This window comes from Crassostrea angulata, chromosome 4 (genome assembly GCF_025612915.1).
Source record: "Crassostrea angulata isolate pt1a10 chromosome 4, ASM2561291v2, whole genome shotgun sequence".
NCBI lineage: Eukaryota > Metazoa > Mollusca > Bivalvia > Ostreida > Ostreidae > Magallana > Magallana angulata.
Window position 1 is genome coordinate 37,804,088 of NC_069114.1, and position 265,529 is coordinate 38,069,616.

General features: G+C 32.6%; 15 protein-coding genes, 2 long non-coding RNA genes and 2 pseudogenes across 29 annotated transcripts; 13 read left to right on the forward strand and 6 right to left on the reverse strand.

The window, feature by feature from the left end:
* The first annotated feature begins 3,248 nt into the window (after positions 1-3,248).
* Positions 3,249-5,139, forward strand: LOC128179505 (collectin-11-like). The gene is made up of 3 exons (XM_052846932.1): positions 3,249-3,334; positions 4,234-4,318; positions 4,821-5,139. The coding sequence occupies exons 1-3, from the start codon at positions 3,281-3,283 to the stop codon at positions 5,069-5,071; spliced, it is 390 nt and encodes a 129-aa protein (XP_052702892.1). The 5' UTR covers positions 3,249-3,280; the 3' UTR covers positions 5,072-5,139.
* A 34,697-nt stretch (positions 5,140-39,836) lies between these two features.
* On the forward strand, positions 39,837-44,288 carry LOC128181220 (homeobox protein not2-like). The gene is made up of 3 exons (XM_052849533.1): positions 39,837-40,468; positions 43,425-43,569; positions 43,701-44,288. The coding sequence occupies exons 1-3, from the start codon at positions 40,057-40,059 to the stop codon at positions 43,969-43,971; spliced, it is 828 nt and encodes a 275-aa protein (XP_052705493.1). The 5' UTR covers positions 39,837-40,056; the 3' UTR covers positions 43,972-44,288.
* Positions 44,289-49,900: 5,612 nt separating this feature from the next.
* On the forward strand, positions 49,901-67,577 carry LOC128180367 (uncharacterized). Its single transcript, XM_052848425.1, has 17 exons — positions 49,901-50,064; positions 50,492-50,641; positions 50,943-51,072; positions 51,753-51,814; positions 52,235-52,351; positions 52,565-52,613; positions 52,866-52,988; positions 53,213-53,405; positions 53,532-53,723; positions 54,190-54,338; positions 56,279-56,362; positions 57,369-57,506; positions 58,679-58,754; positions 59,992-60,458; positions 60,783-60,869; positions 61,080-61,195; positions 66,910-67,577. The coding sequence occupies exons 1-17, from the start codon at positions 49,921-49,923 to the stop codon at positions 67,252-67,254; spliced, it is 2,622 nt and encodes an 873-aa protein (XP_052704385.1). The 5' UTR covers positions 49,901-49,920; the 3' UTR covers positions 67,255-67,577.
* An 814-nt stretch (positions 67,578-68,391) lies between these two features.
* Positions 68,392-75,322, forward strand: LOC128180366 (sporozoite surface protein 2-like). 4 transcript variants are annotated; one of them, XM_052848422.1, is made up of 3 exons: positions 68,392-68,791; positions 73,133-73,312; positions 73,409-75,322. In XM_052848422.1, exons 2-3 carry the CDS (start codon positions 73,240-73,242, stop codon positions 75,223-75,225), a joined length of 1,890 nt encoding a protein of 629 aa, XP_052704382.1. In that variant the 5' UTR covers positions 68,392-68,791; positions 73,133-73,239; the 3' UTR covers positions 75,226-75,322. The 4 variants fall into 4 exon arrangements, with proteins under 4 accessions (XP_052704382.1, XP_052704381.1, XP_052704384.1 ...); XM_052848421.1 differs by having other exon boundaries at positions 68,392-68,789; positions 73,130-73,312; XM_052848424.1 differs by having other exon boundaries at positions 68,392-68,789; positions 73,219-73,312.
* A 13,196-nt stretch (positions 75,323-88,518) lies between these two features.
* LOC128181497 (uncharacterized) lies at positions 88,519-90,531 on the reverse strand. Its single transcript, XM_052849918.1, has 2 exons — positions 90,308-90,531; positions 88,519-90,131 (listed from the first exon to the last, which is right to left on the reverse strand). The coding sequence occupies exons 1-2, from the start codon at positions 90,457-90,459 to the stop codon at positions 88,622-88,624; spliced, it is 1,662 nt and encodes a 553-aa protein (XP_052705878.1). The 5' UTR covers positions 90,460-90,531; the 3' UTR covers positions 88,519-88,621.
* Positions 90,532-99,378: 8,847 nt separating this feature from the next.
* On the forward strand, positions 99,379-99,983 carry LOC128179417 (uncharacterized; annotated as a pseudogene).
* Positions 99,984-101,370: 1,387 nt separating this feature from the next.
* LOC128179419 (uncharacterized) lies at positions 101,371-103,850 on the forward strand. Its single transcript, XR_008243080.1, has 2 exons — positions 101,371-102,459; positions 103,779-103,850. It is a non-coding gene; the product is annotated as an uncharacterized LOC128179419 (long non-coding RNA).
* A 594-nt stretch (positions 103,851-104,444) lies between these two features.
* On the reverse strand, positions 104,445-105,508 carry LOC128181731 (uncharacterized). Its single transcript, XM_052850243.1, has 2 exons — positions 105,404-105,508; positions 104,445-105,212 (listed from the first exon to the last, which is right to left on the reverse strand). Exons 1-2 carry the CDS (start codon positions 105,456-105,458, stop codon positions 104,722-104,724), a joined length of 546 nt encoding a protein of 181 aa, XP_052706203.1. The 5' UTR covers positions 105,459-105,508; the 3' UTR covers positions 104,445-104,721.
* A 3,886-nt stretch (positions 105,509-109,394) lies between these two features.
* LOC128180820 (nucleolar protein dao-5-like) lies at positions 109,395-123,600 on the forward strand. Its single transcript, XM_052848970.1, has 16 exons — positions 109,395-109,506; positions 111,558-111,640; positions 111,953-112,082; positions 112,520-112,622; positions 113,188-113,357; positions 116,401-116,528; positions 118,187-118,403; positions 119,495-119,550; positions 119,687-119,757; positions 120,075-120,303; positions 120,914-120,963; positions 121,112-121,228; positions 121,807-121,926; positions 122,429-122,570; positions 122,894-123,047; positions 123,435-123,600. The coding sequence occupies exons 1-16, from the start codon at positions 109,454-109,456 to the stop codon at positions 123,511-123,513; spliced, it is 1,902 nt and encodes a 633-aa protein (XP_052704930.1). The 5' UTR covers positions 109,395-109,453; the 3' UTR covers positions 123,514-123,600.
* LOC128180821 (transcription factor IIIB 50 kDa subunit-like) lies at positions 123,518-126,451 on the reverse strand. Its single transcript, XM_052848972.1, has 2 exons — positions 126,361-126,451; positions 123,518-126,205 (listed from the first exon to the last, which is right to left on the reverse strand). Exon 2 carries the CDS (start codon positions 126,185-126,187, stop codon positions 124,682-124,684), a length of 1,506 nt encoding a protein of 501 aa, XP_052704932.1. The 5' UTR covers positions 126,188-126,205; positions 126,361-126,451; the 3' UTR covers positions 123,518-124,681.
* A 2,066-nt stretch (positions 126,452-128,517) lies between these two features.
* LOC128181158 (uncharacterized) lies at positions 128,518-136,165 on the forward strand. Of its 3 annotated transcripts, none has more exons than XM_052849449.1 (10): positions 128,518-128,618; positions 129,379-129,398; positions 129,527-129,556; positions 130,042-130,142; positions 132,628-132,699; positions 133,452-133,608; positions 133,983-134,077; positions 134,354-134,422; positions 135,411-135,540; positions 135,854-136,165. In XM_052849449.1, exons 2-10 carry the CDS (start codon positions 129,383-129,385, stop codon positions 135,910-135,912), a joined length of 729 nt encoding a protein of 242 aa, XP_052705409.1. In that variant the 5' UTR covers positions 128,518-128,618; positions 129,379-129,382; the 3' UTR covers positions 135,913-136,165. The 3 variants fall into 3 exon arrangements, with proteins under 3 accessions (XP_052705409.1, XP_052705412.1, XP_052705410.1); XM_052849452.1 differs by lacking the exon at positions 128,518-128,618 and adding an exon at positions 128,694-128,783; XM_052849450.1 differs by lacking the exon at positions 128,518-128,618 and adding an exon at positions 129,138-129,228.
* A 6,707-nt stretch (positions 136,166-142,872) lies between these two features.
* Positions 142,873-148,548, forward strand: LOC128182461 (uncharacterized). 4 transcript variants are annotated; one of them, XM_052851091.1, is made up of 11 exons: positions 142,874-142,981; positions 143,468-143,485; positions 143,592-143,618; positions 143,739-143,833; positions 144,348-144,419; positions 144,702-144,825; positions 146,021-146,115; positions 146,780-146,848; positions 147,215-147,365; positions 147,740-147,844; positions 148,410-148,548. In XM_052851091.1, the coding sequence occupies exons 2-10, from the start codon at positions 143,470-143,472 to the stop codon at positions 147,814-147,816; spliced, it is 726 nt and encodes a 241-aa protein (XP_052707051.1). In that variant the 5' UTR covers positions 142,874-142,981; positions 143,468-143,469; the 3' UTR covers positions 147,817-147,844; positions 148,410-148,548. The 4 variants fall into 4 exon arrangements, with proteins under 4 accessions (XP_052707053.1, XP_052707051.1, XP_052707050.1 ...); XM_052851090.1 differs by having other exon boundaries at positions 147,740-147,828; XM_052851089.1 differs by having other exon boundaries at positions 147,740-147,820.
* A 9,571-nt stretch (positions 148,549-158,119) lies between these two features.
* Positions 158,120-161,911, forward strand: LOC128182257 (uncharacterized). Its single transcript, XM_052850847.1, has 4 exons — positions 158,120-158,210; positions 159,012-159,137; positions 160,422-160,548; positions 161,833-161,911. Exons 1-4 carry the CDS (start codon positions 158,120-158,122, stop codon positions 161,873-161,875), a joined length of 387 nt encoding a protein of 128 aa, XP_052706807.1. The 3' UTR covers positions 161,876-161,911.
* A 6,394-nt stretch (positions 161,912-168,305) lies between these two features.
* LOC128182414 (uncharacterized) lies at positions 168,306-169,618 on the reverse strand. The gene is made up of 3 exons (XR_008243415.1): positions 169,559-169,618; positions 169,029-169,180; positions 168,306-168,369 (listed from the first exon to the last, which is right to left on the reverse strand). It is a non-coding gene; the product is annotated as an uncharacterized LOC128182414 (long non-coding RNA).
* Positions 169,619-169,739: 121 nt separating this feature from the next.
* Positions 169,740-191,306, forward strand: LOC128182413 (uncharacterized). 2 transcript variants are annotated; one of them, XM_052851033.1, is made up of 10 exons: positions 169,740-169,829; positions 170,396-170,414; positions 171,081-171,107; positions 171,229-171,323; positions 177,183-177,254; positions 177,781-177,901; positions 180,224-180,300; positions 180,991-181,059; positions 182,377-182,530; positions 191,193-191,306. In XM_052851033.1, the coding sequence occupies exons 2-10, from the start codon at positions 170,399-170,401 to the stop codon at positions 191,249-191,251; spliced, it is 690 nt and encodes a 229-aa protein (XP_052706993.1). In that variant the 5' UTR covers positions 169,740-169,829; positions 170,396-170,398; the 3' UTR covers positions 191,252-191,306. The 2 variants fall into 2 exon arrangements, with proteins under 2 accessions (XP_052706993.1, XP_052706992.1); XM_052851032.1 differs by having other exon boundaries at positions 169,743-169,829; positions 180,206-180,300.
* A 4,932-nt stretch (positions 191,307-196,238) lies between these two features.
* On the forward strand, positions 196,239-220,310 carry LOC128181470 (uncharacterized; annotated as a pseudogene).
* A 14,876-nt stretch (positions 220,311-235,186) lies between these two features.
* LOC128182471 (annexin A7-like) lies at positions 235,187-240,556 on the reverse strand. 2 transcript variants are annotated; one of them, XM_052851106.1, is made up of 5 exons: positions 239,636-240,556; positions 237,610-238,008; positions 237,165-237,250; positions 236,146-236,329; positions 235,187-235,485 (listed from the first exon to the last, which is right to left on the reverse strand). In XM_052851106.1, the coding sequence occupies exons 1-5, from the start codon at positions 240,542-240,544 to the stop codon at positions 235,369-235,371; spliced, it is 1,695 nt and encodes a 564-aa protein (XP_052707066.1). In that variant the 5' UTR covers positions 240,545-240,556; the 3' UTR covers positions 235,187-235,368. The 2 variants fall into 2 exon arrangements, with proteins under 2 accessions (XP_052707066.1, XP_052707065.1); XM_052851105.1 differs by lacking the exon at positions 239,636-240,556 and adding an exon at positions 238,277-238,431.
* A 556-nt stretch (positions 240,557-241,112) lies between these two features.
* On the reverse strand, positions 241,113-245,601 carry LOC128182064 (probable E3 ubiquitin-protein ligase DTX3). 3 transcript variants are annotated; one of them, XM_052850686.1, is made up of 5 exons: positions 245,418-245,601; positions 245,280-245,318; positions 244,654-245,022; positions 244,329-244,546; positions 241,113-242,951 (listed from the first exon to the last, which is right to left on the reverse strand). In XM_052850686.1, exons 3-5 carry the CDS (start codon positions 245,008-245,010, stop codon positions 242,843-242,845), a joined length of 684 nt encoding a protein of 227 aa, XP_052706646.1. In that variant the 5' UTR covers positions 245,011-245,022; positions 245,280-245,318; positions 245,418-245,601; the 3' UTR covers positions 241,113-242,842. The 3 variants fall into 3 exon arrangements, with proteins under 3 accessions (XP_052706646.1, XP_052706645.1, XP_052706644.1); XM_052850685.1 differs by lacking the exon at positions 245,280-245,318; XM_052850684.1 differs by lacking the exons at positions 245,280-245,318; positions 245,418-245,601 and adding an exon at positions 245,164-245,212.
* A 249-nt stretch (positions 245,602-245,850) lies between these two features.
* On the forward strand, positions 245,851-257,560 carry LOC128181586 (src kinase-associated phosphoprotein 1-like). The gene is made up of 13 exons (XM_052850042.1): positions 245,851-246,078; positions 249,420-249,505; positions 249,617-249,745; positions 249,859-249,961; positions 250,193-250,316; positions 250,788-250,846; positions 251,566-251,696; positions 252,199-252,279; positions 253,018-253,082; positions 253,202-253,272; positions 253,590-253,653; positions 255,298-255,351; positions 256,770-257,560. The coding sequence occupies exons 2-13, from the start codon at positions 249,442-249,444 to the stop codon at positions 256,902-256,904; spliced, it is 1,080 nt and encodes a 359-aa protein (XP_052706002.1). The 5' UTR covers positions 245,851-246,078; positions 249,420-249,441; the 3' UTR covers positions 256,905-257,560.
* The last annotated feature ends 7,969 nt before the right edge of the window (positions 257,561-265,529 follow it).

Sequence of the window (265,529 nt, forward strand, 5' to 3'; positions counted from 1 at the left end):
AATAATTCAGATAGTCCTTCTTATTGTCCTATACGACAGAACCTGAACCTGTGTGTAAAACCTTCTTTTTTTTTTTTAAATTTTTGTTCTTTTTTTCCTAATTATTATCATTACTAATTACTACAAATTATAATATCATAATAAGTATTATTATACCCATTGTAATTTCTGCATGGTCATATATTTCAAATATACATGTATGCATATATTTATCAATATAATATAAATTATACATTATTGTCAATATTGTATGGCACTTAAACTTGTATGTATGACCTTGACCTTGTATGTCGGAGAGGATTTATACATGCAGTGCCTGCTATCCCATCCGTTTATGTAATATGTTGCATAATAAAATATTATTTAAATCATAATTAATTAGCTCTAAAACATCTTGTTCGCAGCTAAAACGATATTTCCGGGTTCTATTAAAATATACCTCCCAACAAATCAGATAAAATAATTCGAAGCTGATATCGGTGTCACTTTTGTATCATCATTTTTAAAAAAAAAATGATTCTCTATTGGTCCATCAAAAAATGCATTGGTGTGTCCAGCCACCTAATGTAAAACAAATTGAATAGTTTGAAACTAATACGAAAAATAGATATAATATCAATAGTTTTAAAATTACTTGATTATCCTCCTCATTTATGCAATTTAATCGCCAGGAACAGTTATAAAATCTTAATTCTTATCTTTCTGATCGAGTTGTACAAGACGGGTTCATTTGAATGCCTCCGAGTTCTCTCGGATAGATACAACAAAGGATTATACCGGTATATGGCCTTAAATTAAACCTTAGCAGAATCTGTCACATCATACGCTCAGCCTAACACTCCTTTAATTATAAAGGTTAAATTTTCTTTTTCTTAACTTTACAAAGTAAAAGATTTAATTTCCAACATTTAAAAAATTGTATGGAATGAAAATAACTTTTAAAAGTAATTCCACGGTTGATGGTAACACACATTTTATATTTCTTTTATGAAATTGCAAAGTCTTCGCTCTGTCACTGTTCGTCCATTATATTTGATATTGATTTCAGGGGTGGTTTCAGGATAGTTTCTTTGTAGTTCGTCAAAGTTACACTCAGATACCGTATAATCTATAGTTGTGAAAAAGAGTTTCATTTAGTATTATATTGTTTTTAGGATAAGGCGATTATAAACCAATTAGTATTGATGTCGAAGACTATTTTAGCTACCAATGCTATATTATTCAATTTCCATTGATGAATGATTCTCAATTCCATTTACAACTGAATGATCAAACTGATTTTTAAAACAAGATAGTAGCATGGCTTGATAATATATTCCATGTGAAAAGTGCTGATTTTTTCATTCTGAAAAGTATGGCTCCGTTAACGTTGTACCTGCTTTTACCACTTCTTCCTTTCTTTGCGGGGAGTAGCGCGAAAAAGGAAGAAATAGTCTACCAGAGAAATGTACATTACCTGAACATGCTGCCCGAATACGCAGACGTAAATATGACTGGATTTTCGGACATTGGACTAGTTGAATGTTCCATGAAATGTCTTGAACATACATGTACGGGTCATACAAATTGTGTTGGAGTATTTCACAACTTAGAAATTCAATCCTGTAAACTGATGTCAGACAACTTGGTAGAAGGGTTAAGCTTCCAGTTACGGACTGGTTGGGAATTCTTTTCTGTTAATCGCAAGTATCTTATTATTTTTTGTTGTTTGCGAATTTTGTTCAGCTTTACAAATTCATTTTTACATAAGTCAAGTTTTACATACACTGAACCAATGTTCTAAGTGGTCATCCAGTAGAATATACTATCTGAAATAAATACATTCATTTGCCTTGTCGTCGGGGTCATTGATTTCCACTGAACTTTAAGTAGTTAAAAACGACACCAATGATCTTGAGCTTAGGTTGCAACTCGAAACCATGACCTTTACAAAATATCACAAACATATCCGGTTTGATTGAATGACGTGAAATAATTATCCTGATGTAGGAACAATCCAGACACTAATATTCCAATTACAGTTCTGGCGCCTTCGTCAATTATCATTTTGCCCATTTTAAGTCTTTTTTCTTTAAAAACTATTACTAAAGACGTATAACAATCGCAAAAAGCTGACAATAATATGAAGTACGTACAGAAAAATACAAATTTCTACCTAAAGTCTGCTATTCCAAATACAAACCTATACAACCTACTGTATTGTACTATTCAACTTTTTAAAGTCTTTATTACAGATACTTTACTAGTGATCCTTTCCTGTTTTTGTGCTCTTTTGTAATACTTATGTTGAACCTCATATATCAGTGAAATGGTCTTGAGTGAATAAAGAATCAAATTGAAGAAGGCATTATATCAGTCACAAAATGCTGAAAAATTATAACCGTATCATATTTCGTAGTTTACAGATTATTCTGTTTATTAAGACGAAAACTGTTGTAAAACGTATTTTGTGAACACGTTCGAAGGAGTCCAATTTATGTGCTTCCTTATCAGTACGGAATATCTGTAAAAGGTCCTGATTAAAATGTTGAACTAACAATTCATAATCAAAATAGAAAATATTTCATCTTTTTTGTCTTAGTTGAAAGTAATGTTTTTATATGTAACAAACAGTAGATTTTCCCTTATTTTATAAAACCAATAAAAACGGAATATATGATCATAGGTTTTTTTCTATGAAAGTTCTTTTTGGACGAGTTTGAAATAACTTGGAAACATACAAATTTCTTGTTTCCGGAAAATTATTTTTTATTATTTCCATGGATTGCTTTTCTATTAAGAATAAATGAACTTTTGTATAAAAAGATACAATATTCAAAAAGTAGAAAATATTTTAAAGAGAAAAAAAATTTTGTTTGTTAGTGAACAATTTTTTTTTATTATTATTCCTACAATAATAGGCTTAAGTAATAGAGCGATACATCTTCAACACAAGCAGATCAAAAAGCACTCTTTAGGACTAATTTTCTTATATTTGAAATTCTCTGTAGGTTCACCCTAATGCCGTTTCTGACCTCAATATACTCCCTTTCTTTTTCCAAGTAGACTTTTTTAAAAAGTAATTGACGTCATTATTTCAAATTGTCATGTGTGAAAATTTTCCATAAAATGTATTTTTTATTTTTCATGTGAGTACTTTTGATTATTTTTGCCTGATGTCATGAAATTTTTTGAAAATCTTTGGTGAGACATAAACAACTTCCGAAAAACTCACTCATTTAGCTTATAACACATACTGTTCTTTCGCCTTTCAGCTTGTGAAATTGGATGGTCTTACTATATGAACAACTGTTATTACCTGAGCAAAACAGTGGCAACGTGGGATAATGCAAAGGTAGGAGTTGTTTTCACGGTATGCGCACCCATGAATCTGCAGTGTGAAACTGTCGACGTGTATGTTTAATTATCGGCTAGGTGTTGAATATCGCTCTATAATTTTAAGTGGTTTATTAGTCCGTTCGGATAGATGACAATGAATTTTTTTCTCCAAATCAAAATAAAAAAATATTTATAAACAATATCAACAAACTATTATAATAGATGAAAATAATGGGTACATCTGAACATGCATGGAGAAGGGATAGCAGATAATTGTTGCAGTTTAACAAAAAAAACTTTCTCTCTCTTATTGTAGTGTCTAGTAGTTAGCAAATATTGACCAGTAAAGTGTCATTGATTCTGTGACATTTACGTTGGTTCAAATTTTAAAAAATGAAGTTGGATTTACTGATATTTATTTTTGTATATAAACTCTGAATTTGATATACATACTTTATTACAATTAACTGAGTAGTGAAGGTTTCACTCCCTGTAATAACAAGCACATGATTTAAATTTCTGTTTTCTCTAGGAATATTAAATCATCAACCAGTTCTTATTGGTAGTTTTGCATTACAAGATATAAAATAAAGTATCTATTATATACAATGTAGTTTCTTTGGCAAATTAAATACATATCTCTCAAAGACTGAGTTTTTTTCCAAAGCAAATTACTTTTCACACCTTATAAAGAACATTTTTCTTTACTTCGCTATACCATGATTGCTTATGAAGTTCTCTTTTAGCTAAACTTGCCTCATGGAACCGTTCACGCTGATGGATCATGGCATGATGCATTTCGCAAACTAAGAACTTTTTAAAACTGTTATTTACAAATGTACATTCTTGAAAACATACTGTAACAATTCAATCATTAGATCTCATGTTTGTTTCTTCTTTTCGTCTTCTAAATAGTCTCAATGCATCAGTTTCTCGGCCCATCTCGCTGAAATAGTGTCTATTGAAGAAAACGATTGGGTTGTTGGAAATCTAGCACCAAGTAAGAAAAGTAAAGAAGATAAGAAAATCAGATAATGACAAAAAATGAGACGATGGAATTTCATATATGTCATATTTTTTAACATCTGTTCTATTTGGTCTTTTAAACGTGTTTGATGTACATGTTTTTAAGTTAAGACATATAAAAGTCATAATAACAATTTGCTTTATACCAACTATCTTTTACAGTAATAAGAAAATAATCATATTTTGATGCAGTTTTTAATATAACATCATTGATTGAATCAGCAATACATATTACAAAATGTTTATGTTTTCTTTTTAAAAAATGGATTAGTATTAGTTTTCGTTTAGTATTAGATTTCAATTTTAGAAATTCATTGTCTAAATTAACAAACATTTCTATCATTCTAGAAATTCTGATGATTTTTCCTGTATAACAAATGATTGATTTACACATTTTTTGGGTATTTAGATGCTCTTTTTGTATGTTAAAGAATGCATACATAAATCTTTAACAATGACTTTTTTCTCTCCTTAAGCACAATGTAATGATGCGTGGACTAGATGTATTATTTTTATTGGTGGCAACGATCGTGATAACGAAGGGTCCTTTGTCTGGAGTAGCGATAACAGAGCCCTGGATTTCTACAACTGGTCTCCAGTAGAACCCAACAGTTATACAGTAAATGACGATTGTATCGTCATTATATACCCAGGAGGAGAATGGGCCGATTTTGGCTGCACTCCCACACGACCATTTCTCTGCAAAAAACCCCTATCCAATCTGTAACTATAGATATACGTGAACAAAAAAAAAAAAACTATGTTCACCTCTAGAAATATATGTTTCTTATGTGTGTCGTGTTTATATCCTTTCTGTCATTAATTGTTTTTTCGATTGCCTATTATTAAACGTAGCGAAATCAACGACATTTTCACACATACGTAGAATCGCTTATTCAATACAACGATATATGGAGCACACACTTACTTGACATGAAATTCATTAGATTAATATATTAAGTTGTTAAATGTTAGGCATTAGGACTAATTACTAAATCAACCAATTTTTATAGACATATTGAATTCAATGAGCTCCTCATTCATTACGAAATATTCGAAAATAAGGTGAAAATTACAGCTCCAGGAATACGTAAATTTATGGCCAATGATCTTGTCAATACAATATTTTACTATACATTGGATTTAAAAAGAAAATTTAACTTCCTGGATCAATTGGACAACGAGATTTAAAAACTGATTGTGTAACTATGTTTCCGTTTAGATTATAAAAAAAGTTAATTAACTACTTTTGAACAACTTTTGAACTTGCAATGATCAGTCTTTAGTTTGAGTTGTCTTTCCTTTCATATTTCATATGTTTTGACTGTAACAGGTGAATTTGACGTAAGCTGTATATTTCCAATCTTGCCTTTTAATGTTCTACGGTCTTAATCCAAGAACATGTCACTTCTTTAAAACTTGCTTAATTCTTTGTGTTGTTTTAGTGTCTTTAGTATCATTTTGTCAAAACTTTGCCTTTTCAAAAATTCCACGTTTTTGCTCTCCACCATACTTAAATGTCAACAAACAGAGATAAGCATCATCAAAACGTTATAAAAAGAACACTGATTATTTAGCACAGAGACTTCAGCCAAGTCTAGTAGTACTTTTTGCAAAGTCTAGCTTTTACGTGTACTGTGGAAATTAAAGATACATAGATTACTAGTGTCTTCTAGTTATGATTTCCCCCGTTTATTTGCTATAAAAATTCGAAAGAAAAGTTACAAATTCCAAACTTCTATTTGTATTAGAATTACATTATCATTACATTTAAGGCACTTAGCATATATTTTGAAAGTGGGGAAGGGGGGGGGGGGACGGGGGGGGGGGGGGGACTTATCCAAAATCTTGATAAGAAGTAACCGAATCCGTCCGATTTGTTTATCCTAATTCAAAAAGGGGGGATATATGTGGGCAACTCCTTCAAAATTCAAATTATATGTTAGTTTAAGAATATGTTTACTGTGAGAAAAAGACGTCCAAGCCAAACCTCACCCCATGCTACGTGCCTGAATTTTGATTTCGATCCATGTATTATTGGCAAGTTAATATAATTTTAGATTGTACCCTATACCTATGAGATGCTTACCATGATATCAACAAATTGTACGTGCTGTATTATATCTCTTAATAATGGGATTAATAAAATATTTTCTCAAAATGGGACTATTTTACTATTAATTATTGTCACGAGATTGATAAAAAAAATTTCAAGATGGGGCTATTTGAGGTCCTAATACCAATGTGATACATGAAGTTCGTTTACGATGAACAAAGTAGATGAATCAAAAAATTTAAAAACGAAATTCAAAAATTCTCAGGATGTATCATAAAATGTTAATCACCTCTTGCCCTATATTCAACACAAGAAATGTTGTTAGCTAGGTGGGTTCCTATTTTAATAACTTAATCACTGATAGTTCTGTATGCACTATACTGTTAAAATTATGTAATTATCATTACTATTAAGGCACGGAATTATTGTATAGACTTTGAGTTCAGAATATTGCTTAAGTAGCACAATTATATGTAATTTTCTGCATGTTTAGAAGGTTTTAATCTTCACCTATGAAACGCTTCAAAATATTGTATTTATACATGCATGATAGCATATACATGTATATTTTTCACAGGTTTTACAAAATAAAATCTTACCACAGCTAGGACTTTTTCTTAGAAACTACTTTTGAAAACATACAAACCAAATTACTTAGAAGAAAACTTCACCATTGACATTTTTAGGGTCAAGTTGAGAGAAGGAAATGGGGATATACATGTTCTTAAAGTTGTAAAAAGAAAATGGCGCGTTAACCTCTATATGTTTTCAGTTTTTCAAATGCAACAGATATAACTTTAAAATTATAAAGAAAAACATAATTCAGTAAATAATAAATTACAAAAATATATTAATATACTTCAACTTTTATTCTAAATTTTATTTTCAAATTTGGTATATTTCCTTAAAACTTTTTTTTAAACAGTTTATCAAAGAAGGCCAACTGTAATGTGCTTTACCCATTAAGCTGGATTATATATATATATATATATATATATATATATATATATATATATATATATATATATATATATATATATATATATATATATATACTTAAATAAATAAAACAGAATGCGACAGTCCAAATTAAATAAATTTATTTAATTTGGACTGTCGCATTCTGTTTTATTTATTTAAGTATTTTTTGCTGTACCAAGGCTTTATTTATCTACATATATATATATATATATATATATATATATATATATATATATATATATATATATATATATATATATATATATATATATATATATATATATATATATATTACATAAAAAAAGATGTCAAACTTATAATTCAAAGATAAAAAACATCACTTTAATCAAAAACTTGCCGCTGAGTAGGGACCCACCTTAAATACCCATCGAAATAGACATCATTTAGTAGTGCATAACTATGAAAAAGAAAATGCAATATTTTATAAAACATCATATCATTATCTCATTTAAGATTGACACACAGACACTTTTAGCTAATGCAAGATGGTCATTTAAAGAAGATTAATAATTTAATTAAATAAAGATTTATGAATTAAATCAGATTTTGTACAAAATATTCGTCTTAATGATGCAAATGAAACATCTTTCGCAGAATATTTTTTTTTTCATCAATATACACTTAATGTCATTTCTGGGGTATATTGACACATTTTTGTAAGGCCCAAAACCTCACAAAATAGCTGACATATAGATTTTAAGCCAATCAATTAAACTAATGATCATTTTGCAATTCAGTGACATTTTTCAATATGAGGACGAAATTTATCTGGTAGTTCATTTTTTGGCTCGTTAGCATTTATATGAAGTAATGACACCTTATTATGATTCCAATTATCTGGATAAGAGTAATCATATTGACCTGCTAAGTGATAATACTAAGCAGCAATATTGGACATTTTTATAATAAAATCATTTTGGTTATGTTAATGATTAAAAAAAATTTGATGGAAACTGTGGTTTGAATAACATTGTGAACATTAATTTTCATGGTTTTATGAAACATGTATTTTAAAGGATATGTAAATTCATGGTTTATGGCTTTGCAAAAATAAATACAATGTAATTCAATTTTTTCCCTCGATGCGCATTATTCACAGTTTGTGGATGTTGTTGATTTGCTTATTATGCCAAAATGGTGAAACCACAGCACAAAAGGATTATTGAATATTTTGAGGAATATGTAATATGCTCCTAATTTTTTGTACTAAGATACATGTAAGAACAAGTGCTAAAACTTGATCTTGAGAGATGGCTGTAAATGTTATAAATGGTTTGCCAAAACCTTGATCGTTCCTTAGTCATTACTACGTGTGTAATTTAACCATTTACATTATATTTTTAAACAAGAGTATTTTCTCTAAAACCAAATGTCAAAATGCTGTCTTGGCATACATGAGTCGCCCAAAGCACTTTCCATTTTAGATAAGGCCTCACTGCTCTTTTTGGTTGATATATTTATCCTGAACTCCAAGGAAAGTAGAACTATAAACATACCCACAATGTTCACTTATAAATAACATGATAATGCTATGTTAATAAAGGCTAAATAACTTAATAACAATGATAACTGATGTATGGGCATGTCGTTACCGACATGTTGTACCCCCATTTATGTCATCCTTCAAGTATTGTTATAAAAGCACAAGAAGGTTTGTGAAAATATGCAAAATCTTTAGATTTTAACCTGAATTTTTGTAAAGACCTACTCATGCCAAACAAGTTCGTGAACAAACGTCATTGCTTGCTTGTGGAAAGTAAGATTATCAAAATTCCACATGTTGAAGGCAAGAATCTGTTCACCAAACGATTCCTTTGTTTCTTCGCTTTACATTTTTAAGTTGGACTACAAGTTAATAAAAAAAACAGAATTATTAATTCATGCACTAAAAACAATGCATGTTTGATCCTTTTTGAAGACAAAGAATTAAGCACTCAGACTGTTCTGACATAATTTATTTTCATCATTTCACAATAATCAAACAAAAATAAGAATGGAAAGAAACAATCTGAGTTGGAAAATTATTTAGATTCACAAAATAATTAATTGCTAGATTTGTTACATCATAATCATATTATTAACTAAATTGATCACACTGTTAACTACCGATTACTTCTGACATTTCAATACAGCAAAACTTGGTTATTTTAGAATTCAAGTTAATGTATGCATGGTGTTCTATCTCAGTTAATACAAATGCAATTCCTGTAGATTTCATGGTGGGAGATACTGTCGAATCACTTTTAATATAATTCGAAGGTCTCAATATTTATAACTTCATTTATTTAATGAAGTTGAACTAGATTATCACTCAGGTATAGAAAAAAAGAATGATGTATTGTCTGATTCCAGTATATATATATGTTGTACTGGCTTGACTTCTTTTGACCGACTTTTAACCAAGTTTTTTTTAAGAATGCATTTTCCAATCTTAAACAACATATTCTTTAAAAGCGGGTTATTTTTGTGCTCTGCTCAAAATTGAACAATAACTATGTAAGCTGTGTTGAATATTAGTGGGTCAACCAATTCATTTCGCAAATTTGTTATCAATTGAAGTGAATTGTGACTGAATACGTACATTTTTAGAATTGTCTATGCACAAGATTAAAACCATTTTGATATTTTATTCTTGAATATTTTTTTCTATAATAAAACATTCATTCACAGTTGCATCCTTCTTTAAAAAAGGGATATTAATCAACTTACATTAGTCAAATGGTATTACTATTAAATCTGCATTTGATAACACTGTGAAAAAAAAATGTAATATAATTATGCAGTTTAAACAACAAATCTTCCCTGATTGACATTTGCTTTGTAAAATTAATGTTCAAAATATTATACCACCTATTTTATTTTCCTAAAGACATATGAAACATTGATTTTCAACAACTACTTGCATTAAAAGGATATCATGCGAAATAATCAATAACAGTAGTCATACACAATTAAAGAAGCTGAGTTGATCGTAATCGTCAACATATTTCTCTAGGAAACCATCCTTAATCTGTCTGATCAATGTGAAGAAGATTTGATATCAAACGTTGAAGAAAAGAACTTTATTTCAGAAAAAATATATGAAAATGGAATTGGAGATCGTTTGCACACTATATAACATAAAACTGAAAATTGACCCTGAAAGAGAATACTTTCATTAGTCATAGAATTTTTGATACCATTACAAATGAACGTTTCCTGGATGTTGTATTAAATTATTCATTAACTTGTAAGTGATTGGTTTATATTTCATATGTGTTAATTGGTATTATGTTGATTTAACAGCATTGTAAAAGTTTTTTCCTAAAAAGTACAGGCGCCAAAATATTTTTTCAACGTCATTCACTGCGGTTTTCAAAGTATTTTCTCAACAAAATGGTCTCCCTTTAAATTTGTTCTGAATTATTATCACATAAATTGCTATTATAATTCATATTTAATCCAATTTTTTGCTAAGCAAGTGTAATTATTATTATAATGAACCAGTTAAATTATGTTTCTGTTCATCTGAAATGCAAACCTTCTTATCATGCTTTTCAAGTGCATATATTAAATGGATTTATTGCGAATAGTTCCAATTACAATGTATTATTCTTATTTCTTTTTATTTACGAACAAATATTTCTGCAAAATATCTTAAGGTGGATTGTTATAAAGATTATGAGTGGGTAAAGAAAAATATTTGAGTTTCCAACCATCAGTATAAACAATGAAGTCAATTCCATATTATACGTTTGCTATACTTTTTATATTTTTTTCGGTACGTCATACAAAGTAGATTGAAGGATGACAATTATATTTTTTTTAACTTTTTTTCCTGTTTCATTTGGCTTCTGATGTCTGTATTATACGACTGTGAAAAAAATGAATGGAAAAGTAATCTTTTGCCTCTTTACTCATGTTATTCACACCAAGATACCCAACAGATGAACTGAAAGAAAACGCACACTCAAATTAGAAACTAATACTGCAACTATGGTAATTATGTATAATTAACTTTCTTTAAAAACGGAAATTTTGTCCAGAGTCCACGGAGGTTAAATCCAATTTTTTTATGAAAACGTACCGAAAAAAGTTTTTTTTTTTTTGGGGGGGGGGCTGAATTCATGTTTTAATAGTTCGTCTATTATTTTAACTAAAAACTAATGGCAAGCAGTAGACAAATCAATAATCGTATATATGATTTAATCTTATGGTCAACATAGAACATTATTTATTTTTCAAATACTTCTGTCATTAAATTTGTATGATATTTGCCTTCAAGAATTCAGCCATCTGGCAAACTCAGACGTACATATATAAGGCTGTCGTAAGAAATGGGAAGATCCCTCTGAAATTCCCAAGTGGAATTACTGTTTCTTGCCCATCTCAAATAAGAATATCTACTCATATCTGGGAGGAAAATAACAGAAATTTATTAACAAAGAGAAATGTAAATAGAGCTAAAAAGTCTCAGAGTAATGTGAAAGAAAAAGGGCAACTTAAATGTTGGACAGACAAGAATAAAAATAAAAATCATCATTGGAAGTTAACTAATACGGTTGACATTTCATAGGAAATGTCAATGTTGACACTTTAACGATTCTTCTGTTGAAAACCCCAGTTTAGTTTGAAACGCAGTTTACTGATAACAGATTAACGCATTAAAGCATGCAAGATAATTACATAATACATCATATAATGTAAATTCAAATTCGAATAGTTTTTCCTAAATACCTACCAATTATCATGTTTTCATCAAAATCTCTCCATATTTTATCCCGTCCGACACTACATATTCATGATAACAAAATTTAATGAGTAATAAAAAGTATCTTTGAATATAGTGATTTACACACTGTGAGAAAGACATTTAAACAGTTACCAGTATACAAGTAAATCAACTGAAGCATAAAACCTATATAGAAAGACAAAGCACTTTCAGTTTGGTTAAAACATTGGCTATGAACTCCAAAACGTTTATCCTCCTACAAGGAACTTCTTTAGAATTAGTTCAAGATATGCAACACTCATCAGAATATGGACCACCTGTTTTCAATGACATAAATGATGCACTTTTTCTTGAGTGTTCCAAAATTAAATGTTGAATGTGTGTAAAAGTAGATTACATAATATGACTTGTATCATTGCTTTTACTTTTTGTAGAGCGCTTTAAAAAATATTATGATGAATTTCAAAATTTCGAATAGGAAAACCAAAAGCTCATCGATGAAGACCTATCTTAAGATGGTAAGGTTGTTTTTTTATTAGAAATTTTGCACCTTTTGTTTAAAAATTCTTATGCCTGTTTGAATAAAATTGTCTTAGTCAATTGTTTACAGTTATTTAAGAAACAAGGTATAAACAAACATTTGAATTGATTTGAGACTGGAAATCTCGAACGTTTCAAAATATAAACACATAATTATTTTTATTTGAACAAACATATTAACAGGCATTTTATATATTAACGAGACTTAACAACGTTGGGTGAACATGGATTTAACGAAAGCACCAAAGCAGCTTTCAAGTTGGTTAATCTGAATCAGAGAAAATGTTCAAATTTATTTTATTCAAAATTTTGCCGCACTCATGATCATCGACAAAATCACTTTAATGAATAGTTCGTGACTCTTTTTATGGCATCCTTCTCTCTTTTGTGATGAAAATATCACAAACTGCGCACATGCTATCACATGCTACATATTATGTACATTCAGATGCAAGTTTGATCTTTGTTTTCTAAATTCCAAAATTCAAAATACTTTCTCATTCGGTTAGTATAACTTAAGATGCAATGTTTAAGAGGTTGTTCAATTTCAAGCATAAAAATAATTAGAGTATTTAAATGATCAAAAGAAAAGGAAGTGTACCTGGATACTAGTATAAAATTTCGTAAAAATTGACACTAGATAATCCATACGATATGTCATTATTAGCCCCAACAAATCAAGTAATGACAACAAACACGACCCTTTCAATTCTTACAATTACATGTACACGTGATAAGAATTTACGACTATTAATTAAGTATGCGACAATATTATTAACCTTTTTGATTATATATCCCCTTGTCATTACTTAGCCATTCCTTGTTTTGTTTACATAATGAGAAAAGTAATGTCAGGGTTCTTTTTATCATATTCATGTTTAAATAATAGTCACGTCCTCGTAAAGTCATGAGACCTTTTGTAGTTAATGACAATAAAAACTGTTGCAAGTTTTAAAGGATTTTTCTTGAGAGAAATTTAACGCTTTTTGGTGCCTTGTGAATTTTTGTTAAATTACCAAAGGAGTATCTTTTTGAAATACAATAACATCAAAAGTACAAATGAAACACATAGCAGCAAAAACTCGTTAAATTTAATATTACATATAACTTTTACCTTATTTGTAAAATAGTATTATCTTATTCGTATCTAATACAATTAATTGCCACACCCACCCCCTAAAAATTGCAACCGTTAGAAAAAAACCTTTACAATATTTTTATCAATGTGTATTCAAAGAAGCAAAAGCACTAAATAGTGTGTTCTAGCATGTTTGTAACCGATAGCAGATTTTTTAGATAGATATATAATAATTTAATATGAAATAGACGATAAGGCCTTAATCTGATCGAATGTTCGTTTAGAGCTCATATCAAATATTAGCTTTACAAGAAATGTACTCTTTTGGCGAATGTTAAAAAGTCAGCTGAGCCTTATCATTCATATTTAAACATCAGTTGGGGTTCATATACTTGTGTCAAACGAACGTTTTATTGCTGAAATCGTCTGTTTGTTCCTTGAATAATCTGTCAAAAGAACCAAAAAGAAATGTTTGTTCTACGTAAAGATCAATAACTGATTTTTTCTGCACTGTATAAGATGTTTACTTTACATTTAGTGATTAAAATATCCCGGTACGGTATGACATTTATGTGAAGACTTTTTTTCAAAGTGTACACTGTTTTGAGTATTATTGCCAACACTTCTCATTTAAAAGTGCGACGATTTGATCAATTATAACGTGCTTGGTTTTCTTAATCTGGAAATTCCTGTAAACCTTACGTAAAAAATTAAGCTTTAAGTCATTTTTAAACTGGTATGGGACATCTCCTTGTAGTGACGTTTGATTTATCGAAATAAACAATAAAATCAAGTGTAATTGTACAAATAGTTTCTTTCACAAAATTGTTATCTGGAAGCGTGGCGCAGTGGGTTAGACGGATTATTATGTATTTGTTATTCATGACTTCGAATCCGCTGGGGGTTTTAAAATTTTTATTCTTCCACACATTTAAAAAATTATTGTTTGGTTAAATATTGTAAAATTTGAAAATTCTAAACCGGTGAAGGTTTTTTTTAATTATAGTGTACTTTAATCCATATTATTATCGACAGGTGTCCTCTACATGTACCACCTTAATGTTTAATTTTTTCACTTTTAAGGTGATATTTTTTGCATAAATTGACTTTTTAATAATGAAATCACTCAGTTTGAAGTTTGTTAAAATCTATATTTAATTCTTTTACTGTGGAATCATTTGAATTCGTGGTGGCTCAATTGACATTAGTATAACTTTATAATGATTTCCTTTATTATTACTGCCTAAATTTTACATTACCTGAGCGATTACAAAAGTAAAGCAGTTTAAGATCATAATTTCGTTTTTATTAAATGAATAGACAATGCATTATAACGTTTAAATTAATTTTGTAGGTTGTATTCAAACTGAATAGAAAACTATTGTTAAAAAAATTATGATGTAATCAATATGTAATCAATCCGCCAAAAAAAATCGTTATTGCAAATTAATCTTAGGTTTAACTGTATGGCAATACAGACCAATGAAACGATATTTAGTACCTTAAATTGCCTAGTCCTTATTTTAGAATTTAAATGGAAATTCTGCGTAGGTTTTTCCTCCTTCTGTAAACACGTGCCTGGTTCGGTTGCTGTCCAGTCACAGCATCAAGAAAAAAAACCCTGAATCTCGGTCAAAAAATACAACTCTGCATGCAGTTTATGAATATTCCAACTAAATTAAATCTGGAACAGTTAAGATTTATGTTGGAGAGCGAGGGTAGACAATTTACGGTTCCTGTCCTGGGTTTATGATCCATTTAAGCTTTAAACTCTCGTCAAATTTTAACTACGTCACTGTCCGTGTCAGGCAGGTCTTGTCTCCTAGTTTCAATTAGACCAAATCGCCAGCGCGTATTCGCTGAAATATTCGGCCATCATCTAGTCTTAAATAACCCCACTTCATTAAGCCCCTCAACGCGACAGGGGCGCATCTCATTACAACCTTATTTGCATATACAGATACATTATGTGAGTTAATAAGGCGATATAATTTCCAAGCTATGATCGGTCTCTTTTTGGAGTTTTCAAAAAATCAGCCGGCGGTAACAGTTTTATGATAGTGAACGAGGTTCACTCTGTGCGCGATGCGTCACATTAGACAGTTTCAAGCACCTTAACAGGAGGCCAAAAACCGAAAATGAACTATATCCTTTATTATCATAATGTTTAAGATATGAATGACAATTTTCGTCAGGCAAATATGGTAAAACATGTACAGTTGTAAATGTATACATGTAGTTGAACATACATGTTAAACTTTTGGATTTTTTTCTTTTAAAACATATACATATTCAGATATTATATGATATTAAGAGTACTTAAATCTGAAAGATAGATTCAGAAATTAAGTTAAAGTAATTGCATTTTATAACCACATTGGGAAAATCTTACTAATCATTACATAAAAACACTATATTTAAAAAATCCTTGATGAAAATTTACCTTCTAATTTAAGTATTTTGGGTCCATAAATCAAAATTTCAAACATACATCATTATGCTAAACGATTTGATGTTTTTAACATAATCATTAGGAATGCATGCCAGATTGTTCAAATAAATTTACAAGAAAGCAACTAGAAAATATGTCAATGGTCTTAAGTGTTCAAACATTGTTTAAATGACAAAAGACGATTATGTTCTGTAAATATTTGCAAAATTTTAAATAAAATGAATACATATTACACTGAAAAATTACATGGTCATATGAGCATCAATTGTTCAACAGAATTTGCATTTCATAACTCATACGTCATCTGTAGTGTGGGAACATAACACACTGGGTACGGTGTTTATTTTCATTGTACCTCGAAAAACTGCATAACAATTATAACAACGTTAAAAACGGCCTATTTAGCTTAAAGTCTTAAAGACCATATTCCAAAAAAAAAAAATCATTAAAGCAAACTTTAATGATAACCAAATGTGTGCTGTGCAAACTAATTAGAGCTTTTAATTGATGTTCCTTATGCATTATTCATGGTAACTTATCATTCTCAATAATTACTCGTCTGAGAGTACAAAGAACACCTTTAAATATATTACCGTTTCACTGGTTCAGTTATGTGCCGTTTAAATCCATAAATTCCAATAAAAGCGATTTTTCATTATCGAAAAAAAACTTTGCCACCTTGTGTTTTCTCTATTAAAAATAGTTTTCATTTTAATTTGTGTTTCCTTACATTCAAAATCATTCATTTTATAATTATATATTGATGTGCAGTGCACTATTAATAAGGCATATCATTTGTACGTACAATATACAGCGTTTCATCAGGGTATTTATGTAGTTAAAATTAATGCAGCCTCTTAAAGCATACTCTACAAGTTTTCACAAAACTTGGAGTTACGATTGAAAGATGAATAAATGCACATAGAAATATCAAGAAATGTATAGGGAAGATATTATGATTACAGTACTTCTAAGGTTACAGGTAATAAACGTAAACTTGATGGTGAAAAATTAGACAGAAATATATCGTATAAGTTATTTTTATAAAGAGCGTATTGAAAATGTCGCAATAAAAGAAAACTAAGGCATAAATAAAGATCATTATTTACCTTTTATTTATCTCATTTTAATATTCATGAAGAAGAACTGCGGACTAGCAGAACAAAAATATGCCTGCTATTTTTTCCAGCAGAAAAGATCAAAACGTCTAATAGATCTGTCAAATAACTCACAAACACGAATACAGTTATCCTTTATCAAAACTAGATTAATGTATCGTATATAGTGAGGGTAACGTCCTACCATGATATCAATGTCAATAAAAGGACATGGTTTCACATAGCAAAAAAACCCACTAAAATCCGTACTGACCGTAACGAGCATTGTCTTAATTGAGATGTTAAGTCTAAATCACAAGACTTTATAATATCAATCTAAATAACTGTTTTTGTAATTTTTTTTACATTATGAACTCAGTCTGATTTTGTTATTCTTAATAATTTTCATTACATTCCTTGGTCATATGTTCATGTAACTCTAAAAAGACAACATGAAGTATCGGTCAGGGAAATGTGACTACCTGTTTCCTTTACAACAACTTGAGTTTTTCATGGCCAGGGGATCGTATCTACAACTGTAAGGTAGATAAAATGATGTTTCAAAATTAAATGTTCCAAAAATAACTAATTAAAATTCTCTCGTGGTTTTTATTATTACTTTTTTTTTACATTTTTGACATGATCAAACATTTTTTTAAAATGCTTGTTATTTATAAATAGTGTTTAATGTTTAAATGATTATTGATATTCAACATCTATAAGTTCCTCAGTTAACTTAAAATATTTTTTTTCTTGAAGAAAAAAATCAAACTTTTCAATATTTAAGATAATGATTAATGATAATGATCAAATGTCAATAATTTGATATTAGTTTTTATGATATTTGTATGAACATAAACGCATTATTCATCGTAAAAAAAACGGCGTTAATTGAATTTCACAGAATTTCAAGTATTGACTCAATGTGCATGAACCCCCCCCCCCCCCCCCCCCCCAAGAAATATCAAAGCCTAAGTCGTTTAGTAAAATTAGTTTAAGAAATATTTTATTCAAAAATATACATATAAGTATATAAATGAATCTGGATTAACAGCAGGCAATACTAGCCTATATTAGTTCTCTCCATCTGAGATCAAGGTATAAATATCTATAATACTAATAGTATATACTTTTCAAAGATTTACATGAACATTTACTAACTTATAAAGAATATAGTAATAAAGGATTTAGATAAATAACAATATAATGATAGACAAAAGAACAAAAGAGAAAATAGATATATATATTTACACATATATAGTACTAGTTATAGTATAATAGGCTCAGTAATTTGTATATGTAAAGGACATTTTACACAGTGTTACTCATTGTTAATTAACATTTTAAAATCTTTCATTGTTTTTTATTAATTGATGAACTTGGTCAAAAAATGATATCTTTTCTGCTAGAGATAAGCAATCATCACCATGTAATAAAATATTGATATCTATTGGTATGTCATGATCACCCATGTATCTAAACAGAGAGTTTCTTTGAGTATTATAAAATTGACAATGAAAGAAAAAATGAAATGAATCCTCATAGGAGTACCCACATCTTAAACATTCTGATTATTCAACTAAATTATTATTATAAAAGTTTGCATTAAGGTTACTTGAAAAATTTCTTAACTGGCAATAAAGTAAATTTAAATTTCTTTGTCCATGGTTGTATAATTTAGATTTTATTTTATCTACAGGGTTATTGTTTTGCAAGCCTTGCTTAAATTTGGCTATACTTGTTGCAGATTTTAAACTGTTTGGCAAAGTGTTCCATAATTTAACTGTTGAGGGTAAAAACTATTATAATATGCAACAGTTCTGGTAATTGGAATGTGAAACAAGTTATTATTACGTAATGAATAATTGTGTGAGACTGGGAGACACTGTTCAACAATATCATACAAATATTTGGGTGTGTAATAGTTAAGTATTTTATACATGAGTGTAACTTTATGTTTTTTCCTTCAGTAAAATGATAAACTTTATAAGATTTACTGCACTACATGCGAATAATAACAAGTAGCTGCAATTTACTTTTCTCTAAAAACCGTGCAAATATGGCTGGTGATAGTGTATCTGGATTAAATGTTTTTGCAGCGGTTAGCAAACTGTCAAAGTAGTGCCAGGCGAGTTGATTCCAACTCATATGCCTAGCAAGGACGGATGTGGGTTTTTAATATCATAAATATGTGTGTTCTGATACTGTTTTGTGCCAATAAACTTTTTACTCTTGAAACATTTTAAAGAGCCATCTGTTCTTCATAACAATTAGGAAAAATCATTATCTCAAAATAAGCATGGTAAGTTGTCATTTATGGCATTTTTAAAATATGAGCAAGCTTATGTAACTACAACATCGAATACAATTTTAATAAGATATTTTAAAAGATACGTTTCCCATATGCTTCAATGTGTTATAAATATGTTACTATTCGTTTTTTCATTCCATGGGAAAAAACTTTTTAATTTGATAAAACCGTTAAACCCTGTTAAGATTTTAGTGACCAAACGTACAATTTATTTAACTGAATTAAAACTGGCTACATATTAAGTATTTAACCAATCATTTTCCTTTTTTAAAAATACTGTTCGTTAAATGAATGCTCTTTATATTTAAATAAGGGAGGCAAAAACATTACTTATTTAAAACACACTTTGCATTGTTTTACTGTAAAACTTCCAAAGTTTTTTTTTTCATATGAACTAATAATGTAAATTTGTAATTTTAAGATATACCTTACAAAGAATATGTATTAAACTTATGATTTAAATGAAAATATTTCAGCAATAGCTGCGTAGCAAGATGCATACTATACGTAAACTTGTGTGTAATAATGAAAAGAGGAATTTTTTTATTTGACTTTACATTTATTTTATTTTTTATTATTTAACGTCATATACGAGATGCCATCGTACCTTCATTACATATTAGAAAAATAGCATAAAAATGAATTTTTATATTTACTCAAGTTATCCAATTTCAATTGCAAATGGAAGGGTTTTTTCCTTCATTTTTTGAGTATTCGCTCTGCAGTAACAAAAACATACACTGTTTACATACTTGGTATATTCACTTTGAGAAACATTTGAGTTTTATAAGTAAAAATATATCGATTTGTACCGCATGATACCTTAGCAAATTGAAAAATCAAAAGTTTTACCTGACCTAGTAGTAGTAATGAAGTCATTTTTTACATATTTGATCCACATTTTAAGAATGTAAAATAGTGCATCAAAGGTCAACATAGATGTCACCGCATTAACTGCTATGAAGTTAAACTAATCTTAGTCGTCATTCATGTATGCAGATAGCTCGGTAATATGCGTCAGTCACTTAAAATAAGTTGATTTATTTTAAAATTCTATGTCCATGTTAAGTGCTCTTTAGAAAATTATTTCTTCATGTTAACAAAGTATTTGGGTATGAATTTTTATTCTAATATGTATCATGTGTACAGGAATTTGGATAATGATTTGAAATTATTTAAAACTTTATATATACGTTTATTGATTGATCTTGTCACTTGCACATGTATGAAGGCTCTGTAAAACTCGTTAACAATCAATATCTGACATGCCATTGCTGAAGCGGTTATTAGATCGTTGTTATTAATTTTAGGATATTAATGATGCATATCTTTGAAAATGCAAATTACTGTTTAAGTTCAGCTACCATCAGTTATATAAAGCACATCACTCTTATTTATGAAAATGCAATTATCAAGATTTGCATCGCATCCTTTTCTAACATTATCATAAAATTGCGTGCAAAAAATAAATATACAGAATGTTTGTTCGAATACGTTTAGATTTATCTTAGAAATAATGTCTTCCTTGTTAAATGCCATATAATAACAACAGTCACACCTCTTCAATACGCTGAACTTCTTTCCTTCCTTGTCAACCTTTGAAAAAGTAACCAATGAAAGTTAATTTCTTTGCAGATTTAAAGGTCTCCTGTTTAAACTATTTCTTGTCTTCATAAATACTCACACTTCCGCTACACATGGAATGCATTTCCAGTGTTTTACATTTAATTTGTTTGAATTTTTTTAACATATTGTCCAATCAAACAACTTTCTTTTATTGTTTTATATCAACGAATTAATCAAAACATTTGCTTGCTACTTCCTGGCAAGCATCCAATAGATTTCGTACTTAAGTCGTTCAAGAGGGCTTGATGCTTGTGACTATTTCTATACTAGTACATTAATCTTTAATCTTAAACCTTAAGATGAATAGATGTAATTACATAAAAGAAAAACATTCAAATTTTAATTCTAAGATAATTTGAATTTTTCCTAATAGTTTATGGTCTAAAAATATCATGTAAAAAAATTAAAACATACCTGATGGGTAATATGTTGACCATCCAGCCTCTTTTATCTTCTGATTGTTTTTCTATTGTAGTTCATTTTACAGCACACTTTGGTTTTAAGCAAGATTTCATTGAACATTTGTTTATTTACTACTAAGTGTATGTTAACCCTATTATGAAACGATAATCTAGATGGATTTCATTTCCTCGAATATTCTTTGAAGTGACCGTTCAATATTTAAACATTACAGTAACACTTTGAAATCAAGTACGTGTTTCTAAACACCAATTTTATGTAAGTACTTTTATGATTAGATACCTGGTAGTTTTTTTAATTTACGGAGGAAGTGTGAAGCTAATTGTATCTTTGTAAATAGGAAAGAATCATTGTCATCACATTTACCCTCAGTGTCAGCGGGCGAATTTAAAATGGAACTTATTTCAAATTATTTAGGCCATATCTTGTTAAATACAACTTTTTGGGGGTTCTATGATAACACAAGGCAATGTTCACCCTATATTTATAGTGCATACACTGTAAGGGCAATTTACCACCAGCTGTTCAATCGTTTTCAATGTATTTATTATTACTTCAATAAAACACTTCTAAATTAAACCAAAGGTCCCCATGTACGCAGTATACGTGTAAATACAAAGTAACAGCCTAAAAACATAACTTAACGCTTGGACATTCTGTAGCCAAAAGTGCAAACAAAATTGGAGAAAACTAGAGTCGCCATTTTTTGTTCTATGACAGATGGTCCGTCTGTTCCCCATCAATCTTTCTTTGTCTCTCTTTTAGCTTTCTAGACCTGTAATGGAGCACACTGTTTTTACATCAGTTTATTAAAGCTCCCCAAAAACGTCAACGAAAAAACGGTGTCCAATTTGGTCTATAAACGTCTGTGTGCCGAAACTACGATTACTTTGTAACCGCCTCATTTATGATTAACACTTGCACGACATTTAGTGCTGATTAAATACATTTATCATCTCAGCAACAGTTAATCTCAACTTTATGTACAACATACAAAACAAATGCGTTTTGGCAATGCAAAGCCGGGTGTGGTTATGAGGACTGGGAGTATGTCTACAAATAAATCATAATACAGGATTACAGGAAAATGTTTTGGGAATTTGTAGCCAATGGGATTTGTTGACGTCTCAGCAGATGAAAAATGATGTTTCAATTTTTCTCTGTTACCAAAAAAATGGGTTTTGGCTACGTTTAACATCTTAAGTGTGAAAGACATAATGGTTAAATGCTGACATATCATGACAAATTACCCATCTTAGTCTAAACACTAGACAATTGAAAAGTGCGTAGAGTTGTTTTCTGTCATATTCTATTTATATTTATAGTTTTCTATCTTGTTAAGATACATTTTTAAAGGTCAGCATAAAACATACATATGAATATGTTGTAGTTTGAACGAACAAACCTATCTTTTTTCTCTTATAACAAGTTATTGAAAACCTTTGTTTCAGAGCTTCCGGTAAATGTGTTTGAAATAAACATTCAAAAATTCATAATCAAGCAATACTATTTGCATAGTCCACTTTTATTTGTCTAAAATTCTAATAGTACGTCTTTGCACTTTGTAATTATGATTAATTTTAATTGCTTTGTTATATCATTTGTTTCAGCGTAAAGACATATGTTCCAAAACAAAAACAGATTACACCAATGTTATAATATGACAATTGGTATAATGGTAATGCTGATGGCAACTAGTTTCCATATGATGCAATGTTAATTGTTAGGTGGAAAATGCGCATATGTAACCAGATGCTGCAAATAGTCTACGTTAATGACGCCATTACATTTAAACATGATTTTACCCCCAGTGTTTCTGTAATATCGCACTACTTTATTTCATTTAAAATTGTTGCAACCATATTATCCCCAAATTTAAGCAAATCAGATATTTCTTTGATAATATGTGAATTTGACAGACAACCTAAAGCTAGCATGCATTAAGGCAAGACCTTTTTGGGTGCTTTCTTGCCTAATTAACCTCGTAATTCTTATTATTACCATAAATTATGGGAATATACAAGTAACACTATATGTAAGGTATTGTTATTTGGATTTAAATTTCTTTTGTCACAATAACAATGCATTGTAACCTCTTTTTCTTGAGGCAGAAAACAAAGGACTATATGTGGTATGCAACATTTCGCCCCCCCCCCCACCAATTTTTTATAAAGAGCTTTAAAAATAAGGTGGAAGATAGTTGAAATGATATTGAAAATAAGCGTGTAAAAGGTTAACACCACAGTTACGTCATAATGAAGAAATGACATCATGAAGATTGTCTAATTTTGATCTGTTAATATTTTATAGCAAAATATTGGTGTTTTCCGAGGGTTTTCCGACTAGAAAACATCGAGTCCAAGCTTGCTCTAGTACCATTTTTAAGGATAATGTGTATAAATATCTGGACAAAAAACATATGTAAAATCGTACTTTAGCCAAATGCGCTCTATACTTTCAAATCAAAATATAAAGAAAAAGTGACGAAATTTGCGTTAATTTGCAAATTTGCGAGAATTGGCCCATTCAATGACGTCACAATTAAACAGCTATTGGACACTGATGACCAGCAAAATAAAGATTAAGTGTTAGACATCCTCTGTATAATGATTTATGAAGGTTTGATTTTATATGATACTATTGAAAATTTGGTTAAAATTAGAAGCAGATAATCGACCATATCAACTATTAATAGTCCTTTAAATGAGGCGTTTCCAGGAAATGTGCAACCAGGTACCAGTCTTAATAATAAAAATCTGCAACATCATAATATCATTTAGATTTATAAGTATAGTAAAACAGTTCATTTGCATGGTATTTTAATTGTGTTATTTAATATACATTTTTTTCATTTCCTGCAGGAGAGTCCGTATGCTTTTTAGCTAATCAGACATCAGTTTGATCATGCTAGCCGAACAGATGTATCAATTCACAAGTTCTTTGCTTTCAAATTTTATTGAAAAGGATTATTAAAAAATATACATACATAAAGATGTAAAGTACAATGAAGTGACGAGTAACCTCAAAGATGTATAAAGTAATTGCTAATTTGACTGGCATTTATTTGAGCGTACTTAAATATAATGTGTTAAATGTACTTTGTTTGTTAATAGAGTGGGTTTTTAGATGATTAAATATTCATATCACAAATAAATATACATGTAAAACAAAAATGAAAAACTATACATTCTTTGTAGACACCTGCTGTATATCTATAAAGTTTAATAATTGTTTAATAGTATATGGTCGCCCATGATTTTAATACAATAGGATATAATCAAATATGTCTACTTAACGACCATTCTAAGTATTAGTTTTTTGGATTTCGTGATATCCACTTGATTTTCCTTTGATTGCTCTTTACAATTTGCTACCTAACTACGTGGAACTAGATTTCTAATGTTCCGATCATGTTACATGACATTATTGATATAGATAAAACAGGATTAGTTGTTAAAAAAACAATAAATCTAATTTACATGCAATATGCGTCTTCTTACAGTATATTTTGCTTTTGGATTGTTTTTTCTAGTATCCATTTGCCGTTTTAAATCGGATGGTAAACAAACATTTCAAAACAAATGTATTATGCTCTCTTGCACTAGTTTGAAAATGTAAAAAAAAATCTAATTTATTCTTTTTGATTATAATGTTTCTATAACAGATACACACAGCCGAATCAATGGACAATGAATTTGCCATTTTTTAAAAAGTTTTTAAACAAATGTGTAAAGTTTTCATTTCTAATAGATTATCCCTTTTCTTCAAAGGTATTGACCAGTGAGTCAATCACACAGTCGAAAGAGTAATTGGCACAGAGTGTAATTTACATGTACCGGTAAGTCATTTGTGAAGATTATGATTTTTAAAATACAGAACCTTTTCTGACAAATGAAAATATTGCTGCATTTTATATTTTATATGAGTCAATTCACTCTTTTAGGAAAATCAATGGTAAAATTAATACTGCTAAAAACATTCTTCAAATTTACATTAATATTTACTTTTTAAAAAATTGCATTTGATTATGATAAGTTATACCCGTAATTTTTACAGCCACTTTGGTGCTTCTCAAATTGCAACAGGAGCATGGAAAATTCAAGGATCTGATTGCTATTTTCTTTTCATACAACCGTGAAGTGTTCCATCATCGATATGATTTTGATTCATTGTCTTTTACACAAGTTTTGCTCTCTAAGCCCAAGTAACACACAGAAGGTGTAAAAAATTGAATATTTGATATATCATATGCATTCATTTATAATATACTCTATTTTTCCGTTTTCTTATCTTAGTATTCTATTCAATGTAAATTGTGACATTATATATGCCTGAAAAGCAAGTTTTATCTACCTAACCCATGTAAAAAGAACGCAATCCAAACAAGTGGACGTAATTGGCTATGTTTTGTTAGATAAAACAATGAACTAACACTTCATAAAAAAGTGTATTATCCGTTCCAGCATTTTAGCCCACCATTAATATTTTAAACAGCAAAAAAAGCTGTCGAATTTCTATTTTTAGAAAGTTTTAACGTTTATGATTAATTCCTGTTATCGCACAGAGGAATAGAGATTATATCTGTGTTTTTTTAGGATTTTTTTACAGGTAAAAACTAAATATAATCTAAATTTCAGATGAGAATATTTTGGTTTTTCGGTGAATCTTTATTATTAGTTATGAAGTCTTGTACTTTTATAATTTACCGGCGTACCGTTGTCGTTTCTGTCAAATTAGCGCAATTGCTGTGTTCATTTAATTGTAAATTCAGTAATGTTATTTAAAAGTGTATTTGAATTATAATATTTAATATGCTCGTTACGTCAATTTGTTCCGGAATGAGTTGATAGCCATGTTAATATGCTGTATCGTTTAATTATGCATGCATATTATCATTGATTATTCGGAAGATAAGATACTTATTTTTAATTATGCCTGAGAAAAACCCAAATCCAATGCTTCAGAGGTTGAATTGGGTTTTTTGCACGATAAAGATTATTTACATGTACATATTACATGTATGTGATTGTTGCTAAATTGAACATGAGTTTTTCAAACATTTCATATATATATATATATATATATATATATATATATTTATATATATATATATATATATATATATATCACTTTTATGACTAAATGTATATATACAATGCAAATGATTTCTTTCATAAATCTTATCTTTTGATGATAAATTGACTGAAATATTAAAAAAAGGTTTGAAATGAACAATGTCTTAACCAGTTATATATTCTTTGTAGTTCTTTACAACATATTCATTTTTTTTTTAATTTTTATGATGTTACTGATGAAAATTTTACATTATCTCGCACAGGAAGTTTTGAAGACTTTTCCAATATTACTTTCAAATTATGCGTTGTCTGTAATCTGTGTTGTAAAAAAAGTAAAACTAGTATTTCGTTTAACATTATGAATAATGCTATACTATCCGGCTTTTTGCTTTATCATGCACATTTTAGTTGAATATGATTTCTGTTATATGACTTTTATGGGGTTTTAGTATTGATTTTTTTTTTATTATAAACCTAATTATCGGCTAAAATGCTTTAAACATAAGATTTAATTTACCAGTATATATAATACCCATGTTACTTCAACAACAGTATGCAATAATGATTAATATATCTTTGGTTTCATCATAGGCCAACAACGGTTGGAGGGTAAAGGTTTTTAATTATTCCACACATACCAAATACCCAACGTATACAATTTGATAATGATGAACCTTTTACAAGTCATTTCTTTCTGCATACCACAATCATGGCTTGAAATTATAAATATTTGGATCCAAACCTAAAGACTAAAAACAAATAGACAGGAACAATTCAAAAACCATTCATTAAAGATTTAGAGGAAAATATTGCTTTGTGTCCTTGCAATACAAACTGTTTTAAGGATCTGAAAAATTTACCATGAAAGCATAAAATAAAGACTATCAAAATAATTTATAAAAAATATAGTCAACTTGTATTCATTCAGTACAATTTATTGTAGTAATTTTCCCAACCATCCCTGAGCAAAACGGTTATCGTCTTTAAAAAGTTTTCATTTAAACCCTATTGTTCCTAATGACCAGTTTGACAGATGCATATTTTGTAAATTTTAAAGAGATTTTACGATTAAACCACATTATCTTCATTATGAGTTTAAAAATGTCAGTGATTAGAAGCTCAATATATGGGTACTTTTTTTCAATATAAGGGCTTCCATTATTGTGAAGTAAAAATCTAAGAACGTTGGATTATGATATTATTTGCAGAAATTACTCTTTTCATACGTGTTCTACTTTGATTAGAAAAAAATAGTTGTTATCCCCAAATACTATATTTTTTTAACTATTTCCTTTAAGGTCAGACGACACATTTCTCGAGCATCTTTTCTGTATCTCCTTGTAATAAAGAGTTCCATTTAAATTTATTATTTTCATAATGATTTTTAAAATGATTAAAATTTACTTGTATATATATATATATATATATATATATATATATATATATATATATAGATATATATATATATATATATATGCCTAGATGGCCAAGTGGTTAGAGCCGTGGCCGTTCTCTGCCAGGAGCGTAGGTTCTAGATGCTGTGAGTTTAAAGCCCAGCCCAATATAGTGAATTTCGCTGCGCTGTATTATTTATTTATTTATTTATTTTTATATCAGCAATTCAAGTGTATTTTCAGGAAGATTATATAGGAAATTGCATTCTGTAGTATTTTGCAGAAATGCCTGGTAAGATATCCTAATCTTTTGCAAGAAAGCTTGTCGGAGTAGTAGTAAACCATTAACAAATTCCTAGAAAATGTTATATAACATTGGGGAACGTGTTGCCTGACCTTAAAGACACTAAATTTTTCTCTTCTGTAAAAGTGCCTTCGTTATAATTAACAAAACATTTATTATCCAAAAATGCAGCTTTAATTTATCATGCTATTCAATGTGTCTTTTCATTTTATCAGATAAAATACTAGTAATATTTTGTGATTGATGATGCATTTATACTGGACGTTAATATAAACGAATGTTCACGTTATAAAGAAAATCAACAAAAATCATTATTAAATAAATTATGAACGTAAAGTACAATGACCTTCTCTTCAAATATGGGTATTTTTGTTTCTAAATGTATCTAGTAAAACTTTGTGGTTATCTTTTTTTTAAACTCTGTTAATTTGTCCTTTTAAACACAATGGTCTTTTAAATAAAATTCGTGTGTAACTATTGCACTTTTCGTCGAGAAAAGTGCATTTGTTTTTATTCTATCATTATTGTTAAAATTTACTTTTTCTACACGTGCATAAATAATCATTCACACAACACGAAAAGTCTTACATTATGGTGAGCTTCGTCAACTCAAGCAAGTCATATTTTCATTCTTCGTTTACTAGTACCTCACTTCATATGCACCAATTTGGTTTTAGACCTGACAAAATTCTACATTATTTACTATTAGATCATAGTTACAAAAATAAAAACTGAAATTGAAAAAGATACTTAATTGAAAACTAAGGTAAAAGTAGCACAGATCTCCGGAAAAAACTATTTATAATACCATATCTTTTCTAGAGTTTGACTTCAGTTTCTTTATGATAAAGATCTAAACCGATGTTTTCAAAGAAATCCAGTGCCAGTCAGATCTCTTAAATACGTGTTCAATCATAATTCTGAAGAAACCACAATTTACCAAGATATTGCTGAGAAATATGATCAGAGATTTCAATTACTGGAATAGGTCAACCAAGGATATCTAAGGGAACATGGCCAAATAAATCCGGAGGAACATGACAAAGGATTTGAGGATGAACATGACCAAAGATATTCTGATAAGCGTGGCCAAAGATATCTGAAGGAACCTGACCAAAGATATAAAAAAGGAACATGACAGAATATATCTAGTGGAACAAATATTTTTGAAAAATACTTCTTTCTCTTTCACATATTTTCACATGAATGACAGTGTTCATGCACAATTATCAATGCTTCGTCTAATTATTGTAGACGATGCACGTATGATATACAAGAGTACCAGATAAAGGTTAACGACAGTTCTTGCTAATTCTACACTTTTTCAGTGTTATAATACACATGGTCATAGTACTGCCTATATAGGAATAGAACGGGTAGCAGTGAAATTTATTCTGCACAATAAATCTTTCAATGAAGTCGGATACCTAAATCAAAAGAGGGAGGCCCGTGCACCACACTTTGCCGTGTTAGCTATGTGCCAATATAGTAAGTATGATTCATGAGATGTGTACTTTCTAAAACCAGCGTTTTTTAACAGTACCTGTCAAGTATTTTACCATATATAGACAATTTAATAGATGAACTTTCCCATATCCGATGATATGAATAAAAATGACTATCAAAAGCATATTTTTTTTTCAAAAAACATTCATGAAAATAAATTTAATTGCCAAAATAATTAATTTTGAACTGCTAAATTTGATGCTTTTGATTATAACCGCGAGAAATAAACATAAAAAGGGGTCCTATTTTTGTCAGGTATTCTTTATAACATTTCGAACGGTAGGTGACATTTGTGATGCTATCTTTTTATGACAACGTGCGTCAACAAGCTGACGAAGACAACAGAAAATGCACCAGATTCTACACAAAATAACAATAAAGTTAGCAATTCTGACCACAAAATTCCACAAAAAGTATCTAGGCAACTCCACAGCAAAATCGCAGGACCAGTGCGTTCCAGTGTTAGTCTAAATTAGGAAATATTATCTCTAAGTTCATTAGGTAATTTTTATTTACAGACACTGTTAATTGTTCTTCTCTATACGACTGTCGTTATGAGTGATAGCGAGTTTTACACCTCTTTCATGAAATGTCTAGAGATGTATAGTCTGACTCTTATTTTATCGCGACGAAGTCTATTACATGGGCAACTTTTTTGGCTGATTAAATGTTGTTGTTTTTTTAAACCACAGAAAAGCTATGATGTTAAAATAGATTAATAACACTGTTTTGTGTGTTTGTTTATATCGCTAGAGAGATGGTTCGCGAGATTAATCGTCAGTTCTACTTTATTTCTTTTTTTCATCCTTCATTACATGTATTATAATTTATATGCTTTTGTTTATTGGATGTTTCTCAAAACTGTAAGTCATGCAGTAAAGAGATTAAAGAAATCGTCATTATCATTGTCGTTGTCTTTCAATTCAATAGTCTTTTATGGTCATAAATTTCTCACACTTCACATTTTTTTTTAATGTTGGATTTTGAATTTGCAACAAACAATTGATTTGATGAATCAAAATTAAAGAGGGTATTGCAATTTCTATGCTATTTTTCCCAAAATGAGATGCAGATAAAATGAAAAATCAAAGTTACAGAATTCGATGTATATCTTTTTTGAATGCAACCTTGTACATAAAGCAATGTCGAATTTATCTGAAAAGTTTGCATTAACTTTATACGACAATGAAATAAATTTATGAATGGTTAAAGACAAATATGGCAGATTTCACGCTTTATATAAGGGGAATCCTCTTTGTTGTGAAAAACTGCCTCTTGAAACAAATTTGATTTAATCTTACGTATAGAGTCAGACAATTTCTTGAAAACTGTAAGTTATTTTCGATTTTTGTTTCGAAGAGCCATATTTTTAATAAAGAATTCTATCTTTTTGAAAAAAAAAATCATTAATGCCTCTGAAATCGAAGAACGATGTGTTAAATTTCCCTTGTACAAGTCGTTACTAGATCGGTCGAGTGGTTACACAGCTAGAATAGATTATTACCCTGTCCGACTTTTTTGATTGGGTTCAAATCCCGGAACATTTGGATTTTTTTAAATACATAATTTTGTAACCGCATAAAAGGGTAATGTTAAAGGAAAATTTAAGAATGTCAGAATAAAGTTATTTAAAAGCTTGTCAATGTAATATTTTGCATATGTGCTTAATTTTTTTTAACATTACTTACTGTGTAAAATTCCCGCTATAAACTTGAATAATAAATAATTTCATCTCAACAAGGAATTTTAAAGCAATGTACATGTACGCATCAATGTAGAAAGTTGTTTTCTCCTCCTTATTATGAAATAACCGTGTATGCCGTTTTCAAAAATACATGTACATGTTGTTAAAAGCACAAAAATTCATTCAAAAAAATATGAATCGGTGACGAAGCAATGGATAAATAAAAAATACGATCAAAATTACAAATCTGACGGTTTTGAAGAGCCAGAATCAATTAGGTCCAAAGAATGATATTTTAACACGATGGACAGTAGAACTCAATTTGATATGTTTAAAACATTAAAATTCAGGATGGTCATCTTCTACGTATATTTATGAAAAATCTAATGATGGTTGTCGTGTTCGAAAAAAAAAGCGCGTAAAATGCATGTGTATATTGCTTACGTACTGAATACCCACTATGTAAATATAGTCGTTCACGTAATGTGTCTATATTTAGATATATTTACATTTTCAACTGTCTTTGTCTGTGATAACATTACGAATCAATTTTGAACCATAAACCCAATAACTTCATAAAAAAGAGTGACACAAAATGGGCGTGTCTAATAGCATAACTGAAAAACGGTATTGGCTGCGCCACATAGTAATACATAGCATGTACTACATAAAAATATAGTGGTTTAAAATAATGCTGTTTTAAAGTGTACAAATTGGAAGTAATATAAATATATTTAATATGGAATCATTCTTTGAATATTATGAGTTGATAATTCCAGTCGGAGCATGGTCAAATCTATCCTAAAGCCCTTCGGGCTTTATTGGATTTGACCACGTCCCGACCGAAATTATCACCTCATAATTCTCCAAGAATGATTCCTTATTCGTTATATGAATACGGATATCTAAAGATCTTTCCACGTTAAATAATAATCCCACATTGACGGGGGTGGGATGTGGAATAGTTTACATATATGTATATGATCATGTAAAAGTAAAACTCGTCAAAAAATTATTTAAAATTTTAAAATCTCATGGTTGTAAAACGGAATCGTGGTAATGAACCATTGACTCCTATTTGTTTAAGTAGTTGGTTTTGTTTATTTGTTTGTCTTTTTTTATTGTAATTAATGAATAAAAAGTACAGATTACTTCTTTCTGAACCCTAATATTATAATTAAGTTGTGGGTTAACCGAAACCTTTTAGGTAGTATAAAAGGAAGTATAAAAACATTGTAACCACAAATTACATGTAGCCCGAACCTTACTTTGGTTGGCTTTTTCTTTTTGGACTGAGTTGTTCTTTTGACTTATTGACTTTTCATTTTTGTTGATTCTACTTGGTTTTTGGATGTTTTCATTATATTGAAAGGGGGTACAAACAACTTGATTGTTCTATTCTTCTCATATATTTTAAGAAATTTCACTGTAGAAAATTAGGTATTAAAACAAATTAACGCATGTATCATGTAATATTGGTCTACTCTACTCTGCAACACTTTTGAAAGTTCAAGCGCGGGGGAGGGGGTGAAGTCAGGTGAATGTACATCAGTTGTCTCATTGCAAGACTTCTAATTAAATGGACTTCGAATTTGCATTGCTCTGTTACTTAACTTTTCTCTGAAGAACAATAAAACGTCTATCATTTTGCGGTACATGTACAGAGTATACCTAAAATGTTAGAGACAAGCACATGTCGCCAAATTTTACCGGCTCGTAACCTATATAAAATACAATGTAACTCCCGACCGAAAGTACCGGAGATTTTTCATTTATGACTAATGGTATTTATTAAATGATTTTTGTTTCAATTTTGTATTTTTTAAATTAATTTGACATTCCCCGCTGACTTTTTTTTCGACATATCGAAGTCCTCTTAATTATACTATTCTGTACCATGCAGAGCGCCGTTATAATTTACGACTAGGTATACAGAATGTCAGTCTGGCTCCTTGAAAGTAATTTACACCCTCTCTGTTTCCAAATTTTGTGGTTTCATTTGTTCTCGATTCTGACTTTGCAAGTTTTCTCGACTCCACTCTGTCGCATGGCAAGTCTATAAATTTGCTGTACATGCGGGATGTCCACTTCTGAATATCTTTATTGTCCATTTTTATTACTTACCTGTTGTATTGAAATTGGATCTAAAGAAGCAACCGGACCACATGAAGGGTTTTAAAAAGAAAAAACTCCAGAAATTTAGTAACTGGTTATTTAGCGGTAATCGTGCTGAAATGTCGGGTACGTTATCCCATTTTACAATCGGCCTCATGCTGTGTCTCGCTCCCGAATTAAAAAGACGAGCAAATTATTTGAACATTGAATGCGTGTAAATCCATACTTATTAGATTTAAATTACCAGATGGACGGCGAGAAAATCAAATTAGAGGTGGATAAAGTCGATTCGTGTCCATTATCTGAAAATGAATTCTGTCTCAAGTCAATAGCTTTCAAGTATCTGCTAATGCCTTGGAAATCAAGATGACCTTAGGATATGGGGTTAAAAACAGATGAAAACAGCCGTGTCTGAGATTAATTTGTTGATAATGATAATTACAATAAGGCGAAAATTTCCTCAATAACTTGGACTAATTCACAACACTGTGGTGTAAAATATACGCCACGGGACATAGACTGTGATAGAGTGATGGGGGTCCCTTTTACGCTGACTGATTTGGAAAAGTGGTGAAAATAAAAGGTTGATAACAATTCTTCAGAAAAATATAATTGATGCGCGTATGTGTTATCATTGACACATTAACACGTGAAGTGAAGTGTCAACACCGGAATTATTTTGTACAATATTCTGCAATGACAAGTTATTCGTTGGTCACATTGCATAACAGGTGGAATGCCAATTTGTTTTATGATTAACAACCTATTTTCATTATTTTCACCTTTTCAATATCTTTATAAACTAGCTTGGAAAGAATTTTCTATATCAAATAAATGAGCAAGTTTTTATAGATTTTGGTTTAAGGAAAAAATTTAAAGCAGTATATCTGCATGTTTGCAAATCAATGCGCCGCTTGAAAATTTAACCATTACGAAGAATAGCGTAAACAGATGTAAATCGATGTTTCAATTCAAAATTGCGGCACCTGCAACGGCTTAGTATTTGAACAGTGCGTGCAAGCTCAAATATATTGAGGAATAATAACAATTCTGAAAATAAGTGGAAAAATGATCATTGTAATATACTTTTAAGGAAGAGTTGTATTTTTATTAAATCCGGAATTATTTATTTTTTCATTGAAATGTTATTGATTTTCAAACTTCTGTTGAAATGTGAGTGATTTCTGATTCATTTTTAAATGAATGCATATCTGTTTGACCTTTTCCCTGTTTTAAGTACCATTGCAACTTAGCACAAGATAAATAAGGAATAAACTTTAATGAATTATTCCTGAAAGCGTTTCCAGCAATAAAAACTAACATTCACCCGTCTATGTCTAAGTTTAGATAAAACTTTGAATCCAACTTGCTGAAACGTAACAAAATTATAATAAATAATACCGCATCCAGCATCCCGGTTAACATGTACATATCTTCGACTGCAGGTTGTGTGGTCGTCTTTCGTGCGATTAACGGTGATTCCAAAATAACGACACATCTCAAAGAAATTGATTGCATAGCAATGATTTCAAGGTTGGCGCCAAATTGATATTCATTAGTTCTTTGTGACTTAGAAGTGTCATTTATAATATATTAATTGACCAAATTCCTTACTTAAAATTTGAGCTTAAAAGATCTATCAAACCGAACGAAGGAGATTATTTTTTTTACTTTAAACTGAAGTTTAGGGAAATTACTCTTACTCGGTTAACAATTCCTAAATGGACAGGAATTTCACCTTATTCACGAAAATAAAATAGATCCATATTTATCGAAGGAATTTTCTCCATTTTCTGGATTATTCGCGGAAAAACATTCGGTTTCTTTGATTTTTGTTAAATTAAGCGAGCTCAACCCTAAAGCAGGGATATAACTTAAAGTGTTGGTCTTAAAATCAAAGATTGCGCCATGTCCCCTTGTTTGTTTGTTAAATATTTTAATTGAGAGAAGTATCATTTTCCCTATTCAGCTACGAAACGTAAATAGCTCCAGGGTCGCACATCTAGATCTATTTCACGCCGGTGTGAAACTTACAACGTGTAGTTCGCTTTCCGCCGCCCCTTCGAGAGAAACGTGTTTGTAAATGATATCAACATCTTTCTCAGTGTAGGTTTCAAGTGCAGAAAATTGCTTAGCTCCCGGATGGAAAATTGCTGGTTACTCATTCTAAAAACTGTCTAATGAATGAAAACTCATTAGGCGCCGTAATTGGTTTTTATTAGCAAATCCCGCGACCCCACACCCGCAATTGAAAATTTTAAAAAATTACCACTTCTCTTTCATCTAGGCCGGGTTTTAGAATTTCTTATTTTCTAAGAAAACAAAACTTAATTCACATCCTAATTTGTTCGTCTTGTTGTGTTTTTCCGGTCCTGTTTCAAAATTGCATCACAAAAGTTGAAAGATATTTCATCAGGACACATTTGAATCCGTTTGGGGTGAAAATTAGAGATCAAAGAGGAATTTGTCAACAAGATTTTGTCATACTCTGACACCTGTTATAATTCTTGGGGGGATAGGGCACCGATGACTCGTGGGAACGTTCCGGTAATCGGTAACGTTCCTTTACTTATGTACGTAAATGAACCCAAAACTTTTAAGGTACAATGCCGGTATCTACACGTAAAAGGTGGTTTAAATAATTAACTATTTCTTGTCTTAATTATTGAAAAACGAAATAATATAAAGAAAGACAATATACTCCGAGTCTACTATTACCTTCAATAAGATTTAACAATATTTTATGTATAAGAAAAGTAGAGTTTTTGATCTTTTCAAAATAAAAAGAGACAAAAATTCAATAGAATTAAAGAATTCTAAAATTATCTATTTTTTATTTCTATTTTTTATTGTAATACATGAATACTGATAAAGGATCTCGATTAGTATTTTATGGTTAAAAACAGATAAAAAGGTAAAATAAATGCAGAACTGGTTTCGACCAAGGATTCATGGAAACCCCCAAGGAATGACAAATAAAACCACCAACAGGATTGACAGGAACAAAGAAAATAGCAATTGCAAATGTTCAAACGGATATATATATTTTTTAAATGAATGCACAAGACCCAATGATGAAATCCTTAATGAAATCACAAAATTACATTACAATGTATGGTCTATCCCCCCTTTATTATTTTGAAACTTGTAATAATTCTGCTGTAAAACGTATGTATATGTATTTTCATGTTGTAAATTTTGAATAAACTGGATGGGTGTAAATACAAAATTCCCAACATGACATCTTAAGTTGTAAATTTTGTATTAACACCCACCCAGTAAATTCAAAATTTACAACATGACAGTATTTTGCAACAAAGAAATGGAATTGGATTGAATCGATTTGAAATTGATATAAGGGAAATTTTCCTAAATAAAGTAACTGTTGAGATTATGATAAGATATTAGGATTTGAAATTTTAGTTTATAGTTTCCAGTTGATAGTTGATCTAGCACCACACAGAATCTTTTTTATAGAAAAATAATCTCTCTCTCTCTCTCTCTCTCTCTCTCTCTCTCTCTCTCTCTCTCTCTCTCTCTCTCTCTCTCTCTCTCTCTCTCTCTCTCTCTCTCTCTCTCTCTCTCTCTCTCTCTCTCCATTTTAAAGATACATGTGAATAAAAAACAAACAAACAAAACAATCACATGAGCACAAAAAGGAAAGGGTAGAACAAAATGTTCGGTATTTCCCCTTTCTCTCATTTATGAAAAAAAGCGTACATATGATAATTGGTATTTTTTCTTATCATGCATTAAGATTTTGCACATCAATTCGAAAATTCGATTTAACACCGGATGTCTGTTCAACTTAAACGTGCGACTGTGCACGTCAAAATATTCAAGTCATCACCTAATTTTAATTGCAGTCTAAATAATTCATATGATATTCATTTTTTTTAAACTCTAGCGACATGAATGTAATAATTTTGAAATCACGAACTAAATCATATTAGTTATGTTAATAATTTAAGAATATGGTTTTTAAATTAAAATGTATTACACTAATTCCACGAATTTAATGACTATATAAATGTACAATTACCAAAAATTAGGCTGCATGAATTACTCATTTGAACTACACATGGTCGCAACCCACATCATGCAAATCTGGTTAAAATGTCAGTTATATAAGTTTTTTTCTGTTCCACCAAACTTGACTTCACCATTCAAGGTTAACCGAAGACAAAGTTAATTAAAAAACTAGATCCTGGATATGACCCTACACCTAATCAAGTGTCACATTCCCTGCATTGAACGGTCTTATTACTTGATGAGCATGTGCTTTGTGAGAAAAACACGTCCATGCTTTTCATTCGAAAAATATACATCTCTTGCGAAAATATAAATTGGTGTTCAATAAACGTCGTTTTTCTTCATATGGGAAGAAGAAAGTTTGAAGTTGATTACACGCGCGAATTGTTCCTCTTGGAATAAGGGACCCGATTATTCATCAGCTACACAATAGGCGAAATCGATCACTTCGTTTTCTTTAGGGGTTTTTGAAGAAATGTGTCATTATATCGCCAAATCGCATTGATCCAATTAATGCGCTTAAAAAGAGGGGTTAAATTGTTTACACTGTGAAATTGACCACGAAAACCTTCAGAAGGTGATAATTAAAACTGTTTTAACAATTTTCCCTCATCGCAAATATAGCACAAATAACCTTTTTTCAATGCTCGTCCTAACTTAATTTCTGTTTGGGTACGCATCAAATGATCTATCTCCATGTTTGTTTTGGCGAGCATAAATCTGCCACGGGAAATTTCTTTGTTTTCTTTTAAAGACACCGTCTTATTTAAAAGATTTTAATAAGATACTATGTAACAGAAATATGCTATATTTTGAATTTCGATATATATTATGTCTCTCTGTTCAGTGATCCAGTGTAAATTTAGATTTGCAAAGTAAGTCAAGCACGTGAATTACGCACATAACTTCGGAGACTGAGAATTAAGCTTGTCCAAACAGGATTCACCCTGACATTTCAATGCCTTCAAATTACGCAAACAGATGCAAATTATCGAAAGAAACATATACATCATCTCCATTCTAAATCTCATACAAAAGTCAAATTCTAATGGGATTTGTAAGAAAGGATGTTAGTTCTATTCTTGTCAGGCGCATGCATTTTCTTCCAGTTATATTTTTTTATTCAAATATTTTAAATCTACTTACAATCTAAAGTAACGTTACCTTTATTAACTAATTTAGTTTACTTAATATGGCTTATTTTAATGAGAGTTAAAGATTCCGAATGACTGTATATATTCCACGCGGGTTAACGAAATTCATGATCCTGTAAGATTGATGGCAATAAATGCAGTATTTTATCCAAATAACGCCTGTTTTGTAAGAGTACCTTAAAATATAAGGCTTAGCAAAACGAGAAAAAAAAACTCGCATATTTTATACGAAGAATTCCTAATCAATCTTCATTTTTATGTATAAAGTAGAATTTACATAATGTCATAATTATTAGCTGATTCATTTTAATGAAGTGATGCATATTTGCATTTTTTAAATGCTTTCTAACATTGAACGATAGTTCATAATATCGTTTCCAAAGTCATAAAAAAATTAAATCGGGAATAAGGATCATAAAAGTTGGGAACGGTATTTTTTTCCAAGTGTAATAGTGTGATATTTTGTTTAATTTTACTTCTTTATCGAAGCAAATATGAAATTTATGTCAATGCTAAAAATAAATAATACATAAAAATTAAATTCGTATTCAATTGGCTTATTAACTTGTCAGACTTATTATAGTAAAGATAAGACAAGCTGAAATGTTTACGCTGTTGTAATCTCTTTATTTGTCTGCGGTGAGAAAGTGAGAAAAAGAATGTTTGACACGATTTGCATACGTTCTAACACCTTGAATAATTATTCGGATTTTTACCTGAAAATGAAGTTTGCCTATTACATATTTAGATGTATTAATAGTGCCCACAGGACATTAAATTGGTTTCTATAGTACACTCTCGGCCCGGATTGGCAATTGATACGCCAAGCGTAAAATCGCGGACCAATCAGAATTCGCCTGAAAGAAAGTATGAAAACACGATGTTTAAATATGCCCGAACTAATTGTTTACATTGGGTATAAGATTGTCTCAGCTACGATTCAGAAGCATCAAACCTGCTTCTTCCCGCATTGCTTCACTTGATTCTATTGAGACATTGTGGGTTGACATTTCCCTTCTTTCATTTATCAAAAGAATTGTCGAATCGAAAGAAAGAAAGAAAGAAAGGAGGAAAAATCGTGTGCTGAATTTACTTTCAGAAACTTTATATTTTGTGGATTTTAATAATCCAAGAACAGAAAACTTAAAAAAAAAAATGAATGTGTTACCTCAGACCGGTTATCCTTTCCCCCCGGGATTTTGGCCATTCGCAACTTGTGCCGGGATGAAGACAATGGATTTACCCATCCACCCGGCTTTCATCCACACGCCGTATCCTACCTACCCAATCCATTCATCCGCCACTATTCCACACATGATCCACCCGGGGATTAGATCCAAGGCCGATTCCTTTACGATAGATGCAATTTTGAACAGAGACAAATCCGACAGTGTGTCCAGAAAATTAAAATCTCCGAGTTATCTTGACAGCGAGTGTGGCAAGGACTTGGACATTCATTCAAGACGCCATCAAAGACTTTTTGCGAATTCGCATCCCTATCTGTCTCCCTCTGAAAAATCCAACAGCGACCGCTCATCTGTAAAAAGTCCTGAAATATATGATGATGGTGAGTAAATATTTTTTTACAACAGTTCAAAATCAGAACTTAAATAGATAAATTAATAAAAAGTCTCCGTTAAAAAAATAAGTTTAAATTTTCAAAAATATACAAAGAATTAGAGCTGCGTCTTTTAAAATTTTTCATTGCCAATTTTTTTTATATAAACAAAAATTAATGAAAAATGAATAGTATTTATTTTTATTCTGAACTTCCAAATTTTAGAATTAACTTCTAAATGCATCTTGTCTTTCGAAATGTCATCCAGAACGAGAAAAAAAAGAGAGCAAAATTAATGAGCAATGTAGATAAGTTGAGTTAATTACTCATTTTAATTAACAATTAAACTAATGAGACAGTGCACACTGCACAAAACCGCGTAGGATTTATACGTGTTGTGCTGTACTCGACTCTGGCACAGTGTCGCATGCCACGGCCGACCACAAACAGATCGTGGTTCTCGGTGGGACAGCAACTCACACTGTGGGGGTGAACTATGTAAATTAAATACTTTAAAATGATTTGTAAACATTCTATGACATCCCCGGTAATAAAAGTCATCCTAATTAGCCAAGGACCATATTACCACGCATCGAACTTATCAACCTGTCTGTTTTGTAGAGGATTTTTCAGTGCGTATTTTAAAAATTTGACAAGTGTATAAAAAGTGTTTCAAAAATATGCAGGCAATTATCTTCTTTGTTTCAAAGAGATTTATAATTGAAATCCGTTATACTGATAAAAATAATTTTGGAATGTTTAAAAGATTTTATAGGGAAACCTGAATTGAGTTGGAATATCAACTTGGTGTAAAGTACGCGAGAATATCAGATTTTTTATATTCTCTCGAAGACTTCTAAAATAATCCGAGCAATTAAATCAGAAACGAAATTGAAATAAAGAAAAACGGTAAAATATTTACAGTGTCTGTCAAACTACCAAGTGTCAAATTAAGGGCCGCCAAGACACTTGCCTAGAAAATACGTTTCTTCAATTATTTTGTTTAAAGAATATTAAGTAATCAACCCTTGAGATTAAATTGAGTTTATATTGACTGTCGAAATAGGTGTTTACAGGCGGGGAGGTGTGGCATTTCGCCGCCAGATTCTCTTGTATTACCGAAATTTCCCATTTTCTCCACAAAATTAAGTTTACGTACGCTAGTAACGACATCCGTATCAAGAAACACAGGAGCCCCGGTGGTCGGAAAGATTTATGGCAGTTATAGACATCCCGTTGTAAATAATTTATTCTCTTGTTAATTTGATTCCTGCAAATGTAATGGTGCCCCTGTTCAAATCTCTTCAACTCTTGAGGCCAAATTAAAATTAAATAAGAATTAATTATAATTATAATTCTGCATGCTTATGTTTATAACAAATTTTTTTCTGAACGGATGCATATTTCGCACGTACACGGTTTCTGCATGCAGGAAACGCGTAAACATGCAATCTTCTTCTTCTAACTCTAAGTGAAGGCAAAACATCTTACACAGGGATTTTCTCACGTGAAATATTTTTGAGAAGGCTCGTCTATTAAAGAGTAAATAAACTTTTCTGCAATTGTCAGTTCATTTGTGAAAGGATTGCTTCTTTTGAGTCGAAATTCGTCATCTCTCGGCAAAACCTGTAAAGTAATAATTATCAGTTCATAAAGGTTTCCCGTGGACACCTCCCCCTAACTATTACGATAGAGTGACATTAAAAATTCATAATCATATTCAAAGTAGGTCGCGAAAAGTCATCTGAGTTATTCAAATTTCCATATAATGATCATTTAGAGGGGCTTAACGACAACCGCAAACACCTTCACAGATGTTACTTGTATTACGACATTCTAATTACTCATTTCTTGCCCCCTATTTAACGTCTTTATACAACAGACCTATAATCTTTCCTTTTTGAAAGGAAAATTAAATAAGAGACTTATGAAAGAGCAATGTTTATCTTTTGCACGTGAAGTTCAAATAAATCATTTAAAATCCCTTCAAATTAAATAGAGCTTTTCAAGGAAAATAAACAATTTAAATGGCACGTTATCGAACGAAGAAACTATAGGAAAAATTGGGTTTTAGTTTTTCAGAATTCATAAAATACTTGCCGACAGTAATTATTAAACAAAATAACTGCAGTACAAATAGAAAAAAAATATTCAACTGAAAAGACACACTGATTTTTCCCTTCAATGATTTATTTGGTCGCGAAAATTATAGAGCTGGGATAATTTCTTTGACTGTAGTGTTATCCCGTTTGATTTCATTATTACGATCCAAATATAATAAGGAGAAAATTCTCACCAAGTTTATAACTTATTCAGGTGTGTTTGAAAAAAGATAACCAAACCGTATAATTTAACACCAATTTTGATTTTTTTTTTCATTATTGTTCAAAAATTTTACAATGCATGTTTGCATTTCCGCCTATTTCACACAATAGGCAAAGGGGAAAAAATCAATTAAAACACAATAAGTGAACGGGGTTTTTCATTTATTATAACGTTCTCGGACAGATAAATGGCAAAGAAAACAAAATTTCACGGACGTAAAAAATAAAAATAAATAAAACTGGTGTGAAAGGGGCGTATTCCCAATGTCAATAAGCTACGCTTTCTCACGCTTATATATTTCTCTAATCCCGAAAAACTATCCAGCAAATAACGAATAATATTTTGCATGATATTTTACAGCGACCATCATTTATAGATATCAGAATAAATTGAAACAATTAATACAGCAAACCAAACCATTTTATTTAAACAAACATGCCATGAAAGTATTCCACTTTATTTCTATAAATACAATTTTTATTGAATTTTTAAATGAACTTCGTATTAATAAAGTAAAAAAAAAAAATAATGTTATGGATTGATTTGATATTTTTCTCTCCAACTCGTAATGCAGACATTGATTAACTAAATAAATTCATTGCATTTCTTATAGTAATATATTTTGCCTTTTACGCTTCAGATCAAAAGGAAGATAAAAAATTGGACACAAAACAAGGTTGGAAACAGGGTAAAGGGAAGCGTGTGAGGACAATTTTCACCCCCGAACAACTGGAAAGATTGGAGGCTGAATTTGAGAAACAACAATATATGGTTGGAACTGAAAGGTACGTTGATTTGACAAAATAAACAAGAAATCTATATTTTGATGACGTACCAATGTCTGAAACCTGTGAGTTTTTTTTAACCTTAAATAAAAGATATCATTTTTTAAATGCATTCTTCTTTTTTTTCTCAGGTATTATTTAGCATGCTCCTTGAATTTAACGGAAGCCCAAGTCAAAGTATGGTTCCAAAACAGAAGAATAAAATGGAGGAAACAGACCTTGGAACAACAACAAGCAAAACTTGCGCGATTTGATTTGTTTAAGGATTCTGTAGAATCTGAATCCGCCTACAGTGATTCTGACGATGACAATTCTAACAAAGGGAGTAGTTTTCCCACGTCTCCGGATCAGCGATGCGTGACGGCAGAAGTTCCATCAACTGCTTACACTCCCCCGTACTAAGATATCTGCTGTCGTTTCTGTAGTGTTTTTTAAAAACATGAAATAATTTATTTTATCAGTATTATGCGAAAACGGTCCTAAAGTGAGCGATTTCATGTAAACAAATGACTTAGTGGAGTAACAGTGTGAAAATTGGGTGTGTGTGTGTGTGTCAGTGTTTGGGTGTGAACGTGGGTGTTTGTATTGTTGCTTTCTTTTCAAATTCAGCTTTAGTGCTTTCAGAGCTAGTTCATGTATCTTACAAACAGTCCAACATAGTTTGAATTGTATATACATAATGAAGGCTTGAATTTTGTAAATAGATCTTATTTATTTTTGAACAGAACTATGTAGATCAACTTGAATAAATATATAGTAAAACATATCTTTATTTGTTTGTTTTAGATTTTTGATCTATTTTTTGCTAATTTTGCGATATTTAAATACATCAACCAATCTCCAGTTTGTCAAGCATGGTTTTGGTTTTCCTGTTTATTGTACCAAACAAGTCAAATTCTTTGAAAGTTTTTTTTACACAGAAGATACTTTGCAAGAGCGAAAAAACCACATATATTGCAAGTAAAAAAATTCTTAAATCTTTATATTTAGATATCAAATAATTCTAATTGAATTACCAAAACGAAACAAACAAACAATTACGTAATACGGACATCATCGGTTAATCAATTAATGTGCTAAATATTGTACTATTCTCATGAATTCGACGAAAATAATTTTTTATGGGGCAAAAATTAAACATGTAAAAAATATCTCATAGGCTTCGGAACCGGCGGGGGGGGGGGGGGGGGGGGGGGGGGGGGGGTAGCTAGGGGGGCTTAGCTCCCCCCCCCCCCCTCCCACTTTTTTTGCAAAGTTAGACATAACAATTAGGCACACAGCATCATAGAGGGTTAAGCCCCCCACTTTTTATCGCAGCAAAGATAATTGTACATAAATTTACATTGAAAAGGTGGGATTATTGAGAAGTTTGAGGCATAGGTATACTTGCCCCCCCCCCCCCCCCGATAAGGAATTTTATGATTTGGTGGGGAAACAATTTTTTGGTAGGTAAGAATTTTTTTTGGAACTATAGGTTTCCTCCTCCTCCTCCTCCTCCTGCTCCTCCTCCCCCCCCCCCCCCCCAACGGATTAGAATTTTCAGAATTTTCATGATTTGGAGAAATAATTTTTTTTTTTGCTTGTCAAGATTTTTGAGGATCAGTCTAGCCCCCCCCCCCCCCCCCCACTTTCAATTTTCTTCCGACGCCACTGTATCTTAATCAAATTTTATCATTCGCAATACAAGTAACTTTTTTATCACACCAGCACCCTATGCGATTGACATATACTGGTACGTCGCCCTGTATATCAAATGTAATTACGCGTGGATTACACGTTATTCATCAATTACGTAAAATCAGTAAAGACTAAAAGGCATTACACTACATCTAATGATATTCACTTCATTACCTACTATACAGTGTTATATCTATATTTATAAACCATAATTATTTCTTGTAACTTATGCAATTGTCAAATCTTTAATGATTTTTAGCTAACGTACATTGCACCTAGTAAAAGATTCATAACTCTAATTTACGATATAAAAACGTAAATGTGTTAAAATTAATTTCAATATAGAAATAAATGTTGCATGGTTTTTTTTTTAAGCTCTCATTATAGAAACTCATCAGCGAAAATAGACAGGTATTTTTCACAAAGAGCTGCATTATCTAAGAGCTGAGGTCACAGAATATGGAACTGAGAATTTTAAAATCAAGGTCATGGAACCATTATATCATTACGGGAACCAACCTGAACCATCGTTGATAGATTTCACGAGTTTTCGTGCTAATGTCTTTTTTTTTTTTCTTTTTTTTTTTTTTGATTTCGTTACTCATGCATTCCCAAAACGGGTTCTTTGTAGTAAGTTTGTTTCATAACTACATGTTTATTAAATAATGCACTGGTCAATCATAAATACTTCAAAAATGCTATTTATAATAGGGTTTATGACATTTAATTAACGTCCAATACGTGTTTAGTTCTGCTACACAAGTTTAAAGAGAAAACATATATATTAAAGGACTGAGTAATCACTGAATGGTCGTGTCTATTTTAGGCTTTATCAAACTAGCTCCCTTAAAGAAGCTTTGTGTAAAGATTTGGGCAAAATTGAAATTCCAAGACTAAAATATATCGTGGAATTTTCCTTTGATAAATGATAATTCAAGTCCAAAATAATCATCTGAAATTGTAATCTGTGGCAATTTGTTAGTTCTTCAGCCTTCTTAAGCGTTCCAAGGAAATAAAAATGACATATATGTATTTGCATTTTTATAGTATCATCGTAAATTACCATTATCAACCGTTCTTTTTTAAACTTAAAAAATACATGATTTCTAAGAAAACCGGTTTCAAAATTAAGGATATTAGAATGGGCCAAAAGTAATTCAACCAATGTTTGCTTTGTGCCACGTTTGGTTGATATGTACATATATTTTTCAGCTATTGGTGCGATGTCTATCAATTCGTGATCTTGATAAAAATTAAATGAGTTTTTCATAATAAGCTCTCTCAAGTCTTACTTAAATTGTAGTGAATAAGCAAACTAAAAATATTGCTAATAAATATACATGTAACGGCGTTTTGTACATATGCAGGCATTGAGTAATATCTAATTTTATAAATGTAAAAAAAAAAACCAAAAACTTTTAACACCATAATTCACCAAAACGCATAAGGTACATGTATATACCTGTTTCTGTGGTTTTTTTTTTTTTATAAATAAATCAAATGGGGTACACACAAATTGTCAATTTACTCGCAATTTATACAATGCTGAATTTCTTCTTTTTTTTAATTGTTTTTTATGTCTGGTTTGTATAGTAAGTAAGCAATTTATTTATATGTAGTGACAACAGTATACATTTTCAAGTATAATATGAACAGCAATAAGCATAGATTTATCACCCGGCCTGTCGGGACTATATGCCACTTTAAACACATTATAACTGAAAAGAAAAGAAAAGAAAATTAACACAGCGTCCAGAGATGAAAAAAAAAGATATTATTGAAAATACACGTGTATAAGTATAAAGCTTCCGTTAGAACTCTTGAGAATGCACCCCTTGTTTTGCTTTAACAGTTTATCTATTTGTTAATACAGTTATGCTTATTTTCTGAACAATGAAGAATTGAAGAATTAAATATGTGAGAATGGAGACTAAATTGAAAAAAAAGGAATAACTATTTGGTCCCACTGTACTACGAGAATGCTTTTTTAACATTTTTAAACGACCCTTTAAAAAACAACGTAAAATAAGGATATATGGTTCATTCCTTTTGAAGAATTGCATCTCCGTTCTTCAAGAAAACATCAGAAGGAAATTAAGGGGACTACTTTGGTGCATTAAAATTGGCATACATTGTAATGATTATGATAAAAAAAAAGAATTTCATCAAAACACTAACAGACTCCATTATGGTGTAAAGATATGAAGGCGGGGGTGCCGGTAGGAGGGTGGAGCTTACTCAAATTCCAATATGACTGAACGCGGCCTCATCCAGCGCCATTAACCCTGTCACCTACTTTATGCATTATAAAACTGTTATAGATGTTTTAATTGACACACAAAAAATGTTCTTCGGGAAACCAAGTGAATTGTAACATTCACATGCACGATAAAGATTATGCACATTCTTTACGCACGTGTTGTTACCTAAGACAGCATACAACTGCGTCATCGCAAAACGGTAGCTGCTTTATCATCCAAATTGAATCTTTTCGGTCATGTATAACTAAAGAGAGGTAACTCAACATAGACTAGTACTATAACCACCCTCAATGTGTAATTCCTACAGGGTCAAAGCCAGAAAATCATGGATAGAATTCCAATAGTTGTAGGGGTAAAGCAAATTAAGATATGTTAATTTTTGCCCCTCCTTTTAATTATTGCACTTTCCTTTTTCATTCAAAAATTAATACCTCATTTTTTCTGAGTTACTTGATGTCATCGTTGAAACCATCAGGTTTTCTCCTGTGGTCAGAATAATTTGGTATCGGTGTTTTGTTATTTTTTTTTCAGTATGTGGTTTTTATCCCCCCCCCCCCCCGCCCACCAGCATCCGCTAACTTTTACACCCCCCCCCCCCTCTTCAAATACAAAAATACTAGCTAACGTACTTGACTAGCACTAAATAGACACTGAACGAGTAACGATTCAAGAAAAATCACTGATGCAGACATCAGATTTAACAATTAAGTTGTGGTTCAGAACTCCACGATCGTCTCGTAAAAACACTTCGGTCAATATCAGAATTAGAAAAGCAATCAAGCATTCAAATGAAGATGATGAATACTCAATATTGCAGCAGTCCGGTGACTAATGGTGCGGATCTAATCTTAGAATCGTCAATGGCTTTCATTATAACCCCTATAATTGACAATGTACCGCCATTATTAAGGCAAACAAACATTCGTATGACTTGCGTCTTTATTTCATTTACATTTTTTCTCTTGACGATAAGAAAATTGATGGACCATTTATATTCAAGTATTCGCCTCCTATTGGATTTTCAGTCTTTAATGAATTTCATTGGAAATAAAAACCGATGTTCCTTTAACCGAAAATATGCGGGTCTGTCGAGAAAAGTGCCAATGCCGTGCCTATTCTCTGATCAAGTTCAAATGATTAATAAAAACCAGTAAAAAAGAGTGTCAACGCATGACCCTTATTTTATGCGACCAAATTGTACATTTGATAGAATGCATGTGCATAATGCATGCATGTTCCCTCTCGAATTCCCAATTTAGTATCAATCAACTCACGACACGCTGTTTGATACAGCTACATGTATATTCTGAACAGAAAAAAATATCATGCAGATATCCATTATGTTTTTCATTTCCTCCTTTCGAAAATGCATAAATGAATAAATAAATGAATAGATAAATAAATAAATTGTAAATTAAAAAACCCTAGGTTTAATTTCAGTCTACTTATATAGTTGGGTATTAAAACGGCGATTGAATTAAGAAGTAAGGGGGATCAAGTCAAAGAAATAAAAGAAAATTCTTGGGATAAATATTAAGATGTTCTTGTTTAAACTGAAAACTGTATGCACAACACAAACGCATGATATCATAATAAAAAATACCACTGACCACTTGCAACAACATATTTCATGATAATTAAAATGCATGTCTTCCTTCATGACTTTGTGGAATGTTTAAAAGTGGTTCATTGAATAGAAAATTTTAATAATAATTATATTCATTCATGAAGGGTAAATAATAAAAGTAATTCTGACATTTTGTAAATAAGTGTTTATTTTTTTTTTAATTTATTAATTTTTAAAAATAAACTATAGGCGTCGGAACCGGGGGGGGGGGGGGGGGGGGGGCTTAACACCACCCCCCCCCCCACACACTTTTTTGCAAAAGTGAGACCTTACCATTAGGCACATAGCATCATAGAGGGTTCAGCCCCACACTTTTTCTCGCAGCAAAGATAATTGTTCCTAAAGAACCTTGAAAAGATGGGAATAGTTGGAGTCATAGGTATACCTACCCACCCCAACGGATTAGGAATATCAATATCATGATAGGGGGGGGGGGATTTGGTAGGTAAGAATTTTTTTTGGAACTACCCCCCCCCCCCCCCCTCCTCACACGGGTAGCGATTTTCATGATTTTGGGAATTATTTTTTGTCTTCTAGCCCCACCCCCACTTTCAATTTACTTCCGACGCCACTGTAAACAACATTATATTTTTTGAAAAGATAAAGAAATGATATATTTTTTTAAAAAAAAGAAGCTTGCATCGGTCTTTCCACAGGAATCGTCTATTTTATCAATTTGTTGCAAATACATGTTATATATCTATCTTCAACCGATATTCCGAAAATGTCCGTTTAGGACATTTTGGTCTGTGTAAATCCCGAGATGCTCCGAGTTGTTGATTAAAGATGGCGGCCAAAACAAATGCAGTGGGGTTGAGAAAAATAACAAAACCCGTTATTAGCACAGATGTTATGGGAAACAGAAATGTAGAGGTTCGTGCAGTTGGAGCATGGGTTCAACCAGCTTGTTCAATTCCATCTGAAGGCGTGGTACGTTTTTAAATCTAAAAGCCCACACTATGTCGCTGTTGAGCATGTTGGTTCATGCTCAACATCTAAGTTACACAAAAAGCAAATTCAAGAAAACAATAATACATTCATGAGTATATAAATCATTACATATACTTGTTTTTTGTTTTTAAGTTTTGATACAACCAATTAAAACTTTGTTCCCAAATTTCGAGTGTATAAGGGTTTTTGTCGTTATTGAAAAGCAGCTTCTTGTATGACAAAGGCTAAGCTATACCATTGGAAAAAAAAGATAATTGATTTTGATCCTACAATGTACATTTATGTATAATACATTTATGTATAAGACGCAACAAAAATACTACTTTTGACTAAGTTTAAACAAGTTTTGCTTGCAAAAAATGTTGCATGTATTTATCTTTTGCAAACTATTGGTGAATGTTTTCAGGTGGCTGCTGAACAAGAACAAGCAAGAATAAGACAAGCGCAAGCTGAGAAAGAGGCCAAGCTGAAAAAGTTTCGAGAGGATGTCAAAAATAGAGTTCGGTTAATGGAAAAAGCACGCAAGCAGAAGGAGTTGGAAAAGTCCTATAATGCTGTGAGTAGTTTTTTCTAAACTTCAAGATGTCCACAATCTGTGTAAAATCATCAACCATGGTGGAAAGGCATAATCATCAATTTTCAGTTATATATATGCAAATCATGAAATATATTTAGTGTGAATAATATAAATATATTATATATTGTTTTAGGGAGATAAATGATTTTGTTGTTTTATATGGTTGATGTATGCTTATATTTAGTTCTTAATCTAAAAAACAAAAAAACAAACTGTAGATATCCATATAAATATGGTACTTATTAAACATATTTATATCAACCATTATTATCATATCCAGTTTGAACACGAGCAAAGTGTTATGCAACAAAGTGCCTTCAATGAAAATGTTGTACCAAGAAAGGATAGCTGTTTAATCAGGAAACATGGGTCTCATGAGATTAAGCACACACGTCCCCCTAGTTCATATGGTAAGCCAAATATATACATGTATAATATATTTTTAAAATGGAACATTTACACTTTAGTGAAATGGTAAATCATTATAATATACCTTAAAACTAGAAATTAATACAATCATCTTTTAAAGAAAGGATTTTTTTTTTCAATAGGATAGGTGTATTTTATCATTCCAAGTTAAAGACAACTGAATGTTCTGAAAACTATAAACTACAGTGTATTCATTAAAAGAAATATTTGTTATGTTAAATTTTTGTTATGATGTTGGAATTAATACTGTGGATTCATTAAAATTTGTTGGGGCCAATTTTTGTGGATTGCTTAAAATTTAGGAGTTTGTGGGGACATAATTTTGTGTATTCTCTTATACTGGTCTACAAAAGAAAATATGATTTTAAAACCCTAATTTATTTATTCGTTGACAATGTTAATTGACAATGTTAATTCGTGGATGAGATACCCACTAATTCAAAGAAAACTGAGCCACTGCAAAATCTTACGAATCCACAGTATATAAATGTTGAACTGTTATTGTTGCTATTATTTTGATGGCATTTTTTTTAAAAGTAACTTTGTCTTTTACAAAATGTTCATCTCGCATACAATATCCCCTTTTCAAAAGATGTAAACTCTATGAAAGATACATGTACATGTACAAGCTTTTACAGATTTGATTTTGTTTACACTATAGACGGCAATCTAAGGAACAGTGACAGTATCCAGGAGCAGGCCTTCATAGACCACACTGAGGAGGTATTATTTACAGAAGCAAAGATGAGTTATAACATCACTCTGATGCAGTAAATTCAGAATTGTTTTAGTACAGAGTTTTGTGTATACACTCATCTTGTTTTCTACTGTTAATATCATAGTTTTTTTATTGTACAAGCTTACTGGATGTTTGCTTTCTCTTTTTATACATGTTATTGTAGTTATTTTAGTCTTTAAAAGAAATATTTGTGCAAGTCTTTTTGTTTAAGGAGATTTTTTTTGGTTTACACAGTAGCTGACATAGGTTCTGTGTAAACTCTAGGAATATAAAAACAATCTGAAAAACAAATAAGGAAAAACTCATAGAAAAAACCTTATGATTTTATTTCTTACTGTAGAATATGTAATGAAATATCTGCTTAATCTACTATGCTAATCACATGCTTTCTACGCTGCCACCAGGTACACAAAGTTACGCGACAAGCCAGGAACAAGTTGGTATCCAAACAGATTCTTACAGACGACCTGATCTCAGACGGACTGCCAGGGGGTGTGTGGAAAGTCTCTGTGTCCAGAGATGTAAGCTGGAAATTTAATCTGTATTATCATTGATAAAAGATTTTCCATTGTATTCAATGGATATAAAATATTGAAAGAGAAGGTAAAATGTAAATATTTATTTTCAAACAATACACTGGTTGGTACTTCAAAAGATTAGAATACCATAGTGAAGAATTTGTTTGAAATTATTGATATAGATTTTTTTATTTTTTATCAAATTTTAATTTACAGCTTCCGGTGAGATCCTCAGCTGAAAAAAAAGTCCAGGATGAGGATGAAGGTAATTTTTTTTCTTTTAATTGTTATTCAAGTTTCTTCTTCTTTACGCCTGTACATGAACAGGCATTGATTATAGTTCAGAATTGTATTTTGAAAAAACTAATTCTTAGAACAGAAACAAGTTTTTGGGTTATAAAGTATGATGTTTTTCATGTAACCCTATCATGCCTATTGAATCAAAGTTTTTTTTCTGTCGTTTTGGTTTTTTTAATCATTTGATTTAAAAGAAATGTTTTTGAAAAATATCAAACAGACTTTGAAGATGAAAGCCAAGACAAAGAAAATGAGAGTCTGGATCCTGTGGACAAAGTGGTTCAGTTCAACCTACAACCCACATATCACGAAATAAAACCAGGAAAACCTCGATGTAAAAGTGGTAAGATAGACAGAGGACCTTTCAAATACTACCCCTCTCTTTCTTTCACTGTATGTCTGTGTGTGTGTCTTTTTCTCTGAGATGTATACTCAAGATAATGAGACTGATGTTCTCTCTCTCTCTCTCTTTCTCTGAAAGACATTGTTTTCAGTTGATCATTATGCTAATAATACACAAAATAAAGGATTTGAAGTTATTTGTTCATAAGCCTTTCATATTTCCAGCCCATGCCTCTCTAGGAAGTCAGGGTCACAGAAAGAAACCTGTCCCTGACATTTATGCAGGAGTTCATAAGGAGGAACAGAAGAAGCAGCAGAAAATACAACAGGCAACATACCGACGACTGTTCATGGACATAGAGCGGGAACAAGTGAAAGAAAATATTCGACGCAAAGAGCACAGCAAACGCATACAGAAGTAAGACACATGCAGACAGAGCAGTTGTGATTTACTTGTTGATACATGTATATTTGCTAAAAAAAATTAAAATATATACATGTATATTGATACTCTATTATAAAAAAGCAACCTTTTCATTTTAAGATTAAAGATTGAAAAAGAAGAACAGAGAAGAAATGAGGAGGAAATGTCCCTGAGGTCTGTGGAGCCTCGAGACCCACTCACTGGAGAAACCTCGTTTGAGGCGCTTCAAAGGGAGATTGAAGAACATCGGCATGTAGTACAGGTCCTCAGGGAAAATGAAGAGCGAATCAGAAAAGTCAAAGAAATGGAAAGGTGGGATCATCGAATTATATATAAATTTACAATGTATATAAGATGTCTGTTTTTGCTTTCAAAATATTACAATCTACTCTTGTAGATATGTTATTTTGAAGACTGATCAGGGTTAATTTTTATCAATTCTTTAATGATATTAGGATGAACATACATTGAAACAAAAAAATAAAACTGCACATGGATCTTTTCCCAATCATTTCTTTCAGAAGTTAAATACATGTATTATATTTAGTTTTGAAGAGCTTTTCAATTTCACTTTTCAAATATCATAAAAAGTCCCTTATTATTTGTATGATTTTGTGATTTCATATATAAACTCATTAATATTTAACTTGTCAAATATGTCTCCATTAACAGACCTGAATACCCAGCATTTACAGTAAATACATTTTTTTGTGATTGTTTTATGCATACAGATTAACCAAGGATGCAGTTACGGTAATAATTTTTTTTCATTATATAGGTTTGTTGAGGCTCTAAAGCAACAGTTGAAGGAGAAGATGGATAAGCGTGGAGTAGAGTTGCCTCCCCTTTGCTGCTGCGGAATGACTCTCTGGGACACAAATCCTGACACCTGTGCTAATAACTGTGTCTTCTACAGAAATCCTAAAGGTGTGTAGGCTTAGTCAACTTATACATGCAACTTTGTCTTCTAATGAAACTCTAAAGGTGGGTAGGCTCAGTAGGCTTACATCCTAAAACTCTCTTCTACAGAAATCATTTTAAAATTTTGTCAATTTGTGTGAAAGCTTAGTTCTCTTAAGAGATATCTATTTTCTGTTAAAGGTGTGTTAACTGTTGCTTATTCTCTAATAAAAACTGTGTTTTCTACATTATTAGATAAAAACTGTTAGACTAAAACTATACATATAACTGAGCAAATCATAAAGGTGTTCAAGTTTTAAAGCTGCATGTATTACATGTATGTTTCCTCTAAAAGTATATATTACAGGTGTAGGTTTATTTGACAATCTAAGCAAAATATGCAAGATTGTTTGTAAATTCTCCCATACAATATTGATGTCTGCATTAACTTAAATAAAGAACATATTATATGGCTATGAAAAAGTTTTCATTTATATCATAAAATCATTATATACATGTATAACTAATGTACATCAGAAAATCCAATAATCATAATATTTACAAAAAAGAAAAAGTTAATAGACATTTCAATTTTCCTTTCTGATTTTAGGATATGCCAAAGCATTACAGTCCTTACTGATGACAAATGAAGTCTCCTGATACCAACAGTGCTGGGTGTAACCAGAGGGAAAACATTACTGTGATAGTTTTTATTCATTCTCCATATCTCATACAGTCAAGAAAACATGCCATTGTGTACTTAACTGTAGATGCCCTCAAAAGTGCTTGAAGTGTTGCAGGGCATGAAAAATTCAAATTTGAAGCAGGATGTGAGCAAAATTATGAATGAACTGCTGAATCTTTTGCATGTACAAATCACATACTTTTATAAAATAGGATATCCTGTGAATTTAGTACCAATATTAATGTTGTGTGACGCACATTAATATTGTTATGGTATTAGCTGTTTTGTAATTATCAGTGTTGTCTGTATGCCATAGAAAGTGGTTTCCATGAAACTTCAGTTACGTAAGAGATGTATTATTTGTTTCATTTAGTTTTGTAGCATTATTGATAATCAACTTGTTTTAATAAAAAAAATGATTGTTCAAAATATTTACAGTGTTTGATATTTTATGGTGTGATTAGAATGTGGAGGAAATCATTTATTTATTATTTTGCATAAAAATATACTGTATTAAAATATTTAAAGGGAAATTGTATTGAGGTTTAGTTGGGATCTCACTCCCATCAGTTATCGGTGGTTGAGATTAAATTCTTATTGAAAATAGCAAATACCTGTAATTTTGTTTGTGCATTTCAATATTGACATTTAAATGGAATGATCGCAGTATGAATTGTAAGGATGCAAGAATTGTTTACGCTGGATAGCAAATAGAAGGTAGCGAAAAGAAATCATTATTTAAAAAGGAATACAATCTGAATTCAGGGATTGCATCATAAATCATCTTCATAATGTTTTGGAAAACTTAGGCAAATGTTCACACTGCATATTACAGAGAGACACAGTTTAAATAAACGATTACATATGAACAGACAGAAGTGACTGGGTAATTCGTCCACATGCCTGTCCCAGTCTAGTTTTGTATGTCGTGTCAAGGGTAAATATCACTGCATCGTCAAGGTGAAATTATATCGACACATGTAGCTGGAAAGAAGGAGAAGGTTTCTATAAAATGTATGGCGTTTAGAAAGTTTAAGGTTGGATGCATGGCGTTTAGAAAGTTTAAGGTTGGATGCATGTAGCCAAAAAAAATGCAATTTTTGTGCTTGTTACAATGATATCGGGATCACGGAGTTACTGTCTGTATACTAGTATTTATTGTCAGCAAGTCACCGAGAGGCGTGGAGTCTGATATCAAATTTCCGACGAAGCATTAACATTAACGCTCCATTAATTCAGCCTTGGAATTAACAGCACAATAAGTACGAATCCGTGTATAAAGAAGCCATCCACACCATGCACATCAACGGGAAAGCGGCTGCTTTATTCACGATTTTCTTTGTTGTGGTTAATCCATTGAAAGAAGGTAAGAAGAGAATCAATAACTTAATTCAAACATTTGATGGTCCGATATTGAATAACTTGGAATGCCCATGGATGAATTCCGAAAGTACGGGCTTTCGGAGAACCTGGCCGGGGTATGCCGATCTGATCAATGCATCTACACGATTAGAAGTAATTTTTTGCGTTAGACGAATTAGGTGTCGCTAATTTATAATACCAAGATGTTTAGCTACTGTTTACAAATTTACATAAAAGTTTATACATTTTATTTTGTTAAGTGCGCAATTAATGGTAAACAACCCCTACCCCGACGAAAAACGTGCGTCGGTCGCTGATTTATTTAACATCACTTTGTATAACTATGCTCTATGAATAAGTTGACAGGCATATTCTTCAAGGCTTTGCACGCCTTCTTCTCTAAGGAAAATATATATTAAAGCAATATATTGCATAGGCGTCGGAACCGGGGGCCTGGGGGGAGGGGGGGGGGCTTAGTCCCCCACTTTTTTTCAAAGTTAGACTTAACCATCAGGCACATAGCATCATGGAGGGGCCAGCCCCCCCCCCCCCCCGTTTTTTCTCGCAGAAAACATAATTTTTATTAAAATGGCATATAAAAAATTGAAGTATCAGGAAGCTGCCGCCCCTGCCCCCACATTTTTGGTAAAATGTGAGGAATTGAAATCGAAAAATGCAGTTATAGGTACACTACACTACATTTCTAATGATTAGTCTAGCCCCCCCCCCCCCCCCCCCCCCCCCCCACACACACACACCACACACACACACTTTCAATTTGCTTCCGACGCCACTGTATTGGTGTTACATACATAAACATTTTATTTTTCTGCCCCATTGAGACCATCTACTATTTATTCATTTTTTCCTGCAACGCAAGCAAGTATAGATCTGTCAATTTTATTTATCCTTTCATTTATCCTTCTATTCGTCTAATTAATTTGTTTAATATAAATGTGCAACTGATCATGCGATTCATACTCAGGAAAATGCAACTGGCTCTTATGCAGATATATTTGAATCCGAACATCGGCTACAAAATGCCCTGATGACAAACTACTCGTCGACAGTGAGGCCCGCGACTGAACTCGATAAACCGGTCCACGTACAGCTGATGCTTGACTTGATGAGAATAGACGAACTGGTGGGTGCTGTTACTGTAGCTATAAAACGTCCAACTGATCAACAAAGCCCTGTATAACCTATATGTTGTATTATATAACGCTACTTGATGCGACATGGTGACGCATAAACAAATTACATGTATTCTTAACACAAAAAGTATATATTTTTAAAGGATATATCTATGACTCTGCATATCTTATTTCTTACATGAAAATAAGACATTTTGAGAATTTAAGATGCTCTCAAGTAAATAAATCCGAAAAATATTAACACACATTGTTTTCCACTCTATGTACACATAAAGATCACACCTACAACATGTAGCTTGTGAGAGCGCAGTGTCTGGAGATCCTTGTTTCTTCACAATCGATACTGTTTGTAAATATATAATCTTTTGAAATGTATATTTCCTATAACAGATTTACAGTCATTTAGAACCATTTTAACAATAGCTTGGACTTTGGGTAGTTGTGTGAAATCAACAAGATTTCTCTGGCTTCTGAGCTAAGACTGCACAATCTATGCATACATGTAATTCACTCAAATCCAGTGCATATCTAACCTGTTTTGATGCAAGGAAAAGATAATCATATCCTACCAAAAGTCCAAGGTCAGGCCAAAATGTTCTATTTTTTTCTCACGCCATTTTCATCGGAAATGTTCAATTGACACACGTAAACAGTTTGCGACCTAGTGTAATTTGACAACAATAAGATACATGTATGGGAAGAGAATTCCTCGTAAATCAAAATATCTTACATATAAATTACTAATTTACGTTATCACAATCAAAAAGTTACTTTGATTTATCTTATATATATGTAGTACGTATTTATTTATTTTGAATAATTAACTGACCTTGCAGAACACCCTGAAGTCGAATTTCATAGTAACATTATATATTTTTACATGTATAAATGTTGTTTAGCATAGTAATGTGAGCAAAACAATGCAAAATTCAGACATTTTAACTTTTAAGTAATATTAAAATATGATGTAATAATGTATGCCTTGTTCATTTTTTAAAGGATGCTACAAAAGAAACAATGACAACAACATTCATGCTTATTCAGGTACATCTAGATAATCATTTAAAATTAGGCTCAAATTTTAAAATATACAGTATACTTAACCTTATTTGTAAAGTAATGCTCATGCAAGATCAACCCAATTGCAATTTTTTTTCTATTTCAAGACTTGGAAAGACCCGCGTTTGGCGTGGAATACATCTCATTACGGGGGTGTAAAATCCATTCGCTTAAAGGAGAGCAGTATATGGCGGCCAGACATAGAAGTTGCAAACCAGTGAGTATAATGACTACAAGTTTAGCTTTTAAAAAAAGCTTACCGTCTTAAGAGCGAACCCGAAACAGCAGTTAGTTATCAAAGACAATTTAATTCATTTTTATATAAATGTCACCTTCCTCTACATATTATGGCGTGTGGAACATGTTATGTCATTATACATGTGTCTTTAAAGCCTGCGTGTCTAAAATTGAGAAATGCGTACGGTCCGAGCTTCTTAATTGATATCTACTATAGTAGGGTAACAGAGGTCTTAAGAAGGGTCGTAGACTCGTATTATTTTGATATAATCATATATCGCTGCATTCAGCATTTTGTTTAACAAATATTACATGTAGTTTTACATATCTAAGGTGCAAACAACTTTACCGATTAGCCATACCGCATCAATTTTTTTTTTTTTTACATTTTTGTATTTAAATTAAAATAATAAAAGAAAAGCAGTTTCAATAGATATTATAGAATATTGCTTTCAACTAGCTGGACCTGAAAATCAAAGACTGAATTTCATTCATAGCAATTTGTATTGCTTTCGTTTTCTCACTTTTTAAGATTTGAAATCTACGAAATTTGTTAAGTCGTACGTAAAAAAGATCATCAGAAAATTACCTCCCTTGTGCCGAACACTATTTCAACCAATGAAATAAATCTAAATTTTCACATGTATTTTCTACCAATCACAAAGGAGAGGAAGTGCACAACCCGGAGACTGTAAATTATTTCAACTCTTTATACCGTCTTCCAAAGAAGACGGTAATAATAGGATGTTGTGCACTGAAAACAACGCGAGCTGTATTTTTATCTAAAAAAAAAAAAAAAAAACAAAAACAAAAATTGATCTACTGCAAACTCGCGTTCTTATAATTATCATGTATGCTACTTAAATATTTGTCAAAAGGTTTCTACGACATGGACGCAGATCCAATATTTTTTCCGCGTAGAGGGTTTAACTTTTTATAACCTGAACTCCTCTTAAAATTGTTTGAATATGAGAAAAAAAATAAGTTAGAAAAAAGTATTGAAAAAAAAAATTATTAAATAGAACAAAAACCCATCTTCTTCCGGATTCGGACGGGGTTCTGATTTGTTTGTCTATAAAGCTGTGCTATCAACCTTTTGTATAGAATAAAACGCTTCCAGCCAATTGTTTTGTCCCACAACACTGTACGTGTATTACCTTGTTTACTTTTTTGTTTACCTCAGAGCCCCTGGACTATCTTTGACCTCGGAAGCTTTGCCTTTCATTTCTTACGACGGAACAGTGGTTTACGTTCCGTACAAAACCGTCCCCACTTACTGCGCTATGGACCTTACACTGTTCCCATATGACACCCAGAAGTGTATCATCAAATTTACTCCATGGACCCACAATGCTCTGGAAATAGACCTAGGACTCTTCGGCCACTATCTGAATACGACGGATCAGATGAAAATACCAAGAGAGAGTCTGTCCGATTTACAGTGGGAATTGTTGGAAGGAACGGCAACTCTTTCCTCAAAGAAGTTTGATTGTTGTCCGGAAAAATATTCTTTTTTTGAAGTCAGCCTGCAGATGAGCAGGAACACTAACTTCTACCGTTATGTTGTGACGTGGCCGTCGGTGGTTGCATGCTTTCTTGTTCCATTTCTTTTCGCCATACCTTCACATTCATCTCAGAAAATAACATATGGTAATTATTCACAAGATAAAAATCATTTTTATATATTTTTTATTTGTAATTATTATGATTAAATACATGTACGATAAGTTTTTCGGCTGGAGTGTATTTATTAAAGACAATCTTTGAACCATGAAGAGACAAAAAAGATCTCAGTTATCTATTGATTGTGGCTTCCAATTAGGCTTATACATGATAATCAACCAAATTCAATGTTAAACGACCTCACAATTTTCAGTAAAGAGGATACACATGTATCCACATTAATGAATGCATTGAATGTTATCAAAGCCATAGACCCTCTGCATAATTAAAGACTTTACAACTTTTTTTAAGGTCTTGCGCTCATGATTTTTGAATCAATAATCATTTTGACTTTTGCCGAAACAAACTCGTTCGACCACAAAACAGTTCCAAATATAGGTAGGTACTGGCTTACGTAACCAAATCTACACTTATGTGATGATATAAGCTTAAAATGAGGAAATGATACGATCGTAACTGAAAGGCAATATTCAGACATTCTCGCATAATGGAGCTAGTCCTTTAAGGAGTTTCAGCACGTTTGATATTCGAATTCAGAATCTCTTTGATTCTCAATCAAATAATTCAAACATTGTCATATTATTTCAGCCATCTTCCATCTGATTACTCTTATATTGACGTCCACGAGTCTGCTGTTGTCCATATTTATCGTCTCGATAAGTTGTGGTGACAGGAGAAACCACGTGCCAGCATGGTTACAACGAGTAAGTTTAGCATGTGTATATACATGTACATGTATTTGATTAGAATTTGCTTATGTTAAAAATAACCTGTGGTCGCTCGCTAGAAATCAGTCCCGAGACATTTAAACAATCAAAAATGATGCTTTCTTTGGTGATTCATGCACGATATGAAGGTGACGACATTGCAGAAAAATACATAACCAGCGCACGGGACCAAGCCCGTTTTTACATCTTTATTTATGGTTACATTGAAATTAATGCTAAAACAGGCATTTTGTTGTTTATACTTAAATCTTTCTTTTAATGAATTTATAAATTGATAATAAAATTAAGTAAGATTAACTAATTATTTTTAATGTACACCAGTACATTAGCTAAAAGGAACAGTCAAATCGTCCCCTGTGAGACTTTGAGTCTGACATCATCATGAATATTTCGTGCAGTCCGTGATTTTTCTGAGGTCGCTGTAGGTTTTGACCAATTGATAAACGGGGCGTGTAGATTTCAGTCTTGTCAATTTTCTGTTAGTTTCAGTCGCTGTAGGGTTTGACCAATCGATAGTGTGCGTGTAGTTATCAGTCCGGTTAGTTTCTTAACAATATAGCTATGAATTAAATAAAGTTTACGTAAGAAATATAGGAAATCATACTCGGTGGATGTAAATATATAGCAGTCTTAATTGGTCAGTAAAGATCTCTTTTTGAACAGTCGCAGTAAGAACGGTATATAAAAGATTCCAGTCTTGGCAGTAAGAGTAAACATAAGATATCTAGAATTGATGACTTCCATTTATTGGATAATTAATTGGTGGTCTCCAGCTCTACGAGGAGACAAATTAATTTCTAAAAGTAATATTCCTAGTAGCATCAATAATTCAAATATCAGTTTACTTATTAGCAGTGGTTTCCATAGGAGAATTTTTATATAAATAGTCATAAACGGTAGCTATCATAAATATCATTAACTAACTAATCACCGTGGCTTTCATATAAATCTGTAACTCATATGACACCGCTACCGCACTAAAGATCTTTTGACGACCAGTCCAATACGTAGCTACCGATTTAAGAGTAAAGATCTCTAACTAATCAGACGCAGCGACTTAGTTCAGTTACATGCTAACAATCCGTAACAGTATCTACATTAAAGATGTGGTACTAGTCAGTCGTGTAAAAAAACTGTTTGCTACAGTAAAGGACTCTAAGTAATCATTCATATAAGTCTTAGTATAAGGATATGTAGCTGTAATGGTCAAAGACTTTCAGCACAGAACAATGATTTTAAGGTTAAAACCAGCTTTGCGCGAGAAGAAATCTTGGGACGTTAAGCAATTTCAAAACAAGAAAAAAACCTGTGTAACCTATGATTGAAATTCTTTTACATTTCTTGCATACAAAATGGGATGGTCAGAACCTTTCTTTGCCAACGTTTGTGTCTCACAGAAAATCTATAATTATGAAATATTGAAATTTCTACTGCTTTGTTTACATGATTATTATGTTAAAAATATTGATTGTTTGATATTACGCATGATTGAGATTCAGATAAGACTTACAAAAGTACATTAATCGACTACAATCGCCGTTTATAGCGAAACCGGAAGCTTTTTACGAGCTGTTCAAACCATTTTAAAACAGTGAATAAGAATGCGTAAAAGAGTGAAACAAAGAGGACATTTTGGAAGGATTAAAGGCATCAATGAAAACAAACACTTTTTTGATAACATTTTATGTTCAAAATTGTTGCTTAAGTGTACAGTAGTTTTCAAACACACAGGAACGAATACTGAAGAATGCATCTTTAGAAGGTAATCAAAGTACTGAAAGTACTGATAGGCGGAAGCATGATTGCAAGTTGTCAATGTTGTCAATCAGAATTAGTTTGATAACATGAAACACTATTTTAATATGTCAATTAAGGTATATACATGTAGTAAATGTGGAAATACTCTGTTACTGCACCAGATTAGTCTGGGCCATGCCTTAAATAAAGATTAAATGAGAAGAGCAATTTAAACATCAAAACATTTATTTTGTGAAGTACATTCGTATAACAGTTGATACTTATATGCAAGCTGAAATTCAAGAATACATTTTCATTTATTATGCCATTTTTATTAAAAATGTTCATTTTGACATCAAAATGATGAAAGAATATTATAGTATTAGAATTTAGTAAACTGAACTTCTGAAACTGTAGTATTTTATTCTTTACAATAATGTTTCACAAAAAATGCAGAAATGACATTTGTACATCACTTGATTACAGTATTTTACAGAATCAAGTAGTATGTGTGTCACTTTGCTTACCTGAGAAGCAATAGCCATTAAGAAATCAGCTTCATAGAATAATACACAAAATATCCGGACAATGTGTTGTAAAAAAGGTATTCGATAAAGAGATTTTGATGTTTTCTTAATATATTCTCAAGTTTAACAGTAACAGGATGTTTTTAAAGTCATTTTATATGTGGAGAATTGCAGACCTCTTATTGATCCTCAGATTGCAGTTCATATATTTTGTTGACAAATGTTTAAAACTTAGAAAGAATGTATTTTCTTACTGTACTGTATACCAAACATATTTTACAAAGATCAAATATGCAAATGTTGAGAATTACAATACAATGTAAAAGCCCAGTAATTTATGGATAACTATATATTGATATTCAATAATGTACAAATTATGTGTCCTTTACAATTGCTCCATGTTGTACTGTCAAATCACAGGTCTCTAGTATTGAAGACATTTGAACTTTTACCTTTTAAGTTTTTATTTTAATACTAATGGAATCTTCAAGAGAACTTCCACCATTACAGAACATAGACTTTCAAAGCATCCCTTTATGGTTGCATGCCGTAATGGTTTTTTTGGAAAGCGTGTAATCCTGGAGTGTGTCATTTGTAGTAACAACAATTTCAATTCACTAGTGTTGTCTTGCATCCATTATACCAATGACCACTGTCTTGATATTCTAAAATGTGTTGATGAAAAATGAATAATGGATATGTTATCAAGCAATATTTCATTACAATATACTTGACCTCCAATAAAGAAAACATGGATTTAAAAAAAAATTAATCTATAAAATATTTTGAATTTATATGTGTTTTACATTACATAATTTATTTTCAAAAGTATACATGTATCTTGCAAATAAAGGATGAGATATACAAGAATATCACACGATATGAATTATCAATAATTGTAAGGTTATTTTGGTATATTACATACAATAATGGAAAATATAGTGATTGAACTGTAAATGAAAGTTTAATTTTTTTCTCCAAAATTCTTCAGTTTTGAATTGCATTTAGTACAAGAATATTTACTATATTATTAAAGATATGACAACAAGATATCTGTGAGTCAATGCTCACTAGTGATACCCCTGCTCTGATGTGTATACAAAAAAGCATAGTTAACATTACATGTAATGGGAAGTTGACATCAAATATTTTGAAAAATCAATCCTACTGAATGGCATGCCTTAACAAAGACTGAGTTAAAATTTCAAGCATCTGCGATTAATGCTGAGATAATTTTGACAAAATTTGTGTTATAGACAAACAGACACACAAGGGTAAAACAATATACCCCCTCTCCTTCCGAGCATGGGTATAATTAGTTCATACATAAACAAGAAAACCACGGGGAATATCGTATTTAAATTTAGTTGTATTTACTAACCTTGAAAATGGCGTTAAGGCCATTAAGATGAGGATTCCAGCATATTTCAGATGCCCTGCTTCCATTTAGAAGTTGCAAATGTGCAATGTTTGTCCCTCTTTAAAAGTGCTGAACTGGGAAGCCAACACCACATTTTTATAGCATCTGTCTTTTTCTTAGTTGTGCACCCAAATTTAGCAACTCTCCCCTTCACCAGATATGAAGAATAATGTTGAGCTCTCATTGTCTCCTCTTGTCAGTTAATGTTAATCAGTTTCTTGACATTCATCTGAAAGAACATATACATATAGAACAAATAGATTTATGTTAGGCTATTATCTATAATCATTGTCAGGTATATAAATGAGTCTTTTTGGAATTGCAATTAATCATGAACATGGTAGATCAAAGATATACCGGTATATAATCCAAGTTCTCATGAATTGAAAATTTAAAATCTAAAAACAAAAAATGCAGTCATAAAAATTATCATATAAATTAAGATGTAGAGAAATTTCCATAGGAAATTTTACTAGTCACTTTCATTATAGAGTCATGATAAGGTAATTCTGAGATACAAGTAAATACAGTAGGTAAAAGGATAAATCATATTAATTTTTTTTAAATGTTCAATTTAATATCTTTGCAATAGCCTATCTGGAATATTTGTTATATCAACCTTTATGATACTTAAAAGCTATATTTGAGATATTTTTTTGAGAAAATTCATTTGCATTATTCATGAGTCATTTTTAAACCAAGCTGAATATTGTAATTTTTTGTAAGCAAAATGAATGAACCCTATATCATACAGTGCAGTTCGTAACATATTATAAAATCACCATGTGAACATATAGATCTGCAAAGATGTCACAAAATATTAAAGGTTTAAAAAAAGGAAATGTTATCTTCCTTTATATGCGATTCCATTGTGCTAAATTTTAATCTTTAAAGATATCCTGTAGGCCTCGCCTTGTACAGTATTTATAACAAAAGACCGACATTTCAGAATGAATGCCTAACACAAACAATATAAATTCTTTCATAAAATTTATGTACTTATCTGAGATTTCTTTTATTCTAACCCCCGCTTATATATTGTGACATGTCTAAGCCGCACGTCACAATATACAAGCGGGGATTAGAGTCAGAGGAATTTCGGATTAAGAATGTACCAGCTCCTCGATCAAGATTATTGTAACATGAAAATCTAAAATGATGAGGCAAACGTTTATACAATGAGAAATAACACATTAATTACCAAACTTACCTTACGTATGTCGAAGATGGACAGTCACCAGTTGTTCTCAACGTGGGTTTGTTGACAAAAATTTTACACTGCATAACGTTATGCAGTATTGTCTGAGATTACTACGCGAAACGTTGGTATGTTTACAAATAATTTATATGCATTGTATCATTCTAATAATCTTTTTTAAAGAGATTTATACACACCCTTGTTTTTTTTTAAAGCATTCATTACCTGTTACCCTATCAATTTTTTCTTCTGTACTCATAAACACGCAATTTCAAATTGAACTATTTTTTCCCTCGGAATTTCATCTACATGCATGAGACTCCGAGCTTATCCCTTGTTTATGTCGCATACCATCGCAAGAGTTATCGTTCGTTCATGTACTATCAAAAACGTTAATCTACCACTTGCTATCTTTGCTATAGGCATTTTCAATGGATAATTAAAAACGATGAAGTAAAAATTTAGAGACATACCACAGTTCTATTATCAGAAACGATGTTTAAACGGGGGTCGAACAGTGGGGGGGGGGGGGTGTTATAGAGTTGTGTGCCCTTAGTTTAAATAACTTCCGATAGTTTACCATGAAAAAGGGCAAGAATTTGACCTATGACGTAGAAGGTCATGAAAGCAATTGCAATAGGCGCTTCCGCCTAAAAATGGGTTGGTTGCTCAGCGTGGACATTCTGGCGATCATAAATCGACCAGTAAGGTTACGTGTATTCTTAGAGCACATCGGAAGTGGTTGTTCATGTTGTTCAACGTCAATTTATTTTAAAGACTCTGATTGTTCATCTTTCCATTCATTTAGCTTGCATTGACCGATTCATGCCTGAGAACGGTTCTCTGTCTGGGCCAGTACAGGGATTCCAAAGGATACTCAAGCGGAAGGGGAGGAGGTTTCCTGCTGGAGGAAACACACGAGACTCACCACCACGAGCCAGAACTACGCACCATCTCCGAAAATGAGGTCACGAGAGACGTGTCTGAGTCCCTCAGGGCTATAGCAGAGAAGATGTCGTCAGATGAATCTAGGATCAAGGTCACGCAAGACTGGAGAGAAGTTGGCAGGCTACTTGACCGTATTCTGTTTTTTCTTTGCATTTTAACAGTTTTGGTATTGCTTATCTGGTCAGCACGCCTGTGGTCTGGTTGATTCAACAGCACATTGGTACACACTAAGGGAAAATAAATCCTTTCATAGTTTTATAATCTTAATATGATATGATTTTCGTATGTTCCATTGCTTATTGTAGATACATAGAATGTTTTTTGAAACATTGAAATCGATTCCAAAATATGTGCAATGTATATTTTATAACTATATAATTGCTCATATACATGTAATATCTTCAAAATTACTGATTTTAACTTTAAAATAAATATCAGTAGTGACCAATAGGAGTCTCTATGGTATGCATGGTAGTACATGTTCGTCTTTGCTGTATTCCTAACTCCGATTAAACATAATATTGTCAATAGTCCTTTTTATTGTATAAAAATAGTAGCTAACCTGCGATCGACCGGTGCCCCCCCCCCCCCCCCAGGGGAGTTAATGACCCCCACCCCATTTAGCAACAAGCCTTGTAGCATAGAAAGGATTTAACAGTAACTTGATTCTTTGTGTAAACCTTTCCTTGTGATTGTATGTATAGATGAAAGGATCTCATTATGCACACTGAGTAGAATTTGAAATTGATTTCTCTTACTAGCAAGTCATTGACTGTTTAATCCTTATATGAATGAGGTTTCGGCACGCGGTATGCAACGAATATTTATTCAATGCTTTTTATTGTATTACCTGTACTTATTATTTCTTTCTCTATGGTCATCACACACATTACGTTCGGTTATTTAGTGCTAAACCATTTCAGCAATCACTTGTTTATATGACTATCATCTAACACTTTGCCACTGAACTACACTTTTTATTTTTTTTTTAAACAAATTCCACATCTGATATATTTTCCATGAGAGCTTAGCTCAGCAAACATGCTATAAATTTGTAAACCGCCAGATCGAGTACCATAGCAGTTTTTTTTTTATTTCAATTTGTATATGGAATATGAACAATAGACGATATATAAATATGGACAGTGTTTCCCCAAAGCTTAAAACCTACCTTCTTCTTTGAAGGTGAAATAAATATTCTTGATTTCATCAAACGCCGTCTTACATGTATTTATAAATTAGATTAACTATTGATTTGTGACCAAACAGATTAAATGAAAAATCAATATCTCATTGTTTAAGAATCAAATTCAAAATTTAGAAACCCTCTGTTCTACTTTAATATTGTTTAATTCCTTAAATTAAAAACTAGAATTTGCCGATCTAGATCGTATTGACAATTATAATGGCATGGTCGATACACAAGCCTTTCTTTTATTTCCACGGTCGTTATTATTTACTTGGCCATTTTCAACTTTTCAACCCATTCGGAACGATCAATTTTTCAATGTTATGCAAACATTCAGCATTCCTGGGTTTCATTTTTGATCAGAAATATATTAACATACACGGATAAAAGCGTCATTCGTAGAAGATTATTGATTGGCCGACAGAGGGAAATTCTCGGAGGAAAAAAAAAGCAGCGAAAAAATGTAACGTTTTTAATTTGACATGTGTATTGATGTTTGAAGAGGGAAAGCTGATAAAAATTCCAAGATGTAGTCAACGACAACAAAGTAGGTGAGTAAGTTATCCGAATGTAGTACATATAATTTCTTAATTTCCTAACGACAATGCTTTATGGGTAGTTCGCTACTTTTTCAGTAGTATTCTTATACATGTCTATTTATCATGATTTAATTCATCAGTATAATTAAACAACTATCTTCGATCTATTAATATCTGTATTGTACAAAGCAAAAAAAAATATTAAAGTATTTTTTATTGAAATAATAACTAGAAAAGAATAAATTCATATTCAACTGTCCAAAAAAAAAAAAAATACGGAAAAAATGATTAATGGATTAAGTAAAAATATATATGACACTTAAAAAAATTGTTGTATTTTTTTCACGTAAGAAGAAAGGATTCATATAATTGTATTGAAAATTATTTTTTAAGGGGGCTCGATAGTTGTAATCATTTGTAGACTATTATATTTATCTCCTTGAGATAAAGAGTTCTAAATAAAAATATAGAAAAACATTGAAATTTTAAAGCTAAACTTCTTGGAGTTTTTCTTTACTAAATCAAAGTTTTTGGCTAAAAATGTCATATATTTGATCGTCAATGAGTCCATAACTAATTTAGTCATGGGCTCATTAACAATTAATATTTGTTTTTTAGTGAAAGACTTTCATGACAATTTTACAATTACATTAATAAAATTGCTGATTTGACAGACACAAATTATTATACTTTAAACAAAGGTACATTGCGGATAATTTTACGATTTCTTGAGCCGAATTGCTTTCAAAAGTGTAATTTATTATTTCACTGTTATTTATTTTTTTTAATAAAATATAATTTGAAAAATCTCATTTGGTTAACGTTCTTCATTTTAAAAAGTTTTTGCCAGGGTAGTGGTGAATGTGAATATTTCCTACCATCCTCATTGATTTTTTATTCTTGCATCATTGTCTATATAAGTCAAATCGCCCCGGTAGCCCCGATATGTGTACATGTATTTGATTTTATACGATGGTAGGTATGGTATCAAACGTAGGTAAATATTGGATCATCTTTTAGGTTACTTAATATTTCAATGAACCCTGTATATTGTAAAACCACGTTCGAACTTTTATCATTAAGTTTGTTTAGTCAGTATATATTACGAAAGCGTAGCTATTAGTTTCATTTATGCTATTGAAAAAAATATAATACGGTACTTAAAGGGACATGGTCACGGTTTTGGTCAAATTCTATTTTTCTGTTTTTATTGTTTACAATGCTTTAGGAAGCTTAATGATCAAATGAAATTTGAGAGTCAGTCGTAGAGTTATAAGCAAGATACAGGACTCACAATTCTTTGTCATGTAAACAAGGCTCGTGTCATGTTTTTGTTTACATCGGTTCAATATAACAGTAAAAAATCTTTTTCAACCTGATTTTTCAACCTTTTTATCAATTCTAAGCATAAATAAACAGTTCCTAACGTTTATCACATTCATTATAGTTAAAAGAAAACTGGAATTTTTACTTAACATTCAACATGTAAACAAAAGCTTGACTTTCAAATTGATTGAATATATGAGTGTACATACCCATATTTTTCGATATTTTTAGTCTTTGGAGTGCCTTAAAAATATATCTCCTCGAGACAAAGAGCTCTGTTAAAAGTTACTGAGAGGTATTTTAAATTTTAAGCAAAAATATTTGTATTCTTTTCGTTCCCAGATAATACTTATTGGCTTATAATTTCATATTTAAAATTTTAAGGTAGATCTGATCCCAGGCGCTTGAGGACAGAGCCCCCCCCCCCCCCCCCCTCTTTCCACCCCCAAGTTTAGTCCCCTCCCCCGGATCTTTACTCCTTTTTATGATATTAAAATTACCCTTTTTGAACATTACTGGTTTAATTTATTCTTTGTTGCGAAAATTTACCTACAGAAATTAACATTTAAAAAAAATCATATATCTATCTCGTATAGTACATATTTATAACGTCGTAGTCCTTGATTTTAGTGTTTTCCTGTTTCCTCCATCAACTGTTTCGTTTAGAACTATCGGTGTTTTAACCAAATCGACATAGAATTATTGATGACAGGCTGTTCATTGGGGTTAAGCGACGTCGCTTTTTCTGGTGTTTTTACAGTGCCGTGATATCTTCCAAAAATCCTTTACTCGTTTGAAAACGGCTTCAAATGACGTACACAACTAACTATGTTACAATTGAACATTATGGTTTTTCGGCATGTTTTTGTAAAACTGTAAGTATTCAAGTTAAATTCAATTAGGAAGTTTGGATGATTTTCACACTGGGCCATGCGTACTTTCCGCGACCGCGATCATTCCAATTTAAGTTTGATTTTATGGAAAACATTCAAATCCACTCTGATATGATTTGGAATTTTATGACGACCATTTTGGTATAAAACCCATTTAAAATGACCGAAACGTGATTATTCAAGAATTTTTTGGACAGCCCTCAAATAGATAAGTATGATTATTCTGAATTGTTTGTTTGAGATAATTTTTCGCAATTAAGTTATACATATCATAAAATGATAATTAATTTTTAAAAAAGCAGAAAAGACTCGAAGTCTATACTTGGAATAAGGGATGGGGGGGGGGGGGGGTCAGTCTTTTCCTCACATGTGGGTCTGATAGGTAATTTTTTGATCGCCCAGCCTCCAAAAAAGGTGTTAAATGGCACGTGTGTATAGAAGCCTACTGTATCTGTACAGAACGTCGATTACGCGGAATTATTTTACCCATCACATTGTATCCAGTCTGCAATTGATTTTTTAACTCAGTACCTTATATACTGTTACACTGTACAATGTACATGTGCATTTATATGTATTAAGATATCTCGAGATATTATGATTAATATCATATAAAATATTATCATCATCGATACATATTTTTAACACACATCTATGTAACATTGTATACCAGTTCACCATTGTTAAAAATTAGAAACTACTTGTTCAAATAATAAATAAGCTTGTTTTTGTTTCGGAAAACATTGAAATTCAATAGAAAAATTTGAATGCGTGACAAAATGTTCACGACTGCACAATTAAATCAATTTTGACGGGGCAACCCTCACGTCACAGATCAACATTCCATTTTAAAAGTTGTTTGTATTTCATTTAAACAATGCAGCAGTTTTAATTTTTGTGTCGACGATCAATTTTGCCGAAAATATTATTACATTATATAAGTACCCAAGAAAACTCATTTTATTGGTCGATAACTCATGGTAAAAACACACAATTGTTTGAATCAATCCACACATCTTAAAAGGAGCATTACAATAATCCTTAGCAAAGACAACAATACTTTAGGTGGAGTTAATTGACAATGGCATTTTTTTTTTACATGAAATCTCTTCACATGAATGAATATTTTGTAAAGAATTTGAATTCTGTGCAATGTTTCCTAAAAGTACACCCCCATCTTCACAACGTCAAGGCTTTGTAATTACGGAGTTCCTGAATCACAAAGCCTTGACGTTGTGAAGATGGTACATGTACATACCTCGCAATTCCATTCACTTGCATTGTAAGAATGCAGCCATTGTTATAAACCAACGACCTGTCTCGTTTACGTTGCAGATGGTGGTCTCACGAAACATTTTTCGGTTTTTTTAATCATAATAATAATTTTTTCATTCTCGGTCCACCAATGAGAGAGCGAAACACTTAAATTGTTCAAGGTTTCAAAACATTTTTTCATGTATGCATAAAAAAGCAATACATGTAACCCGATTAGTAAGATCCTCACAAAGGTTGAAAGGGACTAATCAAAAGAAATCATAGAATAATTGTGAAAACGAGAAAATTTTAGCGAGTTTCATTTTTACCACTGTACGTATAGTTTTTCTATTTCTCTAAGCAATGAAAATGTTAAAAGGTACTTGAAGTACCATACATGTCTACAAGTTTGATTTTTTTTTTTCAGTATTATAATCTCTGCCTTTTTTATAATTACATAAAGCTTTTTTTGTTATTTTGTTCACACGCGAGAACATTGCATCGTTATTGACGATTTGGTTTATAAACCACTACATACATGTGTATTGTGTTTATATGCTATTTACTGAATCTTAGTTTTTCTTTAGTGATTGGTGGAAATAATCGGCGGATCTAAATGTGCATGCAATTTCATTGAACATAGTAATGCCATCTTTTCTACGAGTTTTGTATTTCACAATACGGGTTCAATATTTCTAACTATTTTATAGAATCATTACTTCCATCAAATTCAATGTCTCATATATTCAGAAGACATATCGATTTGATAATTCCTTATATGTTACTTTGGTTACAAATATTCGATTTGAATGGATGATAAAGAAAAAATACGTCTCAAAAGAGAAGCTGGCTCTCAAAATCGATGTTATTTCTTTACAGGTAAAAAAAAATGACTTCCAAAGAATCAACAATCTGAACCGAAGATAAATAAGTACCAGAATGTGATAGAGGTTTTGATTTCTTATCAGTTATTCTGTCAAACAACAAAAATGGCGATAAAAGGTTTGCCGATGATAGTTTGCTTTGCACTGATTTTCACGCTTAAAAGTGCCCATGTTGAAGGTTAGTCTTTGTTTTGAAAAAGTTTTCAATTTGTCTTACTCAACATGGAATTTTCCCAATATTACGCATATTAATGTATATTATGATTCGTTACAGCTTTCTCAATTTTTCCGATAGACAACGGTGATGTTCGAATCGGGCGAAAACTCTTGAACACTACTACCCCAGCGCCCGTCGCTGCCGTGGCTGAAGATAAGAGCTTTTTCGAACAAGTAGAAGAATTCTACGAGGATAAAAACAACTTTGCGATGTACCTCGTGTTGCCCTGCATCGTTTTGGTTTATGGCGGATGTAGTGCCATTTACTGCTGCTATAAATGTCGACAACAGCTATGTTCAAAGAAAAAAGGGAAGGGAAAGGATGAAGACAACGATGATGACAAAAACAGGGCCATGGCAAACCAAACCAATGACAAAATGTCTCTAATAGGGGGTTCTCCCGAAAACCCAGGCAAGAAAGCAGCCGCAAATCAGATTCGACCCGCATCTAAAGCAAGTGTATCAGATGTTAATGTTGGTATGGGCAACGAAACTCCTTTACCCTGGGCGATTCCAGAAAAAGAAGACAAACAGCCGAGCCCCGCGATAGTGAAACTGCCGCCTGCATATTCAGATTTCCAAACAAACCAACAAGCAAATAACATACAGAATATGCAAAATTTCAATCCACAGTTACAACAGGCACAAATGCAAGGTATGCAACAACCAATGCCTTATAACCCCAATGCATTCCAGATGCAGATGATGCAGCATCCAAACGCTATGTATCAACCAACCATAATACCGATACCAATGCCAATGGATTATCAGGATTCTAAGCGAAACAACCGAAGGGACCGCCGTCTGTCAAGAGAAGACTCATACGATGATATGGATGATTATCATCCACCACCACGCAACCAACGAAAACAGTCCAATAACCGCAGAAATTCAAACTCTTCGCGTTCTGGGAAACAATCCAAACACGACGATTTTGATGATTCTGATGACGACTACAATCCAAGGCAGGGGCGTAGCGGAAATAGTCGAAGAGATTCCCCACGAAACAGCAGGACGCCAGATAGAGGCAAACATGGCAGAGAGAGAAGGCGTTCTGACGACCGGAACGGACACCATCGCGACTACTCCCCATCTAGAGAAGATACTATGAGTGCACGTTCTGATAATCGTAGGTCATCGCCTAAACGGAGGTCGGGTGATCGAAAAAGTCGCCGTCCTGAGGATCGTAGAACCAAAGACCGAGGATACTCACCAACGGATCCCAGGGACAGACCATCAAGAGAGGACACAATGAGCGCCCGGTCTACTAGACGTACACGGTCACCTGATGAAAGAAAAGGACGGCGCTCTGACGACCGCGATCCCGATGAACACCGGTATTCTCCGACAAACCCAAGAAACAGACCATCTAGAGAAGACACTATGAGCGCAAGATCTGATAAACGAAGGTCTGATGGGAAAGATGATCCAAAGCCGCCACGCAAAATAAATGAGGTCAAACCAACACCACAGAAACCGAAGATTGATGATAAGCCATCTGACACAAATCCAGATAAAAGAGACAACAACCCACCCAAGAAACCACCACCAAGACCAGCACAGCCAGCTAAGAAACCTCAGAACAAGAACCAGCAGGACGATCGGATAATGAGTCCACCGCCTCCTTATGAGGGGCATGAGCGGCGAAACTCCCTGGACGCCGTGTTTGAGGCGGCTGGAAACCCAGGTAATATGAAAGGTCCCGCAAGACCGAGTTATAATCCAAACCCAACAATTCGAGTAATATCTCAAACGAAAGGCGGGGGTCCAGTGTCTGGAATGGAGATGGCAAAACAAGCTGCTGAGATGCTGAGAGTGGATAATCCCAACATCGGAAGGAAAAAGCCTAAACGGCTAGTGTTTGTAGCCGAGTGAACCATTAAATGTAGAATAGGAATCACAGTTTTCATCAAATTGAATATTTAGCTACTTTCATAATACTATATTCACCGCATCCTCTCTGCTTGGTCAATCTGGCAATGTGAAGATTGTCCATCGATAATTGTTTTATTATTGTATTGATAAAAATTATAACAGCAGTGTATGACTGGGTAGGGTTTTTAATGATCAGCGATTACTAGTAATCGATTCAAAATTCAAACTAAACTTCATTGATATAGAGCGGAAATCGCAATATCTTGGATCATTCCGACAAGAAGATTAACAGCTGCGTGAGTATTAGGAGGACAGTTACAACAACACCCTTTTCATAAACATTGATATCCATATTGGAAGATATGTTATCTTCAATATATCAGCTCATTCAATGATATAACCTGAAATACAAGACGAGGAAATCCTTCAATGCTGTTTAACAATTACTCAACTTAATGGTAAGCGACGTCATTTTATAAAAAAAATTTCAACACACCCTATGATGTTTGCACTTCAGAGTGTGTATTCCGAGCTCTGTCCAAAAGACCTAAGAAGCCGTAGCTAGAATGTTAGCGATCAGGAAATATCCAAAACCCAAATACCCAATTTTGAAAATCACAGTGAAAAATCCTTGTGAATATTTTGATATCATATAAACATGTATAAAACGCACATGGTATCGAGGGCGGAAAAACCCCCAGAAGTTTTGCATCGAGATTATTGGAGAGCCTTGGATGTAATGTTGCCTGATGCCGAAGACATAATGATAACTTGTATTATATACATTATGATATATTTATTTTTAGTTGTTTTTGAAGTCATTTATATGTATAATTGTTTGACAAAAAATGGCAATTCTTTAAAAAACACAAATCGTGCTGGAAATAATGAAAATTGAATTGGATTTGCATTCGTAGCACTGATATTATTAATTGATAAGTAGTTTTTTTTCCAGAAAGAAAAAAAACAAAAAATATAAATAAATAAAATCAGAACGGTATTCAAGGAAATGAGAGAGTAATTTCGATCCATCTTTACAGAATATATTTTTGTTATCAATTGTCACGTCGTCTGTGTTTCTCTCTTTGCTGTATGCACATGTACATGTGTTTCTCTTTTTTTTTGTGAACATGTAAATGTATACAAAAATGTTTAATATTTTAATTAGTCATTTAAGTATATCATTACTGCAAAAAGGGGTTGAACTTAAAACCTATTTATACGTTTGATGGTAATTTGATGAATCCTTACAATGCATTTCTCTATTGTCTCTAGAATAGTTTTTGTCGTTTTTTCTCCTCGTTGGCTCATTTTTATGCAGATGATATGTAACTGTATTGAGAACTTGTTAAAATTGTTATACTGTTTAAGATTTGAATTGTTGTCGAATAAATCATTCTTCTGATTGTTGAAATTTGACATAACCAGAAAAGTGAAGTCCTCTTAAAAATAAAAATGTTTACACATAGTGTCTTACATGTAATACCATTTAAAGTTTTGAAATATCAACCCAATATCAAGAAAAATTTTACAGGCATTTAAGAGGGCTCGATGGTCGTGGCCATTTTTAGACTGATTTGATCTCCTTTGAATTGAGAGTTCTATATAAAAATATTAGGAAATACCCAAATTTAAAAGGTAAAATATATGGATTTTTCCTTAATTACAGTTTATAGCTAAACCAATTATATCTTAAAATTTAGGTAACTATATCTGACGATTAATTTGTTGACCACCCACCAGCCTCCTTAAAATTGAGACACTTGAGCGTTGGAATACCTATCTAAATGTTCTTGTGCAGTTGAATTAGATCAAAAAGTGTAAATAAAAATCAATCATCATTTTCACTTAATTTTGTGTTCTGAGTTTTTACCCGTTCAATATTATTTTTACGGACCAAAAAGTTTATTTTGTCTTTATCTTAAGGTCAAGATCTAGTAAATGAAAGGTGCCTACAGGTTTTATGAAATTCAAGATATAAATTCTTTTAATGATGCTTCATAACAATATCTTTGTTTCATAGGGTGTACCGGGGCTTACATTTTTGGTAAACATAATGAAAAATCATGTTATAAACAATCAATTTCTATGAAATATGAAGGATAAAAGTAACAAATCTCGGAGTTTTGTCCATTATAGACTAATGAAATATATCTAGATTGCCTACAGCCTCTCCAAAAACGGCATTAAACAAACTCTTGACCTCCTCTTTAAATAAATGTCAAATAGAGTATAGGTACCGGGATTACTTTCTCCATGATTTAACATAGAATGTCGAAATACTGTTAAATTTTCTACATAATTCCTTTCAAGCCGTAAAATACGGGAAAAGAATCATCAAATCAATTATGACGTCATAAGTACCATGGTGTTTTTTTAATCAAAATCGTTGATGAACACTTTTTCAAGGATCAAGGCAGAGTAGCTAGACTAGCCATATATCTGTTCATTGTAATCTTGTTTGTTCTATGATTGACTTGTACAACGCACTTTGAATATTACGCATTCTGTAACAAAAATTTCAAAGTGTGTAATTTTTTCAAAGTGCATTGCCACAAACCTTAGACGACACAATATAAAATAATATATAATATAAAACATATCGCTGGGTATTTTTCGTTTTGTTTTTTTTTTTTTATATATTCTTCTGGTTTATTATAGCATTGAATGATTTATTTTTGACGTCGCCGTGTCAATAACTGCCGTCAGGTGAGCAGACAAATTGAATAACGCGTGTTAGCGCGTTATGATAATTTGTCTGCTCATCTGACGGCAGTTATTGACACGACGACGTCAAAAACAAATCATTTAATGCTTATATTTACATTCTCTTACTGAAGAAATCAATTGTTTACTTAAATAAATCGATATAAAGTGCAGATCACGGAGGGAGTGAATAAGTATCAGCAAGAACAGCTGTTTTGTAAAACCGGTTTAAACTGGTTTTCACATAGACTGTTGAGATGAGATCGACGAGCATGAAAATATAATCCATAATAAATAATTCTTGAAATATTGCTTTTAACAATAAAGTCAACTTTTTTGTTGAATAATTTAAAACATGGTGTTTTAACAACATTCATGAAATGCATTTTTTAACCGATAACATAGAAATCACTGTTTGAGAACTACTAATGTAAATTACTTGTAAATTCATATGCAGTGAATAGGTGTTGCATTTAGAGGCATTTAAACATCACGGAATTTAATGGAAAAACACAGTAGAATGTAAATATTGTATTTTGGTAATCACAAATTAATCCAGATCTATGAAAAATAGGGAGTTCTTTTTTTTCTCGAAAATGTAGTTCATAGGATTGCATTATGCATTATTTTTGATTTGACAAACCAAATTCGCAAAAATCGACGGTAAAGCCGTCACTTCTATATGACTTACTACTAATAAGCTTTTCGTCAGATAAATTAAAATTATAGAATCTACTCTACTTTTATAAAAATCATGGCTATACTATGAACCTGAGGATTACAGTGAAAGCAAATGAAAAAAGCGATATTAAACTAAAACTTAACTTAAATAATTTCTTTTTTCTTTACTTCAAAATAACTATCGTTGCCGTCGGGCACCTTTCAAATCCTTAGGTTTAAACACATTTGAATAAGCCTTATATAGGTATGTATAAATACATTAGGGAAATTTAACTATACAACACTCTTTTTTTCTCTCTTTTATGAAAACAAATATCATAATAAAGAAACATGTACATTCAATATATTCATTCACAAATAATTTCCTAAGTTAGTAAACATATTATTATTAGATCTAAATTTCTTTGCATATTTCAAAATATCATTTTGTAAACAAAGATTATATTTTAATTTTTGTATAAGGTTTCTTTCTGACATAATTTCATTATCAAATCTACATTTCATTTTATATTTGTAGATTGTAAAACATACAAAAGATATGCGATTGTTCAACATAACTGTATGAATATTATTATCTTTATAAAAACCTAGGACTATAGTTTTCAATGTTATTGTGAGACGAAAAAAAGTCCCTACTCGTTTCCATATTTTGCTTACCATTTCACAATCAAATAACAAATGTTGTGCATCTTCGACTAATTTACATACATCACATAGTGGAGATACATTTTCATTCCACTTGCTTACTGCCAAATTATTGTTTACAATACAATGCAGTAACTTATAGTTAAATTCTGCAATATTATTTTCATGCATTTGTTTAATTTTAGAAAAGTAAATATTTTCCCAGTTGAAATCTGTTGTTTCAAGATCAAAAAGCTTTTCCCACATAGATTCATACAATGGGTACAGAAATTTTGAATTTACTAGTATATAATAACAAAAATTGCTTTTCAAAGAATGAATTGACAACTGTACATTGTTTTTAAACAAAAAATAATAATTACAAGTATTTTCTACATGTTTTGCATTTGAAAAGTTAAATAATTTAATACATTCCTTCATTGCTTGCTTAAGCATTACATATTCACAGAGAACGTTATTTCTCTTTCTCAATAAATTCATAAAATAAGAAATATCATAGATCTCTCCATTCTCATCAAAAATGTCTTTAACATAAAGAATACCATCTTTTATCCAATTTACAAAACAAATAGTTTGTCCTTTATATTTAAACAATGAATTACACCATATACATTCTGGCAGAATTTCATCTCTTTTTAAATTACAATATTTCTTCTCTTTTTTACATAAATAAAAAATAGAGAAGACTTCACAGTAAAAAACAGGCAAACGTAGTATTTTACAAATTTTGGTATCTGTCAATTTGATAATTTCAAATACGGATATTTTCATTTCGTGTAACATGTCATTCAAGCTATCATATGTTATACTACATATATTTATTATTCTTTTAATCCATGACGCTTTAGCCGCTAAAAATTTACTTTCGATATCCACAATATTGATCCCTCCTTTTTCAATTTTCCCAATCAGTGTATTTCTTTTAATTCTATCTCTTTTTTTCCAAATAAAGTTAAATATCATCTTTGAAACATTTAAAAATATTCTGGCTTTGGGTTTTGAAGAATAAATGCATTATATACCAATTTTGAAATTGCTAGTGTATTAATGATCGTACATTTTCCGAAGATAGTTAAATTTCGTTTTTTCCACACACTTAAGATTCTACATAATTTTTCTAGTTTACTCGTCCAGTTTTTGTTATAACATACATCTTTGTCATGACCAAGATAGATTCCAAGGGATTTAATACTCTTACGATTTATTTTGACGCCTTCAATAACAGTTTCGGATTCATATGTTTTAATAAATTTGCCTGTTAATATACACTCAGTTCTTTTCAATATTTAAATTTGGACCAGCTACTTTACTGAATTGTTGTATAGTCTCTAGTACATTTTTTAAAGAATTTGGTTCTTTTACCATATTTGTGCAATCATCCGCATGTTGTACTATTTTGTATTCCCTATCAATATTTTCATTGAATTTAAGGTATCAGATCCATAATAGCCTCGGATTCAATGAATCTGGGTGCATAACAGATATGTATGGGCCTAATACTCAATATATTTGGACATAATTTTCCTATTTAAGTATCAATATGTAGGAGTGGAATGTGTCCCAATTAATGACCTTTTCCTTTATTTGAAGAGTTGCCCCCCTTTGTTTTTATTTTATAAAAATTAATTCTAAAAAAATATACACGGTATAAAATTTATTTTCAATCGTTTTTGTGATCCTTATGATAAAATACATCTTTCCACCAAAGCATTTTTTGATATTCCTAGTAATTCCTTTTTTATCTTAAAAAATGTGCTCGTCTCCATAGACCTCAATGCAATCTTAATTAATTAATTACTGCTTAGTTAATAATATTTTTGAAAATTTCTCTCGGTGAATCTTTTTCTACTCTTAAATGCTTTAAATAAATATCAAAGTATTAAATATATGATGGGTATTCGAGGTTGGAAAAATTTGGTCCTAATATGGATCGGATACCTTAAGTCCATGTATCTCATGGTTTTTCCTTATTTGAATTGCTAGAATTTCCACTACGAAAATAAACAATAAAGCAGACACACGACAACCTTGTCTTATTCCTCATTTCATTTCACAAGATTTTGAAATCCATCCATTATCTTTTATTTTAAAGATAGGTTTATTGTATAGTAGTTTAATCATATCAATGAATTTATCACCAAACTTGAATTTTTCTAATTGTGATAGTATCAAACATATTTCTATATGTATTTATTCGTTTTATCTATTTTATTATCCGTATTTGTTAAACACAGTCTTAAATTTTAAATAACCGCCAGTTACACTGCGCAACTGGATTGAGTTGGCTGAGTAAAGTCTTTCGTTTTTCATTGGTTCTCTAATTTCATTGGTCTTTCTTATTTTCATTATCCAATAAATTTAATTCTCTATTTGATATAAGTAACCGTTCAAACTAAGTAAAATTAGGCAGTATTTCATTTTCAACATCGTCAGTCAATCCAGCGTGTATCTGCTGCATCTTGTGGTATGTTAATATTATATTAACTTATATATTTCTTCACTACCATGTTAGTGATTTGGGCATTTTATTTTAATTGCAAAGTTTATACTTTAGCGTATTTTTGCAGTTAAACTTGTCATAGTAATTTCTAAAACTTGTTTGTAAGTTCAAATGTTAAATTGTTACAAAACATGTTTTTATATTATAAATGAATACTGGAGTAACGGTAGCTTATTGTCAAAGATTTCAGAAACTAAACATATTAAATGTACATGTAAAACTCTATTTTATGTCTAATGTATTATTTCTTTGTTTATAGGTCAATGCTTTATTTATCTACTTAATAAATCGACTGAAATCACCATCTGCCTCCTTTCTGCTCGGTTACATCATGGCGCTGCGAGAAAACATATCCAAGCATTTACCACCGTAGGAATTTATTTTCCAAATATGCAGCTAAGTTTCTAATTGAAGTGAATTTTATATCGGAAAGAACTTGTTCGACTTGCTATTGTGTCAGTGAGTAGATATCACGCCGAACGATTCCCTGTCTGTGTTAAAGCCCTAATACTTTCCGCTTTGTGAATCGCTTTCATGAGTACTGTCGATACATGTACCATTGTAAAATTATCACCATGAAGAAAGCTGATTTACAACACCGTGTCCATGAATTGGAAATGGAATTACTAGAAGCAAAATATAGATCGCAATCGAAACAAGTCATTGAAAAGCAAACCTTTATCCCAGAAACAAGAAAAATAAAAACATTTTGTGGCCGCCCAAAATCAAAATCTGACATATCTGTTGATGACTGGATTGATGACATAGAAATTGCGTTTTCAGCAAGAAAATATTCAGATACTCAAAAAGTTGACTTGATTTATTCACATTTAGAGGGTCAAGCAAAAGAAGAAGTCAAATTTCGACCAGATATACGACAGGATCCGCACGCCATATTGGACTGTCTTCGTGTGGCATTCGGCAATCCGGAATCTGTGACGTCACTTCAGCAGAAATTCTTTGAACGAAATCAGCTAGAATCGGAAACTATTCGACACTATTCATACGCATTGCTGGATTTATATCGAAACGTTATCAGAAAAGACAGAAGTGTATTTCCAAATAAACACATTACGCTGTGCGAGAAGTTTGCGAATGGTCTACGGGATTCATTGTTAAGAAAAGAAGCAAAGAAGCTATTGCGTAATGAACCTACAGACTTCCACAAGTTCCGAGACGAAATTATACTATTTAGCGAGGAAGAGGAAATGATAGACAAGGATTCCGCTAACTCAACCCATTCGAACACGATCAGCGATCAGCGTAATTTAAACACCCAGCCGAGCGACTCGCCTACAACGGAACAACTTTTGAAAATCATCGAAGCACAGCAAAAACAGATCGACTCTCTAACCGGTTTGATCAGAGATCGCGGAACCAGTCAGCATACAAAAGAAAACCGGGATTTTTATCGTTCACCACCTGTGTGCTACGAGTGCGGTAAAGTTGGTCATATGCAGAGAAATTGTCGTTCTAAACCAAGTGAAACAACAGCCGGGACATCGGAAAACAAGTCACATCTATTAATGGGAGTCCGTTAATAGATGGGGGTTTACATGACTCTACATTTTCGTGTCGTATCATAGGACAGTGTCCAGTGATTAACATTTCTGTGATGGATTTGAATATCAGATGCCTAGTTGACACTGGTTCCATGGTTTCTACAATAACCGAACATTTTATCGAAAGTATATCGAGCCGCTTGGAAAGATGGTGAACCCAACATGTCATTTACAACTAAAAGCTGCCAACGGACTAGTTATTCCTTACATTGGTTACATTGAGCTTGACGTAAATTATAACGGGAATATCATACCTCAACGTGGATTCCTAATAGTGAAAGACTCGAGTGATGATACCACGCATAAACGTAAAGAATCTGTTCCCGGAATAATTGGAATGAATATTCTTGGTGCCTGCACGAACATTTTAGGTGATGTTTGTAGGGACGGAAATTTAAGTGAAGTTTTTGTGTCAAGTGATTTAAAACAGAAGTCTGTTTGTGGTTTTGCCAGAGTATTCGGAACTGTACCAGTGTGCATTCCTGCAAATACCGCCATTGTTATTCCATGTACCGGACCGCATGTTAAGGGGGATGTTATTGTTAATCCTTTGACCAATGGTGCCCATTTACATAGGAATTTCCGTACTGTGAATACTTGTGTCAACATTTATAACGGTCGTATGTGGGTTCGTGCAGCTAACATTGGTGATGAAGATATTTATCTTAAACCACGCAGTATGATAGGTACAGTGTCTTTTTGTGATGTTGAAGGTGATAATTCAGATATTGGATTTAATCGCGTGGGGAACACTGAAGAGATCTTCATTCAACCAAGTCATGCAATCAACGAAATTACTCTCCCTGAGACACCGTTTGATTTACCTGAAGATATATTCCAACTTGACTGTAGTGAAGAAGAGAAGTCCTTGATCACATCTTTATTCCGAAAGCACAGAGAAGTCTTCTCGAAGGATGATGACGATATTGGATGTACAAGTACAGTTACACATCAGATTCGCCTCATGGACAACAAGCCTATCGCTCAACAGTACCGACGAATTCCTCCGTCCCAGTTTGAAGAAGTCAAACAGCATATACGCAAGTTACTGAAGAATGATGTCATTCGCGAAAGTACCAGTCCGTTTGCTTCACCGATAGTACTAGTTCGCAAGAAGGATAACTCTTTACGTCTTTGTGTGGATTACCGCAAACTGAATGAGAAGATCATCAAAGATAAGTTTCCATTACCAAGAGTAGAAGAAACGTTTGATGTTTTACACGGATCGTCTATGTTCTCAACTATGGACCTTACCTCGGGCTATAACCAAATAGCAGTTGCCGACGATGACAAAGAGAAAACTGCGTTTACCACCCCATTCGGACTTTATGATTTTAACAGAATGCCGTTCGGACTTACCAACGCGCCTGCAACATTCCAGCGACTAATGCAGCATTGTTTCAGAGAGGAAGTGTTCAATATCTTATTAGTGTTCTTGGATGATATCATAGTTTATTTCAAAACATTGCGTGAACAAATAGACCGTCTTGACAAAGTGTTTCATATTCTTCGCAAGCATGGATTAAAATTGAAAATGCGCAAGTGCAAATTTTTTCAGTCATGTGTTAAATACCTAGGTCATATAGTGAGTAAAGATGGAATATCCACCGACAATGATAAGATCAAGTGTATCGAAAATTGGAAAGTACCCGAAACAGTCAAAGAACTTAAATCAATCCTCGGATTTGCGGGATATTACCGGCGATTTATCCGAAGCTTTTCGCAGATTGCACAACCTTTATTGGAACTTTCCAAGAACAACGGGAAACATCCGAAAACAAAGTTTGGTGATAAATGGAACAGTGAATGCCAGAATTCGTTTGAGAAGTTAAAGACTGTCTTATCAACTGCACCACTACTGGGATACGCCGATTTTACTATTCCGTTTATTGTGGAAACTGACGCCAGTGCGCATGGACTCGGTGCTGTGTTATCCCAGAATCAGAATGGACGTATTGTTGTGATTGCGTACGCCAGTAGAACTCTTAGACCAAATGAAAGATCCGCAAAGAACATGAGCAGTCTCAAATTGGAATTACTAGCCCTCAAGTGGAGTGTTACAGAGAAATTCAGGGATTATTTACTGGGAAATAAGTTAGTAGTGCTTACGGACAACAATCCTCTGAAATACCTATCTACAGCAAAGCTTGGAGCATATGAACAAAAATGGGCAGCACAACTCGCTGATTTCGATTTCGAAATAAAGTACAGACCAGGCAAAGAAAACGCCAACGCTGATGCATTATCAAGGTTAAATGTGGATACTAGGGACATCATTAGTGAATGTATTCATGGATCCATGATTCCACCAGAAATTAAAGTTGCACAGTCTTCGACGATATTCATTGAAGCTACGGACATGTCAGAGACTTTCCCTACTTATTCCAATTGTGATTTGAAAGACATGCAGTTGAATGACAGAGTGATAAGTAGATGTGTTGAATTTGTGAAATCAAAGACGGTCCCAAAACAAAGTTTTCTAAAGAAACAGAGTAAGAGAACTCAAGTGTTATTACGGCAGTTAAAACACATGGACTTCATCGATGGTGTTATTCACAGAAAGATCAGCGATCCGAAATTAGGACTCAGTTATTACTTCCGGAGTGTCTAAAGGACATCGTTCTCGAAAGTCTACATGACCAAAATGGACATCAGGGGATAGAGAGAACATTTAATTTGATTAGACAACGATGTTATTGGCCAAAAATGTTTATGGACATTAAGAACTACTGTAAGAAGTGTGAACGATGCGCTGTGTCAAAAATTCCCCCACCCAAAGTACATACGAGTATGGGACATCTTACAGCATCGGAATCTTTAGAGTGCATTGCTATAGACTTTTCCGTACTAGAAAAAGCACAAGGATACGAAAATGTGTTGGTTATAACAGATGTATTTTCTAAGTGGACAATAGCTACACGTGACCAGACAGCCCAAACTGTTGCTCGAATATTAGTGAATGAATTATTCTTTAAATTTGGAGTGTGCAAAAGAATTCATTCCGATCAAGGAAGGTGTTTCGAGGCAGAAATTATTCAGCAACTGTGTACCATATACCGCATCAAGAAATCAAGAACAACTGCATACCACCCTCAAGGCAACGGTCAATGTGAAAGGTTCAACAGAACTCTCCATGATCTACTTCGATCTCTACCCCCAGCGAGAAAACGGAAATGGCCAGAATACATCAGGGAACTTGTTTTCTCATATAATGTGACGCCGCATGCATCCACCGGATATTCGCCATATTTCCTTATGTACGGACGCGACCCATACCTACCTGTAGATTTCCCACTCGGGAGAGGCAACGCTACTCCAACAACCGATCTAAACATGGACCGATGGATCGAACTACACTCTGAGAAGTTGCAGTTTGCGTATGGTCGGGCCAAAGCAGAAATCCAAAGCAATGAAGATAACCGGAAGAGAAGACACGAAGCGGGAAAAGTTGACAGTGAATTACAGATTGGTGATCGGGTGTATCTACGCAACAGGGGAATCAAAGGACGCGACAAGATTCAGGATGAGTGGCGAACGGAAGTGTACGTCATTGTCGGGAAACCATATCCGTCAGTGTATAGTGTAAAGTTAGAAACCAGTGATTCCGTAATTAAAAATGTGAACAGACTGGAGTTGAAGCCCGTGTTCTAGCGCGTGGTCATATTTTTCATGCATTTGATTAAATGAACTTTTGTGATGATCAATTTTGTGCTTTATTTATTTTGTGGTTTCTATATGTATTTATTATTTATTAGAATGATGCATTTATAATCTGAGGACAGATTAACAATTTTCCGGGGGAGTATGTGATAGTATCAAACATATTTCTATATGTATTTATTCGTTTTATCTATTTTATTATCCGTATTTGTTAAACACAGTCTTAAATTTTAAATAACCGCCAGTTACACTGCGCAACTGGATTGAGTTGGCTGAGTAAAGTCTTTCGTTTTTCATTGGTTCTCTAATTTCATTGGTCTTTCTTATTTTCATTATCCAATAAATTTAATTCTCTATTTGATATAAGTAACCGTCCAAACTAAGTAAAATTAGGCAGTATTTCATTTTCAACATCGTCAGTCAATCCAGCGTGTATCTGCTGCATCTTGTGGTATGTTAATATTATATTTACTTATATATTTCTTTACTACCATGTTAGTGATTTGGGCATTTTAATTTAATTACAAAGTTTATACTTTAGCGTATTTTTGCAGTTAAACTTGTCATAGTAATTTCTAAAACTTGTTTGTAAGTTCAAATGTTAAATTGTTGCAAAACATGTTTTTATATTATAAATGAATACTGGAGTAACGGTAGCTTATCGTCAAAGATTTCAGAAACTAAACATATTAAATGTACATGTAAAACTCTATTTTATGTCTAATGTATTATTTCTTTGTTTATAGGTCAATGCTTTATTTATCTACTTAATAAATCGACTGAAATCACCATCTGCCTCCTTTCTGCTCGGTTACATAATGTTTTAAACATAAAATTATACTCTACAGAGTCAAACGCTTTCACAAAATCAAGGAAGAGCAAAATGCCATCTAAATTATTATCCATGTAATACTCAAATATGTCTAATATAAAGCGCGCATTTTCGCCAATATATCTTCATTTTATATATGCACTTTAATAACGGCCGATAACTCTGTTTGCAACTTTTTGTAAACGATTAGCCAGAACTTGTGTAAATATTTTGTAGTCAACATTTGTAAGACTTATAGGTCTATAATTTTTCAAACGATCTTAATCATCCTTTTTATGAATTAACGAGATAATAGCATTCCTCTGTGAAAATAGCAGTGTGCCTTGCTCGATACTTTTTAATAGAGAGGCATAGTATGTATGTTTTATTTCTTCCCAAAAATATTAGAATAAAAATAAAATTAAAAATAACTATATAACACTCTTGAAATAGGCGACTTCTTGGTTCTCTGGAAGACATACCACCTTATCTTCATAAATTACTTTTTATCTCCCTTAATTTCGAACGAATTTCAACGATCCTATAGTTTTCCGCCTTAGTATTAACCTGGTTCTTTATTTAAAAGTTCTCCTTTGATTTTAAAATGACTTCCAGGAATATTGACTTCATGATACGGATTTCTATGGGAAAGGGTGGAAGTTGTTCGCTTCCAAAGTTAGATGATGAAATTCTATCTATAAGTATAATTTACGACAATGCAGAAGAGGTCCGATTGGAAATATTATTTTAACAACTAAAGGCTGTGTATACTACATATTCCGCTCTATAATTTCATACTGTTTAGATGTTCAATATTCAGTCTTTCTGATGCTACTCCAACAAATCTTCAAAACGCTTGATTTTCTCGCTATCTAGCCACCAGTCTTCATAATACAATCCCTCTAATGTCTGCAAGAATCGAGACAGGCTGTAACGAGCTTGGCGCAAAGTTTCTGGGTCCTTTGTAGCGAGGAGGTTATATTTTGCCTTCTCTCCTTCAAAAGGGCTACCTGGCAACACAAGCCCAAGCCAAGGATTACCATAGAAGAAATGTGGCAGGTTCTCTGCGTTGAGAGATAGTTCGAGATATTTTACAAAGTACCCAAGTGCCTCCCTCACACTGGATAGTTTGTTTTCCTCACGCGGTATAGTCAAAAACAAGATACAATATAAAGTGATGTGTTTTAGGTGATAAGACTTCAGTACGCTGCCAAGTTGTTCCGTGGAATCTGATGGAAATTTGCTCAGTGCTCCTTTGAGCAATCTGCATGCTGTCATAATGTATCTCTGACTTTGGCTTCTCCGAGCTGTATCAAATATATGCTTCTCGTAGCCACATGTAGATTCTCGCCATAAAATATCCTTTTCGACATCACGTATTGCTGGATTCTTTTTATTTACCCATTTCATAACACCGTACCTTAAACAGTACATCATTCTAGCATCCTGTTCAGTTGTATCGGATACTTCAGAGGAAGAGAAGATGCGTACTAATTTTCGACACCATCCTTTTGGATAGATTTTCAGACTTTGGTGAAAGTTGTTAACTGTGTAGGGGTCTGGAATAACATCGTAAGCTAAAACCATGGCTGGGACAAGATCTATATCGATGGTTATCTTATCTTTACTTAGAGTTTTGGACTCCGACTGAACTATGCCTTTGAGCCCATGTAATCCGAACAGTTTATCGACCTGTATTGTTAACTTTAGAGTAGGGGGGTCAACACTTCGATAAATTGAATACTTATTGTACTTTGAATGGGTCAGTTGTGTATTTTTGTTGATACACGTAAGTCCTGATACAGCGCTATCTACAAGAGAGGTCAATACTTCTCTTTGAAAGTTCCTTGTGTTAATAAATCTTTCTCTTCCATACATTGAATGATCAATCCCAGTGTATTTTTCCATCCAAGATGGTATTTTACAACATGAATTTTGTATCTTATATTTGAAAAGTCCAGGTACTTTATTCATGTAACAGTCATAGATGGCAGTTTTAGTAAGCGTTAACCCTTCAATACTAAATGGTAGGATGTAGTCAAATTCAAATGGATCGCATACCTTTAATCCTTCCCGAGAACTTCCTTGTTTGATTAAATTATCTTCTAAAACAAGACCGGGAAAACGCCTCGAAGCTGACATTTTCATTTGCCTTACTACATCTTTCATAACTATATCGATGACTTCACAGCTCTCTTCCCAAAAAGAGTTGTCAAAATTGATTTTTTTCGTTTGGAAGAATTCGTCGACGTCATTGTCATTTGATCCAATTTCAAAAACGGGAAATCTCCAGATGTTGCAATTTGAACCAATATTTTCTGAGTTTTGATCCAAACTTGACCTTTAAATAAATTCATTAAGAAACTTGACCTTTAAATAAATTCATTAAGAGTTATTGAATATGGCAAAAAAATCATCTGAAAAAAAGTAATGCTGTTTTCCTCAGACACATTACAAAAAATTAGCTGAAATGAAAAAAGTTGTGAATAACAGTCTTCAAACGTACTGTACACTTACCTATTGAAAGATTTTGTTTTTCTGTCCTGTTTTTTTGTTTTGCATAAACATATGACAATGGGAATTATCATAAGTGAGGTGAGACCTATAGTTAGTATCCAATACAAAATGTGTGTATTCACATTCATCAATTGGTGAATGAATTCCTCCATATTTTTGGGTATGGCAAAAACCTTCAATAAGAAAAAAGCGATGCGTGTCCAAGAGAAGCAGCAGGATATTCTTGATCCTATAATAGAAAATTATATAAGAATAACTTGCATGTCAGTCAAAAAAAAAAACCCATGTACGACTTTACACTCCTAAAAAATCAACTTCATGTAATTACTCTTTCAAAAAATATTATAATTTATTATAATAACTCGAGTAAAATTCAGCAGGTTGACAACACCTTCTGTATACATTCATAATTATTCAAGACAGTGATTGAATGTTAAACAAGAGGCCCATGGGCCACATCGCTCACCTGAGGAACAATAGGTATGATAAAATCAGCTTAATGGACTCATAATACAAACAATCTGGACAATGTATAATAATACATGTAGATCCTGTATAAATAAAATCCATTTTTACCCCTGCATATTCTTATGTTTATAATCATTAGTTCCTTTTCTAACAAGATGATTTTAGAGTCATATCACATGTTGAGTATTGCAGTTCTCAAAAAGATCCTTAACAATTGTTTATATATGGGATATAAAGCTACATCAAACTCTGAACCTTCCTGTGAGGCCGAAGAATTGTCCTAGAGCCAAAGTCTTAACAATTATAAAGAATTATCTGGCTGATTAGTTTCTGAGAAGAAGATTTTTAAAGATTTACTCTATATATTCCTATGTAAAACTTAAACACCCTCCCCCCACCCCCAATGTGGCCTCACCCTACCCCAAGGGATCATGATTTTCACAACTTTCAATCTACACTACCTGAGGATGCTTCCACACAAGTTTCAGCTTTCCTGGCTGATTAGTTTCTGAGAAGAAGATTTTTAAAGATTTACTCTATATATAAATTCCTATGTAAAACTTCGACCACACATTGGGGCCCCACCCTACATCCAGGGGTCATGATTTTCACAACTTTGAATCTACACTACCTGAGGATGCTTCCACACAAGTTTCAGCTTTCCTGGCTTATTAGTTTCTGAGAAGAAGATTTTAAAAGATTTACTCTATATATTCCTATGTAAAACTTCGACCCCCCATTGTGGCCCCACCTTACCCCCGGGGGTCATTAATTTCACAACTTTGAATCTACACTACCTGAGGATGCTTCCACACAAGTTTCAGCTTTCCTGGCTGATTAGTTTTTGAGAAGAAGATTTTTAAAGATTTACTCTATATATTCCTATGTAAAACTTTGACCCCCCCCCATTGTGGCCCCACCCTACACCCAGGGGTCATTAATTTCACAACTTTGAATCTACATTACCTGAGGATGCTTCCACACAAGTTTCAGCTTTCCTGGCTGATTAGTTTCTGAGAAGAAGATTTTTTTAAGATTTACTCTATATATTCCTATGTAAACCTTCGACCCTCCATTGTGGCCCCATCCTACACCCAGGAGTCATGAATTTCACAACTTTCAATCTACACTACCTGAGGATGCTTCCACACAAGTTTCAGCTTTCCTGGCTGATTAGTTTCTGAGAAGAAGATTTTTAAAGATTTACTCTATATATTCCTATGTAAAACTTTGCCCCCAATTGTGGCCCCACCCTACCCCCGGGGGTCATTAATTTCACAGCTGTGAATCTACACTACCTGAGGATGCTTCCACACAAGTTTCAGCTTTCCTGGCTGATTAGTTTTTGAGAAGAAGATTTTTAAAGATTTACTCTTTATATTCCTATGTAAAACTTTGACCCCCCCCCCCCATTGTGGCCCCACCCTACACCCAGGGGTCATGATTTTCACAACTTTGAATCAACATTACCTGAGGATGCTTCCACACAAGTTTCAGCTTTCCTGGCTGATTAGTTTCTGAGAAGAAGATTTTAAAAGATTTACTCTATATATTCGTATGTAAAACTTCGACCCCCAATTGTGGCCCCACCCTACCCCGGGGGTCATGATTTTCACAACTTTGAATCTACACTTCCTGGGGATGCTTCCACACAAGTTTCAGCTTTCCTGGCTGATTAGTTTCTGAGAAGAAGATTTTTAAAGATTTACTCTATATATTCCTATGTAAAACTTTGCCCCCCAATTGTGGCCCCACCCTACCCCCGGGGGTCATTAATTTCACAACTTTGAATCTACACTACCTGAGGATGCTTCCACACAAGTTTCAGCTTTCCTGGCTGATTAGTTTTTGAGAAGAAGATTTTTAAAGATTTACTCTATATATTCCTATGTAAAACTTTGACCCCCCCCCCCCCCATTGTGGCCCCACCCTACACCCAGGGGTCATGATTTTCACAACTTTGAATCTACATTACCTGAGGATGCTTCCACACAAGTTTCAGCTTTCCTGGCTGATTAGTTTCTGAGAAGAAGATTTTTTTAAGATTTACTCTATATATTCCTATGTAAACCTTCGACCCTCCATTGTGGCCCCATCCTACACCCAGGAGTCATGAATTTCACAACTTTGAATCTACACTACCTGAGGATGCTTCCACACAAGTTTCAGCTTTCCTGGCTGATTAGTTTCTGAGAAGAAGATTTTTAAAGATTTACTCTATATATTCCTATGTAAAATTTCGACTCCCCATTGTGGCCCCACCCTACCCCCGGGGGTCATGAATTTCACAACTTTTAATCTACACTACATGAGGATGCTTCCACACAAGTTTCAGCTTTCCTGGCTGATTAGTTTCTGAGAAGAAGATTTTAAAAGATTTACTCTATATATTCCTATGTAAAACTTCGACCCCCCATTGTGGCCCCACCTTACCCCCGGGGGTCATTAATTTCACAACTTTGAATCTACACTACCTGAGGATGCTTCCACACAAGTTTCAGCTTTCCTGGCTGATTAGTTTTTGAGAAGAAGATTTTTAAAGATTTACTCTATATATTCCTATGTAAAACTTTGACCCCCCCCCCCATTGTGGCCCCACCCTACACCCAGGGGTCATGATTTTCACAACTTTGAATCTACATTACCTGAGGATGCTTCCACACAAGTTTCAGCTTTCCTGGCTGATTAGTTTCTGAGAAGAAGATTTTTTTAAGATTTACTCTATATATTCCTATGTAAACCTTCGACCCTCCATTGTGGCCCCATCCTACACCCAGGAGTCATAAATTTCACAACTTTGAATCTACACTACCTGAGGATGCTTCCACACAAGTTTCAGCTTTCCTGGCTGATTAGTTTCTGAGAAGAAGATTTTTAAAGATTTACTCTATATATTCCTATGTAAAATTTCGACTCCCCACTGTGGCCCCACCCTACCCCCGGGGGTCATGAATTTCACAACTTTTAATCTACACTACATGAGGATGCTTCCACACAAGTTTCAGCTTTCCTGGCTGATTAGTTTTTGAGGAGAAGATTTTTAAAGATTTACTCTTTATATTCCTATGTAAAACTTCGACCCCCCCCCAATTGTGGCCCCATCCTACACCCAGGGGTCATGATTTTCACAACTTTGAATCTACATTACCTGAGGATGCTTCCACACAAGTTTCAGCTTTCCTGGCTGACTAGTTTCTGAGAAGAAGATTTTTAAAGATTTACTCTATATATAAATTTCCTATGTAAAACTTCGACCACACATTGGGGCCCCATCCTACACCCAGGGGTCATGAATTTCACAAATTTGAATCTACACTACCTGAGGATGCTTCCACACAAGTTTCAGCTTTCCTGGCTGATTAGTTTTTGAGAAGAAGATTTTTAAAGATTTACTCTATATATTCCTATGTAAAACTTCGACTCCCCATTGTGGCCCCACCCTATCCCCAGGGGTCATGAATTTCACAACTTTGAATCTACACTACCTGAGGATGCTTCCACACAAGTTTCAGCTTTCCTGGCTTTCTGGTTCTTGAGAAGAAGATTTTTGAAACATTCTTGAAATTTTCATTAATTTCTAATTATCTCCCCTTGAAAATGGGTGTGGCCCTTAATTTTCACAACTTTGAATCCCCTTTGCCTCAGGATGATTTGTGCCAAGTTTGGACGGACGGACGGACGGACAGACAGACGACAGACAAAATGTGATCAGAATAGCTCACTTGAGCTTTCAGCTCAGGTGAGCTAAAAACTAAAAATCTTTGATTTTTTTCCCATTAAAATCGTCACATAACAATGAAATAAATTTTGCAACACCTTCGAAAAGCACAAAGCTACAACTATGAAATCAAGCTACGATCATGATTATAAAAGAAACAACGTTTTACCTGTCGCATACAACACATATAGTTTTAGCAGTATTAATAGAAAGATAGAGACGTACATTTGTATTTTCTTAAAATTATATTATTTGTGTTTTTTCGTTTTCAATTTCTTTATAAACCCAGTGTGTCATGTAAAATGAGCTGTAAATTCTAGAAGGATAACATTGTTTTAAGAGAAACAATTGATATCACTTACTTTACAGTTTTGAGTAATTCTCTGGCTAGGTAATAAACCCGCGTGAGCGAATAATGTATTTCTACCAACAATGCTTGCTATATACCTTCATAACCCTATGAATCACCAAAGAAAGCATTGTATTGTTTTATATAAAAGGACCTGCATACGATTTGAGCTCAAAATTTTCAAATTTTATTTTTCTATTTTTAATGTCTAGAATTGTTAATAAGTGGTTTTTTTTTCAATGCTTCGTCAAAACTTAAAGGTCAAATATTAATTTACAAGCAATATACAGACTTTAAAATTCTTTGTTTTGTAAACAAAGCTTGAGTCGTCTTGTTGTTTTTCACCAATATTCTAATGTTCTGTAATGTATTGTCTAGTCTCTTTTTTAAACATCTTTGTATTTATTCGTATTTACATCGACCAAGTATCTTACAAAACTTATAGTTAATTCATAGCTCTATAGAAACAGCCAGACTGAAATCTACACGCCCTATTGATCGATTGGTCGAAATCTACAGCGGCTGAAACTGACAAGAAAGTGACAGGGCTGAAATTGACACGCCCTGTTTATCGATCGAAACCTACAGCGACCTAAGAAAAATCACGGACTGCACGAAATAATCATGACGATGTCAGTCTCACAGGAGACAATTTGGGCTGTTTCTTTTAGCTATAATGAACTATGTTCATTAACAGTAATTTTGTGAATTTTACTAACTTTTCATAATCAATTTAGTACTAACGCGGGTTATGTACTTTTCTGCAATGTTGCTACCTCCATATCTCGAATGAATCACCAAAATTTAATGAAATTTAGCCTAGCTAAAATGATTTTCTGTTCTCCACAAACATAATGATCTAGCTTTGTTCATCCAGACTGTTTCTCTATATCTCAATATGTTTATAATCCTTGTATCTCTTGTAGTTTTGAAAGAATAGATGGAACTTAATAAAAGCACATTGACAATATTTGCTGCCGTAGAAAAAACCTGCTTCCATGAAAAGAAAGAGAAAGTGAATCATAGATATATTCATATTGTATCTTAAGATCATGTTTAGGTTGATTTTTTATCTACAATGAAATCGCTGAATCTGTTAGCAATTATGCAAATTATATATATACAAGTAACCTATATAAATGATGAAGCGTTTCGCCGTTGAAGATATCGCTACTTTCAAACTTACCAACCAGCAGCTGTTCCATGCAGAAATATATGGAGCACCGTAAAAGTCTCAAAACTTATCAAAAGGCTTATCTTTCTGGTAAAAGGATACGCGACCTGGGGGGGGGGGGTCTATTAGATTAAATGTATAAGCATCATCAGGTACATTAGATAAAATTAAAATAAGCTTATGATTAATAAGTTCTATATTTAACAGAGCTTGTAAGTGTTCACCTTCATAAATATAAAAATTTGCAAATTACAAAAAAAAATAAAAATCCATTTTTTCAACATTAAATTTCGTATCTGTCTTCTCAACAATAGCCAAATATAAATCAAAGTACTGAAGTACTAAAAGCCGGCCTCTTTTTGGTGTGTCTTTATACATATTGTGTAGTAAAGACTGAAATATCTCTCTCTCTCTCTCTCTCTCTCTCTCTCTCTCTCTCTCTCTCTCTTATATGCTTTTAATGTCGGCAAATCGTCAGAGAGCGACCAAATTTTGTAAGCGGCTATAAACAAAGATATCGCGCAGCAAAGTTGTTCATGGAAATTCATGCGCATTGTATGTGTCCAAAATGCATAATCTTGTTTTTAAAACACGTTATTGATAAGAAAACTAAAAAAGATAGACAATTCTCTCGGAATAAAAAAAAAGAAACAAAATGCCAACACTTTTGACCAAACGTGGCTCTTTGTGGAAGTATTTGGTATAGCGGAAGCTTTAACTTTGACGCTTTTTGGTTTTTTGTTTACTTTTGAAGTTGTGCTATTTATAGTAACATTGGCGATTTGCCTGCTTACAGCCAGGACTCTACTTTCAGCAGAGCCCGGCTAAAAATATCTATGATTTATGAAAGAAAAGTGAGACAGTAACATAGGAAATCAAACAATCACGAAAATGGAACAATTGGGTAATTAATTATGGTCAAACAATAAGTATAAAAAACGTCAGTCAGCATGCGACCCAATGGAAGATTGTTTTTGCTGACAACTTGACAAGGTCTCGTTGTATCGACCATAGAGCTTACGAAAAGATGACTTTTTAAATCGAGACTGTCGGAAGTCCTGTTTTATCAACTTGTTTGTCAGTAGCTTGCCTCGCCTTAAAAACTGTTCATACGTAGGGAACTAACATGTATGTCCTTGCGTATTGAATGAGCTCAGAGACAAAAACTCCATATGCAGGTGATGAAGGTATATTGCCCCATAAGAAAGAAAAGTTGACCATTGAAAAATTTAAGTCATTGAGTTTATCATAAAGTGTTGTTATTAGATTAGCATCAATGTCCCTTTTCAGTAAAATATCCAAATATGATACAGACAACGCAGACTCTGTGGTATATTTTATTAAGTTCACTGGGATATATCGAGTCGACGTAAGTATGGAATTAACAGTTTCTAATTGATAATACGTCGTCGATATACCTGAATATTGAGTCGAATGCCACAGCGAGTGTTTTTTTATCTTGTTCACGTACACGATTTTGAATAAAATATGCTTCGTATGAATACGTTATTTTTTTTTTTAATATAGCAGTTTTTAATATTTGATATTCACATATCCAATTAGACTTCTCCTTCAGAGGTGAGAATAATTCTTGAAATGTTTTGAATTGTCCTTTGATATTAAAAACGTCCTTAAAAAGTAATATGCAGCTATATATGATATATATGCTATTCAGTTTTTTAAACAGTGTTTTATTATTATTTATTTATATATATTTTTATCCCAAACTAGTTGTTGAGAAAAAATCCAATATTTTTGTCTCGTCAACAGTTATTTTTAATCACGAACACTTAGTCTATTTATTTTGAATTTAAAAGTATCACATTTTGGAATTGGATGTAGCGAGTCATCTATATTCTTAAATAAATCATCCCTTGTGTGTAATCGTCATTTTCAAGATGTAATGCATTCAATTTTTAGTTCTGTTCCCCTTTCCAATACTGTATTTCGATTCAAAAACATGTGGTAACTTAACCGTGTTTTTTTTATAATAAGTACCAGGAAGTCTCAAAACAATTATAATTTTAACTCGATCAATAAAGTCATTATCAACAATGATGTCGTCTATCCTGATTGTTGGATTGCTTTCAGCACCATGTCAAGCCATTTTAGTAGGATTCTTATAAAGCCATACATCAACTAAGTCTAGCTTATTTTTAAATAGTTTGATCAACTTTTTGTGAGGTTTGTCTTTAACTTTATTCATGTTGCAATTAAAGTCTTAAAATTTTTCTATCTTGTTAAGAATACTAAGAGATAAACGCATTAGGAAAACTAAAACATGCAGACCTGTTTGTCTCTTTATTGGGTGCATAAATATTAATGAATGTATGAAAGTTGTTGTCTATTTTAGCATTGATTAACAAGAAGTGTTCTACCATCATTAGACCTATGTATATTAAGAATATCAACGTTACATTTTGTGTTGAAGAAAACTGAAACACCTTTACAAAGAAGGGAATCAGAAAAGAAAACATGTACAGCTCTACCGTTCCATTTCCTGTCATAATTTTCAGTACGTTTTCAACACTGTTCATGTACATGAAACATGTTTAATGATTGAAAGAAGGCGCAAGATGACTAGTAATCGCTCTTCATCATTATCACTGTACGAAACAAACATCGATGAAATGTCATCTATGACGTCAGTGTACAGTGTACATGACGGCGATTTGTTCACAAACCATTTCCTAATTTTACTTTTGATTTTCATGGAACAAATAAAAAGTTGACTTTTTTTCGGTCAACATTATTTATGTGTCTCAAAATATTGCCCTCCGTTTCGTATTTGGCAATATGTCGTCCAATATTAACTCATATTATCAATGCTGCCCTCGATCCACCACATTTAACATTTAAAATACGAAAAACCAATATAATATGATGACTAAAGATAGTGATAATCATCGTAAATAGGATGAAAATAAAATGCAAAAACACATAGTTTACCATTGAACAATGAACACGTGAGTAGGCGGTGCTAAATGTATTTATTGAAGGTATTACAACACGTGTTTCGATCGAACACGTGTTTACCTGGTGTTTGTTATGAAGACTAACCAATTTGATTGGTTATTATATTTATAGAAAACCTGTTCTACAGGTATTCTCGTAAGGTACGCACGATTTGGTAAAGAATTGAGTTTTAAGTCATTCGAAGGCTCTCTCTCAGTGCAAGCAGACGTTTCTTAGCATTTACCTATGGCTAATACAGACCACGAGGAAGATATATTAATGGAAGAAGATACTGCTCATAGGCCTCCAGAACAGAATACGGCTAACGCATTCGCTTTGACCGACGCAGTTAAGCTGCTTTCTACGGCCATTTCTACACAATTTCAACAATTAACGGAGAAGTTACAAGAAGATAACAAACCTTAAGCACAGCAACTTTCTAAGAAATTCAAAGAAAATATAGCTGGAAAACTGAAGTACGAAGGGAATAAGGTACAATATTTGTTCAATGAAGAAATATTAGATGAACTTGAAAAACTCAAAGATTTGTCTAAATACAATGAAAATGTTGTCAAAAGAATTAATGATAAACTTAAAACTAGACAAAAGTATATTAGGATGGCAGATGGGTCACCTGCAGGGTGGAAAACGGTTCAGGAATACCAATGCAATGATATCGCTGACGACTCGGACGACGAGAAAAAGATCAGGAGTGCCGAGAACAGAGCTCTCAGGAACAGTAAACAGAAAAAGTCACGCTTCCAACCGTACTTCAAACCCGTACCCTCTGCTGCTGCCGGTTCTGCTGCTCAGTTGTCTGCCCTTGCTCTACAACAGACCCAACACTCTGCAGACCAATGCTGGTGCCTCGAACTCGTTCAACCAGCCCTTTCGATCAGGTAGTAGACGTACCCCACAACCCAGCGACGTCTGCTACAGGTGCTTCCAGACTGGGCATTGGAAGACCAGATGTCCCCTCAACATCTCCACAAGTTCAAATCCCAAGTGATCTTGATGATAAGTATTTATTATCAGTAGATATGTTCGAACGAATAACAAATAATGAGATAATGAATGAGCATTGCAAGTTATTATCTATCATAGAATCAAATCAATCATGCACAGGTGTAAAAAATAGTTTACAAAATCATTATGAATTTTGGAGAAAGATAGGCGCATTTGAAGATATCTTGAGATTGATCAAAACTGGTTATAACATTCCTTTTGCAGTTAACCCACCGAGGATTTATTTGAAAAATAAAAAGTCAGCTTTACAGAATTTTTCTTTTGTTACAGAAAGCATCGGAGACTTAGTAAAATCGGGTTGCGTCATACAAGTTCCTTTCAGACCATTTGTTGTAAGTCCATTGAGCGTTGCAGAAAACAGAGAAAAGAAGCGTTTGATTTTAGATTTGAGTATGTTAAATGGTTTTCTGAAAAAAGAAAAGATAAAGTTTGAGGATCACAAACTGGCTTTACAATATTTTGAGAACAATTGTTTCTGTATCAAATTTGATCTTAAATCTGGTTACCACCATATAGATATTTGTAAGGAATGTCAAACATTCCTTGGTTTTGAGTGGAAAGGGGAATACTATTGCTTTACAGTACTTCCATTTGGTTTGTCTACAGCCCCGTATATATTTACTAAGTGTCTAAGAGCTATGGTTAAGTATTGGAGATCTAACAATATAAAAATTGTTCTGTATTTAGATGACGGGCTAGCTATGGCAGAATCATTTGAGGAATGTCAGAGAATTTCCAGTTTTATCAAATCATCACTAGAGGATGCTGGATTATTAATTAATCAAGAAAAATCTATTTTCAGTCCAGTTCAAGATATTGAATGGTTAGGGATCAGATGGAATTCAGTAAGATTTAGCATTTCCATTCCAGAAAGAAGAATTCAAGATGTTGAGTCTACTATTGTTCAGTTTCTTTCAGATTTACCAAAAGTTTCAGCTAGGGCGCTGGCCAGAGTTGCTGGGAAAATAATATCATTGCAACCTGTCTTTGGTAATATTTGTAGACTAATGACAAGATACTGCTATATGGAAATAGTTTTCAGAGTGTCATGGGATAATACACTGAATTTCAAGTTTGCTACAAAATCAATAAACGAATTAAAGTTCTGGTTAATACATTTTCGAAAATACAATAACAAAAAACTAACAGTAACGGAAAGAGAAAGTACGATAGTTTATTCAGATGCTAGCGCTGTAGGCGCTGGGGCATTTACTGTGGGTGTGGATGAAAAGTGTTTTCATCAAATGTGGAATGAAAATGAAATGAGCAAAAGTTCGACATGGCGAGAAATGAAAGCCATAGAATTGGCCTTGATATCATTTAACGAACTGTTATTTAACAAATGCGTCAAATGGTTTACAGATAACCAGAACTGTGTGAATATTTTGCAGTCGGGCAGCATGAAAGCAGATTTACAAGAAATAGCATTTAATATATTCTTGTTTTGCAGGGAGCACAACATTTCAGTCGACATTCAGTGGATCCCCAGAGACAAAAATCAGAAAGCTGATTATTTAAGCAAACTTGTTGATTATGAAGACTGGGGAGTGTCTCAAGATTTTTTCAGTTTCATTGATTCTTTACATGGTCCACATTCCGTTGACAGATTTGCTAATTCAAAAAACAAAATTTGCCTAGATTTAATTCGTTGTTTTGGAATCCGGCTACGGAAGCTGTAAATTCATTTACTCAAGACTGGAGAACAGAAAACAATTGGTTAGTTCCGCCCATTTATTTAGTGACAAAAACCATTAAATATCTCATTAATAGCAAAGCGGTGGGAACCCTGATTGTACCAAAATGGAGATCTGCTTCTTTTTGGCCTTACATTTATAAAGATAAATATTCTACTTATGAATATATCACAGATATCTTAGAGTTCAGTGAACAAATCCACGGTTTTTGGTTCTAACCGATTTGTATCTCCAGTATTGGCTTTAAGACTTGATGCAAGGTTTTTGTGATATAATGATACATATATCATAGGACGTGTATATATACAGCAGGACCTGGTACTCTAAGAATGGTACTTCAGACGTTGATGTAAATATATAGTTTGAGGCCCTGGTACATATTTGTACTGCAGATGTTTGATATATTCTAATTTAAGGCCCTGGTACATATTTGTATTGCAGATGTTTGATATATTCTAATTTAAGGTCCTGGTACATAATTGTACTGCAGATGTTTGTTTTATTTTATTTAAGATTCAGGTACATAATTGTATTGCAGTTGTTTAGTTAATGTGCATTAATTAGAATTACCTTGATATTCAAGATATTTTGATTGAACAGTTTCTTTTAACTGGTTATTTGTCTTGTACATTTTGCAGAATTATTTTCGGTCGGCAGGTGGACGTCTTTATTTGACAGCGCTCAGGATACATCTCTTTTGAAGCTTGCGGAGTCCTTACCGAATTACTGCCTAAAATCAAAAGCCGAAAATACAGTAAAGAAATATAGGTACGCATTCAAAAACTTTTCCAAGTGGTGTAAAACATTTAAACCAACCATCGATCATTTACCAGCCTCCGATGTACATGTCGCATTATATTTAGCTCATCTCGCAAACACTTTTGATTCCTCTTCGAAGATAGAAGAAGCTACTCATGCAATCACATGGGCTCATGACATGGCTGGATTCCCTAATCCTTGTGATTCCACCTTTGTTAAGTTTGTGAAAGAAGGTTGTATCAGAGAACATAGTCACCCTGTCGTTAAGAAAGAACCGATTTCATCAGATATATTGTCTGCTGTTGTTGAAAAGTTTGGGAAGAGTGATGCAACACTATATGACCTTCGAACCTGTTGTATTTTTCTTTTAGGATATGCAGGGTTTTTGCGTTTTTCAGAAATTGTAAACATAAGAAGGTCACAATTAGTTTTTAGTGACTCTCATCTAACATTGTTTATTACAAAAAGCAAAACAGACGTTTACAAACAAGGTTCTTCTCTATGTATATCTAAAACGAATTCTTCTACTTGTCCTGTATCTATGCTTCTCCGATATTTACTTTTATCAGACATTGATGAAAGGTCGGAAGACTTTATTTTTAGGCAAGTTACATTTTGCAAGAAAAATAACTCATACAAGCTTAGAAATAATAAACAACCTTTGTCATATACAAGAGTACGAGAATTAGTGTTGTCTACATTGGACAGTCTAGGCTTAGATTCAAAGAAATATGGTGTTCATAGTTTGAGGACGGGTGGGGCAACTGCTGCAGCCGCAGCAGGTGTCAGCGATCGTCTTTTTAAAAAACACGGGCGTTGGAAATCTGAAAATGCCAAAGATGGTTATGTGCACGAAAACTTACAAGTTAAACTGCTGTTACCAAACAACTTGGGTTATAATTCAAATGTCTTTTCTTTCTTTATCGTCGAACTGCACTTCTGAGAGCGCTTCTGCATCTATATACGTGTTGTTATTTATTTTATAAATTATTTATGTTCGTTTGAGTGTTAACGAATAAGAACATAAATGTATTTATTGAAGGTATTACAACACGTGTTTCGATCGAACACGTGTTTACCTGGTGTTTGTTATGAAGACTAACCAATTTGATTGGTTATTATATTTATAGAAAACCTGTTCTACAGGTATTCTCGTAAGGTACGCACGATTTGGTAAAGAATTGAGTTTTAAGTCATTCGAAGGCTCTCTCTCAGTGCAAGCAGACGTTTCCCCACCCACCCGCCCTCAAAGATAGTCATAAATGTTTGGTTTTATGAAAAATATATATATAAATATTTTGCTAATATGTGTTGTTTTGTTTTTGTAGAGAAAAAGAACACAAGAAAATTGAATTATGTGATTGTATACATGTAATAATTAAACTGCACTTCTGAGAGCGCTTCTGCATAACTGCACTTCTGAGAGCGCTTCTGCATCTATATACGTGTTGTTATTTATTTTATAAATTATTTATGTTCGTTTGAGTGTTAACGAATAAGAACATAAAAAGTGCTTTATATTATGTCCACTTTTGTAATTTAGAGTCATAGGAAAATTCGGTAAGTACACTGTAACAAATTTGTAATTTTTATCATTATAGTAATTATTCATATTATATAGTAATGTCAATCAAAACGGAACTCGTTTGAATAAAACAAAATTGTTACAAACCAGATCAGATTTCAACGCATTATTTTTCAAAATGTGTCTTCATTCAAGCTCATTACAGCTTTACAGTTAAATGTATATAACCTGATTAATATGTTTTACGGTGTGACCGTTGGGGCGAGCGCAGAAGGAGCCACACATATGTCATCATTGTTAAATGCAACCCGTGGACTTAACCAAACCAAAAAAAATTTGGCTTTGTCTCGAAAACTTTTACCACCGCAAGGAACCGGAAGATATCAAACTTTTATTCCAATGGTCCCTTCCTAGGCTTATACACTTAAACAAAAAACTACCACTGAGCATTAATAAAATGTTGTATCATTGCTGCGATGGTTTTGCATTGATGACCTTTGTGTTTTTATTTCTGATACACCATGGTTTAGCTGTGCTCTAACAGCTGTGGTGTATCCAGATAGACCATATTCAGATTATAAATAAAGTGAAACAATCAAAAAAAGATTTATTGACAAAATAATGAAAAAAAAGTTTCCTTGCATATACATGTATAAAAACACAAACTTTTTTTAAGCATGATACTGAACCGAGTGCAAAATTAGGATCCAAAAATGCATAGTTTTAAAAATTCACACGCATTTGTTTTATGCCTTAAAATTAAAAACACAATTGTTAAAGACTGACTTCGAGGAATCACTTTTCTCGTCGTTGTCGGAATGTTTTCCTAATAATGGCGATACATCTAGATCCATCTCGGGCGTTAATGCAATCTCACATTTCGTCTTCTTGGGCGGATCCAAAACTTTCGAAACACTTTCTTGAAGAACGGAATTTGAACGCTTGTACTTCCTAACAGCGGATTCGGACCTATGACCGGTTCTACTCATGATATCTTGCTCGTCGACGCCCGCTTGATACAGCTGGGTAGCACAAGTCCTTTTACCGGAATGATTTGTAAAATTCCCGACAAGTCCAGCGTTTCTGGATATCTCTTTCATCAGACCCTTGATTTTGTTTATCCCAAGAACCTGCTCGCTGTACTTGATACCACTTGCCAAAGGTCGTCTGTAAAATGGACCCCTGTGTCCGAGGGCGTCAATATATGCCAGGTAAAAGTCAGCCAAACATCTCTCCGCTGAAAAAAAACACAACAGGAATTCGATGGTCACGTTGAATACTGTATTTACAAATATAAAAAATTTAAATACAGCTACTCTATTTCCATAATCCTAATAACGGGAAACCTTAACCAACATCTCATGGAAAAATGCACATTATAAAAATATACATTTTATACTTTAATAATATTTACAAAGTTTAACTCACCATTGAGGCAGTAGTGTTTGATGTCCTTGTTTTGCAACTGAATACCGTCCTCCATAATTAACTGTCTGCAAACTGAATTTTGTTCTCGTGGTTTCCAGATTGAGGTCCGATATCACAGTTTTATTATTAAAACTGATGCAATAATTTGAATACGCAATGATACAAAACATTTAGAGTAACCTTTGAACTCGTGCATCTTCCGATACCAGTCTCGGGGGCTCCGCTCCCTCGACCGGTATCGGAAGATACACTCGTTCAAGGGTACTCTAAATATTACTTAAACAGACTTATTAAAATATTTTGATAAACACAAAGCCGGTTTTTTTTATTTTTTATCTCTACTTTACCTTTTAATAATGATCATTAAAATCAATAAATTGTGTGTCTGTGTTATTTCTCATTTTGTTCCTTGTTGTTACCGGTGTTTTAATTATTTTCCTGTGTGACATCAATTTTGTTTTTAATCTTTTTAATTTTTGTACGCTATATAAGCGTTGTAGACATATGTGCCCTCCCCCTCTTTTTAGTGTGTGATCTCCAATATTATTGAAAGGTTTGACCACATATGCAACTATAACAAATACATGTAGATATTTTTACAGTTTAATTTTTTTCTTTTATTTATTCATTACAAAATGACGTGGCTACACGTAGATCTAATAACGATTAGACTTTTCTTTTTTAATAATTTTTGTCACCTACCTAACGTATACAATGATTAGATCAATATGACAATAAATTTAGCATGGAACTTGCATGTGTATTTACTGAGCAAAAAAAAAAAATCATCAAAACAAAACTAATCAGCCAAAGGGTCACCGTTAATAGCGAGCGCAGTATCAGTATTAACGGTGACTCCCTATATACTGAGTACTTCCTACACGTTACATTCAGTACAGATGCTTGATCCACCTCTAAATGTATCGCGGGGATACAAAACGCGAGATCACTGTGACGTCATAGTTAACTTTTTGCGCTCGACAGTTTTCGTAAACTGTCGGACAAATTCGGGGAAGGAAATGACGTCATAGGTACAGTTTTTTACGTAAGCATATAACACATATGCTTACGTAAAAAACTTTAATGGTTTTAAACGGATTTTTTATTGTTAAATGAAAATGATGTATGCGATTTACAGGTAAGAATTTTCCTTAGAAACGCTTCCTGTTCCGCCATGTTGCTATGCACTGCAAAGGATCACTGGGATAGTAGAACGTTTTCACGCGGGTCCACAAAATTTTCTTTGAACAATGTGCAGATTTCAACTCGAATTTCCTCCGTTCGTACACGTTGTCTATGGAGCTCGCTACGCGAGCGGCGCTTCGCGCCGCCTCGCTGCGCTCGCTATGATAATATGATATATATACTTTCTATTGATTTAAACCAATTTGCATTACTCTTTTTGCTCTATATGATCTACATTTAAATATTCCTTTTATGATTTTAACGAAACGTCGGTGACAAAAATTGCGAATACATATGTACAATATACTAGTATATTACTGTAATGTGATAAGAGACGAATTTCATAATTTATTTCATTGTACAGATATAATATTTACATTGTATAAAGATAAGAGAGTTTAATGCATACCTCTATATTTCTACGCACAACAAAATGTTTACAAATTGTAACAACTATTTAATATTAGTAATACAACAATGTTGAATAGTCTTTGTAAATACGTTGAAATCATAATTGAGAGAGTTGGCTCTTTAGGTTAAATGTCAAATTTACCTTTTTATCTTGTATCTCTTTTTTTTTTCTATTTTCACCCTTCAACCCATTTATTGTATTATATGTCTTGTTGTTTATTGGATTTTTCTAGATCAACACTGTAAACTCTGCAGTTCAAAATTGGACCCCGAATCGTCTATGCCGACTTAAAAATATTCAAAAGTGATTGCAAATTAAGAAAATTTGCACTTCGTGTGATATGCACAACACTAGAAAACAGTGGAACAACCAACAATGACACGTCTCAATTACTCGCACCTTGGGAACACAGACATAATTTGTTATACCGAAGGCCTCAAAAGACAAATTGAATCTTGATTCGATCCATGTTCAAGGTAAAAGAAGCGCCATAAAATGAAATAAAGAACAATCACCAGGTCAGGAGATTATCCCCGATCACGTGATCAAACAACAAATCCTGACCATGCTCGCTTGATGAACGCAACTTTTAACAAAAGTGATCCCAGTATTTATACAAAATCAATTAATTAAAAACTCGGGAAACATATTATAAAGCAAGAAAATGGGTTTTGTAAACGTTTGAAAATTTGTTTTTTTTTTTTTGAAAATAAAGTGTTTGTTTAAGTTTTTATTGTTTCCAATACTGTGGGTTTATCTATATTCGTCGAGCAACTTTTTTGTGCATTTCTTTAATCTCAATTATAAATAGGTTTTTGGAAATTATTTGTGATTGTTAAAAATAGAATGCTTCTATTAACTTCATTATGTACAGATCTACCAATATATTGTGTTTATATATTACACACTAATTTAGGTGTTTGGATTTTTGCCAGCGAGCCTTCTATTAATGATTCAAAGGAACTTACACACGATTTAAGCACGAAATTATCAATTTTAATTTACCATTCTTAATATCTAAAATGTTTAATTTTGGTTTTTGTAATGTTCAAATTTGGAAGACAGAAATCGAGTTATAGTGTATAGACAAGATACATACATATAGTTTGAATTTCTTTGTTATGTAAACAGAACCCTCAAGTCTTGTTATTGTTTAATCATGTGTTAAATTGTTTTTGTATAAATTTCAATAAATAGATCTCTTTCTTTTGTTATTTGATAATATGAACTTATGAACACATTGGATCATCTTGTCTGCCACGAGCTATCTTGTCAAAAAAATGGTAATCTGTCTACTTTACATAATTTGTAGACAAATGAAAGATTCCGGCTTTGTTTACCTAAGAATTATTTCCTACCACTGTATCTTGCTTGTATCTTGGCTTTCAACATTCAAATTTTTGTCAATCTTTTTAAACGCACAAGTAAACCATTTTAAAAAGAAATAGTAGAAAAAAAAACTTGTGTGTATGTCCCGTTTATGAACATGCTAAAATACTTCTAAAAATATACAATTTGTTATAATATTGTACTATAAAATAAATAATTTTTTCTTTTGAGTTCTTGTCATCTTTCTAAAAACTCCCCAAATTGCCACTAACTAACAAGCCTCACTATGATACATATTGCCACATTTGGTAAATACATCAGCCAGTGTCCTCAACTCAGATGTCATTCCACATAATCATTGATGACAAATTTTTAGTCAATATTCTAAATGAGTCTTGGGATATTTTAAAGAAAATTATTATTGTATTAATAACATCAAAATTTCTACTTCACACTTGTATATTTGCCTCACGCGGGGCACTGAAGTTATTGTAAATATACATGTATAATTGTATGTGTAGATACAATATAATAACAAAAAATTCCAGTGCCAGTGATTTGCCTTGATTTTGCTACCTTCAATAAATCGTCGATAACGGGCTCGTTTAGGCCTAAAAAAAAAAATCCTTTTCTGTAATAACTTTTATCCGTCCAAATACATTCCATTCATGCGCGGATCTAGAGGGGGGGTCCCGACCCCCCCTGGAATATGAAAATTTATTAAATTTACATAGTAAAATTATCGCGAAAATATGCCTCGGACCCCCCCCCCCCCCCCTGGCAAACACAATTATCCTTCGGATCCCCCCCCCCCTGGAAAAATTTTCTGGATCCGCGCATGCCATTATATTTCCATATATACCTTTAGGCATTTTGGAACTCTTCTTATTGGCGTCTTAAAAGCTAAGTATTACCGAGAGCTATGATTTTATTTGTTTACCTTCTTTCCATGTAAGCCAAAACAAAAACAAAAAAACCCAGAAATTTACAAAAAAAAAAAAAAAAAAAAAAAGGAAAAAGCGCTTGTTCGATATAACCGAATTTTCTAAGAACAAGTTATTCTTCACATCTCCGTTCCTTCCATTTCCGGTTAGGTAAAATCGAAATTGCAGAGGAAGAGCGGGATGTACAAACGGTCGCTGTACACAGTAAATAATGCTGGTCAGAGACCGAAAAGGTATTTACGTTATACTGATATCTAGTCTTAAGGCTGCATATTGCACTGCTGATGTTTCGCTATATAATCCGAAAGCGAAAGAAGTATCGCAGTGAACAATCATGTTCAGTCTACAGCAATGTTATCATGGTTATGTGTGTAAAATGTCTGGTAAAGTTTTATGTACATTCTACATCTAAAGATGATATTAATAATCAAAATAGGAAACAGTATTTGGGTTTCATGTGTTGCCCCCGAATTGTGTGCCTCAACAGATTGATCTGGTAGCATTCATTTGAATTTTTACAATACATTTTCGATGTTTATTGGCCAGAAATAATGCTATCAGAAAAAGGCTTTCATAAATGTGTTTGCGCAGTAAAAGAAGTTAAGTCAGTTACAGATGTAAAAAAAATTCCTTTGTAAGGTACATGAATATATGTATAATAGTTTTTATATGTGTTTAAGATATAACAAATAACGTGTCAGGAAGAAAGTTAAATTTTAACATAGATTAATACAAAGCATTTCCACAAAATATGAAAGAAATAGAAGAATTGTTTTTTAGTTGTTGAAAATAAGCTAATTTTATTTTCCTTGATAAATTGAATGCTTATCAACAAAATTTTGTTACATGTAATATGTAACTGACTAAATTCCTTAAAATGAATTAAACTTGGTTATAACAAATTAAATTCATTTAAACGAATTCTTTTATATCATATATATGTTATGACAATGGATTTAAAGATTTAAATTTATAATGAATTAGTATAAATGACTATGTGCTCGTCTTAGAAGAGTCAGATAAACAATGATGAATAGTAAACTATTAGAATTAGAAAAGGGTACCAATGAAGGAGGCAGGAACATGGCATTAAGACATGTTCTTTCCAGATTTGATAATTGATACCATCTTTAAAAGTAAAGTGTACGTGAAATTTCATCTGACATCTTACACACATAACACAGATGTAGAGTGTATTAGGGATTTTGCAACACTTTTAGAACCATTTTAACAAGAGTTTAGACTTTGGGTAGTTGTGTCAAACAGCAATGTGACGTAGGTCTGTCTTTATCATTGTAGGCCACTCAGCCATGGCTCTTTGAAATCAACATTTGTCTGGCTTTTGAGCCAAGACTACACAATTGGTGTATATTTCGCTTGAAACCAATGTCATTTTTAACTTGTTTTGATGCAAGAATTAGACAGCTACGTCCTACTGAAAGTCCAAGGCCTTGTGAAAATGGTTCTACTTTTAGGTGTTATGTGTCTATAGGTTTCAGTGAATACGTTGCACGCGCTACACACATACAAAACATCAGTGTTTATAAAGTGAGGGTCACTTTCGTCCATCGTAGAGATGTGCATATTACTTGGATTTTGATTTTTGATAATTTATGAAAAAAAAATACCAGCTGTTGAACTTGGTCATTTTCTCACAGAATATTGCATACAGGGTACCCCTTTTGTACGAATAACTCCCCCTACAATTTTCAAAATAGGAAGTTGTTTTGCAGATCAAAATTCATTGGTACATATATCAGAGATTTGCAGATATATTTGGGAACTGGGTATTTGGATTTTGACTTTGATAATTGATGGAAAAACTGTTTAGGGGCAGTAGACATTGCTAAGCATCAGTCATTTAATGATCAAGATAAGTTTTTTGAACAAAATGGCAGCCAATATGGCGGCACCCAGAGACTTGTAAGAAAATATTTTAGCTGTCAGTACCCCTGACACAACTTTCATTTTCTTAATATGATAACTTATACTTGTTACCATTAAGCTTCACATTGCAAGGCGGGCGTTGCCCACCTCTTGCTGCGCTTGATATTAATTTTTACACATAAATGATGGTCCATACTATCATGTGGTATCATTCTTAGTAAAGTATTATGATGTATTGATAGATACTTTTATTCATGGTTATCAAATTCATTGATCAATACTCTTGGATGCATTTAAACTTCTTCAATGAGAAAATTCTTACAGTGACCATTTGTAATGAAAATGTTAGCATAAACATGATAAAAACCCTTATATTTGATGTTTTTTTTTATTAAAGAAAAACTCTTGCACAAGGCCGACTAGTGAATGATTCAGGGCCTTCTTCAGGGAAATCTCGAGGAGTTCTGGCACATGGAATAGGTACTGAACAGAGCATTGCTTACATAAACTAATTATAATGGATATTAACTGTAAATTGCGTTCTTTGCTTATGATTTACAGATCATAATGTGTTGTACCAATTTCATGGCTGAAAAATTAAAAATTCAAACTGCAAATATAACTCTTTTCAAAAAGTTATTTAAAATTTAATTACATGTGCTAGTATTACTACTTACAAAACAAGCAGCTTTTTCTTACATGCTTTAAACAATTTGTGAAGATATGGAAAAAAATATTAATAGTGTAAGAAATACATGTAAATTCATGAATGATAATCATGTGTATATTTAGATGTACATGTTAGAAGTGTTGATGAAAGAGTACCTCCACAAGTACACAATGAGTTCCCTGCACGCAAGATGGTTTCTGATTCAACCAACAATGAGGAAAATGAACCGACAGCAAGCATAACACCAAGAAAGTTAGTTTGAATAGCAAGTTTTGAATTTTAAGTTTCCATCTCCATTATTACAAGTAAGGAGATACTGGTTATATTTTTTTGATAGGACTTCTCAGTAGATTTGATCAGGTACCAACCAACTTCATATCCCAGTGAACTTTTTTAACATTGGTGTTTATTACTTAAATTTACGTTTGAAAAAGACAAATGGTTCAGAACTGTTAGAATTACCGATATTTTATGATAACAATAATACAAGCGATAAGCACGTGCTATGATCATTGTGACGTAACGAAAACGTTCATAAAGAATTGAATGTTTTCGCTTTTCTATATGTTCATATAAGGAAGCATATTTGCAAATGCAAATATTTACATTTGTATGCACTTGTGTTTTTGTTATGAGTGCATTTTATGGGAAATGATAAATGCTAATGTCTCTCTGAAACTCTATTTTAGAAAAGCACCATGCACCACTGAGCAAAACTCACCGGCACGAGTTCGAAAAACGGACTCGTTGGATCTCTCGGACAGTGACGAGGAAATTGATAGTGGATCAAAGGTAGAACAATAACAAAAGTCTCTCCCATGAAGCTCTCAGTGAAAATGCTAAGTTAGATGGGAACATTTTCATTTTACAAAAGCAGTTTGAAGTGAGTTTTCTTATCACCATTATTCAGTGAGCCAATTTCAATCAAAATTTGCATTGTGCAGTCTTTAATAAAGTCCTAGGACTATTAGATTATTTTGGTTTTTAGATAAAGGTTTGTGTGTTGGGTGGGGGGGGGGGCTAAGAATAGGATTTGGATTGTTAGATGAAATTATATAAATTATATACTGTATAAAATTATGCAAAGAAATTCCAAGTTTGTTTGTCTCATGATTCTTGTGTGTCAAAAAGTAACTTAATTTACATAGAAAAACTTGGAGAAGAATTCTTTGAATTAAATGGAATTTATATTTTGTGAAAATGATACACTGTATAGGAAACTTATTTAAGTAGATACATGTACCTAAGCTTTTCCTTGATAGTGACAATGGCATTAATGTTGTTAATATGTGACTGTGAAATGACAAAAAGATCTAATTGTTAAATAAATAACTAACTTTTTTAGTTCTGGTTTTAGATTGATATTTTGGGTCACCAGAAAATGACCACGGATGATGTAATGGTTCTGGATGCCTCTTCTCGCCTGGCTGACCCAGATCAAGTAGAAGTGGACATGGTGGTTGGTTACAGCAAATCACCTGCTCGTGTCATCTGTCACTCCCCTGCTGGGGCCAGGAGACAGCTCAGGTGCTTCTCGTGCTTCTAGCTAATTTTCTTTTTTTAAATATTAAAACATGATTAAATAAAGATGTTTTCTAAGACTGATGTTTTACAACTAAATTGAAATATGCTGTAGTTATGTATTTGATAGTTGAGTCTATACTTTCCAAATCTTTTGTTCCTTAGTGCAATAGTCGCCTTCTTTGAAATTCTCACAGTGTAATCTTTGTAGGTTTTCACGCCAGGCTCTGTAACATTTTTAGCTCACCTGAGCTGAAAGCTCAAGTGAGCTATTCTGATCACTTTTTGTCTGTCGTCTGTCTGTCCGTCTGTCCGTCCGTCCGTCTGTCCGTCCGTCCGTCCGTAAACTTTTCACATTTTCAACATCTTCTCAAGAACTACTAGGCCAATTTCAACCAAACTTGGCACAAATCATCCTTAGGCAAAGGGGATTCAAAGTTGTGAAAATTAAGGGCCATACCCGTTTTCAAGGGGAGATAATTAGAAATTAATGAAAAATTTCGAGAAATTTTCAAAAATCTTCTTCTCAAGAACCAGAAAGCCAGGAAAGCTGAAACTTGTGTGGAAGCATCCTCAGGTAGTGTAGATTCAAAGTTGTGAAATTCATGACCCCCGGGGGTAGGGTGGGGCCACAATGGGGGGTCAAAGTTTTACATAGGTATATATAGAGTAAATCTTTAAAAATCTTCTTCTCAGAAACTAAACAGCCAGGAGAGCTGAAACTTGTGTGGAAGCATCCTCAGGTAGTGTAGATTCAAAGTTGTGAAATTCATGACCCCCAGGGGTAGGATGGGGCCACAATGGGGGGTCAAAGTTTTACATATGAATATATAGAGTAAATCTTTAAAAATCTTCTTCTCAGAAACTAAACAGCCAGGAAAGCTGAAACTTGTGTGGAAGCATCCTCAGGTAGTGTAGATTCAAAGTTGTGAAATTCATGACCCCCGGGGTAGGGTGGGGCCACAATGGGGGGTCGAAGTTTTACATAGGTATATATAGAGTAAATCTTTAAAAATCTTCTTCTCAGAAACTAAACAGCCAGGAAAGCTGAAACTTGTGTGGAAGCATCCTCAGGTAGTGTAGATTCAAAGTTGTGAAATTCATGACCCCCGGGGTAAGGTGGGGCCACAATGGGGGGTCAAAGTTTTACATAGGAATATATAGAGTAAATCTTTAAAAATCTTCTTCTCAGAAACTAAACAGCCAGGAAAGCTGAAACTTGTGTGGAAGCATCCTCAGGTAGTGTAGATTCAAAGTTGTGAAATTCATGACCCCCGGGGTAGGGTGGGGCCACAATGGGAGGGTCGAAGTTTTACATAGGAATATATAGAGTAAATCTTTAAAAATCATCTGCTCAGAAACTAAACAGCCAGGAAAGGTGAAACTGTTGTTGAAGCATCCTCAGGTAGTGTAGATTCAAAGTTGTGAAAATCATGATCCCTGGGGGTAGGGTGGGGCACAATGGGGGGTCGAAGTTTTACATAGGAAAATATAGAGTAAATTTAAAAATCTTCTTCTCAGAAACTAATCAGCCAGGAAAGTTGAAACTTGTGTGGAAGTATCCTCAGGTAGTGTAGATTCAAAGTTGTGAAAATCATGATCCCTAGGTGTAGTGTGAGGCCACATAGGGGGGGGTGTTAACGTTTTACATAGGAATATATAAAGTAAATCTTTAAAAATCTTCTTCTCAGAAACTAATCAGCAAGATGATTCTTTATCATTGTTAAAACTTTGGCTCCAGGACAATTCTTCGGCCCCACAAGAAGGTTCAGAGTTTGATGTAGCTAAATATCCCATATATAAACAATTGTAAAGGATCTTTTTGAGAACTGCAATACTCAACATGTGATATGACTATAGAATTGAAGCAGGCAGCTATTCTTTCATTAGAATCTTTTTGTATTACTGTATTGAGTTATTGCCCTTGATTTATTGATTCTTGATTATTTTAATTAATGCATCCACTGTTAACCAATTATTGTGATGATTATTTTTATACAATAATAAATATTCAATGTATATAAGTTGTTCTGCATAAGAAGTTTTGGGTAAGGCCAGATTATTTTGTTTATTTTTGATTTCCAATTTTTAGATACTATGAATTATTTTAGGTTGGCACATATATAGGGACAGTGTCTATTGCATTTCGATGAGCGATTGTTTGGGGTTAATCTTGAACAGGTATGGATAGATTGAGTGTGTGAACAACCCTGCTCTATCTAATCTACGTGATTTCTAACCTTTGATACAAAGTGTAAGGTCATTCCTGCCCTGTATCGCATTAATACAAGTGTGCAGTCATATCTGCTTGTATTGGTGGTGGTAGCGGCGGAGCACTAATGTATGGTCTTCAGGCCTTTCTAGCGCAAGTGTGCGGCACTCCCTGCTTGCGTTAGGTTGAGCTGTTGGTGCAAGTGTGCGGTCATCCCTGCTTGCGTAAACGTTGGTACCTGTTGAGTTGCGTAGGTGTGTGGTCATCCCTGCCTGCGTAACTTTGAGTCCCTATATATGTGCAGGAGCGGTGATTAAAGTCTGCTCTTGTAAACATTGGCAGCAATCAGGGCTATCCGAGTTCCAAGGGGGAAAAATGGATTTTATTTATACAGGATCTACATGTATTATTGTACATTGTCCAGATTGTTTGTTTTATGACTCCATGTAGCTGACTTTATCATACCTATTGTTCCTCAGGTGAGCGATGTGGCCCATGGGCCTCTTGTTATTCTATATTGGGCTATGCATTCTATTAGGTGTTCAGCAAATAAATTGGCAGTTAAGAAAGTTCATTGTATTAAGATATCCATATGTTTTTTAACATGAAGAAAAAGATATTGTTTTCCAGTGGGCTGACCCAACAAAGGGAGGGATGCAACTGAATTCTGATTTTGCAAAGCAGGGGTTGAATAATCCTTAATCCTTGTACATGTTGTAAACCAAAAAAAAAACTGCACATAAGTTTCCTTTATGACACTGTAGAATTGTGTAAAATTCAGAAAGATGGTGGGAAATCTTTGTAAAATTCATATAGTCTGAATGTTGACATTTTCAGGAATGCTGCAGTAAAAGGTGAATCCAACAAGGTGCCAGTGACCAGTGTCCCAGCGGTCTCTGTCTCTGCTCCTGCGCCAAGTTCCCCCAGTAACCATTCATCCCCTGCAGTCAGAGAGAGACAAGCAGGTTTGTTGGTTTACTTCACAGACGAAAGGCTACATAGAAATGAGTGAATAATATAAAACAATTGCCTTTTGTTTTAACCATAAAATGCAATTTCAGATTGCAATTTCGAATTCTAGAAGATATATTTGTAATGAGAGATTGTAAAGGACTATATATGAAATGGGCCATTTTTATGGGCCTAAAATGGCCCCCTAAAATGAACAACATCATTTTACTATATTTACATTCTACTGTGTTTTTCCATTAAATTCCGTGACGTTTAAATGCCTCTAAATGCAACACCTATTCACTGCGTATGAATTTACGATTAATTTACATAAGTAGATCTCAAACAGTGATTTCTATGTTATTTGTTAAAAAATGTATTTCATGAATGTTGTAAAAACACCATGTTTTATAATTATTCAACAAAAAAGTTGACTTTATTGTTTAAAGCACCATTTCAAGAGTTATTTATCATGGATTATATTTTCATGCTCGTCGATCTCATTCCAACAGTCTATGTGAAAACCAGTTTAAACCGGTTTTACAAAACAGCTGTTCCTGCTGTTACTTATTCACTCCCTCCGTGATCTGCACTTTATATCGATTTATTTAAGTTAACAATTGATTTCTTCAGTAAGGGAATGTAAATATAAGCATTAAATGATTCATTTTTGACGTCGTCGTGTCAATAACTGCCGTCAGGTGAGCAGACAAATTATCATAACGCGCTAACGCGCGTTATTCAATTTGTCTGCTCACCTGACGGCAGTTATTGACACGACGACGTCAAAAATGAATCATTCAATGCTATAGTAATTCTTTGTTTTCTTTGTACAGATATATATGTGATGTTTTTACATTATATTCATTTTGATTCAACTGCCCACAATTTAAAAATATGACATAGTAAACACAACCTTTTCCTGCCATTTTTGCATTTTTAGCATAAAACAGCTTGTTTTCAAGCAGTTTTTCTTTCATAAAACATAGAGCGCATGCTTGAACAAACAAAATATCTTAATCAGAGATGTATCTAGCCAAGGCTAATAAGTGACAAAAAAAATTTCCTTGTTCAAGCATGCGCTCTATATTTCCCATTCATAAAAAGATAAGAAAAATGTCAAATTTTGACTGATTTTGATTGAATTATAGAAATAGTATCACTTCTGATGTCATATACTGCCAGTGAGTGCAAATAAATCAAATAAATAGGTGAAAAATATATTTTACATCAACTCTTCTAAAATATAACAAAACATTTTATTATATTATTTTATTATAACACTTTCAAAAAATGGCAAATTATGGGGGCAAAATTTAACTCATATATAGTTCTTTCCAAGGTAATTTTATACTCAAGTCAGTGTTAATTTTCTACAAACATAAAAAAGAATCTGATATTTTTGATGGAACAAGTTCAATTTTTTTTCCATTCAACTTGCATTCAACTGATATTGCATGCAATATCGACAGTCTTACCACCACAGTATCCAGAAAAACACTCTAAAAATTGGCATTAAATTTTGTTCTTATGTATAAAACAAACACCCCACTTTTTATCAAATTTTGGTTGGAAAAAATGTGTACATTTCACGAGACTTTACAGTAACCCAAATACTATGCAGCATGTTATCCATGAAAGAAAAATCCATAGGATTTGGATGTCGTTTTAGAATCACCAAAAAGCCATCATCACATGTTGGGATCACTTCCTGTTCTGACTCAGATGGAGAAGATGATGGGATTGTCGCAGCCCAATTTCGATGATTCAGGTGATTCAGATGCTCACCTGCAGCCTCAGGATGAGAAGTCTGATGTCATGTCTCTTATAAGTGAAAGTGATGCCTGCTCAATCTCAGACTTTGTCACAAAACCAGTCAACAAAACAAAGTAGGTGTTGGTAATCAAATGCAAGGTTTTGATTATAAGACCAATTTTGTAAGAGTCACATGTCAAAAGTTAATTTCGTTTTGCTTTCTATGTCTAGACTAAGATAAACTGTTTGTAGAATTGTTTTTGTTTTGTTACTGCATTTAAAAAAAAAAAATCCATATTGAAATGGTTCCTCTCACAAGTGCATGTGTGTACACTCAACAACAATTCTGAGTGTTCACCCTGATAAATAGAATAATTTGAAAATTTCAAAATAAAATGTGAAAGGACTGTGGTATTATGCATTCCCACCCCCAAAATCAAACTTCCATACAGTGTTACAAAAATAAGATTAAAAATAGTTGAAATCATATTAAAAATAAGTATGTAAAAAGTGATCACCCCATTGATGTCATAATGTGTAAATGAGGTCATGAAGATTGTCTTATATTGATAAATTAATGTTATGGAGCTAAAACTGGTTTTTTTTCACGTTTTTTGACTGGGAAACATCGAGCGCATGCTCGCTCAAGTACCATTTTTAACTGTGATGTGTATAATTACAAGAGCAAAAACATATGTAAAAATCATACTTGAGCAGACATGTCTGCATTGTTTCTATGACAGACTGTACTCACTCTAAATTTGGTGTTTATTTTATCATTGACATTGTTTTAAATATTAATCAAACTGAAGTAAATGCTATTTTTATATAATTTTTCTCTTCCATAAGTGAACGTCATTTCAATCGGCAGCTTAAAAAATAATCCAAAAGTACTTAACAAAATTCAACCAAATCAGAAGTGTTTGTGATATTTAACAAAGGTCTCGGTCACAACCAAAGATCAAGGTCAGTGCATCGTTCTTAACTATTTGGAAGTAAAGTCAAACTACAAGACAGCAAGACAAATAAATGTGCTCATTTCATATAGTAGATATATTATATTGGGTGACCTCTTGGAACTTTGGTTCAGTGTATATGAAATAATGAACAAACCACATTAGGCATAAATGTACATGTACATAAACCCACATGTACAATGTGTTTCTTAAAACTTAAAATAAAATTTCAATGATATGCAATTCATAAATTATAATTTTTTCTTCAGACCTGTTAAAAAAGCAAAAGCAGGACCAAACACTCCAGGCACTGCCAAGAAAAAAAGTGAGAATGACTGTTTTGATTTGTGTACCCTTCTTTTAAGTATACATGTATTAAGTGATTTTATTGGAACTACATTTATTATAAATACATGTTTATTTAATAATGTACATTTACTGCATGTAGTCATTTTTTGTAGCTAAAGTTGTGCCATCCAGATACATGCAAGCTGCTCAGGCCAAGGCCTCTGTGTCCGTTCTCATGGATAAGGTAATTAACATAATGTCTTTACATTATATCTTGACATACATGTACATTTAAGAACATCTTGTCACTAAGGGAACATTCACTTGTCAGTGCAGCTTGTTAACTTTTACAAATATGCTGTTTGCAAAATTTTATGTGAATTCCCTTTTACTTTCCAAATTTAATTTCCAATTTACTTTTTGTACATCATTTTAATTATAGAAATATTGCTTAAATACCATAATCATGAAAACAAATCCCATCGTATTAACTTATTCATGAATAAAATAGGCTTTACAATTAATTGAATTAAGCAGCTTTAATTGTCTATTTCATACAAGTCTTCAAAGGCAGACAGAAGTAAAGTAAGTCGGAGTCTAGAAGTACCCACGTCACACCCCAGTCAGAGGGCAAAGAAACAGATTAAAGAGAAAAGGCAAATAGAGGTCCAGAAAAATCCCAGCACCCCAGAGAATTTACAGAACAGGAAAACGGGCAAAACCTCCACCCCCACCTCAGATGTGTCATTCTTTTCCACCCTGCAGACAGACTTATCAGCAATATCAGCAGGTAATGAGCTTCATTAGTTATATTGTAGATGGAATCTATAGTATATGTAGTATGATAAGTAAATAGTCTCAACGATATCATCAGATGTACAATTTTTAAAAAAAAGTTTGTTATACATGTATGTATTAAGAAACATTTCTTCCCCAGAAAAACAATTGATAGAAAAATTGAAATTATAATTAGTTACAAAAGTATGCAAGTACATGTAATATGTTGAAAAAAGTGTGCACTTGAGATTAATCTTTTTTTCCATTGTTACAACAGTCCAAAGAAATTGTCAAGCTTGAAATCTTCATGAAATTTGATCCCCTAATGTTATACCATTAAGAATTACATATGTTACATTTCAACCTGTAGGATGATGAGACAGTTTCATAGCTTTTAAGTTACAATCCACCGTCACCAACTTTCCTCAAGCCAATACTCAGCATTAAGTCTGAGTTTTTACCTCAAGTTCATGCACTTTTCTTAAAGTTAAGTTGCATAAAGTTGAGTTAAGGACTGAGTTGAATGATTTGCAAATTTTGGTGAATGTGGGGCCTGATGTAATGAAATATGTAATGTATAAAGATTGTATTCATGTATCTAATGCATTTTTATTAAATTTTAGCTGGAGATGTATCAAAATTGAATTCAGACTCACATCATTCTAAAGCAAAGGTTTGTGCAAATGTACTTTTTACACAGCTTTTTAAGTACTGGTACATGTTTTATAAAAGAATTTCATATTTCATTGCAGCTGATAAATACTTTTACAAATTATCTACCTATTTGAATTATTTGGACATATTGGTATGCGAACTTTCAGCCCAGACCCAATATAACACAGCAGACTTTGGACTTGCTGTATGGCAGGTTTGTACAGTGGGAGTTTCTTGCTTGTAAGGCCAGGAGGATCAAAGAAGAACAAGAAAGGAAAGCAATGGTATAATATATATTTATTAAATGATGTGATATATAGAATTATTTAAGCAATAAAATTCTTTATTTGGAGATTCATGCAGGATATAAAGCTTAATTAAGGTGGCAATATTGTAAATTTTTTCTCCAATGATCACTACCTTCATAACCTGCTTGAATATTCAAAGAAAGCATTTTATTTCTTATATGTACATCTTGCTTTTAAAAAATTGATTGTAAAAAAAATTTACTAACTAAATTACTTATAATATACATCAGTACATTAGGTAAAAGTAACAGCCAAATCGTCTACCATGGGAATTTGAGTCCGACATCATCATGATTATTTCGGGCAGTCTGCGATTTTTCTTAGGTCGCTGTAGGGTTCAACCAATTGATAAACGGGGCGTGTAGGTTTCAGTTCTGTCAGTTTCCATAGAGCTATGAATTAACAATAAGTTTTTGTATGAAATAGAGGGAATCATACTTGGTAGATGTAAACATAATGAGATAAAATGATATCTTTAACATTATTTGGAAAAGAGGTTATTGATTTTTTTGTTATATATAATCTGTGCTAATCTTTTGAGGATTTTTTTACAGTCTCAAATGCTCTGGCTACAGGAAGAGTTGCAAAAACTCCGGAAGCTCAAACATGACAAAGACAAAGAATTAGCAAGACTTAAGCATTTAAATGAATTAGATGAACAGCTTGATATTCAGGTAAAGGGTGTCTTATGTACAGTTTACTTAAATTAATATGCACAATGTGGAGCGTCACATTTTCTTTCAAATGTACATGTCCATATACATGAACATAGGTGTTGGGTGACCACAGAATCTTATTTCAAATTTTTAACGTGATTTTCCAAAGGTGAAAATTGGGTTTTGGTTGGGTGTGCATTCTGCTGCCAGGTGGATACCCCTATTGTACGGATAACTCCTCCTACAGGTCTTATGATAGGAAATTGTTGTTTTGCAGATCAATTATGCACATATTAGAGATGTACATATTACTGGGATTTTGATTTTTGGTTATTTATGGAAAAATACCAGCTGTTGAACATATTAATTTTTTTGCAAAATATTGCATATAGTGTACCCCATTTCTCTGTAAAGGGAGTGTTTCTCAATTCAGGGTTGACAAATTGATTATTGATACTGTTCACTCACAAAAAAACCTAGTAAGCTGTCACATTGACAGTTTTTCTATTCTTTTTAATAGAGAGAATGTTTGGAACCTGTGGTCAGTCATCTCCCAAAACTTACCAAGCAATATGAGACACTGGCACAGGCCTTGGATACGACTCGTCATCAAATCCCAACAAAGGGCATCTATATTCCACAAGATGAGGCCCTTTTCCATAGTAAGAGAGTTTTTCACGTACATGCTTACTAGAAAAGCTGTAATTTTATCTATAATATTTATGCCGATCTGGAGTGAATAACTATATATTTAGAAATTGTGATACATTAGTACAGATTCACACATGTATGTAGATGAACTAGATCAGACTTTTTATTTGCATTTACATCAGTAAATTCACTCTTTACTACCATTATGAAATTAGGAACTTTTCATTACACATTACAAAATACTTCATGAATATTTGTGATTATTTAAATATTTCTTTAACAATAAATAACACTTGCTTTATTTTATAACATTGTTCATTTTATCATTATCTAGGTCAGCTTGAACAAATTTTACAGGAGAGTGAGTATCTCCTTGGAAACCTATCTGCCAGTACAGGGCAGCCATTACATAGTGCCACAGCAACAGTTGCTAGGCATCTAGCCTCCTTAGAAAAACACACCAACCAGCAGTGCCAGCAGTTAAAGAGGTGAGATCTCCTTGTGATATTTAAAGGAGTCCTTGTGTTATATAAAGGAGTCCTTGTGTTATATAAAGGAGTCCTTGTGTTATATAAAGGAGTTCTTGTAATTAAAATCCATCAACACAAAACATATTTACACGTATTTTGATACACAATGAAGTTGAACATGTGTATCTATTTTTTACTATAGAGAGACTAGAATATTAAACCACTGACAAATGTATTATAACAAAGATGTAGTTAACCTTTAAATGGAAAGGGATTTTGTTTATCGTTTTCAAAGATAGTTGCTGATCCTTACTTAATAGAGAATATATTATAACAATATTCAAATTGAAGATCACTTGTATTATGAGATTTTATTGAATCATTACGATTTTCTTGTAATTTCAGTTGTAATGAAATGATTGCTGCAACACAAAGTTTGACTGTTGAAGAAAGTTCCCTCCTCATTCAGAAAGAAGTGATGTAACAAATGAAATCTAGGACTTTATATTATATACTTATACTTTATATACATGTATATTGCAAAAATAAATACATGTAAATGCACAATCAATTTTTCTTCCAATTATTTCTATTGGAATTTGTACAAATCTCAGAGAATGCCACTACACTGTACATAGTAGTTATGGACATGTGTACACATCAGAGTACAGGTACCAGTAATACAATTCCAATAACTAGGCTGTAAGAGCAACAGTTCTTTCAACCCATGTACTTATGCACATGTACAGTGCCTATGCTACCCATGCGTGTAGTCGAGATGTTAAATGCATCTATGCAATAGATTACCCAAAATTGCTTTTTCAAGATGCATTCATTTTATAAAGCAAAACTTTCAATTTTGTTAAAATAATAATACATGTATTCAATGGGAGTGAACCTTTTATCATGGCAACAGAAAATTGATTCAAAATTCAGGGAAGTGTCACCAATGATGTCTTGTAGATGTAACACAGAAATTTACCAAATTTCAGTAAAAAAAAAAATATTGAAAGTGAATTCTTTTATTCTCTGTCAATGTAAAGGTTGTAAGCATTGCAGAAAAAATTGCTGCTTTATTGCCATATGTTTATATACAGTCATTCTTCTGCAATGATGGCAGCCTTCATATCTTGTATGTGTACACCAACAAGAGAGCATTTTATTGCCGATAATATTTATGTCTCCCTTTGATCTATAATATTGATCAGTGTAGTTTCCAAATATGTATTTTTTTTTTCATTCTCCTGACTGTAACAAAATCAAACTTAGCTTGTGTATCATTTTGCATCATGTGAAAGAAGCTCAATAACATGCACCTACCGATGTTCTGGGAATCATGAGTTTGAAGGTGAAAACTTATGGTGGAACATGTATTATATGGAGCTCAAGATATCAATATTACAATATATTGTAATTAAATTGGCATAAAACATTCCTCTAATTCAATGTGAAAATGTAAAAGCCCCAGAAAGTTTTGGAAGTCCGGACTTGCATTCAGAAAGGAAGCTGACACTTTACAAGTTATTTGAGGAAATAAATTAGGTACTTAAAATATCAAAAACTTTCTTATTTGGCACGAAAATTGTAAAGCAACATTTATACCACTCTTTTCAAAGTAACTAAGTTTTTCTGAACTTTAAAATTTGTTTAATTCAATGTTTGAGTTGTTTGATTTCCTTAATCTCTTCTTCTGATCGGATGTACTGATCAACGTCGTGTTCATGGGCTTCTGACAGTTCATCATTACAATCCAGTCCTTCAGTATCTTCAACAGCTTCATAGTACAATCTTTTTCGGGGTTTTTTCAATATTGGAGGAATAAATATATTTTTCTGAAGGGTGGAATCACTCTCATAAACAACTTCATGAACATCTTTTGAAGCACTAAATTTTCCATTGACTCTGTCACAAGGTTTACTTTCCATTTTACAGTCTGATGAACAGCTTTTTTGAGTGTTCTGAGAATGTTCGTTGTTGGGCTGAATTTCTGTAGGCCTTTCATCAGCGGCTGAAGCCCACTGGATATTATCATCTTTAGAATGAGAAAAGATTTTGTTCGTGTCAGAGGTGTCTTTTACATTAGAATTGGAAAATGACACAGTTTTCTGGTTTGGAAACAATTTCTCAGTATTGATGCTAGAATTATCAGAGTTTTCAAAACCTTTTTCCTTAACATCTGAAGGACTTGTGTTAGATTTCATGTCAATTACAGGTACGAGTTTCTCAGTCACTTCTATCTGGTGATTGTAGAGAAGACTTTCCCTGTATTTCACAATCTCCAAAAGGTATTTCCTATTGAATAATTTCTTATCTTTATAACTGCCAATGACCCATGGCAAACTCTTTCCAAGCTCAAAAATTGTTTCATGAATTTCACTGCTTCGATCAGAAATGGGTCTTGAATATGAAAACTTAAATTCCTTGCAATAATCTCGCAGTGATGACTTCCTGCCTTTGTTCTCAGTCAGAGTGTACCAGGCAATATGAGATGCCGCTATAATTACGGGGGAATGAGAACGACCACTCACAATCCAAGCCTTCTGACACAGTTGAATGATTTCAGCAGTAAGGTTCATGACTTTTGAGCCTAATTTTGCAGGTTCCAACACAATATCAATTTCTGACTCTATGCTTGGGTAGTTCAACTTGATGTCCATGCATTTGAGCACAAACAGAAAGTTTCTTGAAAAGTCGTTAGCACATATGCCTGAAACCTTACAAAACCAACGAAGTGGAACAGGAAGATCATTCTCGCGCATCTTGATATACACACATGCTGCTGCTAGAAGGAGTTTATTTGACATGGTCTTGTGGATAATATCTGGATGCCTAAACAACCTTTCATACAAATTCGCAGCATCATCAATGAGGGAAACCCCTAGCTTGAAGGTCTGTCCAACAATTGTGATACGATTCTTGCCCAATTTCAGGCCCTGTGGTGTTGTTACTTGGAGAGCATTTCTCGCTGATTTAGACAGAGACTGTTTGAAGTCGAAAGCAGAGGTGTTATCGAATCCCCTGGAGAATGGTGTCTCATCGGAAATAAAATTCTCGTCATTTACTGATCCGCATTCCTGACACACTCGCATGGAGACAGATGGTGCATCATTTGTTGATATCACAGCATCTTCCCCACAGTATTTGCACTTAGAAGCCATCGTTATTGCTTGTTATCTCTGTAGTGAAACAAAACTTTAATTAGAAAAGGGGATTTCCAAAATTTATAACAGATCAAAAGCCATTAAAATCATGATTTCATATCAAAGTACTCACAAATATCATCTTCAACATGAAATAGGTACCGATATAAGTTTATCAAATGAAAAGTTACCTGAATGCTATGTAAACACCAAGATCTGCGACAGTCGCATCGTAAGCGCAATGAATTCCGCGAAACACACTTTTACTTTCGATTTGAAAAATGGAGACGGTAGCAAATTAAAAAAACCCACTTATGACCGGACAAAAACGGAAATTGTTAAATACATTTACCCCCACCACCTTTTTCGTTCTGCGGAACATACTATTTAATTTTTTCATAAAATAAAAGAATTAATTATGAACTGTAAAGCATCTATTCTCTCTGAAAAAAAAAAATTCATCACGTGGTATATAGAATCCGCTGCTATACAACACTGTTACTATCACCCGAACATGAAAACCGAGTTATTGTTTTTTTATTCAGCATCCTACTATGTATCAATTTTATTTATTGATAATTTCACAAGTACAAAATGTAGTTATGTGTACCACAAATACCTAGAAATGTACACAGGTAAATTTAGAGGAATTATATGATTTTCACATCATCGTATACATTTACAACAGAACGTCAATCTTAGGATTGAAATGCTGATGAAGAGAGGGATCGGAGGACCCCGGATTTTGCAGAACTAATGAATTGAATATGAATATTAGAAACAGAGAAATGTGAGAAATAAGTATTGAACCCGGCAACTTTAGTCGAGAAAGACGAAAGACGAACACTATGCATTAAATTTGGTAGGAAAAAAAGAGAAAACTGTTAGTTGATATATACATATACATGTACGGAAGCGTTTGTCCAAGAATATAAGTTTAAAGAATTGAGAGAAGGAGAAAATGGGTTATGGTTGGAATTAGGGTACCTTAAAAAATCCTGGATCTCTGGGCATACAGAGAGAGAGAGAGAGAGAGAGAGAGAGAGAGAGAGAGAGAGAGAACACAAGTTATGTGAGTTTATCTGTATACCATTTTTTTCACAGACAGTAAATATTTTCAGGGATGATGGACCTCTGAGATATGTCTCTGCTTTCTTTTGATTATTTGTCGCCATTTATTGAAAATCATTTTCTGAAATACAACTAGCTACTAGTATTTTGATCAACAGTTTTTATCGTTAATCCTTGGTGTCTTCTTCAATTATAGGGAATACGGTAGGGATATCTATTAGGCGCGCGATTTATAGTAATTTTAAGGATACAATGGAATTATAGAGAGATTCTTAATGTAGCCAATGTAATCTTTTCAAATACATATGTAAATTAGTTTAAAGGAATACTAGTGTGAATTTATCAAACATTTATTGAATCAAGTACAATATGATTCTATTAATTATACCTGTTTTTTAAACACATAAATCATGATAATTATGATTTCAAATTTTAAAATTATTTTTGTGTCTTTCTATTCTTTCTCTTTACTTTTCCTCAAATTAATTCCATTTCCTTTAATGTTGCAAAAGCATGTTTCATAATCAAATTATAAATATTATATATACTCCCCCCTCTGATATGGGTCAAGTAAGAGTTTTATGTTTTACTCTTTCTCTGTTTCCCTAGACAAACGAGAAAATGTTTCTATGATATACTTATTTATTATCATACTATATAAATACTTATTTTACATGTACTTTTATACTTACATAGCTTAAATGTGATTTAATATATCAGTTGAAACTTTGATCCTCGGGAAGAGGACCTACATAGACCCTTCCTGATGTCCAATCCTTTTATGTATCTTTTTGCTTAATGCTTTGCTTCATGAAAAAGTATTTTTTCTGCAATTTCGAAACCTTCATATCAAAGAAAGCACTTTATCGTTAACTCTTAATATCAGAGTGTAGCAGTATTGATATTCATCAAAATCAGACTGCACCAGGTATAAACCCTCAAATCAGCTAATGGAATTTAACTGAAGTGCATGTGCACTTCAAATAGCGGTACGATAACTGTACGAAAAAATACATTATATTTTTTGGTCCTTAGAAACGACTCTGAAATACCTGATAATTTTCAAATAGAATTCTATTCGGCATACAGCCAAATGAATATAAGACTCTTAACATTGAATATCTATACAATTCCAAAACAAAGGTGCTAATACACAAAAGTGAGACATTTGCCTCCATTAAATATTAATAACGTTAGAACCGTGAACTGTCTTTGGCGGAATCACAACCTCTAGCCGATACAGTTGGATTCTTACATAACATCGGTGCTTTAGTGGGCTGTAATCTACAGAATCACGCTCTTATTTGAACTATTAAACAGATAAGAATGTGTTCTGTACGCCATGAACTTTTCTTCCTCGAGCCTCGTTCTAAATAAGGTAAATTATTATGGTTTTCTTTTTCCCCTTTAAAAAACTGTATTATGCAACAAAAGAACACAAAGATAACATATATAGGCAAAGGTCCCAGGTTGTAGAGTTTGATCTTAATTCTAATGTTAGAAGCTGAATTTCAAAGAATACCAGGGTTTTTAAGATTGAAAGGTAACATTGAGGCATGTTTCTCTTCTTGAAAAAAATTATTTTAAAAAATGTAAAAGAAGAATGAAATAAAACCATTTTAACAAGACCTTGAATTTTCGGTAGGGTGTAACTATCTTTTTCTTGCGTCAAAACAAGTTAGAAATGACGCTGGTTTCAAGTGAAATATATTCAAATTGCGTAGTCTTTGCTCAAAAGTTTTTATTGCTCATTACTCACTGGGAACCTTCTCTACTAATGATTCAGCACTAAATTGCTGATCGAACAGTTGTATTAGTCAACACATGTTTGTAAACACATTTCGTGTTTACTCGACTTAACACCTGACTTAAATATGAACTGGGACCTTTGGTAGTCGTGTCAAGCACTAATGTGACATAGGGCCTTTCTATTTCATTGCTGGCCACTCAGTTATATTATGACTCTTTGAAATCAACAAGATTTGAATGTAACAAGTGTCTTCAAAACATTGATAATTATTTCATTATTCATTTTTAGCATGGAGATAAAAGATTTTGATTCCATGTATTGAAAAAAATATTACGTATGCTCTTCTTAACGCTGTTTTGTATCTTTATTCGCCTTCATTTTATTTTAGAATAATGAGAAGTTCTGTTGGTAAGATTAAAGAATAATTGTTCTTAATTTCTAAGAGAGAATTATATATTGTATAAGAAATTCATTTCGTTCACATATCTAATGAATATACTTTGATGATAATGCTACAATATTTTTATTTGACGAAGCAACCCTGGTTGTCACATGCTTAACATTTGGTGAGTTTTTACTCTATTTATTACAATGTATGTCTTATACCAACATACCAATAGCTAGAAGAATTATTAAATTATATTTTGCCAATTCTTCATAATGTATTGCATGGATCTTTCAACGTTCAGGTCATTGTGATGTAATGGTGTACCCGTGGCATAACCACACGATTTTCTTTATAAACCAAAAAAAGAACCAATGACACTTTTTAATGATAACTTCTTAATACTTACGCGTCTCAATAAAAAGCACCAAATTGAATATAGCAAAAGCTAACAAATAAAAGCACCAAATTGAAAATAGCAATCGCTAACAAATAATATTGTTTTAACCACAGGGGCATCCTATCCGGTTTGCTCTGAATGGCATATATAAAAATGAATTATATATAATTTATGTCATAGAAAGCAGAGTGGATAAGATATCTGTAAGGCAACAATTCTTGTAAATACTCTCGCTATATAGCATATATAATATATGTTTTTTAAAGGGTACGTCATTGGAGCTGGTCCCCTTTGCTTAAAGTGCCAAGATGCCGCGTCCATTGAGGAATGTAGACAGCAAAGCAGAGCCCCTTGTGGAGAAAACGAGGTATGTACAGATCGTAAATAAAGACCTTATTGATTGGAGACTATATTATTAGGTTTTCAAGTAGTTGTTATATTTAAACTTTAAATTGAATTAATTGGGTGGGTGATACTACAAATTTACAAAATGACAACTTTGTCATATTAAAAATTTTATATTTACATTCTACTGTGTTTTTCCATTAAATGCCGTGATGTTTAAATGCCTCTAAATGCAACAAGTAGTCAAAGGTCAAATTGGCGAGTTTTATTATGACGTCACAAACGTTGAACGCTGTAAACTGCAACGTCACAAGCGAAAATCAAAGTTCACGCTCGTGGCTGTTACTGTGGCTCTTCCATTAATATTAACTTACCCTTAGGATAAGATAGGAATTTTAAGGTATGAATCACATTTGCAGACAAGGCAAGAAGTTAAAAAAATGTAAATATAAGCATTAAATCATGATTTTTTGAAGTATACACTCTCATAACTGCAGCGGTGTGTGCATACAAATTTTCATAACGCGCTAACGCGCGTTACTCAATTTGTATGCACACACCGCTGCAGTTATGAGAGTGTATACTTCAAAAAATCACGATTCAATGCTATAGTATTTACACTCACCGGGTGAATTCAAAATTTACAAAACGACACAATCAACCTTTCTACAGTTTAACTTCTTTAAAATCAAATACTTTTCGAAATATACATGTAGTTACGAAAACAATTGAAAACCTAGCGAAATGCAACCGAGTTGATTATCTATAATTTTTTTATTCAAAATGCAAATAATCAAACAAAAACTGAGCCAAAACTACAACAACAACAAAAACATTTTTCATGCAAGGCCATGAAAAAAATAGTTTACTTACATTGCCTCAATACTTTTTTAAATAGTTTCTTAAATCAGCGGAAAATCACTTAATAATGATAGATAGCGCGATGTCCCTCATTTTTAAATAATTACTGGTATTTGCATTTAAACAAGTTCATAGCCAAGAAATCAAAAGACTTTACCAGGCTTTTTTGGGATTTTGGAATATTTTGAATCTTCTTTTAAAGGGGCATGGTCACGATTTTCGTCAAAAATTATTTTTCCAATTTTAATGTTTGCAATGCTCCAGTAAGGCATTTTTAATAGGCAATCAAAGATTGAATGCCATTCGTTGAGTTATACGCAAATTACATAGCTTATTATTCTTTGCAATGTAAACAAAGCTTATGTTTACATTTTGAATGTTGAAGTGAAAATTCCAGTTTTAGACCTAAAACGAATGTGTTTAAAGTTAGGAACTGTTTAAGCTTAAAATGAATAAGACAGAGAAATCAGCTTGAAAAGATTTTTTACTGGTATTTTGAACCTATGTAAGTAAAAACATGGCAGGTGCATAAATTCAAAAGCACTGTATATAATAAAAACAGAAAAATAAAATTTGACTAAAATCGTGACCATGCCCCTTTTATAATCTGCAAAATGCAATACAATGCTTATTATTAGAGTCATGGTCTATTTGTTCAATTGAAACTACATCTATATTTGTTTTCCTTCGGACTAAAATGTCGCACATTCATTGGTTGAAACATAGCGCGTGACTGCTTGAGAATTAATATTCGGCAATATGGCCGTCATTGGCCGACGCTTCGCCTACTCATTTCGACATTTGATATCATTTAATTCAGAAACTGCAAGTCGTGAGTTCTCAAATATTTGGAGTAGTTGACTTTTGAAATTCTTTAAAATTTGAGTTGTTGCCCTTTAAATTTTGACGTCTTATTGTTGTGTATGGAGCAGAACAAAATGAAAGCGTCAAGATTTGCTCAAATCTTTGCAGAAAAAAGAGAAAACATTTAAAATTAAATTGCATTAAAACATTGTAAGCAAACATGGGTGATGCGAAGATTTTCAAATAGTATTCGAACGGTGAGATTGATAATTTTGAAGAGTTTAAATGACTTAAATTGGGAGAGATGTTAGGCAACTTGTACATAGGTTTGCGAAGATCATTGCTTTTTGTGAATAAATGTGCACTTGATAGTCCACGGGAAACAAATACTTATTAGGTTTGTTACTGACTGACTACAGAAATATTTCAAGTTAATCAATCTCGTAGACGGCTTCGCCTCGCCAGATATGAAATTTACTAACCATGTATCATCCCGTTCCCAGTAACTACATGACTTTGTAGCGATTATATCTTACCGACTGCCTTTATGTAAATGGCATAAAGATAATTAAACAATGAAAATCAAGCGTTTGATAACAAAGTTACAAGTTTCAATTCGGGTACAAAACTTGACGTCACAATACTCAAAGGGGGGTAATATTTCGTACTGAATGTGTATGGAATATACACGGTCTCCACGTGACAACTGTTAGCCAATGATTTTCTTACAAATTAGCAGGAGGTAAGATATTAGTATAAACAACAGTATGCGAATACACAAATGTTTAAATGCATAGCATACAGGAATATGCAAAGAATCGTTAATTACTATTTCTTTTTAGAATTGCTTTTTGAGGAAATATACAACAGATAATTTGGAAATCAGATTTGAAGCTGGCTGTCTTTCCAAAACGGTATGGTTTTAGTTAACATCGTCAATACGTGTATATGCACTCATTATAGTAATATTTTATATATCTTCAACGAATTTTAGAAATACAAAAGTTTAAGGTAGGCACTTTTTTACTTTAAATACTCAACCATTTATGATGGCTTATAACATCCTATATGACGATTATTTTTGAACAGATAAGGTATACATTAACATTGTTATGCTGTATCTTATAAAATGGTAATGTACATACTAGTAGCTAGACCTACATGTAATATGTAATGATAACATGATACATGCAATTCGCCGTCTTGTTGCATGGAACGCGCAAGGTGCAAGTTTTATGATACATTTAATATCAGTTTCCTTGCTTGATAACACAAAAATGCTGCATTTGAACAAAAAGGCTGCATGATATTAAATAAAAAGAAATAATGAAATAGCATGTCATCATGAATAGAATTGTTCCACTTTTGATTATTTGCACCTTGCATGTTGGATGCCAAAAGTGGGCGTTATTCAATTCAATGTTATTGAGGGTGTTTTGATATTTCTTTGTCAAGTTATATTTTATACTGTAAAATATATCTAACTACCCCTGTCAAAACACTTCACAAAACCATTTTGCTCCAAAAAAAATCATAATTTGGTTTCAAAAAATCATAGATATTCAATCCCGTTTTCAAAACTTATTTAAACTGAATATGATTATGCAAATCACGAATGATAAATATCACAAATAGTTGACGCAGCCTTCCAATATTTCCTTCATAGACATGCGCACTTTTAAACTCTCTGACCACACTAGGGAGGAGAAGTGTTTGGGGACTAGATTTGGTGAGACCAAAGAAGGACGTAACCAACTGTTTCCAGTGCTGTGGAGCCTCAGCAACAGACAGCGGTCCTTGTAACTCTCACCTCTGTGGCCAAGGTCTGCTAATAAGATTTATTTCCCCCGACAACAAAAACATTATTTCGATACTTTGAAATGTTAACATATATAGTTTGAAAAGTGAGTAGAGTAGGATATCAGACAAACAGTATTAATACTGTTGAAAAAGCTTTAGAATCAAAGGTGGCATGAATTAAGAATCATTGGAATTAATGGTAATCGAACGAATATCACTACTCAGTATGCTATGCCGACCCTGCAAAATCGTTTATGAAATAATATTGAATTGTTTGGGGGTTGGGAAACGGTATAGTTTTTTCAAAATTTTATCAATAAATACAGTGCTTTGTAATAACACTATTTGCTGGATCATATCACTATTTGGTAAGTAGGTTTTTTTCTTTTTAAAATAGTTCCAAATACTGAACTGGTGACCTGTAAAGTTTGTGTTGGAGTGCATGATCACATAGCCAGTTGTTCTCGGGAAGATGTCTGTCCACCAACTGAGGTCTGTTTGTAATGTCGTATCATGTCAAAAGAACATGTTGAACCGTACTATAAGCATCTTCATGGCAGCATTTATCGTTATGTGAATGTAATGATTCTTACCAGTGCCTAATTATTGGCAGTAGGAGTGTAAATTACGACTTTTGATACTTCTTTGTTGCCTTTCATTATCAACGATTTGTCACTATATTTTAAGATCCAAAAGTGGAGATATTGAAAGAAAATCTAAGGAATATGTCTAGTTTTGGTGCAAATTTCTAAAAATGGGTTTTAACAGGCATGTTATACTGGTATCCGAGTCGTGGGGACCGAGGCAAAGTACGTCTTTGGATGCGCTAATAAACGAGTAAGTACGCTAAGAATACCTTTTAACATTTACAGTAGAACTGCACGAAAACTGGAAAATTGTTGCAAGATCATATCCCCAATAAGATATATGTTTCAATATAACCCCTTAAAAACAAACAGTAATCAACCTCGAATCTTCTACAAGAAACTTTTACTGAAAAATTGAAAGAAAATAATTACATTTCAGCGAATTACAGAGTACCGGTAAAGTTTTCAATAGCTTGCTCAATAGGTTGTACAATTTGGTCATAAAGTAAAACATATAAGCAATAGCTGAAATTCTTTTAAAAAAGTAAAACCGAAATGCATTTCATCGAATTACAAAATACCGGTAGATTTTTCAATTAATCTTGCTGGAATACTCAATTGGGTTTACAATTTGGTCATGTTGTTGAAAGTTGAAATTGCATTCTCCTTTCATCTGGAACAGCATAGCTTCATCACATCTGATCGTAGCCTGTAAGCTGACCAGGAAGTAGAATATTATTATTTTGAATGTAGAACTTTTTGAATGTAATTATAAAGAGATTTTCTGCTCACTGCGTCTTACCAAAAACATTGTATGTCATCGCATCTGACATCGTCTTAATCGGATCATAGTGTATGAACATGGATAACATGGATATTAACAAGCAGACAGTTTTAGTTTTTAAAAAACAAAGTATGGTAATCCATTTTCCATCACATACACCCTCTGCATGTCTTGTTGGCACACTTATCATCAAACTTTCTATCTTGAAAAAAGCTAGAAGGTGCTATGAATTACAACGTTTGCTTATTCCACTAGCGCAATCACAATGCTAACACATTGATTTAAACATTCTCCAGCATTTTTTATTTTATTCATCTAAATTCCAATATATGTTGGCGCTATTCGTAAAAGTGTATAGAGAAACTCTGGTTTACTTATTAGTAAGTAATTTTACTATGTGCGATACTTTCTATAAATGCGAATAATGACGTCTGTAATAATATTAAATCCACAGATTTGCAGATCTTTGGCGATGGACAGCAAAATGAAGAGGGTAATACACGGCGATGTCGGTCTAAATATATGTGACGCTTGTTGTGTTGGGCGAAACTGTAATGAGGCAGAATGTTTTGCTTTAAAGAAAGGTAATCTACTCAATGCAAGTAGGGTAAACACCCATTGATCTATTATTTTATTTTTTACAACCTTGGAAATGAAACAAATTAATATACATCGTTACTGCTAACTTACTGTATCTTAAGATGGAAATTATTGTAACATGAAATAATCAGTGCACATTTACTAAATAGTAAATACCTACTTAGGAATTTTCTCATTTAGATGATCATGCAATTGATTTATAAAGAGAGGAGGAACTTAGGAATCGTACATGTAACATTTTTGTGTATTGTAATATCTTATGATAGTATAATATTTAGCGTTGTCCTTCTTTTATAGTGATGAAGCTCAGTGACTACCTTTCGAACATCACATCAACACAACAAGCTGTTGTTTAAGTAATTAAAACATTAATGGGTTTCTTTATAAAAATAAAATCAAAATACTTTTAACGGTTTTTCCTTTTTAGATAGGAACATATGAATTTTTGCACTTATCAATTATTTTTTGTTTGTAAATTTTATGATTTAATATTTATGATATTCGATGATACATTTTTGTATTTACCACAACCCATTTGACTTGGCGTAGGCCATTGAAAACCGCATGGGTCAAATTTCATTTTATTAAATCAATAACCTGATATAAAAATGCTCAATCAAGTTTATTAATCTTTAGGTATATTATCAATGTAGTAAGTGCGATAACTCAGTTGTACATGGAGACATGTACCTCTGAATAAAGAACAATAAATTTTTCATAGTTTATCACTGGTATTTGTCAGCAACGAACTCCAATAACAGAATATATATAATTTAAAAGTATACGAACAAGAGACACATGCAAGGTGTGATAAATATTTTGCCATTTGAGCAATTGTGCAAAACACTAGTAGTAAATGTGTGATCAAGCACGTTTCTTGTCAACTTTTGAAGCTAAAAATAACAGTGAAAAGACATACCAATGAAACACAATTTAAGCATACTTTTGTGCAATATTACCTTTTAGTCTGAATGGAGTTTTAAAAAATAGCGATCAGCCATTTTTTTAAATGCCTTACATAACAAAGTCTAAAGTACACCCTAAAAATTTACAACATTTGTACTTGCAATTTAGTGAGCTTTAATATTTACACAGTACGAAGAAAATGAAAGCAACATTGACATTTTTTGTTTGACGTTCCCTTTTTGCACTTTACTGTCTAAAATTTACTCTTGAGTATGTATATAATATATAATATAACACTCTAACTGTAAATTCTAAACAATAATTTGAATTTTTAATATGTTATCAACTTCATTTTACACCTTAAAGTATTTAAATGTGCATTATTTATGCGGGTAGACGCATGCATATTTATATGCATATTAATTATTATCATTTTATTATTAATGACTAATGGTTTTCAACTTTTCCTTTTTATTATCCACATTCTTCTTTTTAATAAGTTATCTTTGTAAGCCAATGTGTTTAGGTTCATTCCTCTTTTTTAAAGATGATACCGTTGACAACTGAGCGAATATGTGTTTACCGTATCAATCATATTGACAACCAACCACCCTTCAGTAGCAAGTACTAGCAAATATATGATAAACGGATGACAAAAACAAAAGCAGAATGTTTAATTATATTTTCTATTCTCTGTATAACTAGTGTGCTTATATGAATGAAAACAAAACATAAAAAACACACACAGCGAAAAATTACAAAACACAACAGATAAATGATGCATTTTTAATGTTTGATCTTGGAGTGAATGTTGTTTTGAAGTTCATGTGCCTTTGGTATGGTTTAAGATACACATAATTTGCATTTCTAGCTACTGTAGATAAAACTATTTATGACGGTGGAAAGGGTAAAAAAAGACGTGAATGCAAAATGGACTTATTTTTAAAAACACGCTTAAATACAAAGCAGACAAGCTTAAAACAAAATCAACAGCCTCTTTTGCAAAATCAACAGACACCAATGCAGAACAGATTACTGATACAATACCACCAATCATGTACTGAATTATCAATAGATGGCGTGCAACGAGGTATAACGAGAAAGCGCATTCTAGAGAAAACGTAACCGGAAGATAGGGTACGTTTTCTCCGAAAGAAAAGATACCTTTGGAAAAGATTAATATAATGATAAGAATATTGTGATGGTTTTGTGTATATTTGATCATGTGTATCCATTCATGTATACTCATACCTGTATGTTATTTGTATCTGTATAATTTATCTATAGTAAACATGTATATCCATTTAATCATGTTTGGCGCGCACAGGTCTATAGTACCCGGCCGGTGTAAGGCAGAATAATGACCCCCGTATAATAAAGACCGGGGGTCATTTTTCGACGTAGAATAATGATCTCCGGTCATTATTCTACGTTAAGAAATGACTCTTTTGCTTGAATGATAATTGTCATTTTTATGGAAAATGAGCATATCCTGCGTGAAGAAAAGTGACCCCTGTAGAATAATGACCCCCGTAAAAATGAAAAGTTGTCATTATCTTTTTCTTGTTTTAAATATTATGTAAAATAATCTCTACATTCTTCTATTTTTTTTTAATTTTTGTTGCAATACACAGAAAGTAATATAAATTATGACTCATGAGAGAAGGAAAAGGAAACTTATTGTTAATTTGAGATACTACGGTGGCTGCTACACGATCCTATAGCAACCACCGTAAGATACTGACAAAATGTTCCAATGTCAAATTCTCATCACAATGAGATACATACATTTCATTATTACGATTAATTCTGTACATGGCTGTTGGCTTTGCATCGGCAATTGTTTGCTTTAATTAGCATCGGTGTATGTTGGCTCTGCAAAAGAGGCTGTTGATTTTGTTTTAAGCTGGTCTGTTTAGTATTTTAGCATGTTTTTAAATATTAATTGTTCATTTTGCACCAACGTCTTTTCACCCTTCACGTTTATATATATTTTAATTTATATATGAACAATTCATATCAATCAAGGTTTGCAAGATGATAAACGTTCAAATGAAAACTAAACATACAATATGTCCTACTCCCATGTACGTTCTGTTTTTCTGAAAACGACACATCCCCCTACGCTACCGTTACATCTGAACAGAATATGCCACGATTATTCATTTTATGTAAGATTTGTTACGATTTGAGTAATGCACTTTCAAGGTTGATCATTTGTTGGACTGTTTCAACTATAATCCAAAGCAAATTATATATTCCACAAATTATCCAAATTTGACTACTGGATTACCATGAATTTGGAATCAGCCAAAAAGTTTCGAAGTGTTTTAGACTGGTAGAAACATGAATTAAGTTCTCGAACCAATTATCCACACAAAGTTTTAGTATCGCTGTCTTCCGTGCGGTAAACATTTTTTGAAAAAAAACCGTGTTATAAATACCTACAAAAGGCGTGATCTAAATTTCTCCCGTCTCCGAAGAGGAGAAAACGACCCCCCTCTTCTTTTTGTCGAATCCCCCGCATTAGTGGTTGTATACGGTCCTATTGGGTACCACTAATCATATACACATTTTCTGTTGGATGCGAGTATATAGCATTGCATGTGATTCTTTCCCAGAATTGTATTCCTAGAATGATATTTTTTTGGGCTATCTTAATAACAGTGTATATAAAAAGTAAACTACTTACCCTTGCAAACAAGTACACTCCGTTGACCACCCTGTCTGGATTTCTTGCTGACTGCTTTCTTGGAACAAAGAATTAAAGATGCGGCGGCTAAGGGTTAGGCCAACTAGGGAGGGGTCAGCTATCAGTGATGTAATTTAGCAAGAAGCAGGCATTAAGTTATTGACACTGAGAGTGTTGATAAAATAATTCTATCTTTAACGCCTGTGTTAATTTACACTATATCGTGTCTAGAGTTCTATTACTTTCATTAATGTATCTGTTAGAAAACTAGATATTTATATAGACAATATTAAATGTTTAAGAAATAATAATATCAATTCAGATAAACGTTCAAGAATTCTAAAAGATTACTAACGCATAAATGCATTATTTCTGTGAAATCAGAACAGAAAACATTTTAACGTGTTGGACGTTTAAGATTACACACCCAAAACACATGATGTGTAAAGTTTTTAACACCGACGTATAGAAAATAACATATGAACGTGTTAAAAATGAACGCAATTTTTTACAGTGTGAGTAAAGTAATGCATTATCATTACCATTGCTTTGTGAAAAGTCATTAATAAGTTTTAGAAAAATAATTTAAAAGCTAAATAAAGAGTTTTTGCAAATGTTTCATGCATAAAACACACTTTAACCTATCTACAGGTTCATGTTCACTATCTGTTTCAAATTGAATGACTTATACAAGATTGCTGTTGTACTTTATGATCATCAAAGTTTCAAAGGTGTTATCTTTTAAGGCATCCTGTCGGGTTTGAAAATCTTCCCAGCGATATTAAATAAACATTCTACAGGAACAGATGAACCAGGGACTAAAAGATATAAATGTTCAGGCCATAATAGAAAAAAAAATACATGAGTCTTGTATTTTGTACCAGTCCAAATTAATGAACTTAATATTCAACACAGAGAGAGAGAGAGAGAGAGAGAGAGAGAGAGATATCATTCTCAATTGGTTTATGATACTGGAAGTAATTTTCGAGCTTCCAGAAGTAATGGTTTGACAGTGCATTAATCTTTGCTTATAAGGGTACATGTCTGTTCCCTTTTCTAGAGAAGGGTGGGGATTGGGGTGTTAAGCCCTTCTTAAAACAATAGATTGTTTTGATACTACTCAGATTATCCTGGGGGCATTGTGTGTTGATACATTCTTCACAGTAAAGAATTTATTGAATGCACAACAAATTTCAAATGTTTCAAAGTTCTAAAAACAACACTATTTAAAGTGTTATTTAATGATGTTCTTATAGCTAGTTATATTGACAATTTAAAAATGGATATTTTTTTTTAATTATACAACCAAAATATTTTATCTCAAGAATTATTTCTTTCTTCTTTAAACATTTCTAATCAAATAAAGTTTCAGTTATTTAATTCATTACAATTTTAAAAGTGAACATGCATAAAAAGGCACAGTAATGCAACGTATTGCCATGTCATGCCAGCATTACACTAGGTTTTGGAAAGTAATGCATAACATTACCATTACTTTTAATTATAAATTTGTTGCATTACACATTACCAGCATTACTTTGAAAACATGTAATGCAGTGCAATGCATTATCATAACATAAAGCATTATCCCAAATCTGGTGCATACCTTAGGAACTTTGTTACTCTTAATCCCTAAATTGATACCTAAGTTTTTTATTATCATGAAAAACTAATCCTTCAATACAAAACCTCATTGCAATTTTTAATCATCAAAATGATACCATTTATAAATATCAATTATACTGAATGTTTAAAAAAAAAATTGAGAGTTTTGCCTGAAAAAATTATTTTTTCTTAAAAATCAGCCTTGTAATTATTTAAACTATAATATTTATTGAATATTATCAATAATTATAATTATTGAAACCTAAATAAGGACATTTTTTGAATTGTCTGATTATTATATTTTATGTCCAAGTTACATCCTTTTAATAAACAGAGTTAATTGCCATACATTTGAAAAAATCCACCAGGGGGCGCAAGCATCTATCCTAAAATTTTGGAGGATAAAATCTTTCCCCCAAAAACGGAAATTGCCTAGACCTGTTGAATAATTCAGGTCGATAAAGTTAAAAAAAAATTCATTCATCACGTTAAAAAAGTGGTCAGAAATAAGAATTTAAATAAAAATTAAAGTTGACTTATACAATTTGATGTGTAAAATTTATAAATTGATTATTGTGAAGTTTACAAATGGATGTTAAGTTTATAGATTAAAGTTAAAGTTAAATTTTACAAATTATATGGTAAATTTTACATGTACACATTAGGTGTTAATTGTGCACAAAAGTATGTATAATTTACTGACTGTAGGGTAATATTTATACGTCTAAGTGTGAAAAAAAGTTTCTTGTGCCACGTATACTTTTTCATATGTAACAAATCACTTTTAGAAATAATAATGCTCGCTATTAGTGAAAGTCAGAGTGAATATACGTATAAGAGTAAAATAAATCCTTGGGTAATTGGTAACATTAAGACTCGTTTGAGTAGTGTGTTTGCATTCGAATTAAAATAATAATCTTTTTATGTTCTTTTATCATTGTCTAATGTGTTGACCTTTCTTTCGCTAATTATTTCTTGACAGATCAAAACTAAAGCTGCATTGAGAGCCCGAACTCTCCTGAACTGGACGACTTGAACTTATACAATCGAGTAAATGAAGTCATTATGGTGACCTTCTGAAACATTGCCAATTTTGGTTGTTCTTCTATGTAGTGTGCTGACCGACGAAACTAAAAATGACCAATATCAAATTCACCTTTTATGGGTAGTTGGTTAAATGCTATAAGAAATCATTTGGAAAAAGCATTTTTTTTCCTCCAAAGCTAGTATCTTAATTCAAATTTCAAATTTCAACCAAAGAAAACATTTTATTTCTGAATAAGTGAAAGTTTATTAAAACAAGATTCTAATTCATTTCCTTTTAAAAATTCCTCTGATACCGTACCCCTACAGATTGTGTAAGTGATTAGGAAAAGATACACGACCGTTTGTATAAAAATTAATAATAAATGTGTTTTAAAGAAATGGCTTTCTGTTTTGACAGGTCATTTTGACCTTTAAATGAAAAGAAAGAATTACCGCAATAATTTATAAATACGATATATTTGTCAAGTTTATTTTGAAAAAATACTAGGATGGAGTTGTATACATTCAGGTATGCCCGATGTTTTTCTTATTATAATAGCAGAGATTTTAACAAGTTGTATTTTGTGTTGGAATTGTACTGGTTTACTCGGATCTTTTGCAGTGTTGAACAAAATATGTAACAATTCATTCTTTCAACCCAGTCTTTTCCCATCTGTTTTAGTTGAACACTGCAATAATTTTTGACAGAAAACCAACTACAAGTACACATCATCTATGAATAATACAAAACAACCATTTGAATTTTATACCTTATCAGATGGTATAAGACCCTCTTTTCTTGAAACACGTTTCAGTCTTGCAAACAAAAATATGTTCATTTGGGATTGTCTCAGTCTCAAACATATCTCTATCATTTGTGTCATGAAATTCCTGAATAACAACGAGTCAAAACACCAGATTTGCATCCCCCCTTTGACCAAATCTGAACAAGTACATGACCTTAATGGTTTTGTAATGCACTGTATAATGGTCTGTAATGGCGCGCTTGATAGCTATTCAACTTATACGAAAGACAAAGAGTGTTCAGTGAACGAGTTCTCTATCGGGTCACGTTGATAACCTTTTATGACTGGTATCACGCGCGGGTCAAACTTTTCGTAACTTAGTCTTCGTAGATAAAAAGACACAAGCTCCGCCGCTTTCTTCAGAATAAATTACTTCAGTTCGGACAAGCAGTAAGTATACTACACAATACAGTTTTCGACTAAAAATAGTAATAAATTAAAGATCATGTTATTGAGTCGGTTATTTCGGAATGTTTTCTTCATTAACTGGAAATAAAGAGGAATATTATATTTCAGATCTTGAAATACCGCATAGAAAGAACAAAATATGTCGTCAAATTGTTTGTCGAATTCAGCTTTGTAAAGATATCTTACAGATTTGTCATTAAAATTATAATTAAGGATTTTATTGAAAATGACCACCGCACAATATTTGAAGATTGATTGGATCCATGTTTTATCAAAATGCAATATCGTGTATCAAATAGCACTTAATTGATCACTTAGAAATATAGTTATAAGTTAAGATTCCTCTATTTTTGACGATTTTCAGCTTAAACTACAATAAAACAAATTTCTCTAGTTAAATATATCAATTTGATTTTCTGTTTATAACCGTAGCAAATTCTTGATTTGTATATGGTTTCCTTTTAACAGGCATGAGAACAACAATACGTACGTAATTTTCATACAAATATTAAATAAGTTTCCATATCAATATCATCTCATTAACCTTCTTGTGAACCCAATTTTAATAACTTGTTATAATTATTTTTTTCAGTATCTCTTCTTTTCATATCCTTGTTTGGTAAGCCATTTTGGACATTGCAAAGAACACATCGTAATAAACAAATGGATCTATAAAATTAGTTAAAACTAAGGAAATACCATTCTATATAGCGAATTCCTACTTTTATTTACATATTAGGCTATATTCGTGCCGGACCAACATGCATACGATGCACCGATGCCGCGGAAATTGCAGAATGCATTACAAACACAGCTGAATGTGGAGATAATGAGGTAAACTAAACGTAACACTTACAACTGACGTGATAATGTTAAAGTGATGTCCAATGCCTTCAGCAAAATGAGATTTACAAAATCAAGAAAAAAAAAACGATAAAAACCAAATCAACACTAACCCCCCATAATTCTGCTCACTGATGAAAGTTATAAGCTACATATCATTTTAAACATTATGGTTTATTTGGTAGTAAAACTGCATTTCCGAATAGAAACAGTTGTTTCATTTTAATGTATTGTCAATCTATGCTTGTCATAAACATGGACATGTGGTATCGTGTTCCAAAAATTGGATTTCGATCGATCTTGCTATAAAATAATCTTAGCTGCTTTTCTTTCCTAAAAAGTGAAAGACAATAATAGATGAATAATGCAAGATATGTCTACGTTCGTTTGATTTTCTGTAAAATAATATTTATTTTGTTGTTGTTTTTTGTGATTGTTTCAAAAGATGAACCTCTATTTGTTTTACTCCTCTTTATTTGATACAAGTTTGTATTACAATTTATAGCAATGCTATCTAGAGAAGGTAACAAAAGAAGATCTCAGCATTAGATATAACGCCGGATGTCGATCCACTGCGGTATGTTGAATTTCAAAATGTGTACCCCATATCCATTATTTCTCACACCAGATTTATGGTACGGTCAGACAAATTGTCAATTCAGATGGCTGGATGACGTTTAGTCGAAGAGTTTTGTACAAATATATATGAAAATGTTCAAATTTAAAGATATATTTTTTTAAATGTTTTACTCAGTTATAGTTTATGGCAAAATATCATATCATAAAATATAAGGCGGATCTGATGGGTAATTTGTTGACCACCGAGCAGCCTTTAAACTTAATATTTGAATTATTCCAGGTCTGTCAAATAATGGCTTCATTAAATACTGGAAGGAAGAAGAGAGACTTAGTGAACTGTGCCGATTGTTGTGCTGATGCTCCGAATGAGAATGGTCCTTGCAATGCTGCACTTTGTGGACTTAGTAAGTTACCAACTGACTGAACAAACTGGGTGCAACCTTCAATTTACATGCATCAGCTTTTTCCACTACTTTTTGAAAATAAATACAGTGACGCAGACACCTTTGTCTGTAACCTTTTAAGAAAATTGTCTTTTAAAATATTACATTAGAGTATGGAGGGTATAAAGCAATGTACACTATTCTATTATAGCTTATTGGCTGACAAATGATCATCTGAAACGATAAGTGTAAGTTATAGGAAATCTTGTGATTTTGAAATCAATGTCAGGGTCTCCTAGCTGCAATTACAGCTTTTAAAAATAAAAATGCAAATATAGTGTTTCAAGTTATTTATGACATAGCGGTCAGATATCAAATAGTAGAACGAATGCATCTAATTCCGATTTAAAACGGTATTTGTTTTGCGGGGAAATGGGCAAGACCACTTGCTAATACTAAATCGTATGGTAATGTTCAGTATTGTCATTCAGTTCATTGCGTTGAAATATTCCAGTTAAACAGGACAAGCATATTTGTCTGGGGTCAGACATAATTTTATTATTATATTTACAACTTCAGTTGATCGTAATTCTTTAAAATTTCATATTGATATCTGAGAAAGAAAGTGTGAATAAATTGTGACTTTAGAGACTAGATATGTATTTTGAACGTCACTTTAAAAATGCATTTTTGCAGGAGTTGATTATACGAGAATGAAATATTGTTTTAAATGTTTCAGGTAAATATGAATTTGACAAAATCTATAATTTTATAGAGCAATGCATTTGCGAAATTATCGAAAATAGAACGCATTGCCATTTGCAATAAAAATCTTGAAACTCTGATAGTCCCATATCACCTAAGAAATTATCACGTAAATATAATTGTTGTCTAATACTCAGTACAGCAAATACAAGAAATAAAATGGTCTCTGCAATTTTCTATAGGACCTTAAAAGGACGATAAAGACTGCGCAACATGAAAGGTTTAAAGCTCAATAATATTGTAGTTTTAAATAACAACTCTATAACAGAACGTTTAAGGCTTCTTAAAAAGAACTCCTAGCTCTCGTGCTTTTCAAACAGAACTTTCATACCTGGTATAGGAGCAATTCCGACCTCAACGGTTAAATGGACCCCCCCCCCCCCAAACATTTATGAAATTATAATGCGTTCAAGGCAAAGTTCATCATCAATTCATATCTTCCAACTTCCAGAGCCCAATCCTCTTCAGGCCACTTGCGTCGTCTGTGATGGTATCCACTCTGACGTAAGGTCCTGTACCCAAGCTGCTACCTGTCCACCAAATGAGGTAGGAATTGAGCGTTGCTGAGATTACATGACTATTCTATACCTTTTTCACCCAGCAGAAATTCATTATCATAGAGCCGGTTTTTCCGATTATTAAAGTTTTGGTATTTTGCGTCAAAAATGCAATATGCAGAAATAAATATCTGATGTTGTGTGCTTTTTGAGCCTTTTTAAATGACTGTCACTATAAAACAATTTACATATTAACCCTTTATTTGCATATTCCAAATATACGATATCTATTTTATATTTGATATTACCGTATAAAATTGTTATCATTAAAGTCAATCAAATATCAAAGATGTTCATAGGGACATTTTGTCAACCATGGAGGTTTCTTTGTTGGAATCAAAATTTTAATACACTTAAAGTAGAAAATACCAGATATTTCAGAAAACGGTGAAGCCAAGGTTAGCTTTAAGAGCTATTTAGCCATAAAACAGTATCATTGAACAATGATTTACAGATCCGTGCAAAAGAGAGAAAATCATAAATTCAAAAATTGGAAATTAGGTAACCTATATTTGTTAGAGTTATATTAAATAAAAATGCGGACTTAAATCAACAAATGTTATAACACACATTTCAAAAATATCATTTGAAACACTCATTATAGATCAAATTTACAATATTGTGTTGTAATTCAGTATGCATCTATTTAACAGGCTTGCTTTACTGGAATTCGTATTGTCGGTACAGCTATTAGATATGTATTTGGTTGCTACGAAGAGCGTGTAAGTTTATTTTTAAATATTTAAGTAAAAAATATAATGCTTTGCAATCTTAAACTAGTATGTAAACCTTTTGACCCTACAATAAATTCCATTGCAAATGCAAAATTTCATATATCTTCAATTGCAATTACATTGAAGCATGAAGATTAATCATCAGATGTGATAAGTGAACAGTTATGAAATAAATTGTAATTACGTTCGGAAACTTCTGTAAAATATCCGTCAATCGACAGTAGGAAACAAAAGCTTATCATTGATAAGTGGATTGAAATATTCGATTTTTGCTATACCTAGCTATTCCGTTCAATACAACTTGTAAAGAAAATGCATGACATCTTCTGACAATATGATTTCTTGTTTCTACAGGTCTGTAAAGCTATGCTTGATAATGACAAATCGAACTCGACCATTAACAGACAAGGAAGAGTTATCCACGGAGACCAGGGAATACGCATCTGTGATGCTTGTTGTAAAGGAGATAGATGCAATGCCGCTGACTGTTTTGATCTTAAAAAGAGTAAGTATTCTCTCTCTCTCTCTCTCTCTCATATTCAGAATCTTTATTTAAGACTTTTATTACATGAATACAAATGTAGTGGTTTTACACAATTAGAAATAATAATACAAAAAGCGTTTGCAAAAAAGCGTTTTGTACATCCGTTCAAGAAAATATTTTATAAATCTTAACTACTAGTACCTACAGGAATTGTCCAATTTAGATCTATATATTTTTTCAAATAAAAGTTGCTTTTGAATAGTTCATATTTTGTATACAATGGGAATACTTAAAAGGTATAGGTACAAACAATCATTAAAGCACATTGATTTTATCGTTATTTCGGTCTATAATAAACACCACCACCTGAAAACCATTCTAAAATGTCTATGCAGAAATGGCAGCGACATTCTCTCCCACTACACCAGGAGCAGTTGTAACCACAGCACTTCCACCTCCTGCAACGACATAATTTTGTACGAAGGCGGGTTTTAACTGCTGTAATTTTTTTGCACGCAAAATAAACTGTTCTGTGTCGTTCAAGATCATAACAACAACGATTTGAAAACATAAATATGTGCTTTTTTCGATGATTACAACATTTTGTAATAAAAAGAGCAAAAAGACGTTTGTCAGTAATGTCATAATAATAAACAAAGGGTAATTATGTAGATCTTGTTATACTTGTAGCAAGATTTGATAGTTTTATAGTTCATGATTACCTAACACGTTTGTATAATTTATCTTTTTAATTGCATGTTATATTATCAAGATGACACGTAATGTAAAATTCCAAAGTTAAAAGCACTGTATAATTTAATAACATGGTGCATGGTTGCTTTTGCTTTAATATAATTATGCTGTGTTTGTCTTTGTCTGTTTACATAAATATATGTATGAAATGACCAAATAATACACATTACAATCAATTTTGCAGACGTATAATTAATACATTTAAATATTTTAAAACTTTTTGGTTTAGCGACATTTGTTTTTCAAGTCTCGCTTTCTCTTTTTAGCTGGTCCTTTATGTTTGATTGTGCTTCCTTTTTATTTTTTCGACAGATATGACAGCTGGGGATTTTAGCAATGGTTCTACAACCCCTGTCCCGACAGGAAATCCTTGAATTTAAGTTCAAAAAGTATAAATTGTTTTGCGTTTTGTACATTTCTGTGAAGATAAAATAAACATGTTAATAAAATATTTGTATTCTTGCGTCTGAAAGAACTAAAGGACTGTGTTATTCTTCTAAATATGCAAAGGTAGTTGGCGGGTTTGTTGATGTTACAATAGAAATCGACGTAAAAAGTTGATTGTCCTAACACAATAAACTTTTCTTTTAAAGAATTACAAATGATATTAAGTAACCTAGAATTGAACATTTCCAAAAAGCTTTAATGTTGTTAGTGCAAACATTAAGTTATCAAGTGCGAAAATTTTCAAGACGTAACATAAATGGTCACATTTTACTGTACGAAGTATGAGTGTACGTTGGAACTGTTCTATTTAAAATCCTGTATGCTCGTAGTTACATATACATGTATGTGCTCAATATACAAATGTAACTTGGTTTTAGTAAATTAGTGCCGTGTTAAGGAGGATGAATGTTAAACAAATTAACCATCAGGGGCTCGTAACATAAAGCATGCTAAGATTTTGACTTAAGTAGGGTCATAAGTAGGACTTAGGCGGAATCTTAGGACCTACACAAGTCCTGCTTAAGTTTGTCTTATACCGTATCATAAAGCAAACTTAGCAATGTCTTAGCTAAGTCATGTTAATGTTTAAAAGTAAAAACGTATTTTTCATTTCTTTTATCGAATTTGAATGTATTGGTTTTTATGGATACACGTGCATGACATCTTTGATATTTGATGGGGTAGATGTAAATGTACAGACACAATATTCAAGGTGGCATGAGTATATATACATATGTGCCTAAAATTTTTAAAAAGCTCAAAGCAATGGATCTCGGACAATATATTCAGTCTATTGTTGTTGCTTGTTTGCTTTGACGAATATTCACTATTTTAGTCGTTCTCGAAGACTGCCTGTGGCGTAATATTGCAATGCCGTTAGAACTTGATATACTAGTAATTATATAGTGGATTTCTTTTTATCTTTTGTTCTACCTCTTACCTCACCAATAAGGCAATTCACATATTCTGGGTATAATTTCTTCATTAAGTCGATATGAGGCAATCGTCGTCTTTAAAATCGCTAAGGATTTTTCTGTCTTCGAACGTTGTTTTTTAGTTTCAAGTTTCGCGAGTTTATCTATGCAGTTACTTCTTGTAAACCGACCATTACGTGTTCACAACCTATTTAGCAGTCCACTTGCATATTACCGATTTATGGAAAATGTAACAGATCATTACGACCACTATGATATTCATATCAATCAAATCAAAAATTTTATATTGGTGGATATTAAGATACTCATTCTGAGTAAATATCATAATGTGATTGATACTCTGTAATCATATGCTGAATTGAAATATTTAACAATAAAACTTCTAAATGTGTGAAAACAATACTTAAGACATGCTTAAGTCACCTCTACCGGCCGCCTAAGTTTTGGGTAAATTGTCTTTGCTAAGCACTTTTCTAGTTACGGACTTAAGTCTAAGAATGTACATAAGTCCTACTTAAGCACTGTCTTAGACTTAAGTACCCTTTATGTTACGAGCCCCAGATCTTTTTTGAACTTTTAAATATCATGAATTTTAAACCATGTACTTTAGAATAGTAAAGAAAGAATGAATCCATATATTTAAAGGAACAAGGTCATGATTTTGGAGACATTATCAGGGTCCTTGTTTGCAACGGAACACCCTATTGTTTTTGTTAGGTTTCCTTTTCTCTATTTTTCACTATTATTAGGGTCTTCCGTTTCCAACGGAAGACCCTCTTGTTTTTCTTTGGTTTCTTTTTATTATTATTTTATTTTTTATTTTTTTTCTGACTCCTTCTCGGCCTTATATCTCAAACAGTTTTCATCCGATTTCAATGAAATTTTCAGAGCTTTTGTAAAGTTACCGTGCCTAAAAGATGTTAAAGTTTCAGCATTTACGTCACTTCCGTTCAAATTTGGCGGCCATTTTTAAATTTAAAAAAAGTGATTTTGTCCGGAAGAAATCTCCGTAAACTTTAAAGATATCGCTTTGAAATTTTTACTGATGATAGATGTATCAATTCTATAATGTACTGGGGGGTTTAAAATTTTGTTCATTAATTTTGCTTAAAACCGGAAGCAGTTCCAATTTTTGGAAATTTTCATTTTTTTTAACAAAATAAGACAATACACCAGTCTTATAGAACTTGCCATGGTGAATTCAAATCTGAAATCCGTTTGAAAATCGGACGATGCATTACAGAGATATCGGGGTTTAAAAATTGATTTTTCCAGAAATTTTGATTCCGCGTCCTTGGTTTAAAAAATAGCATAATGTTCAAAGTAAAATTAATTCGTACCAAAATTATTGTTAAGTCGTACTTGAACACATTCGGATTTTTTTTGGTTAAGTCGTACTTGAAATCGGAAAAGTTTTTGTTAAGTCGTACTTAAAATCATTCGTATTTTGTTAAGTCGTACCAGGAATAATCTTTTAATTTTTTTTTCATCTTTTTATCTTAATTACTCTTGTTGTTGGTTTTAGAGCTCTGCTTCTTACCGGAACTTCCAGCTTTACTTTCGACATTAACGGAAGACCCACTCGTTGCTTTGCAACGAGCTTTGCTCTAGTTATAATTCTTTTTTTTCTTAACATTTTTCTTGAAACTCAAATATCTCAAATATGCTACAATGGATTTTTATGAAATTTTCAGGAAAATACAAAGTTTCAAGGTCTTTTATCACGTACATTTTTGTTGATGACGTCTCTTCCGGTCGGCCGTTATATTCGTTTTTCTTTGTGTAAAAAGTAATTTTGTCCTCCCTTTTTCTAAAAAACGGTTTAAGATAGATAATTTAAAGTTTTAGGAATGATACATTTTTGAATTCCTAAAGCCGATCAGGTAAAACCACGATCGTACGTCACTTCTGGTCCACTCAGAGAGCATCATTTTTTTTGGAAAATTGTGTTTTTAAAATTTTTCAATTTAAAAAACTTACAACTTTTTTCCATCAAAATATGTTTTTACCTTATCAAATTTTAAAATGAGCAGGTCGTCCGTCACTTCCGGTCGTCACCGTAAGTGATACCAAAATTCCGATTTTTGCAAATTTATAGCATATACGTTTTGAAGACCTTTTTAGCTCACCTGAGCCAAAGGATCAAGTGAGCTTTTCTGATCACAGTTTGTCCGTTGTCTGTCGTTGTCGTCGTCGTCGTTGTCGTCGTTGTTGTAAACTTTTCACATTTTCATCTTCTTCTCAAGAACCACTGGGCAGATTTCAACCAAATTTAACACAAAGCACCTCTAGGGAAAGGGGATTCAAGTTTGTTCAAATGAAGGGCCACGCCCTCTTTAAAGGGGAGATAATTGAGAATAATTGAAAATTTCTTGATATTTTTCAAAAATCTTCTTCTCCAAAACTATTCGGCCTGAAACTTAAACTTGTGTGGAGGCATCTCAGGTAGTGTAGATTAAAGTGTGTTCAAATCATGGTCCCTAGGGGTAGGGAGGGGCCACAAGAGGGGGATCAAGTTTTACATAGTAATATATAGAGAAAATCTTTAAAAATCTTCTTCTCAAAAATTATCAGGCCAGAAAAGCTCAAATTAAAATGGGAGCATCCTCAGATAGTGTAGATTCAAGTTTGTTCAAATCATGGTCCCCGGGGGTAGGGGGATCAAGTTTTACATAGGAATATATAGAGAAAATCTTTAAAAATCTTCTTCTAAAAACGATTAGGTCAGAAAAGCTCAACTTAAAGTGGCTGCATCCTCAGGTAGTGTAGATTCAAGTTTGTTCAAATCATAGTCCCTGGTGGTATGGTGGGGCTACAATGGGGGATCAAGTTTTACATAGGAATATATAGAAAAAATCTTTAAAAATCTTCTCAAAAACTATTAGGTCAAGAAAGCTCAAATTTGAGTGGAAGCATCCTCAGATAGTGTAGATTCAAGTTTGTTCAAATCATGGTCCCTGTGGGTAGGGTGGGGCCACAATGGGGGGATTACCGATCAAAAAGAGAGTATTTCCCCCACTTCATCATCTAGGTTAGTCCTTGGGTTGTAGTTAAATTACGGTTTGTAGAAAGCTCAAATTAAAATAGAAGCATCATCAGGTAGTGTAAATTCAAGTTTGTTCAAATCATGGTCACGGGGGTAGGGTGGGGCCACAATAGGGGGATCATGTTTTACATAGTTATATATATAGAGAATCTCTTTAAAAATCTTCTTCTCAAAAACTATTAGGCCAGAAAAGCTCAAATTAAAATGAAAGCATCCTCAGGTAGTGTAGATTCAAGTTTGTTCAAATCATGGTATCAAGGGGTAGAATGGGGCCACTATTGCAGGATCAAGTTTTACATTGGAATATATAGAGAACATCTTTAAAAATCTTCTCAAAAACTATTAGGCCAGGAAAGCTCAAATTTGAGTGGAAACATCCTCAGATAGTGTAGATTCAAGTTTGTTCAAATCAGGGTAACCGGGGGTGGGGTGGGGCCACAATGGGGGAATGAATTTTTCCATAGGAATTTAAAGAGAAAATCTTTCAATCTTTTCTAATGATCAACCTAAATTCAGCGTCAGTCTTAGAGTTATAAGCAAGATATAGAGCTCACTCTATATATATATATATATATATATATATATATATATATATATATATATATATATATATATATATATATATATATATATATTCAGTGTATATTTCTCCTTATGTTTGCATTGGAAATCTGCGACGTTCAATTTTCTATGAATAAACTTCGAATTCATGCGCCATGAGAACAGATACAAACGTCCTCACGAGTTTTGAGTATATTTTTTTTGTAAGAATAAATGAAACTTTCAATCTTACATAACCAATCTGATACATGTATGTACTTTTGAAAAGGAATCATTAATATACATCTACTCCCTAATAAAAAAAATGTCTCTCCACAAAGTTTCTGGCACTATATTTTAGTCGCGGAAGCTAAGTAAATAACATGTTTACATTGCTGTTCCATGTATGATACATAATCTTGACAAAGAGTGCAAATAATGGCTTTATAGCGGCAATACACAATATTCAATACAAATAGACATTGATCAGTATGAAAATATGAATGTAAGCATTGAATGCTTATTTTTGCTAATGCGCGGTATTCAATTTGTCTGCACAGCTTGGTGTGTCATAGGACCGACAACATCCACAAATAAGCATTCAATGCTTAAATGCTTGTTTTTCTTTAACTGAACATTAATGGTGTTATTAGTTTAATTTTGTTATTATTTTTTTAAAATTAGTTGTTAATTTAAAATGAAACATAGAAAATTTGAATGAGTTATGAATTTCTTTGAAACAGTATTAAACATTCAAATCTAATCAAGAAAAAAACATTCAAAGATAAAATGGATGTTTCTTGAAATTCATTGGAATTGTATGTTTAATTCTTGAATTCTGTAACCGTTTGACATGAATATAATAAATTTTGCTTTCAATTATGATATGGGTTACACCGTATAACGAACAATCAAATCAGTGGATTTCAAGGAGTTAAAACAGACTTATTTATGAAATACATCCTCTATTCCGCTGCTCAATTACAACTTTCTGAGATAATGTATGCAATTAGTATTGCTGAAAGATGAATCACGTAAATTTTCTTTCCTTGTCATCGGTCATTAACAAAAGTATTTAGGGTCTGCCCAGTTGCCAGAAGGCTCATTGATTCGAAGGCTGAGACATATAAACTTCATTAGTCCAATGATTCATTAGGCCAAAGTGAGAAACGGAATCATTTGAACTTACTGAATGAGTTTGTGTCTCCCACTTGGTGTTGATGTTTATTTATTTCCAGCAAAAGAAGCGGATAAGGGGTTGTAGTGCTTTATCAATATATATAATTTTAGTTGTTTCAGAAATGAAACTAATCTGATTTTACAAGCTGCATTACTGTAGCCTCGCTAACAATACCAATCGTTCTGCGATCGCCCTTTAATGGGAAATAAGGCATGTTTATGAATTGATGTCGGCTTAAGGATTATAGGTAGTACATAACTACCACGTTGACGGTTCTATTTAAAAGTAACTAAACCAACAATGTTCAACTATCATATGTAATACAATACAAAAAGCCACCACATTATGATTACGAAAAGAGCAAACGGCCTTTCAGTAGAGGATTCTCACTCCTCTATGGTATGCACCTAATTCTACCTCTAAATTTTGTATATGTCCGTGTTTGCTCTGCTCCTGTTTTGTATTTTTCCTTAAGACTTTTGATTTTGAACACTGTTCGTACTCACCACAATTCATTCCGTTAATAAGTAGTGCCAATCTCTAACCCTAGAGAGATGCATGATTGATACCTGTTATCTTTTTTTACAGTTGATACCCTGCATGTATGATAGTGCATCTTTTTTATACAAGATTTGCATTCTCTCAATTGTAACGTCTCTGTGAATCGCTAGAGTAAAGTATGACAAACTACTTTATGAAACTAGTTTGCTTCTACAATTCATTTCACAGTTTTTATCTTCTTTAAAAATCGTTTTTATAATTGGGTAACAAAGTTATCTCCTCATCAAATGAAATAATTCTTCAAATATCAAGAAAAGTACTGTTAGTGCATAGATTATTGTGTTAGTTATGTCTTTCATGAAAAATGTAAGATTGGCAGCGACAATGTCTAAGAATATTTTGATTGACCCTCATTTATCATATATTTATCATGTATTTAATACAAAAAATTTTGAACATAAGCCTGCTTAATGAAACAAATTGTTGCCATTTTCAAATAAAAATATTTCAGTTATGAAAACTGTTTGACGATCTTAAGAGTCGTAAGATTGGTTTTAATTGGGTTTTTTTAATCCAAGAAATTGAAACCATTTTCATTTGTCAATATGTTAAAGGCGATACATTACATTGTTCCATGAAAGCACCTTGATATACTTAAGTACCACTTAAATACCAGAACTGCTTCAGTAAACTCGAGATCAATCTGAGCAATTTTATCCCCAAATCAAAAAGTACTGAGACAAGTAAAATACTTACGGTATTTAATGACAATAAACTAAACGTTTGAAGACGTTTTGGTAGCTTTCTGTACGCTTAGCAAATGAGGAGAACCCGCCACTTCCTTCTTAAGATATGCATAAAAGTCAGAATGTTATCAAAAGGTTCTTAATAACCTTGTTCCCATTAGTATTCTTGTCTGCAATTGAGTAGTTCTTATCTAAGACTTTTATTTGTGAAACCAGTGTATTTAGGTGCATTATATTTGTATATATTTTAATATCACATGATTGTCAGTACTAAAATTAGATGGCCACTTACAGGCAACGAGTTCCATCACACCTTTAATTGGTATCCATGCCAACAGAGACAAAAAATGGAAATATGTAGAACGCAAAATTAACCTATTTTCAAATAATGATACATATCAAATGAGTTAGAGATAGGTACTTTTGTATTAATGATAGGTGTAAATAATTATTTTGTGGATAAAAGCTTGATATATCAAGGTGTAATAAAATGTTCTATAGTAAAGCATTTATACTTTTTAAAATAAATGAAAAATAAAGTCCTTACTTATCAATTAGTTTAGTCAGTCTTCAAAATACTATAACCAGATATTCAGGCTATGACCTTGAATTGTTTGTATTACAAATTGGTCAGTATGATACTTATGTATACCTTGATACTGCGCAATTATTTGTTGCAGTGATGACTAAAAGAATGAGCTTTGTGACTCTTGTAGCACTGCGTGGTATTCCTAAATCAACTGGGTGCAGGATGCGGGCACAATAATATTCAAATCGGGAGTTGACAAACAAGTTGTTATGTTTGACGATTCTGTGTCTGCATCGATAGCTCTAGTACTCTATACTGGGTCATGTTTTGCATGTATTATATAACCTTTGTAACTTTTAAAACCATGTTCTCGTGTATACTTCTATATATGACCTTTCAATATTGTACATAAGCGATGCATCATACTCAGGTGGGAGACTCAAAACCTACATCACAATACTCTTAGTCCTAAATGAGGTTAAGTAATCAGGTACGAAATTAGGGCACAGTAAAATCCAATTTGAAAATATATAAACAAGCAATCAACAACTTGTCATATTCGGCGATCATGTGTCTACGACGATAGCCTTGATACTACAAGATAGTCATGTAATGTTTATTCTATATATTTAATCTTTGTAACCTTAAAGCCATGTATGAATGAATGCCTATAACAATGACCTTTTGATATTTTACGTAAAGGCCCTGTCACACCAAGCTGCGTCCCCACGGCGTGTTCACGGCGTTGTAAAACTCATGGAATCGCCGTAGGATCGCAAGGAAAATTCAGAAAAAATGTACAGTTTTATTTGAAAATTTTACAAGTGGAGATGTCACGGCGTCTTGACGGCGACCACCGAGGCGTTCTTACGTAGCTCCAACAGCGTGTAACTGCGTTTCCACAGAGTTATACTTGGCGATTGACTGCGCTCTCGCTGAGTGTCCGCCGAGCGCTCAAGACGTGTTGGAGTTTTTACCACGCGTTCACGTCGGGCTCTGCGCGCTGACTGCGTGCACAAGACTTTCTTTACTTATTGGTAGGTTAATATTAATTTGTTCAATCGTATGGGAAACAAACTAGAATTTACAACTAGTAAATAAATGGAAACGGAAGACCTTAATAAGAAACAGTACGAAAACAATAAGGTCTTCGTTAGAAACGGAAGACCTTAATAACAGTTTACTAAAATGTATTTATTAAAGGTCCAAATAACACGTGTTCGTGTTTATTTACACCTGTAATCTATTGGTTAGTTGTTGGTCACCTTGTCAGGTGACATTTAAATATTCATTGCACGGGTTTTAACTGACCGATGTTAGCGCGGAAAGTTATATAGCCATTCGAAGGCTCTTTTCAGTGCAGATAACACGTCTTTTTTCATTCTCTCTCTCATTCCACGGAATATGGGCGATTCGGGTGATGAAATGAATATAGACGTAGATAAATTACCAAAAGACAGCACAGGAGAAACTTCTTCACTGGAAATTTCGGACATCGTCAAACTCTTCACGGGAGTAATACAGTCTCAATTCAAGACGTTCTCGGGACAATTGAAAGCGGAGCAGTCAGAATCTATTTCGAAGAAACTCAAAGAAAACTCTCTACATAAGATTAAGTCTGAAGGTAACCGAGTTCAGTTTGAGTTTAACGCCGATTTGTTGGAAGGTTTAGAGAAATTAGAGTCGAGAGCGTTCGACTTGAAGGATCCCGAGTCACTGAGCATTATTTCCGAGTTAAGTAAAAAATTGAAAACTCGTCAGAAACACATACGCATAGCCGACTCGTCACCCGCCGGATGGAAAACCGTCAACGAATATCAGTGCAATGAAATCGCAGACAACTCTGATGATGAAAAGAAGATTCGCAGCGCTGAAAACAGGGCACTTAGACACCAAAAACAGAATAAGAGATTTCAGCCATACGGGACACGCAAAACACCTCCAGCGGCGGCAGCGGGATCCCCAGCTCAACTGGCTTTTCCTAGTGTTTCTAATTCTTTTCAGCCCTTTCCTGCGTTTCAACAGCAGCAACAACAGCCATTTCTCTACGGCCAGGGCAGAAACAAACAGTCAAGGAGGCAGCCTACTAGTATGCCGTATGACGTCTGTTTCAACTGCTTCGCAACAGGGCACTGGAAATCCAACTGTCCAAAGGGAAAGGCCACACAAAGTCAATGATAAGTATAAAGGTTGTTCAAATTGTGTTGAGGGAAAAAGTAAAACGGAATGTAGTATAAAACATAGTTTAAAAAGGCATTGCAAAAAATGGGAAGACATTGGGGCTTTTCAATATATATTGAAAGTAATTTATTCTGGTTATGAAATTCCTTTTGCCTCTATTCCACCGCCGATGCTGGTTCGAAACAATAAATCTGCAACAAACAACGCTGACTTCGTCACATCAGAAATATCTCAATTAAGTAAGACAGGTTGTGTTGTAGAAGTTACACATAGACCATATATTGTAAGTCCTCTCAGCGTAGCAGAGAACAGGTCGAAAAAGAGGTTGATACTAGATTTGAGTCGACTTAATAATTATGTGAAATATGAAAAAATTAAGTTTGAAGATTGGAAAACAGCTATGGATTATTTTGAAAAAGATTGTTATTGCCTAAAATTCGATCTCAAATCTGGCTATCATCATATAGATATTTCCGAAAGTTTTCAGAAGTACCTCGGGTTTTCATGGAATGATAAGTATTATTGTTATACTGTCCTGCCATTCGGCTTGTCATCTGCTCCATTTATTTTTACGAAATGTCTTAGACCTATTGTCAAATTTTGGAGAAAGAGGGGTATAATACTTTACCTAGATGATGGTTTTGTATTTGCTCCATCAAAACATGAATGTTTGTCAGTTTCTGAATTTATACAAAACAGCTTATCAGAATTCGGACTACTCATCAATTTTGACAAATCGATATTTTACCCAACACAGAATTTAGAATGGTTGGGAATTTTGTGGGATTCAAAGTCTTTTTCTATTTCAGTGCCCACAAGACGGATCGATGACACAATTGGTTTATTACAGAAACTAGTAAAGAGTTTTCCTAGAGTGACGGCCAGAGAGTTAGCGAGAGCGGTGGGGAAAATTATCTCAATGTCACCGATTATGGGTAACATATGTAGCATAATGACAAGATTCTCTTCAATTGAGATAGCATCTAGAAAGTCATGGGATGATATTATTGTATTCACTCACAAAAATGAGGTTCTGAACGAATGTAATTTTTGGCTACAATGCATATATTCTGAAAAAACACGGTATTTAAAAACACCGACTAAGAAAAGTGTCATAGTTTACTCAGATGCGAGTAGTTTAGCTTCAGGAGCTTACACTGTTGAAGTTGATTCAAAATGTTTTCATTTAATGTGGAAAGAGTCTGAAAAGAGTATGAGCTCTACTTGGAGAGAGCTGCGAGCCATCGAACTAGCGTTAGCTTCTTTTAAAGATAGTTTGGTGAACAAAGATGTAAAATGGTTCACTGATAACCAGAGTTGCGTAAAAATTGTACAGTCGGGTAGTATGAAACATCACTTACAATCTCTTGCCTATAATATTTTTAAGATGTGTGTAGAACAAAAAATTTCAATCGACATTCAGTGGATACCCAGACTAGAAAACGAGAAAGCAGATTTTCTGAGTAATATCATTGATCATGATGATTGGGGTGTTACCGTAAAATTTTTTGAATTTATTAACAACTTGTTCGGAAATTTTACTGTCGACAGATTTGCAAATTATAATAATTGTAAGTTGGGACGGTATAACTCAAAATTTTGGAACCCTGGCTCGGAAGCTATTGATTGTTTTACACAAAACTGGGAAAATGAAAATAATTGGCTAGTACCCCCTGTTAACCTAGTAGTTCGCACCATTAGACATCTAATAGCATGTAAAGCTTTTGGTGTTTTGATTGTTCCAAACTGGCCCTCTGCTGTTTTTTGGCCATTTATTTTCGATAAAGACATGATTTACAGGTGGTACGTTAAAGATGTTTTATTATTCCATGAATGTACTGACATACTTATCCAGGGTAATAACAAAACATGTTTGTTTGGTACAAAAGAATTTACTTCTGGTATACTGGCAGTAAAGCTGGATGCAATATCTTAAATAAAACGCTTGAGGTTTGTTGATAAACTCTTGATGAGTTCAGCACGTCAATGTAGACATTGTGGTGTATTGCAGATGAGCTCGGTCCTGGTACACTAGGCTATATAGTTAATAAATGTTAGATGTACTGCAGATGATATAAGATCCTGATACATCTATGAATTCAGGGTGCATTGCAGTTGATGAAGGATCCTGATGCACTATGAGCCGAATTTTGTGTTTGTTTCAAAAAAAAAAAAAAAAAAAAAATTAATTGTCGTATTCCGTTGATTACATTTTTCAGATATATTCAAAACGGGAAGGTGGTGTGATAGCGCACGGATTGAAGATCAGCGGTTACAACAATTAAGGGATATGTTACCAACATTCTGTCTTAAATCAAGAGCAGAGAACACGTTAACTCAATACAGGTACGCATTCAACGCTTTCTGTCGATGGTGCGGCGCTTTTATACCTTCTATTTCAGCGTTACCCGCAGCAGACGAACACGTGGCTCTATATATAATCTCGATCGCTAAAGATTACAAGTCATCAAGTAAAATTCAATTAGCAATCCATTCTATAAGTTGGGCTCATCAGTTAGCAGGATTAAAAGACCCATGTGAATCAGCTTTAGTGAAATTAACAAAAGAGGGCGCCATAAGAGAGACTTCCAAGCCTGTTGTTAAAAAGGAACCAATTACACCAGATCATTTGAAGTTACTGGTTCAGAGATACAAATCGAACAATTTGTATAATATGCGTACTTTATGTATGTGTCTATTGGGTTTTGCAGGTTTCCTCAGATTTTCGGAACTTGCAAATATTAGACTTATGGATGTTTCATTTAATGATGTTTGTATGAAAATTAATATTGTCAAAAGCAAGACAGATGTTTATAAGGAAGGTCATGAATTGTGCATTGCTAGAACTCACGGTGACACTTGTCCTGTACATACGTTGGAAGAATATATATCATTGTTGGGTGTTGAAGTTAATTCTTCAGATTTTCTTTTCAGATCTCTGACATTCTGTAAAAATGCTAATGTTTATAAAGTTAGAAGAGATAATCGCCCTTTGTCGTATACCAGGGCACGCGAAATTGTCTTACATGCTTTTGGAGAAATAGGGTTAGATAAAAGTAAATTTGGTATTCATAGCCTAAGATCAGGCGGGGCAACTGCAGCTGCAGCGGCTGGTATTAACGATAGATTGTTTAAAAAGCACGGGCGGTGGAGGTCAGAGAAAGCTAAAGATGGTTATGTCAGAGAAAGCATTCAGGAAAAATTATTCGTAACTCAAAACTTGGGTATTTAAATTTTCACATGCAAGTCATTTTATCACTCTTCTTTGTCTTTCGAAATAACTGCACTTCAGAGCGCTCCACATCCTAATATACGTGTTTGTGTTTTATTTTATAAATTATTTATGTTCGTTTGAGTGGAACGAATAAGAACATAAATGTATTTATTAAAGGTCCAAATAACACGTGTTCGTGTTTATTTACACCTGTAATCTATTGGTTAGTTGTTGGTCACCTTGTCAGGTGACATTTAAATATTCATTGCACGGGTTTTAACTGACCGATGTTAGCGCGGAAAGTTATATAGCCATTCGAAGGCTCTTTTCAGTGCAGATAACTTCATTCCCACCCACCCGCCCTTGCTTTTGATGTTTATTGGAATATTATGTTAAAATATTGTTCTATTTTGTAGAAATGAAGATAAAGAAGAAAACCATGTATTTAGATTTGTGTAATAAGTAAACTGCACTTCAGAGCGCTCCACATCCTAATATACGTGTTTGTGTTTTATTTTATAAATTATTTATGTTCGTTTGAGTGGAACGAATAAGAACATAAATCGATTTGCACGAAACACAATTTAGAGTTATTTCCCTTAATATTTGATAACTCGAATTTACGTTTAAAATATATAAATACTAAGGAGGACATGACTTCCTCATTCAATATAACTGTGATTATATTACAATATACAAAACATTCTAAACTATAGGCCTAAATCCGATCATAGGATTTGCATGGTGATTCACTTACAGTCAGATTCATGAATTCATGAACATATCTGTACATGTTGATGTATATGTAAATATTTAAAATGTATATAAAAGCGGTATTATTATTATAATCTTATATGAATCATGTCAATTTCTTTATTTTATCTTTTTCTCAAAATTATATATTAGTAATTGGAAATATATAAAACCAATGTTAAGAATATTGTCAAAATGTCAACTTACTGTCACTAAAGCAAATTAAAGAGACAGTACAGCTCAAAACACGTGTATGTGTTTAACTTCAAATTTACCCATTATATCGATTGGAAATAAAAAATGACGTTGAATGTGACAGTTAAAGAACATAAAAATCCTTTTCACACATCTAATTATTGTAATTAAAACCTGCCGGAAATTTAAGGGTCGTACAAACCGGATTAATCTTAAATTGTTAATTTGTACCACGTGGATCTTGATTGACAGTAATTGACACGTCCTGAAAACTGCAATTAAGATCTTCGCTCGACTACGGTCATCGTGAAATACGAGGTAAAAGGGACTCTCTATACGAAGCACGTCATCACTTTCTCGATAATTTATAAATGGTTTACCAATTTCAGTTCATTTTAAAATGAACAGACATAGATATGCCAATTAACCCCTCAAGGGGCCTAACTTAAAAAATGAATTTAGGTTAGCAACTTCTGTAATGAAACCGCAAAATACATGCTTACAAAATAATAATTCTGGGTTTTAAAAACTTTGATCAATTATTAGCTGGGAGAATTAGAAAAGACATATATCTATCAACAAACCTGTCCAGGACAATCTTCGCGAGCCTTGCATTTTTTGGTTTATAGCAAATGCGCATGAGTAATAGTATAGAAGGCGGAAACCCGTAACACGTTGCGATGTACAATGTTTATATTTATGGGTTATACGTAATTATTAATTTTAATGTAATAATTAGATTTATTTCATGAAGAAATTTGTAATTTTCTGAACACATTTATGAGTAGTACAAAAATAACGAACCCGATCGGAAACATTTTCAAAGTCGTTTTTTTTTTACTGTCCCTTTAAATTCCATTTGATTATATTAATTCAGAACACACACTGTGATACAACTTCTCTAAACCAGTGCCTTTCTACTACTGGCAGAGTAAGTATAAAAACAATGAAGGGTCAGTGGACATGGCGGAAAAATTTAGCCAATTAAATACTTGACTTATATTTTTTTTTAAGTTCAAAGGTTAAAGGTACTAAGTAATTGTGGTCAAAATACTACCAGATTTAAACCAATATATATTTATTTTTTTTATTTATTTATATGGTTTAGTTGAACTTTATTTGTTTGATACTACTTACTACTTAAACCTTGAAAGATATTTCATAACTTTCAACAATACCGAAAAAAAATGACAATAATTAAAATATCAATTAATAAACACAGTATCACAAATATAATAATTTATTACATGTATCATCGCACATACCATACACTGTAGCATAAAGTGCAGTGACGGCATGACCTTTGGAAAACGGAGAGGGTTTATTTTTTAGAAACTGATAAAAAACATTGTTCAGTTGTTAATTTCTTTGATTAACTATCGCTTATTTATCATGTTTGATGTGTTGCGTCCCGGGTCAACAATTTGGTGCTGATGTTTTGCACTCTACATGAACGATCCACCAGTTCGATGTGCACGCTATGTAAGGCATGACAACGTTTATCGGTGTAAAATTAAAACGGATACCTTGGGAAATTCTTTCAAAGGATATATATGTACTATTTTTTTATTTTGTTGATTGTAGTTTCCTTATTTTCTCTTTTACAAACACATTACTACAATGAGATTTTCATGCATTTAAAAGTCTATACACCTGAATTAATGCCTCGATTGGAAAGCAACCGACCGTACATGTATTTATCTTGACCTGTACACATGTATATACCCCTGAAGCATTAGAGAAGCGATCGAAACTAATATCCTTAATGCTTTTATGAATTAATGTCAATTTTAATTTTATTCATTGTACAAAGCTTATTTTGGGTGGGAGATGCATCCTCGCTTTAAATGGACAGGGTAGACATTTTTTTCTGAAAATAAGGGAAATAAAACTTGTAATATTTATGAAAGTTTTGATTAATTAATCATATCGATTTCATTTGTAACCAAATAGTCTGAACGTGTTTTGGGGGAATATTAACAACGGTTCCACTGAAGAAAATAGAGATATACTGTAGAGGAGTAAAACGGAAAAAAGAAAGTTTGTAGATTTTTCAGAATTAAACAATACTGTAACAATTTGGTGTAAGAGAGACTATTTTGTGAACTGGGGTAAATTCAGCTTTAAGGGTATGTAGAATATTGTTGCTCGGTTGAGTAATATCTTGTTTGATTTCTAAATTTGTATGTAGAGTATCAACAAATATTTCAAAATGATTTTAATCACGTTGTTTATATCATAATATTAAGGTATATCATTTGTAATTACTTCATATTTTGAAAACAAAATACATGAGTATTTAACTCTCAAACACTTACGATATTTCAGAAAGAGAAAGAAAGAAAGCGACAGAGAAAGACAGATACAGAGAGAGATTATAATTTTTCTAAATCTTTTTTAAGTTTCTTGAATTAAAAAAAATGGATCCGCGCCTGACCTATTCATAGCATCAATTATTAAATAAGCAGATTAAAGGGACTTAGACACGATTTTAATCAAAATTTTCTTTTCTGTATAAAATGGTTTACTTGCTCATTTTGAATGATTGGCCAAAATTTGAATGGTAGAAGTCAAGTCTTGAGAGAGATACAGAGGTAAAAACTCATTGTTATGTAAACAAAGCTCGAGTCTTATATTTGTTTACGTTGTTAGTATGGAATTACCATTTCTTTGACCAAATGACTGGTGGCAAACCAGGTAAACTGATTCAAAGTGTTCATAGATAATATGATTAACAGAAAAAAAAAACATTTGATAGCTAGAGACTTATACCAATAAAAAACACATATGTAAACCATAACAAAGCTCGAGCTTTGTTTACAAAAAAAAAGATTTTCAAACTCTGTATCTTGCATATAACTCAATATTTGACTTTCAAATTTTGATAAAGCATTAAAAGTAGCCATATTAACCATTCTAAACATTAAAAGTGGAGAGAAAAAAATTTAAGCTCAAATCGTGTCCAATAGCAGTAACTGCATAAATCTCATATTCGTCTTGGGGCAAGTGTTTTGAATTTATTTTTTTTCGAACACCTCCTTATTACAGACTTGGCAACAATAAAGATAACATTTGCAGGGTTTTATTGAGGATTAACAAATTTTAACGCGATGATTGCCAGTCAGATATTTAAAATCCTCTATCGTCAATCCCTAATGGCACTATCATCATTTTTCACCGTTGTTGACCACTTTTGGATGACTGTAATATTCAGCCCCCAAAGTAGGAGAACGCCTGGTGCTAAAACTATAATGTTATATTAAAAACTTTACCTCCAGCAAGGCCTGAAATCTTTCAAGAAAGGAAATGTAACATATTTCAATGCGGAAGTGATTGACCATAAAATGATGACCCTGAAAAATACTAAAACCCACGGTTGATGACTTATATGTTTCTCAGCCTGATGTTTAAAATACTCCTACCAAATAGGGAATTTTCAATCAGGTCTGAATCTCTCAATTTCTAAAACCAAAGATAGTACCATCACCATTTTTACAGAGGTAGCGGATACCTATTTATAGATTTTTTCGAAATTTGTCAACATATATAAATGATACATTTTAAATTTTGCGTTCTCGGGTGCATTTCACCCGAACTGCGTTCAAAAAACTGAGAACCCTTTGGGGATGTGAGTCTGTCACATAATGGAAGGATTACGGATGTAAAACGAGACAGTTTTTGAACTTGCATCATTTACTTGCGTTGACTGATTTTAAAAAAGTTTCGACAATTAGTAATAAAAATTAATTTTGTTAAAAGGCGTTTATTTCTTCTTATATTCGTCATTTAAGAAGAATACGGAAAACTTAATTGTATATAAACCTGAATAAAGATTTCCTAATTTGCAGGTGTGTTACACTGGTCTTCGAATTGTTGGGACAAATATTCGATACGTTTTCGGTTGCTACGAGGAAAATGTAAGTAGCCAAAATTTTTGTTAAGAAATTTGTTTTGTTGTTGATTTGTTCAATTTATCTGTTATTTTATTAGTTCATCTGAGTAGACGTTCCACCTATATAAGCTTTTCCGCAGTAAGCAGCAATGTTGTCGGCGTTTAAATCTTTGTAAATTCTATTTAAAATTAAAAAATCTAAAGGAAAGATGACATCCCTAAACATATTTATGTTTATGTTAGGGCTCTTTTTAGACAATGAATTACGAATAAATCTGCCATGATTTCTATAATTTTAAAACCTCATGATTAGTTTTGATAGCTTGACTTGTCTTTTTATTGTAATAAATCAAACATAATTGATGATCTTGTACACTCTGTAACAGTGAATTATTTTCTGCTTTGTAACCCTGTTCTTTCAATGAATGAAAATTAAAAGAATAGGCAGACTTTGGTACAAAAGACGATATGTATATAAAGGAATAAACAGATTGGACAAGACTTAACATATCATGTGACTACATTTTTATTTGGAGCAGATTTTAATAATTGTGTGTTCGTGTAATTGTAATTATTGTGGCGTGAAAATAAAAATTTAAGGAAATGTAAGTGATTATTATTTTTGATAGGGCATTTTTATTGTGGCCATATTACATAGTAAAATATGATAATAATGTTGGGGTACCATACGGCTTTCCACAAATCTTAATCTAATTATAAAATGTTCACTTCAAACGCAAACTTTGAGGTTAGTGTTGCATTGAAAGATAGTCAGAATTCAGCTGTATTAAATGACTGCATACATGTTTTTATAAAAATCACACCTACCTTTGATGACAAAGAATAAAACAAATAATTTCAAAATTAATATAAAAATTATCAACGATTGTGTTGATTTTAAAAGGAGTGCTATAGTATGGTGTCCAGTGGGAGTCGAGAATCAAGTATCCACAAGCCACAAGCGACTGCTATTCCAGGTGATCAAGGAATGCACATCTATGATGCTTGATGTAAAGGATACAGATGTAATGCCGCTGATTGTTTCAATCTCAGAAAGAGTGAGTCAGTCATTGTTTCTTAGTCTCTTTTTACCTACCATTCTTTCTATGACGTTTTCTATTGTCTATAATATTTGCAATAGTGTACCTCGGATACAAAAAAAGATAGATAATTCTAGTGTATCCAATTTTTTTCAAGCGTCGAGCTAATGCTCGGCACCCTTCTAGCGATCGTCTTGATTGGCAATCGTCCAAAAATTCATGCTCTGCACCGCCTTATAAATGCGCATAAGAAATAAGTTTCTTAAAAGTATTAAACGTATTACAAGATTTTTACTCCGTCTATTCAGCTAAATTGTGTACAGAAAACCCAACTTTGCCTCCCTGGTTATTGACAACTCATTGCATAAGTATGAATTTGCTTAATCAAAAAATGGCGAATGAATACAATAAGGTGTAAAAATTCACTAAATATTATTTAAGTTAATCGATTACATTTTAAGTGGAGACCGTGACCGATAGAAATAAAATTTGATATGTAAATTTATTTGTTATCGGGCACGGTCTCCAAAATAAATGTAAGCGATAAATGTATCTAGTGATTTTGTTGCAATAAATTAACACGACAATGCAGTTGGTTTGGTCGAGCATTGCAAGATTGCACGTGTTGTGGATTTGTTTGTAAACAATCATACCATATGTAATCTTGTTTCAAACGGGAATTGAAATGAATAAAAGTATGTTTTATTATTATTATTAGGAACACACTGTTGATGTATTCAAATTATGAACCTGTGAAAATTGTTCAAAGACTGTTTAATGCAGAAAAAAAATAATTTATTTTTGAACTTTGAAATTTCTTCGATTTTTGTAATCATGATCAGTTATTGTATTATAACCGCATCACTACCTATTTTATTAGGAAATATACTGATTTCTGTTTTTAAAGTAACACAAAACATAATAATTCATTTACTTTTTTGTTCTTATATTATTTGATATACGACTATTAGTACAGAAATTCAAATTATTGATATCATTCTATATAAAAGAAAATGTCAGCTCGACGCCTTTGTGGCTGTTCCGGCCTTTGATTATATATCAAGTAATTGTAGCTGAAATACATGTAGGTATCAATATATGAATTAAAGGAATGTCAATTGATAACATGTTACTGGGTTACTCCGTCGGAACAAAGACACCTAGTCGCAAAATCATTGCACAACTGTAAACCGTGTTTCATTCGACCGTTTTAGCTAAACAAGAATGATTTTTCTTCGTAACGGTTATATTGCCATTGATTTTAGTTTCCAATTGTGTCTATTAAATAAGCGCGAAGTTCATTTACCCCACGGGTTTCCGGTGTATAATATTCGTTGTCTGCGAAATTTACCTATATCTGTAATTTGATAGTTTGAGGAAGGGTGGTTTTTTTTCGTTTTGTTTTCCTAAATCTTTGATGAATTATACCAATTTTTATTCAACAGATATGACGGTGGCTGAATTTAACAATGGATCTGATGCACCGTAACCCTTTAGTTTGTAACATAAGCACTATTTGATTTGGATATCAAATAAATATAGACAAATGTAACATATCTTTACAAACAAGAATGAATATATATGATAAATACAATTGTTTATTCATCCCCGGTTCCAAGAAAACATATTTACTGAATATATATAGAGAGAGAGAGAGAGAGAGACAGAGAGAGAGAGAGAGAGAGAGAGAGAGAGCAATAAAAACAATTGTTATGCAAAAGACTATACTAACCAAAGGATCTTAAGTCGCCTCAAGCTCACTTAAGTGGGGATTTCTGATCACCTTTTTTCGTCGTTTAGCCATCTGTCTGTCTGTCTGCCCTATGTTTCTCCATCTGTCTGTCTGTAAACTTTTCATATTGTTTACTTCTTTTACACTGTAAACTAAAAGACAAGTTTAACTAAACTTAGTACAAAGCATTCTTATGAAAACGGAAGCTTTAATTATGAAAATAAAGCACCTTAACTTCAAACAATAGAAAATAAAATAGGATAACATTGTATTCTTTGAAAGATACCAAAAAAATTAAAATTACAGCATATTTGATAACTCTTTTGTCCAAAAAAAATTATATTTAACAAAACATCAATTTATAACACTTAAATAGGCTCATTAATTGAAATATTTTGATTTGAACTGGTGTATTCGTACCAAAATCTTGAAAAAATGAAAAGAATTGCAAAACCATACCAAATTACTATAATCGTGATTTGAAGAGTTTTAAGAAAAAATGAACATTTGATATTTCAAAGAACATTCACCTATGAAATGTAATGGACTGTTCGCAGCCATCGAAATAGTGTACATATTTACAGAGAATTCGACAGATGCAGTTCTCAGATTACACCAACTCAGTTTTTGCATTCACAGAGATTAAGACGTGGGAAAACAAAGTGATTTAGGTTCCTTTCGATAGCCTTTGAACCATTGTGCAAATCGGAAGGACATACCAGGTTTTCGGTATTAATTTGCGCACTTGAAGATAAAGGACGAGCTTGAGTTTGTTGCCAATTGTCATAAAATCAGAAAACAGTAAGTATTTAATTGGAGTTGAAATATCTTTTGTATTTAGAGAAATTTAAGAGCTCCCCATCTGTTCGGGAGTAAAACATTGTTTAGTACCTTAAGCTTAGGCTTGTTCTTATACCACTAGTTTGGAGAGATGTCACTTATAGGAGAATCCATTATCCAATTTAAATTAGAGGATATTAAATAATAAGAAAATTGGTTCAGCTCGGCATTAATACTCAGTTGAATGACAAAAGGCCTCTGGGCTTCTTGTTTGATATCACAACTACACACGCACAACAAACAATCAATACAATCAACGATTACTATGAAAATCAAATAATGCTTTTTTACACTTGATTTAGCAATAATTTAATCTTTTTGGAATACAATACAAAAATATTTGATTTCTCTTTTACACATGTTTAGTTCGGTGTGCAGTGAGTACAAATTAACAAACATGTGATGAAAAGAATTTCGCATATTTTAAAATGGTATATAATTTTCGTCATACTCCCATTACGTTTTTTTTTAAATTATATACCATTGCAAAGACATCCTATATATAAATATTCTGCATTTTCTTTAAGGAAATGAAAGCGACAATATGTAAGTAACAGTTACTTACATTCATATTGTTTTAGCAAAAGAGACATTATTCATCTTTTTCATAATTATTTTATTCAACAAAAATATTCCATCGCTAAAGCTGTTGCAAAAAAAATATAGCATTGCCATTAGTATGTCTGTGGTATGTAAATATGTTTTATTTTTATCGGTTAATTATTTCTTAACATATGCCATAATTTCGAATTGCGTGCGTGCGTGCGTGCGTGCGTGTGAGACTTAACAATGCAACATAAATAGTGAAAGATAAAACCTGTACGATATTGACGCACTTAGTCCAACAATGTTTATTCGTGTTAATTTATTGTTGTAGACGGTCTATTCGAATAAAATGATAAGCTTAAATATGTGCTTGTATGTGGCAATGTATTTTTCGGTAAGTATGAGAAGTAATTGGCAAAAGATACCAATTTTTAAAATTTTTTTTTCATATTATTTACTGTTTAATAATTTTACCCGTTGTGAAGCTGGGCGGTGGTGTTCCAATAATCATATACAAACTTACATTTGTATTTAGAATAACTCTTTTGCATTGTCCATAAATATAAACAGATCATGAATATAAAAAAAAATATCACCATGATTATCGAATATATTATCACATGCCTTAAATATTAATAGCCCATCATGTTGTTAATTGTTTTTCAGTCAGTTATATTACGTTATCCTTGGTCGGTGAGTCAACTATATTCAGTGTCTTTAGTTTTTTCTAAGGCTTTAAAAAAACGATTTTTTTCCATGCTATACAAGAGTAAACTTGAAAAAAAACCAAGGATGATAAACATGTTTGCTGTAGGTTTGATTCGTGCTGGACCATTTTGCATTGAGTGCACCGATGCACCAGAAATCCGAGAATGTTTAAGAACAACCATTCAGTGCGCAGACAATGAGGTAAATCGATTAAGAAGGTATATCATATTTTATCAAACTATTATAATTCATTAATATTAAAACATGAATATTTACATTTTGTGGTTTGTTTTTCCTGTTCTTTAAACGTCTTTAACTTTCTTGTTTCATGTTGAAAGAAATATACATGTACATGTCTTAGATATACCAAAATAAAGATTATCCCATGATGCACTATTATTGATTTAACTTAAAACCTTCTTGATGCACTATTGGTCAACACTTGATGTGAAACGAATTTCTAGAAAACTATATATCATTCTTTTAACATTGAAAACATATATATTTAATACATACGAATGTATTATATTGGAATTTAAGCATAATGATCTATTCTAAGAATGCCGGGTTAGCACGTTGTAGATTTGTGTGTTCTTTCTGCTGACTGATGTTATTAAAGTTGATGTATATCATTCAATACTTGAGTTCAACCTAAGTTTCTTCGCTCAATCATGTTATATTGGAACAAGATGCACGAATATATAGAGTTATATTATTACATGCATAAAGAAAAGGAAGAAACAAGAGGTCCATACGCTACATCGCTCACTTGAACAACAGTTTCTTGTGTCATTCTTTATTATTTATTAATACCGAGCGCAGCGAGAGGCGGGCGAAGCCCGCCTCGCGAAGCGAGGATTAATGGTAACACGTATATATAAGAAAATCAGTGAAAAATGAAAGTTGAATCAGGGGTACTAAGGCCAAAAAAAATTTCTTCCAGCCCTGGGCGCCGCCATATTGGCAGCCATTTTGTTTTTAAAAAGTTAGTTCGATCATTGATTGACTGGTACTTATCGATGTTTATTGCCCCTAAACTCGATTAAATAAGTTCCAGTGTTTCAATAGAAGTTAATTTGAATTAAAAGAAATTATAAAGGAAACCAGATAAGTTTCAATAGTGCTTAAATCAAGAAACACGACTTGTTCTATGTATGTCTTATCAAATTATCAGATGGAAAATAAAACATTAACGCCAAGAAACTGATCTTTTAGATACTGAACAAAATATGCAATTTTATTACAGCGGTATTCATATGAATTAAATTGAAGAACATTAAAAGAAGAAATAGAAAAATTCGGAACTCTACGTAACTCTCTTCGGCTATTTCCGAAGACAAACTTGAACGTCTGAAATATGACGTCATAATGTAGACTGAGCACGCGACGTTTAGTTTAACTTTGACGAATGGTATGAGTAGGCAACCATGCAGGCGGATCCTACTGTGTGCGTTTTGAATAGATTTCATCATACAAAAATCAAACTGCATAATGTTAAATCTGCGCTCGGTCCAACGGTCACACCGTTTACATATTATCTTATTAAGTATTTGAATAACTACATATAGTTTTCCAAAAAGATTTGGATTTATGACTTAATGAGTTCAAACAAAAGGCCCAATGGGCCACATCACTCACCTGAGCAACACTGGCTTTATATGGTCGTTCAAAGGATATTGAGCCATGTGGCCCCTGGGTAGATTAACCAAAAAGGAATATCCGAATTTTACAATTATTTTAGCATATACTTAATCTTTGACCTATTTACCTTTATGGAATACGATTTTTACCGACAATAAGATTATATGCAATATAAATAACTAAATGTCCAGTCGGTGTTTACGGTTAACTTCCAGTTCCCTTTATTTAAGCCCCCCCCCCCACCCCCATCACTTTAGAAAAAGATTTAAATACATGACAGCATATAGGTACATTTTCTCCCTCTTTACTATTTACTAGTTATTGTATTTTATTTTTAAAAAATCTTATATGTGTACTTCAATGCACCAGAAAAAATGCACTCAATTCCTCATATTAAAAACATTGAAAAATTTAATTGGCCTTCTCCATTTTAAACGATTTTCATTTACCAGACATGAATTCATTTCGTATGACATTTCATATCCTTACTCACTTGATTGAAGAATAAAATTAACTGAAAAATGTTGCCACATATGTTAAAGAGCTATAATTCAAATCAATGTATTGGCAGGCATGTCGCTCTATTGTACCAAGGCCCACCCATTATTTTCATCTTTATTAAAAAACAACAAATGTCTACAAACAAAGATTTTTTTCCGTTGCAATAGTTTTTTAAGAACAGCGAAAATGCTTTTATTCTCATAATAATAATGTGTCATGACTACGGAAACTGTTTAAAAGGTGTTGTTTTCATACACTTGTGTTCGAAAAACTATCGAAAAGAAGATGGGGGAATAAGATGGTACAACTGCCCATTTGGTTTAGTCGTAAAATGCAACTTCAAATTTAACACTTTTTTCAATTAAACATATTTGATATGTTATAATACAAGTTTACAAAAGGGTATTTTCTAACTATATTTAGTTTGAAAATTTTCCAAAAATTATAAGAAAAAAAATAATAAATCCTAAAGTTTTGGTGATATCGAACCTACAACCTAAAACCTACGGTCTATAAAGTTACCTGATGTCTGGTGCTCTAACCACTGAGCCATTTTATTCACAACAAAGTGTGTTGTTTAAATGCTTTATGAAACGTTTGCCACGAATTTACAGACTTGTATTATTTTTCTAAATCGTTAAATTGTTGGGCTACAAAATGATATTTTTAAAGTATAGTGGGTCATCTCTCCACATTTTTGTTGATTACAATCGTTTTAAATTCATAAACCGCATTTAGACAATACCAAAAATATGGAGCTCAGACCCACTTTATAAAAGAAAAGGCATTGAAGTTATATAATGACATTATTTGGAGGTTTTGAGACACAGGCGCCAGTTTGAATCAACCTATTACAAGTATTTAAAATAATTAAGGTTTACAAACCGATGTAACGTTAAATATACATTGTTTTTAATTATTTTAAAACAATTATTAGATTTTAATGATATTTTAATTTTGCAATATCTAATCATTCCTCATGTGGGCATTTTCCACGCCTTATTCACCCATCTTCTTTGTGTAGATTTTATGCAATTTATCGTTGAAGAAGGTGCACCAGAAAGTAGTTAGAGCATATCATCCTTTTGGCAAGACATTTCTATTGATCAATCAAAATTTCAGCATCAATCGTAGAATTATAAGCAAGATACATAACTTTGCATTTCCTATTCAGAATGAACAAAAGCATTGCCTCAGCTCTGTGAGCAAAGCTCTGTATCTTGCTTATAATTCGAAACTTGACACAGCTGAATAAAAGACATTGGTTAGTAAAGAGAATATTGTAAACAATTAAAACAAAAGAAACATGCACTAAATTAAAAACAAAGAAAGAGCACAATTTATTTTTCATGATATATATGTACCTATATATTTCTAGCAGCAAAAGCAATTTCCGTTTAGACTGAAAATGCAGAGCATCTTAACAAAACACGTTTCATTATAATCAACCATAACGCAGAGATCGTACCGAATTACCGATAGAATGTGTAGTATTCATAATAAAATACATGTATGTTGTTAGTGCATCAGATTTTGCTCATTTTGCGCAGGTAAACAATTAACTGTCTGATAAACCCAAGTTTATATTTGATTCAATACGTAATAATTCCAAAATACAGGAGATATTTCCATAAAGCATAAACGAAATTCAAAACAACGTAAAAACACGGCCAGGAGTCAAAAATGTCAACGCATTGAAAGATTTAACCTCAGTTCACTTCACGAAATCGGCACAAATATATTAAGCATGTTTCAAGTATCCCTTCGCACGTAAACTGTTGCACAGCAAGCAAATTCATCTTTGTTAGTTTGATCCGTTTGTCACATAGCTGCCTTACACGGGACGCCTTACACGATGAACTTCGATATGGAATACCGAACCCGAAGTTCTAAACTGATTGACGGCGATTATCTCTTTATCTTTATTTTCGTAAATTACTCAAATTCGAAACAGAATTCGCCAATAATTTTTGCAATTTATATTTTCCTTTCCATAAGGATTATTTTTGCAAAATTTCGTTGAATTTGACTCAGTAGTTCTTGAGAAGAAGATTTTTTAAAATGCACCCCCTTTTCCCACAGTTTCGAGGTTTTCTCCGCTGTGAAAAAAGATCGGTCTTTCATTTCTGCACTTTCTGCAAATCGCTTTCCTATAAGGCTGCTTTGTGCCAAATTTGGTTTAAATTGGCGAAGCGGTTTTAGAGAAGAAGTTCAAAATGTAAAAAAGTTTACACACGGACAGACGGACGACGGACAAAAGGTGATCAGAAAAGCTCACTTGAGCTAAAACTTAAAAAACATTGAAACTTAGACAAGAGACCACAGTGTCTTCAAGGAGATATTCATCCTCAATCCTTTTTTCTTGAAGAGATAATGAATGCGACCCCTTACATGTATAGAAGAAACAAAAGGCCAATAGGCCTTAACGGTCACCTGAGTAGCATATAACCCATACACAAACTTGTCGAAGAGTCTCATATATTCATTTAATTGGGTTTCATTCTGGAGTAGAAAAATTATAAATTTGTAATCACGACCACCTCCTTGGCTGAAATCTTTCAAAAAGAACTATGAAACCTATAATTTTGGCAAAAAACTTAAAGATCTGGTCTACAAAATCATGAATTCAGTTTTCCTTTCAGGTGTGGGAGTTAAGAAGATAATTTTTAAACATTTTATGCAGTAACACCTATACATCCATTTTGGCCCTGTCCTAGAGTCAAAACCCATACTCCATTGGACATGAAATTTAAAATTTTATTAGAGGACATCCTGGTAAACATGATTATGAAGTTTTCATACAGACGTGTGAGAATATCGAAGATTTTAAAGCATTATATGCATCAACATTATACTGCCATATCCCCCCCCCCATGTCCTGAACCCCTGACCAAGGGGCCATGAGTTTCACAATTTTGGTAGAGGAGTAAGTGGACATCATAACCATTTATTCAGTTTTTTGCCCACATGTTTGGGAGTAGAGAAAAAGATTTTTTAAGATTTGATACATTTTTTACTATATGGCAATGTTGGCCTCACCCTAGAGCCTGAACCCCTGACACAGGGGTCATGAAATCACAATTTTGGTAGAGGGCTTCATGGACATCATAATCATGCATTTAGTTTTTAACAAATGTATATGGGGGTAGAAAAATATATAATTAAGATTTAATACATTTTTACTACATGGCCATATTTGCCCCACCCTAGAGCCTGAACCCCTGACCCAGGGGTCATGAATTTTACAATTTCGGTAGAGGGCTTCATGGACATCATAATCATGCATTTAGTTTTTAACAAATGTATATGGGGGTAGAAAAATATATAATTAAGATTTAATACATTTTTACTACATGGCCATATTTGCCCCACCCTAGAGCCTGAACCCCTGACCCAGGGGTCATGAATTTTACAATTTCGGTAGAGGGCTTCATGGACATCATAACCATGCATTTAGTTTTTAACAATTATATATGAGAGTAGAGAAGAAGATTTTCTAAGATTTAATATATTTTACTATATTGCCATATTAGCCCCACCCTAGAGCCAGAGCCCCTGACCCAGGGGCCGTGAATTTCACAGTTTTGGTAGAGGGGTTCATTGACATCATAACCATGCAACCAGTTTTTTCTTCACATGTGTGGGAGTAGAGAAGAAGATTTTAGAATATTTTGCATAGTTGGCCCCACTTGTGGTGCCCCGGGTGTGGTAGAGCTCTTACCATATAGATGCCTTACACCAAAAATGATAAAAATTAGCCTTGTAGTTTTTAAGAAGAAGTTAAAGATGTAAAATTGTTGACAGACGACGCACGACACACGTCGCACGACGCACGATGACGGACGAAAACGGATAGCAATAGATCACCTTTGTTTACTCAGGTGACCTAAAAAGTCATATATAATTTACTTATTTCAGAAATGCTACTTGGAAAAGGTAACAAATGAAGATCTCAGCATCTCTTTTAATGCCGGATGTCGATCTACGCAGGTTTGTAAAAAAGAAATTATCCATGCCTTATGTGAGATGTTATAAAGTTTTATTCCTCGGGTATTTTTGTAGGTAAAAGACACTTTTTATTGGTCACATTCTTGAATTCATTTAATTACTAGTAACTGTTTAAGAAGTATTTTATTTGACAGAGGAATCAAGGCTACGTTTTACCCTATGTACGATGTCACATAAACAGGGTATACCATAAATACAACTTCAAAAAGTAAACATTTGTAACGGAATATCAGAGAAATTTATCAAAGAGATTATTACACAAAGGGGTTGTGGAATTTGGAAAACTAAATTGCTTATTTTGCTTGAAAATCTTACGCCCAGTTTTTCATGGTCAGTACATGTAAATCTCTGTTTTTACTTTTAAGTCTTTCACTGGTATGATTGTTGATGACTAAAATAAAATAAGTAATTTTTGTTTTCAGCAAAAGGGCAGGATAAAAAAAAATTTTAAATGAGAATAAAAAATCCGATATTTTATAGCCAATCAATGCAAGATTATTTCTTTCAGGTGTGTGATATCATGGATGCATTAGCAACTGGTCGTAAAAAGCGACTGGTAAACTGCGCTGCTTGTTGTAACGATGCCCCTAACCAAAATGTACCATGTAATGCAAATCTGTGTGGACTAGGTAAATTGATAAATGTTCTTAAATACCTTATTGATAATTATAATCACAATTATAATTTTTGTTTTTAATTAGTTGTTTGCTGAGTTGGATGTTAGCTTTAAAAGCACAAATGTGATTGTAATGTTATTTTTTGAGTAAATTTATCCTTCCTTGTGATATTTGTATATATTTGAAAAAGTTGGTTATAAAATAAAAAATTATCAAAAAAAAAGATAAAAATATTTTTTGAAAACCCTTTACAATTCTGTTTGATTTCAATGCACTTGGTCCAACAATGCAAAAGCACTGTAAACTTATTACAAGAGAAGTATCTGTAAAGTTCCCCCAAATTCCTGAACATCATGAACGTATGACATCGGCCTTTTTCTAAAAAAAAATTACAAGAATTTGCATTCAGTTTATAAAGCAGGATGACGGTAGATGTATGTAATACAAGAAAGGTAGATTTAGCATGAATTCAAAGATACAGTTGACTCTCGGCTACCACAATATGGGAAGAGCGGACTGCTGCGTTATCACGAGACAATAGTACAACGGTCCCATCTTTACTCTATATTTTGAATTTATTGCCCTTCTAGTTGTTGAAATCCTGCTCGATAGCATTATTCACTGACAAATGTTATTTTTTAAAGAAATGATTCATTAATATGTCCAAGCAATCTGAAAACAAAACATCATCACCTTGAATAACATATGTTGTGTGATTGATGTTTCTGGAGGAGAATTATATTATTTCCATCATTATTAACAAGGAGTCGGAAAAATCATGCAGTATCAAAAGTCCAAAGGAAAATACAAAACAGGGGCAGAACAAACACGGATCTCTAAAAAATCTCATTTTTCCTACTGTTTTGCAAAAAGGATTGTTTTAGGTGTCGAGATATTATACATTATAAAGTATTTTCAAAACTGCAAATTAATGAAATTTCCACATCTGTTATACAAATGGAATATTCCTCAGGGTGTTTTACACTTTATAAACCGCGAATTTAGCAGTCTATCCCAAGTTAGATCGTTTTAACAAGAGCTTGGACTCTGGGCTGTACGTGACAAACTCAAATTTGATGAAAGCGAGGTTTACTTCCAGTCAAGGTTAATAGATCTGTGAATGCACTGAACGAAATGACACTTGTTCGACTTAATCCAGGGCTGCGTATTTTAGTTGAAACAACGTCAATATCACACAACAGAGCAGTTCTTGAGAAAATAAAACTCTCCGGTTTTGACAGTCTTTGAATGTTAATAAGCTTCTCAATGTCAACAGGACATAACGGTCTTCTGAGTATAATGGACCTGTCAGGGAGCCTCATGCTTGCATTTTAAGCGTCTTTTTTAATCAAAACCCTATATTCCGAGACTCCTCTGACCAGTTCCCCTATTTTTATTATTTGACGTTTGCAAACATCAATTCAGAAAATGGGAGGAGGGAGAGGACAAGAGTCAGAAGAATCTCGGATTATCTATTTCCTTAGTCCAGGGGATAAAAATGGGAAACTTTTAATAAGACCTCGAGGTCTTTAATGGGCAATCTTTTATAATATTCAGCTTCATTTAAGATACAAACAAGTAAACAATGCTCAGAATTTGATATGACCAAGTGACAATTTTTGTGAAAGTTTTCAAAATAAAACGTAAATTTCTTCACAGACAATGTACGACCAACAACAATAGGGTACCCGAGTGTTTCAGGTAACCTAAAATATTATCATGTTCCCTAAATAGCCATATTTGTCACACAGCCCTCCCAAATATTAAGCCTCAACCACTGACCTATACATACATACTTGTATGCATTTACCTTCAATCTGCTGACAAATGAAGCTTCAAAATTTACATCTACCAAGCATAATTTCCTCTATTTCTTACGGAAACTTGTAGTTAATTCATAGCTCTATAGAAACAGCTATACTGAAATCTACACGCCCTATTTATCGATTGGTCGAAATCTACAGCGGCTGAAAGTGACAAGAATGAAATTGACTCGCCCTGTTTATCGATTGGTCTGAACCTACAGCGACCTTAGTAAAATCCCGGACTGCACGAAATAATCATGACGATGCCAGACTCAAAGTCTCACAGGAGACGATCTGGCTGTTTCTTTTAGCTAACGTACTTTTGTACATTAACAGTAATTTAGTGAATTTTACTAACTTTTATCCTATTAACGATATGAAGGTAGCGATGATTGCAGGAAAAATTTACATAACCCGCTAACGCGGGTTATGTATTTTTCCTGCAATGTCGCTACCTTCATATCGCAAATGAATCACCAAAGAAAGGATTTTATTGTTTAAATAATTGCAGGCCCTGTGTTTTTGCCAGACACCTGTCTTGTTTGCGATGGTATCCATAGTGACGTAGCATCCTGTACTACTGCTGCTACGTGTCCACCAAATGAGGTAACTTCATAATTCGTTTACGCATGGCAGATTATCTTTAATACTTTCCGGAATATTGTACCAAAATAATAACCTTAACCGAGGAAGTCCAGAGAAACACAAATAAAGGAATAAATTATGGTATTCTTCCTTTCACTGTATGGTTAAATATTTTATAGCATTGTACAATAAATCCTTTATGACTCTAAAAAAAATTCATGTTTAAAGCAAATTGACAAAAACTCTTCAAGTGGAATCGTAAAGGGGCAAGGTCTAGATTATTGTCAAATGTTATTTTTTTCTATTTTTATATTGTTTACAATGTCTTAATAGTGCAGTTTTAATGATAAACGAAAATTTGAATGTCGGTCGTAGAATCATAAGCAACATACGAAGCTCACAAGTTGAAAAGCAATTTTACCTACCTTTTATATTCTTAATTTTTACCTAAATCTACCAATCTTTTTTAAAGGAACTATATTTGTAGCAAGAATTGTGCGAAAAAACAAATTTATATAGTGGCAAAGACATTTTTTTAATGATAATTGTAAAAAATTTTTAGCAAAAAAGTTTAAAAGAAATAGTAAAGTTAAGAATTCTAAATCGAATTCCTTAAAATACATAAGTATAATTATTCGTCTATGTTTTCGACGTAGTGTATTTGTGTAAAATTCATTGTAAGATAAAGCTGAATAAAAATCTGGTTTGCAGGTGTGTTACACCGGTATTCGAATTGTCGGCACAGCTCTTCGATACGTTTTTGGTTGTTATGAAGAACGCGTAAGTAACCTTGAATTGTTTTATTTATATATATATATATATATATATATATATATATATATATATATATATATATATATATATATATATATATATATATATATATATATATATATATATATATATATAATAAAAAACTTTTAAAACACTGTTTCAAAATATTTCGACCGTGTTACCGGTCTTCATCAGTCGGTGTTTATTGTCTATAGCAACACAACGTAGAACATATACTATGACGTCACAATATGAATACAGTCTGGCAAGTGACGTCATACAACAATATTGTTGTATGACGTCACTTGCCAGACTGTATTCATATTGTGACGTCATAGTATATGTTCTACGTTGTGTTGCTATAGACAATAAACACCGACTGATGAAGACCGGTAACACGGTCGAAATATTTTGAAACAGTGTTTTAAAAGTTTTTATTATTCATTGAAAAAGAGACTTTGGATATATATATATATATATATATATATAATCAAGTGAGTGTATTTTGCAACAAATTCGACTCCATTATTTTTCGTTCTCTTTCGCCTAATTTGTTAGCAGGCGAGTAAAAAAGGTGAAATTCAATCTTAAATTATTGTGCATATTAGTAAAAGTGTATAACATAAATTTAATAGGAATTCTATAAGGAACAAAACCGTTTGTAAGTATAACATGGCAAAAGAAAAAACATTGAACCAAAATGACCATGTTGACAGTCGCAGTTTTTCTTAAGTCGGTAGCATTTGCAATTTGTGATTAACCCTCAAATTTTTATTTGCCTTTTTTAAGCAGTTTTGCCAAATAAACAGACATTATGGTAAGCGATGTTGTCAATTGGCCTCTTGATTCTAGATATGAATAAAAACAAAAATATGAAAGATATGAAAAAAAATCACGAGAAGAGAAATACTGTATAAGAAACGAATGAAAAAGAACAGAGATTACATTAGGATGATTTATGACTGGTCACAAAGTTTTCTTTCCCAGTTTTTCTCATTCCTATAATCGTATAATAGCCATTTTGTGAATCTTGTGAATGCAACAAAGATTCATAATACTCAGATGATAGTTAAGGTTCTTTGGCCTCTTGTATTACTTTTTGAATACATGGTTTAGCGCTCAAATCTGAAAAAAAAACATTTTGCTTGGTCTTTGGTTTTTTTAATATCATAGTTAGACTTAAGTTGTAAATTAAATAGATGTACTTTCGAACTGATATCTTTATATCCATTTCAAATCCATGTGCAAAGGTTTGTTTTACTTTAATTTGAGAAACCGATCTCTATCTTTGTAAAATGTCTTAAGGTTGTTGTATTAAAAAAGGTATGCTATGGTATGGTATCCAATGAGAATCAAGAATCCAGTATCCACCACCCACGTGCGAGAGTTATTCACGGGGATCAAGGAATGCACATCTGTGATGCTTGTTGTAAAGGAGATAGATGTAATGCTGCTGACTGTTTTTATCTTAAAAAGAGTAAGTCTACTCTCTCTCTCTCTCTCTCTCTCTCTCTCTCTCTCTCTCTCTCTCTCTCTCTCTCTCTTCAATTTTATCTTTTGTTGCTGTTTTGTTAATTTTAACACTAGTAATAAATTTAATTTATAAAATTAAAAAAATATTTTCTAATCATAAACCTCTATCACCAATATACTCGTGTGTAACAATAGTAATGAATTACGTGGCACAATACTTTGCGATAAAACTTGTAGCGGGTAGTAAGAATTTGGTTAGGGCTGTTGGGAAAGATGTTCGCAGTATACTGCTTAAATGGAGTAAACTTCTGTATATTCGTATTATAGATTAATTTCCGTTACAACATCGGATTAGATTAACTGTTTTGGAGGGGTTTTTTTGTGTCCTCATTTAAAAATAGGAGGGTAGAGCAAAGCAATTTTATCGAAAATGTGCACATTTAATGTATCAGTTTTTAAAAAGTATGTTTTTAACTTACCCAAATATGTTTATGAAAATTAATATTTGCGGTCATTTTGAATTAGTAGATTCCAGATTATTGTTTCTAAACAAAAAAAAAAGCAATGGATTAATTTACCGATTAAAATAATTTGTGAATTAAATGTCATCAAGTTATACGTGGTGATAGAATTGAGACTCTTAAACCATGAATATCAACTTTTCCAGATATTATGGCTTAAAAAATGCATTTTAATTGTACAGTTATCGTGTATTTCTTTGAAAAGGTTTTAAGAGAAAAATGTCTAGCTGAACTTATGTTTTTAGGAACTGTAAAGCAGTGAAAATATCACAGGTTTGGCGAATTCGTATAGTATAAAAATATTAAACTGTATAGAATGATTTAGTTTGACGCCCATTTATTCAAAAATCACAAACTGTTTTTAGGCGAGCAGATGGATTGGTTAATGTGCGATAGCGCGAAATGCTTATTTATCTTCTCGCCTTGTACAATTATTGACGCGAGGAATACAAATATCAATTAGATAAGCATGGCTACATTTTAGCATTGGATCATTATTATAAAAGTGATATAGTTTCATTACTACAACAGTGTGTGCATATAATTTGAGTAACGCGCGTTTGCGATTTATTATGATTTGTTTGCACATACCGTCATAATAATGAGACTATTTAAAAAAAAATAATAATAACTAGAGCAAAGCTCGTTGCAAAGCAACGAGTGGGTCTTCCGTTAATGTCGGAAGTAAAGCTGGAAGTTCCTAAACCAATAACAAGAGTAACTAAAATAAAAAAGATGAAAAAAATCGAATTATTCCTGGTACGACTTAACAAAATGCGAATGATTTTAAGTACGACTTAACAAAAACCTTTCTAATTTCAAGAACGACTTAACAAAAAAATCCGAATATGTTCAAGTACGACTTAACAATTATTTTTAGTACGAGTTACTTTCACTTTGAACATTACGCTAATTTTTAAACCAAGGACGCGGAATCAAAATTTCCGGAAAAAATCAATTTTTAAACCCCGATATCTCTGTAATGCATCATTCGATTTAAAAACGGATTTCAGTTTTGAACTCAGCATGAAAATTACTGTAAGATTCGTAAGTAAATTTTTTAAAATTGAAAAACATGAAAATTCAAAAAAATTGGTTTTGCTTCCGGTTTCGACCGGAAGTGTCCGAATTGAGTTTCCAGCCTTATGTCATAAGTAAAACAGTAGTTCTACCTTCTCTGTAAATCTCATAGCTTTATCTTAAATCAAAAATGAGAAAAGCTCCGGACAAAATCACTTTTTAAAACGTGAAAAACGTCAATATCTGACGAATTTGATGACGTCATCAAATAATTTTTTCATATTATGGAGATCTTTTAGATACACATTAAACCTGTAAATTTCAAAACAATCGATGGAAGAGTTTTTGAAATATTTGAGTTGGAAAAAAATTAAAAAGAATAATAATAATAAGAACTAGAGCAAAGCTCGTTGCAAAGCAACGAGTGGGTCTTCCGTTAATGTCGGATGTAAAGCTGGAAGTTCCTGTAAGAAGCAGAGCTCCTAAACCAATAACAAAAGTAACTAAAACAAAAAGATGAAAACAATCGAATTATTCCTGGTACGACTTAACAATATCCGAATCATTTTAAGTACGACTTAACAAAAACTTTTCTGATTTCAAGAACGACTTAACAAAAAAATCCGAATGTGTTTAAGTACGACTTAGCAATTATTTTTGGTACAAGTTAATATCACTTTAAACAACACGCTATTTTTTAAACCAAGGACGCGGAATCAAAATTTCCGGAAAAATCAATTTTTAAACCCCGATATCTCTGTAATGCATCGTCCGATTCAAAAACGGATTTCAGTTTTGAACTCAGCAATAAAATTACTGTAAGATACGTACGTAATATTTTTAAAATTGAAAAACATGAAAATTCAAAAAAAATGGTTTTGCTTCCGGTTTCGACCGGAAGTGTCCGAATTGAGTTTCCAGCCTTATGTCATAAGTAAAACGATTGTTCTATCTTCTCTGTAAATCTCATAGCTTTATCTTAAATCAAAAATGAGAAAAGCTCCGGACAAAATCACTTTTTAAAACGTGAAAAACGTCAATATCTGACGAAATTGATGACGTCATCAAATAATTTTTTCATATCATAGAGATCTTGTAGATACACATTACACCTGTAAATTTCAAAACAATCGATGCAAGCGTTTTTGAAATATTTGAGTTGGAAAAAAAATAAAAAGAATAATAATAACTAGAGCAAAGCGCGTTGCAAAGCAACGAGTGGGTCTTCCGGTGGTGTCGAGAGTAAAGATAGAAGCTCCTGTAAGAAGCAGAGTTCTAAAACCAACTACAAAGAAAATAAAAAAAAATTTTTTTTAAAAAAATCGAATAATTCTTAGTACGACTTAACAATGTGTGAATGATTTCAAGAACGAATTAACAAAAACCTTTACAATTTCTAGAACGACTTAATAAAAAAAGTCCCGAATGTCTTCAAGTACGAATTAACAATTTCCGAATTATTTTAGGTATGAGTTAATTTAACTTTTAAAATAACACTATTTTCTTTACCAAGAACGTGGAAACAAAATTTCCGGAAAACTCAATTTCTAAATCCCAATATTTTTGTAATACATCGTCCGATTTTAAAACGGATTTCAGTTTTAAATTAAGCTTAATAAAAGCTCCTTTGTTGCTTTATGACTTTCATCAAATTGTTGGTCAGAAAAGAGTTATTATAAAAAGACTTAATAGCCCTTCTGGTCCCTAATTTGAGGGGTCAGCCCTTTTTTTATATCAAATAAAAGGTCTTGCTAATATAAACATATTTTGTTCTACAAATGTTAACGAATGGTTAACCGTTACCGAGATATCTAAACAACTGTATTTTAGGGGCCGACCCTTTAGCTCTTTACCGGGGCCACTAATAACAACATTTATGGTATCATATTGTTCAGAACATTATTTTGTTCTACATTGCTTTTAAAAAATATTTCTGCTTTTTCAGATATTTTAAAATGATCAAAGTTTTGAACTTCTGGCCCCTTGAAACCCCTAATTACGTAATATATGACTAAGGTATGATACTGTATAGATAAACAATTGTACAATGAACATTTTTGCTTCTATAATTAATTACAAATTATTGTTCAGTAAACAGTTCTTGTAAGAAGATTTAAGACCCCTCTTGACCCCTAATTGGAGGGGCCAGCCCCTTTTTCTTGATATCAAATGAAAGGTCTTGCAAATATAAACATATTTTGTTCAACAAGTGTTCACGAAATGTTAACCCTTCTTAGGATATCTTTACAAATGTGTTTTAGGGGCCGGCCCTTTATCTCCTAAATGGGGTCATGAACAAAAAAATTTAAGGTAGCATATTGTACAGAACATTATTTTAAGCAACTTTTGCTCTACAATGCTTTTCAAAATATTTCTCCTTTTTCAGATATTAATGATCGAAATTTTGAAATTCTGGCCCCTTTAAACCCCTTATTACGTAACATATGACTTAGGTATGGTACTGTATAGATAAACAGTTGAACAATAAACATTTTTGCTTCTATAATTAATAACAAATTATTATTCAGTAAAGAGTTATTGTAAGAAGACTTTACAGCCCTCTTGGCCCCTAATTTGAGGGGCCAGTCCCTATTTCTTGATATCAAACGAAAGCCCGTGTAATTTGAAACAACTTTTGCATAACATCTTATAACAAAATATTTATACATCAAAAGATATCACAGAAAATGTGCAAAAATTTCGTGAAAAAATTTGGTGCCAATTTTCAGGTTCAGGCGAGCTTGGAGGCCTTTAGCAATTTTCATCATTGGAAGCATGGGGGTACATCTACATACATTCATCTACAATCCCTGAAAATTTCAAGCTTCTATCTTGATTAGTTTCGGAGGAGATGCGTGGACAAAATGACCCTAAAAAATTTACAAAATCGTCAATATCTGAAACCGGAAGTGACGTCATCATTTAAAAATTTTATTAAATGTAGCGCCGATCATGCTTTATTTTTCCTGAAAATTTTGTGCGAATCAGTTGGATAGTTTTTGAGAAATAGCGCTCCAAAAAAGTCAGAAAAAGAAAAAAAAGAATAACTAGAGCAAAGCTCGTTGCAAAGCAACGAGTGGGTCTTCCGTTAATGTCAAGAGAAAAGCTAGAAGTATCTGTAAGAAGCAGAGTTCTTAAGCCAAGAGCAAGAGTAACTAAAACAATTTAGTATAAAATCGAATAATTCTTGGTACGACTTAACAAAAACTTTTTCGATTTCAAGAATATCTTAACAAAATAAACCCGAATGTGTTCATGTACGACTTGACACGATTATTTTTGGTACGAATTAATTTTTCATTTAACTTCACGCTTTTTTTAAAATCAAGAACGCGGAATCAAAATGTCCGGAAAAATCAAATTTTAAACCCGAACTTCTCTGTAGTGCATGGTCCGATTTGAAAACGAATTTCAGTGTTAGATTAAGCTTACAAAGTTCTTTGTTTTTTGCTAAATGAAAAATACAAATTATCGCTTAGAAAAAAGTTATCATAAAAAGACTTACTAGCCCTTTTAGCCCCTAATTTTAGGGGCCAGCCCTTTTTTCTTTATATCAAATAAAGGTCTCGCAAATGTAAACATATTTTGTTCACATGTATTCACGAATTGTTAAACGTTTTCGAAATATCTGAACAGCTGTGTTTTAGGGGCCGACCCTTTAACTCCTTATCGGGGCGACCAACACAAATTTTTTAGTTGCCATATTGTTAAGAACATTATTCTTAACATTTTGTGTTCTACATTGCTTTTAAAAATATTTCTCCTTTTTCAGATATTAATATTCAAAGTTTTGAACTTCTGGCCCCTTGAAACCCCTAATTACGTAATATATGACTTTGCTATGGTACTGTAAAGATAAACAGCTGTACAGTGAACATTTTTGCTTCTATAATTAATAACAAATTTTTGTTCAGTAAAGAGTTATTGTAAGACGATTTTAGAGCCCTCTTGGCCCCTAATTTGAGGGACCAGCCCCTTTTTCTTGATATCAAATTTAAGGTCTTGCAAATATAAACATATTTTGTTCACCAAGTGTTCACAAAGAGTTAACCGTTCTCGAGATATCTGTACAAATGTGTTTAAGGGGCCGACCCTTAAACTCCTTAATGGGGCCATCAACAAAAAAATTTAAGGTGGCATATTGTACAGAACATTATTTTGAGCAACTTTTGTTCTACATTGCTTTTCAAAATGTTTCTCCGTTTTCCGATATAAATGATCAAAGTTTTGAACTTCTGGCCCCTTGAAACCCCTAATTACGTAATATATGACTTAGCCATGGTACTGTATAGATAAACGGTTGTACAATGAACATTTTTGCTTCTATGATTAATAACAAATTATTGTTCAGTAAAAAGTTATTGTAAGAAGACTTTAGAGCCCCCCTGGCCTCTAATTTGAGGGGCCAGCCCCTTTTTCTTGATATTAAATTAAAGGTCTTGCAAAAATAAACATCTTTTGCTTTACATTATTTAACAAAATATGTATACATCAAAAGATATTTCAGAAAATGTTCAAAAATTTCGTGGAAAAATTTGGTTCTTATTTTCAGGTTCAGGCGTGCTTCGAAGCCTTGCACAATTTTCATAAGTAAAGGCAATGGAGTACATCTACATACATTTATCTACAATCCCTGAAAATTTCAGGCTTCTATCTTGATTAGTTTCGGAGAAGATGCGTGGACAAAATGACCCTTAAAAATTTACAAAATCGTCAGTTTCTGAAACCGGAAGTGACGTCATACGTTCAAATTTTAACAACCTCGAGTATTTACGATACCAAACAAGTTCTGAAAATTTCGTGGTAATCGGTTGAATAGTTTTTGAGATATAAGCCTCAAGAAAAGTCAGAGGAAGAATAATAATAATGAAAAAGAATCCGAAGAAAAACAATAGGGTCTTCCGTTGGAAACGGAAGACCCTAATAAAGAAAAAGAAACCGTAGAATAACAAGAGGGTCTTCCGTTGGAAACGGAAGACCCTAATAAGAATAAGAAAAAAAAGAAACCGTAGAAAAACAAAAGGGTCTTCCGTTGAAAACGGAAGACCCTAATAAGAAAAAAAAGAAACCGTAGAAAAACAAAAGGGTCTTCCGTTGGAAACGGAAGACCCTAATAAAATGCTTATATTTACATTTTATCTGTCACCTGAGTAAACCAAGGTGACCTATTGCTATCCGTTTTCGTCCGGCGTCGTGCGTCGTGCGTTAACAATTTAACATTTTTAACTTCTTAAAAGCTACAAAACTGATTGTTACCATTTTTGGTGTGAGGGATCTGTTTGGTAAATGGAATATAAATTGTGAAATTCATGGCTCTACCACCCACGGGATGCCACATGTGGGGCCAAATATGCCCAAAAAAAAGCCAAATTTCAAAAAATCTTTTTCTCTACTCCCACGCAAATGAGGAAAAAATTGGATGCATAGATATGATGTCCATGAAACCTTCTACCAAAATTGTGAAATCCATGGCCCCTGAGTCAGGATTTCAGGCTCTAAAGTGGGGCCAAAAGGCCATATAGTAAAAATGTATTAAATCTTAGAAAATCTTCTTCAAAATTCTCTACTACAACATATATTTGTTAAAAGTGCATGATTATGATGTCCATGAAGCCTTCTACCAAAATTGTGAAATTCATGACCCCTTGGTCAGAGGTTCGGGCTCTAGGGTGGGGCCAATATGGCCGTAAAGTAAAATTTTTAAATCTTAGAAAATCTTCTTCTCTACTCCCACACATATTGGCAAAAAACTGAATATATGGTTATGATGTCCATGAAACCTTCTTCCAAAATTGTGAAATTCATGGCCCCTAGGTCATGGGTTCAGGACATGAGGGGTGGGGGGCAATATGGCAATATAGTGTTAATGCATATAATGTTTAAAAAATTTCTTCTCTATTCTCACATATCTGTATAAAAAACTGACTTATAATTATGTTTACATGGAATTCCTCTACTGAAATTTTAATTTTGATGTCCCCTGGAATATGGGTTTTGACTCTAGGACAGGGTCAAAATGGATGTATAGGTGTTAATGCATATAATGTTAAAAATTATCTTCTTTACTCCCACACACCTAAAAAAAAACCTGAATTCATGATTTTGTAGACCTGATCTTTAAGTTTTTCGCCAAAATTATAAGTTTCAGAGTTCTTTTTGAAAGATATCAGGCAAAGAGATAGTCGTCATTACAAATTTATAAAATTTCTACTCTAGTATGAAACCTAATTAATTAAATGCATAAATGAGCCTCCTCGACAAGTTTGTGTATTGGTTATATGCTACTCAGGTACGGTTAAGGCCAATTGGCATTTTTTTTAATCTTCAGTCTTGTCCACAAATGTGATATGTGACTCAAAATTGCTGTATTATTTTAAAAGTCAGTTCAAATTAATGAAAGCCCCAAGCGTGGAGTCGCTTGTGATATGCACTTTAACAGCGTTCAACGTTTGTGACGTCATAATAAAACTTACATTGTACAAAGTCTGTGTTATAGTATTATTCATGTATCTGCAGAAGCTTTCCACACACTTTATACAAATAATTTTTCTGGAATGTAAATGTCTACGTTTTATCATTAATTTGAAATGTTAGCATAACAACTTTTTATATAATTATATTAATTAAAATATTGTCAACTTTAAGTTGAAAACTCAATACTATTTTGTTTCAAAATGTTTTCAAATTTCATGTGATTTTGGTACAACAAACGTGGAAAGACTTTTGTCTTACAAATTAAGAGGAACGAATGGGTCTACCGAATTCTGGCACATCAAATGACATGTATTACAATATATGTTAAGATATGTCAAGTTATTGCCGATCTTGTTTTCTTTGCATGAGAAAAACATCAGCATTTCCTTAAACGTTAATAAAATGTTTTGCATTTGTTAAGACAATTTTCAATGTATTTGGGAACCTAAGTGCTAAAAAAATATACGGATATCATTTAACAAAATATTTTTCTTGTATACAAGAAAAATCGATAAATAATATCAAGTCTACAAACTTTTCTAACAAAGCTTTGCCAGTTTATTATGTCAATTATAATCATGATTGTAAATTAATCAAGTATTCTTCCCTTTCATGAAAATGTTTAGCATAAATGAACGTTTTATTTTACAGATATGACAATTGGTGATTTTAACAGTGGAGTAGTTGCACCGTCTGTAGTAACTCTATAGTTTGTGAGATACAACACAACACTTCCTGCTTTTGAAATAAAAAATATTAAACATGTTTCTTCAGATTTTTGCCCAAAAGAATAGTATAACAATAGTTATATTAAAGACCATACGTGATAAAGAACTCTATTCCTGACTTTAATTTTCTACTAAATAAAAATATTTTTTGTATAAAGCTGATGAAAGTACATAATATATGTATACTATTAAAAACTATCTTAACTATTTCCAGTTAAACTGCACCTTGTCTAGTTGATCATTATTTGTCTGTAGATACCGACAGGAGATTTTTTTTCGCTGTTGCCAGTCAATTTCTAAAGACTTTGAGACTGTGTTGCTCTGTTTCAATGAGAGCGATGCAGTTCTACGGGGTCGGATGAGAGATACTACTTAATTTTGCTTGTGTAATCAATATGAAACTGTTGAATTTGAAATTTTAAGCCAATGAAAGAAACGCTACAAACTTCAACGTTTGATCCTTATTATACTAAAAGATATTATAGTCATGCATAGTTAAATGATATATCGCAAATATGATGACGTTATATTTATTATTCATACTGATAATACTTAGAAAGTACGAGAAAACAAAGTAAATATTTAGCAACAAAACACGAAGATATGATGATAAAAAATTTTAATATCAAACATGAAAAATGCCACAATACTCAGCTAACAAAAAGGTTATTAAAAAAATATACATATTATCACCCTAAAAAACAAGAGGCACAAGGACCACATCGCTCACCTGAGCCACAACTTTGATCAAATAAGCATTAAAGTATCAAAACACTTGACAACTAAGTACAGTAGATCATGCTTTAAAATTTTTAAAATCTTCCAATATTTATCCATATATTTTTATGGTAAATACCAAGCCCTATTTGTTGTTGTACCTGTAAAAAGATTTTTCTCTTTTCCTACATACCCCCCCCCCCCAAATTTGTGGCCCCACTTTTCCCTAAGGAATCATGGTTTGATCAAACTTTAATCTGCACAACTGTGCTTTCACACAAATTACTGCCTTTTGGACTTTAAAGATTTTCTCTGTATAGTCCTACGTAAGACTTCGAACCTCCACTGTGGCCCCGTCCTACCCCCGGAGACCATGACTTAAACTAACTTGAATCTACACTATTTGAGGATGCCTCCACACAAGTTTGAGCTTTTCTGGTTTAAAAGTTTTAAAGAAGAAAATTTTGAAAGATTTTCTCTATATATTCCTATGCAAAAATTCATCTCCCCATTGTGGCCCCACCCTACCCCTGGGGACCATGATTTAAAAAATTTTGAATCTCCACTATCTGAGGATGCTTCCATTCCAATTTGAGTTTTTCTGGCCTAATAGTTTTGAGAAGAAGACTATTAAAGATTTTCTCTAAAAATATTCCTATGTAAAAAGTCACCCCCCCCCCCCAAATTGTGGCCACAACTTACCCCCGTGGACTATGCTTTAAAGAAACTTGAATCTTCACTACCTGAGGATGCTTCCACACAAGCTACAGCTTTTCTGGCCTAATATTTTTTGAGAAGAAGATTTTTGAAAAATATCAACAAATTTGTTATAATTCTAAATAATCTCCCCTTTAAAGAGGGTGTGGCCCTTCATTTAAACAAACTTAAATTCCCGTCAACCAGTGTTGGTTTGTGCCAAGTATGGTTGAAATCTGCCCAGTGGTTGTTGAGAAGAAGATGAAAATGTGAAAAGTTTACAAAAACGACAACGACAACGCCAACGACGGCAAAAAAACGAACAAATATTGATCAGAAAAAGCTAACTTGAGCTTTCAGCTCAGGTGAGCTAAAAATGTGATTTTTTTTTTTTTTTGTCTTTTTAATTATTTAAAAGGAATTAATATAAACTTGTTGGGGAAAACATATACATATTTTACTTAATATCTTTTTGAGAGAGAAGACGTGGAAACAACACATACCATTAAAATATGTCAAAAATAAAAAAAAAGTTTTTGCATCCTTTGCATTGTGTTGCTATATCTTTACACATTCTGACGAATCCAGCTGTATTTAAAAGATCTTCACCCATTTCCAGGTTTGAAAGAAACCACATAAAGAAAACAATTTGAAAAATTATACAACGTATCAATATAAAGTTTTTATTTTTATTGTTAGCAGCAGGTCTTTAGCTCCCAGTGAAAAACAATTTAATTGGCATTCCTTGGAGGTATATTACTGTTTTAAAACACGTCATTGCCTGCAAAAATGCTTTAACTGGAAGGAACATTTTCATGCAATGTTGCATAATTGTTGGCATATGAATCAAATTGTAAAAAAAAACCCACTAAATGTCACACTGTGTGCACATATACTTTTTTAAAAGAAAAGTTTAGGTTCATTTAATTTGTTTCATTTTTTCAAATTGCGAAGAATAGCAAAAAACACGTTTCTAATGTTATGAAACAAAGGCTTGTGGGTGCTTTTTCAGATTTATTTTTCAAACGGAAACCGTTGCAAACCCTATAGGGGTCAATTTATTAAAAAAAATCACACTAAATGAAATACCACATTTTTGTTGTGTATGTCCCCTATTATCGTTTATAAAGGCAGTACAATACAATACAATTTTAAAATCTATAATGCTAGCCTTGGGGATTTTATTTCATTTTAGGTGTAGGGATGGCTAAGCTGGCCGATGGTGTTTGAAGGATTAGTTCTTTACTCCTGCCTTCCCTGTTAATCCCCAAGACGGTCTTTTTGGTTCAGATCATGTGAATTTGCCTGTTTTCTCTCTTTCCTAAATCGACAATTCTTTACAAACGATTTTATGCTGCTGAATAAAATCATTTATTCTCGTCAGCGATGGAGTCTGATATTTTCTTTGAGAGAGGAAGTCCCCATCATTGTCCCAAAAAAAGGAAGCTATGCTTCAATATTATAACATAAAAATTTTACCTTTCCATCAAGAGCATAAAGGTGCAATCTTCCGATAGCAATAACAATCGGCCAAAACAGTTACTACTGCTGTATCGATCAAGTTCTCTCAAAGTAGGGCTAGAAAAAACTTTTTTTAAAGAAGGTGGTATATTGCTGTCATTAAAACAAGGTAAATCTTCCCTCATCACAGAAGCAGATATTAGAGTGTTGAACATGATAACACTATTAACTAATGTCTCTATATTGCATATATGACTGCAACATTCCTACAGCCCAATTTTAATAGGCGACAACAAAGGTCGTTTACTCATATAGAAATTAACGTCTTCGAGCAAAACGTCCGTATTCAATTTTGATTCTTGAATCCTGTAAGGTGTTATTAAAGGTTGCCCGGGCATGATTAAAATAATAACGATGCCAGTATGCCCTTTATATTTATATTGTATTAAACTTTTATTGTTTTAATTATTTGTATTTTGTATTAAACTTTTATTGTTTTGATTAAGGTCAAGAGCTTGTAAAAGATTCCAGACGTCTTTATGGTGCTAAAACCATCAAGACGTCATAATATTCACGTGCTGAATTATGTAAAAAAAAAAAAAGAAAGAAACAGTTTTTTGACATTTAATATTGAAACGTTTTCCGGGTTCGAAGATTTGGTTGCTCTGCCTGAGCAATTATAATAAAACAATCAAAGCTTTAAATCAGTAATATATACAATTCGCTACTTTCTACTACAGCGCACGCGCTTCCTCAACAGAAAATATTCTGTTATCAGCCGACACAACACATGCAATAAAACCTTGAAAGCCTTATACGAGCACGTTAGGGATTTATTTGTGTCCTATTTACTGCTTCCTTTATAGCTTCTTCTCACCTCGGCTGTCTGTTCAGAACTCCGACTGAGAGCTCAGAAACTCTCCTTGTATATCCTAAGTCACGTGATACTTGGGGATCTAGAAACAGGAAGTAGTACTCTAGTATGAGAAGCGAATATGATTTGATTCCGACTTTCGTTTCAATTATTGAAAAAAGTAATCCAAACAAGTATACCTAGTTTGACATCATTTTAAAGAAGATGTCAAGAGCTTGTTTAATAATGGTATGTGGTTTTTTGTTTTGTTTTGTTTTTTCCTTTGGAGAGATTGTAGGCGTTCTAGAAATATTTCATTAGTCAAAAATGGACAAATTGCCAAGATTAATTACCTATTTACTTCATATTTCATAAAGAACGACTTTTTAAATTTGAACTCTGGCACATCCTATCAAACACAACTATTGTGTAAAAGCATCATGAAAGAATTGTTTCTTGAATTTCATTAAGCTGTAGGCACCTTTCATTTTCTAAATCTTTACCTTAACTGAGATATTTGCAACAGCTTATTTTTGCAGAAACGATTATAATACAGTTGATTCTAAACTTTTGACATCATTTAATAAACCTTTCTATAAAATTAAAACATGAGTCAATTAGAGAACCTTAGAATAAGGAAACATTTGCTATATATATATATATACATATATATATATATATATATATATATATATATATATATATATATATATATATATATATATATATGTGTGTGTGTGTGTGTGTGTGTGTGTGTGTGTGTGTGTGTGTGTGTGTGTGTGTGTGTGCTTTTAATACTTATACTGATGGCAGGTTAGAGAGAACGTTGATTTTAAATAAATCCTTATCCGTCAAATCTCTTCTTCTAAGCTTCTAAAGGGGGGGGGGTGTTTTCCTCTTTTTTGTTTGTGTGTGTGTTTGTTTGTTTTTGCTTTTCTTACTTTCTTAGTAAGAATTGAATACTTGCATCTGAATTTTAACAATGCCACAGGCAGTGACATAAATTTCGATGCGGGACACAACACAGAAGAAGCCTTTCCATATTTTTTCTTTGCATGGTTAAGGTTCTTTGTGCTGAATTCTTTTCTGTGATCACATACGAAACACCTTGTATACCTAAGATGACCAAAACATTAATTCCGATTATGGGCACAAGCAGTTTTACTTGTTTTCTTATCTGAGTCGAACCCAAGTCGGTGTCTACGATATATTTATTTGGGACATACAGATAAAATAATGAAAATCTTATCATCATATGCATCTGCAGAAATAGCCACGCTATTACCCAGTCGTTTGAAAAGTAAGTGTATGTAATATGATTAAATATTCTATTCTGAAGGAATCAAAGATAATTGTACATGGTTGTCTTTTCCAAACTGCATCTGTCATAATACTGTTTTTCAATAAGTAAATGAATAACATTTACTTTAAAACCATTTAAAGTAGTTTGAGTATCGCACCATGTCACAATTGGGATTTTACAATATTTGTTTGAATTTTACATAGCGTTTAATACATGTATATCCAGTGTTCTTGTAAACAATGTCAATAATAAGCAATTAGAACGGTTATGTATGCACTGATTGAGAAATAGAAATGCACGAAGTTAAGAAACTCAGTTATGTAAACAAAAACAAAAAAAAAGACATTTCTGGGGATAAAAAAAACCTGATCGATTACCTAGATGTCATGTATTCTTCATTAGACAACCAGTTTGAGACTAACATGCATACATGTTAGCTAGATGTTTAATGCTTGCTAAAGAGAAATTAATGACAATGACAAATTTAATTAATCATTTATATAACATTTTTTTAATTTAGTGTATCATTTTATTAGGATACTCATAGCGTAATGATCCTTATCCCCTGGTAAATGAATGATTAACAGTTGCATAATACATCTGTTTACATTTCAGAAAAAAGATGAAAGCGATTGGATTATTGTAAATTAGTAGCATCACAATGATCCCTGATACATAATTTACATAACTTAGTTATGATCAAGCATTTGAAAAAAAAATGTACATTGTTTTCGTTTTGATTAAACGGTGGGTGCCCCCCCCCCCCTTTTCCCTTTTAAAAACTAAAACCAGTTGAATCTTAGATACAAAACCTATTTGGTATTTAATCAATCATTAATCAAATAATGTTTTTTAAAAATCCCAACATTGTTGGCGGAAATTTACTAGTATAACAAAATATGCCTTTTACGGAAACATTTCTTCAGGGTCTACTTGTTTTAGAGGTTATTTTGTGAAAAGTTATAATTATTTTACCAGATCTTTTGTGTTAGATCTATAAACTGTAAACCAATTATCATTCGCGACGACTTTATTTCGCGATTTACCTGAGATGAACTGGTTCGCGTCGACTTATTTCGCGACTAAGTCTTATCCACACCTGGTTTTTTTTAATACAACTACGTATATATGGCAAAAACTGGTCCGCGTCGAGAAATATTTGAGACAATATGGATCTCACAATCCTCGCAAAGATTTTCGATCGAGATAAAAAGTTGGTTAACAGTTATAAATATCATTAATTTAAGTAAATAAAAATATTTCTCGTTTTGTATTTTGATATACCAGGCCCAATTAGCGTAGAATAGCGCAACAATATTGTGGTGATATGGTTTAAACAAATGGTTACTAGTATAATGTATTTTATATACCTACTTCTAATTTATCAATAACTGATATAATAATATTTTTTTAGAAAAACGGAAAATTTGCTAATTTTCACCATTTTCACTCATTTTTAGCAAGGAATACAGATTTCTTAGAGGCGATAAAAAACTAAGCATGTAAACATATAATTTTTTAGTGTTTATGTATTATTTGAATGTATATCTACATTGTGTATAATCTAAAACTAGGATTTCCATGATTGAGCTCATTTAGTGCCGAGAATAGTACTACCTTAAAGGACATGGAAACAGCTTTATGTAAGTTTTCATTATTTTAAACCAAAAAGAAAGTTAAATATAAATATTTGAAGATTGATTATATTTTAAATCGCACATTCTATTATTTAGAAATTTGTGTTCTTTTCCTTTGCAAAGTGTATTTCAAAATTTCAAAAAGATTCTTAAATGTACTTCAATATATATGTGGCGTTGTTTCACGTTGTGGATTAAGTTTTCAAAAAGTCAGAACATTCATATGACAAATGGTAGGCGATTGCTTATAGAGTATAATATCTTTTTTGAAATCTTAAATCGTATACATTCTATAGTCAATAGTTTATCGCATGATATGTCTTAATTTACAACCTTGGCACTGTTACACTTATTTTGCACACACACACACACACACACACACACACACACACACACACACACAATTTGAAATTTAAGAAAAATGGCCATTTTTCTAATTTAATCGATTTTGATCCATCTATGTATTTTCGTTCCTCATTTCAAAATCAAACAAAGCAGAATCATTTATCGTGAAGAGATGACAGAATTATACATATGAAATTGAAATAATGATTTGAAAATCCATTGGTGTACATTAATTATTGAATTTCTAGAAAGTAGAATTTTTTGGATCTTAAAAACATTTGTTACGAATGTGAACGTAAAATGACATCAATTGAATATTTTTTTATCTACTTTATTATTCAGTATTTGTATCAATGTGATTTTGTATTTCAGCTTTTGTTGTCAGCTTGTCCTTGCTTGGTAAGTCGTATTGGCATGCAATTTCTAACGTTCAACTTTCGTCTTGTTTTAAATTCTTCACACCAAACTTCCGTTGAGAATTTTTTAAATTGTATATATTAACCGACTAGTTTGCGAAGTTTTTTATTTCCTTATAAACAACTAATGTGAAAGAGGCATGTATAAAACAGGTTAAACATGTCAATTTACACTGTGTTTAAATATATGCTAGTTGATAACTGTTTCTTCTCATTTCTGAAAAAACGAATAAATATTAAACTTATATATTGACAGGCATTATTCATGCCGGACCAATCTGCATGCGATGCATTAATGTGGCTGACATTTCAAATTGCGTAACAAACACCATTCAGTGCGGTTACAATGAGGTAAGCAGATTTATGAATGAATTAATTTAAAATATTTCAAACATTCTGTAAAAAAGATATGATTCGTTTCACTAAATCATCTTTTTGATTTATATAACAATGTGACAGATAAGTTTTTTATTGATGTGATAAATTTATCACTTAATGAATAGAAGAATTGTTCTCGAAACTTTTTTTTATAAAATACGAACCAATGTTAAGATGCATAATAAATTGCAGGGAGAAAATCTTTAAAAAAAAATTCTTGCCTTATTTTTTGCCAAAACAGTTTTGTACACATCTTTGGTTTATCAAAAAGTTAGAAAGGCGGGAAAAGTTTGAAATGTTTGGGATTCAAGAAAACATGATTGCAACAAATCCCAAAAAGTTGATAATAACAATACTATAATAAAATCAGGGGGATGTAAAATACGTTTGTACATACTAACGAATATGAGATCGGTGCACTTTTCTCAGAATTCCTTCAAACAATTTTGATTAATGCATACTTCCTGGGAAAAGATACCAGTGCATATTCTAGAGGTATCAATAAGTTCATTGATTTGATATAAATTTGATCGTGGTATATTTTTTCAGAGATAGTTGAGTTATAATTTGAGACACTTTTCATCTTAATATTTATAATATGAAACAAGATCTAGAATAGATGTTGAAATAGTCCGGATGGATTGATTTAGTTTTAACAGCGATTTGATTATTTAGTTATCAAACAATTAATGGATTTGCTTTTTCATAAGCATGTGTTTCAAATTTTTATTTTTCAAAATAAGTAGAATATATTTGCAGATTAGCATAGTTTTGTTTTGTTAATAAATTTATTTGCTGAATATCTAGAGGATGTGTACATTAAAACTCGACCTTACTTTTGGCGGTATTGTTATTTTATTATCACCGATAACTTTAAATGAGAAGAGTTTACTTAAGGAGGCGGACTTCAGTTTTCTTTGCGCATGTTTTTGCGCATTTTAGGAAAATACAGTGTAGTTTTTTCGATACCATTCATTGAATTGCACACAATAAACGAAACAGAAAAAAATAATTAGATTTTTTCAAAGAAAAAATAATTTCTAGACGATTTTTCGTGTTTGGTAGGTGAGCGTTGTCATTGTGCTTTCATTACGTTTTGATGAAATAATGCTTTGTTAGAGTACTTTATAAGAAATGACAAGAAAGAATAAGTAAAAAAAAAATGCATACGTCATTTAGAAATTTTTTGTAAGGGACTACACATGTACTTTACTTCAAAAATTGTGACTTAAGGACGTTGGATCCTGCGATCAAAAGTCTTAAAGTTTTTTTCCAAAGTATTTTAAAAGTCTACACACATAGCTTAACCAAAATTTAAAAGAAAATGTTGGGATCTATATGCTTCATTTGGCGCTGCGGTGTATTTAATATGACCTTTCTGCACTGAATATGCAGATTGCACATAAATCGCTTTTCCCTCTATATTTTATTATCAGAATGAACTTAGCATCAAAAACAAATTTAAACTATTTAAAATAAATAACGTTTAAATTATGATAAAGAAAAATGTTACAATTTCTTCACCTAATTGATATTTTGACCATTTTGCACTGATTAACCGCTGTTTTTATCCATTTCCGATTCAAAATAAAATGAAATTATAAAAAAGTCTCAAATTATGATAAACTAGTCAGAAAAATCTTCAAATTTTAGAAAATAAAACCAGAAGTATGGGTTTTATATGTAAAATTTGAGATATGGCATGAAATAAGCTAATTTTAGCCAAAAATTGGGATTCATTTTTCCTTGAGTTTTATGAAATAGAAATTAAATTTGCCAATATGTGTCGAAATAAATATTAAAGATTGAATAAATATGTTTTATAATAACGAAATGAAGATATCCTAATGCACAAACTATCTGAAAATTTTGTTTGCACTGAAAATAAGGAAGCTAAAGTGACGATACTCTAAAACAACTGAGTTATGAAAAATGTTCATTTTCCTCTTAAAAACCTTCCTCCACAAGTCTTTCATACTTAACTCTGTAAATTGATATGTAGTTAATCCTTTACTTTTTATTTAAAATAGTTTAATTGGTATTATAAAATATGAATTTATGAGTAGAATCAATATATAAAACATAATTTCCAGTATGGAGGTTACCAAAAATGGCTACCCAAAAAGCAGAGGAACGAACCTCTTTAATATGGATTGATATACCAAAAGGTTATCTAAAATATTACATCATATCAATCTACAACTTTGTTATGTTCTAAATGTTCTAAAAACAGGTAAAATTTGCAATGAAGTTCCACTATTCAAGATTTTTATGTAATATTAACTATTTTTTTAGCAATGTTACCTGGAAAGTATATTAAACGAGGATCTCAGAATAACGTACAATGCCGGATGCCAGTCGAACACGGTTTGTATGGTTCTATGGTGGCATAGTTCTGCCACCATTTGTCAGATATCCATGTCGACTTGTCAGATCTTGATGTCGACTTTTCAGATAATTATGTTGACTTGTCAGATCTTTATGTCGACATAATATCTTACTAGTCAACATCATTATCTGACAAGTCAACATATAATATGAATGATAACTTTCTTCATTTTATTTTTCTGTCAAATAATTATGTTAACTTGTCAGATCATTAGGTCGACTTGTCAGATAATTATGTTATCTTATCAGATCTTTATATCGGCTTGTCAGATAATTATGATGACAAGTTAATGACAGATAGTGGCAATAACACGCTTTGACAACAGATTATTGAGTTTCTACGCAATACGATAATTTTCTGACAAGTCAACAAAAAGATCTGACAAGATGACATAATCATCTCACAAGTCAATATAATTATCTAACAAGTTGTGGCAGATCGATGCCACCATTTGGTTCTTTTCTTAATTATCGAAACTTTAAAGTCATAAAAAAAGAATATTTATATTTAGAAATAGCTTCAAAAAATAGTACACAAAGTGATTTACAAACCAATTGGATATATTTTATTTAATAAGTATATTAGACCCAGTTGATCAATGCAATATTTTTTTAAACCTACTCAATGATATCTCGGGCAAGCGAGGGAAATAAAACTACTGTATATTCCTTTTTTACGCGAGTGCTTAATTCCGTGATTTGATCGTTTTTCATCTAATCGCGAGAACGAAAAATCGCGAATCCCGAATTTTTATAATAGTTTTAATTTGTTTACATATTTTAAAAAACTGAAATTCGTGAGATGTGTTTTTCGCGATTTTACGCGTATATTAGTTTCTTGCGTTTAATTAGGAATCTACGGTATATACATTGATGGAATTTGTATGTTAAACTAGATTTTTGTTTATTTATTTTTTTGGTCAGTATTCTTAATTTTTTTTATTCAAAGAGTTTGTAAAATTTGAAATAAAAACAAAGAAAGGATAGTTAGAGGAGCGGGCAATGATGGAAATCTAAACTGAAATTGATTACATATCTATGTGGCTAATATTCTTTTTGTTACAACTGACTGGAAAAATTACAACCTTTTTGGTGTAATCCATATGCAGTTTATTGTTGTACTGAAAATATTATTAGTTTTTGCATCATTTATTTGATGGTTAAAGATCAATCTTTAATCGCATATACATTCATCAGAACTTTTATTTCAAAATGGGATAGACGTATTGTACGTCATAAATCAAATTTCACTACATTTGTATAATTTTTCACACTACCTAAAAAAGAATTTAGGATAAAAACATGGAAAAAGGGGATCAACCCCACCCCACCTAGCCCCTGCTCCTGTGTAACTTCTCCTTTGCTTACAAACTTTATTAATATATACGTAGATTTGTCAACAAAATCTATTTATGGTTTACTCATTTTTTATAGAGTATTCAAGGTGTACCGTCTATCTGTCAGTGGTTTAAAAAGTTGTGCAACCTGAAAACACTAATGCATGCATATTTATTGATATAATTTACACCACAGTTTTACGAGCCAAGGTATCTTCCCGATGCACTTCCTCTAAATTTTTCATAGATGTTATAAAGTTAACCTGCGTTTTCGCTACCTCGTTCTGGAAAGTTCGTTACATCAAAACTTAAATAGCGCATTCAAAAAACGAATAGCTCAGCTTATTTACTCAACATTGTTAAATCTTATTTCTGTCATACTCGGAATAAGTTCACTCTTATGTAATTATTCAAATATCATTTCAATTCAAGTATATATTTTGATGCAAACTCCCACTAACTTAGACCCGCCAAAGCATTTCCGACACCATACTTTCATTTTTGCTATTTCGAGCTAGTTTATAAAAAATGAAAGTAGGTTCTTAATTGATTTTACAATGAAAAAAAATAAATTATATTTTACGGACATCATTATTGATCTGCGTGATGTTACATTAAAGTTTTATTCAAATTAATGTTATTTTATCAAGTAGTGGGCCTTATTTTCTGATTTTAGTTGTAAAAATTGAATTATAAGGAATGAATTCAATTCCTACTTCCGTTAAAGGTAGATATTACATGTAATTTCTTAAGGTAATGATCGATGCATCATAAAACAACGTCTGACTTCAATCGTTATTATACCCGCACTTTCTAAAGAATGTTCGGGTATATTGTTGTTACCCTGTTCCGTCTGTCCGTCCGTCTGTCCGTCCGTCTGTCACGTTTTACTCAAACTGCTCTTACATCTTATAAATCAGCAAACTGAACTCTTGGAGTTTGATTTGGGGTATCATGTTGTTTTATAAAAAGGTTTCAAAAATTCTCTGTTAGTCCTGGGGGTCAAATAATTGGTAAAAAATGACGTTTTTTCACAGAAAAACCTTCTTCCTCAAACTTCTCCTACATTTTCAACTGTAGACAAATCATCTTTTGGAATATGTTTTAGGGTATCCTACAGATGCGCAATAAGGTTTCGGAATTTTCAATTTTGTCCTGGGGGTCATTTAATGGCTGAAAAATGACGTTTTTTCACAAAAAAAATGGTTTCAAAAACGTCATTTTTTTTGGCATTAGCCAAATGATCTTGTAGAATATGGTTGGGGTGTCATATTGAGGTGTGATCAGGTTCCAGATTTTTTTATGAAGGGGATCAGTGGGCAACAAAAAATGACGTTTTTTTGCAAAAAAAGTATGGTTCCCAGAACTCCTCTTACAACTTTTGGAGAACCTAAGTCATCTCTTGGGATATAATTGGGGCTGTCCTATAGATGTGCAATAAGGTTTTAAAAATTTAAATTTCATCCAGGGAGTCAAATAGTAGCAGGAAATTGACGTTTATCACTAAAAAAAACCCATAGATCCAAGAGCTCCTCTTATGATTTAATGGATAGATACATCATATCTTGGGATATGATAGGGACTGTTCTATAGATGTGCAGTAAGGTTTTAAAAATTTAAATTTCATCCATGGAGTCAAAAAGTAGCAGAAAATTGACGTTTATCACTTCAAAAAAAACCCATAGATCCTAGAACTCCTTTTATGATTTAATGGATAGACACATCATATCTTGGGATATGATAGGAACTGTTCCATAGATGTGCATTACGGTTTTGAAAAATTAAATTTAACCCCGAGGCCCATTACCTACATACAATATGTACCTTTGGATCAAGAATATATATGGTTAAGGGGTGGGGATCTCAACTGTTTTCCAGATATTTGTGCACTTCCTGTTCGAGGGGGGTCATGACCACCCCCGGAGCCCAAGACCTACATACCATTTGATGCCCCTTGACACAAGGAAAAAGAATATATATGGTTTAAGGGGGGGATCTTAACTTTTTTGAAGATATTAAGGAACTTGCTGTTTGTGGGGGTCATGACCACCCACAGGGCCCATGACCTACATAACATTTGATGCCCCTTGACATCAGAAACATGAATATATATGGTTTAGTGATCATGATTATAACAGTTTCTGTGATATATGGTAATTTCAATTTCGGGGGGGTGGGAATGACCTTAGGGGTCAGATCTAATAAACCATATATTTTGCCAGTAACAGTCAATATATGATTATGAAAACCCTATATTATTATCTTTATCCGTTTTCAAGTTAACATTTACAATAGAGTCTACGATTCCTCCTACAAGGTTCAATGTTAGACCCGACACCCTTGGTTGTCAAACCCAAAATGAGAAAAATCAAACCAGGGTGCACAACTAGATATGCAGGCCTATCATATCCTAGAGTTTTGTACAATTCTGTTTAGCCATTTCTGAGAAACAAGTTCAGAGCGGGAAAGAAGAAAATAAGAAGACAAAGAATAATAATACATGTATTAAGAACCATACAAAAACAATAAGTCTCCAAATTTCATTCGGGAGACTTAATGATTAAGATTAAATAGAGATACATGTTTTGTTCTATACTATTCATGTTCATGACTGTAGTATGGCTTAGTCCTATTTTTAATTACATTAAAAAATTGTCAAATATATGACTTCGAAACCCCACCCCCAAACAAACTCAAATATAAACTGCCCCCCCCCCCCCCTTAATTGTCGAATGATCAATTAAAATCAAAATATAATTTGGGTGTCTAAAAACTTTTATAAACTGGTAAAAAATGTTATTCTTAAAAAAAAATTACATTACACCTTGCATAATTGACAAATGATCTATTGAGATATGATCAGAGGTCTTATTATTTTATTTCATTGACAAGTTAAAATTAATAACAATAAATGAATCAAATTATAAATGTTTATACTCCACATTCAACCCCCCCCCCCCAAAAAAAAAATTTAACCTGGTTCTAAAGATTCAGTCTTCTTAATACATTCTTACATGTGTGCAGTGGCAAATTTTAAATCATTTCTTGATTGCTTTTTCTCTCCTGATGCACCTGATGCACATTAACATTTTGGAAATTGCTTAATTCAATTTTCAAGATATATAAACAAAATGTTATATGCATGTGTATTCGCCTATTTGGGGCAATTGTAAAGTCTCCTTAACAAAGCAGTGACATCATTAGGCTAGGAATTACCCACATGGAGCAAACACTACTGTAACATATGAATAAGATAAAATACTTCTAGAATGTCAGGGTGTCTCCAAGGGGGCATACTCTATATACAATTTTACGCGCAATGACACAGAGCAAGAATATTTAAATTATATGGTTTAGGGATGAGGATCTCAGATCTCAGCTAGATGTTGACAAAGTATAAACAAAATATACAGTGTTCCATCATTTCCTATTTCATAGGGGGGGGGGGGGTTAAAGACAACACCTGGGGGTCATTAATGTACTTTACACCATTTGATGCATCATAATGACATTAGAAGATATTTTGTATTTTCCTGATCGCTTCATGACCAGAACAGCTAGTCCCATAAGGTCATGACCTACATTGTATTTGATGCATTATAATACATTAAGAAAGAAATACTCCTTCCTTCCTATTATAACTCATATAAAAATTGTAAGTGTCTAGTAACACTTACTTACATGTAATACACAAATTTAATAAGAAATTGTTTATACAGGGTCAAGATGGTGTTAACTCAATAGTGCAAGTCTGACAAATGAAAAAAATAACTCTTGCAACTAAAATGACAGAAACTTTACAAATGCGATAGGATAGGTAACGATGATAAGCTTATTTAAATATTAAAAGATGATGATACAGTATGCTGTCAAAGGAAGATCACATTTAGAAAGTGAAAGTAGATCTTATGTATGCTGGCATCTCATTATATTGTGCTACTGCTACTACGTGTATTATGCTTACCTATATTGGTCAACATCATAATGATAATCCAATTAAAACACAATAATGAATTCCTTTAGCTGATCTTAACTAATCCTTTTCTGCATATGGAAAACACAGACATGTATGCATGTACACACGTGAACCCATCTAATCGAAGAGCTGGATAAAACGAATACCCGCTAATGAGACCTGCAGACCTGTTTTGATTACGTAACTTCAGACAAAGATCAGTTATTTGTAACATGCATGTATTTTTATGACCTATTCTTCAAATCCACTTGCACTATTTTATTAGGTAAATAACAGCTTTAAGTTGGTGCAGGACACCAGCATATTGTAATGTATATTTCCTATTGAGATAAACAATAAAGTATATTAAATATTAATTAAATATTTACCCCCCAAATAATGTTACCTAATATTGAAGCGCAATGGGTTAGAGCGTTGACAAGTCTGTAAGAGCATTGGGGTCAAAGGTGAATTTTTGGTAATTTTACAATTGATATAAATGAATTTTCATGGGGGGAGGGGGGCTTGGACCCCTCACTCCCACCCCTTCTCTAAATCTATGCACACGATGATGTACATGTAGGCACACAGAAGCAAATCTAAAACCGGCAACCGCCACGGGGAGGGGGCATAATTTAATTTTTAATTTTGTTTCTAATAATTATATAGACCGTTATACTTTCTATGACATGAAATGTAAAGATTATTGATTAACTGAAAATTCACTGCAAACAGTTCAACCCCAAATTGCACATAAAGTGCTGCTCATGTGTATTATCATATGGGAAGTGATCTCATCCTTCAGTTATGAAAATTATAATTTTTAAATGTATTACCGGAGATTGCATGTGGCCTTCATTTTTAATTAAATTGGTACAAAACAGTGTTATTTAGGGGCAAACACTTGGTGCGGGTATTACTGTCTAATGACAGCATCTAGTTATTTCTTGTCCGTGTCCGAGGCACAGACAATATACCTAAATTAGGAACCAAGCTGATTTAGAAATTCATTCATAACAAATCTATTAAAATTAGATAATTAATAAGATACGGAATGAAAATAACTCGGCTGAGTCAAATGAATATTTTAGATATTGATCGTTTATTTATTTTTTTTTCTGTACAAATTAATTAACATCATTCTATTTTGAAATTGAATCTAAACCTGAATGATTGTTTTAAATTGTTTTTGATAAATGTTTACATTTGCAAATATGCTCTTTTACATAAACCTATACAATAGCAAAACCGTTTTCTGTATGAACGTTTTAGTGAAATCACATTGATTATTGCACGAGCTTGTTAGTTAACGGTTGCATTATTGAAAATATATAATAACACGGTTATGTTAAAAATGCCTTCCACAAACGTAAATATATCTAATTAACAGTTATGTTAAAAAGTTCACCAGGGTATATTTACATCTACCGAGTATGATTCCCTCCTTTTTACGGAGACTTATACATGTAGTTAATTCATAGCTCTATAGAAACAACCAGACTGAAATCTACACGCCCCATTTATCGATTGTTCCAGACATACAACGACCTAAAAAAGAAAAATCACGGCCTAAAAAAGAAATAATCATAATGATTTCAGACCTAAATTCACATAGAAGACGATTTGGCTCTTTCTTCTAGCTAACGTACTAATGTACATTAACAGTAATTTAGTAAATTTTACTTACTTTTTACTATTAGTTTATTAATTTGTTAAAAGTTATATGTAAATATAAACAATAAAATGCTTTCTTTGGTGATTTATTATGAAGGTTTTTTGCAGAATTTTTTTTTACATAACCCGCTTTCCTGGGTTATGTGTGTTTTCTTAGTGTCAATTGCCAAGGGCTTTAAAGAGCAAATTTAAAAAAAGAAAGAAATTTCTAAGTTTTAAGAAACTAAAAGTTATGATATATACTGTAGATTTTTTATTTCTTGCGAGGACTTACGAAATTCCGCGAATCAACCGTTTTGCATCAAATCTGAAGAATATAAAATCGCGAACGCCGAATTTTTACCATAGTTTAATTTACTTTACATCTGTTCGTGAAATGTGTTTCTTGCGATTTTACGCTTATATTAATTCCTCGCGTATAAATAGGAATATACAGTACATGTAAATACTAAGATGCATATTTCATTTACAAAAATATGATATTGACACATTGAAAGTTATGTATATTAATATATGATGTAATTTGTCATAAACTTTAGAATTACAGCGTTTTGAAAATGCCTCTCTTTTAGAGCGTATATACCTATGGTCTGTCTTATCATGTGACTGCTAGTTTTTTTACTGTTTTTATAGATGTACATATAATATTTTTTTTAGTCCTGATTGTATTATGTAGATCGTTATTCTTTGTAAAGTGTTTAAGAGTTTTATTTAAAATAACACGTTGTATGAATTTTAGTATTATTTTATTATTGTTTAGATATTTACGATGGTAGGGTCGTTTATTGATTGACACTGTCCTATCTGTAGGTTTGTTCTACCTTGGTCCCGGCATATGTTGGATACAAAAAGAGAGGGCTAGTTAACTGTGCTGCTTGTTGTAACGAGGCCCCGGGAAACGATGGTCCATGTAATGCACACTTATGTGGAGTCTGTAAGAATTGGATTATTCAATCTTATATAAGTAGAATAGACTAGAATAAGGGGTCCGGCCACCCATAGTAACGAATTTTCTTTCTTTTTCATACATGAGTACACATACAAACCCAATGACACTAAAAGTCTTTATGTTTAAGAGATGTAGAAAGGATTAATTTTAAAATTATTTAACGATGTAATTTGTTACCATGGAAACCGCTAAATACTATAGAAATATATTGGTTGGGTTATTTCTTCTTTATCAAAGTAAACTGATTTCAATCAAAACCTTTATCTCCTTTCAATCTATACTATATACATGTACACATACTATACACACGATTAATAAACATTGACACCTCTTCTTATGTTAACAAAACCAAGAAAAAAAGGAGAGGAATAAAGGTGACTCTGATGCTTTTAAGATTTGGATGTTCCGTTTTTGTTTAGATTGTGTAAAGAGCTTACATTTTCATTTCATATCGAAAGAAACGTTGTTAGACAACTCACAATGGATTGTTTCTATGGAAATATGTAGAATAAAAAATAACCCAGAGATTCCTACTTTTTAAAAACTCCATAGCAGCGGCAATTATCGTCAGAAAAATTATGGGTTTTTAAATCTGCGTTAAAGTTAAGAATTAAGGTCAGACGACACGTTTCTCAAGCATTTTTTGTATCTCCTACTAATTAAGAGTTCTAATAAAAAAAATATTACATGTATACTTATAATGATTTTTAAAATGATTAAAATTTACTTGTATATGGATATATGCCTAGATGGCTCACTGGTCAGAGTCGTGGCCGCTCTCTGCCAGGCGCGGGGTTCTAGAGGTTGTGAGTTCAAACCCCGGCCCAAATATATTGAATTTAGTTGTGCTGTATTTTTTTTTATATCAGCAATTCAAGTGTATTTTCAAGAAGATTATACAGGAATTTGCAATCTCAAGTATTTTGCAGAAATGCCTGGTAAGATTAATATCTTTAATCCCAAAAGAAACACTTAAGAATTTTTTTCCTATAGTTTAAAATAATGACAATTTATTCTCATAAGATATTCTACTTTGTTATCCCCAAGTTGCTGCCATTACTTATGATGGAGTCTCAAGCTGTAACATCCTATTTTCCGTCTTTACCCTTGGATACTATGGCAACAGGATAACAAAGGAACAATTCAGTTATGTTAGCTTTTTTCACTTAAAGTATATCAGACTGAAAAGGATGAAAAAATCGGTGATATGCATGACCATCGAAATTTGATTCTTACACAGAGTTGATTTAGCACTTTAAACAGAATAGAGAAAATGAATGCATAACAATTCATTCCATACCCGTATACATAATCTCTGTGTTTGTAATAAAATATATTTTCATTCGTACTTGTTTAACTAATAAAATCAGGGACATTCATTATTGCAAAAAATAAATTTTGATGTCCAATTGAATGAAGGACTCTTGTTATACTTTTTATCAAATCATTAATCTATTTTTTGAAAACATAAATCAGTCAGTTTATACGAGTTAACCACCCAAAAATGTTAGTTGGTGTAATCCGATATATCTGCAAATGTTATGTCAAAGCCATCAAAATGATGTCTTAGAATTAATAGAATAACCTGTCTCGAAACAAACATGCATGAAACATGCATGAATGGTATAGTATATGATTTATTGTAGTTTTTGCAATTGAAAAAAAAAATGTTTTAATCCCAATCATTCTTGTAAAGCAGCAAATAAGTAGATATGAAAGTAATAAACCACAAAAAGCAGCAGATTTCAACTGGATGACTGTTCTATGTTTACGTTAAAATTGTAACATGGTTACATGTTCAGCGGTACAATTTATCAAGAAAACCAGTCTCTAGAAATGATAATGTTTTCTAATTGCAAAATGAAATATTTTGATTCATTTAAGCCCCAGGGGATTTACAAAAAAACCTGTGCTGTATGTGATGGTGTCCACAGTGATGTAGCACAGTGTACCACGACCGCAGTGTGTCCACCAAATGAGGTGAGCCGAATGTTTGCAAAACAACGTTAGGATATTAGCATGTAAAATTATGTTTGATAAAGATAAAGAATGTTTGCAAAAAACGTCAGGATTTTTAAAATTTTGTTTGATAAAAAAAAGTTTAGAAGACGAAGATTATTTATAAATTTTGATAACTATTTTTAACTGTGAGACATTCTTATTAGATCAAAGCTTTGATCAAGCAAAGGTTTTTGTCATGTATTTGTCGTTGATAACAACAAATATTTAATGTCTTGTTGTAAGGTGTCATTGGGTGGGTGTGGGAGGGTGTGTGTGTGGACTGTTCTGTAGCAGTCGTCAGCTGTTTACAAAAAATGGCTAAACATATCTTTAAACCAATTTATAACAATCGATTATATAATAAGATTAATGAAGTAATGAGGGTTTTTTTTACATGAAGCAAAGATAAGACGTGTTCTTTTTTGTAGAAATTTCAGACATACTGAACCCAAATGTGAAAAATTAATTTTGTATTAATAGCGTCTAGATCCGGTTCATGTACAGATAATACAATAACATTTTTTAATAATATATTCCACCAATTTTATGATTTTTCATGATAAGGCCGATTTGGACCCTGTAAGGGCCTAGCTCTTTGTAAAAAAAATTATTAACGCTAATCAAATAAAATTCAAAATCTACTGACTTTTGCATTGACAGCTTTGCTTTAATGGAATTCGACTAGCCCAATCAGGTGCTATTCGATATGTTGTTGGATGTTACGAAGAGCGCGTAAGTTACAAATTACTTTACTTCCAAAGAAGTAAGAAATCATGATTTTATCTAACGTGGTTAATGTAATGCATAAATTCGTATAGGAAAACCAACTGATATTCTTTTTAGATACGTACACGCGCGTATCAATTTCAAAAATAAAGAAACCTGTTTGTAAGATTGATCTATGACAACAATTTGATAAGTAAGTGGAAAACGGTTTGTCAATAACAACAAATCTTTACCATGTAAAGATGTATGGTCAAACCTGAAGTGCAAAATTAAAATAGGATGTTGTCAATGGACAACAATACCCGCACCAAGTGTTTAACATTATCAGTAACATAACCTTTTTCTGGTAGTTTTTAAAAATTATGAATTTTTTTATTAATCAATAATCTTTACAATTCATGTCATAGAAATGTGTTTTTATATGCAGAATAGGATTTATTAACGTGCATAAACCTTTCTTTTGTGGTGATCAGCTTAAATAATTCATAGTGTGCTATAATTGGACTTTTATTATGATGTTGACCAATAAAGGTAAGCACAATACATGTACACTATGTAGTAGCACAATAGTATAAGACACTGGTATCCATAAGTATTACTTTTACTTTTTAGATCACCTGAGCTGAAAGCTCAAGTGAGCTATTCTGATCACATTTTGTCAGTCGTCCATCTGTCCGTCTGTCCGTCTGTCTGTCTGTTCGTCTGTAATCTTTTTACATTTTGAACTTCTCTAAAACCGCTTATCCAATTTCAACCAAATTTGGCACAAAGCATCCTAATGGGAGGGCGAATATGAATTGCAGAAATAAAAGTCTGATCTGTATTCAAACTGGAGAAAACCTTGAAACTGTAGAAAAAGGGGGGTGCATTTTTAAAAATCTGCTTCTCAAGAACTACTGAGGCCAATTCAACGTAGTTTAGCATAACTTATCCTTATGGGAAGGAAAATATAAATTGCAAAAATTAAGGGATAATTCTGTTTCAAATTACGAAAATAATAATAAAGGAAAGGCGTGTTTCAATCAGTTTAATAGCTTCGGGTTCGGCATCCGGTAAAATGGGTAGGCAAGACTTGGCCTGGGCAAAACAAAAGATTGGGATTGGCAGTTATTTATCTGCCAATCTTATTACAATTTCAGGATATTTGATGGACTAGTATATTTGTATTCGCTGTAAATATTGCTGCAAAATAATGCGTATTTGGAATTGACGATTGCCGATCTGCCCCGGCTTTTATTTTGCCACTGCCCGGGTTTGCATACCCATTTTACCAAGACTCGTATTCCATACTTCTAAAACGAGGTTCTTTGTTTAAAGCAGCCATGACATTATACGAAAAAGGGTCGATCTGACTTTGATGAATTTGCTTGTTGTGCAACAATTCGCGTATGAAGGGAAATTTTTGAAACATGCAAAATATATTGGTGCCGATTTTAATCAATAAATAGTTCAATTAATTCATCAATCAACCTGCTCCTTCTTCTGAAATTTCGTTAAAACTGATTGGTCCGATATTTTATGTCAAATTCTGTTTATGCTACTAATCGATGATTATGCTAAGTATGTGTATAATAAAAGACATTGCAGTAGTTCATACACTTGACATAAAGAGAATAGAATAATGAAACGCGCCATTTTGAACAGATCTTTTCTCATAATAACGAGATCGTTTCTCGTAATACGAGATAATTAACTCGGAATAACGAGATCTTTTCTCGTAATTTCGAGAAAATTAACTCGTAATTACGAGATCTTTTCTCGTTATAACGAGATAATTAAGTCGTAATAACGAGATCTTTTCTCGTAATTACGAGAAAATTAACTCGTAATAACGAGATCTTTTCTCGTTATAACGAGATAATTAAGTCGTAATTACGAGATCTTTTCTCGTAATTACGAGAAAATTAACTCGTAATAACGAGATCTTTTCTCGTTATAACGAGATAATAACTCGTAATAACGAGATCTTTTCTCGTTATAACGATATAATTAACTCGTAATAACGAGATCTTTTCTCGTAATAACGAGATCTTTTCTCGTAATTATGAGATAATTAACTCGTAAATTCGAGATCTTTTCTCGTTATAACGAGAAAAAAATATTTTTTTATGTGGCACTATTCGTCTTTCGTAGTAACCTTGGAACTATCGTCTGTATTTCATGATTTTTACGTATCAAATCAAACAGAGAGGATCGGTAAATCAAACAGTTAACTGTTTACCTGCGCAAATTAACGAAAATCTGATGTATCAAAAAAGTACTGAAATACAATTCATTCTATCTGTAATTCGGCATTATCTTTTGCGTAATGGTAGATTAATGCAATAGGTTTTGTTAAGATGCTCGGCATTTTCTCGAGTTTATTTAGTTAAGAATGTTTCTTAGTTCTCCCAATACTATACATTCAGTTTTTGATCAATTTAATTTTGTTCCTGAAACATTTCCAAAATTTTCTATGATTTAGATTGCTTTTTCCAAAGAGGTTATGTCTCTTAAAGGAAAGGTGCTTTCATTGGCATGTTGAATACATTTTATTTCTTTTTCCATATTTTCTAACCTAAAGCCTCGAATTGAATTTGAGCTATTATTTTTTTCATTTAGAATTTCCATTACAAATAAAATTAGTATTGCTGATACGGGACATCCTTGTCGTATTCCTCTGTGTATTTTACATTTTTTTTAGAAATCCAACCATTATTTTTGATTGGTATACAAAATTTTTATCCATTTAAAGTCATCTCAAAATTGAATTTTTCTAGTGATTTTATTAAAAAAAATTCCATTCAACTGAATCAAACGCTTTTTGGAAGTCAGCAAATAAGAGAATTTCCTTCTTTATTTGTATTTTCGCAATACTCGAAAATATCCAGAATAAGCCTAGCATTATTGCCAATATATCTTCCTTTTATATAACCCGATTGATTTTTACTTATTAACCTATCAATTAATTTTTGTAATCTTCTGGCAAATATACATGCAATTATTTTTATAGTCACTATTAGTGAGACTTATTGGTCTGTAATTTTCTAACTTATCTAATTCTCCTCTTTTATGTATAAGTGAAAGAACTGAACCGTTTTGTGTTTATATGAGTTATAATAGGGAGGAAGGGTCTTTTTCCTAATGTATTATGATATTATGATCCATCAAATATAATGAAGTCAATGACCCTATGGGATTGTTCTGACCTCATGAAACAGGAAAAAACCAAATATCTTTAAAGCTGTTTAGGTCACACCACTAAAACATACCCATGCTCTGAAAAAGGAAATGATGATACATTTTGATAACTCATGAGATCCCCATCCGTAAACCATATTTTTTCTTGCTCTTTGTGTCATTGTGCATCAAATAATGTATAGGTAATGCCCCCTTCGAGACACTCTAACTCTTCAGAGCTGAAATTGATTTAAAGTATTTTATCTTATTCATATGTAGTGTTTGACCAATGTAATTCCTAGTCTTATAATGACCCGGCTTACTTAGGAGACTTTACAAATGCCCTGAATACATTAAATATTTTGTTTATGTTAAAAATTAAAAAGCAATTTCCAAAATCTAAACGTGCATCTAGAGAAGATATCAATCAAGAAATGATTTAGGATTTGCTACGATACAAATGTAAGAATTAAGGTACTCTTAATCAGTAAAACCAGATTTTTTTAAGGGGGGGGGGGTGGATGGAGGATAAACATTTGATATTTATTGTTATTTGTTATTCATCTCCAGGTAAAAAATATATATTCTGATCATATCACAATAGATCAATACAAGTCAATTATGCAAAGTGTTATGTGATTTTTTAAGAAAACATTTTTTACTAGTTTATTAAACTCTTAAGACCTTAAAATATGTTTTGTTTAAATAGACTATTCGACAATAAATAAGAGTGCAAATGTAAGATTTATTATTTTAAGCAAAAATAAATGTAAGGTTTTTTTTATTTTAAGAAATACATATTTCATTTTATTTAAAGCTTAAGAAGGGAAAAATATTAATTTTCTGCTATTATTTGACTCCCAGGATAAAATTTTAATTTTTCAAAACCTTATTGCACATCTATAGGACAGCCCCTCTCATATCTCAAGATATGATGTGTCTATTCATTAAATCATAAGACAGGTTCTGAGATATAGGCTTTTTAAGGAAGGGGTCTTTTCTGGTTTTCGACTTGTCAAACGTAAATTTGATTAATTGTTCATTAAATCAAGATGAAAGGATATTAAAATATTATATTTTTCTTTCTTTTTTACTATCATACAACCTGGCATAGAAAATGTAATCAATGTTTAGAAGCTAACAAGGACTATATTTTTTGGCGTAATATTGGCGTAGAAAAATAACACATGTTTCGCAAATCAGAATTGCTGCAGATTAATGAGTCTCTTTTAGCATTTTAAAAGCAATAACATTAATGTTGGATTTTTTTTATTAATGTGAACTAATGATATGATATTTGGGTTTCAGAATATGTTTTTAAAATATGATTTGCCTATTAAATTACATTTTTATAAGCTTTTTAAAGAGCCCATTCTATACAATGATTTTTGTGAAAAAATCACTAAAATCAGTTTTTCTCTCTTATTAAATGGTCAATATATTAGCTTTTCTGTCTTTTTAAAGATTTATATCTTTATATAAAGTCTTCATAATACATAAAAATCAGAAATATTTTATTATTGGAAGCATAAAAAAATAATCAAAATTTCAGAAAATTAGAGGAAATGCGGGCTAAGCAACATCACTTTTAGTATAATCATGTATTTCAATTTAGTAGTTTAGTCTGACAGACATTCTAATATTCTATCATTTCATTGAAGAATAGAATCTTCAAATTTTAAACAAATGTCTACAGAACTACAAAGAACTACACCTATTTTTGTCATCCTGTACATTGAGGAAAAAGGTAGTGACCTTGAACTGACCTTTATGCGAAAACAAAAAGGTCAAATTTGATTAAACTGATAGAATCATTTGGTAATATGATACGTTTGACTATGTTAAAATTTCATGAATTTCTTATCATAAGCATGTTTGATAACGAGACGACTCCTTCCTTAAGGAGTGATAAGCGTCTATTCTCTGCTGCTTTTTGACTTCCTGGATAAGATTTTTAAAACCTTATTGTACATCTATAGGAGAGCCCCTTTAATATCCCAAGAGATGAAGTAGCTACTCCAAGAGTTATAAGAGGAGTTCTGGGAACCATACTTTTCACAAAAAAACGTCATTTTTGTTGCCCACTGACCCCCTGGTCAGGTTTCAGAATTTTTAATATCAATAGCAGTTTTCCCCTCATTGTAGCTTTTCCTACTGGAAAACCTGCTTTATAGTAGCCTTTCCTCCGGGACGGGTGGGGGGGGGGGGTTGCTACTATATAGTAGCTTTTCTCCCATAGAAGGGTTTCTCCCTCACGGGTTATTTTTGGTTCAAATTCTATATTAAAAAAAATTATTGAAACCCAGTAAGGATTCAAAAATCAATGTTTTCAACCCTCAGTTTGCATGTACCTGCTTTCATCTATACAGGTAAAGTTTCGTTCACCGATTTATTATTATTTAGACAATGCTGAAAATTGAACAAATGTATCATGGCATACATAGAATTTATTTAGGTAATTATCTGATAAATTAAATGATTTAACAAGATGTACGTACAACTATATGCTTCCCAGCGACAATCCCAATGACTTGATTAATTGTTTAAATGATTAATTCGAAATAACTAAAGTCTCTTTCTCTCTGAATTTATCTTAAAACTGACCAATTGCATTTTTTTTACCTTTTTGATTTTGTAAAAAGAAATAAGAAAACAAATATAATGCATACGTTCACATGTTTCTCGGAGATGGTTCAATATAATAAAAAATACTTTATACTCTTTTTAAAACACTTTTTAAAACTTTATCTCTGAAGGAAAAAATTAATTTAAACCACTGTTTAACATTCAGTGTTTTCCACGAAACTGAAAACTTGAAACTCCACGTATTAAGGACCTTTTATAGTATATATTTCTTAGGGAATTTTCTTGTATGTATTCTAGTCTTTATATACATTGTAATACATGGACATATAGTTTCAAGCGATGGTATATATCTGAGAATTTTATTTGTTTAAAAAAAATTAGAACAAAATACCTTTCTCAGTATATGAAATGAAATAAGTTGTATAGTTTGAAATACATTCCACAATCTGAAATTTCATTTGAAATAGCACCCCATCAAGCGAGCTACATGTACAAAAATTAAGTTTTTTATTAAACCTTTGCACACAGTCTCCCGTTAGATAATTATTTAAAAGTAAAGATACTATTATATGATTACATTTAAGATCGTCAATTCTAATGTTATTAACTTAAGATCAATAGTCTTTGGGGACAAAGGGGGTAATAAATTTCCACTCCTTTATCCCTCTGCAAAATTTATTCAAGATGTATCAGTTATTTTCTTTGAAGGGAGCTTATTACTTTGGAAATGATACATGGCAAAATCTGTTTCACACCCTATACCACCCGAAACTCCAATATCAGCTGGGGGAACGAAGGCCATGGGGCTGTTATTTGCTGAGAGTTGATTCGAGTGTGATCCAGATTTTGCCAGGTGATGTTGATTTTAATATCATAAACAACTCGTTTATATTTTCATATGAAAAACATTCAGCTTTATCCTAGTTCTCCCATCTCAAAACCGGTGCATTTTTGACGCTCAAACGTATTGTGACGTCCTCTAAAAAAAACATATCCATGTTATAACGCCATAGTCCACAAAAGTGTTCCAAAAAATCATAACAAAGGGTAAAAAAAAGGGTGATGATAAGAAATGTGATAAACGCGTGCCTTTCTTCATATCATTGATGGAAAAAAAAACCATGTATTTTATACTATCAATTCATAAATGCATTTTACCCTAAATTTTGAGTAATCAATATCATCTCAGATATTGCAAACTATTGCCACGAATGGTCCGCCGTAAACATGACCGGAATGCAAAACAGGGAGTAATCTTCTTTATAGTATGTATTCCGTGGTAGTAATCTTGTGATAAAAAAGGGGAAAACAACTATATAGCCGGCTTTCTGTTGGGGAAGATCTACTATATAGTCATTTTTCCGAGGGGGAAAACTGCTACTCCCTGCTATTTCCAAGGGGGAAAAGGCACTTTGTAACACCGGTATGTACACCACGTGAAACCATCTACACGACGATCTGGGCAAAACAAGTACCCGCTAATGCGACCTATAGACCTGTGTTTTGTACTTAATTTCAGACAAAGATCAGTTATTTGGCTGTAGAATATGGCTGTCCACTTCTCAAAAGAGAATAATGTATTATGGGATGGGATCTCATCCTTTATGAAAATTATAAGTTTTGAAAATTACCAGAAATGACCTTCATTTTTACTCTAACAGGTACAAAACAGATGTTATTTAGGGGCAAACACTTGGTGCGGGTATTACTCTCTCATGACAGCAATATATATTTACATATTGTTTAATTACCACGTTGTCAAGACAATTTCTACAGATCATTATTTCTTATCAAATGGTATTTCTCGTATTCATTATTACTTGTTCATTTTACACAGGTAGTAGTATTAACGCTTTCTCTACAGGTCTGTAAAGCTATGCTTGATAATGACAGAACTAACTCCACCATTAGCAGACCAGGAAGAATTATCCATGGAGACCTCGGGTTACACATCTGTGATGCTTGCTGTAAAGGATATAGATGCAATGCTGCTGACTGTTTTACACTTAAAAAAAGTATCTCTCTCTCTCTCTCTCTCTCTCTCTCTCTCTCTCTCTCTCTTGTTCTGTAGAGCTTGACTTGATATGGTATCAGTTATTATCATTTATCATATCAAAAAACATTCATTCATATTCTTCAGATAATGTAGTACCGTCAATATTACTAGGATATTGGGCATAAAATTTACATATTTCTAATTTATTGTTTGACAGATATGACAGCTCTTTTTGACAGCGCTCCAAGAACTGTTTATTAGGCAGGGATATCCATGCATTATTGTAAAAATATATGTACCTACTTATAAAACTTTCAGTTGATAAAATATATCTGAACATTACATAATATTAACATCCCCGAATAATTAATGCCTTAGCTTTTTAACAATATACAAAACTATTAAGAAAGACAAAATTATATTCGACAAACAATAGAAAAATTATTTCATTGTGTTCACACGGTGTGTTCCCGAACGCCTACTCCTCAATTAAAAATAATAATTGGTCAAGGCAATTATGGCGCCCTCTAAGGGGACACAGGTATGGACTTAACCTGTATATACTTTTGTTCACAGGTAGACGACATTGTCTTATTTTTAATTTAAAAAAATAAAAAGATGCAATAAATAGTGCTAATGGCTGCATGTACCTGGCATTATATTAAAAATACCATATTTTTTTAATAACCTAAATGTTTCAGTGAAATAAAATAATCATTAATTATTATTAAAAAAAAATAAAAAATTGAATCTTTCTTCATTTTTAAATTTACATCTTAACAAAATAAAAATAAAACATTACATCTTAAGGTATACATTAAAATCAGAGATTTTAAATGATGATGATCTATAAAACAGAGCCCCCGGGAATCAGACACCACCACTTCCAAAAACTATAGCAGACATCAGACTGGATGGGAAATGGACAGAGACAGATACGGGACAACCATTCCTTCTACTAGATGACATCTTCCAGAACAACAGGATACTTGCGTTTGCGACAACAGACAACCTTATAATTCAAGACCTTGCTGCCTCCGAGACCTTCTTCTGCGATGGAATCTTCTACACCTGCCCCAGCCTGTTCTACCAGATCTTCACCATGTAAGCCTTCAGACTTTGTTATCTTCTGGCGATGATACTCAACTCGAAGTCCAGTACTTCTTTGACCAATGGTTTATTAACAATCGTGATCGTATAGTTATAATTACATCAGCTAATAACAGCCCAAATCAGGAGTCTAAGAATCTATCTATAAGCAGAATCTCTCTAAAACTCTTCAACATCATTTTACACGGGTTTATATAAGGTTTTACTTATGATGGACAGTTTTGACTAGTTCGGCCCATATACGACGATCATGAGTGAACATTTAGTGTTCAAAATTAAGATTAATATTTTATTCCTAAATAAAGTAACAAAACCGTCAAAACTGCCAATCAAAGAGTCTGGATGCAGGATGTGAGTCTCCGAGTCCTGGGTCTCGGAGTCCCCCACCTAGTATGAGGTATCACTTACTCATAATACGTTCATTCATACATGGCATAAAAGGTTACAAAGGTTAATATATAGAATACACAATACATGACTCAATATAGAGTACCAGAGCTATCGTTGCAGACACAGAATCGCCAAATATGACACTTGTTTTTAAACTCTCAATTCGGATATTATTATGCCCGTATTATTCGCCTGGTTTTATAACATCATTTAGGAATACTACGCATTGCTACAAGAGTCACAGAGTTCATTCTGTTAATTATCATTAACACCATTCAGTGCGCAGTATCTAATTGCACATAAATATCATAGTGACCATTACGAATAATAGCAATTCAAGGTCATAGCATGGCTATCTGTTTTCATACGTCCCCCAAACAAAAGAAATATCCCGAAGGGAAAACGTCCTTGAACCACCCTTGATCAGACGAACTTCCTAGTGACATACCAGTCAGAACATCTATGTTAAGAGATAGTATCAAGTGACATGTTTCCACCTCCGGCTTGGAACATCATTCGTCTACAAAAAGAAATCTATAACCAGGTTGTATACATGTACATAAAATCATATGGCTTGATTATATCGCATTGCAATCATGAAAACAATAATGAATGAAGTATGACAATAATGACCAAGATGAAATAAACATAGTTGAATATAATCGCAATTCATCATCAAAGTAATACTAAGTATGGTTAAGCTTAATGTCACATATATATACAAAGTCAAGGCATGCTTGTAAGTTCACAAAATATCTCTTCCTTGTTAGGGGTGAGGTTAGCGTCATAGGAACGGAGTCCATCGGTTTCTTCCTGAAGTTCTCCAGAGTGAATCACCAAATACAAGATTTATATTAGCACAAGATAACGCACATTTCTACTTTTACACAATTCACATTTTTAATTTTCACTAAACTTCACAATGCTTTTATCAGGAATACACAATTTCTTCACGGCTGCAGCTTAATTATTCATTCATCATCGGCACCCGTGGATAGAGGGTCGGCGCGAATGGCGAGGCGACTTCTCGCGGAGCGTCTCCTGCGTTCCTCTGTTGCGTAGACATCGCGACCTTCTCTTCCAGGTATTTACGTGCCAGCTCTGGGTCCGGTCTATATTATTTGGTCCATGGAGAATCTTCATTTTTCTCCTCTCCAAGTAATTGTGCTAGTTTGGTCGAAATTGTCCCCGTGTTCCTGGTCAATTTGCGAGTTTCGAGTCTTCCGCTCCGTCGGGGTTTCTCTTGGATCCTAGTGTCTTTCGGAATTGGTTCAATGTCAATAATGTCGCTAGAGGTCCATTTCTCTGGATTCCCACAACAAAATACAGTGTCTTTGGAAGAACCTTTCTTATCTCCGTCACTACCCCTTTTTCGACAACCTGTCCAGCAACCACCACAGCATATACCACCCCACTTTTTAATAGTTTTGCGTTTCTTAATACAAAGTCCTATCGTTATTGTTACTGCCAAAGTTAAACACACATAAAACTAGGGGCTTCCCACCCAAGACGAGGATTTCATGGGTTGCAAATTAATTACTGGCAATTCCTCCATTAGTGCATTCATAGGGAAAATTTTAATATCTTTAGTCATAAGACATTAAACCATGAAAACTGAGCAACCTTGTCCCAAACTCAAGATGTTGATCGCAAAATTTGATTGTTTTTACGAATTATCTTAAATCACTTACAAAAATTAGTCTAACAGTTTCTTTACTTAGTCGCTGTTTCATGTATTTCGAGTATATGTTAAATCTCTTTAACACCGCATATACATACAAATAACCGAGGTGTTATCCGCGTTTGCTAGTCGGCATATCTCAATACATTTTTTTTTCACAGGGGGTCATCCTGTCATACCTTTTTAAAAGCGTGCAATATATACAAAGCTAAGGTTATTCAAGATTATCTACATTATACGATAATAAAACTTATTTAATTTATTATTTTGGCTCATTCCTTCATGATAGCCAACGCATACTCTTGTTTGTTATTTTCTCTACAGGGCTTAGGGATTGATTTACGCGGTTTAGGGATTGGTTTGAAGCCTAGACCTACTTTAGGGACTATTTCATCTATTTCCATATTTTCATCTAAGGGTACATTTTTGTTATCTAAGGGTATTTCATAGTCTTGACCACTATTTTCATCACATTGTTCTGACTCACGGGTCTCATCCGATTCTGAATCTACGGTCTGATCATTCTCGTGTTTATACTGCTGATCATCCATGATCTTCTTAGCTCTTATACGTCTTTGAAGTTCTGCTAGGGGAATATCCTCTTCGTCTGAAAATCCTTCTCTTTCCCATTGTTTGGACTGTATAGCTCTTTCCAATGGTTCTGGTTGCAGGTCTTCATTTTCTGACGATGATTCATCTTCTGGTGGCACCACATAGTTAGTTTTTCTTAGAGTTCTTCCACCATCTTCAGTAGTTGATGAAAGGGGCCAGTGCGATATGTCCGCCAGTCTTAATTGTCGTGCATGGCATTTGGTGGTTAATCCAGTCAATTGGTCTCTCACCACGAAACTAACTGGTCCTTTCTGCTCAATGATTCGATAATATGGTAGCCACTTTTTGTCTAACTTATTTTGTCTTCTGTTGTTCTTAAGGTAGACAGGGTCACCTACCTGAAAATTTTCATCTTTGCTTTTCTTATCGGCCTGAGCTTTCTGTTTCTTCTTGGCTTCCTTCATATTACAATGTACTAGCAGAAAAGCTTTATTTTGTTCTTGAAGGGCGATCTTGTGTTGATCTTCTCCTGCATATCTCCTTCGAGGTTTCATTAACGTATCAAGAGGTAATACGACATCTCTGTTGTACATAAGGTGATATGGGGAAAACTTTGACGAATCGTTAGGATGGAAACGAATGGCTGCCAACGTCTGATTAAGATGAATATCCCATGTTTGAGCGTTGTCTGTTATTTTCTTTGCCATCACGTCATGAAGAGTTCCATGAAATCTCTCTACTTTACCATTACCTTGAGGGCTGTAATAAGATGTTTTGATATGGCTGATATTCAATTCTTTTAAAGTTTCTTCCACTTTCTTATTCACATTTTCTGTTCCGTTGTCTGTGAGGATTTGAAGAGGACAGCCATATCTTGGATATATTTCTTCTAAGATAAGATGTACTATGTTGTCAGCTGACTTATCAGGAACGGGAAAAGCTTCTGGCCAGCCAGAGTAAATGTCAATGAAAGAAACTATGTACTTGTTTCTCGACAAGGATGTTGGATATGGTCCTGATATATCAAGTCCTACTTTAGTCATTGGAAAAGGTGGTTTATCTGTCTCTTGCAGTGGAGATTGATTTTTCTTATTGCTCCTCGTTTGGCATACTACACATCCTTCTATATAAGAGTATAACCTTTTGTACAAATTTGGTATGTAGTACTTTTGTCTGATTACGTCATATGTTTTGTCCACTCCCATATGTCCAAGTCCGTCATGATACTGCTGCACTACTAAGAGTTCTAACTCACGTGGTACATATAGGCGAAGTCTTGGGCCTTCTGAGTCTCCATCTGAAAGATAGTACATTAAACCATCAATTTCCAAAAACTTTTTTTCTTCGGTTGCTGTTGCTGTTCCTTTACTTAACCGATTCTTCAGTTTCTTAATCTGCTCGTCGTGTTGTTGACTTTCTTTGATGTTGATATCCTCTGGTAGATCAATAAAGAGTTTGACCAATTCGTCGTGTTGATTAACTTCACATCTGGCCAATCTCTTAGGCGAAAAGGCATTGGAGTTAAGTACATTCACTTCAAAGAAATTGTCCTGAACATCTGGTTCATCATGCTCTGATTGTTCTTCCTCTTCACACTCGAGGTTTACTGTCGGTAATCTGGATAAGAGATCTTCACAGCAGTTAAATCTTCCTTCTATGTACTCTACCTTACAGTTATATCCTGCAATACTTAACGCCCATAGTTGAATTTTCTTATTTTGCATTGGAGATTCTAAGATATACTTGAGCGGCTTATGGTCTGTTCATATAGTAAACTGAGCACCGTGTAAATAAAGATCAAACTTCTGAAGGGCGTAATGGATTGCAAAGGCCTCCTTTTCTATGGTTGACCACTTTTCTTGAGTTTTACTCAGCTTGTGGGATAAGTAATATATTGGCTTATCTTCTCCCTCATCTGTCTTTTGAGTAAGGCACGCTCCAATACAATTGTCGCTGGCATCGGTGTACAGGATGCACGGCTTATTAGTTTCTGGATATGCTATTAAAGGCACTACCGTTTAACTTTCTTTAATAAAGTCAAACGCTTTTTGGCAACATGGTGTCCATTTGAACCTTGCATATTTTCTGGTTAAGTCAATCAATGGTTCTGCAATCTTAGAGAAGTTCGGTATAAATCTCCTGTAATAACTACACATACATATAAAGCCACGAACTTCTCGGACTGTAGTGGGTGCTGGTAACGTAACTTTCTTATAGCTTCGACTTTCTTTGGATCAGGTGTAACGCCATGTTCTTTTTTCGGGCTTCAACGAAGGAAGATCCTCATAGTTTTCCTGTTTTTGTTTGTCAAAATAAGAGCGCGATTTGAAATTTTGAGACGATCCCCTATTTACTTGGTCGATAGAATTATATGTTCGGCCTTGACGATTTGATGGTCTGCACCGATTTTGCTGCGCTCTTTGATACATATGCGAGCCCAAACAATCTGCACGCACATGACCTACTTTACCACAATTCCAACATTCCACAGGCGAACGGGGTTTCTGCTCTATATTATGGACGGGTTTGTTTTGACTGGGTCGTTTATTTATTTGAGGACGGGACCTGACTTGGGGTTTATTTTGAGTACAAAATCGAGCCCTATGACCCGTCTGTTTGCATTTAAAACACCTAATATTACGCGCATGGTCAATTTCCATTGGTTCTACATGCCTTGTTTCTACTGAAGTAAGATTATCTGCTCTATCCTTTAAGAAGGGAAGAGTAGTATCAAAATTTGAAAGAGTTCGTCTGTTGTCATTACTTTGTACAATTTCTGTCATATTTGACCCTCTTATCGCTAGCCTCTTTCTCAGATTTTGTTCTCGCATTGCTATTTGTATTGCGGATTCTAAATCTTTAGGGTTTTCTCGCAAAATTTTCATTCTGAGTTAGTCGAATGTCAACCCGTCACAAAAGATATCTACTAACTGTTGTTGTATCAAAGGATCTTTTAGTCTATCATTACTGTAGGCGTCTTCCGCGATTTGCAATAGTCTCTCGGCGAACAACTGAATACTTTCATTTGAATTTTGCCGAGTCTTACGCATTACTGCTAACGCGTGTTGGGGATCTGTTATTTCTGCAAATCTATTTTTAAGGGATTCCTTAAGATCGTTCCAAGATGGGATTTCTTCAGACGCATCTGTTTCTTCTAAATACCTTTTAATATAATCCCCAACTGAACCCTTACTCGTTATGTATGCAAGCATGGGGATCTCATGACCTTGTTTCCCAGACATATCCACTGTTTAAATTTTTGAGCATCTCCCTCAAAAGGAGTTATCACAGAAGATAGGGGCTCTAGTACTGAGAGTGCGGCTGTTATAGCTGTAACTTGACCAATAAAAAAATCTTTTTCATTATCCTAATCTGGGACTCGGTATCGAGGTTCACGAGTTTCATACGTCCTAGCATCATGATATGTTTCAAAAGTATTTTGTTTAATCTGCTCTTTTTCTGGGGACTTTTGACCTGTTTCTTGCCTTTTATTTTCTTTGTTCTGACCCAACCCCGCGAATTGTTTTTCTAATTGCTCCATTTGATTTTTAAATTCTTTTTTATCAAACCCATCACCTGTCGTCATATTGGTTGCTTAGACAAAGTTGTTTATTTCGAGATAGCTATAAGAGACATAGAGAAATGGTTCTTACCTTATTCGATACTGAACTTCGCTCAATCCTGGTCACGGCACCAAGACAGTTCATGTAAGCCTTCAGACTTTGTTTTCTTCTGGCGATGATACTCAACTCGAAGTCCAGTACTTCTTTGACCAATGGTTTATTAACAATCGTGATCGTATAGTTATAATTACATCAGCTAATAGCAGCCCAAATCAGGAGTCTAAGAATCTATCTATAAGCAGAATCTCTCTAAAACTCTTCAACATCATTTTACATGGGTATATATAAGGTTTTACTTATGATGGACAGTTTTGACTAGTTCGGCCCATATACGACGATCATGAGTGAACATTTAGTGTTCAAAATTAAGATTAATATTTTATTCTTAAATAAAGTAACAAAACCGTCAAAACTGCCAATCAAAGAGTCTGGATGCAGGATGTGAGTCCCCCACCTAGTATGAGGCATCACTTACTCATAATACGTTCATTCATACATGGCATAAAAGGTTACAAAGGTTAATATATAGAATACACAATACATGACTCAATATAGAGTACCAGAGCTATCGTTGCAGACACAGAATCGCCAAATATGACACTTGTTTTTAAACTCTTAATTCGGATATTGTTATGCCCGTATTATTCGCCTGGTTTTATAACATCATTTAGGAATACTACGCATTACTACAAGAGTCACAGAGTTCATTCTGTTAATTATCATTAACACCATTCAGTGCGCAGTATCTAATTGCACATAAATATCATAGTGACCATTACGAATAATAGCAATTCAAGGTCATAGCATGGATATCTGTTTACAACCATCCACATCATGACTGACGGCCAGATGACGCCCGTTGTGTATGCCCTTCTTCTAGGAAAGAACCAAGCCACTTACACAAGACTCTTCACTCTCCTTTCCGACAAGATGAACGGCCTCGGCCTGCAGTTCTCTCCCACCAGTGTCCTTGCCGACTTCCAAACTGTAGTACATAACTCCATTAAAGACGTTTTCTCTTGAATCACCACCAAAAGATGTTTCTTCCATTTCACTCAGGCTGTTTGGCGCAAGGCACAGATCACATATTTACAGATCCCCTACAGAGAAGATGACAACGTAAAGAAACTGATGAGAAGAGCAGCCGTCCTAGTTCCTCTAGACAGCATCGAGGACGTGTGGTTCCAAGCCCTGGAAGACCGCGATGAGCCGACCTGACGGAAGTGACAGAGACCATTACAGACTATGTGATAGAACAGTGAGTGAATGGTGACAGACTTATTTGGAATCACTTCGGAACCAATGGACCACGGACAACTTAGAATCATGGCACGGGAAGCTTAAGAGGATGGCCCTACACGCACACCCAAACATCTACACTGTCATCAAGATCTTCAAGGACATCCAGAAACAAGCAAGAGGAACCATTCGTCAACCGACAAAGAAGTACGCTAACATCAAGAGGAGTCTGCAGATCCTGAAGGAGCGATACCAAGACAGGATCATCGACCTTAGGACCTACGCAGATTTAGCATCGGAACTTCTTCATTTAGGACATTGGCATAGTGACAGTGAAAGGACATTAAGACAGACTTCGTGCCCATATTTGTATCTGTGTAAATATTGTATATATACTGGTATGAATTATACTTTTTAAAACTTTATGTCATTTTGAATTGTTATTTATGTTTTAGACAACCATGTATTTGTGAGTTTGTTATAAAACAGTGCTACATGTATGTCTCAAAATAAAAAGAAAATTTTATATAAAATGTTATGCAATTTTAAAACATTATTTTATTGTTTAAAATTATACGTAGTGCTAATAAATTAAATAAATATATTAAAATTGATTCAATGTTTTCTTTTTATTTATGCAACAATTTTAATTATAAAGACATTCAAAATTTAACAAAAATGACAAACTGTTATATTATTTTTCATTCAAGGAAACACAGGTAAAGTCTACCTGTGCCCCTTTAGAAGGCCTCATAATTGCCTTGTATAATTGAATAATGATAATTGGGCAGTAGGCGTTCGGAGAATCAGCCGTTCACAGATATCTTTATTAACAGAAAAAAAGTTTCTAATGATATTTTTACCAATATCCATCTGCACTTATGTAAACCAAAACAAGACTCGGGCTTTGTTTACTAAACAAGGAAAACAATCTGATATTTTTGAAGCGAGTGAAAAATGTTGGTGAAAAAATGTTAATTTTTCATTAATATGTATCAAATTTTTAGATGAAAGGTATTTACAGCCTCAAAATGGTTTGTTATGAATAATTTGACTGTAATGCAGCTTCATTAATTTTCTCCAAAATCGTTTCGGAGCGATTCTGCAATTTTTTGCTACATTACAGTTATATGGGAGGCATTTTAACTGTGGTGAAGGCCTGTCCCGAGACACACTTAGATAATTCCAACTAAGCAGAGTGTAGTGAAATTAAAAGCATTATTGTAGGCTTAAAGCTTGGTTATGTAAGTGTCAACGATACGGTGTGTCAATGTTTCTATCTTATAAATTTCCGAAATCATAATTATGCAATGTCAACCCAATGCACGCACGGTTCAAGGTTTAGTTACAATTATTTTAGAATCATTTTAACAAGAGCTTGGACTTTGGGTGCTGTGTCAATCGGCAATGTGACGTATGCCTGTCTATTCATTGCTGGCCACTCAGTCATGGCTCTTTGAAATTAACATGATTTGTCTGGCTTTTGAACGAAGGCTACGCAATCGGTGTATATTTCGCTTGAAACCAGCGTCATTTTAAATTGTTTTGATGCAAGAAATAATAGTTTCATCCTACTGAAAGTCCAAGGCCTCATTAAAATGGTTCTAAAATCTTTTCAAAACTGCATTGTCCATAATATTTTTGTTGTTGTTGTTAATATTGGGTTTTTTTCGGTTATTACATTATAAAAAAATGTTCAAACGAACCTATTGTAGACTTTCGCCTATCTACACCAGCAAAATCTCCTTTCAAAGTAAGAAATATTTAAAGTTAATAAAAACAATTTCTTTATGAGAACACAAAAAACATATCAAAATGTATAGTTGGAACGTTCCGAAAAAGGAATTGTTTAGTCTCGTCCCCCGATTGGCTTTATTAAACCCACATGCTACGCATCTATTGTAAACAAAGCAAACTTCAGACATATTACTAAACACAATGAACACAGATTGACTTTCGATTTGTCAAAACATCTTAAGTAATAGACTGCTTAAAGATAAAAATTGTAGCTATCTAAAACGTATCGTAAAAAGATACAAAAGAAGATTAAATGAATATCTCACTTGTATTTTCATCAAGATACAAAATAACCAACTACATTGTACATTGATATCAGTTAAGATGGTATCGGGCACTTCCATATCTTGATTTTCTTTCAAAATAATTATTTCATGCACTTCATGTATTTTTTCACTATCTCAATGTGGAACAACAAAGAACAATAGGTTAGGAGATCAGCTACTGACATGCAAGACATCAGCTTGAAATACAAGGGGGAAAGCTATATATTTTACTTTTAAAAGAATTTTCAAAATGCACAATTGTACATTTGGGAAGTCTTTTAAATGTTATACTTTTTAAATGAGATATACCGTTCTGATACCGAACCCGATGGTTGAGTAGAACGTGCTCTCTATCCACGTAAAAAATGTATGTATATCGACAGTCAGCCCAAATCCAGAAATTCAACAACTTCATTACACTGTAACCCGAATTATCTCCGGCAGACCATGCTCTTCGAAAATATACTAAAAAATATATATATTTTTAAAAATTGTCATGCTTAAGCTACCAATAATTATCTAGAAAACTATATACTGGCAAGCTCACGGCCAGTAACCTGTGCTAAAGTCAAAAAAAGCTTACTTTGAACAAATCAACCCCTATCTGTATGTGAAGGAGGCCTAGATTGCGCCATTTTGAGTTGAACGAAACATGATTCACCCCTACATTTAAGCTTTGCACTTTTTATTCGTGTTCTTTGAGAACACAGAATATTCTGAAGAATTTGACGCCAAATTCTACGATGTGGCAGATAGTGGAAACTTCACTGGGGTGCAAATTCAATAACAGAAACCATTCAAATTCAGGGAATGAATTTTCTCGTCAATGAAATACATGTATGTCCATGCTGAACCAAAGATGACTAATAAAAAAAAAAAACTCGAGAAAGCAATGGGGTGCAAACAGATACAAAAAAATTTAAAAGTGAAAAACCCCTCATGAGTACAGTGAAATTGATACATGTAAATTTTTAAAAATAAATATTGGATCTGACAGACAATTTATTTACTAAATCAATTATTAGGCCACATTGTAATAAAATACAATGACAATAATGAACATCACAAGGAGACTCAGTAGCACAAAGAAGAATATCTACGGAATTCAGTGACATCAAAGTAATACTAGCCGACATGAAGGAACGATGTGGTAAATGTGACCCGAAACAGGACACTTCAGACCAATAATAATTAGAACATAACTCAGTTATTCAGCCAATCAAATGTCTCGAATTCTCGCTAAGAATGCAGTCTTCGTGGTGAAGAATTTTTCATTTTCTCCAACACTGAAGAGTTTTTGATTGGTGGAAACTTTGAAAAGGGGCGTTTCGGAAACTCTCTGTTGCGTGACTTTATGTAACCCCCCCCCCCCCTTTCCACTTACACAAATCAAAGAAAAGCTGGCCGTGACATATACTATTTTAAATCACAATTTATTTATTTTTTCATTTTAAATTGCACAATTATTTATTACCTTCACATGTTCCGTCACATGAAAAATTTCCTGCATCTTCTTTCAAACACAGTTGTTGTTTTGAATAGCAGATATTAACTGTGTTTAAAAAACTGTTTGGGCATAGTTTTCGACGCATTGATATTTACTGAAGAGAGAAAAGGCTTTTACATGTATGAATTTGGTTACCTTGTACAGATTTGAGGACCTAGTATATTTTTAATCATATGTATCGATTTAACAATTTAACACAATTCTAATATCCCATTTAATTAAAACCAATATCCTTCAAATCATATTCATTCTAACACGTTAAAATACGTGTGTTCGATTTTCACGTAAATAAATACACCGGCCTTCATACATGTCAATTAAGGCACGGCAATATTTGGACATAATAGGGGCGGTGTATTTTCCTCAAATATTTGATTTTATTTCTAAGACAGTAAGATCATATGAAGGGAATCTTTCTCAAGAAGAATGGGCTACGCTCCGCTCCGCCCATTCTTCGTTACGAAAGATTTCTCTTCATATGATCTTACTATTACGATGATCACGAAGTAAGACAACTAAGATAAAATGAGTTCAAACTTCGAAAACAAACAATAAACCGATATACAATGTGTCAACTCTCGAACATCAAAAATCAATATTAAAGGAAAAATACAAAAAAGTAAAATGTACTAACAGAAATATAAAATTAAATCTCAACAAAGCATGTGAAAATGCCCAGAAAGAACAATACCTCTTGGTTCGCATTGTTTAAAAAAAACGATGAAATCAAGTCACTTTTAAGTTATGTTTGATCCTTTAAAAATACTTTGGTTGTACAGAATGAAGCTACTCATTGGCTGTATCACAAACACAAATGCAGGAAATTTCAGCGAGACCAGAAGGGAATCTAACTTAAGATTGCCTGAGCACACGAGCATTCCAACAACCAATTCTGGGAATGCTCATATAGAACAAACATCACACAATGGTGGGAATAAATCTCTTACCAAGAAACCAAACAATTCCTATTCTACTTATAGTAGTTTTTTTACAAAACCATAGAGAAATTTCCAACCACCAAAATTGTTCTCTACTTAGCTAGACAACGGATGAGACGAGTGGAATGTCAAAGGTTTATTGATAAATGCAGTGCTTAAACAGAATTTCAAAAAATCAGAGAACATATTTATCGGTGTCAACAGCAACCTAGTAGAGCAATCTGTAGAGAGACTTTAAAAGTGATGGCATTCACCGCTCTAGAGATACAACAGCTGTTTTAACTTTAGATATGAAGAAAACGATTTTTGGAAATATAGGGCCCCAAACAGAAATGATAAGAAGATGGGGGAATAAGATGGCCCAAATGCCCATTCGGTTTAGTTGTAAAAAACAATTTTGAATTTATTTATTTTTTCAATTAAATCTATTCAAATATATCATTATACAAGTTTACAAAAGCACAATTTCTAACTATATTCAGTTTTTAATATATTTAACAAAAGATAAGAGAAAAATATTGCCTGAAATTTTTGTGGTATCGAACCCATAACATAAAAACCCTAGATATACAAAGTTAGCTTAAGTCAGGTACTCTAACAACTGAGCCATTTCAGACACAAAAAAGTAGGCTGTTTAAATATTATGTGTGACTTTCACCAAGAACTTACGGAATTTTTTTATTTTTTTCTCAAAACGTTCAATTGTTTTGATGACAAATGATAATTTTAATGTATAGTGGGTCATCTCTCCACGTTTTTGTTGATTGAAATCGGTTTGTTTTCCAATAGACCTTATTTAGACTATGAGAAAAATATGGAGCACAGACCCACTCTATAAAAGTAAATGCCTTGAAGTTCTAAAAAATGACAGTATTTGTAGGTTTTGATACGTACAAGCCTGTTTGAGTCAACATATTCCAAGTATTGAACATATTTATAGGTTAAAAATCAATGATGTGTTAAATATATATTGCTTTAAATGGTTTTTCTTAAAGTATCACATTTATTGATATTTTAATTTTTCAGTAGCTCGTCCGACCGTGTATGGGCATTTTACACGCCTTATCCACTCATCTTCTTTCTGAAATTTTTGATAACATTTGACATGGAAATTGATCAAACAAATATTTACAGTTTGAACTATTATTTAATTATGATTTTAATGCAGTATGAAGTTGAACACATGTGGTGACTATAAAAGTAAAATCTAAGTCAAAGTTTAAAGTCTTGCTTTACTGGTGGCTTAGAGACCAATACATAATGAACACAACAACATATGTTACAAAATTTTGGAGTGATCAAATTAAAACGCAAAAAAAAATTACAATAATGTCTTCTTTACAAAACTTTGCATACAAATAGACATATATTTAATGTCTTATCTAAAAGTAAAGAAAGGGTTACATCTCAAAAATTTGAGATATAGCATGAAATAAAGTAATTTAAGGCCAAAATTGGAGTTAATTTTTCTTAACTTCTATAAAATATAAGCTAAATATGCCAAAATATATCGATAGAAATATCAAAATATTGTTTAAATATGATTTTTAGTACATCATGAATAAATCGTTAAACACAAACTACTCTCGAAGTTTGGTCTGCGGTGAAATTTAGGATACTAAACTAATCGTACTAATCGTTATGAAAATTGTTCATTTCCTTCCTCAAAACCTTCCGCCACAAAATATATTTTCTTACTAAACTCTGTAAAAATGTAATTTTTTGAAACAATTTTATTCAATAAAGTTTATTTGGAATTGTAAAATATAAATATACTACTAGAATCAATATGTGATACAGAATTTTCAGACTAGAGGTTACCCAAAATGGCTACCCAAAACCTAAGGAGCGAACCTTTTTAAGCGATTAAAGCGTAGTATGGAAACGAGCTATCCTTCTATATTTGGTAATTAAGAAGTGAAAAAGAGTCTTATTCTTTATATTCAATCTGTCCTTTTATCAGGAAACAAGAGTTGATGAAATAAATCTACTACGTTGATAACACTGGATACGTGTCATGATTACTCGGAGGAATCAACACGACCCCTCTCATTTTTCTTTGTTCTTTTTAAATTATTTCAATGATGAACTTAACCAAGAAACTCCTGATACAACCCCATAGAGGAGTGAGCTGCCTTAAAATGATGATGATAAAATGATGTGCGCATTGTGCATAAGTACACATTCGATGTATTTACAAGTAATACTAACTGAAGTAAGAAAGCCAATGGACTATGGGTAGTTATATTAACCTTTATTTGATCAATAACTCAACTAAATTTATTAATGCACAAAAATTTGTCCACACTTTCTTATCAATGATTATATAAACCATATTAAGTTTAATGATAAAATCGTAAAAGTCCAAAACATTAGCTGTTATTCATAGTGATTGTTTAAAACACAAGCAGACGGTCGATTAGGAAAAGTTGATCTCTTGGACGTTAACTGAACCTCCAATCTGTATTAGTTCAAACTTCTCTATCGGAAACATCCTTGCGTTAAAACTGGGAAAGGGTTGGTGGTTAACAAATACCTGCAAATAAAAACATTGGTTGTGGATCAATTTATGATTAAAGTAATTCTAAAATGTTGAAACACTTTATTCTGATATTCATGTACTTGAAGCGAGAGATAAGTAGATTCATTTCTCCAGGCCTTCCAGTGCAATGGGTTTTTTCCCATTAATCGGTCACGCTCAATTTGGATAAACAGAACTCAAGTGTGAGACTTTAACAAAACTTTGGATCAGTGAAAAAAAGTTTTTCGGTTATTTTTTTCCTTTAAGAACAAGCCCCTCCCCTGCCCTGTTATGATAGGTGCTTTGTCGGGCTAATTTAGTTGCAGAAGTGTAGCTCCACAGGAAATTCTGGCTGACTGACTGTGTACCGTATTTCCTGTGGAGCTTCAGTTCTGCAATTAATTTACAGAAATCTCTCAAAGTAAATAATTATCCGTATTAACGTAATGTTTTGGGATTTTTTATATCTTAAAATTTCAATAATTTCAATAAGAAACAACGAAGGTCAAACTTTTTAAACATGTGTCCGGTCGTCCCCGTAATATATTTGTAAAATGTATAATAAAGATGCATGTAAATTCAATCTTAATCATCAAATTCTATCAAATTTGAAGTCAATGGACAGTAAATTGAAAATTTGTCCCGATATCCATATAATAATTTGTAGTCGATTACCTTATACTGATTTGGCTCTATAGTGATACAAAGCTCGAACGGTTGTCCGGGATGGAAGGGATTCTGGTGCCGCTCCTCGGTACCCCACCCATGCTGGTTGTGATTGTAAACGACACAGCCCTGGTTTGGACGGGGGTTAAAATGAAAGTTGTTTTCTTCTCCACACTTGAAATTCAGCGTAAATCTGCAGAATGCGTTATCATACATTAACAACGAAGATGTTCAAAGGACGTCAAACATAAGATAAATATAAGTAAGAGATAAGATAAAATATAAGTAAAAAAGTGTTCATGTGTAGAGAGATTGTCTTATTCTTTTAGTAACACAATTCATTTACATGGTCGTAACTCAATACCTTTATACATATATACTTTTTCACTTAGTTCTTCTGCTTTTGTGTCATTCATACATGTAGTAACTACCAATCCCCGACTTTCGTAAGTCGTGTACAATCTAATAAAATCAAAGTACTGGAGTACTGACGGGAGTTGATTTTATCGATTATCATTTATTCAAAATCAACGATATGTGATTTTGCATGGCAAGTAGTATCAGTAATCGAAATATTTCTGAGAATTTGTATGGATCCAGGCAAGATTGAAATCTTGTCTTGTTCAACCAAACGCTCGGCTGTCTCCGTTTATCTCCGACAAGCAAGAGAGACTCTGTTTTGTCGGATATTAACGGAGACAGCCAAGCGTCTGGTTGAACGAGACTACATTGAATTCTAGCGTAGGAATACATACGACTTTAAAAAATATCTAAATTGTTTGTACAATTTAAAATCTTATTATTTTCATGGTATTAATGAATAAGTTTTCTTGAACAACAATGCTTCAGAATACATAGCATCGAATTTATCGATTATTTTCAAGAACTAAGTGTTGTCAGCGGTATTGATTTGTGCTTAGGTCCAAACACTGTTTCACTTTCGCTTTGCCCGAGTAAGTGCATAGGAGAGTTGATTAAAATACAAATACTATCAAACTTGACTTTAATGACGGATTTTTTAAGCCTACCCATCATCTCCGGTGATCACGCCTTTGACGATTACTGATCTCCCTGGGTGGGCCCCGCCAGGGAAGGGGGCCTGGAAGGGGATTGGCTGTAAATATTAACGTAATTAAATATTATATAGAAAAATAACATTAAATTTCCATTTTTGGAATTTTCTCTTTCTTGGTGGAATTTTGTTATTTTACTTTATTTAAACTGGAGATCAGTTTATTTTTTATATATATCTTCAAATTTTTTATTCGTATGCTGTATTGAGTTTTATTGGAAAAACTTCAATAAACTCTTTATACGCTGCACCCAAGAACATATTTTTATTTTATATGAATGTTTCAACTTATTTTAATAAATTCGTGAAGTTTACAAGTAAAAGAGTAAGGTACAATCTTTACGTATCTTATCAAATTGCATGTACATGTACGTGTACATATTATGTAAATGTAAAATTACCGGGTTAAAAATTGGCCCAGTTGGCTGTGGTCCAAAATTACCCATGTTGCCCATCGGTGGAGGAGCATAGCCACCTGGAGGATGGCCAACCGGTCCAGTGCCGGGGGGTGGTCCATATCCTCCATATCCTCCTTGAGGAGCCCCATACCCGCCAGGTGGCGCGCCATAACCCCCAGGGGGCGCTCCATATCCACCACCAGGCGGCGCTCCGTAACCACCGGGAGGGGCTCCATATCCTCCACCGGGGTAACCGGGGGCGCCGCCAGGGGGCGGGGGGTAAGCTCCCCCGGATGGTGGAGGGTAAGCTCCACCGGATGGTGGGGGGTATGCACCATATCCGCCGCCCTGGGGTGGGGGATACTGACCTCCCTTTTCTGGAGGTGCGTGACTGCCGGTCGGCTGCAAAATGTTAGTCAAATATAGTTTAATTAAACTGATGCATGATAGCTTTTTTCAGCTGAAATTAGAGTGTGCATTATTATGTCAAAATTGTGTCGAAATAACCCGACTTTACTGACCATATTCCAAGTTTATATCAGTTCGTTCATATAATCATTGCATTGAGTTCCCCTCTATATATGTAAATTGAAACACTTCGATTTCGTTTTTTATGACTTAAAGCAATAATACGAGGAAAATCAAGAGTGAAAATGAGCCGAGTACTTACATACATGGCGAGGCCAAAAAAAAAACCTAGACTGCCTACGATATAAATAAACCGTTACGAACAACAGCCTAAACGCTGAACAGAAAAATCCAAAACCATTCAAGCTTGCTATTTAAACGCGTATTTCTAAATACCTATTAAATCTTGTGAAATTGTGAATCTTACAGATCAATATGTATAGTCCAGACGTGTACGAACGAATATGCTCTCATACATTTAAACCAGCGGTCGAGGTTAGAAGGATATTGTCTAATTTAGACGGCTTTAACAAGACAGTCACATTTCTTTTTCATATAGGCTGCACGTCTTTGTTATTGTATATCGATTAATTGCGTATGAACTGCTAGTACATTTGGACGTAAGCAATCAAGTCTTAACAGCATCGTACTCTCTCTCTCTCTCTCTCTCTCTCTCTCTCTCTCTCTCTCTCTCTCTCTCTCTCTCTCTCTATCACACACACACACACACACACACACACACACACACACACACACACACACACACACACACACACACACACACACACACGCGCGCACGATTTAAGACAACAAGTTTTTTAACTTGTATAAAGGAGAATTTTTGGTCATTCAAGTATTGTGTGTTTACAATGAATTAGAAACTAGTACAAAAACGTATTCTAATATTTTTACAAAAGATCATCTATTTTCACTATATAATTGTTAATATATATGAAAAGATGATTAGCAATCAAAACAGTCTTTCAATAAATGGGGGATTTTTTATATCAAATTGCTAAAAGTTTTTTATTTAGAGAAAAAAAATATATAGTTAGTCTTTAATTAGTAATTTGCCTAATCAGCTGTGGATTTTGAAATCTATTCATTTTGATTTATTAGTATCCTGTGCAGATACATATCTGAAGTGCTTTTTATACATACACTTGTAATATGATTTACGTAAGTATTGACCAAAGCTAACAAAAATAATTTTCCTGGTTTTTATTTCAATTACAATAAAAATCATCACATAAACAGTTAAACTAGTATATGATAAGTCACTAACAAATAATATATTCAATCTAAACAATGGAAAGATACCAACAATACAAATCAAATGTAAATCAATATAATAATATGTATACGTTATGTACAATTGATATAAAAATCATAAAGTCGTGTTATAAAATATTTTCAAAAGATACATGGTATATATGATAATTCGTCTATATTGCCGACAATTAAGAAGATGCGGCATTGGATGGGTATGGAATCTATTTCAGACATACGTACACCTTTGTCCATCTTTCCATGTTGTATGCAACACCGGATTTCCAATAATCAACCTGGCGAGTGTACATGAATAAACATTGTTCTGGTGATGCACCACTTGTTTTTTTACCTTTGGTTTTCTGACAGTAGTAACATCGGTGGACATTTTAGCATTTACGTAACATCTATTGTTTCCACGAACGGACGATGTTTTCGCATCAGACTGTTTTGGGGGTGTATTCACAGGACTCCTGGCTAACAGGTCGGCTCGCTTTTGAATAATTTCAAGTCTGTCTTTCAGAGCTTGGTCTTTTTCGCGCATCTTCTCCGTTTTCCGGTTTAACACCTGTAGACGACGCTGCCAAATATGCAGATGATGACTTCCGTGTTTTGGCATCCATAATTGGGGAAGTGACGTTGCATGATGCAGTTTTTTCACTTCGGGAAATTCTGGTTGTCCCGGAAGCTGGGGCGCTGACATGACGCGCTGTAAGACTTTAGCCGAAGCACCGGCCCACAATGCATCTTCATCCAAATCCTCTTCTAAAATATCTTCCACCCCCTTAGGCGTGCTGTGTTTAATGTCCAAATGGTCACGGTTTGCATACAAATACGGTGTCATTCCTGAGTTCACAGGGGTGGTGCATTGATATACTTCTTCTGTTAAAAGCTGCTGACATCTCGTCAATGGTTGACTTGCTAGGCTTGACGTCTGAATTCCAGTTCTCTTCGAATTTGTACGGTGCTGGTCATGGCTGGCTTTTCTCTTCTTTATATCTTTCAAAGTGGCGCAGTTTATCATCCTTTTATCTGCTGCAGAAATATCAGTAGCGATTGTTTTATATGTCTTCTCTTCCGTCGGTCTAAACTTCGTTTTATCCTTGCATAGGTAGTTATAATGGGAAGTGTTGTGGTCTATTACACTTCTGCTGGTACATTCTTTTGGTGTGCTGTGATGAAAGCTAAACTTATTTTTGAAAAGCCGACATTCGTAAGCACATGACTGCTTAAGCATAAGCTCCGAGTCTCCAGCCATCATACATTCATCGAATTCCATACTTGTTTTTCTTCTTACCGTTTTTATATAAGGATTACACGTCAAAATAAATGTACACTTGTCTCTGGTTAAGTTGAAAATAAAACTATCAAGGGAAGTGATCAATTTATATGTGATAACCGAAACTGACAGGTGACAGAATGACCTCTGACCTATTCTGAACTGTCGTCACAACCGCGCAGGCGTCAAATTATGATTACGCTCATTTTGGTGACCGATAATTATTTACACGCCAATTATTGTCACGTTTGCTAAACGTTATTTTATATGCCATAAATAAACAATCACCCGGTTTTTTGAGAGGAGATGATGTGTATATTTGTGCAAAACACACAGCCATGTATGTAAGATAATAATTTGAGAACTCTTACATGTACTTCATATATAAGTTGAAAATTATAATTATCCGTTACTGATTATAAAAATGTTTAAATTGATAAACTATTTTCTAATTTTATAAAAAATGAACAATCGTGAGCCGAGAAAATGTTTTTAGCGTTTTTTCAAACTTGCGATTACAACTAAATCAGATGAAAATTTTAACAGCAGATATCATGCATCAACATTTATTGTAAAACATTTTGAAAATAAACAATTACATATAAAAACTTTTTGACAATTAGAACATGTACTTTTAGTCATATTAAGCTAGCCGTACATTCACAAAAAACACAAAGTTAACGCTTACTGCCGCATCTTTTGATAAATAGGAGCAGAGTGTTGAATTTTCATATACATGTAACTACTTATACCGGTACTTCAAATATCTTTCAGTTATTTTAAATTATATATTAAATTGATTTTTCAGTAAATATAAATTCATTTTGGAAAAAAACACACTATATTTCAACTGATCAAGGCCAACAGCATAAGATGGCACTGGAAGATGTTATAAATGCAAAATATTGACCAATAAGCAAACAGAATAGTAGTAATTTATTCTTTGATGAATGAAAATTAATCTAAATTACATGACAGAATACCGGTATATTCTTAATAAAAATAAAATTGAAATACTTTATTTGGTTATATTTTACGAACATTGTTATAATTATTAATCAACCAAAGCAAGAATGATTTTAATTGTTCAAAAATTGTTCAAAAAAATGATAGTCTGAACAAAATCTTATGAAGTTACATGTATTCAATCTCCATAAAATCTAATCAACCCTACTTGGCAGAATGAATTTCAATGAACCTACTGTTCTGCAGTTTTACAAACCTAAATCTAAATTAAATCCATGAGTTAACTTTGCATTTTTTAAGTACACAGTGTAAAATTACATTTTCATTTTTGTAACATTTTTCTGATGGATATGCAAGCCAATCAACATTATTACATATAATATGTATATGCGTATGTGAAATTTTCATATTTATCCACTTGACACACTAGGGTGTTTTTTTCAGTCAGGGAAGTTTAAATTTGATATATGGTTTTTACTTCCATAGAACACCAACCAAATTGTGACTGACAAACAAAAACAATTAAATTATAAGCTAAAGAAAAGTGGTGTGGTCCTTTCATATCTCAACAATCTCTAAACATTAAAATTCGTGAAAAATCCAATTATTGACCAGTAAAAAATAATACTGTAACTCAACAAATTCCGCAGTATATCCATTTAAAAAACACATCAAACAAATTTTCTTACATTCGAGAAACAAAATTAATATGTACAGCTGTATGTGAAAAATTCATAAATATTCATTAAATATGATTGACTGTAAATGTTTTTCCTGTCTCTCTCTTTTTTTTTGGGGGGGGGGGTTCTTAAATGTCATGTCACAATACATATATATTTAAACCTGACTTTTAATTAGGATCTACAAATATACGTTTACATGTATCATATGTACTGGCAAGTAGCAACTATTTCCTCTTTTCCCTTCCTACCTTTTAATTTATTTGTGCACCCTTATTTCAACTATTAACAACATGTAATATACTTCTATATTTTCCAAACACTTTTTATTTTTTATCTGAAAAAAGAAGTTGGGAAAAATGAAGGTTTTTTATCAATACAAAACAGTCATTGATATTGTCCTTCCCTCAACCTCCCCCTACCACCCCCCCCCCCCCCCCCCCACAAAAAAAAATAAAAAAAATTATTTTACAATTTGTTTTAAAAAGTGATTAGTGTTAAAACCTATAAATTCTATGTTAAGAACCCACAAACTCATTTGTTTCCAACCATGCCACAATAAAGTTCAGTTTTAGCATATGATTAGTTTCCATTCAACCAGTGCATAGACATAAACGATGACATATGACATTGTTCATTTGATGATGTCTTCGGACACCTCCACGAGATCGTCCTGTGTTACTCCCTTGGCAGCCAATTCCTCCAGCACTCGGTCAAGGAATGTGGGGTCCGGGTAACCAAAGCTAAAATCAGAGAATGTTCTTCATTTAATCTTTATATAATTTACAAATCACCATAACTAATCCACCCCCTTCCCCCACCACCCAATCTACAACGAAAATACAAAGTCCTAAATATGAAAATTTGTTATGAAGCACTGTTCTATAAAAATATCATTTTCAATTCCAAATATGTTTAAATGATAGGAGTAGACCAAAAAAAAAAGAATAAATAATCAACCAATATCATTTGTAAAAGTCATTTGCTAAATATAGAATATCACACTGTTGTTTTGATCTCGGCCCTGGTATCAGCCCGAGCGGTTGGTATCGGCCCAAGCCCGAAGGGCGCGGGCCGAAACCATCCGAGGGCTGATACCAGGGCCAAGATCAAAACAGCAGTGTGATGTTGTTTATATCATATATCTAAAATCAAAGACTTTTATTCAAATTCAAATTCCAAATAAGGAATCTAATTTATCATGAAGAAGCTATAGATTTTTTTTCAGATTTATGAAACTCGTTCGTTTTATTCTTTTTTATATGTGTTAAGAACTGTATGAGTTGTCGGACTTTGTTGACAAACTATATGTCGTTTGAAATATACAGTAGAAGAGAGTCTATCGTCTGAAATGAAGCACTATCTATTATCGAGAGAGAAACTTCCATCCTTCGCAACGTCGTAATGATTCAAATTCCTTCACTGGGATTTCGTAAGTTTCCTGTCAGATTCCATTCATAAAAATCCATAATGTTAGACCTATAGGGCCTAGCAAGTTGTTTGAGAACGTTCATAAGCACGTCCATTACTTTAATCACTTAATGTTTACAGTCTAATCTCTGGTTTTCTAAGATTAAGTCTCGTTCCATCCTTCTCTATATCCTTCATGATTTAAATGTTGAGATATTAAATATAGCGTGCTATTGTTCTGAATACACAACCGTTGTGTAGGTTACCTCCCCTTGCTTAGATACATATCACTCTTTGGCGCTATTTTTGAATTATTATTTTTCAGTTTTCAGCAATAAATAAAAATATTCAGACCTGTAAGGTGATGCTTTGTATTATTTATTTGTTATTCTATCGTTATTTTACAAACTAGTCTTAATTTAAAGCAAAGATATTTGGGAATAAGCGATTTTAAATTTGAGGGCAATACACCCCCTTGACGACGGGCTGAGACAGAGAAATATCATCCCCGAGGGCGATACAGCCCTAGCTTCCAGTTGCTGTCTCACCTAGTCCAAAACATGTGCATCAGGGCTGATACACTACTAAGTATATGATATAAAGGTAAGAATCAAGATATCTTAAAAGTGTATGAAGAAAGTTGAATTGTTAAAGGGTATCTGATATAGATTCTATTTTTTTCCTGAAATAATTAATCTAGTTAATCTTACTTTTCTGGGCCTCCTGATATGGAAGTTTTATGATGAATGTCATTCCACGTAACACAGTTATCCACCCCTGTTGTTCTGGAGCGTCCTACTGTAAATACTAATTTCCTGTTAAATGCCACTCGTAATAGTCTCGCTACTATGCGACCCTTTTCATTGTCAGGAAGATAACCTGTTCGATTTGTTCCATAATATCTTTGTCCTGGGTTTGGGTGTTCAGACTGAAAAAAAAAACCTAGAAATCTGCCGTGGTCTGCGTTCAAAAGAGAGAGAGTCAGAGAGAGAGAGAGAGAGAGAGAGAGAGAGAGAGTGTTAATCATTAACATACCCCTTGTGTTCCATCAGAAAAGGAGTAGTACACACGTATGAGTCCTTTCTCTACAAAGCCAGGAAGCTTTTGGCGTTTGTCTCGATTTATTTCCATGTGTCCATCTGGTTGAGTTCCTGTGATTTTCCCATAGGCAGTAAAGCATATAGGACACTGAGGCCTGTACTTAAACTGGATTTCAATACAGTCTTTACAAAATTCGTGAGAACATTTTTCTAAGGTCTTCTTATTCTGCACAATGTCCATGCAAATAACACATTCTACAATTTCATCCACTTCCATTGGTTCTTCTTCAATTTGACACTGGTTTACTAGTATTTTATCTGATTGCTCCTTTGCTGTCTGTTCCTTTATCATGCTTCTGGTTATCTATATAATTAATCAAAATATATGAAATACGATGTAATCTACATTAAATAGCACTTTAATTTTACAACCCAGAAACAATCTCTTGATTTACAATATATGCTATAATGACCAGTAACTTGCATTTGTTCATATATGATTTACCGATAAAAAGTCATTTTGCTTTGACATCCGGAACCTTTTAAACGGAATTTTTTTCTACTTTCGATTTGGTTAAAGGCATTTATTATAATATGTCGTGAAAAATATTCAATACACACCTATAACTTTTCCATGGAACTTCAGAGTTAAGAAATAGTCTAATAATTAAATAAAATAATTTGAGTTGAATTTGTTTTATATGTGTTAACGTTGTGAAATACGCAGTGACGGCTACGTCATACATTTAAAACTCTTACCTTGATCTCTGACATTTAAGCAGCTGATTATTCAGAACATCTGCTCTTCGTTTTACTTTTCGTCACCTTAAGCTATTATGAGTTTTGCATTCTTAATAAATGAATTCAAGATATATAAATTAGGTCATTTATTACTTTTACCAGCTTTTTTTCAACTGTCATTTTTTTTCATAACAACACCGGATGTGTACATCAATAAGATAAAATTCAGTCTTTACGAACAGATTAATTTTATCCGAAATCTAAAAAAAAATTATTTTCATCAAATATTTGTTTTTAAATCCATCGATTTATAATTTGATATTGAAATCAAAACAAACAAATTAAACTGATTTTCAAAACTAGTTTTGTGAAGGAAATGCGTATTGCAGTTTTAATATAATTCGTTCCATTCCACTGGTGTTCTAAAAATAATGTCATGAACAGTAAACCTGATGAATATGTGAACCTAGTTTGATTAAAGTGAACTGAGAGAAGGGCATGTATCCATGATTTCAATCGAGTAGAAATATATGTCCCTGGAAGATACTCGACGCGTTCTTAGATCTGTTTACATCCAGGTAAACGGTTTAAAGTTCACCTGTCAGCTATTGAACTTTTGGAAGAGGAAGTAAATAAACCCAGTTGTTACCTGAACGGACGAAAAATGTCCACATGAACGGTAAGTTTTTCAAATTTCTTCTCTACTTTGACATCTCAAAAGTCGATCATTTATTCTTGATTGATATGTGTTACATGTAATGTAAGACTGTATTTGATCTGAAAATTAAGGGAATAGATGTCGTGAAAACCGGTAATCTCAGTAATACCGTGTCATTGAAGGAATCAATGCTCATACGTTCCCCTATATTAATCAAACATAACGAATCTGCATTTCAAGTATATAACATGTATGTACACATGCACGTGTGTAGATCGTGAATCTGATGACCACCTTCCGTATGATTACATGTCATTTATTGTACATACAGATGTGTACATTCATGTACATAACGTTAAGAATGTTTTCTCACAGAACACGGAAGAAAATTCCTACCCATGTAAACAGAGAGCAAATTTAAGGTAATGGCGTATAGTACCATTATTTTCCTATACGTGTTTACAGGGTTTAGGGAGTAAAATCATGTTAAAATATTCACTCATGCGGTAAGCATTGTTCATATAAAATTGTTGATTTCCTTTTGAGAGAGAGAGAGAGAGAGAGAGAGAGAGAGAGAGAGAGAGAGAGAGAGATTTGGCGAAGAACAATTTGGTCTTTCAAAAGAGTATCGATCTTGTTTTTGTAAATCATGTATTTCATAGTTGTGAATAATAATGAAAGCTGTCTATGAGTAATCAAATTTTTATCTAAAAAAAATCAATGTACCGTATTAACTCTGGAGTATAGTGTAATAGTGTATTCACAAAACCAGTTGATTACATTGAAAGACTTTATTTTTCCGTTTTTCGTACTTTAACAAAGCTACGGAAACAAAATCTCTCCTACGATAAGTTGTGTCAAGGATTTATTTTTTTGTATTTTGATTTGGGGTTTCATTCCACAGGTTAAAAAGCATAAAAAGATATGAAAGAAGGAATATGCTGGAATAAAAAAAATATATATTTACTAAAAAAAAAAAAGCTGTTTTCGAGAAAATTGAATACTTACATGTACAGCATCGGAATTGATTCAGTTAACAAAACCGTGATACGTTATACATTTATTGCATGATGGTGAAGAAATATGAAGATTTATCCCCCCCCCCCCCCCCACGAAAATCATATATACTTTCCGAGGAAAATATGGTTTTTCTGGGAAAATAGATCTCATATCTCCCGAACGTTCATGCAATAAGTTGTTTATTATTCCAAACGACAGGTGATAACTTAGAATACACCAGGTTCAATGCGTTTTTCAACTCTTGTAGAGCAAAAGAATACTTAATGTAACCGGTTTCTTTCTATGTTATATTAAAGAATTAAAATTTATTGATATAGGCGCTAATCCTATAATATTTTGTAAATTATAATTTGATTACATCGTATGTTCATACTCGGGATTTTCCGTACGCATGGAATGAAAATTCGTGTGGCTTCTGAAAGGGTTGAATATGAAAAATACGACGATTACAGAGAAATATGAAGTTTAATTGCCCTGACACATGATTGTCTAGAACCAATCAGATAACGCATTATATATAGAATTATTATAATGAGGTAAGGGAAAGCGGTTTATTCCATTCCTATAGAGAAGTGGAAAATCGGTGCCCTCTACAGTGTACTTTGCTAAAGAGAATATGGTTCAGCCATAAGATCCATTCCAAATGCAAAGTAGTTAGTAATTTGTAATTACATGTAGTAATTAAGAAATACCTGGTTCTATAATGGTTAACAAAATCCATTGTAAATCCCAGTAATCTTTGGCATAAATCCTGAAAGCATAAAATAGCTAGCTTTACTATTATACCTATCATACAAGAAGAAGATATACATAGGCTATGCCTGTTGTCCAATCCTATTGAATTTATTCAATAAATATGCTTTAAAAAGAATTAGCTTTACTATAACTTAATGTAAATACTGTTACGGTTGATTTATTGCCGTTATAGACACGTTAAAACACGTCTGTTAATTTTATATTATTTTAACTTATCGGTTGAAGGATATTTTCCTTATTTTATTATTTTATGCCTGAAACTGAATGTATTGCTAATCTAGACACCTTGAATATTGCATATATTTTTTTTCTGGTTTTAGATTTAATAACGCACCAATATTATGCAACATGGCCAAATTATCGGTTTATTGAGAAATAGAACCGTTTTTAAAATACTTAAGGGCATGATGTAACTGTCTACATGTAGTTCACGCATTAAAATGAAACAAGTTTAGAGTGACGAGAGATGCACCGATTGCATAAGCACAAAATGTTGTTGACTTCTAAATGGCTAACAATGAAGCAGGCAGACATAGGATGTCTATAATTGCTGTTTGGCACAAATTACCCAAAGCTTATGTCCTTGTTAAAATGATTCATTTGAAGGATCATATCGCATCAAGTCATTGGATAATTTATAACTGTATAGTTGATGTGAGTGGTTTGATTGCGGTTGAATGTGAGAGTGGAACTGTACATGTATAAGTGTTCTTAGTAATATTTCTATAAGGCTCCGTCATTGAGTACTATATTCACACTGTTATCATTTTAAGAATAACCATTAGCACATAATGATATTATGATTATAAGTCAGATGTTGTATATGTAAACTTTAGCGCATGTTTGAAAAAATGAAATCCATTCATCATATTTGTTATGATGGATTGATTTTGTTCCATATTGATTTCGTTTTGTTTCGGTATTATATATTTTTCAGATACCCTTGTTTCATTTAAAGAGAAACGCAGTGCAAAAAACTACATACGTGTATTTACCATAAATAGAAATTTTACACAATTCCAAAAAAAAAAATATCTAAATGAAAAAAATTGAGCTTTTTAGAAATTAATACGGTCAAAAGAAAATAAATCCAATTTAAAAGAATTTAATGACAAACAAATTGGGTTTCCATTTTGCTTTAAGATCACGCAGACACAAAGGGAAGGACACTAGCACAGCGTGATATCATGTATTACTATATAGTTGTGCTGTCTTCCAGAAGAACCAGATATGATATATACCGTGTACAGATTTATTTTTCAAGATGCAAATACTAAATGCATATCTCTGACCATAATTATCAACTTACCTCAACTGCCATTTATGAAGAATACTGTAATCAGAGTATGCCATAAGAATTCATTATAGCTCAAAATTTCCCGTAAACTTTTTTCATTTACATATACACTTTTTTTACATATACCTGTTTATGTATCAACTTATTTAAGTTGTCAAGAGTTTTCAAATCAGTGTGTTATGATACGAGAGTGCTAACCATTCCAGAAACTGAGATCATCAAATATCAAAAGGTACAAAATGGTTAAGGACAGAGATACTTTGTACATTTTTATGTAATTATCTTGTAGATAATGAAGAAATTTACACAAGATGAGCGGAGGAACACTTAACACTAGGAGGAAGGAACCTTTGTCCGAGCCTCATCGACACATCGGTACATATATATGAATCAAAACTGTTAATTAAACAACATTTAGATATATTTTCAGATATTGCTTGTCAAACTTTGATTGGGATCTTAATTAGATATAATTTGTACTTGTAGGCGCTCAAGATCTTTTGAAACAGAAAGATAGCGTTTCCCACAGTGGCTTTTTGCGCAAGCGCGGGAAGTTGGAGCGTTTGGTTGGATCAAATGGACTGTTCACAGCTATATTCTCTGAACTTTCTAAATGTATGTCAGGTTATTTGATATTTTGATATATTGCTTTATTTTGATCTGGTCTCAAATATGGTCTCTGTATAGCTGCTACCTTTTTTAATGTTCTGTCGGTTTTCATTGGACAGGGCGACAGCGTTTTGTGATTGTTGGGAGGGGATGTCTGTATGTATACGCAGACGAGCATGGCAGATCACCTTTACAGTCAGTTTCCCTTAAAGACTATACCAGGTAAGAAATCGAAGAAATCAAAGAAAAGGGTGTTTTTTCACACCTGTCTTAGGCCTTGGAAAATCATATGTTGTTCATAAATTGCAATATATATAATTTGCTGTAATAATCTAAATATCATGTTGTTTTTTTTTGGGGGGGGGGGGGGGTTGCAGCAAAAGGAATTTAAAAATAAAGAGCTCATATTGCTTTGCTTTACTGTTGTAAGACGATTTTATTTCCATTTTCCAGGGTCGAGCGCCCGACTTCAGGAGGGTTAGAGATAGACACAAGGAGATGCTTCCGGGTCGTCCCATCCAACGAGAGAACCATGAAAACCTTCGTCTTTGGTTGTGCAAAAGATGGCGAGAGAAAGGTATTGTTTACATTTGCACGAGTAAATGGCCTTCACTTAATTATTTATTTTTATTAATTTAAACAATATTTTATAACAAAAAACGTGAAGGGTTTGGACAGCAGGCACTACCTATATAAGTCTTCTCTATAAGGCATTCGCTTATACATGTATCACCTTTGATAATTTAACCCTTTGATGAATTATTCACAAAAGTAGTCAAGCAATATTAATGTTGAGAATGCCTTAAGTTTGTTACGTTTGAGACTGAACATGTGTAAACATGACCATATGCATCTCTATCAGTGATACGTTTATTCATATGAAATTAAAATTTTATTGCTGTACTCATGTATATTTTGTCGTTTTTGTTGTTATGTGGTTATTGTTTTGTTCTGCTGTCAATTTTATCTTACACCAGAGTGAATATGTATATTGTATTACCACCTGTTTACATGTATGTATGTTAATTTTCGTTCTTTTACCTTGAAGGAATGGATGTACAAAATCCGTGAAGAAATGCTTCTAGCTAATTCTAAAACGGATGAAATGTAAGAAAGAAAAAATTAAAATAAATGTACATGTATTTGTTTTCAGTCTCCAATACATTTAATAATTTTAAACAAGTGCTAGTTTCATTAGTATTAGTTAACTTTGAGAGTGTAAAACAAACTAATTGTAACAATGGTTTAGAAGTACTTGCATGTAAAATCAACCATAAACACTGAATCACAAGTAATTAAGTGTACATTGTAAAAACGGTTTAGGAGTTCTTGCATGTAAAATCAACAATAATCACTGTATCACAAGTAAATGTGCATTGTAAACACAAGTAAATGTACATTTTAAAAATGTTTTAGGAGTTCTTGCATGTAAAATCAACCATAAACACTGTATCACAAGTAAGTGTACATATTGTAAAAATGGTTTAGGAGTTCTTGCATGTAAAATCAACAATAATCCCCGTATCACAAGTAAATGAACATTGTAAATATAAGTTACGTGTACATTGTAAAAATGTTTTAGGAGTTCTTGCATGTAAAAGCAACCATAAATATGTCATATGTAAGTGTACATATTGTAAAAATGTTTTAGGAGTTCTTGCATGTAAAATCAACAATAATCCCCGTATCACAAGTAAATGAACATTGTAAACATAAGTTAAGTGTACATTGTAAAAATGTTTTAGGAGTTCTTGCATGTAAAATCAACCATAAATATGTGTCATATGTAAGTGTACATTCTGAGAATGGTTAAAGCTTACTTACAGTGAGGTTTCCGGGTCGGGGTCTGACGAGTACGTTTACCTGGAAAAACCCATCATCGAACCAATTATCCAACCACCGACCTACAGCAAACCGGATGTGCCGAATAGAAGACCTCCTCAAGTACCGGAAGAAGGTATACGTCACTAACATCATTCACTAAGGTTAATCTGTTTATTTCTTGTGCCCTAGAAAATTTCTGTGTATTTTTAAAAGGAAGAGGTAATTGGTTTTAGTTTTTTTTACCAACGCATTTAGACAAAGGATTTTTCTTGTTTAATCAATAAAGTAATGTTAAAAAGTTGTAAACGGACAGTTTTTTTGTTAATGTACCAGGTAGATTTAGAAGGTATAGATATGCTGGTTTCCTTAATTATTGAAATAATTCAAATAAAATACATGTATGCATACTAGTAATATAGGTTTTTCAAAAGTAAACACACGTATAACACTCAAGCATCATTGCGATTATTTAAAGTCTTTATTTGAAAAAAAAAATCCGTGATTACGATTACGTATTAAAATATTGTAGCGCACGCAAAAGGGTACAGAAAGACTTGGTTGTTTTTTCGAATGAACAAAAAAAATTTAAGATTCATTGAATAATTCATTCGATTTGATTTGTATTTGGTTTACAGATAGTAGCGATTCCGAAAATTCAGACTACGATATAATACAAGAGGAAGATGTAAAACGACTTCGGGGGAAACCTCTGCCAGGTAAAATCATCTTTAGGTCAATGGAAAGACTCAGGTGACCCCCTGCCATTGGCTTTCATTTATCGCCGTGTGTCCTCTGACCTCCGTTTAACATTGAACAGTTTTTTTTCTGAAACTACACTTTCCTAGGTTGATCATGACAAAAGGCGTTTATGAACCCTGGGGTTGGGTTTTGATTCAGCGGAAATGAGAGAAAGTTGGTGAACCCCATTGTTTATTTTGTAAAAAAAAAAAAAATAAGTGCATTTATGCATTCAACACGTGTCCCTTCTCTTCAGTATAAACAAAAAACTTGATTAGCACATCTGCACAATACAGTACAACGTATCTCTGCTTTTACACCAATAAGGTAATGGAATAGATATTTAGGATCAAATATAAATCAAAATGCCATTCTTTGGATTTTCCATTAAGCTTTACAAGGGGGCTGTTTAGCCTCACTTTTTTGTGTTGATAATATTTAGTTAATATTAAGCATTAATAAAATATAAAAATGTATTCTGCTTTGCAAGTGTCAGTTTGGCCCCCATATGTTATCCGACCATAGTATTCGCAGGTATACATGTATTTCAGTAAAGGTTCATAAATCTTTTACGAAAATTTCTAGTTTATATGATATACGAGAGGAGGAAAACATTGCCATAATGTATATTATATAAAATGATTCAATATAATATACAAAAGTATTCCGCATACTTACAAGCCTAGCTCCTGAATCTATTTTATATCTCCATCTAGAAGTCCCCAAAGAAGACAACCACGTGGTGAGAAGACCAGAAAAGCCAAAGAAGCCTCAGTATTTGGTAAACTATAATTTCAAACTCTAGAAGACTGCCAGTGTTCTATCGAACAGTTTGTAGATTTAAATTTTCCGTTGATGTTGACTATAGAAGATATATTGTATTTTAATTTTGTTTTGTAGAAATCTAAGGACCAAGCTGCCGACCCGAACGAGTATTTGTTTGATAATTCTGACAGACAGAAAGCTATTGAGTGAGTAGAGTAGAAGGCAGGTCTCATTCATAAGAACCAGTGTGCTTTGCTAAATTCGTTTTCTCTATGCGATATAAAAATACCAAATATGACGAAATCTTAATATAGCATCAGTTTTGGTTGTTTCGTGGGGTAAACTCACGAAAATCGTCTTTCACAGATGATTTTGTCAATTATTAGAATTTTTTAAATTTTTTAATTATTTATTGGAAAATGATTATATCTTTTTTTTTAATTATACCATTTCAAAAATGTTTAAAAATACCAAAATTCAAATGCTTTGAAATGAGTTTTAAAACAAAGTTTTCTTCAATTAGTATTTTAGCCCGCCGTACAAGTGGGACGTTTTTGGTGCGGAAGTCAAGAATGGGAGATCAGCAGGTATGACTTAAATATATTTTATTGATTAAATTAAATGGATTAGACACAAGTTCTAAATACTGTTAGTAGTCTTCTCCTATCAATAACATTTATAAATATTGCCAATACAGTCATTTCATGCATATCTTTTACAATTTAAAGTTATGCTATGGTATGCGATTTTAATTATATGATACGAGATTTCAATGCAATGCTATGAGATTTGTATGCTATGCTATGAGAAATTCACATGAAGGGCTCAATGATGTGGTATGCTATGCTATGGTATGCTATAAGATTTGAAAACAAACCGCCTCCATATACAGACGAGTTTCACAGATTTGGGAGTTAAATGATAAAAAGCCAAAATTAACTACTAATCTGCAATGTGAACATTTATTCTTCCACATAAAATCATGTTGTTTGCTATGCTATGGTATGCTATGGTATGATATGACGAATGAGATTTTATGAGATTGTATGCTATGGTATGAGATTCCATTACTATGCTATGGGATTTCAAAGCTATGCTATGCTATGGTGTATGTTGTAAAAGATATACTGACTGTAATATATATAAATACAAATAAACATACATTGATGAACAGTCTACTACATATATAATATTACATTATCAATTTTGAGAAGCGACCACATTCGCTAAAAAATTGTTCGATCTCAAAAAATTTCCGGTTTTGGGTACTTATCATAGAATTACCCCCATAACAGTAAATAGGCAGAAAATAGGCATCGATAATGTGCATATAATGTAATGCCAATAGCTTATTCATTAAATAATTTCGTGCTTTTGCATACTTTTTACAGACATAAAAACAAAAACTAGTAAGCAGTTGCATATTATGTAAACACTGATGCAATGAACATCAATATTGCACTTGTATGGAAATAAACCCAGTTGTTCTAAAAGTGTATTACGATATACCCGTACATTTATATATTATGAACATTAATTACCAAAATTACCTTTTCGTGATCAAGTTAAGATAAACAGTTACAATATTCTGCTTTTTTTTAACCCCACATTTTAAATTTCAAGTATCTTTGTTCTAGCTTTAAGAATTGAATTATTATTAGAATATAGTGTCCTGTATGATAAAACCTTTGGATTCCAATCGATCAAGAATTCAAACAGGAGCATGTAAGGTGTTAATTGTACCCAACTACGAGCAAAGACGACGGACAATTTTCAATCTCATAAAATTTACATGTACACTGACTAATAGTAGTAATCTAATCTAAATTTTTGACGTAAGTCAATCCCAGCTTACAAAGTTATTATTGCAAGTTAAGGACATTAATTAGTCAACTCTCTTATCCTAAAATATAAGAAATCTTTAAAAATTCGTATGATGGAGTCGCGAACTATTATGGATTAACAAAAAATGTCTAATTTCGTAGAAATAGTAACATCTTCCTTGCAGTTCAATAAGACCAAAAGGCTGAATGCTCAAAACAATTATAGTCATTTGTAGTTCTTTTTTTTTTGTGGGGGGGGGGGGGTTGGTTGATAGGCCCTGTCCGCTTCTTATCTATAGCCAATTTTGAGAAACAGATACGATATAGATTTAATATCATGGTAAATCTATCAAGAGATTTGACAAGTGGTGCAAGCATGCATTATATTTACTTATTTGATCGATTTAGGTTTTGTCCGTTCAAACAGAAGAAGGAATGAAGGAGTACAAAATATATGACAAGGTTGGTGAATGTCTACATATAAATACATTTAAACTATATTTCGACTTTACTCGTTCAAACAGTTTTTGCAATAAATTAAGGATTTTTCTAAAATTGTATTTATGGAAAGGTTGTTTCAATGTGTGATTTGATTTGAACATATTTTATTGCAAATATACATTTACATAAATGGATTAGGCAGCAGGCAATGCCTATGTAAGCCTTTCAATGCGTACAATACTGATTAAATTTACTTAAAGTATCTACCAAAAAGTTAAAATTAAGATAGTATCTTTATCACGAGATCTCGAATTCCTGACATTTATTTGACATGTTAACACTTATCTATACCTACAATATACTTTTTCATTAATAATTTTGTCTAACTGCTGCTTGACAAACACTGTTCGTTGTCACCACATGTCATGATAATCATTATCTTTGAAATGCCACTTTTTTTTTACAATTTCGATATTATTTTTTCCTCAACAATACTGTAAAGTGATTTAACTTAGAAATATAAATGGTAGGAAACAACTTCTGATAAAGAGCATTTAGAAGATGTACAATAATTCTTTATACTATTTGGAAAGAAGATTTACAGAAGTTCGGTTTTAAAAAAAATGCATTCATTAAGATTGTGATCAATATTAAGTTCAATTTTTAAAACCTAGATATTCAAGGAGATTTTTTTTAAAAAGATGGTGGCAAAAGATTGCGAGAAATCTTGTATAGCCATTATAACTCTTGTGGATACATGTACCAGAAGGGACCACAATGTGGGAACTACAGATTTGACACACATCTACATAAATTGCACAACAAATTTCCACTGAAAAGAATGGTTACGACAATTTGAGAAATTAATATATTATGAGCAAGTTTCAATGTACAGTTACAAATTTTTTTAAACGTAATCCTGAAAGGGGTACGAAATCGATGCGGTCCGAGTTTGCATTTTGAAATTTATAATGAAAATAATTTTTCATTAGACTATGATTGTTTTTAAAAAACTAATTTTATTAGTATGTAAACGTTAACCAGTACATTTTTAATTTGATTTGATTCTGAACTACTGGATCAGGATGAAGTCGGTGGACACAGCAGTATTTATTAATATAAAATATCTAAAATATTTTGATAAACAGATGCCGTGATAGAAGACTTAATACCGATATATAAACTTGCTTTCATGTAAATGTACAAACTCTATTGTTTAAGTATAAAATTAACATTTCAGACCTCAAAGGATAACTTACGATGCAATTTCTTATTGCTATCCTTGGTCTACACATTTTACACTAATTTTAATACATTTTTCCAATGGAAAGTTCAGTGGCAGAATGATCTTAATCCAAATTCATCGTTATAATACTCCCAACAAACATCAACTGTTGTTTTTACAACAAATATATGTTGTTTTATGTGTCATTATGCAGCCTGCCGGTTTGACTATCGACAACAAAACTTACTTCAAATCTGTAGAAAAGCTGATTGAGAACTATAAACGCCAAAGTCTCCCAAACAGGCGGACTACTTTAATGCGCGGATTCAGTATCACTGAAGAACAGTAATGAGAAAATTTTTATGGTTTTCTATGATAATGTTAGCTTTTTCCTGACTTTTAAGTTACGTACCACAGGATAAAGCAAATTTTATACTTGTATTTGTTAAAATTAGCACATAAAGCAAGCACAGATAGGTTTTTGTTTAGAATGCACAATCATATACTTGATTACCTCTCATGTTTAGAATACGCTTGAATAGTATTCCGTCATGATAATTGTGCATTGTCTTATTAGCAATGAAAGAATATATGTCATCAGTATCATAATAGATGTATCATATATTCAACCATAATAGTAGTGTGTTAATTAATAGATTTTATAGATTTTATAATTAACTACGTTGATGATTTCGATTTGTTTTGATTACTTTATTATGTTATTTTATTACCACGAATATTGATTATTCATAATTCATCATGTGAAAGACCTTGGAATCATTGTATGCCATTGCTTCCATGACATAATTAATATTCATACAATAAGTGATTGCAAGCAGATTTAAGAGCATGTTCACCAAAAAATTTATGTTCACAAATGCATACGAATATGGTATGCACATGTTTTTCCACTGTGTGAAATGAAATGCATTTAGTGTTACAATTTTTCTGTTAATTGGTATCTTAATAATGACTTTTGATGATTAAATTGTTGTTTTTAAATGATTTCTGTTTTAATCATATCATAATGGTTTAATTGTTTTATTTTGACTAAGGCTTTATGATGTATTATTTATTTTAGAAGGGAAATGCTTCTGTAGCATTAAAAAGAAACAAATAAAAATTGGAGTTATTTCTCTTTACCTTACCATGCTAATGTTGTTTATTCAAAATTCGATAAATTTGTTTATTATTAGATACAAGATTAGGTAAAAAGCTACAAATATTTGTAGTAAAACATGACCTTTAATATATCACCACTTTAAACCTCGAAAAATATTATGCAATGTGATAAATATTGTAAATTTGAAGTGTTTAAATTGGAAATTACGTAAAGCTTAGTATGTCTAATATTAGTGCCAACAAATATTTTATTCGTAACCATATCATTTGGTCATTTCACATACATACATGTATATACATTACCAGAAACAAAAAGGTGTAGATATTTTACTCATATTAACAAAAATGTGTATCAAACATGGAGTAAAATGATATGCTGAACTTTAAAAAGCTCATCGATCTGAACTAAAGGATAAATACGTGTTCTTTTAAGGCCACCTGTTCGCAGTTGTCTGTCTGTCTTTTGAACAATCTGTCTGACTGCTAATTCTTTTACTTCGAAAAATTCCTATTTCAAATCGCCTAGTGAACCATGTCAAACTTGGCTAAAAATACTTGAGCAAATCGATTTCAGAGTGTTATTTATTTGAGTCAAATTCAGGTTCATTATATTATATTATGTAGTCTTTTTGGAAAAGAAAACATTTAATTGTTTTCTTTCTTTGATTTAATTTTTTTTCATTAACAGTATATGACGTCATTCTTGATGCCATTTTTCTTTTTCCAAGTAAGAAATATGAAATGCAGCTATAAACAAAAAGTTTTGTCAGTATCTGTTTTGCATTGATAAATTTTTGACAAAAATATTTTGTTTGTTCAAGCAGGCGCTCAATGTTTTCTAAAAAAAAAAATGCTTTAAATTATACATTTTCATGGTAAAATTTTAAAAAGGCGGGAAAAACTAGTAATTGCTTTTATGATGTCATATTTCTCATTTGAAGGCATTAATTTGAATCTAAATCAAAATTTTGAAGAAAAAAATGTTACATGCATACGTATATGTGCAAAAAAATCAAAGAGTTACCTTAAAATGATAATGTTCATTTAAGGGAGCCATTTAAGGCCCTTATTTATACAGTATTTAGTCTTTTGTTCAAGGCGAATCCTGACTGGAGAAGTCCAATACCCAGAATTGCACTGTAGGGGGAAAATCATTTAGAATATTCTTACATAGAACCGAAATAAATGCATGTACTATTTGACCGATCATTACTAAGACTAACAGGAGTTGATCCAGTCTCATTATAAACGGATAATTAACTATGACACAAGCACAATAAACGGATAATTAACTATAATATAAGCATTTTATATATCGTAGATTCAAGTTTGTTCAAACCATGATCTCCATGATCAGAAAGGGACACATTTGGAGTTTAAGATCCATCATAAAAATAAATGAAAAAAACTGAGGTGGTCTCACCGCTTTGTAAAAGGCCCCAATGGTTGACATTGCATGGTGTTTGATCTAATAATCAATTTTCTTTGAAGATGTAAATTCTGAATGGAATTTTCTTACTTAGATCAATCATAGCTAGCATTTATTTCCTATCCATATGGAAGTTATCATATGAAACCTTAAATTTGTTCGCATTAAGACAAAGATGCTAAAAAATTTAAAGTTATTTTACAAAGATGATATGTAAATCATTGTATGAAAAGGATCTTCCGACATAAAAATTTAAAAAAATATATGTTTAGAACGTTTCTCGCGAGAACATTTAATTCAAAAAGTGAGTCTGCCTTCATAATGAACACTTGATTTTTCAAACATATTTTGGACCAACCACGACAGAAAATCTTTTTTAAAAAAATAGAATCGCCAGGATTATTTAAAAAAGTTTTATTCTAACTTTAACAATCAATACAGTAATTTTTTTCAGTTGTTAAGCAGGTTCTGTTAATGTAATAAATACAGTTAAATGATACTTCCATGAACACATTTCATGAAAATAATAAGATATACTTTACAGAATATAAAATTGTTGATTGGATAAAATAATAATCAAGTGTCAGTCGTTGGTTATAGCTGGCACCCTGGTTGTTTGGTCTTGAATGGTCTCACAAAGAAACTGATTGTTTCTATAGTCATTCTGCTGGAGATCGAGAGGGTGGGGCTCCGTCGAAATTATCGAGACACTGCGCTAGTCCAATAGGTATTTTTACACTTTTTTCGACAAAATTACACGTTTCTTTAGTATGTTCATTCGAAACATGAAATTTGACAAGTAAATTAAAAAAGACATGTATTTCGAATAATAAGGTTTTAAGTTATGAGGGGAATTGGCTTTTTCCTCGTGCAGTATTTCCATGTTGTGATGTAACATATGTTGTAATATAGAAGACATAAGTGTATTCATCGAATTGTAATGCCAAAGTTGGAGCTAAAAGACGTAATATCGATCATATCTTTTTTCGCACTAAAATTATCATGCAGCCGCTCACATCACGTTCGATCGAAAACCTAAAAACACTACCATAAACCCTGGAACTTCAACGTTGGGGAATGTCGAATTTCATTAAATTAAATTTAGTACTTGCGTTGATAATAACTAATTAACATGCCTACTAACGCATTTCATTCCAAAGGAGTTATATGATTATCCTGGAAATCGTATCTTTAATGACTGTATCTTTGAGTAACTAACACCATGCAGAAATGCGTCTACACCAATGCAGTGAGAGTGGGCGAAATTAAGATACATAAAGGTATGAGCAGCTAAACAAAGAGAGCTGATTAATTAATTCACTGTGTAAGGTGATTACTTTTTATGTGTGTTGTACAATTTCCTCTGCTGTCGTGCAACTTTATGCACGATCTATTCGGCTTTGCAGAAGGCAAGTCAAAAGGGGTCATTTCTTCTGGGAGGAAATTGTAAAAATATCATAATATTATTTATGATATTGAAGTAAGCCATCAGGGTGAAGTTTAAATGGTTTATAAAAGTATTATTTTCAAAAATCAATACTGAATAGAGTAGATAACATTGTTGTAAATTGAATTAGACTTTAAATATATCTTAAACATAAGTTACTAGTGATACAACACTGTAGTTCAAACACGAAAAAGACTACAAAAAATGATTACTAGTACTTTATTTTTGTCAAACTGTCTAAAAACCAGGTTCGAGTTAATGAAACACGGAAAAACAACATTTACTGCTTATAAGACGACAATGTTTGAGTTTACATGATATCAATTGTATTTCACCCGTGTTTGCAGTGTAGTTTATTTATTTTTATAAGCACACTACTCAGGGCAGTTGGACAATACATTGCTGCATAGCTGAGCGATGAGGGTCGTGCGTTTTGATTAAATGAGTATGAATTTCGACATGCGTTTTACGTGTGTTTGATTTAATAAAATGGTAAACTACTTGGACTATATAGTTGGTTATTTTTGTCCAGATGAGCGACATGTCTCATGGACCTCGTTTAGTTTTTTTATATAGAATTTGAAGTGGTCATGGCTTTCCTGCTAGTGCTTATTAAAGGTTTTATCGATAAACTTAAACATTAAACTTTGAATGCGGAAACTGAAAATGAAACTGGAAATAAACCATACAGACACAACACCTGTTCGTGATTAAGTACTTCTTACCGCGAAGAACCTTATATTTAGTATCATGATAAAGATGTATACTTCATTCCTCGTCAATGAAAAACTTTACATTAACGAAAGTTCAATTACTTCACTTAGACTCATTCAAAGACCTCTTAAATATATTCAGAATTCTTGTATAAATTCTATACTTCATCTTGTTTAAGTAATTCTGTGTCTTCTTGCATGGCTTATAAACTGTATGTAGGTAGGTTGCTTTCTTTTTCTTTTCCTTTTTTTATTTTATTTGTAAGGAGTCTAATTTAAGATAGATAGATAGATAGATACAGTACCGTCAACGCGGATCCCGTATTTGACCGCGCTCCCCCCGCGGTTATTAAATCCTTTCCGCGTTACACCATCGCGGTTAATTCATCGCGGTCCTCGTTGCAGTCATGTTTAAACCGCGGCGGTGTGACCTACCGTTGAACAAGGTGATCGAAGATTTTTACCTGTATGCTATTAGACATTAAGACGGCCACCTAACACTGAGAGTCATTCTATACTGGCCATGTCTGATGTATTGTTTTTATTTCACATAAAATGATTACGTATTTTTAATGCACGTTTTCAAAACTCCTTATCAATTATTTTAGAGATATTTTAATTAAAGAATCATCTGCACCCGTAATAATTTTCATGTACATTTGTAACTGTTGATATACCTATTATTTCAAAAATATTTATTCATTTTTATAATATAATCTACATGAAGAAGAGGGTAAGAACTATAATATATTAATTTTCGATTTTTTAATGATTTATACAGTTCCGACTACAAACATGCTTTTAATCCATATCAGTTTGTAGCTCGTTTTACGACACTCTCGATGCTCAAGACAATTAATCTAGTCCGTGACAGGCACATGCTACACGGAGAAAGTTTACCTATGGTCAACGGCAACGAAACTGTTTTCCTTTATCAATGAAGGAGCACGTGGTGCAGCTCGCGGGCTGATTTGATTGACAGGTGAAGCACTCAGACAGAAACTGCATATTAGATTCTATCACAATGTATACGGTCCCTATTTTTTTATGAATACTAAACTTAGGAATATTTCATATTAGTATATTTGAATTGAATGCAGTGGCGTCGTGGGGGGGGGGGGGGGCTAAAGAACAATACTTCTCTCTCTCTCTCTCTCTCTCTCTCTCTCTCTCCTCTCTCTCTCTCACATATAAAGATCGTAGATAAAATCAAGATCGGCGACACTAAATCAAGAAGCCTCCTCTGTAAGATAGTTGTACGGTTAGACGAAGCCATACGCAATTTGGAGATTTTCTTTTGTCTTGAATAGGTGTGAAAACCCCTAGGGCATGCCTTTTTCTACCCTGGGTTTGTTAATCACTATACACAGGAAATGATTGCGACTTATAATTGATATTCACAATAAAGGAAATGTGTACAAAATAGTTGGCATTTGAATTTTTTAAAAGTAACTCGAGATGTATGTATTTAATAACATGTACAACTTCCCATGTTGTTTTTTGATGTAACAACCTCATTCCATTTCTTGTAAAGAATAACACCTTAAATAATCTAGTTAAAGACAGTAGTTACAACAATTATTTTAATATTATCAATCGAACTCTGAAGTTAACCTGAAAAATATTCTCGCGACCATAAACCGCTTTGCGAATATTCTTATATAATAAGTAACTGTTTTCCAGATCGTGAATTATATCATTTGTACAGAAAACCTTGCCTATGATGAAGTTGAGTAAGGACATAAAATACACACAAAATACAAATATGATAAATACATTTAAATGTGTACTTATTGTTTTCTATATTACAATTGCAAACTGTTTGAAAGTTTGTTGAAACTCGATCGCACGGACATATATAGATCGGCAAAAGCGTGTCATCAATTTAATTTACCCGGTATGCAGTTTACGTAGATTAAATAGGAAACTTTCATTACTTGTTCACAATTTAACAAGACTGAATAAACAAAAATTATAATCCGACTGCCACGCATACTTATCAATTTTTGAATTTGTTATGTCAATTTGAATGGAATGTAAAAATACACTGTCAAGTATCTAAATGAAGAAGCATTGATGAATGATTTTAAACACACTCTATAAATTTAACATTTAAAAAATACATATCGTATGTTATTCTAGATCGTTCCATTAATCAAAATGATATATACATGTCGTGTAGCTGTCAATTATTTTTTAGTCGAGGGAGATAACTCGCGTTTCAGTTCGATACTTTTGTTCACCTGTAATTTATCGTCAAGACCGCGGCGGTGTTGATTTGCTGGACAACTCTACCGCGGGGGTACGCGGTTTTACCTGAGACACCTGTTTTAAACCGCGTTGCAATTTGGACCGCGGGGGTGCGCGGAAAATACGGGATCCGCGTTGACGGTACTGTAGATAGATAGATAGATAGATAGATAGATAGATAGATAGATAGATAGATAGATAGATAGATAGATAGATATGAGTAATCGATTCTTAATTCAATGAAAAATATTCTAATATTTTTATTTGATATATACAGAATAAAAGTTTGAGACAAGATATTAGCAGAAAGGGGTTTCTCATATTAGATAAAAACGTTCAGCACAAAAACGGCCAACTGACTTTGGTCGACGAAGTAAGCGAAATAAGATAAATTTTTCAAATATCAATTATTGAAGATCTTATATTTTGCTCAGATACCAGGGAATAACCTTGCGGTATATACCATTCATTACTTTTGTACTATATTTTGACTTTATGGACAAAGATCAAAAAGGGAAGTTATTAAAGGAATATGAAATTTGTTTATGCAAACAAATTCACGAAACATCTTAAGTGTGTACTTCAAAAAATTGATCACGGATAAAAAAATCAATTTGGAAACAGTTTTAAAGTACTTCCTATTTCTCTCTCTCTCTCTCTCTCTCTCTCTCTCTCTCTCTCTCTCTCTCTCTCTCTCTCATCCAAATTCTTTTACGTTTTTGGAACATTTTCAACCTAACACCTTACAATTGATATATTCAACTATTTCATCAAATTCATGTCTTGGAGTTGTGTATGTCTATTGACCTACTATAAAACGTAAATATGCTGATTATGTACATCAAGTAAATTTTGCATTGACTATTTGACATAGCACTCGATGTACCAATTATAATAATGAACGCAAATCAACTTTTAAAATACTCTTTAATTAAAAGAATATAGATTGTAATAATTTATATAGAAAAGGGAATACGCCCTTAACATTCCGGGAAATAAATCTTTTACTAAATTTCCTAAATTATATATTATTTTCCTATTTATACAGATTGTAGAATTTCTCAATTTTTTTTTAATTTTGCCGACATTCAAAAAATTTTCTATTAGTGAGGGTTAGCAGGAATGCCATATATTTACACAGTTTTTGTATATTATTTAATTCTGATGAATTTATTTTCTATTTACGCTAGGATGTATATCAAAGTTTTTAAAGTTTAAGTTTGCAATTTGACGTTGATATTTTATCCATGTTCAATGATTTGAAATAAGACCATACGAAACATTTATAATGTCTTTGCTTTAACAATTATCATTCCTGTTTGTACGTACAAACAAAAGTCAGATTTAAACTTACAATTTTTCTTATATCTTTTGATATTTGGTGTTATCATTTGTTCGGTCACTGAATTTGGTAATTGATCGAAACATAATTCTTTCAAAACAATACAATCCTCTCACATTCAGCTATTTTATAACTAATGATAAACCTACCTACTTTTCCTTAAATTAATATTACAAATTATGAATTTGTATATCAAACATAGGTATGCAATGTATATTTATGTTGTGTACGTTGAAAATAATAACATATAATTAAAAAAATTGGGCTGGTTTTTTTTCAAAAAAGTATTATCACATTCAAATGAAGTATAATTTTTATAATTTTGGGAAAAAGATATTTGATTTTTGTTGATGTGTCATACTATCAGATTCTCTTTTAATTTTCGGTTATGTTTACGGTTTCAAACGCTATTCTGTTGTATATCAATAATACTGTTGTTGTATTATGTGTGTCTGGGGATAAAGAATATTCATTGTACATTCTTTGAAAAAGGGTTTTTATTGAATGTTAGTATGCCATATACATTTTCGATATCCTTCATACAAAGCTTTCGTAATTATGCAATTCTATTGTCAGGTTTAACGCCATTTTTCTGAACCAAATATCTATTTGGAAAAAAAACAATGTCTAGATAGGTAATACAAGAAAAATATTTTAATTACATCTAAATA

Bases quoted from the DNA above. Each gene is read 5' to 3' on its own strand.
- LOC128179505 (XM_052846932.1), top strand. From the start codon at position 3,281: ATGAACAACTGTTATTACCTGAGCAAAACAGTGGCAACGTGGGATAAT. The intron at 3,335-4,233 runs GTAGGAGTTGTT...TCTTCTAAATAG, and splicing joins CAACGTGGGATAATGCAAAG to TCTCAATGCATCAGTTTCTC. The intron at 4,319-4,820 runs GTAAGAAAAGTA...TCTCTCCTTAAG, and splicing joins TGTTGGAAATCTAGCACCAA to CACAATGTAATGATGCGTGG.
- LOC128181220 (XM_052849533.1), top strand. From the start codon at position 40,057: ATGAATGTGTTACCTCAGACCGGTTATCCTTTCCCCCCGGGATTTTGG. The intron at 40,469-43,424 runs GTGAGTAAATAT...TTTACGCTTCAG, and splicing joins TCCTGAAATATATGATGATG to ATCAAAAGGAAGATAAAAAA. The intron at 43,570-43,700 runs GTACGTTGATTT...TTTTTTTCTCAG, and splicing joins TATATGGTTGGAACTGAAAG to GTATTATTTAGCATGCTCCT.
- LOC128180367 (XM_052848425.1), top strand. From the start codon at position 49,921: ATGGCGGCCAAAACAAATGCAGTGGGGTTGAGAAAAATAACAAAACCC. The intron at 50,642-50,942 runs GTGAGTAGTTTT...TATCATATCCAG, and splicing joins TGGAAAAGTCCTATAATGCT to TTTGAACACGAGCAAAGTGT. The intron at 51,815-52,234 runs GTATTATTTACA...CGCTGCCACCAG, and splicing joins TCATAGACCACACTGAGGAG to GTACACAAAGTTACGCGACA.
- LOC128180366 (XM_052848422.1), top strand. From the start codon at position 73,240: ATGGCGATAAAAGGTTTGCCGATGATAGTTTGCTTTGCACTGATTTTC. The intron at 73,313-73,408 runs GTTAGTCTTTGT...GATTCGTTACAG, and splicing joins TAAAAGTGCCCATGTTGAAG to CTTTCTCAATTTTTCCGATA.
- LOC128181497 (XM_052849918.1), bottom strand. From the start codon at position 90,459: ATGGAGGAATTCATTCACCAATTGATGAATGTGAATACACACATTTTG. The intron at 90,132-90,307 runs GTAAGTGTACAG...ATTTATTTAAAG, and splicing joins AAAACAAAATCTTTCAATAG to GTCAAGTTTGGATCAAAACT.
- LOC128181731 (XM_052850243.1), bottom strand. From the start codon at position 105,458: ATGGAGGACGGTATTCAGTTGCAAAACAAGGACATCAAACACTACTGC. The intron at 105,213-105,403 runs GTGAGTTAAACT...GTTTTTTTTCAG, and splicing joins CAAACACTACTGCCTCAATG to CGGAGAGATGTTTGGCTGAC.
- LOC128180820 (XM_052848970.1), top strand. From the start codon at position 109,454: ATGTACAAACGGTCGCTGTACACAGTAAATAATGCTGGTCAGAGACCG. The intron at 112,083-112,519 runs GTTAGTTTGAAT...ACTCTATTTTAG, and splicing joins GCAAGCATAACACCAAGAAA to AAAAGCACCATGCACCACTG. The intron at 118,404-119,494 runs GTAGGTGTTGGT...TTTTTTCTTCAG, and splicing joins AAACCAGTCAACAAAACAAA to ACCTGTTAAAAAAGCAAAAG.
- LOC128180821 (XM_052848972.1), bottom strand. From the start codon at position 126,187: ATGGCTTCTAAGTGCAAATACTGTGGGGAAGATGCTGTGATATCAACA.
- LOC128181158 (XM_052849449.1), top strand. The intron at 134,078-134,353 runs GTCTGTTTGTAA...GGGTTTTAACAG, and splicing joins ATGTCTGTCCACCAACTGAG to GCATGTTATACTGGTATCCG. The intron at 134,423-135,410 runs GTAAGTACGCTA...TTAAATCCACAG, and splicing joins TTGGATGCGCTAATAAACGA to ATTTGCAGATCTTTGGCGAT.
- LOC128182461 (XM_052851091.1), top strand. The intron at 144,420-144,701 runs GTATGTTGAATT...GAATTATTCCAG, and splicing joins CCGGATGTCGATCCACTGCG to GTCTGTCAAATAATGGCTTC. The intron at 146,849-147,214 runs GTAAGTTTATTT...TTGTTTCTACAG, and splicing joins TTGGTTGCTACGAAGAGCGT to GTCTGTAAAGCTATGCTTGA.
- LOC128182257 (XM_052850847.1), top strand. From the start codon at position 158,120: ATGACGTCTGTTTCAACTGCTTCGCAACAGGGCACTGGAAATCCAACT. The intron at 158,211-159,011 runs GTTGTTCAAATT...TTTCTATTTCAG, and splicing joins AGTCAATGATAAGTATAAAG to TGCCCACAAGACGGATCGAT. The intron at 160,549-161,832 runs GTACGCATTCAA...TCTATTTTGTAG, and splicing joins AACACGTTAACTCAATACAG to AAATGAAGATAAAGAAGAAA.
- LOC128182413 (XM_052851032.1), top strand. The intron at 171,108-171,228 runs GTGAGTCAACTA...TGTTTGCTGTAG, and splicing joins TATTACGTTATCCTTGGTCG to GTTTGATTCGTGCTGGACCA. The intron at 180,301-180,990 runs GTAACTTCATAA...TCTGGTTTGCAG, and splicing joins CTACGTGTCCACCAAATGAG to GTGTGTTACACCGGTATTCG.
- LOC128182471 (XM_052851106.1), bottom strand. From the start codon at position 240,544: ATGATGGCTGGAGACTCGGAGCTTATGCTTAAGCAGTCATGTGCTTAC. The intron at 236,330-237,164 runs GTAGGCTTAAAA...CGCATTCTGCAG, and splicing joins GTGATCACCGGAGATGATGG to ATTTACGCTGAATTTCAAGT. The intron at 235,486-236,145 runs GTAATCGACTAC...TTTTATTTGCAG, and splicing joins TAGAGCCAAATCAGTATAAG to GTATTTGTTAACCACCAACC.
- LOC128182064 (XM_052850684.1), bottom strand. From the start codon at position 245,190: ATGTCAAAGCAAAATGACTTTTTATCG. The intron at 245,023-245,163 runs GTAAATCATATA...TTAATTATATAG, and splicing joins AGCAAAATGACTTTTTATCG to ATAACCAGAAGCATGATAAA. The intron at 244,547-244,653 runs GTATGTTAATGA...TTTTTTTTTCAG, and splicing joins TTTCTGATGGAACACAAGGG to TCTGAACACCCAAACCCAGG.
- LOC128181586 (XM_052850042.1), top strand. From the start codon at position 249,442: ATGAGCGGAGGAACACTTAACACTAGGAGGAAGGAACCTTTGTCCGAG. The intron at 250,317-250,787 runs GTATTGTTTACA...TTTACCTTGAAG, and splicing joins CAAAAGATGGCGAGAGAAAG to GAATGGATGTACAAAATCCG. The intron at 253,273-253,589 runs GTGAGTAGAGTA...TTCTTCAATTAG, and splicing joins GACAGACAGAAAGCTATTGA to TATTTTAGCCCGCCGTACAA.